General features: G+C 33.1%; 11 protein-coding genes, 1 long non-coding RNA gene and 5 pseudogenes across 38 annotated transcripts; 11 read left to right on the top strand and 6 right to left on the bottom strand.

Moving 5' to 3' along the window:
* Positions 1-5,558: 5,558 nt before the first annotated feature.
* On the bottom strand, positions 5,559-7,998 carry LOC140669528 (uncharacterized; annotated as a pseudogene).
* Positions 7,999-17,231: 9,233 nt separating this feature from the next.
* Positions 17,232-38,729, top strand: LOC140669665 (neuropeptides capa receptor-like; annotated as a pseudogene).
* Positions 38,730-50,547: 11,818 nt separating this feature from the next.
* On the bottom strand, positions 50,548-62,485 carry LOC140669433 (pre-mRNA-splicing factor syf1 homolog; annotated as a pseudogene).
* A 421-nt stretch (positions 62,486-62,906) lies between these two features.
* On the top strand, positions 62,907-65,129 carry LOC140669323 (fidgetin-like protein 1; annotated as a pseudogene).
* Positions 65,130-66,450: 1,321 nt separating this feature from the next.
* LOC140669666 (speckle-type POZ protein-like) lies at positions 66,451-68,900 on the bottom strand (annotated as a pseudogene).
* A 4,564-nt stretch (positions 68,901-73,464) lies between these two features.
* Positions 73,465-75,706, top strand: LOC140669224 (protein Rae1-like). The gene is made up of 7 exons (XM_072898863.1): positions 73,465-73,620; positions 73,714-74,024; positions 74,161-74,334; positions 74,420-74,491; positions 74,567-74,848; positions 74,967-75,161; positions 75,239-75,706. Exons 2-7 carry the CDS (start codon positions 73,767-73,769, stop codon positions 75,323-75,325), a joined length of 1,068 nt encoding a protein of 355 aa, XP_072754964.1. The 5' UTR covers positions 73,465-73,620; positions 73,714-73,766; the 3' UTR covers positions 75,326-75,706.
* Positions 74,923-77,240, bottom strand: LOC140669226 (uncharacterized). The gene is made up of 3 exons (XR_012047317.1): positions 77,102-77,240; positions 76,916-77,014; positions 74,923-76,814 (listed from the first exon to the last, which is right to left on the bottom strand). It is a non-coding gene; the product is annotated as an uncharacterized lncRNA (long non-coding RNA).
* Oseg6 (intraflagellar transport protein Oseg6) lies at positions 76,254-83,301 on the top strand. The gene is made up of 20 exons (XM_072898860.1): positions 76,254-76,391; positions 76,623-77,002; positions 77,094-77,304; positions 77,390-77,502; positions 77,574-77,991; positions 78,065-78,295; positions 78,362-78,484; positions 78,573-78,870; positions 78,945-79,143; positions 79,225-79,322; positions 79,395-79,677; positions 79,882-80,110; positions 80,199-80,451; positions 80,569-80,879; positions 80,971-81,120; positions 81,272-81,368; positions 81,492-81,698; positions 81,786-82,072; positions 82,170-82,246; positions 82,309-83,301. The coding sequence occupies exons 1-20, from the start codon at positions 76,377-76,379 to the stop codon at positions 82,424-82,426; spliced, it is 4,098 nt and encodes a 1,365-aa protein (XP_072754961.1). The 5' UTR covers positions 76,254-76,376; the 3' UTR covers positions 82,427-83,301.
* Positions 83,302-84,146: 845 nt separating this feature from the next.
* Msbp (membrane steroid binding protein) lies at positions 84,147-87,800 on the top strand. Its single transcript, XM_072898864.1, has 3 exons — positions 84,147-84,991; positions 85,677-85,826; positions 86,261-87,800. Exons 1-3 carry the CDS (start codon positions 84,655-84,657, stop codon positions 86,428-86,430), a joined length of 657 nt encoding a protein of 218 aa, XP_072754965.1. The 5' UTR covers positions 84,147-84,654; the 3' UTR covers positions 86,431-87,800.
* A 6,762-nt stretch (positions 87,801-94,562) lies between these two features.
* On the top strand, positions 94,563-120,015 carry LOC140669806 (histone lysine acetyltransferase CREBBP). 18 transcript variants are annotated; one of them, XM_072899943.1, is made up of 25 exons: positions 94,563-95,977; positions 97,483-97,641; positions 99,614-99,828; positions 99,915-100,289; positions 100,380-100,671; positions 100,830-101,087; positions 101,171-101,518; positions 101,612-101,824; positions 105,437-105,803; positions 105,893-106,065; positions 106,351-108,215; positions 108,324-108,481; positions 109,725-109,838; positions 109,924-110,058; positions 110,234-110,710; positions 110,869-111,034; positions 111,272-111,448; positions 111,576-111,806; positions 111,896-112,126; positions 113,409-113,528; positions 113,613-113,914; positions 114,547-114,966; positions 115,094-115,388; positions 115,500-115,926; positions 116,017-120,015. In XM_072899943.1, exons 1-25 carry the CDS (start codon positions 95,899-95,901, stop codon positions 116,496-116,498), a joined length of 8,079 nt encoding a protein of 2,692 aa, XP_072756044.1. In that variant the 5' UTR covers positions 94,563-95,898; the 3' UTR covers positions 116,499-120,015. The 18 variants fall into 18 exon arrangements, with proteins under 18 accessions (XP_072756044.1, XP_072756037.1, XP_072756045.1 ...); XM_072899949.1 differs by having other exon boundaries at positions 94,564-95,977; positions 99,614-99,822; positions 109,728-109,838; XM_072899948.1 differs by having other exon boundaries at positions 94,564-95,977; positions 99,614-99,822; positions 106,408-108,215.
* A 5,641-nt stretch (positions 120,016-125,656) lies between these two features.
* Positions 125,657-130,240, top strand: LOC140669394 (uncharacterized). 2 transcript variants are annotated; one of them, XM_072899190.1, is made up of 7 exons: positions 125,657-126,229; positions 126,709-126,837; positions 126,910-127,090; positions 127,179-127,460; positions 127,529-128,269; positions 128,354-128,496; positions 128,601-130,240. In XM_072899190.1, the coding sequence occupies exons 1-7, from the start codon at positions 126,149-126,151 to the stop codon at positions 128,844-128,846; spliced, it is 1,803 nt and encodes a 600-aa protein (XP_072755291.1). In that variant the 5' UTR covers positions 125,657-126,148; the 3' UTR covers positions 128,847-130,240. The 2 variants fall into 2 exon arrangements, with proteins under 2 accessions (XP_072755291.1, XP_072755290.1); XM_072899189.1 differs by having other exon boundaries at positions 125,668-126,229; positions 127,523-128,269.
* A 2,907-nt stretch (positions 130,241-133,147) lies between these two features.
* LOC140669770 (uncharacterized) lies at positions 133,148-207,061 on the top strand. Of its 7 annotated transcripts, XM_072899864.1 has the most exons (13): positions 133,149-133,522; positions 162,529-162,576; positions 166,548-166,764; positions 170,873-171,101; positions 172,262-172,324; positions 173,583-173,733; positions 177,019-177,105; positions 177,531-177,614; positions 178,182-178,217; positions 178,991-179,056; positions 202,480-202,537; positions 203,350-204,761; positions 205,050-207,061. In XM_072899864.1, the coding sequence occupies exons 3-13, from the start codon at positions 166,560-166,562 to the stop codon at positions 205,485-205,487; spliced, it is 2,829 nt and encodes a 942-aa protein (XP_072755965.1). In that variant the 5' UTR covers positions 133,149-133,522; positions 162,529-162,576; positions 166,548-166,559; the 3' UTR covers positions 205,488-207,061. The 7 variants fall into 7 exon arrangements, with proteins under 7 accessions (XP_072755966.1, XP_072755965.1, XP_072755963.1 ...); XM_072899865.1 differs by lacking the exon at positions 178,182-178,217 and having other exon boundaries at positions 133,148-133,522; XM_072899862.1 differs by lacking the exons at positions 133,149-133,522; positions 162,529-162,576 and having other exon boundaries at positions 165,981-166,764.
* Positions 207,062-207,622: 561 nt separating this feature from the next.
* Gcs2beta (glucosidase 2 subunit beta) lies at positions 207,623-210,833 on the bottom strand. Its single transcript, XM_072899869.1, has 2 exons — positions 209,741-210,833; positions 207,623-209,670 (listed from the first exon to the last, which is right to left on the bottom strand). The coding sequence occupies exons 1-2, from the start codon at positions 210,663-210,665 to the stop codon at positions 208,988-208,990; spliced, it is 1,608 nt and encodes a 535-aa protein (XP_072755970.1). The 5' UTR covers positions 210,666-210,833; the 3' UTR covers positions 207,623-208,987.
* Positions 210,834-211,928: 1,095 nt separating this feature from the next.
* Positions 211,929-213,608, top strand: Rnf11 (Ring finger protein 11). Its single transcript, XM_072898964.1, has 2 exons — positions 211,929-212,449; positions 212,943-213,608. The coding sequence occupies exons 1-2, from the start codon at positions 212,321-212,323 to the stop codon at positions 213,324-213,326; spliced, it is 513 nt and encodes a 170-aa protein (XP_072755065.1). The 5' UTR covers positions 211,929-212,320; the 3' UTR covers positions 213,327-213,608.
* A 1,184-nt stretch (positions 213,609-214,792) lies between these two features.
* On the bottom strand, positions 214,793-219,734 carry Lin (protein lines homolog). Its single transcript, XM_072898963.1, has 2 exons — positions 218,818-219,734; positions 214,793-218,473 (listed from the first exon to the last, which is right to left on the bottom strand). Exon 2 carries the CDS (start codon positions 218,297-218,299, stop codon positions 216,530-216,532), a length of 1,770 nt encoding a protein of 589 aa, XP_072755064.1. The 5' UTR covers positions 218,300-218,473; positions 218,818-219,734; the 3' UTR covers positions 214,793-216,529.
* Positions 219,735-220,731: 997 nt separating this feature from the next.
* Su(w[a]) (suppressor of white-apricot) lies at positions 220,732-226,453 on the top strand. Of its 3 annotated transcripts, none has more exons than XM_072899013.1 (8): positions 220,732-220,989; positions 221,990-222,159; positions 222,255-222,457; positions 222,537-222,759; positions 223,023-223,102; positions 224,335-224,502; positions 224,603-225,897; positions 225,991-226,453. In XM_072899013.1, the coding sequence occupies exons 1-8, from the start codon at positions 220,793-220,795 to the stop codon at positions 226,145-226,147; spliced, it is 2,493 nt and encodes an 830-aa protein (XP_072755114.1). In that variant the 5' UTR covers positions 220,732-220,792; the 3' UTR covers positions 226,148-226,453. The 3 variants fall into 3 exon arrangements, with proteins under 3 accessions (XP_072755114.1, XP_072755113.1, XP_072755115.1); XM_072899012.1 differs by having other exon boundaries at positions 220,733-220,989; positions 225,988-226,453; XM_072899014.1 differs by lacking the exon at positions 220,732-220,989 and adding an exon at positions 220,996-221,384 and having other exon boundaries at positions 225,988-226,453.
* Positions 226,454-227,941: 1,488 nt separating this feature from the next.
* On the top strand, positions 227,942-232,753 carry Miox (Myo-inositol oxygenase). The gene is made up of 6 exons (XM_072899015.1): positions 227,942-228,100; positions 229,877-230,063; positions 230,267-230,475; positions 231,237-231,373; positions 231,836-232,066; positions 232,253-232,753. Exons 1-6 carry the CDS (start codon positions 228,083-228,085, stop codon positions 232,359-232,361), a joined length of 891 nt encoding a protein of 296 aa, XP_072755116.1. The 5' UTR covers positions 227,942-228,082; the 3' UTR covers positions 232,362-232,753.
* Positions 232,754-243,153: the final 10,400 nt, after the last annotated feature.

A 243,153-nucleotide genomic window follows, 5' to 3' on the forward strand; every position in this document is an offset into this window, starting at 1 on the left:
TCAAAATTTCGCAATTTTTTAGGAGAAGGTTGCTATGTGGTTTTTTTTTAATTTTCATCCCACCCACGCATCTACCCACGCACCCGTCCACGCGCGTGAGTATTTATCTACCGATTTTCAAGAAATTGGTATCAAAATTTCGGAAATTTTTCGGAAAAAGCTGCTATGTGGTTTTTTAGGTTTTGCCCACCTACGCATGCACCCACGCATCCGTCCACGCCTGCGAGGAATTCTATATATAAGTGCGGTTCGTCTGTCTGTCTGCTGTATGACCGCGAACTACTTCCGCATTTGTGGATCGATCTCCACGAAACAGGTGTCAAAATGTTCCTAATTCTTCTGGGATTATGACGATGTGGTTTTTTTTTTATTTTCATCCCACCCACGCATCCACTCGCGCATCCACCTACGCGAATGCGCATTTACGGGCCGATTTTCGCGAAATTGGTAACAAAATTTCGCAAATTTTTCGGAGAAGGTTGCTGTGTGTTTTTTTTTAATTTTCATTCCACCCACGCGTCCACCCACGCATCCACCTACGCTCGCGCACATTTATGGACCGATTTTCACGAAATTGGTACCAAAATTTCGCAAATTTTTCGGAAAAGGCTGCTATGTGGTTTTTTTTAAGTTTCGCCCACCCACATTTTATCGTAGATAAGGCTATGTTTTCTTGAAAAAAATTTTTTTATTTGTATTCCAATGTGTTCGGAATGTTTTGACAGTTTCCTATTCGAGTGTCATTTGCTATGACAATAAATAAATCCCAAGGACAAAGTTTAGAAAAAGTTGGAATTTATTTGCCACATCCTGTATTTGCTCATGGTTAACTTTATGTGGCATTTTCTAGAGCAACCAAAAAGGAAAGTGTAAAAATTAAGATTGGTGAATTTAGTAATCAAGGACATCTAATTGAAGGAAGTGAAAAATGTTTTACAAAAAATATAATATACAGAGAAATTTTGTAAATTGAGGGAAATTAAAAAAATTGTACTAATTGAAGGAAATGAAAAATGTTTTTAAAAATATATAAGATACAGAGAAATTTTGTAAATTAAAAAGTTAAAAAAATTGAATGACAGCTAATAATAGCGGGTTAGCGGTGGCTAAATTAAACGTAAGGAAAAATATTTGAGTAAATAAAATTTAAAGAAAGGTGTAATAATTAAATAATAAAAAAATAATTAATATTTATATATTAATGTATATATATATATATAAATCAAATTTATGTTATAAAAAATATATATATATAAAGCAAATTAATATTTAAGAGCTACAATATATGAAATTGTATGGAAATTAAAATATATCTATATATAAATAAGCAAAAAAATATAAATATAAATATTTAAGTTTATGAAAAAGGCAGCGCGAAATAAAATATCAGAAAATGAAAAAAGAAATAACATAGTAGTGTTATCCTCAAAAAATTTTTAATATTTTGATATAAATTTAGTGAAAATCAGTTCATAAATATGTAAGTAGCTCATGAGGACCACGAAAAGCGCGGTCCGAAAAGCTAGTATTCTAATAATCTTTTAACGTTTGACGTCTTTCAAATTTCTAAGTAAAATGTTACATGTTTTATTTAAATTAGTAAAGATGACCATATCTCAATAAAAAAACAAAATAAAAAATCAAATTATTGCGATACAAAATTAGATTATTGCGCTGTATTATATATTTCTTTTAATATTACGCGATTATACAACAAATATTTTATGAGTAAATTAAGATATAATCAAATTAAATGACAGACTTAAAAACCAGTCATATTATCTTATCAAGGCAAATTTTTAGCAATTTTTATAGATTCATATAACAAGCGTGTTTGTCAAATAAGCTACGATTCGTATTCAGCATCAAAATCGCCTACACTGATTTTTCTATCGTGTAGATTTAACAATTCATGGACCGTCAAAATAACAAAAAAATAATCAAATAGCAGTTTTTTGAAGTTTTAACTATTCATTACTTGAAAACCTGACATAATAGAGTAATGTAAAGGGTAGACTCATTTTTAGCATCCAAAAATCTATAATAAATTGGTTCATTTGTCCATGTAACTTTCAGATTAAATTTTGTAGGTCTATGTAATTTAGTATATACAGGGTGGACCATTTTAATCCATCCAGTCGAATATCTCGAAAACCAAGCCCGGGAGAGAAAAATGTTTCAGACAAAAGTTGTATGGTTTCGAGGGGGCCATAAGATAGTACCATTGGTTTGACCTTGAAAAGTCATTTGAAGGTCACGTGAAGGTCACTTCAAGTTTTTTAAATGGAACACCCTATATATTTTTACATATTCTTGTAGCTCATCTCGAGAGCTTTCCAAAACACTCATGACAAAGAATTTTTCATTAAGTATTTTTTGAGTTATAAGGCTTCAAAGTTGCAGTATTTTGACATAAAATACAAAATATCTCATAAAATATTCTTTTTTTGATTATCTTACTCTAATACTTTTATACACAGAATAACGAGACGAATCAATTGGCATAATTAAAACACATAAATATGTTAAAGTAAAAATGTGTAACTGTTAGTTGCAAATTCAGATTTTTACTTTAACATAATTATGTGTTTTAATTATGCCAATTGATTCGTCTCGTTATTCTGTGTATAAAAGTATTAGAGTAAGATAATCAAAAAATGAATATTTTATGAGATATTTTGTATTTTATGTCAAAATACTGCAACTTTGAAGCCTTATAACTCAAAAAATACTTAATGAAAAATTCTTTGTCAGCACTTTGAGTGTTTTGGAAAGCTCTCGAGATGAGCTACAAGAATATGTAAAAATATATAGGATGTTCCATTTAAAAAACTTGAAGTGACCTTTACGTGACCTTGAAATAACTTTTTAAGGTCAAACCAATAGTACCACATTATGGCCCCCTCGAAACCATACAACTTTTGTCTGAAACATTTTTCTTTCCCGGGCTTGGTTTTCGAGATATTCGACTGGATGGATTAAAATGGTCCACCCTGTATATATATATATATATATATATATATATATATATATATATATATACAGGGTGGACCTTCATTTTATTGCACATTCTTATGATTGATATTTTATATTATTTATTAAAAATGTTAAGTGTATAAAAGCATTATATATATATATATATATAATGCTTTTATACACTTAACGTTTTTAATAAATAATATAAAATATCAATCATAAGAATGTGCAATAAAATGAAGGTTTCTATTTAAAAAATTCTAATTCTTTACATGAATTTTTTACAAAGTAAACCAAAATCAAAATAATACATTTATTAAATTGAACACATTATGTCTTATGAGTTTTTTTATCTAAAACATTTTTTTTAATTCTAGTTTTTCGGAATATCGAAGAGTTTTTTTCCATCCGACATAATTTCTAAAAAAAATATTTTTTATTAACTGTAAGTACAAGATTATAGAAAAGTTTTTTCTTTTATTCTTATTTAAATTATCCAAATTATCGAACTAAATAAACGAGAATAGATATGCGCGATGCGCGATTAGTAAAAAATAGTATACAAATAAAATAAAACTCATCCCAAGGTTGCTCTTCTAATAAATCTTTTCCTGCTCTCAATTTGTCAGGCAAGTTGCACTTGTATATTGCATTTACTCGCGAAAATATATATAATAAATTGTATATTCTGCAATTGAAAAGAATAAAGAATAAAATACATATGTCACTTTGCTTGAAAATTATATTTTAAATCAATATTATATGGCACATAGAAAAGAAAAGAGTACCTATTTTCGATGTTAACAATATAGATAATCTAAAAAATAGGGGCCAATATCTCTCTCGCCCGCACATAAAAATCGAGTTAACTTGTCAAATCATCATCCTAATATATATATATATATATATATATATATGAGATACCAGAGAGTACAGAACAAAAATCACCACTATATAGGTGGTATATGGTTACTAGAGAAGATAAAAGAGGAGATTCTTTAGCAATGATTCTTTAAGAGAATATCGGTCGAACTCTAATCGATTTAACTTTTTTAACCTTTCCCGCAAAGTAAAATGTATTTCACGTTGGTGTTTAAAGGTCATCTTCTTTTTTACTACCTATCTTTAATTTAAAAATACCGGGTAATGGAGAATTATGTATTTTGTTTCGCGAAAAATTACATGAAACCAATGTAACGGTACATTTATAGATCTCGTTTTTTCTCACCGAAAATACAGCAAAGTAGATTTCGCAAAAAATTGTAAATCCACAGTGGAACCATATAATTTTATAGATCTTATTTTACATCAAAAGTACCAGGTAATTCATTTTGCGCGAAAAGTTGCCTTTCTTCTCATTTTGGATTAATGAAGACAAATTATAAATTTTTATAGAATTATTAGAGTTTCTTAAACTATAACATGTTTTTAATATTATATGAAGATATATATTTGTCTAAATGTGTCTAGTATTGATAATGTTAATATAGATAATATAAATATATAATAATAATAACTAAAATAAATAAAATATATAATAATTTATAACATTAATATGTAATATTAATACATAAATAACACTCACTATTATTTAGAATGTTAAACACAAATATTTATTTATATATAAAAGAAAGTAAAAGTTAACACAACTTTCTTTATATAATTATAGGACTTTAATCGATTAAAACACGGAAAGGATCTTACAAGGGAACTATCGGAAGTGTCCCTCACCGATTTTAATGAGCTTTAGATATGTTATAGAACATAAAAAAATATTAGACCCATATTTTTTTTAGCGGCGTATCTCAACGTTTAGAGGTTCAAACAATCCCTCGAAGAATCACGAATTTTTCGTTTTTAGCGAATATCTTTGAAATTATAGGACATATAAAAAAATGTTTTATACGAAAGTTTTATGGTATTTTGTACTCTTTACAATAGTATAATTGTATTTTTCAAAAATGTCAAATTTTTTAATTTACCCCACCCCCACCCCTTATTTTGCAAAATTTAAAAAATTTTTTAAGAACAAAAATTAAAGAGTATCGAAAGTCAAATTCATCCATGTATAATAATATGTGGGTTCCACGAATTAATTTTGAGAAAACAAGATGATAACTTCGTGCTATAGGCGCTGCGCTATAAGTTGTGTTTATTTCTTTATTTCGTTATTTCTTTAGTTACGACACATTCAATAAAAGCCTCTTGTGTATATATTTATGTTGTGCATATATTGGAACATAAAAATAGATTAATCTTAATGACATAATACGCAACATATTAGAAAAAAAAATTAAAGAATAAAAGAAATAGTAATATTATATTTCACATTTGCATATATAATTGTAAATATATATAATTATTAAATATAATTTAATATATAATTTAATTTAATGAGTTTATTGATTAAAAAATACTATGAAATAAAAATAAAAGAAGGAAAAGAAAAAAAGTTAAAATATCAAAAAAAAGAAGAAAGAAAGGAAGACGAAAAAGAGGTTGAAATTGTTACAAACGTAATTTCATATGAATAAGAATTTTTTATTAGGCAGAACTAAAAGAATACCAACATTTGTTGCATGGATAAGGAAAACTGCCAAAAACCTTAACAGTATTCATCAATAATTTAAAAACACATCTTTTTTAAAGAAATTAGTACAGAATTTGTTCATAAATATATGTCTTACATTTATAGCACATATTCATTACAAAGATGATGTTCATAGAAAAAATGTGTTATGCAAAGCGATTTTTTACACCAAGAACAAGTTATTATTGCTGTTTCGCCACACATATCGTATTTTACTTTAGAATTTTTTTTAAAACAAAATTCTACTGGTGTTTCAAACTCTGTTCTATTCTGTATGTATCCACTTTGAAACCACGCATATTTAAATAAATTTTGAAATCTGGGCGACGAGAACTGATAGTGTGTTAATGATTGTAATTTTAAGATATTATTTCTTGCATGAAGATCCAAAACAAGATCTAACAGCACATAACAGTATCAGAAAAGTGTTTAATAAAATTCTTCCACAACCAAAATCCGTATACATCTAATGGCTGTATTTTTCCCGTTGTACCGGCGGATATAGTTAAGAAAACAATATCTGTTGCAGAATCTAGTTTGGTTTCTGAAATTATGTTAGGACAATGTCCACTCCATGAATCTAATAATAATACCGATTGTGGCCCGACATTCGGAAAAAATACTTCCTTTAACCAAGTTTTTACATGATTCGATGTTAATTTGCCTGATATTGAAGTCAGAACAAAGATATTAGGCGCCTTGAATAATGTTTCCTGTACTCTTGGACCAAACGTTCCTGTAATTTCTTTTAAAACTATAAAAAGAGATGATAATAATCTGCCATCAGCCGAAATAGTCGGTTGAATTGTATAGCTATGCGTGGTTAATGATACAGACTGTACTACAGATTCTACCTTTTTTATACCTTTTTCAGCTAAAGTACGACCAGATCGAAATTCTAACTGAAATCCACTTTGATCCGAATTATAAATATTTTCCACTCCATATCGATTAATATAATATTTTACATTTGTAATAAATGTATCGCATTTATCTTCCAAGTCTGTTTTTGATAGCACAGATTTTTTTGTTACAAATTTTGTTATTTTCCGAGACACAATATTATGTACCTTTTTGAATCTGTTTACCTATGTTTCGGAGGCTTTGAATCCTGACGCATTTTCTTTTTCTTGTGCTTGAAAAGCCCATCGAGCGATGTCAATACCATGAATGATGATTTTTCTTTCAAATGCTTTATTAAAATGATTTAATGTGTATTCAGAAATTTTTTTTAATTTTTCCAACCTACTACCACCTTGAATGATTTGGTTTTCCTATCGTCGTAGTTGTCATATCAATGTAACTTTTTAAAATTTTTGTTTAACTCCTTCGAGTGATCTTGGTCTTGTTTTACCACTCTTCCAGTATTCCACAGCTTGCCTTTTATAGTCATTTGATATTGTTTCAACAGAATTACAAATAACTTCTTCTGGGAGATAGATTTTCTCTTCATTTTTTTGTCTCTAAAAAATCAATTTTTTCCGCTTCTGAAATCTCATATTCATCGTAAAAATCTAATGTTTCTTCCACTTCTAGTTGAAGTTGTTCTTCATCTTTTATTTCTAACAGCATACGTTCAATTTTTCTTTCACTTCTCTTTCCTGTAGAGTTATCGGAGTTTGTTGATAAATCAAGTCAGTAAAAGTTGCAGAAAGTAAAAGTATTACGTTGTATGGATTAAACTGCAGCATTCTGAAATATTAAAATTTTAATATATATCTCGAACTTTTATTATATATAAAAAAGAATAAATTTCACAATTAATAAAATTGTCTTTTTATGATAATAATGTCATCTCTTACTTTCTCTTGACAAAAATATAATAAGGCAAAATAAATTAAGCCATTAAAACAAAATAATAATTTTGTATTTTGTGTATGTTGTGATGATAGAAAAAAACTACAGTATAAGATATTGAAATAGAAATTCTAAAATTTAAAGTAACCAGAAAATAATTTTACAAACAAAAAATAATTTTATTGTTGGTATAGATGCTTACAAAAAATTCATTGAACCATCAATCATTACATTTCATTGACAAAAAAATGATTTTTTTATAAATACGGAACAAGATAATAATATGAAAAATGACAAAAAATGAATAACGATAAGAGAATTAAATATTTGTTTTTTATTATTAATGTAATAAATTTTTTAAGACTAAAGTATTGATTTATTTGTTAATATGTGTGTGTGTGTGTGTGTATGCGCGTGCGTGCGTGTGTGTAATTAGCAAGTTAATTCTTGTTCCATTTCATTTCGGTTTTCGGTACATTACGATATTGCATTATAGGTATGTGCATAATAATGATTTAACGAATTTTTATAATTTCAATAATCTCAAAGCAATGAATGACAAGAATAAGACAAAAAAGTAATATAACTCAACAATAAATACTTACATGTTCACGAAAGCACAATATTCAATACACTTCTTTACATTGCTAACTACGAACTGAAAAAACAGCTTTCCGTTATTAGATATTTATATCTAAATTTAAATGATTATATAAATATATATATGTATATATATTTGCATATTTTGCACAACGACACGAACGAATAAATTTATCATGTAAAAATTATATATTCATATAATCAATCTATTTTTCTTTGCACTATCTATTTAACACTGATTGAGTTAACTTCCACAAATGTCATCTCGGATGATATGACTTTGTAGTTTTATTGCTTAAAAACAGTATATACACGTTTATGCCTGCAGAGGTAAAATAATCTCTATTTTTATTTTATGCATCACAGCACTATTTGAATTCTTGCAATATATAAATATACTTACATATGTTATTTTTGTTATATATATATTAATGGAATAAAGACTAAAGACTCTCCAATTAAAAATTAAAAATAAAATGAAAGGGCTTTAGGAGCCGAGCGGTATAGGTGCGCAAAAAGAAGAAAACAAAAATTTCAAATTAAGAAATTTTTATTATACAAACGTTTCGGTCTTTATTTAGACCTTAGAAAAATAGATTATTCGTTTGTGCCGTGTGCAAAATATGCAAATATGTATATATATATATATATATATATGTATATATATACATATATACACATCTATGCTTTATTTCGTGTAATACGTTGCGTATTATGTCATTAAGATTAATCTATTTTTATGTTCCAATATATGCACAACATAAATATATACACAAGAGGCTTTTATTGAATGTGTCGCAACTAAAGAAATAACGAAATAAAGAAATAAACACAACTTATAGCGCAGCGCCTATAGCACGAAGTTATCTTGTTTTCTCAAAATTGATTCGTGGAATCCACATATTATTATACATGAATGAATTTGACTTTCAATACTCTTTAATTTTTGTTCTTAAAAATTTTTTTTTAATTTTGCAAAACAAGGGGTGGGGGTGGGGTAAATTAAAAAATTTGACATTTTTGAAAAATACAATTATACTATTGTAAAGAGAACAAAATACCATAAAACTTTCGTATAAAACATTTTTTCATGTCCTATAATTTCAAAGATATTCGCTAAAAACGAAAAATTCGTTATTCTTTGAAGGATTGTTTGAACCTCTAAACGTTGAGATACGCCGTTAAAAAAAATATAGGTCTAATATTTTTTTATGTTCTACAACATATCCAAAGCTCATTAAAATCGGTGAGAGACACTTCCGACAGTTCCCTTGTTAGATACAATTGATCACTCGCGCAGATATCGATAAAAAACGAATCTGCAGCGTCAACTGACGTGACGAACCCTCTTGTTATTTTGTTGTTAAACAACGTACTTAGAATATATAAATATTATTTAATTTTACCGTGTATACAGACGCATATTAGAGTAGCCAATAAGAGAATAGTAAGTAAATGCGAACATAGATATGCGACATCATAGATGATATCTTACAATTACGACTTTCAATATGTTAAGGTCATAATATAAATATATTTGAAAAAAATTAATATGAATTAAAATGGTTACATTAGATCGATACATGACGGCTTTCTCAATCAATCAATTGTTAATTGTAATGCGAGATAAAATATTTTTCTTGTTGAAATACAAGAAAAATATATATAATCCTTAAAAAAATAAATATCATTTGTAAATATGTCTTAACAAAACGGTAATTTATAATTCTTATTTTAAATACTTTATGGCAAATATTTAATGTTTATGAAATATTTTAATATTTTATGAAATAATTTATAATTACTCGCGCGGCAAATATTTTGTTCTTTGCATTTCTAGCTCACATCCTAACAAGTCTTGTCTATGTAAATGCGCTTTGAAAAATAAAATTGTTTTACGTATTATGTTTTATACGTGTGTGAACGTAAAACTGCAAATAAAATTTAAACTAAAGAAAATTATTATTTTTCATAAAGTAAATCTCAAAAGTTTGAAAATACTTGCGTCAATTTTACTAGAACTAATCGCAATCAAAAGTTAACATCAAAATTATACAAAAATAGTGTTGTTAAATTTTTTATTACAGATTCATTTCTAGAGATATTTTAATTGGAATCACATTTAACATAAGAATTCTAAATATATTATTTTGTAGCGTCTCGACGATATACCGTAAATATAATCACAGCTAGTTGTTTTTTATGTACTTGTCGTGACCGCATCATTTGATGCCGAACAGATTGAAAAATCTCTGCTAAAAATTATATTAATCTTTAATTATTAAATATGTTCAATAATGTCATAAGTCAATATTAATAATATCTTTGCTCAATTATAATTATAAATTAATTATTTTTTTAGACTAATATATAAAATATTACATTTCTCTCTTTAAAATTTTTTCACTTTATAAACGTCAACAATAGAGACTACTATAAAGTAGTTAAAATTTGTTTTTATATTACTCGCGTCATGCTCAGCAGGCTAACTTAACGTAGCGAAACCTTTTTAATGACTCTGGAGATTGCAGTTAGAATGGATATCTTGAGATAAGTTTGCTATCGCGGAGATTAAGAATCGGACGTATCAGTGCGTTTTGAAAACTGCGAATACCACAGCGGGCAAAAATGACGTCGTAGAAAATCACAACTACTTATCTAAATGCAAAAAGCTTGTCTCATATAAATATGTACACATATCGAATGTTTACAATCTTGATGAATGCTTTTCCAATGTTATGCTCGATAAAGTGTTCCTAATATACAAGATGTCTTAGACTATTTGCTCTTGTTTCGAAGAAAGAATATTTTCCTAAAATTATATAAAGAGCTCCGATTAATAAATAAATAAATAATAAAGAGGCAATAAGAGCGAGGAGATGTGAATATAAAATTGTAAGTTTGTTATATATAGATGATATGTCGCAATTGTATTGACATTAAGTACATTAGTAACATTCTATAGAATGACGGAAATTACAATAAAAATTTGAACGTTTCGATTCATGTTTTGAATCCTCTTCAGCATAATATATGAATTAAATAAATGAATTATAAATAAAAACGAAATTAATGATAAAACATCGTATAATAAAGGCGTAAGACATGTGTGAACATAAAATCCGTGATCGTATTCGCATGATTAAAAGGGTCACTGCCTCAGAACCGCTGTACATATTTATCGCATGTTAGTTGTATAAAATTACATATATATAAAACGATCCAACTTATTCGGCTCTTTTTTTGTACGGCTTGCATAATAATCCCGCGAGGCAATTCTCCGAGGTTTCCAGACCGAGGGAGGTATGCAGTTAGATTGAGGGGTTAAGTCTGTGTTAATAAAATGAGTATAATAAATACCTGTTTGTAATAAAGTAATTTTACCGTTAGTTTGTGTATAAATGGTGGTGACTCAGAAAATGCTTACAGGATATGCACTCCATTTGTGTGTTGTTGAATCTATGGTATATATATCGCGACAACTGATGTTTAACGTGTGGTTATGCCGATGGTACAGATGGTAATGAGCTCAAGGGCGAAAAATACATTTAAGATAGAAAGAGTTAGATAGGTGACATTAGATCTTAGGCAGTTTGTTTATTATATTATCGTAAATAGCTGGCAAACATTCTATATCTGTTTGTAGATTTATGCTATTTTTTTTGTCGTTTAATGTATAACATTTCAGATATCAGTCTTTTTGTGTAATAGGGCTCGTTGTCTAGTATTTGTGTATTGTCCCAATCAAAGTCATGATTGTATGTTAGGCGGTGGTCAGTGATCACTGATTTGTTGTTATTGGGCTTCATTATGTTGGTCTTATGTTCTTTTATCCTAGTATTCAGCTTTCTTCCCGTTTGACCAACATAAGAAGCGTCGCAATTTAGACAATTAATTTTATATACCACGTTAGTTTTCATGGGACTAGGGATAGGATCTTTGTGTGTCTTAATAAATTTGTTGTTTTTGTTTATGCTATAGTAGGCTAATCTGATGTCGACATCTTTTAGAGCACTCTTTATTTGATCAGTTACTGTATGCAAATATGGAATTGTGAAATATGAGTTGTTATTGTGTGTTTGTAATTTTCTGTCGGATGGTCTATTGTTAATTAAAAACTTTATGCGGTTGTTAATTGTTCTGAATATAAAATCGGTTGGATAGGAGTTGTCCAGTAAAATCTTTATTATAAATTGGATATTCTTTTCATGGAACGTGGGATGTGATAATAAGAATACTCTATCAACTAAGCCTATTACAGTGCCTCTTTTTTGGTTGTTAGGATGTTGGGAATAGAAATTGATATATTTACCCGAGAATGTGTTCTTATGGTACCAGTCAAATATTAGATGGTTATTAATTAAAATGAGTGTTAGGTCTAAAAAGTTAATCTTGTTGTGGTCATTTTTTTCTACAGTGAACTGTATTCTGTTATGGAAAGAATTAAAAATTGTCAATGTCTCGTCAATAAATTTTGGAGGTACCGATATTAATATGTTGTCCACGTATCTGAAGTAAATGGGAGGGATAAAATTCAATAACGTCAATGCTTTCTCCTCTATGTCTTGTAGGACTATGTCGGCGATGATCGGAGAGAGTGGGGAGCCCATTGGTGTGCCAAAAGTTTGTTGATAAAATTTGTTATTGAAGATAAAGTATGTAGAGTTTAAGACCAGGTTTATTGCTGTTAAAAATTCTGATTCTGGGATGTTGCAATTATTTGTGATATATTGCCATCTCTTTGATATGCTTTCTACTGCTAAATCGGGATGTTAGTGAATGAGATTACATCTAGCGAAAACAACTCATAATCATTGTCAATATGTAAATTAGATAATTTGTTGACTAGATCGAAACTATTTGCAATGTGACTATTCGGTTTCGGGAAGCTGTCGTACATGATTTTATATAACCAACTGGCTAAGTTGTATAATGGGCTATTGATAGATGATACAATCAACCTGTAAGGGATGTTAATCTTATGAATTTTTGGTAACCCATATGCTCGCGGTAAATTACTACTCACTGAAGGACATTTTACGGTATTCAATGGTCGAGATATATTCTTGTTTTTTCCACCGTTTCAGTATGTCATTGAGGCCTGAGATTAGTTTGTTAATAGGATTTTTGTTTAATAAAATATAAGTCTCTTTATCTGACAATAAATTTTCCATTATATAGATGTATTTGTCTTTATCCAAAGCAATGGTAACGTTACCTTTATCCGCTCTGGTAAGGATAAGATTCGAGTTTTCTTTTAAGAAGTTGTTAGTGGTTGATTGTAAGTTGATTAGTTTCTTAGTGGTTTCATTTTGTGGAAAGGATGTTGTGGAAAGTGATTTAATGATGGTTTGTGTTCGACTTCTCAACAATGTTCTTTTTTCGGCAGGAACTTTTTTTAGACTGTTTTCAAAATTTTTGATAAAATCGGTAGCTATCTTAGATGTAGAGGTGGAAGGTACGCTGAAATTATCGCCTAATTGTAGAAAGCCTTGTATCTCTCTAGGAAAGTGTGTAGAGGATAGATTTATAAACCAATTGTCTTTGAGGTCAAATATGTTGTTCTGATGTAGATTGTCAAATTTTGGTACGATTTCAATTTTTGTGTCGATTTTATCGTCAAAAAATGGAAGTTTTTTTAAAGAGTAAGAAGCATTGACGGGTTGGTCATGGGTTGATTTGTGTTGGTGTGCTGACATATTATGTAGATGAAAATATCGAATGGGTTGGGTAGTTAATTTTTGTTCTTTTTGTTGTTTGTTTATTAGATGGTCGAATTTTTTGTTAAGTCTGGATCGTTCTCTAATGAAATATGAGTATAGAGGTCGACTTTGAGATGTAAAGAATAGGTTATAGACTGATATCGGTGTGTGTAATTGGATTAAATGTGTAATCTCAAACATTTTCCTGTGTGCCAGCCTAACAGAATCGTATAACTCTTTGATTTCTAAGCGTATCACCTTCATGAGGAAATTAATTCTAAAATGTGTAAAGATGTTATGGGATTTGCGGTTAAGAAAAGTTATGTTGTTGTTTTTTATTAAATTATGGCAATGCGGCGGAAGTATGTTATAATTCATGCATTTGTGTAGAAAATTGATTTTTAGTTTGTTAAGAATAATCTGCTTACGGAGTTTTATCCACGACTTTAAATGATCTACCGCTATGGGTCCATATAAAAAGTTGACTCTGTCAAAATATGAAGAGTAAGAGGTACGCATTTTTTCGCCGGTTAAATTAATAAAATTATATAAAGAGCTCCGATTGCTCCAATGACATACTGAAACGGTGGAAAAAACAAGAATACATCTCGACCATTGAATACCGTAAAATGTCCTTCAGTGAGTAGTAATTTACCGCGAGCATATGGGTTACCAAAAATTCATAAGATTAACATCCCTTACAGGTTGATTGTATCATCTATCAATAGCCCATTATACAACTTAGCCAGTTGGTTATATAAAATCATGTACGACAGCTTCCCGAAACCGAATAGTCACATTGCAAATAGTTTCGATCTAGTCAACAAATTATCTAATTTACATATTGACAATGATTATGAGTTGTTTTCGCTAGATGTAATCTCATTGTTCACTAACATCCCGATTTAGCAGTAGAAAGCATATCAAAGAGATGGCAATATATCACAAATAATTGCAACATCCCAGAATCAGAATTTTTAACAGCAATAAACCTGGTCTTAAACTCTACATACTTTGTCTTCAATAACAAATTTTATCAACAAACTTTTGGCACACCAATGGGCTCCCCACTCTCTCCGATCATCGCCGACATAGTCCTACAAGACATAGAGGAGAAAGCATTGACGTTATTGAATTTTATCCCTCCCATTTACTTCAGATACGTGGACAACATATTAATATCGGTACCTCCAAAATTTATTGACGAGACATTGACAATTTTTAATTCTTTCCATAACAGAATACAGTTCACTGTAGAAAAAAATGACCACAACAAGATTAACTTTTTAGACCTAACACTCATTTTAATTAATAACCATCTAATATTTGACTGGTACCATAAGAACACATTCTCGGGTAAATATATCAATTTCTATTCCCAACATCCTAACAACCAAAAAAGAGGCACTGTAATAGGCTTAGTTGATAGAGTATTCTTATTATCACATCCCACGTTCCATGAAAAGAATATCCAATTTATAATAAAGATTTTACTGGACAACTCCTATCCAACCGATTTTATATTCAGAACAATTAACAACCGCATAAAGTTTTTAATTAACAATAGACCATCCGACAGAAAATTACAAACACACAATAACAACTCATATTTCACAATTCCATATTTGCATACAGTAACTGATCAAATAAAGAGTGCTCTAAAAGATGTCGACATCAGATTAGCCTACTATAGCATAAACAAAAACAACAAATTTATTAAGACACACAAAGATCCTATCCCTAGTCCCATGAAAACTAACGTGGTATATAAAATTAATTGTCTAAATTGCGACGCTTCTTATGTTGGTCAAACGGGAAGAAAGCTGAATACTAGGATAAAAGAACATAAGACCAACATAATGAAGCCCAATAACAACAAATCAGTGATCACTGACCACCGCCTAACATACAATCATGACTTTGATTGGGACAATACACAAATACTAGACAACGAGCCCTATTACACAAAAAGACTGATATCTAAAATGTTATACATTAAACGACAAAAAAAATAGCATAAATCTACAAACAGATATAGAATGTTTGCCAGCTATTTACGATAATATAATAAACAAACTGCCTAAGATCTAATGTCACCTATCTAACTCTTTCCATCTTAAATGTATTTTTCGCCCTTGAGCTCATTACCATCTGTACCATCGGCATAACCACACGTTAAACATCAGTTGTCGCGATATATATACCATAGATTCAACAACACACAAACGGAGTGCATATCCTGTAAGCATTTTCTGAGTCACCACCATTTATACACAAACTAACGGTAAAATTACTTTATTACAAACAGGTATTTATTATACTCATTTTATTAACACAGACTTAACCCCTCAATCTAACTGCATACCTCCCTCGGTCTGGAAACCTCGGAGAATTGCCTCGCGGGATTATTATGCAAGCCGTACAAAAAAAGAGCCGAATAAGTTGGATCGTTTTATATATATGTAATTTTATACAACTAACATGCGATAAATATGTACAGCGGTTCTGAGGCAGTGACCCTTTTAATCATGCGAATACGATCACGGATTTTATGTTCACACATGTCTTACGCCTTTATTATACGATGTTTTATCATTAATTTCGTTTTTATTTATAATTCATTTATTTAATTCATATATTATGCTGAAGAGGATTCAAAACATGAATCGAAACGTTCAAATTTTTATTGTAATTTCCGTCATTCTATAGAATGTTACTAATGTACTTAATGTCAATACAATTGCGACATATCATCTATATATAACAAACTTACAATTTTATATTCACATCTCCTCGCTCCTATTGCCTCTTTATTATTTACTTAATATTTTCCTATACATTTATTTTTAAAGTTTAATTCTTTAAAATTGTACATCTTATGTCTAAAAAATAGTTTTTCAGTTATGAGTTATTTAGAATAAAAACCGAATTTTTTAAAAACAAAATTCTGTAATCTTATATTAATGGAAAAAAAAAGTTTTCGTCAATCTGTCACACGCCCTATATATTACGTTTCATCATCTACCATATATCAGATTGCCAAGAAAATATGAGGATAAAAACATCAAACGTTCAGCACATATCTAACAAGCTACTTCCTCGAAAGAAAAAACTTCGATTTTGTGACGAAATTGCGATTTTGCACAAAGAATTTCTCCGATCGCGATAATATTTCATGTAATGAGAAAATATTTAAGATTAAAGAAATTAATTAAAAACGGGAAAGAAAGGAAGAAGAAGTTATTTGTTTTGTTAGTGAAATTCACAAGCATCGCATAATTAACGAATCCATAGTTTTCTCTTCTCTTTCACAATATTTCTCAAAAACAATATGAGCAGTGCGAAATAAAATGTCAAAAAGCTGCCAAATAAGTTTGTATTGTCAAATTCGGAGATTACATTTATGTTTATATTATGACAAATTCTTGAACGATCAATTTTAAATTTCAAACTTCTCAAGTACAAATCTTACTCAATACAGATTAAGGCTCCTGAGTACTCGCCACGAAACTTCGATGTCGACGGTGGCGACATATAGTTCTGTCTCTTTCCTTCTTTTGGGAAATATGTCAGAAGCAAGAAATGACAACCCAATTTATGTTGCAACCTACGTCGTAATTATTTGCTTTTTACTAGTGATGTGCAACGTATTTATGAAACTTGTGAAAATGTACGGCTGCCAAGCTGTGTAAGGAATAAACTGTGTAAAGTAACATATTCCTCTTCTTTCGACAGCTCTCAAATCGCGTGTTTTTCCGCATTTCAAGGGTTTATTTCGGACTCAATTTACAGTTATTTATCAATTGTCAGGAGAAAGGATTACCAGCCGTACATTATTACAGGTGTGCTGAAGAGATTGGTAGTATTATTTCGTTAAAATATGTTTTTATTTACATGTCAATTGCAATATAAATCAGGGTGTCATTTCTCGCTATTTCTCGCTTGTGACGTCACGATTTCAATATGGCCGCGGTGACTACTCAGGAGCCTTAACGATAGTGGTGTTTTCGTTGGAACGATACCTAGCAATATGCCATCCTTTGCATTTGTATGCGATGAGCGAGCTTAAACGACCTGTACGATTCATTGTAAGCTCCTGGTTATTGACTCTTATCTTCGCTCTGCCCTTCGCCGTTTATACCACCATCAATTAGATCGAATGTCCACCAAGTGAGTCGTCTTTTGTGTTAATAGCCAATCTATTTGTTCAATCGAGTGCTCGTAAAAATATAAATTGTAGATTTTATACGCAGAATGATACAAATACCGTCATCATTGTCGGTAACGCAGAGTATGACACAAGTGTCTACAAGAATTGTAGTGATTTTTACATAGCGTGATAATAATAACTGAGTCAATAATCCTCTTAAGAAGATTAATTTTCTAAAATGTTTATTTTTATAACAAAAATACACAAAAAATTCGATTATATAACGTGTATTTCTCACGAAAAATTTAATCTAGTTCTTATATCAATTATTATATAAATGTATAAGATTACTTCTCAAGTATTTCAGGCTAGTCTTTTCAAAATTTTGATAGCAGTCGAGCTTTTTCATTTAAAAAATAACTAGAAATATAAGAAGGAAAGAAAGTGAATTAAACTGGTACACATTTTTAGTGAAAGATATAAATTTGCCATTTTTATTACTTTTTTGAAGGTGTATAACTCGATGGCGATGTACATTGTTACGTCCAGACTCGGAAAAAGGATGAGATAACGGAAGGACGGAACTTATTAACCCTTGTCGAAACGCGTTAAAATATTAAACGCTTTCAACTCGAACGAACTGTGCAAGGCCGGACCTGGTCAAGGACCTCGAGGATCTCTTTTACTGGGTCAGTAGGCCGTTCATTTGGTGGTCCCTTTCGGGGAATTTAATCCCTGTTACTCGGGACGGGACCTTGTGCAATCTGGGAGTCAGGGAAATACATGTATATTTGAAAGGGTTAATAAATTTGATTAATTGATTAAAATTTTAATTTTATACATTTATTAATGGAAAGTAAAATATATATATTTATAAGATTTAAAAAATTATTATCATTACAATTAGGTTAATCTAACTTATTAATGGGCTGACAGTGTGTGTGTGTGTGTGTTGTGAGTATGTGGAAGTTCACGGGTGTTACATAAATTCAGAAGGACGTCAGTCAGATAATTTGGAGGTGGACTAAGAGGGACTTATTACCTGACTGGTATTTTACAATAATTCTTAAATTTTTAAAGGAAAGGGCAGGGAAGGAATTATAATTCCTGAAAACTAATCGTGGAAGGGGGAAATTTCCTCCAGAGAGCCTCTATTGGAACGGCGAGGGGATATCTATAACCAGGGATGAGGAACCACGGGATAACGGATCTCGCAGGGTTGGATGTAAGGACGGAGTACAGAGTTTCTAAGTCGACGGGGCCAGGCCCGATTGTATATGAGCCGTCTGGAAGGGGATGGCGGATCTCTGGAAGGGGATGGTGGATCTCTGGAAGGTTGTTGAGTAGATATTGGAGAGGAGCAGGACGAGGAGCTTCTCGATGTTCGAAATTATCGGATGGTTCTCTTTCGGTGGAACTTGTGTTCTCCTTCTCGACTACTTCGGCGACCTCACAAAGGGTCTCCCAAATTTTATCTGACTCTTCTTGAGAATCAGGTAAATTTTGAGGGGAAGATGGGGGTGAAGCGTCCAAGATGATAGTAGAGGCTGAGGAGGGTGGACGTGGAGGGGGTTCAGAGGTAGAGGGAGCTTCCCTGGAAGGGCCCGGTAAATCGAGAGGAGATAGGGAGGGGTATACGTGAGAGGATGATACTACGGGATGTGAAGGGGGAAGGGGATCGACAGAAATGCGAAGAGAAGGGTCAGGTGAGAGGGGTGGTTCCGGCTCTCGTGAAGGAGGAGAGGAAGGATGGGACTCTGCGTGTGTGTGTGATGATTGTTCGCAGAAAAATTGATTTCTTAATTCTATATTAAGATTAGAGATATCGCTTTTAAAAGTATAACCTGCTGTCGCCTGAGCCAACACTCTTCGGGTACGTCGGTTCTTAAGACTGCGGCGACGTTTCGGGTGAACGGACTCCACTATGAAACCACACAAGTGTTAAGAAAACTTAAAGTTTATTTTTGGCGAGACAGTTCTAATTAATAAAATTTATAATATTCCTAATATAGTTTTAAGTCATGAAATTATATTATTTGAAACACATAATGTAGGAAGAAGAGAGGAGAGAGAAGAAAAAAAAAAGAAGGGAATAAAACAAAAGGAAGGAAGTAATGAATAAATTATAATGAATGTTTAAAGGACCAGAGGAAAAATGGAGTTCCGGAGAACTTTGCTTCTGCAGAGAAAATAGAAAGAATTTGCAGGTTCTGCCTAGTTATATTTTGTACCAGTATACGAGATACCGGTTCCGCAAAATACACAGGACCCACAGAGGAAATAGAAAGAATTTGCAGGTTCTGCCTAGTTATATTTTGTACCAGTATACGAGATACCGGTTCCGCAAAATACACAGGTACCCACAGAGAAAATAGAAAGACTACGTGAAAATGAAGGGAATGGGAAATACACATAAACAACAAGAAAAGGAGAACTAATTATAATGACAAGGGTAAAATGGGGAGTAAACCGATCAAACAGTGATAATAAATAAAAATCAAGAACTGTCTCACTCTAATTATAATAACAAAATTTTAACTGGGGAAAGTGAAACAAACAGATAAAATTATTCGCTCGGTACTCACTACTTATTGCGTACGCTGATGGTTTTGGTTTTGAAGAGGATCTCGGCAGCGGATCTCGTGGCGTCGATAGGAAGTTGACAGGAATCCTGGTTAGCGAGCTACTCGTTCGTATTGGATGGCACAACCACTTACATTGTCTAACACTCGTTATTGTCTTTAATTTTTAGTTTGTCCGCAACCACTTCACAAAGAATCTTGGTTAGTTATGAACCGAAACACGTCACGGGTTCGGAAGTATTAATCGAAAGTGTTAATACCCGAAGAATTAATAATTGAGATGGAGTATCAGTCCCGCGTCTCGAAGCCGAGGTCGAAAAATAACTGTTACTGTGGACGAGAGATCGAACCGTAGTAGTGATCTCGCGGCGCATTACTCTTCGCATTAAATACCAGAATTCGTACCTCCTCTCCATTGGACAATTGGACGAATTAGAATTTTAATTAATGCTCCCATATGCTTAGAGGGGTGTTTCTTTCGACTTCAAGTCTCAAAAAATTCTTCTCTATTGGTTCAAGAGATTTTTCCGTTTGGCCAATGAGGAGTTTGGTACTGTCAGAGTCGCTTATCGCTATTTAGAATTTTATTATAAACAGCTGTCACTTTAGGTGGTCCGTCAGGTGAACTCTCTTATCGAATGCTTCTTAAGTTTTCGTCGCCGTTTCAAATTTACGATTGCAGTTCTAAACCACTACTTCGAGTTACGGTGACTCTGTTTTATTTAAAATTCTTTTAGAGTTTAGAGAGCCGTAGAGTGTTTATGCTCTATTCAATTTCTAAGATTTCTTTAGTTATTTTATTTAGGGCCAATTTCACCATCGCCGATTAACTCTAACTACAGGTTAAACTATATCTTTGTCTTTTTCAGAAGTTTAAGAAAAAGAGACGAAGATATATTGTAGTTTAACCTAAGGTTAGAGGTAACCGACAATGGTGAAATTGGCCCTTAGAGTTGGTCTCGCCTTACGGAGGTTTGTTAAAATTTTATTGTCCACGTAACGTAAGATTCGTGGAGTGTAGCTAAAGTGACAGCTCTCACGGTTTAATATTTCGCCGTAGAGCGTTCTCAGAATCACTACCTTTAAATGTTTATGCATTCCCTTCGAAAAGAAAGAATCGTGAAGTCTACAGGACGTAACAACATTAAACATGCTATTATTTGAGAAATAGGACTAAGTAAATGCATGACATTTGCTAATGTAACTATGGTTGGTCTATTTGCTCATCATGAGTACACTTGCTATAGGCGAATAAATTCATTTGAAGAACACTCTTGTTTAATTAAACGATGCATTTTTCATTGAGTCTCTGATTATAGTAATTATAAATTCAACGAAGAAAATAATTAATCGATGACTTTTTCATGGACAATGAGCGCTTCTACTATAAAAAGCATTAAACAACAAAAAAGTTATTCTTGTAAAAAAATTATAAGAAATATCCCTAAAAAATATGTCAATCCAAGAATTATAAAATAAATGAATAACAATAAAACTTGATAAGTGCAGGATAGAAAGAAATAAAGCTTCTTCGATTTTGAAATCCAAAAAATCATATTTTATGTATATATTATGTATTTCAAATTGTTAGTTTCTTTTTATTTTTTGTATCTTTATTCTATATTTTGTCCATTCAAATAATAGCGAAAATATTAAAGTAACATTTATCAAGTCATCTTTTATTTTAATAATTACAATTTTTAGGGAATTTTATTAGCTTTCACACACACACACACACACACACATACACACACACATATATATATACATATATATATATGTATATATAACATATAATTATTAAAGTTATTTCACAAAACTTTGTAATTAAAAAACAAAATATAAAACTCGACTCTGCCTGAGATTAAGATAAAAGATTAGATAAAATTCATTTTCTGTGAAAGTAAAAGGCTAAATGTTTAAAAGTCTATTATCGATGAACTTGTAAAAAATAATCTGTAAAAACAAAGATGAAAACATTAAAGAATAAAAAGAGAAGTTCGTTTTAGAACCAAGAAACATTAGACGCGTTTAGCATTTCTGCGGTGCGATTGTGTTTTACCGCAAGTATTTCAATCATTTCATTCATGAGTATATATTGAACTATATTGTGGAAACGATCATCCACGAAACAAACTGCAACATGTACTATAGAATACCTATATGGTTAAGTGAATATGTCAAATGGACTATTTCACCGCAGATTTTCGGTCGTGAATCAATACAATCGGTATCGCCGATTTTGTTCATGATAACATGTATATTTTCCAATTTTCATAATAGCGTGCATCAACTATAAAAAATTTTAGAAAATTCGACACTGATTTTAAAAAACTCGACGGAAAATTATTTTACAAAGATATAAATTCTTTAATCTCAAAATCAAAAATTGCTTCTAAATTTTATTTTTAAAAATAACTTACAAAATCCTTCTATTATTTTCTATTCTATATCATTTAATTATAATTAATGTTTAATTTAATTTCCTTTTCTTATATATCTATTTATGGTAATTTTTACTAAAGTTAATTGAGAGTTAACGAAACTTAATTTCTTGTATAGAAGTTAGATTAAAAGTTATGTTACAGCAGTAATTAGACTAAAAGTAACGCTATAGCAAGTTTATTTCTATTGTATTTCTATTTAACATTTCGATTACATTTGTCCCCCTGAGAGAGAATAGATGTTAAAAGAATATGATAGAAATGTATCTTTTGTAAAACAAGAGCTCTCAGACATGTCAACAACATGATAATATCAAGTGCTGTTTGGAAATTCAATGAGAAACAGACACCGTACATGACGACAATACTAAGTGTAAGTGTAGCTGTAATTACATAGCATCAAGAGAAGCCTTTCGCGGCGTTTGTCAACATGGATGATAACGGATCATTTACGAAAATCGCGATTTATTCATCATTTGCGTCAATTTGCACGAGAAATTTACATACTCCCGACCGCGGGGAATACATAAATCTGACGGCATTGAGAAATTTATCCTACAAAAAGATTCCACGGAAACAATAAATCTCGCAAACGTGTATTTTTCATATTAATGCGATTTGCCGCGTTTAATTCGTTTCAACAAACATGTATGCACTACTCATATTCTAATGTTTGTGATAATTCTGCAAACGCGTTAATACTGCGTATTGTTAAAGAAAATAATTTAAAAAATCAATGTCTCTCTTTCTTCGTATATTCTACTCTTGCAATATTTTTATTTAAAAAATACAAGAAAAACGAAATACCGCAGTGATCCGCATTCGTCAAATGCGCAACAGATATTCACGTCTGCTCACATGATTTAATATTCATCGCCAATTTCACTAAGCTGCTAAAATACATCATCTTAAATTACAGCTATTCATAATTTCAATGCGTCTGAATTCTGAATCTCATTAATTTCGATGCACCTGAAGTGCGTTGTCACTTGCATCCATTTATGTCCCGTATTAATGTCCCATTTTACATTTTATGTAATCAGATACGCCATTCAGTATCATATGAGAAATGAAATATAGTTAATTTTTTTGTGTAATATATATTGAATAATTATAATTGTCAACAAATTTTTGTTTCAAGAAAATATACATACATAATGTTTCGCATTAATATATTTTTTTATAAATTTTGTTAATAAGAGAATTTTTCCAAAAATATTTAAATTAAATTAAAATTAATATTTAAATTGAATATATTTATGTTGTATAAATATTAATGTTTATGAATATTTGATCGCAAAAACAATTTTTGTTTATTTCCACGTGTTATCCACGTGTGATGTGACAAGTGTGAATTATTGCTCCAAATTATACCTTTAGTGAACCCCATTTAAAATGTATTTAAATACGTTTTATTTAACTGCACGGATAAAACGTATATGTTCAATTGTGAATTGATTAGTCAGAATGTTCCAACATTTTTGTATTGATAGGATTTAAGGAGAAACTAAATGAATCAGCTACGACAAAAGTTAATAAATTTAATACATTTTGAGATTCATAAATTTGATATTATGCAGAACACTTTTATAATCTTTCAAAATATAAACTTAATAATTAATTTACGAGTTAAAAATTTGCTCTGCAGAATTAAAATATTTATTTTCACAAATTGTTGTGTTCAGCCACTATAAAATTTTTGTGGTACAGTCACCATAAAAAAGTTAGCTCAATATAAAATAATATTTACACTTTGCAGATTAAATTATATTCTAGAACGCAAATTTTCATTTTTACTCACAAATTAATTAATAATTTTATATTTTAAAAGATTAAAAGTGCTTTACGCAATCATATTCATGAATCTCGAAATGTAGTTGATTTATTAATTCTTGACGCTGATCCGTTCAGTTCGTTAAACTTTTTAGTTCAATAACTGTAATATATAGTTAAAAGATTATATAACAAAATTCTCTCTCTCCAATTGTCTGTTCTGTGAGCGACAGAATTTATATATCAAGATATTAAATTAATAAAATTAACACGTTCTCTAAAATTTGATAAATAAGCTTCTTAATCAATTAATCTTAATGTGTGACTATTATAATTATAATTACTTAGTTTTAATCATTCATGTAATTGAAATTTTATGAAAGAAATATCCTCATCAAAGAGAATATTAATAAATATTTTTTTCAAATTTAATATCAATAAGTGTTTTCATGGATAATATAACAAATTTTTGCCATCTCCCACTGAATAAAAAAATTTTTAATTTTAAATTTTAAATTGTAAAATATCGATTAATAAAATTCTAAAAATTCATATATGTATAATTGATTCATAAATATTCACAAATTATATTAATTAAAAATTATTATAATTTACTTTTGTGAAGCTTATAGAAAAAAGAAAATAAAATAATCTAATACAGTAAGTTAAGAAACACGTGTTTCCGACATTTATAGGATCCGGTCCCTATTCTGAGGAGTCAGCAATGTGCGCTATGTTGCTGCCCAACATGCCCAAGCTCCCCCTTTATAGCGATGCTTTATGTGAGAATGGGTCTCCGAATACAAAGCAACGGCTTTGGGCACAGCATCGAGGGCTCCGTTCACGGAGAAACAAGGCAGGCTCAATCACGAAAAGCCATCATCCGAATGCTCAGTAAATTTCTATCTTTTTCGGATTACACACGCACACATATACATAGAAACATGCATACATATGTACATGCTACGCGTAGGGAAATGTAGTACACATAACACTTACTTAAGCTACAACATACCTCATAGAATTTATTGCATCGCGTTACATTTTATTTCGATCGTATTTCGTTTTATATCTTTGAGCCCCCGCAATACTTTATTTCGAATCCTCGTGTTTTGTAAATTTCACAAAATAAAATTTTGCATCACTGATTGATTCGTTTACTACTAATATAATATCATTTATTACGCAGAATAGAGAATAAATTAAACTCGATGCGAGACGATCGTGGATTATTTTTAAAACAACATTGCTTTTTAAAATATTGCATGAAATGCATATTCAAATTTTTCTTTCTATATATAAATATGTCTTCTTAAAATTAAAACTTGTATTCGTTCATATACGTACAGAAAATATAAAGAGAAAAAATATATTTAAATAAATGTTACACTTCTGACAAAAAATATTTCTACAGAGATTGCTGTTGTAATTTTTCTTCCGTTTTGGAAAAAATTTATAACTAAATTTTAAACTTCAATATATTAATCTATTCTGACACTATTTTAAGCATATACATTACAAGGAGTTATATTGCAAATACATGACTTTCGTTAGGTGAAACTAGCTATTATGGGGATGTCAAATTCCGGGAGGTAACCGCATGATATTCATTTTCGCGTAGGCGGTCCGTGACAGAAGATGTTAAAGTTTCAGTCATCTATGCAATAACATAACTTTAGATGATATTCAGTCCAATAAGCTGTATTGTTACATTGCATTAAATGGTAACATTAGTTTCATTTCACATCGGTCTCACATGACAAGCGTCTACTAACAGTTCAATTGTATTTCGCGCCTCTTCCTCGAGATCAATTGTAGTACCCCTACTCTATACCGATGTCGTCACAGCCTTCAAAGTACAAAACTTTTGTACGTCTTCCATCTTGAATGGCGTGTTCCTCATTCTTCTTCTTTGTGCCGAGCACGTCACACGTAAAAATAATATCAGCGAAAGTTGTAAAAATGTCAAGTAAGAAAAGAAAACATTCAGACAAGGATGATGATAAAGAAAACGTGTTGAGAAAAGAAATTAAACGATTAAGAAAAAAAATCAATCGCCATATGAAAGATCGATAAAGTTATTATGGTAAGTAAAAAAAAAAAAAAAAAAAAAAGGCACATCTGGTCCAATCAAATGCTGCTGTTATATAAATATTACGTCGAGTGAAAGTTGTCAATTATGTGTTAAGTTGCGGTCAAGCCGGTCCAACCGACATTGACCATGCTAGCATTACACATAACCTTACCATCTCCGTCCAACCGATATTGGTATATACTAATCCTATGTAAAATACGGTCCAACCGTATTTTGACAACAATCGACGTTCTCAATCAAGTCGGTCCAACTGACATTAATAGAGATATTTTATTCACGGTCCAACCGTGAAAAAATCTTATTTACAGATATGTAATCCTTCATACGAAAGGCAGTTGTTGTTACAACTGCCTTTCATTTCTGATATAACAGGTGATTACCAGAATAGATGCTATCGTGATAAACGTCTTCACAGACGAAGTGGTCGTTATGATAGCTACGACCAACGTGGTCGTTATTCAAGTCGCAGCATCAGTTGTGAACGCTATTCAAGAAATCGAACTCGAAGTAGAAGTCGTAGCAGTTCACTTCTAAACTGTAGATCACGAAACAGTTCAGTTTCAAAGGATAGATTCCCTGAATCTCCAAGATTCAGAGAAGAGTCTCAGAGTCCAAGAGATAGTATTCTTGTAGATACGACACCAACGGACGACACTGGCAATCAAGGTCAATCAAACAAAGCTGCGCAGTCAGATCAGACGGAGGTGATTCAGCCTAATCAGCTTTCTCAAGATGCCACGGCTGTTCAAGAACAAAGTCAAACCTTGAAGTCAATAGAATCAGATCTTGATCCCGAGATTCTTCAGGCATTAGGAGAAAGAATTCATCCGGACAGGAAATTAGCACCGCCTATACATACAAAATTTGTATCTGGAATAGAGGAGGTAATCAAAAAAGGCCTCCCTACAGACAAAAGAAAAGTTCTACTCGAAAAGTTTCCATCTCCTGAAAATTGTTTGATGATGGACCCCCCTAAATTAAATCCCGAATTGAAAGCTTGCCTCCAGGAATCCATAGCAAAAAGAGACGGTCGAATTGTCGAAAAACAGGTGAGAATAACGACTAGCATTGCCGGACTGCTAAATGTACTCACCAAAATTACGAGTCTCAAAAGCAACGAGAAGTTGCCAACCAAGGAGTTAATAGAATCCTTATGGGGAATTCTGCAACTCATAGCAGACCTTCAGCATGTGGAGTCCAGCATTCGTCGGAGCCTCATATTAAAGAACATCAATACATCAATGAAAGAAACACTTAACGCAACTGCTACCGATGAGTGGCTTTTTGGAGAAAAGTTAGATGAAAAAGTTAAAGCAGCCAGAACTCTGGGAAATTCAAGCAAGAATTTAAAGCCTAACACTCATCAAAACCAAACAAATCAATCAAAAAACTCGAAACGTCCGCTTCGCCGTCAATCATTCACTCACAACTCGACGTCGAGCGGGCGAAAATCTTATCAGTCATATTAAAAGCAGAAACAACCCAGTCGTCGGTTAACACAACAGAAGGACAATTAACAAGACCAGTCAACCTCGAAGAAGCAAAATTAACGGCGGTAGGTGGATTAGCAGGTAGACTCGGACTTTTCCGGTCATACTGGTCGAACATTACTTCTGATAGATTAATCCTGAGCTGGATTGGTGGATACAGAATTCCGTTTGCATCAAGGGCATCACAAACTGTTGCACCCGCAGAACCCAAGTGGTCGATGCAGGAAAGTATCGCAATTCGAGAACAACTAAATGAACTTCTTAAAAAAGGCGTTATTTGTCAGGTAACTCCAAGCAAAAGTCAATTTATTTCAAAAATTTTCTTAATTTAAAAACCAGATAGATCGTATTGGTTAATTTTAAATTTGAAAAACCTCAACAAATTCATAGATACAGAGCATTTTAAGATAGAGGATGAAAAAATTGTTAAACGGTTGTTAACTCCCAATTGTTATATGGCATCAATTGACCTTCAAGACGCCTATTATCTCATTCCAATTAGAAATTCAGATCAAAAATTCTTGAGATTTAGGTTCCAAGGGAGCTTGTTTGAATTCACTTGTTTTACCCCTTGGATTAAATACGGCACCGTATACATTTACAAAAATTATGAAACCAGTTATTTCATATTTAAGAAATCTGGGTTATACATCAATCATATACCTGGATGACGTTTTACTTGTCGAGAGTTCCGAGAGCAAATGTCAAGAAAGTGTGCGGGTTACAGTGGAGTTATTTAGGAAGCTGGGGTTCCTAATTAATGAACAGAAAAGTCACGAGGTTCCTTCGACTAGATGCAAATTCCTTGGAAACATCTACGACTCGGGAAAAATGGTCGTAGAACTTCCAATAGAAAAACAAGAGAAGGTAAAATCAAAAATTGATAATGTTAAAGTTATGAAACAATGCAAAATAAGAGAGTTCACATCTTTCATTGGAACCTTGGGTGCTTGTTGTTTAACTTTAAAGTACAGGAGAGTTTACATGAGGTCCTTCGAGCGGGAACGATATTTAGCCCTTGAAAATAATAACAATAATTTCGAAGCAAAAATGATATTATCATCTGATTTAAAGGAGGATTTTGATTGGTGGAGTAAGCATACAACTAATGCTAAAAATCAAATAAGTAATTTTAATCCATTAATCGAAATTTTTTCGGATGCATCCTCTTCAGGTTGGGGGGCATTTTGTAACGAATCTAGAGTTAATGGTCACTGGAATGCAGAAGAACGAAATCAGCATATTAATTACCTAGAGTTATTAGTTGCATGGTTCGGGTTAAAATGCTTTGCTAAGGAATTGAAAGACTGCGATGTCCTATTAAGGATAGACAACACCACTGCCATCGCGTATATTAACAAAAAAGGAGGCGTTAGATTTCCAAAATTAGCAAAAATTGCAAAACAAATCTGGCAATGGTGCGAGAGTAGAAATTTATGGATAATGGCTAGCTATATAGCCTCTAAAGATAACGTTGAGGCGGATGTTGAGTCTCGAAGGCTGGAACCTGAGACAGAATATGCTCTAGCAAAATCAGCTTATTGCCAAATAATCTCAAAGTTCAGAGATCCAGAAATCGATCTTTTTGCCAGTAGAACAAACACAAAATGTAAAAAATATATTTCGTGGAAAAAAGACCCTGGGTCTGTTGGAATTGATGCTTTTACCATTAGCTAGAAAAGATATTATTTTTATGCCTTTCCTTCTTTTTCAATTATTTTGTGTACTCTTGAAAAGATTAGATTCGAAAAAAGCAGAGGAATACTAGTAATTCCGCTGTGGCCAGCTCAGGCTTGGTTTCCAGTATATATGTCAATGCTTGAATCATCGCTAATTTATTTAAAATCTGATGTTAAATTGTTACAATCTTGGGACAGGAAAGCTCATCCCCTTTGGTCGAAGATTACCCTAGTTGCAGGAATTATATCAGGAAAGCACTCCAGATAAACAATACACCAGAATCTGCAGATATTATCATATCATCGCTTAGTGAATCTTCATTAAAACAATACAATATTGGTTTAAAGAAGTGGTGGATATTCTGCAGTAACAATCAGTCGGATCCGTACCAGATCACAATTCCCATGGTCTTAAGCTTTCTCACTGTGCAATTTAAAAATGGTGCTTCGTATGGAACGTTAAATTGTTTTCGTTCAGCTATCGGGAAGATTCAGGGAAGAAACACAGTTCTAGTCTTGCTGACGACTCCAGAGTTAAAGGGTTCTTCAAAGGTATTGCTAGATTGAGACCTCCCAAGGCCAAATATATCATACTTGAGATCCAAAGATAATCTTAGAGTATCTAGGTAGATTGAATTCGAACGATGACCTTTCCCTTGATAGTTATCAAAAAAATTGGTCACCTTACTGGCTCTTGTCACAGGCCACCGCATGCAAACATTAGCTTCAATAGACATAAGGAATATTATAAGAAATAATGATAAATACGAAATCAAAATAAAAATTATAAAATTATAAAAACTTCGAGACCAAAAAGAATCCAACCAAACCTAGTAATACCTTTTTTCAATAGCAACATGATTGTTTGTCCAGCAGTGGCATTGACTATGTATTTAAGAAAAACAAAATCTCTTCGAAAAGGGGAAAATAAACTTTTTATTGCAGTTAAAAAACCTCACAGGGCCGTAAGAAGTCAAACTTTAAGTCGATGGATTAAATCTGTTTTAAGTAATAGCGGACTTGATACTGCTAAGTTCAGTGCTTACAGCACAAGACATGCATCGACATCTGCGGCTGAGCGCAGTGGCGTTAATATAGACTTAATTCTAAAAGCCGCGGGATGGACTAAAAAATCCCAAACTTTGGCTAGATTTTACAAACGTCCTATTGAAACAGATAACACATCATATGCGTTAGCAATTTTAAACCAGTGTAAAAAATAAATAAAAAGGCGGAAACCATTGCCGTAAAAAAAAAAAAAAAAAAAAAACTTTAAACAACTACAATTGATCTCGAGGAAGAGGCGCGAAATACAATTATATGATTAAACGAACTTACCTGTAAGTGAAGTTTTGTCATAATTGTATGAGCGCCTCTTCCGAAGAGATCAATCTCTCCCAGTATAAATAATCCCTAATTCTCAATAAATATAATTAAGAATTCCCAAAGAATTTACGGCAAAGGCACTTTGAATACGAATGAGAAACACGTCATTCAAGATGGAAGACGTATAAAAGTTTTGTACTTTGAAGGCTGTGGCGACATTGGTATAGAGTAGGGGTACTACAATTGATCTCTTCGGAAGAGGCGCTCATACAATTATGACAGAACTTCACTTATAAGTAAGTTCGTTTAATCATATAATTTTATGTTAACTTTAAGTGAAGAATTATCATATTTTTTTTCTTTGTATGAAAATTACTCTTGTGGTTAATCTCTTTGCATATAATTCATACAATTTAAAATTAATATTTGTAGATAATTATCAATGAAACACTTGTCCAAGATTATTATAAAGTACAGATCACGAAAACCTGACAATTTTTTAATGAAATAAATAAATGAAATATAATTTAAATATTTATTTCTTGTTAGATAGTAATAGAATATAAAATGTCATTTGAATATATTATTTAATTTTATTTAAAAATTTTTTTTTTAAGTTAAATATTTAAGTTATATTTTATTTTGAAAAGCATTAGGTTTTTTCATCATTATTCATTCATTTTGAAAATCATTCCGTGACTCACCCTATATTTAGTTGTTTGCATAGTATAAATAGTTTTTGTTTTATTCCGCAAAAGATATCTTAAATATACGCAATGCAACGTTCAATATACATATTCCTTGTATAGCATTCAGAGAAAAATCATCTATCCTTTTATAAAGAACTTTATAAAAGGATAAAACATTGCTGATCGCAAACAAAAAGAAATTCCAAGAATCTACAATTTTTCATTGAATGCGTTTAAAAAAAGATATGACTTACATCAGAATAATAAATATAAATATTAAAATATAAGATTTTTTTCTGATTTTTATTCACATGTGTTTTGACTAATGAAGTATGAAAAAAACAAGTAATTTTTATTGATAATTTTTACTTTCATTTGACACAAATCAGTAATTAATTAAGTTATATTGTTTTGTTTTGCTTAATACGAAATTTATATTTTAAGCATTAAAGCCAGCCGCACATAGTACGATTTTTCATACTAAATCGTATACGAGACATTTAACAAACTATCATACTGGCTATGCAACTTGAAATTATGTGTGTTACGTGCTACTATACGTCCTAGTATGCTAGTTTGGTAATAGGTTTGGTGCTTTTTTCACTACGTGATGTCTTGCTAGCTGTAAACGATAATAAACCATAATAACTGTCAAAAACATCAAAAATTAATATATACCTACACTCTATATAGAGACAAAAGTTATATATCATTGTTCGACGAGTAGATTATTTCATTATTGTACAACAGAGTTTATCTCACATTACAATTAACATTTACAATTACAATTAATCTAGAAGATTTTTTAAATAATGTATGTCAGATAACCATTTCATTTATAACAGAATTTCAAGTTGCATAGCCAGTATGATAGTTAGTTAAATGTCTCGTATACGATTTAGTATGAAAAATCGTACCGTGTGCGACTGGCTTAATTTTAAAATTAATTAATTAAAATGGAATCATTAAATTTATTTCTTAATTTAATTATTCTCAAGAAGAAAAGTTTTCAAATTTTGCATATTTATTACTTGTTTCTCCGAGAATCGCAATTATTTAGAGAGTATTTCATCAGTAATTGTGGTATAAAAAAAATAAAGGTGATTTCTCTTGCAAATGCAAATCGAAAATGTAGAATCAAATTACACACAATTATTTCTGCATTTTTCGTATTTGTAAACAATGTTACGACTTGATATGGATCAAAGCAACAGGTTTTAATAATGCATTTGTTACATTAAATTACAAATTACTGAAAATGTCGCTCTTTTTGTCGCATACAATTTGTTATTTGATGAATTAAAGAAACATGAATTGATAATATGTTCCAAATCTTCATTGCTTCAAATTCCTCCAATATTATTTTGTAATTAAAGACAATTTCGATTATTTAGCAAACTATTTCAATATTCAACGGATCTTTAATATCAATTTTCTCGAAAATAAAACCTTATATAAAAAAATGTCATTTTACATTTTTGATTTGCATTTGTATGAGGCATCACCTCCGCATCACGTGTACTACGATTTTCGATATACTCTCTCTATCAGTATCATCTTTCTATGTCGCGTTTGTAAACTGTGATGTCGTGCTAAATATTCCCACGAAGATAAGAGGATCATTTGAGGTATCGTTGTGTTAGGGCAACGAGTAATACCGCCGCGATAAAGACTTAGCCTCCGAAGGGGGAGCACTGGCGGCAGTAAGTCTCTCCCTCCCTCCCGTTTTGCGGATCCTCGAGTGGCGGGGGTTTTCCTTTCTCGGGTAGGTTTTATTGTAACCATCGCACGTCACGCGTCGGATGCTTTACCTGCTGAGTTTTTGGAGAATTCACGTTTGTGTTCTGTTCGGAATTGCATTTTTATTGCATCTAACTGACCTATGTCCAACTGGGAACAGCCAAAGAGGTGACGTCTCGCAACGAGACCTTTACAAAGGAATTAGCCAAAGAGGTGACGTCTCGCAACGAGATCTTTACAAAGGAATTAGCCAAAGAAGTGACGTCTCGCAACGAGATCTTTACAAAGGAATTAGCCGCAGAGGTGACGTCTCGCAACGAGACCTTTACAAAGGAATTAGCCGAAAGGTGACGAGGAGGCCGCAATCTTGAGTAGCTCTCTCAGGCTCGACATCCCTCTTTACCGCGAGGTGACAGAATCCACATTTGATTCTTTTCTCACATCTCTGCCGACGATCCCCGCAACGGGGCGAGGTGCGATAAAGCAGCAATTTATCCTACATTATTATTCCATCAGGTAAAAGATCAAAGAATCTCAGATTTTGACTCGCCTCTATTTTGTCTCAAAGCCACGTAAGTTCCTCCCACCCCATACTGAGGGGAGAGGGGACCGAGACAGTGCTTCTCGTTTTATTGAGCCACGGTCTAATTGAACTCTATTTAAGGTTTTCTTACTTTTCAGTTAGTTTTATGAATATACTGTCCGATCGTCGATTAGATATAATTGCTTGAAAAATAGTATATCCTTAAGACTCACTAGTCAGTTCGCCACAAATAGCATTATATTTAGTTATAAGGAAAACATATTCGCTTACCACATGTTTTCTTTTGTGTTTCCTTTGTACAGCATTCTTAATTATAACAAGTCTCATTTATAGCCATTGGTTAAGTTACATTTGATTATATAATTTTTTGTTAACATCAGCTCTTACTTATTACTTTGTTATGTACATTAAGTATGTTGTGTATTTTCAATTTAATGCTGATATGCAACCGATTGTTTTATTGACATATAGAAGAATAATTATATGTAATTTCTTTTTTTTCGTAAGCACGTTTAGCAATTTATCCTCATAGTTTCCTAAAATCCTTCCTCAATTAAAAAGGCGATATTACTGACGCACGACAGCAGAATAAAATAAAGGAATATTTGACTACATTACAACACGTTGCATCGTATCGATTAATCATCAAGCTGCTTCAATTCTATATTTCCTTGACCGTAAAGACAACACGGCTCAATTAAGAAAAAAAAACTATGAGATTTTATGTATTGACGTAAATTCGCCGATTCGTGACATATCATCTATGAGATATTTAAGGCTTCTGAGTAGTCACCGCGGTCATATTGAAATCGTGACGTCACAAGCGAGAAATAGCGAGAAATGACATGTAAATAAAAACATATATTTTAACGAAATAATACTACCAATCTCTTCAGCACATCTGTAAAAATGTACGGCTGGTAATCCTTTCTCCTGACAATTGATAAATAACTGTAAATTGAGTCCGAAATGAACCCTTGAAATGCGGAAAAACACGCGATTTGAGAGCTGTCGAAAGGAGAGGAAAATGTTACTTTACACAGTTTATTCCTTACACAGCTTGGCAGCCGTACATTTTCACAAGTTTCATAAATACGTTGCACATCACAACACTAGTAAAAAGCAAATAATTATGACGTAGGTTGCAACATGAATTGGGTTGTCATTTCTCACTTCTGACATATTTCCCAAAAGAAGGAAAGAGACAGAACTATATGTCGCCACCGTCGACATCGAAGTTTCGTGGCGAGTACTCAGGAGCCTTAAGCTTGACAATATGTAATAAATTATGGAAATGCATGAGAAAACTTGTCCTATGATTATTCAGCTTAACTCATTTTAGACTGTCGGTACAGTTAATCATTCATCATTTTTTAGGAAATAATGAAAAAAAATTATAATAATAAAATAATTTTGAATGCTCGCATGTGCGCGACACCTCGTCAGAAGTTGTTTTTACGTCTTTTTACTGATTTCTCAAAAGTTATTGACAAATATGTCACATATCGAAAAAATACCCGAATATTGTCAATGACAATTTGTCGAGATACTTGGTGCATCCAAAGTGTAAAATAAAGCGTTATGACACGAGTACAGCAATCGACCATATGCATATTGTTCTTACACATACACATGCACACACAAGTGTAATAGTATATCTAATTAAATTTACTTAAGTAAGCCTAATGAAGGAGTTTGTTATTTATCATGGAAGAGAATAAAATCTAACTTTATATAATACTTGATATATATTCGAGAAAAATTAATTTAACATTTTTTAATAATAACTTTTTAATTATAAATAAGTGCAATTAAAGAATCGGACAAATTTTTGGAAACTTTTTAAACATTGTTTAACAGAAATGCTATATCGAAAAAAATGAATCCAATAATTGGAGGCATTTTGTAAGTATAAATAACGATACATCAGTGTATGTTTCCGAATCAGTATATATTATTAGATTTGTATCAATATATTTTTAAAATAAACGAAGGAATTTTTAGTACGTATATGAAAATTTTGATCTTTTACTCTGAAACTTTTTAAATACAATTTAAAATATGATTCATGCGCGGTTAAAAATTCATATTAAATAATTAGCCAAATTCTTTCTACGATATTTATCACAAATACATATGACACATATCACACATACATATACATATAATACACATAGGTATGTCGTATTTTTCACCGCTTCGTCTGTCAATTTCTTTCTTAATGCAGTTATAATTTTTTTACATAAAAATTTACTTATTATATATATTCTAAATCTCGAGCCTAAACCATTCAACCTACAATTATATTTTAGATATCCTATAAATCTTATCTGACCCTACTTACTTTTTATTTAGGACAATTTGGAATACTGAAAAGATATCGATCAAACATTAAATTCTTTCATTTCCAACGTTTTCTTGAATATCTCGCTACATTTAAACTACGGAAACAGTATAAATGGAACAAATATCAGGAAAATATCAGGAAAATAAAAATTTATGTGTTTGTATTGCGGGTGCTAATTTTTACCGTCACAATAGATTATTTGCAGATTCATGGAAAATTCTTCTGGTAAATAATAATTTTAGCGAAGTAAATTTTTTGGAAGAAAAGAGCTCTTATTTTCTCTATAATTTTGTTCAATTAAGAGAAATCTCACTTTAATAAACATTTATTACTTTATATTTCTAATAGAATGAAACATTTGAAAATTAAGTTTAAGAAATCAATCAGTCAAAGTCGTAGCTTTTATATTTTTATATTATTTTATTTTTGATAATTCTTTATGTAATATGTTTGTACTTTCTCCCATCCTTGCAAAATAGTGAAAGATATCGATGGCACTTTATTTCACAGGTGCTGTCGTGATAACATTTTTTATCTGCTGGGCACCCTTCCACGCTCAGCGCTTATTATACGTGTATCAGGTGTCGGCCTTCAACGACATTAATGAGTGGTTATATCCACTGGGCGGTTGCTTGTACTACTTCAACCGTGAATCCGATCTTATATAACGTGATGAGCGCCCAGTACAGGATGGCGTTCAAGAAAACACTTTGTTGCACTCCGACGAGTCCTACTATCACGAGGGACGATCTTAGCAGCATGAGAGGTAGCACGGCATGCGGTTGCAGATCCCAGGTCGTCTGTGTAAGAAGCGTACATTATCAACGTAGCATTAAGTAAGCACACGTGCGATAATTTACCGCGTTAATCTTATCATTATCGAGCTTACCGTTTGCTTATCGAGCAAAAATTTTCCAATTTTTCTACAAATTTTCTTGAAATCTTTTAGAAAGATTGTTCAATGTTTAGACATAAAAATTAAAATGTGTGTTTGTTGCATTTATAATTTTAAAGCTCAATTCTACCGATACTTTTTGAGACTCCTCAGCAAATAACCTCGCGTAATCTCATAATAAATCCATCGAAATTAAAATAACCGTGATATTTGCTTACTTTCAGATGCAACATGTTGCTTCGTTCGCCGACGAGATTACGTTACGACGACGAGGATTACGAGAGAAGTCACTGCAACGCGGAGAGATCCTGCGATGTCCTTAGTCCTGACACGCGGCTACAAGACAGGAGTAGATCCTCGTTCCTCGTTCATTCGAGTAATGGTAGGATCAAGTATTTGTCGAGAGAAAAAAAAACGGAAGATGGCATCGCACAAATGACCGCGGCAAATGAGACATGTATCTGATTCTTGGCGTATTTTAACGGAAAGAGAAAGAAACATTACGGTACAAGAATCGTAAAAAACACTCCTTGGACTGGATAAAAAAAATTACCGTATCGCTCCTGCGTATAAAACGAGGACTGACTGATGTGCAGATTAACGGAGAACGTGCATTATCCTACGCGAGAAGGACGATTATCGGAAGAGGACATATCGTGATATTCTCTTCGAAAAAATATATCTGGGAAAGAGGATTTTGGGGAAATGCTTTGCTAAAGCAAAGTTATCAAGTGTCGGTGGAAAATATTATGAGTGTCGTGGAAATTGACAACAATTATATATATTTGTTATAAAACGAAGATTTATATACATATATATTGTGCAATCGAGTAAAGATAATAAAAAAACTTTGCGGCGCGGAATTACAATAATTTAATAATTTATAATAATTTAATATGCGCGCTTCAGACGGAAACTTATAAAGAAAATGTGCGAATGAAGAAATCGAGTTGTATAAGATGGGATCCAAAACATTTAACTGAGATAATACATAATAGAATAGATGATAGAATATGTAAATAAATGTTTATTCTAAGTGCAAAAGACTGAAAGAAATAAAAGAAAATCAAGGACGTATTAACAAATATTTACGATCTTAAGCAATAATAATTGATGCGCTTCAAGTTGACTGTAAAAATAATTTATAAATGAATATGTAACCGTTAATCTTCTGGATATAATTTAGCAGCATCAATATATAAAAAGTATTGTAAAATTGCATATTTGGGCAATTTCAATTTCAATTATTTTTCAATATTACTTTTATTTGCAATATCTCTGAAGGCAATTATAACTTTAAACTATAAACACCCCCACACATGATATTCTATATTTATTTAACGTTTTATATATTTCTATTGTAAATGATAAACAATTTTATAAATAAAAATACTATACAAATTTTTTTTATCAATAAAATATTATAATTCTATTTCGCTGTTTGTATAGCTTTTTCGTAAAACAACTAAAAGTTATTTATTCACACGTACGTTTGCTACCGTTTTCATAATGTTCGAACGCAAAAAGGTAAAAAAAATTATAAAATTGCACGGAAAACGGATCTTTCACCAAACAATCGCAAAGTGATATTTTAATGCGTCGACGGAGAACAATCCTCTTTAGAATTCAAAAAAATAGCACGAACACCTGAGGAATAAACGCGCGATAATGAAATGAGGAAAGCAAAGAGAGCAAGAGGAACGCGTGAACTTCTTTGAGAAATCCTAAATTTTCAATTGTGAAGAGAAATATACATGTACCTTTGGGAGAGAAGATTTCCAAAGAGAAGAGAAATACATAAATATATATGATGTGTCGCACCTTGACGGTAATATCCTGCCAACGAAATAAATAGTACCTTCGGGAACTCGATCAACAGCGCGTTTTATAGATATATATGTAACGTTCCAAGCAAACTACCTCTTGAATGAAAAGAAGTTTTTGCAGACTGAAACTTTAAGTCTCGCGATTACAGTGCAACTTCCAAAAGGAGCTTGCGAGCTTGTCTTGTTTTTCGAATAAATAGAGAAAAAGAGAGAGAGAGAGAGAGGGGAGGGAGGGGGGAGGGAGGGAAAAAGGGGGAAGGGAGGGAGGGAGGGAGGAAGAGAGAGGGAGGGAAGGAGGGAGAGAGAGGGGGAGAGAGGGAAAGAGAAAGAGAGGGAAGGAGAGAGAGGGAGAAAGAGGGAGGGAGGAAGAGAAAGAGGGAGGGAGGGAGAGGGGAAAGGGGAGAAAGAGGGAGGGGGAGGGAAAGAGAGGGAGGGAGGGAGTGTGAGAGAGGGGAGAGGAAGGGAGGAAGGGAGAAAGAGGGAGAGAAAGGGAGGGAGGGAGAGGAAGGGAGGGAGGGAGAGGGAGGGAGGGAGGGGGAAAGGGGGAGAGAGGGGATAGAAAAGATATAAGATCAAATTATGCGATTCACGTATCCCCTGTCCGTCCTTTCGTATGATTATCGGTGGTTTTATCGTATAATCAGACATTTTTATTTCCTTCATTCAATGCCTTTTCTTTTCTCCTCCTCATCTATCTAAAAAACTGTCGCCAAGATGTATCGATTATCGAGATGTATCAACGTTGATACACTCCTGTATATATACGTACAGCAGCAGCAGAGTAGATTCTTGTGTTATTTGATTGTCTACTCATCTGCTGATTGATAAATAATGATTGATTGAAATCTCTCTTATGCGATAGAAAACTACTTCGCGATTTCCACGCGTATACTATATGTCACTGAATCGACTTCGTTCAAACACGAGAATACATTTCTGATTTAATAATTTGTGTGAATATAACGAGAAATCTTAATAAATAAGACACTTTGCTTTCTACAGTAATTGTTTCTATTTATTTGTTGAATTGTAAATAATACCTATATTATAAAGTCATTTAGTTTAAGGAATTAACATTTCAATAAATGACGTCATGAAACAATAATGTGACGTAATATAATAATACAGTTGATATATATCTGGTTGTTCTTTATATTGCAAATTCTCTGCATTGCAGAGATCTCTCATCTAATAATAATTTTAAAGTAAAATATGATGACAGAATTTGTTGAATTTGATGAAACATTTGATAATGTCATTCAATGTCATTGAAAGCAATTACAAGCAATTTCAGCAAACATGCTTGAATACTAAATAAAAATTGTGGATTGTCTACCGTCAATTTCCATATAAATTAATGTTTTCAAACTTAATTTTCAATCATGTGTTGTATTAAATTATGCATTTGTATTAAAAATTCTGTCCTTTTTTTCCCAAATATTAAAACTACTCTAAATTTCTAATAAATAATAAATTTGAACACATAATTAAAAAAGAAAAAAAAACAAAGCAATAAAAACTATGCTAAATTTAAATAAATGTACTTTTAATGTAAATATATTGCAGAAAAACATAAAAAAATTGCAAAAAAACATAAAAAATCTTGCATTTATGTGGACTTGTGAGTTCTTTTTTAGTGACTTTGAGTTTTCATGTCATTAAAAATAGAACATTTACCCAAGATACTTTTTTTGTACTTTGAGCTTGTTAGACGAGCATTCTGATAACATTTCCATTTTTATTTTTTAGTCCAACACATAATATTTGTCATTTTAGAGTGCTTAATTCAATTAATATGGAATTAAAATAATGCCATTCTGATCAGCTTATAATAATTTAATAATTTTAATCCTACTTTGTCAGCTTAATAATTTTAATCCTACTTTAAATGGAATGAAATCGAATATGTTGAAGTAAAACTATGTTTAAATTTTAAACCTCTTTTAATAAAATTGATATTTCCGTATTATAAAAAATCAAATTCAAATGTATGACATAATGTTAATTTTAAATGTTAATTTTTTGTTAACTTACTGCTCAATTTTTGAATTTTTTGCTTCTACCAATTAATATATTAATAATGGAATTATTAAATTAACATTATGCTAAGCATCTCCACATTAAAAATACATTTATACAGAATTGTAGACAAAACACAAATATATTATAATTGATTGTACAATAGAAAGATATTGCAAATGGATTTCAAAAATATTAAATTTTTATAGATGCATTAAATAACGGCGTGAATATCTTAATCATATAAATAAAACAATAAAAAAAAAGAAATTAAATAATATAAACTTGATGTATATTAAATTGTTTCTTGAACTAATTGCTATCGAAATATTTTGATATCAAATTTTATTGTCTCGTGAAATAAGTTAAATAAAAAATTATCCAACACTTATTTAACAGAAGTAAATTTATAGGTATTTGTTTGAATTTAAATATATTATATATATATATATATATATATATATATATATATATATATATATATGTGTGTGTATATATTTGTATATATATGTGTATATATATATATATATATATATATCAAATAAGTACATATAATTAATACACCTTTCCCGACGTCTCGAACAAGCTCGTCGGTACCAGGATTCGGGAGAAGGGGAAGACTCCAATTGACGAGAACGGTGACAATTACTAGTGACAAATGTTTATTAAACGGCAATATTTACATGTGGTCGGGGTCATGTGCTATTTACATGTGTGAGTGTGTATGTGTAGTGTGTGTGTGGTGTGAGTGCGTGGGGGTGAGCGTGTAGGTATGCGTGAGCGCAAGCGGACGTGTTCGGCAAACGGTATGGGTGCGAACGGTTAGCGGTGCGTATTACAAGCGGGTTGCGGGTTGTTACAATCTAAGGCGGCGCGGGACGCAGCGGTTCGCAAGACAAGTGATCATCTACAAGCTAGGCGGCGCAGATTACGAGCGGGTCGCGGTACATGTGGGTATCTACAGGCTAGGCGGGTTACGAACGGTTCGCAGCGCAGTTATTTACAGGTGGTGCCGTGCAAGTCGCGATCGGTTTCGCGTTACAAGCTGGCCGCTGGGCGGCGATCGGACGCGCTTGTCGTCGGCCACCGGGAGCACCCGGCAGGAGAAGAGAGCATCCTTCTCCCGGATCGACGGTTGGTCGGGATCGCGGCCGCCGGGAACACCCGACAGAAGGAGAGCACACCCTCCTTCCGGATCGCGTGGTCGGGAGCGGAGTCGGTCACCGGGAACACCCGGCAGGAGAAGAGAACACCCTTCTCCCGGATCGACGGTCAGGAACTTGGAGAAAGGCTTGAATCTAGCTGCTGACTTCGCTTCGGAGCTTAATTCTGAGGCTCTTGCCCGGCCGGATTCAGGATCAGGACAGGTGTCTGGTCGCCGGTCATTCGGGCTTATATACCCGGGAGCCTTCCCTCTGTCTCGCTTCATTCGAGAGAGAGAGGGGGGATCCCAATGGCGTGCGCGATGGTGGTTTTGCGCGGTGGGGCGCTCATAGGCGCCGAGTCTCAAGAATTGGGGGGCGGGTGTTCGGCCCCCGAGACCGTTAGTGACGGCGTGCTGTTACAGTATTAATCTACATAATATTATGTACAATCTACATTATATATATATACATATATATATTTTTTTTAATTCAAATAATGCATACATTTATATCATATCTATGTTATAATTATTATTATGACATATATAATTATAACATAAAGTTCTTTTAAACTTGTATAATTATAATGTAATGCGTGTAATGCATCAGCAAGAAGATGTTCCTTTCAGACACAGCCTTTGCAAAAGAATTTTCTTAAAAACTGGTAAAGTAACGTTATATCGATGAGATATTAAATTTTATACTTGAGTAAAATATATCTAAAAGATTTAAATTAAAAATATTCTCGAGAGAATATTCTGCGCTTGCTATTTTTCATAATGTTTTTGTCTAAATTTAATGAAAGGATACTTTCTTTTCTCGAGCTTTTTCTCGATGAATAAAACGGTTGAAAATAAATTTAGTAAACTCCTAAGATATAATAATTGTTATCTTACTTTTATTATTCTGATAATTATTCCTAACAAGAAACATATATTAAATTAAAAATATTTTAAAATTTTTAAATAAAAGTAAATAAAAATAGTAAAAATATTCTGCTTGCAATTCTAATTAAGTGCAACATAAATTTTCAATCTTTCAATAATATTAATAATATGTTATTATAGGAATAAATTAAGAACATAAATTTATCTTCTAATTCATGAATAATACAATGTTATTTGCTGCAGTTGCAATTTCGTGTTTGTAATCGCGTGCCGTATTCTTCCCAGCTCGTGTAATCCTGTAATTCAATCAATAATCTAACAACGGGGTAGAATGAAGTGCAAATCAGAGACATCGTAGCTTGTTTCACCATTAAATAAAATTAGATCAGTCACATCTGTCTCAAAAGATTTAATCGCGCGATTATTACTTGCCGCGAAAATCGATGACTATGATATCGAAATGCCGCGCTAGCTAACTTTGTTGCTCATTAATATCAAAGTTCTAAACAACTTTTATGTCATCGCCGCCTGATTATCGCCGACTGTCCAAAAGGTCGACATGCCGATCAATCTATATTTTTTGTAATTATGAGGGTTTATTAATACTTTTAATAAAACATATAATACTGTTCTTACAATTAATATAATAATTTTCTTTTCTTGTAGAAGTTTGGGCTCAATTAGCTTTCGCGTAATCAATTAGTGATTCAACTATAACAATCTTGCTTTTATCGATCTTTTGAATGAGTGATATATACAGTAATCAAATCAATTAACTCTTTCTCATACAATTTTTTAAAACCTGTTTGATTTAGAAATCGCAAGTTTATCTTTCAATGTTTTTTTCCTCTTTTATAGAAGATAAATATAAAAATTTTTTTTATAATAAATTAAAATTTTTTATGATCAATTGGAATAAATATCATATATTTTTATTTACAAAAATATTATATTTTTTATTTTAAAAAATATTTCTCATTTTCTTTCAATTTTTATATAAAAATAGTATTTCTATTTTAAAAAGTTTAAAAATATAATGAATTTAAAATTTTATATAAAATTGTACCTCAGGATATACAAATATGTACAAAAAAAATTTTTTTTTCTATGATTTTTAAAATTGACTCAAAGTTTACCACATGGCACCCGCCGAGGGTTAAAACAACAGATTTATTAATATATCCATCTATAAACCTCTATAAATCCGTTCTTTTAAAATAAAAATTTTTTGTCTCACTCACCGATACTGATGCGCAACAGCAGAGTTTTCGATATAGAAGCTACGTTGCCTGTAACATACAAATATAATATTAAATAATAATAATAATAATAAATCCAAATAACAGAGCTTAAAATAATTAATATTCAAGAAATTATTATTTTACTGACTGAATTTTATTTTAAATGCGTACAATAATAAGCAGATATATGTATAAATGTGAAATAATTTTATAAATTCTAATAAAACTATCTTTTAAATAAGAACTTTTATAAGATTTATTTCAAAGTCTTTCTCTCTGAGTGTGTTAATTTATACAAATAATAAATCGAATTAATTGGTATTCGCGATTTATAATAATTAATATATATAAAAATATATAAAATATTTATAAATAAGCAAGTAAGAAAGAGGCAATAGGAGCGAGGAGATGTGAATATAAAATTATAAGTTTTTTATATATATATGATGTGTCGCAATTGTATTGACATTAAGTACATTAGTAACATTCTATAGAATGACGGAAATTATAATAAAGATTTGAACGTTTCGATTCATGTTTTGAATCCTCTTCAGCATAATATATAAATTAAATAAATGAATTATAAATAAAAACGAAATTAATGAGAAAACATCGCATAATAAAGGCGTAAGACATGTGTGAACATAAAATCCGTGATCGTATTCGCATGATTAAAAGGATCACTGTCTCAGAACCGCTGTACATATTTATCGCATGTTAGCTGTATAAATTACATATATATAAAATAAAACGATCGAACTTGTTCGGCTCTTTTATTGTACGGCTTGCATAATAATCCCGCGAGGCAATTCTCCGAGGTTTCCAGACCGAGAGAGGTATGCAGTTAGATTGAGGGGTTAAGTCTGTATTAGTAAAATGAGTATAATAAATACCTGTTTGTAATAAAGTAATTTACCGTTAGTTTGTGTATAATGGTGGTGACTCAGAAAAAGCTTACAGGATATGCATTCCGTGTGTTGTTGAATCTATGGTATATATATCGCGACAACTGATGTTTAACGTGTGGTTATGCCGATGGTACAGATGGTAATGAGCTCAAGGGCGAAAAATACATTTAAGATGGAAAGAGTTAGATAGGTGACATTAGATCTTAGGCAGTTTGTTTATTATATCATCGTAAATAGCTGGCAAACATTCTATATCTGTTTGTAGATTTATGCTATTTATTTGTCGTTTAATGTATAACATTTCAGATATCAGTCTTTTTGTGTAATAGGGCTCGTTGTCTAGTATTTGTGCATTGTCCCAATCAAAGTCATGATTGTATGTTAGGCGGTGGTCAGTGATCACTGATTTGTTGTTATTGGGCTTCATTATGTTGGTCTTATGTTCTTTTATCCTAGTATTCAGCTTTCTGCCCGTTTAACCAACATAAGAAGCGTCGCAATTTAGACAATTAATTTTGTATTCCACGTTTTCATGGGACTAGGGATAGGATCTTTGTGTGTCTTAATAAATTTGTTGTTTTTGTTTATACTATAGCAGGCTAATCTGATGTAAAAAAAAATGTTTTAAACATTGAAATCAATGTTCAAAGAAATGACCGAAAAGGCCCGAAAGCGAGATCCCCTAAATAAATAATGGATAAAAACAGCCGCATAATCCCAGGAGATAACCAAATGAAGAATCTCCAAATTTCCTAAGAGGCCGTACAGAGCCCACCAATCAGCAACAATCAAAAATAAGGATGAGAAGGATCTCACCCAACGACAGCTTTTTACACGTCAAAATCTCAAAAATACTACCGCCCAAATTGTTAAAACGCCCTCAAGATTTAATATAAAAAGGGAAAACTCGCGCATTACGAACATTCCAAAAATTAAAATCAGTCAATAGTACAGCATCAGATTCATTCGGCATAGATTTTTCGGTCGTTCGTTGACTCAAGCAATTCGTTTTACACTGCGGGAGTTCCGATTACGTCTTAAAACCTATTAGAGTCAGTGCTCAACAAAGACCACCCGCCGAGTAAGACCACAACTGGAGCCACAACTACACCAGCAGCTAAAACGCAACCAATCTGCCTAAGTAGTAAGTTTAATTTCCTTCTCTTTTGTTTTTTTTCTCTCATCGTCTCCTTTCTCCTTTATTCAACTCTATTCTTTTACTAAGTATGCTTAAAATCGCGCCGACCTGCCGATTCTCGCGAGCCAACCGAGACCATAGATCGGACGACACGACCGTGTGCGAAATCGCGCCGTAACACATATTACATTTTCGTAAATCTTTATTATTTTTTTTTTCTTATTATAAACTATTGTACAAATACCAACCAGAATAAAATCTTTAGACTCGCACTCGTTCCCCTTCTTTTCTGGTTGATGACCTCCGTACTTTTGTAACATCCGCGATCCACACACACAAACACACACACTCATACAAATAATTTTAAGGCGGATTTGATAATATCAATAAAGTTATATGTATAATAGTAGGGATCAATTGAATAAATGTTAATTTAAAAATTAAATGATCAGTAAACTTATTTAACTCCCTCACTCCCTCCACGCGAAAGATCAGACAAAGTCCCGTCCCGCGTAAAAGAGATTCGATTCTCTTACCAAAAAGGGATCACCGAGAGAGAGCGTTCGCATAACAGAGTAATAACGACACCCGTTGTTTACCTGTTTGCTAACCTGCAGCTCGCTCGACCGAGTCACTCGTCGATAAGACTTTTGACATCGGAACAGTTCCTGTTACGCCCTTCCTCTGACCCATCTTTTCTACGGGCCTGGACGTAACAATATAAATAAAAAATTTTAATTGTAGTAGCGTCAAAAATGATTAATATTTTAAAAAATTATGGGCACTGAATTTTATATTTGATGCATATAATAATAAGCAGATTAATAAAATAATTGTATAAAATTAAAAAAAAACTTTACTAATAACTTTCTAATAACTCTATAAAAACCATAATCCGTATAAAAGCTGTAATCTTTTAAAAATAATAATTTTTATAAGATTATAGCTTTTATATTAAAATGTTTTTCTCTATAATTCTCTCTTGTTCGAATCATGTAAATAAAAAATAAAATTGTATGCAATTAATAAATAATTAATATACAAATAAAAATTACCACAAGATTGCTCCACCGTTGCCCGATGCCTCTCTTAGGCCTCCTCCTCCTCTCAGATTGTCAGAATCATCAGGGTCCATTATTTTACACGCGCAATACTTTAAACGGCACTCCCATCCGCACTTTTACGCATGCGATATTTTGGACGATACTCTCAAATTTTGATACGAACGAAAACGATCCCTTTTCATCATACTTCGAATCAACAAGTGACGCATTCAACGATCAAACTTCGAGCAAGAATTAGTCCGAAGCGGAAGAAGACAAAATCGATCGAGGAAATTGAATCGCGAATGGGGGTCGTTCGACTTTTGTCTGTGCATCTCAGACCGACTCAAACTCGTTAGGCACGATTTTGGATAAGCATCTATTATATAGACAGTCCACATACGTCATAAGACTGGTAGACAGTGCAAGAAAAGGAACTTATGAACGACGATTCAATGTCTTTATTTCTTACTGAGTGAGCAACGCTAGAAGACATACTATTTAGTTGGCATAAGAAATACGATTCTCAAAAATAATCATGAAATCAGAACGAGTCCAACGCGAAAATGTAACCGCGAAAACACGACCGCGAAGACGCGAAAATACAACTACGATAATGAGACGAATGTAAATAATAACGCGCTATGTCATCAAGGCCGAATACTATAATATTATTTTACATATTTCGGAATCATTTGCTACGTATTTTAACGCATTAAGATTTATCTAGTATAATAAATTATCTAGTATAATATTATCGTAACGAGAAAGAGAGAATGTGTCATTACATTCGACTTTGAGGTGACCGAGCGCGAGTCTGTGACGCACGAGTCGGAGTGGGAGCACGTGCGTACGCGCTATCACTACGCTTGCCGAAATCGGAATGAACGAATAATGAATGAACGACTGCTCACTGCTCACGCGCTAATGTCCCTTCCACCTCTTACTCACGCAACGGAGCGATAACAAGGAGAAGGAAGATGTCCTCTCTCACCTCGCGTCAAAACAGTAACAAAAGCGTGATACTACGTGATAAAACTTGACGTATTAAAATATATATGTACATAAAGTGATTCTAAAATACGTAAAATTTTTTAACTAATATGATTCAATACATTCGACATATTTAACGCGAATATGAAATATAATGCGTAAGCAAAGTACTTTAATCAAAGTAACCTTATGATTTGCTGTGTATGAATTGTACAATGATTTTATTTCCTCTTCTTTATATTCATTATAATGAACTTACATTGTAACAAAAATTATGTCAATGGTGTTAATAATTATTTGTGAAAAATAGAATTCTTCTATTTAATTTGTTCGGTTAAAAGTTAAAATATAACATTGCCACTCTTTTGGCATCGGAATCTTGATCTAATCATTGAATCAGTAAACCTCCATATTGAATGAGACGATAACGCGATTATTTTAAGGATTATAAAGTTTATTTTATCCTGTTTTGAAATCTCCTCTTTGTTGCAAAATCTTACTCGATGCATGAAAGAAGCGTAAACTATATAATAATAATATGTTTCGGAGTTTTATTTTTTTGTATATACAGGGAGATCTATTGAGCCATCATCTCTAGTTAATCAAGTGTACACGTACTCAATCTCACATGCGGATCTTCAGAATCGATTTTTCTTAAAAACTTATTGTTAGTTTTATGAAAAAATTTTGTTCTATTTTGTTTCCACTTATATTTGCACAAGTAATTATTTCCATTTTGCTTTTCTTTTCTTAAACATTGTTATACGTGTGGTGAGATCCATTGTATATATAATAACTTTTAAATATCTCTTCTAAGAAATATGTATATGTAACATTGCATTTATAAAATATATTTAATAATATATGTATGTGTATGTGATACATTTAAAAATATTTTAAAAAATAAATTTCATTATCTGCATAAATTTTATACTCTCAAACAAATACATTTAACAATTATCATTTATTTTTCTTTCTCCTTTTGTCTACTTTTTACGAAAATAATATTCTTTATGTGCGCGTATATATAATAATATTCTTTATGCATAATATAATTCTAATAATTTTGTAAAATATATATATATATATATATATATATATATATATATATATACACAATTTTAATAATTTCTATAATAGTACCTATATTATTATCCAAAATATGTATAAAAATGAAAAAAAAGTTACGCGTAGCTAAAATAATGTAATGAAATATTTTTATATGTATATAATATGAAAATAAATCTATATTTTTCTATACTTTTCGGATATACAATTATGATTATGGATCTAGCACAAACCAATCGGTTGTTTTATCATGACATAAAAAGTAGATTTAGTTATGTAGTTCCACCGGCTCTAAAAGGGATCCATTTATCGCTACTATACTGCAAAACCATCGTATGAAAAACGGCAGCATATCTCCTCTGACTTCTCTCTCGTATTAAGAAATTTAGAAGAACAAATAAAATCAGAATAAAAATGTAAATGTTAAAAATATTATCGTAAAAAATTGACAGTATTATCTACATTTACATTATATCATACTAATGTTCTTTTTGTGATGATTGTAATTTCCTTAAAACAATTAGATTTTAATGAGAATTTTTATTCTTTTATAGCCAACAAAATTAATTTATATAAATCAAATTTATAAAAAAATTTGGCTTTAAAAATATTTATAAAAAAAAATCATGAGATATAGCAAGACAAAAAATTTATTATAAAAATCTAGAATTACAAATGTTTTAATATTATATAAATCACACATTCTATATTACAAATATATAATTTATTATATATTTATAGTAAATTTTACTATATACACATATTATTATTTCTTATTAATATATATATGTTTATATTTTATTATGTTTAAATTCTGAAGACATTCATTTGACAAATAAAGCAAGTTGCATATATAAAACTCTTTACATTAAATTTGATAAAAAAATAATACATTTTATATAAAAAAATTATGTAATTATTATCTAATTTATATATTTTATAGTTTTCCAATTATCATGTTTATTAAAATTTTAATCATCTTCATCTTCAACTGTTTTTAAACTACCAAATACTTGTGATGATATAGTTCGTTTTTCAATTGGTATGTCTGAAAATAAATAAATATTATTAAAAAATGATATAGCGTGTGTATCTGTACACGTGCGCGTATGTGTATAATATATAAAATCATTTATTTTCATCATATGAAATTTCGATGACAGATTCACGTTTAAAAGTTTAGAATTGATTTCTTTCTTAACAAAAATTGTCGACGTAACAGCTTTTCAAAGTCATTAAAGTAAGTGTAATTAAACTTTAAAAGATAACAATCTCATTCTCTTCAATTATTTAAATTTAAACTTTTAATTATAATAAAAAAATAATTTTAATTATAAAAGCATTTAAGACAAATATTTAAAAAAATATTTGCAAATGATAAATTTTCCTGATACATTTATGAAAAATATAAAAATTTAATACGATGAAAACTCAGCCTTGTATATATCTGACTAATGTTGACAAAAAAAAAAAAAAAAAAAACAGAAAGGAAAAAGCCTGTATACAGGGTGTCCCATAATTCGCGAACCACCCGTTACGTGCAAGTAGAGTAAGTTAAACTGAGTAAAAAAATTATCTACCATTTTGCAATTTTCGCAATAGTTAATGAGATATTAATTATAAGAGATCAGCCAATCGGCGCCCGGCAGGAGCGCGCGGCACAAAGAAGCCTCCCATTGTTACTTGATACTAAGCGCGCCGACGAAGCGGTGGGAGGAACGCTCTGCATTGACAACCTGAAGTCACACACATATCGGCGCGCCTGATTCGAGTTTCGGCCATCGAACGGTGTAGACGCTTTGTGAGAATTGCTCCGCGTGAGACTGTACTTCCTGCTGAACACAACTCGATTATCTACCTGAAGTGCAACCAAACTAAGATCTGAGCAGCATCGCCTTCCTGGTTGCCGCGTTGTTCTCGCCTCCTGAGTGGGCTGAAATCTATAATTCGTGAAGAACACGTGCCGAACATTTATTCACGTGGCATTTTCTCTTGGTCGGCCATCTTTCCTTCTCCAAGGATCCTTCGTGCTGTTTGAAATTTTCTTGCCTCTTGTAAGTTATGTCTATCTATGACCCGGGAGGAACTATTTCCTCTCTCGATGACCTCCATCCTTCAAAACAAAAAAATATTGACTGCCCGAAAGGGATACCCGACGAAACTCTTTTAGATCATATTGCATCATCCATCCTTCCCCTTTCCCCTGCTCCTAATGACAACGACAATAACATGGATTGTGTTATAGTTTCGCCAACGGAGCGTGATCCTCCTGCATTGCTGGACGCTTCCCTAAATACGGGTAACAAGGACATAGATTCTTCTCGAAGTATAACACCCGGAACTCCCGGTTGTGAATCGGACTCCGCCGAAGAATCCCAAAAAAAGCGAAAGAGGGTGAGGGGCCCTGCCGATTCCCCCCCCCCCCGTCCCAACCTGTAAGTGACTTTGCAAAGACTCCCACTAACCATGGACTTAACATTTTTCAATCGGGTGAGTCACATTCACATTCCTCATCTAGTAATAAATATACAAATAACCTCTCTTATGACCTTAATTCTCAAGGTCCCTATGATATTTCTATTCAATCGGCGGATTCTAAAACAATTGATCCTCTGACTATTGGCCGTATTCTCTCTCCTTTGTACAAAAATAATATCGTCGAAATTTTAAAATCTAGTTTTTCTACTATTCAAATAAGATTTAGTAACGCTAGGACAGCTAACAACTGCTTAATGAATCCTATTCTAAAAGTCAAAAACTACAAAGTCTTTATTCCATTCTTTAGGGTCGTAAGGAGGGGCATAATCAAGGGTGTTCCCCTTGACGTGCCGGAGGAGGAACTCGTGAGGAGTTTAGATTCCCCTTTTCGAGTACTGGAGGCCAAAAGACTTGGCAGACGAACAAGGCGAGTGGAGTCCTCGCAGCCCCCCGAGGTGGAATCTTCTTCTTCCTCTTCCGATAGATCTCCTTCCAAAACCATACTGTTCACCTTTAAGGGTCAACAGGTTCCAGAATTTATTCTTTTATATAAAGTAAGGTATGTGGTACAACCTTTTATAAATAGGACCTCCCTTTGCTTTTCTTGTTTTCGCTATGGTCATTTAAAAGCCCACTGTAAGGGGTATCCTCGCTGTCCCCTCTGTGGAGAAAGTGTACATAAGGACGGTCTCTCTTTTTGCCCGAAATATTCAGACCCTCCATCTTGTATTAATTGCAAGGGTTCCCATAAAGTCTCCAGTGTAGAGTGTAAAATATATATTCAACAAAAAAAAATTAGGGAAATTGCTGCTATCAATAACATTTCTCTCCTGGAGGCAAGGAATGTTTATCTTAATAACATCCTCCCAGCAACTCTCTTTACAATCTTAAGGACTCTCCCTCCCTAAACCTTTCAGTTCCCCCTGCTCCCTTTCCCATAATGTCTAACTCTCGTTGCTCCCCTCCTTCTCCTACCCCTCGCTCATCCAAATCCTACTCTCAAGTTTTATCCTCAACCTCTTCCCTTCCCTCTTCTTCTTCTATTCCTTCTTTCTCTTTTCCCTCTTCTTCCGTCCCTGCTCCCTCTACTTCCTCTCTCCCAATACAAAACAAAGTGATTTCTATAAAAGATCATAATAACAATAACAACTTCGACATAGACAAGCAAAATACAGCACATAAATACGACTTTCAAAATAATTCTAAAGACAAACACCAAACCAAAAACAAATACAACTTTTCCTTTCCTCGCTTCTCTTCACAAATTCCTCCCCTCTCCCAACCTTCTCGTCCTCTCCCCTCCCTTTTTGTCTTCCCTAACGGAAGATCCCCCAACCTCCTGGATAACCAAACCGGGCTCATCTCTGAATCTCAACCTCCTTCCCCCTTTTCTTCTCCGGGTTTCGATTCCCGGAATCCTAATTCTTTTGCTAATCAAATATTCGAAATACTGGACATACTGATGAACAAACTGGCTCCATTTTTGAAACTGTTAGGCATTTATGATGAGTCGGCGCAGCTGCTGAGTTCTTTTGTCCAATCCTTCTCAGCCGCTGCCGCGGCCTCTCCCCAAGCCCGATAAGTCATGTCTGCTTTGGACTCCACGACTGTGTCTGATTTTTCTCCACCTCTGTCCTGCGATCTCCCTTCCTCACTCAGAGTTATGCAATGCAACTGCCATTCATTACTGGGCAAGGTGGAATCCCTCAGACTATTGGCCCGAGAATGCGACGTGCTTGCTCTTTCTGAAACCTGGCTCTGTTCTGATTCTCACCTGACTCTCCCGGGCTTTTGCATTTTTAGAAGCGATTCACTCACTCGTCGTTCGGAGGGTCTCCTCCTTGCATTCCGTAACTCACTTAGATATACCCTCTCTGATAGTAATATCATTTTTAAAGACAAACTCACTAGTCTATCCGTCACCATTCATCTTTCTTCATTTGACCTTCTTATCACCTCCCTTTATCGTCACTCTTCTGGTGCTCTCTCTTCGCAAGAGTACCAGTCCCTCTTTTTTTTCTGTTCCTCTTCCTCTCACTCTATCGTTTTGGGCGATTTTAACGCACATCATCAGGACTGGGGTAGCGGTCGGACCTGTCGGGAGGGCCCAAAACTCCTCTCCTCCGCCTCTAATTCCCTCTACACCTGTATTAATAATGCGGAAGCTACCTTAATCGCCCAGACCACTCTAAATCCGTAATTGATCTTGTATTCGTTTCTCTGCCTCTCCTCACTATTTCGCATTCCTCAGTTCTACCGGATACTTATCTCAACGACCATTTCCCTATCCTCACCTCAATTAACTGTCTAACTAAGAAAAGAACTTTTTTTTCCCATAAGCTAAAACTCTCTCCTAAGATATTAAAACAATTTACCACCAATCTAGATTCCACTATCGTATCTTTCCAAAAATCCATCTCAGAAATCCCTTCCTCAGATCCTATCAAAAAATACAACCTTTTCACTTCTCACCTTAAATCCTTTATTCCTTCCAAACCCCACAGAATCCAAAAACCTTCCTCTGCCAACGTTGCCCTTAATCCTTCTCATTCTCCCTTCCCTCCTCTCTCTCCCCTTACTCTCTTTCCCCTCCCCCTCCACCCCAACACCATATAACATTTAAAGAAATTCCTTCCTTTTAACCCGGCTCCCTGGTGGAACGACGCTTGTCAGGAAACGGTTGATCTCCGCCGCTACCTTCTTGCCTCCTACAAGAAAATTCCCTCCTATGTCAATTTCCTTAATTTTAAAAAACAAGAGGCACTAACAAGGCGTATTTTGAAGTTTGAGAAAAGAAAGGGTTGGAGAGATTTCTGTCAAAAAATCTCCCCCCGCACACCTGTTTCCCGCATTTGGAATATTATCAAACGTTTCAAAAATAGACATTTGGGGGTGTCTTTTCTTCCTTCTCCTTCCAATTTCTCCCCTTCACCTGGTGTCGTTTCTGCCATTAATTCTTTATGTCCCCCCTCAGTTTATCGTAACTACTATACCTCATTATCTGATTTTCCCCTCTCATCTAAATGCAACCTTTTCTCATCACCATTCTCTCTGGACGAGCTCAAGGTGGTTAGGTTATCGCTACAAGTAAACTCCGTTCCTCTCCTGGATTAGACCAAATAGATTACAGAATCATAGCTTCCTTATCTGATGAATACCTCATTATCCTCCTTGAAATCTATAATCTTATTTTTAAATCCGGTATTTTTCCTGACTCTTGGTCCCTTTCTCTCGTCTTCCTCATTCCTAAGGGCCCCCCAGACAGGTTCCGCCCTATTTCTCTTACCTCTTGCCTCCTCAAAACATTCGAAAAACTTATCCTTTCTCGTCTGGAGTGGTGGATGGAATCCTCTAATCTTCTGCCTAACTCCCAATTTGATTTCAGGAAGGGAAGATCGTGTCAGGACAATTTGGGGATTCTCTCTGGGGAGATCTATGCCGGCTTTGTTTCGGCTCAGGACACAGCGTGCCTTTTTCTGGATGTCCAGGGTGCATTCGACAATGTAGTTCCTGACATCCTAGTTTTAGATCTTGTCCGCCTTGGACTTCCGCCGGAGGTCTGTTGGTTCGTCTATTGCTTGACCAGCCGCAGGATTTTGAGATTCGTGATCAACGGGGACATCTCTCAGCCTTTTGTCTAGCTCAGGGGCGTCCCTCAGGGATCTATTCTTAATCCTCTTTTATTTAACATTTAAGTTTCGGAGTGCAACCGTAGTTTGGCGGATCCCTGTCGAATCCTACAATTTGCGGATATCAAATCCTACGATATTGTCCTTTATGCCCGCACTTCGAGACTGCGGGGTTCCATCTGGACTCTCGAGAGGTCAGCTGACGGATTCTCACATTACCTTCTCTCAAAAGGCCTGGAGGTTTCTCCCTCCAAATCGGCCTTCATGTTATTCTCACAGAAGAGACTGGATTTCCCCTCCCTCACTATCACTATGTGGGAAACCACCCTTAAGCCGGTGTCTCTACACAAATTTCTGGGGGTCCAACTGGATCGGAAAATGAATGGTCACGCGCATGTGGCCCTTCTGATACGTAAGTGCAATAAATTTACTAATTTACTTTGGTCCCTTTGCGGTGTTTGGTGTGGGGCGGATCCCGAGTCTCTCCTCATGCTGTATAAGTCTCTTGTGCGGGGTTCCATCGAGTATGGGTGTTTTTTTCTTCCGTTTCACAATAGGGGGTTGATGGGTAGTCTGGAGGTGGCTCAGCATAGAGCTCTTAGATGTTGTATCGGGGTGAGACGCAGCACCCCCATCAACGTTCTATACGCTGAAACGGGTATTTGCCCTCTGAAATTTAGATTGATCTACTTATCCTCTAGACTGATCCTCAGATCTCTGACTTTTGTTTCCAATCCGTTGATCGAAGGGCTTCGGGACTTGAGGGCCGAATCTTTGGCTAATAATAATCGTTTTTGCCTCTATGAGAGATTCCTTCTATATAGAGCTTTCATTTCTGTCAACCATTACGCGGACTCAATCGCCAGATTCACTAATAATCCTATTTTTTTATTTACTCACGACACATTGTCTTTATTTCCACAGACACAAGTTATTCCCGCATGAGAGGTGGAGAAGATTGCCGGCTCCTGCTCGCCGTCGGTGGAGTTCTGCAATATTTTTTCCCGATTTGACTCTGATGTTACATTTTATACTGACGCCTCGAAGGGGGAGAACTCTAATTTTGTGGGTCTGGCCTTCTATTCTCCATCTTTGAATGTGAGCCAGATGTTTAAGGCTAGTGGGAGGCTCTCCATCTTCTCAGCCGAATACATGGCAATAACGGAAGCGGTGGACTTTGTCCTCTTGAATGACATCAAAAGGGCGGTAATATTTTCGGACTCATTGAGTGTCATCAACAAGGTCTCCTCTAGAAAGACTTACCATGACATCAGTTTTCTTGTTCTGATCCTGAAGAACAAACTGAGATCTGCCTTGCTTCAAGACATTGAAATCAATCCAGTCTGGATTCCTGCTCATGTTGGAATCCCGGGGAACGAGACGGCAGATCGCTTGGCCAAGAGAGCGATAACTGAGGGTCGCTTATTAGACATTAAACCTCCTTATTCGGATCTATATCTGTCTCTCAAAGAAAACCTCTACAAACAACTTCTTGATTGAACGGTCTCGTTCCACGGGATTCGATTATTTCCGGAATTTCCCGCCCACGCCACTTAAACCGTGGTTCATGGGCAGGGGCTTGAGGAGATCTGCGGTGGTCTTGACCAGCCGCTTACGTTCTGACCATTACAATCTTAATTCTAGTCTCCATCGCTGCGGGATGACTCCATCTCCGTCGTGCGGATGCGGATATCCAAATCAGGATATTGATCACGTACTATGGTACTGCCCACTATATCGGATGCAACGGGCTTCTCTGATGTCTTCCCTGTGCGATTCTATCTCCCTGTCTCCCCCTTATAGTATTGTCTCTATCCTAAAAAAAAACCCCTCCTCTAAAACCCTGAATCCTATTTTAGCCTTCCTCAAAACTTGTGATATTGTATTGTGATTTTTGACTGTCCCTCGCAGTCTTATATTGACTTGCTCACCATTGGCCGACCACTTTAAGAAAACAGAAGCTCTCTGGCAGAATGATTCAATCTGAATCATTGCCAATCAAATAAGAAGATCGGCGCGCCTAGTATCAAGTAACAGTGGGAGGCTTCTTCGTGCCGTCGCGCTCCTGCCGGGCGCCGATTGGCTGATCTCTTATAATTAATATCTCATTAACTATTGCGAAAATTGCAAAATGGTACATAACTTTTTTACTCAGTTTAACCTACTCTACCTGCACCTGACGGGTGGTTCGCGAATTATGGGACACCCTATATATATATATATGTATATATACATATATATATATATATATATATATATATATATATATCAAAATATCAATTTACAGTTTCTCTAAAGCATTTGCATTTATAAGACGTGCTGTCTAACTGACACGAAAAATAGTGTTTACCATGTTATATCTAATCTAATCAATCACTTGATAAGAACCTAAATGAAGGTCGAAACGTTGTGAAGTGTAATTTTGATGTAATATATGTCAGTTTAATCGAAAGTAAAGTGTTGAGTTTATTATATCAATTTACCTTCTTCTATTTCTCCATCATCTTCATTTTCATTATTGATATCGATATCAATTTCATCTGGATTATTCACATGAGATTACCATCTTTTTCTGTTCCACCACGTACAAATTTAATACCTCCTTTGATATCAGCAGCATTGTCTGTAAATTTAAAATTTGTTAAGATATATCTTGTTAAAAAATAAAGAAAATGAGTATTAACCCCTAATTACCTGTACTTGATGTAATTTTACTATCTAATAAACACATAGCATCTATTGGAACATCTAATATTTGATTAGATGCATTATTCAACATTTGTGCAGACATCATGTTTACTTGAATATTATACGTAGCTTGCACACTACGCTTAGTTCGTAACATTTCACACATTGTATCCTTATTTCCATGCCTAACTTCAAATTCTCTCCAAATTTGCCAGAACTTTGAAGTGACCTATATAGTATTTCAAAATGTTTCAGAAATTTACTCTATCAAAGTTGTCATGTTGCAAAAAGAAAGTTCCAGCTTAAGTTTCTAAATAATTAGTAATTTCAGAGATAATCGCTTGTTAAATTAAAATAAATACACTATATATATAATGCTGGTTTTTTGTGACGATATACTATAAATAATTTTCATATCATACCCTTGGATCGCATATTTGACTACAATGTCCGTGTATCGCTCTCGCTCTGTCTACTTCTCCTAATTTGGTTTCCATTTCTGCAAATCGTAAACACATTTCTCTAGTATTCTCATCATTTAAGACTTCTATAGCCTTTTCATATATCTGTCAAGTTTTCGGCACTTCATATATATCTGCAGCTTTCTTTATATATATGTTGAACATCTGCAAATTGAGAAATTAATTTCTAAGTGTTTAATTTCTAATTTTCTAAGTTTAAAATCAATATACATATACAAAAGATTAATAAAAAAATGCCAAATATTTAAGTATACAGCAGTACACTTCCTTTTACAAAAAAAAAGTTTTAAGATTATGCATAACTTGTTAGCATATATATAATGATATTACATCAAATCTCTCTTCCGGAAGAACAGCATTTGTCGTTCGTTCATATACAGACATAGCATGTCTTGCTAAACCATGTTCTTCTAATTTTGCATATAATAAATATAAGGCTGTAACAAAAATTAATTATTCTCTTTTTATATAATATATTGATGTAAGATAAAAGACAAATTATATATTTTTGGCGTATTTTGGTGGACAATGTTCTAAACATTGCTCAAACAAATCCCTGGTACGTTCTAATTTCGTACCACCATAACGAGTCAAAAATTTTGTGAGATATGTATTCCAAATGTCATAGACATTAGGCCATTTAAACAATGCAATACCTTTTTCATATGCCTAAAAATAAAAATAATTTTTTAAAATGTTATTAGATTTTACTAGATGCATACTGTCCGACAATTAATAATAATTCGTTCCGTTCTCTTATCAAGATAAATATGGGATATGTAATATATTCTAAGTAAAACTCACTATAGAAACGGAACGAATTATTGTTGAGCAGTGTACGTGTGTAATTAATAAAAATTATTTAACATACTCTAAATGCTTCTTCAAAGTAGTTGTTTTCTTCTAGAAATAGTCCATAATTAATGATAATTTGAGGCGTCGCAATTTTCAAGTCGATTATTTTATCATATACCGCTTTAAAAGTCTGTATAATGAACATATGTAAAATTAAAAATATATTAGCAATGTAATAAAAAACCATAGTTTTATGCAGTATATATGTCATAACATACTGCATATGTGTAATAATATATACATATCTTAAATGTTCCAAAACTTTCTTCTAAATCTGCATACATAGACCATACTTTCAAAGAGTATAGTCTCATTTGCACTGTGTCTGTTTCATCATGATACGCCACTTTTCTAGCTGGCATTGTAGTAGCACGATGCACGAGTTTTAAAGCTTCTTTACAATTTCTGTATAACAATGCATAGAAAATGTTTATTTGAATTCAATTATTCTTTACCTAATTTAATAGCAATTTTTCACTATTTGTATTCACTATTGAATTCACTATTGGTTACAAAATAAATATTTAAACAGATAAACCAAACTTACCCATGTTTAATTTCTATTTCTGTCCATTCATACCACACTGAAGCAAGATCATCTACTTTCGTATATGGAACATGAGTCGCCTTTTCACATACCACTCTAGCATCTTCTATTTGTCCATTTTCCTCATAAAATTTGCCAAATGCAACCCACAATGTATGTAATTTACCAACTGCTAATTGTGGTTACACTGTCTGCACTGCTGCTGTGTATGTATTAATTATCTACAAAAGTATAAACCAGTTATAATAATATTAATAAATAAAAAAAGATTCATCTATAAATTTTACGTAATATTTTTTTACCTCATGTAGTTGCCCTTCATAAAGCTTAATTCTTTTGTGCCATTCTGCTACATTATATGGATTTTGTCATAGTAATACAGAATTAAGTAACAATAATCTTCTTTTCATAAGATGTTCTAATCGAGCCAGCCTCAATTCTAATTTTATATCATCTAATGCAAGAAAAATGTAGTTAATAATCAAATTTTTAATAAATATATAAATATATATATTGTAAGTTATATTAACAAACTGAATTATAATATACCCATTATTTACTTTCTTCAGTGGGATTTTTTGCTGCTTCTTCTATAAGTTTTCTAAGACTAAGTTCCTCAAATTATGCATAAGCATCAAAAACTTGAGTAAAATCTCTAACGGTAGTAACAGTCTGTATAGCTTCTTCATAAATATCTCTTGTCTAAATAATATATATTTATTTTAATAGATAATGTATAGAATATAATATTTTATAATAAATAATATACTTGTAATAAATATATATATTAAGTATATATATTTAAAATTGATAATATACCCTTTCAAAGAGACCACTTCAAACATAGTAATCTGCTAGTGAATCCCATAAAGGTCCCAATTGATCTGTATAACGTTTTAAACCACCTCTAATAATAGCATCAACATTCAGAGACTTTATTTTGGCAGGATTTTTTGATATTAAATCACATAATTCATTCCATAATTGATGATTAGATTTTCCATGTTTTGATACAAAATCATCTTGATTTACAATCTGTGCAAGTTTTACAACAGCCTCATCAAGTCTACTAACTGATATTAGATATTCTATATATTCTTCTGATGCCAACTACCATACATATACAAATATAAATATATATGTATATACATTTATATAAAATAAATAAAACAAATAGTTTTGCAAAAAATAAATAGTTCTATCAAATTTTAAAGTCTAATCTTATACTGGTCAAAAATTTGAAGAATGTATAACAGTATTAAGTAATAGTACTATAAATTGTTACAAATATTAATATTATTAAATATTAGTGTTATTACCTTTAAATTCTTCTGAAGACCCTGACAGCAGTCTCACAAACATTATGTTTCTTTAAGAAATTAATATATAATGGCCTAATATACGATGATACTGCGTGATGGGAAATGCTCTGAGAGAACGATCAAATACCTGACATGTTCGTGTTATATAACATTGTTCAGTCATTAGTGTACAATAGTCCATCCATATGTGTGGCATTTTATGCATAAATACCAAAGCATGTTCAAATGCATTATTAACATCTTCGTACAATCAATCTGTTATACATTGATCTTTTAACTGGCTCACATATTGTCGAAGATAATTGTACCACAGCTTATAACTGTAATAAATGATAAATATAATAAATAATATTTAAAATAGTAGATAAAGTAAATGCACAAGCAGTTATATACAACAAAAGATGTAAAAAGTGCTTTTATCTGCCTGGAAGTTCTTTCAATACTCATTAATACACCACGTTCAAATTTTTACTCTTTGAATTTTTTAGGTGATCGATGTAGCGTTGCCAATGTGTGACTGAATACGGATTTCGTAAAATTTCTTCCTCATATGGTAAATCCTCCTCATTCTGTTTAACAAAATTTTTAAGGTTATACACACTTATATGCATGCGTAATATTTTATGTAATTATAAAACATTTTTATAAATTATAAATGTACTTACAAAGGCATATAGATTTTCTTCATTATGTATATCTTCTGAAACAAATTCCATTCTTTCTTCATTAAATTTCCACTCTGATAGCATAAACGTTTTCACAAATATCATAAATTCTGAGAGCTTTCCGGCATGAAACACACATAAGCATAATATCATATGATTGGCTCAAATAAAAAAATTTTTGGGACGTTAGGTTAGGTTAAAAATTCTCTAGACTCAGCAACCAATTGCGTGACAATATTTGTGTTGCACGCATGCGCATGAAATTTCTCTCCAATTCGCACAATACTGCTTGTGAGTGTGCTCTCTAAATATGCATTATTATATGCAATAACAAGTAATAATTATTACCGGTTACCGGTTACCGATTGTCAAATGTATACAAAGAGAAATTCAATTATGTATATGTATAATATTAATATAGTGTTAAATGAATTCGTTAAGTATAGATATGAAATTTGAGTAACAATATTGTCTAAATTATCTTAAGATACATTATGTTAAATATATTTTTAATTAAAAATTTATTGAATTTTTATTTATTGTAGAGCCAGATATGTCCTCTAATAATGCGAGCATACATGTTCCACAAAACTCGAAGAAGAAAAAGAATAATATTCTAGCCGTCTATCATATACATTTTCAACTCAAGATAAAGATATTGATGCCATAGATATTGAATGCACATCTCTTGCTATGAAAAATATAATAGCAGAGTTATTGTAAGTTGAATTATAGTTTTCTGTCACATGTCTAAGATTTATTGAATCAAACATTTTATTTATTTTTAAAATATTACACATTACAGTGATTCGGAGGATACAGCAGCAGTACTTTTACGAAGAGATCTTGAAGATTATCATACTTTAATGACAGATACAAATAGAATAAACAATTATTACAAACAGATGAAATCTTAATTGCAAGATGTAAAAAATGATCCATTGAAATGGAAATCAGAATTAAAGGATGAAGCTGCTACTTTGAATCTTATAAAACCTTTAGTTTGTCAAAAAATTAATACTTTAGTTTGTAAAGGAAGATCTTATAATGATAGGGACATAGAAAAAATAGTAAATAATTCAAAGAGAAACAAAGATGTGCAAGAAAGAAAAATCTCTTCACAAATACAAGCATCTTCTAATCAAAACTTAAATAAAGAATTTTTGTTGAAGCCTGATAATAATGAACAAAATATATCTACATATTTTACAAATATCCATGGAAATGACAATTCTAGTAAACAGATAAGTTATATCAAACAAAATGCATTAAAATTACAATCAAATAGGCATTCTTCTTACCAGAATTTGGATAAATTTGTACAAAAAAGACCTACAATAAGCAATAATAATACAAATAATACAATTGACGGGTTGTATGGACGGACAAATCCACGTGCACCAAAAATTAAAACGAGCTGCTTCTCCATAGTCTAGAAATGAAGACACAAAAACAGAAAAAAGCGCACTCAACTCTTTTAGAAGCGCTAAAGACGAATTATATATTCAAGAAATGAAGAGAAACAAATCGGCACCGAAAAAAACTCTAGGCGGTCGTTCAACGACTAATTCTCAGTTCGTCTGTCCATTTAAACGAGATAAGGAAAAGTCAATACAGAGTAATAACCCATTACAACAAACAAAACGAATATAGAAGAAGTGGAGGATGAGAGACTAAGAAATATCGATCCAGAAATGATCGAGTTGATTAGAAACGAAATCATGGAGTCGGGTAAGACGTTAACGTGGGACGATATCGCAGGTCTCGAGTATATCAAGAAGACTGTTAAAGAGATGGTAGTATTTCCTATGTTGAGACCGGATATCTTTACCGGTCTTCATCGTCCGCCCAAAGGGATTTTATTCTTTGGTCCACCTGGAACGGGAAAGACTCTCATCGGTAAATGCATTGCTTCACAGAGCAAGTCCACGTTCTTCTCGATTTCAGGGAGTTCCTTGACCTCTAAATGGATTGGCAATGGTGAAAAAATGGTTCGCGCGCTATTTGCGGTGGCCAGGATTCATCAGCCGTCTGTTGTCTTCATCGATGAGATCGACTCGCTATTAACGCAACGTTCGGAAACAGCACGAATCTTCTAGGAGACTGAAGACAGAGTTTCTCGTACAGTTGGACGGCGCGACGACTTCGGAGGACGATCGTATTCTGATTGTCGGTGCAACTAATCGGCCTCAAGAATTAGACGAGGCAGCGAGATGGCGTCTTGTCAAGAGGCTGTACGTTCCTCTGCCAGAGCTCGAAGCACGCAAACAAATAATTAATAATTTATTGAGATCAATACGCCAATAATCTCGATGAAACTGATATTATGAAAATTACAGAAAAATCGGCAGGATATTCCGGCGCCGACATGACGAATTTATGCAAGGAAGCGAGTATGGAGCCGATTCGAAGTATCCCTTTCCATCAGTTGGGAGATATTAAAATGGAAGAAGTGAGGCATATAACGAGTTACGATTTCGAACAAGCACTGATTAACGTGCGCCCCAGCGTGTCTCAGTCTGATTTGAACATTTATATTGAGTGGAATCGTACTTATGGCTTTGGTAATGTGCAAAACTCTAATAAAAAATGATACAATTGCAATAAATAAGTATTTATAATGTACTGATTGTTGAAAAAAATTCTCTTATATTTAAATTTTTTGTTAAATATTTTACATAACATCAAATTTTTGTAATATATGTAGCTTAAAAATTTTTTACACGAGTTTTGTCATTAATTCATTATCAAGATTCATTAAAAACTTGATTCTCTGTTTATAGCAAAATATGACATGTATTTATTGCAGTAATATTACATACCAATACATATACATATAAATTTGCATATTCTTTTCTTTAAAACCAAAAAATTTTACCAGAACAAATCACTTATAATTTGGAACATATAATAGTCTAGTTAATTATATATTAAGAATGTATATTTAATATATTTTTTAAATATACGTTACATGAACTGAACAAATAAAATGTCTATTTTGTAGATAATAATAATTTTTAGAACAAAAAAAATTAACTTTTATTTAAGAGATATATATCTTTTACTGTAAAATAATAACAAATAAGATTGCTGTTATACATATAAAATAAACATTTTTCTTATATTATTGCTATATTTTTCTAAAGCTGGTATTAATAATTTTATTTAAACAAAAGTTATTAACATTTATAAAAGATCAATGCACTATCATGAAATGATAGTAAAAGATTATAATATAAAATAAATTATATATACAGGGTGTCTCATAACTAATGAGCCAACGCTCGTAAGCGGGTAGAGCGGGTTAAATGGAATAGAAAAGTCCTGTATTATTGTGCGATTTTCAGAATAATTATTAAAATATTAATTAAAAACGCTTAGCAAACAATATTATACATATCTATAAGATGTCCGGTAATAATCACCCCAACTCTCTAGGGCAGATAGAGCAGGTCAAATTGAACATAAAAGTCCTGTATCATTTTGCGGTTAGCGCAATAATTATTGAACTATTAATTAAAAACGTTCAGGATATGCTGAGCGCTATATGCGGCGCGCGCTCCTATGCTGAGCGTTTTTAATTAATATTTTAATAATTATCGCGAAAATCGGAAAATGATACAGGACTTTTATGTTTAGTTTGATCTGCTCTATCAGCCCTAGAGAGGTGGGGCGATTATTACCGGACATCTTGTACATACGTATAATATTGTTCGCTAAACGTTTTTAATTAATATTTTAATAATTATTGCAAAAATCGCAAAATGATCTAATACTTTTTTGTTTAGTTCACTGTACTCTATCCGTTCACGAGCGTTGGCTCGTTAGTTATGAGACACTCTGTATATATATATATATATATATATATATATATATATATATATAATGCGTATAAATTAAATATTTTTTACGGTATTTCTCTTTATTATTTTTGCTTATTTTTCTAAAACGTACAAAACTAAAAACGGTTTTCAATTAATATCAGATATGTATTATATCGCACTTTAAATTAAAAAATTTATTCTGTGAACAATATAAATGTGAACTTTCCATAAATTATTAGTATTTGAAATTGTATAATCTAATTCGACTCCATGTATATGATAATACGTTTTAATTATATTTGTATAATTTTAACAATTATTCCATATAATCGGCATCTTTTTAATCTGATCTGATATACTTTCATTAAAGCTATAAATTCTGGAGTATTCTCAATATCTTTTAAATATAAATTGATAAAACTTTTGGCATACTTCTCTCATTTCTCCATTATGTAAACATGCCATCTTTAAATGTTCTACAACGTTGCTTACTGTTGTATTTATAATTAAGTCGTCTTCACATTTTAATTTAAGATTTTGTATATCATATTTATCAGCTGCTATAAAAAACTCATACAATGCATTTTTCTTTGTGCCTTGTGTAAATAATACATTACCAGTTCGTACAAAATCTAATAATGTCTTTAGAATATTATAATTTATATCAGTTATAATTACTTCATTGTTTACACTTTCTATTAGACCATTGTTAAACATAGCCTCGAAGACTTTACTTTTTGAACATAGTAAACTCTTATTTGCTTCAAGACGTTTATTGTCTACTATAAATGTAACAAACAAGTCAGATTTCTCCTTAGAAACCATCTGTATCTCTTTATACATATTGTCATTAAAAATATCTGTATTTTTTGTTGTAGCATGTCCTGAAACGGTTATATTACTGTTATATATTTGTATAACTACATTGAATTCAAAGTGTATTTTAAGTGTATCGTTATGTGATAAATACTTATAAAGGAAAGAACGTAAAGAAATTAGTTCATACAATAGATGAGAATTCGAATTATTTTTTAAATCTAAATGTGTTAGTCGTAATACAGAAGCAATTTCTTCTTTCTTAGTTTTAAAAAAAACAGAATAAGAAATATTTCTCAAACAATTGTCCTTTGTGCTTGTGTTTTGCATATTTTCCACCAAATAAAAATTACACTGATGAGCTTTCTTATCAGGAATCATTTTAAGATGAAAATTTTTTTATGTTGCTAGAACATAAATCAACATTCAATTTATAAATTTCCCAAAAATCAGCAATATTCCACATATAATAAAATTTGTCTTGTTTTAATTGTGTTCTACAATAATAAGTGACCTCTTCATTTATAGAAGACATCTTTGTCATCAACCCTGCAAATATAATTGATATTCAGTGATATATTCTTATAAACATCAAATATTATATCTTAAAAAGCATTTTATAATTTTGTAACTTTTTTTTATATAAGTATAATGAATAATATGCAAATAATATTAAATAGCCTTTTCAAACTATTGACATTTATTCATTAATTTTTTCTAGTAATTTTATAATTTTATATCAATTAATTATTTGTACAAAAGATAATAATTTCTCTAAAACTGTACAATCATTATTTAATCCACAAAGTATATGATTTTTTTTATTCACGATAATAAAAAATTGTTTAGATCTAAACAATTATTGTGCTTAAAAAGTAGTTTAAAATAGTTTAAAAAATTTGACTTTAATTCTAAAAACTTTGAAAAATGTGATTAAATTACATAAAAATTTTTTTCAATATTAGTTTTATTCACAGATTTCATATAATATATATCTTAAAATAAAAAAAACAACTTATCATTATGTATAATTACTTATTTCATTATTCCATATATAATTCTATATAAAAACAATAAATTAAACAATAATTATCACTCAAAAATGTAAATAAAAAAAGATATTAAATTTGGTATTTTCAAAATTTAAGAAATTTATTAAAGACTTTTTAGACAATCTATAATTTACAACAAAATTCAAACAGAATCTAATGCTATTTATAAATTTTATGTGTCGCATAATGTAGAAAATATTTAAATATATAAAATAAATATAAGTCAAAATATCTATCAGAAGGGAAAAATGTATACTTATATATTAAAATATATAATGCATAAAATTATAAATAAAATTCTATTTTGTCACAAAATATATATTGCCTAATGAAGCTTTTGCTCTATATACTCTCTTTCGATCAAACAATGGACCAATAAAACAGATAATTAGACCATATTAAATTGATACAAATAAAATTCATAGTATTAGAAATTGCATCTGAGGCTTATTTCTATATTAGCACATAAAATGAATATAAATACTGCAATAATATCGAGTAAAATATAATATAAAATTTAATTTTATTCAATAATGTGTATATTTTTAGAGAAAAAAACATCTGCAATAAAAGAACAGTTTACTTACAAATCAGTGATTTAAAATCAAATTTTATTCAGTTCAAAAAACTGAAATTTCAAGATGCTTCGTTATTTTCCTTTCTAATAATAATTCTTCTAATTTAATAAAAAATCTGAATTTAATAGCGAAATGTGTGTTATGTATAAATATAAATATTGTAAGAAATTCTATACGCAATTCTCAATCACAAACTTTCACACTCGTATCGCAGCAAAGTTGTTAGCTGTTACTATAGCGATTGTAAATTATAACTTCTTTTGTTTATAGAATTGCTTTTGTGGGCGCGTTCAAGGAGACACTATATAGCGCTACCAGTGTTGTTCTATCTTTGTTATTCATTAAAAGTTGAACAAAGATAGAACCACGTTGGTAGCGCTATATAGTGTCTCCCCGAACGCGCCCTGTATCGTATGTATATATGTACATACATGGCCTGAGCCTTGAATATAAAAACAAAACACGCACAGGAAAGAGAGATTTCCCAGACCGATAATCGTCTACGTCAATATAAATTATAAATATAAAACATAAAGCTCGTATCTCTCATTGTCAGTCAGACAAAAGCTGAATTCAATTAACGCGTATTTGTTAAAAGCGTTTGATTAATCAGAATAAAAAATTTTTGTTTTTTTTTTGTCTATTCATCTCTATTTTCGCTCAAAATTAATCTTATAACAATTTTGATCGAGATTTACATTTATTCACAAAAGGAGAGTTTTTGTTTAATATTTTATTAATGTATAATGTATTATCAAATACAAATTGTTCGAAAAAATATTTTGATATATTTTGCAAGAATGAAATTGTTGCTCAACGGCAAAAAAAACATACATTATTTAATCAGTTCTCAGCAAAACATGTTTATTTTTTTCTGCTTTGTGTACATTAATATTTAAATAAATTGTGATTTTTTTAAATTGTTTAAAATTATATGTATAATTAACGAAAACCATCGAAAGTCATTACTCTTCACAATTTCGCAAATTTTAATTTGATATCTTATTGTTAATTAAATTTTAAGTGTATGTATATATATTTTCTATATTCAGTTTATAGATTTTGTTATATTTGAAATTAAAATTGTATAGCTATAAAATCAACTCTGTATTAAAGTGTTACGATTTTATGAATAAAATCTATCATCAGTGTGGAGGATCTCGCCACGACAATAACAAAAGTTTCATCGAGTACGCGAGGCTGCTTATCCCATTTAAATTTGAAGATTCCTTTGTAATGTATTTGTGCATAAAAATATTCTTAGATTTATTTAGTCATCATGATAATGACCAAGAAATAAAAAATGAGCAATTACTTTTCTTTCTTAACAATTATGCTAATTTGTGTCTCATTCATAAATTATAATCGTACTTTTGATCATAAATTACAAATCAGTCAACAATATTCAAATGTGCGTCCCAAAAGGTGATACTTTCAATAACTCTATCTTAATTAAAAACATTTACAAATGTTTCTTCTTCCACATATTTTTACAAATATTTTTATTTTATTGTATTTTGTATTTTTATATAATACAAAAGAAGAACTAACACGTAAAATATATAAATAACTATCTTCTGTCCGTTTTGCTGATTCCCCTTTTACCGGTAAATAAGTGTTTCGGCATTTTATTGCCAATGGCTGCGTTCAGCAGAGAAAGTAAATCGGTAAGCGCTTAGTGATTCTTTATTGTGTTCTTGTATTTAGATCTTTGTTAGATCTAAGTGCAGAAACCAATCACAATAAAGAATCACTAAGCGCTCACTGATTTGCTTTCTCTGCTGAACGCAGCCAATGAAACGATCAGCTTCGTCCTTAAGACCCTTCTTGGCTATTTTTTTCTTCACGCTTTATGTGCTATATTCTTCAGTTTTGTCTGCATCTGCAACGCGAATAAGTATAATGTATAAATTATATTTTTATTCGATGTATATATAATGTATATGGATGGTAATATATAATCAACAATAATCTTTCATATAAATCAGAAAATAATTAAAATGAAAGACTGGGCTCAAAAATAATTTCATTTTTTAAGAAAATTTGACTACCAATCAATCCATATATGCCTTTTTAATAACTTTTTCATTTTAAAATTAATTTTTTGAAATTTTTAAAAATAGTAATAAGATTAATATATTGTATATGTGATTACAGAATCTTTAAATATCTCTTTTTTAACATACCACTACGTCTTTAAGGCCCATTTCATCTCGCGGAGGTTTTGACATACAGTCGGATCTCTTATCCTACGACCCTCTTATGCCACGAAACCTCTTATCCCACGACAAAAAATCCTCTCATGCTATGACCGCGAAAGGGGAATTATACTCCCCATCTCAAATTTTTGTCATAGGATCAGAGGTTTAAGGAGAAGATTCCGGACCGAAAATGTCGTAAGATAAAAGGACTGTATCATCTTTGTCTAGTTTTTAGGGTGATTCCACAATAGCGTAAGTCGGATGTTGGAAGAGTTGACCAATCACAGTTGACTTTAGAGAAGAATAATCGAATATGATTGGTCAACTCTTCCGACATCTGACTTACAACAGCTACAGTCGGACCTCTTATCCTACGACATTTTCGGTCCGGAATCTTTCCCTTAAACTTCTGATCCTACGACAAAAATTTGAGAGTGGAGGTATAATTCCCCTTTAGCGGTCGTAGCATGAGAGGATTTTTTGTCATAGGATAATGGGTCAAGCATTTTCGAAAATGTTTGACTGTCATTGGTCAATTTGCTTGCGACCTTACGTTCTACGGCCATTGTAGACGAGGCTTAAGAGGTTTCGTAGCATAAGAAGGTCGTAAGATAAGAGGTCCGACTGTATTGGGCGCGTTCGGGAAGACATTGGGCGTTTTCCAGCAACGACACAGACGACACAGTGCCCATTAATGTGAGGGAGAACATTCGTTGTGTCTCACTTACACTAATGGACACTGTATTACACTGTGTCGTCTGTGTCTTTGCTGGAAAACGCCCACTATTAGCGCTAACAGTGTCATTCTATCTTTGTTCAACTTTTAATGAAGAACAAAGATAGAATGATGCTGTTAGCGCTAATAGTGTCTCCCCGAACGTGCCCATTGTAGAACCAGCTTTAGTGAACAACAAGAATGACTATACAGTACTGGCAGTGAATTTTGGAACACAGCCTAAATGCATAGAGATATTATATATAGAGGAAGCAAGGCAGCCAGTGTTATCAGATTGGGGGTTTTTTTCCCCAAAGTGAGGGGCTCCATAAAGTTAGCCGAATCACTTTGATTTTTTTAGAATTAAAATTAAGGATCGACAGGACCGACGAGAAAATTCCAGCGTCACTGTCACCAACATTGAGAAATGAATTCTTATTCAATGTATTGGTGTATGTCTGTATACGTACAAACATCATTGCATTTTAAGAGAGACAAAGATGATGTTATTGTCTTTCATTATCTCTCCTTAGCAAACGGTGCTATCAACATCGATTCGTTAGCTGTATTTTAGGTACAGATAGCCATATTCTAATTTTTCATTTTCAGCTTCGAAAAAGTTATGTTTCTTTATGAATTTTGTTTTAAAATGTTCTTTATAAAAATTAGAAGGTTCGTAAAGAGCCGGATTTTGCAATTTGATTCTTAAAAATTTATAATAAATTTAATTCGAATTCAAGGAGCAGCTACACTTGATCCGCGGTAACTCGCGGTCAGCAGCACATTTTTGGAAATTTTATTTCGACCTTTTTTCCAAAAAATCGCTCTTTACGACCCTGCGGACAATGTTGCTGATTAAAAATATCATAATTTTATTGCGATTTTCTCTAAATTTAGCTGTAATACGACAAAAACGAATCCGTAGTTCGCAGCCGGCCGATAGGAGTCTTTACAGTGCCTCCGGTAGACCCTTAATAAATATATTGATGCGGTTAATTTTATAGTCATCGTCGTCATTTTACCGCACATAATTTTTTTCATTTTTCGGATAAACTATGGACCACCAAACGTTGTAAAGAATTTATTCGTGACTACCTAACGATTCTGCATCGAATAAGCTCTTGTTTAACTCGATTGGACGAAAAATAAAAATATTCGACTAACTTTACTTCGAAATTTTAATTATTTAATTAAAAAAAAACGATTAACTACCAAACGTTTTAATTAGACTACCAATCACCACCAAACTACCACCAAACGATTAGTTAATTTTAATTCTAAAAAAATCAAAGTAATTCGGCTAACTTTATGGAGCTAAAGTGAGGAATTTTCATGCCAGTGGGGGAAATTTTGGGGAATAAAAATTTGTGGGGAAAAATGTGGGTAACTTTTCGGACATGGGGTTTTTTTTGGAGGAATTCATAATATGTTTTTTTTAGTGTTTTCGAATGCAGGTTTGATCGATCCGAGATCGACCAATGATGTGATTGACCAACCACTGCCATTTATTATTTAGAGAAATAGCTGTGATTGGTCAATGACGTCATTAATCGTTTTCGGATTGATCAAACCTATTTTTATTTAAAAAATAAGATCTAATCGCGCGATTAAACAAGGATAGGAGGGGGCCCCACTTGCAGCGTTCTCTTTCTATTTCTCGTTCTATTTCTCTATCGCATTCACTTACGGGCAAGCATAGGACTTGCCCCCTCTATACATATATAATATCTCTATGCCTAAATGTGTCAGTGAGATGCGCACAAATCTGGACTTTGTTTTACTTATAGGCTTAGTTTACACCGACATTTTGATACGCGTATTAAATATTACTGGCCAATCACAGCCATTCCATTCTTTAGAAGACTGGCTATGATTGGCTAGTATAGTACTTAGTACGCGTATCAAATGCTCGGTGTAACTAAGCTATTTTGGGTTACATACGTATATGCGCACACATTTGTTCGCATTTGTAATTTGCTGGCGCTAACTGAAACATTTGAGTGTTTATTCTATATTTTTAATCCCTTTAGTAATGACATAAAACTGTGAGTTTTTCTGCGCGTAATGTGAAAAACTACAAGGTAAACAATTATACATACACGTTTCAAAACATAACCTTCGGGAGAAGAATTAACCTCTTTTCGCGTAAATACAGTTCGGCATTTTTTTTGCAGAGAGATTGTTGCGAGTACACCTCGGGAAATAAGCGCGATTGCGTTAATTAAAAATGTTCAATCAAAATAACACATTAAGGACGGGAACGTCAAATACGTCGAATCCAATGCAGGATTTCGAAGTCGTTTCGCCGCCGGACGATTCTGTCTCGAGTCTGGAGTTCAGCCCGGCGTCTATTCAACAGAATTTTCTCGTAGCCGGTTCCTGGGACTGCAATGTCCGTTGCTGGGAAGTCGAGCAGTCCGGCAAAACGGTACCTAAATCAATGCAGAGCATGGCAGCGCCGGTCTTGGACGTATGCTGGAGTGATGTAAATTTATATTTTATCTTATATTCTAATGAAATTGTGTAGTAAATTCTAATATAACCCTAATAAAAAGTCATGATATTTGTATAAGAATTTGTCCTTTTTATATTAATTTTTGTAAAATATTAAATATTGTCAGGATGGAACCAAGGTATTTATGGCAGGATGTGACAAGACAGCAAAGTGCTGGGATCTGGCTACAAATCAAAGCATGCAGGTGGCAGCGCACGATGCACCTATTAGAACATGTCATTGGATAAAGGCAACTACATATTCGTGTCTAATGACTGGTTCCTGGGATAAAACGCTAAGAGTTAATATTTATTCCTTCATTTAACAGTTTATCAATTTATAATAATTTTGTAATATTTGCTTTCATATAAAAATTAAATTTTTAGTTTTGGGATTTGCGCAGTCCTAAGCCTGCAATGACCATCAATCTTCCTGAAAGATGTTATTGTGCGGATGTGGTAAGTGCACATAATACATATAATAAAATTTATTTTAATATGTAAAATTATACAATAAAATTAACAATATTACAGGATTATCCAATGGCAGTCGTAGGAACAGCTGCACGTGGTTTAATAGTCTATCAACTGGAAGGAAGTCCACGTGAATACAAACCAGTTGAGCTGAGTTTGAAGTATCAATATCGTTGCGTAGCAATTTTCAGAGATAAGAAGAAAGTTCCGACCGGTTTCGCGATTGGGAGCACAGAGGGACGTGTAGCGATTCATCATCTGAATCTTAGTACAAAAGAAAATTTCACATTTAAATGTCATAGAACTAACGGTACACCAAATGGATATCAGGATATTTATGCGGTCAGTAGATACTTTGTTAAAATTATTTTTAAATTTTTTAGCTTGCATTTATCCTTTAATAAAAAAAAAATGTGTTTTCTAATTACAATAACTTTATTATTTTTCAATTTGTACACAGGTTAATGACATAGCATTCCATCCAGTACATGGCACTGTAGCAACTGTAGGTGGTGATGGCACTTTTGGTTTCTGGGATAAAGATGCACGTACGAAGTTAAAATCATCCGAAACAATGGAGCAACCCATCACACGTTGCTGTTTTAATCACAATGGACAGATATTTGCATATGCTGTGTCTTACGATTGGTCTAAGGTAAGTATTAAAATATAATGATAGAAAAATCACATTATACTTAATATTATTACTTACGAGATTTATTAATATTTTAGGGACACGAATACTATAACCCAGCAAAGAAAAATCAAATCTTTTTGAGACCATGTTACGATGAATTGAAACCAAAAGCTTCGCCTTAAACTTATTGATTCCAAGATGAAATTTTCGCCAGATAATATGTGAATTCAAATGTAGTCGTGAGAATTCACATATTTTTCAGTAGATTATATAATGTTAATTTTTCTTAATTTTTTTAACTTAATTGTTACAATAATATAAAATTAATTAACATATGGTGTATCACTCATGCAATTTTTTGTATGTACAGGTTATACAGAATTGATAGTTTGATACATAAACAATGTTTAATATAATTATATAATGTAACAGTATTTAATTTCATTATGATACGATTAATTTCGAGAATGCTGACAAGCACAATTCTTTTTGTAAAATAAGCTAACATATTGAGATACAAATTTATTACATATATTTTAATAAAAAATTGTATTTGTGTGCAATTCTTTACATTTAACATTCCTGGTGTTTTTACTCTTCTATAATTAGATAATAATTTTATATAATATATAGTATACTAGATTTATTAAAAATATATATTTTATATAATATATATATTTTTAATAAATCTATATAATATTTATATATATTTTATATAATTAATTATATATCAATTATTTTATATATTTTAATACTTTTAATGCTCTATAAATCTACCCCTTTTACATATTTTATTAAAAAGCTTATTAGAAAAAACATGTTTACAAAACAGTATACAAAATTGTTAAGTTTTTTATTATCATAAACATTATGTTTTTCGAATTATTTATCCTGTAATAGAAGTAACAACTTTGTTTGTCAAATGTGCAAATTCGAACTGATCGCAGGTGTTTGATCTTATTTTTAGCTGAACTTGCATATGTGTTTTTTTTCTCTTTTTTTTCAACCTCTAAATATATATATCTATTGCATGTTATTCCATTCTAGTTCAGTTAAAAAGAACAAACCTGCAAAAGTAAACAATATGGCCGGTATACGCGGTACGTCGGTATGAGGAGATGGCACTGTCTAATAAATCAATATTTCAGCTATGCACGTCGTAATATATAGATATGTTATTTAAATACAAATACTGATTAATTTCCCCATCAAAACCAAACTCTCCACGGTATAATGTCGTCGGAGAAGGTAGGTTATGTGACATTGACAATTGTATCCTATATGGAATTGTTATAAAATAAAATTATTGTATAATACATATATTAACTTTAACGTGACAAAATGAAAAAAATCCGCTTCGATCAATGACTCTACATCTCTAATCGTTTCTTTTAATCTAGTCATTATGTACAACTTTACTCTGTATTCTTGCTCTCCTGTCATTGAAAATGATATTTAATTTTACATATCCAATGACAGGTCCTTTATCGACTGGACCAACCTCATGGCATTGGCAATGTCTATATTTCTTGGCGTCCTGGAAATAGTACACATCTAGCTACTACAGGTTGCGATTGTACAGTTGCCATTTTTGATAGACAAGGTGATATTCAGGAACGAATACAAATATCTGGATTATGCACCGGCCTCGGTTGGGACTCGGACGGAGATCTGTTGGCAATAATATCGCAGAATTCATCATCTATAATTCTGTGGGATGCCACAACTGGCAAAAAATCTCAGATAGATGCTGGTGTAAGAGATGGACTGACCTGTATGATGTGGGCGAAGAAGAGCTGTTTGCTAGCTGTAGGAACACAGAAGGGAAATCTAGTGCTTTATGATCACATAAATGCCAAGTATGATTAGACCTGTCAACAAAATATTTATGTAATATATTGTAAAAAATGCTTAATTTTATTTAATTATATTCTCTATTGCATAATATAGACGGATACCTATCTTGGGAAAACATAAAAGGCGTATCTTATGTGGCGCATGGTCGATAGATGGTCTTCTTGCCTTGGCAAGTGAAGACAAAGTTTTAACCATCAGCACAAGTGAAGGAGATACCCGCCGAGAGATAGCTCTTCAAGGTGATCCATCTCATATACAATTTAGTGAGATGAAGATGGATCATAGAATAGGCGGAGAAAATACGGTATATGATTTTAGGAACACTTATTATTAAAAATATTTGAAAAACATTTGTATAAATCTGTTTATATATGTATACAAATATTTAGGTATCCCTTATTGTCAGCAAAACGACCTTGTTTTTGTACAATATTTTGGATCCAGAAAATCCTATTGAATTAGCTTTTCAGAAACGTTATGGATCAATTGTAACTTACAAATGGTAACTATTTATAAAATTATACAACATTCTAATATGCCATATTGATAATAATGTATGTATTTTTATTTTAGGTATGGTGATGGTTATATATTGGTAGGATTCGAAGCTGGTTTCTTTATAGCGATATCAACGCACATAAAGGAAGTTGGTCAAGAATTGTTTCAAATTAAGAATCACAGGGATTCTTTAACGGATATTGCATTGAGTCAAATAGGTGGAAAAGTAGCTACTTGCGGTGATAATACATTGAAAATACACAGTTTGCAAAATCTCGAGGAAACGGACACATTGATCTCGGTAGCCGGCGAAAATGGAATTAGCAATATCGAATGGTCGACAGATGGAACAATGCTGGCGGTTGTGACTTATGTCGGCAATATATTGATATACTTGATAGAAATACCGAAGTTAATTAGCGTCTGTGGTAACAGGATAGCATTATTAACGAGTCTAATGGAAGTAGCTGTACATCTTTATGTATTAGACAAGGTATTAAAATTTTTAATAAGATGACATAAAGTGACAAGGTAAAATTTTCTTTACCAGAAACTTATCTTTTCAGGACAAACCAAGTCCGCAAATAATTAATACTATAATAGAACCGGCGATATTGGCAGTGGGTCCAATACATTTAGCAGTAGGATTAAATAATAGAGCTCTCTTTTGGGATTTGTCTATAAGCCATTATGACAAAATACATTTTGAGAGAGATTATTTGGCGACAATAGACAGTATGCGCTTAAACGAGACTTATGTATCCACGTTATTTGATGGAAAACTGCAATTACATTCGGTAATGGGTTTTAAATTAATAATAAAAGTAAAAAAATGATTTCTTACTCATTTATTTTATATGCAGATTAAATCTGATGAAGCATTAATAAATAGTGGGAAAGATACAAAAATGTTCCCAGATTCAAACTCTCACAGTAGAATAACATGTCACGCTCTCTGTTCAGATTTTTTAGTTTATGGTGATGATGTAAGTCAACTTGAGATTAAACTTTGAGTCAATATTGAATAATTAATTATAAATTAAAAGAATTAATGCATCATTTTTAAATTTTTAGATGGGTCATATTGTTTACTTTTATTTAGAAACGTTTAATCAATGTACCGAATTTATACATAACAATGGAATAAAGGAGTTATATTTGGATGCAAATGGAACACAATTGTGTTTTGTCGACAATAAGAGGGATGCTTATGTATTTGACCCGATAAATGAAGTGGCCATTGCAGTGCCTGATTGTCCTGATAACATTGATAGTATTCTCTGGGATCAGAACATGTTCGAACGTGCTATATTTGCAATATGCAACAAAAGCATTATTGTAACATACATTTTTGTAAAATACTTTGTTGAGGGTAAGTAAATTAATTAATTATTATTATTATGATAAATATGTATATCTAATCATCTAATTATGTATATATAATAGGTACTAAAGTAATAAAAATAAATACAACAAAGTTGCCATCAGATTCAGTGCCTTTATTGATGTATTCTGGAGAAGTTACATTAAGTACAATAGGTAGCAAGTTAATACAAATAACATTAACCTCCCACGAAGAAGTAGGAAATATTGTGGAATCAAAAAAGATTAATGAAATTTTAAATAATCAAATTCTATGCAGACGGTAAGGATGATACGACTTATAATTAAAAGTAAAGCAACTTGTATGAGATTTTTCAAAAAATTCTTACCTATATTTTTTTAGATTTCAACAAGCATGGAACAGTTGTGAGAAGTTAAACGAAAAAGATGCATGGCTAAAATTGGGACAAAACGCTATTGCAAATTTAAATGTCGAATTTGGTATGATGAAATAATTAATTTTATATTTTTATTATGCAGACATTATAAAATATTCAACTTGTGTGTACACAGCCATTCGCGTGTATCGACAAATAGAAGATGCTTCGATGGTTTGGACATTACAAAATATGGAAAATATAAACGAATTAGCACTGTTATGTGGCCATGCTTGTATACTATTAGGAAATTATAACGAAGCCGAAAAGTATTTTCTACAATCTTCCGAATCTGTACAAGCCTTGTATCTAAGAAGAGATTTAATGCAATGGGAACAAGCGTTAAGTCTGGCGCAGAAGTTAAAACCCGACGAAATTCCTTTTATCGCTAAAGAATACGCCCAACAGTTGGAGTTCACGTAAGATTAACAAATATTATTAAATATGTATACTGTATTACTTTAAGAAGTGATTAAAAATAAATAAAATTTTTCATAGCAATAATGCATAATAATCAGCTATTTATCTTCAATAAAGTTTTTTTTAGAAATATGTATGTTAAAATAATGTTTTTATCATATATTGCAAAGAATTGTGTTTAATAAAAGCATTTTTTTGTATAGAGGAAACTATCCAAAAGCTTTGACAAATTACGAACGTGGTCTGGTCGACTACAATACCTCGTCTGTTTTGGCTGCACAAAATCCTCTTCATCGAAGTCAATGTTTAGCAGGAATAGCAAGAATGTCTATAAGATGTGGCGATAGTAGAAAAGGCGTTGGAATAGCCATGGATAATGAAAGCTCAAGATTATTAAGGAAAGAATGTGCAGAGATTTTAGAATCAATGAAGGTATTCATTTTATATATATGTTCACCTTAGTTAGGTCTTAAAAAATTAATTATATCCTGCTGTTCCATAAATGTGTACATATTTTTAGCAATTTAGCGAGGCTGCACAATTATACGAAAAGTCTGAATATTTCGACAAAGCTGCTTCTGCATATATAAAATTAAAAAATTGGCACAAAGTAGGACAGCTTCTGCCGCAAATATCCTCGGCAAAAATTAACATACAATATGCTAAAGCCAAAGAGTCAGAAGGTAAATATGAAGAAGCTGCCAAAGCATATGAAACAGCTAAGGATTACGATAACATAATCAGAATTAACCTGGAACATTTAAATAATCCTGGTAAATATATCTTATTTCTCTATATATGTATAAGATTTATTATAATAAAAAACATTAATATTTAAATAACATTTAAAATTAATATTTAAATAATACTTTATTATTCTGTTTATACAGCTCGTAGTGTTGAAGTTGTTCAAGAAACTAAAAGTATAGAAGGTGCAAAAATGGTTGCAAGATATTTTCAAAGAATGAATGATTATAATTCTGCTATTAAATTTTTAATTTTATCGAATTGTCACGACGAAGCCTTTCAATTAGCTAATCAACATGGTAAAATGGAATTGTATGGAGAGATTTTGGTGAATACAATTGATGACACTAATGTTCGCAAAGAAGATTTTAGAAGTCTTGCTATGCATTTTGAGTCACAAAAAAACAATCTTTTAGCTGGAAAATATTATTTTCATGCTAAAGAATATCAAAAAGTAAGTTTGCAATATTTCATTTTTATGATTATATAAATATATAATTATATAAATGTATAATTAATGATATTTTAATGAGTAATATTTTTAGGCTTTGCGACATTTATTAAAAGCTGCACATTTAGTTCCGGACGATGACAGAGCAATCACTTATGCCATAGACACCATCGCATCCGCTAAGGATGAAAAATTAGCTAATCAATTAATAGATTTCTTACTAGGTAGCGATGGATTACCAAAGGTTACTATTGTATTATATTCAAATAACTAAATATAGATATCAAAGATATAAATTTTTTTTAAAAAGCACTATTTTTTAATTTTTTAATAATGATTAAGATATATAAATGATTACGTTAAATGAAATTTATATATATTTTATATTTTATTAGGATCCAAAATATTTGTTTCGATTATACATGGCCAGAAAACAATATAAAGAAGCAGCTAAAACAGCGATTATAATTGCAAACGAGGAGCAAATTAATGGTATATATTAATTGTATATATTAATTAAAAATGTGTATAATGCTACATAATAATAATTTTTTTAATATCAGTTTTTAATTAATGTTTTCAATTTTAAAAAATTTTCTTTTTTTTCCATTTTAGGCAACTATAGAAATGCTCACGATGTTTTATTTGGAATGTACCAAGAATTAAAGAGGAATAAAATTACGATACCTTTAGAGATGCAAACCAATTTAAGACTCTTGCATTCTTATATTCTGGTGAGATTACACGTGAAAAGAAGCGATCATTTACGAGGTGCCAGGATGTTGATCAGAGTAGCAAACAATATATCGAAATTTCCCTCACGTTAGTATGAAAAAAATAATAGCAATTAACACGAATAAATTGATACTCGACTTATATATAACATATATGATAATTTATATTTTTTAGATATCGTACCGATATTAACTTCGACTGTAATAGAATGCCATAGAGCGGGTTTGAAAAACGCTGCTTTCAATTTCGCCGCTATGCTGATGCGTCCCGAGTATCGAGGACAGATAGACGCAAAGTACAGTAAAAAGATTGAGGCGATCGTGAGGAAAGCACCGAGAACGAAAGATATCGAGAATGAGGATGAACCTCTAACACCATGCCCATATTGCAAAAGTAGAGTTCCCGAGACTGAAGTAACCTGTGATAAATGTAAAAACACCATACCTTTTTGTATCGCAACGGTAAAACTTTATTATTGCTATTTAAAAAAAATTTTTATATCTATAAATATATATATATATTTTTTTTCATTTTTATCATTACTTTGTTCATTTACAGGGACGGCATATCGTGGAAGATGATTTCACAGTATGTCCCCAGTGTGATTTCCCAGCCATCAGAAGTGAATTTCTAAGGTAAATATTGTAGTAAGAAAAACAATGAAAGTGCTTCTAATAATTCGTTGTACATGCAATAGGATTATCGAGTCTGAAGAAACTTGTCCAATGTGCTCCGAGAGAGTTAATCCTGAAATTGTATCGTCCATCACTAATATCCATCCATATCTCGACTATCAGGAGGAAAAAAAGGCGTAATTTTTACACATGAACATACGTTTAAACATAAAATACATTTTTTATTAATGTATGAGTGAAAATTTATAGTTTACAAAAATTAGAGAAATAGTATTTTATAGACATTTGCATCTACTTATTGCACAATCAAATCAAAGGTGCCTTTGATATTATTGTATGCCTTAGACAAATATGATATCACGAGTGCAATTAAAATTTGCAAATATAATTCGGGATAATGGATAGTAAATATTCCGATTGAGTTGGAAAAAACAAAGCCAGTATTCTCGATATAACAGTGCCGTCCATTACAAGTACAATTTATCCGAGTACAAGTAGATTACATTAGTAATATAAATAACGTATTATATAAGAGAACTAGTGTGTTATTTGCTACGCAAGTTGCATTTTAATATAGACTAATTGCCATAAAAATATGAAATAAAATGATTGACTCGGACATTGCATTCAACAATTATGTGTAGCAGAATATGAAACAAATATCGATAGTAGTATCGTTAATTAATAATGTTATTTATAGTTGTATTAATGTCATTTGCATTTTATATCAATATTGTATAATAATTTTTCTGCGGGAAATTTCAGAAATTAGATTAACAGAGATAAGAAGCTATGTTTTACAAGTTTTACGTTACGTAAAACAAAAAAAAGAAAGTGAGGACAATCTATCGTAATCATATATTATAACATCGTATTCGGTCTCGTGACTGCGATAATTAACCTAACCTAACGGTGCGAAATTCTCCCATTGCGAAGTATAATATCGTGAACACGTGACACGTGACTTTGCGTAGCATGACTTTGAAGAATCGACACGTACGATGACTTGTTTTTCTTGTAAATTCTGTCGAATAAACATTTTGCAATATGCATAACGATATCTTACAAGATCTACGATAGATCACATGATAGTGAAACAAGGGAAAATGCAATTTTTATCATTTTATTTTAAAATTCTAAGCCTGTCCAAATCATAGGAAATACAGAGAACTCTGGTCGACTCGTAATCAGCCATATTTTTTTTTTTCTTTCACGAAATAACTTTCTCATTCTAGAGAAAAAAAAGCAGGAAACGGTACATTGCATTGAAGTTGTCGAAGGAAAGCCAATCTTTCAGCTATATAAATATCCGTATAAACTGCTAACGATTTTAGAACGAATTTCTTTAAATTAATGAGCCATGATCGATTAAACTTATGCATATGTATGTGCATGTATAAGTTTAATCGATCATGCCTCATTAATAACAAGCGACAAAAATAAAATACAGTCGCAGAAAAATGCACGGATTTATTTCATAAACTATACATTCATTACGAATGTGTATAATCAAAAGCAATTAAATTCTATATAAAATGCGACACCATATATATATTAATATTTGGAAACACGGGTTAGGTTTTATTAGAAAAGAAATTTTTATTCAGAAATTCTTTTTATCGTGTGAAAATATTACACAGTTGGCAATATATTTCGATTACAGTCGGACCTCTTATCCTACAACATTTTCGGTCCGGAATCTTCCCCTTAAACCTCTGATCCTACGACAAAAATTTGAGAGGGGATATAATTCCCCTTTCGCAGTCGAGCATGAGGATTTTTTGTTTTAGGATAAGAGGTCCGACTGTATATTTTTTGGCGAAGAGAGAGAGAGAGAGAGAGAGATATCTCTAACTTGATCGCGTGGCGCGCGAAAACTTTCTTCGTGGGGTCGCCGACATCTCTCGGCTCTCGGTGTGTGGTATGTACAGCCCTGCAACGTTACCACCACGGTGCGGCCACGTAGAACGGTCTAGCGAGACGTGAATTGCGAATTCTGTGGTTATTCTGCGCGCATATAGGACGCGACTTTACGTGCGATTATCGTGTCGCGCGTGCGAGTCATACGTCATTGAGATTCGAGATCCTCGGCAAGTCGAGCGGCGCCTACTCGGCAACATTAGTTTCGCGTTACTCCTTGTTGATCGGGAATCGCTCTACCGTCGCTCTTCTTTTCGCACGTATTACATATTACATCGAGACGCGTAGTCGGCAACGCATTCGATAGCACGCGTACGCCTTCACGTATATATATATATATATATATATACACATATATATATACATATATAGTCGGTGTGAAGTCGAGGACATCGTCATTCGATCGGCGCGCGACCTCTCGTTCGCGTAACCTCTCGTCTTCCTTAGCGGCCTCTTCTCGCCCGCTTGGACAGGTCGGTTTCATCAAGATGGCCGAGAAGAGCGGCTCGCCGGCCGCTGCGACCGCTCAGGAAGAGCAGCCGCAGCTGCAGCACTTTCTGTCGAGTTTTATCACCGAGATCGTCAAAAGCCCGGTGAACCTCCTTCTGGTGGGCGTGATCGCCATTCTTGTCTACAAGATCATCAAGAGCCGCACGAAAATCGAGGAGCCCGTGCAGGAGGTGAAGAAGCTGCCGAAATTGCGACGCGACTTCGCGATCGAGGAACTGACCAAGTACGACGGCAAAGGCCCGGACGGCCGGATACTGGTCGCCGTCAACGGCAGCGTGTACGACGTCACCAGAGGCGCCAAGTTTTACGGCCCTGGTGAGTTCGAGGCTACACGTCGATTAATTTTTTTTTTTTTTTTTCTTTTTCATCGCTGTCGATCTCACGCTGAAGGAGATCGAACGCGAGTTTTTCAAGCGTATACGAATCAATTTAAGAGAGATTCGCTCCCACCCCCTTTTTTTAACGCGTTTTATTAGCCAGTCATTTTTATTAGCTTGCGGTGCGGAGGAGCGCCCGCGATGATATCATCATCGCATCATGCGTGCGCAAAAATAAAATCGCGAAAACGCACGATTGTCATGACCAATTGTGCCTCTGCGTCTCACGATTCCAAGCGGCGACGGTGATAACGCTTTATATTCTTCCTAATGACGAGAAAAAAAGTCTTGTCGGAATATATACATATACTTATATATACTAGGTGAATATGTCGTCGAAAAATTGCAAAATTGCATTTTCGCTGAATCTTGATAAGTCGATAAAGTGAAATGATAAGCTATTAACAGATAAAAGATAATCAAGTAATCGTATATAGAAATAATTTTTATATATATGTTTGATATATAGGAGATTATATATATGTACAGTTTTAAATTTTCTTTGCACTTTTTACATCGTTAATAGTCTCTGATTAGAATAAAGAGCAGCCGATTGTATGTTCCTTTATTTATGTAAATTAACAAGAATTTTTTGAAGAAATGCCATTGCTTCTTTCTCATAGGTGGACCATATGAAGCATTTGGTGGGCGAGATGCTAGCAGAGCATTAGCAAGGTTTGCGGTAGATGCAGCGACAGATAAATATGATGACTTAAGTGATTTGAATACTACAGAAATGAATTCTATCAAGGAATGGGAAGAACAATTTAAAGGTAAGTGACTTGACGTAAACTAGCAGAATTGTTTTGCAATGTCATTTGCAGAAATAAAAAAATTGACAAAACAATAAACATAACTTGATATGTGCATTAATGCAGTATTTTTTTTATGTAAATATGTTATAAATAAGGTATGAAAGCTTAAAATTTATGTATAAACATAATATTCTTTATACTTCATCTTTATTTGAAGTAATAAATTCTATTTAAGTCAATGCACATTCTGAATCTCATGAATAATGAATGAGAGTATGGTTCAAGGATTTTTTATTACGTTCATTTTAGCTTATAAAGGTAATGTAGGAGTTTTAAATATTAAGTCGACCAAAATAGTATGTACATATACTTAGTATGTATTTATTTTATTATACATAAAGTATTTATTTATGATTTTTTACTGTTTTTTCCATTTTTTTGTTTTATTACAGAGAGGTATGATTACGTCGGAAAATTATTAAAGCCTGGCGAAGCACCTACAAATTATTCGGACGAAGAAGATGAGGGTAGTCAACAGGAGACTGAAACAAAGTCGGATAGTTATGAAACGGAAACAAAAACAGATCAAAGTGAGACTGCGGGAAAACCAAAGAACGATTGACCACATGATTGTACATTGGAAACAGAACTTTTTCGGAAGCACATTACGCACACACTGTTGTTACAAAAATTTTTGAAATTATCGCTCATGAATATATTTCTGGACGTTCAACCGAATATTTTATTACTTCATAACAATAATCGGATAAAGAGGCGCAGTACTGGCTTTTAATCGAGTTGGAAGTACATAAACATTTTGAAAAGAGATGGTGGTTATATGCGAAGACTTTATTTGAACGTCGAATATCTGATCAGAATAGACGTACTCTCGTGTCTCTTTTAATGTTTTTATATATGTACAAAAGTTTTCTACAGATTGCTAAATCAATGGCAAGTAACAAAATAGTATATATTCCATTGTAAATGTTTTTCATTGAATTAGTTGTATCTTGCTGTGTAACGTGCAGTGACGATACACATTGTATATCTTTATGAGAATAGCAGTACGATAAAGCTTCTGACATGCATTTGGAGTTTTTAGTTTTAAGTTTATCTGTGGAATATCTTTATGCCGCGTTCAGGCATATAAATTCGTGATTAACAAAAAAAAATTACAATACTGAATCATCAAAGAATGGGATTATACAGAAACATATATTTTGAAACAACTCGAAAAAAATTTCCGATTAGCACTTATTAATCAAATAAAGCCGTTAATAGTTACATATTTATGTTATATTTTTAATACAATCGAGCCAGATATGTAATTATTATTGCATAATAAAAAATATGGCATCACACACATAATGTGGAAAATTTTTTCTCGTTCATGTCAAATGAGAAGAGCCATTTCAAATTGTATATTTTTTGTGCAAAATTTTTAATTGTTAGAAATGCATTTAAAATCTAACAATTTGTTTTACTTACATGAAAGTAATCAATATATAAAATTTCTGTTGTAGATCTTTAACAATATAATTTTGTTATAACTACAAAAGTATGGTGAACAGTATTTGCGTACTTTCGTGTAATATTGCCTTGATCGATAGAAAGGCACAAATGCTACAGAGCATCAATTTATTAACGTTATTTGATGACTTTGTTCACTACAATAAAAGCATGGTTTTGGTAAATAGCTATACCTAAGTAAGTTTATGTGAATAAAAATAAATTAGCGCTACGCTACACATATATATTTCCATACACATATTAAAAGTTTTTGCATGCATTCCCTGCATAATTTAAAACTCCGTCAATATAAAATGTATAAACATCGAATTGTATTTTGTCTTGTTGGCATTTAAAAAGTAAGAAAATTATTTATTGTATACCACACATTCTGTTAATTACATGAAAATGGTGTATATAACTTATCATGGTTAGCTATAGTATCAATTATGGCAAATAAAGTTTTATTATTGTTTATATCAATTGAATAGCAAGAGTGCTTAGTTACATACAGTGAATTTGATTACAATGTACATAAATATACAAAACACACTTTTATTCTTTAATTCATTATTCTAGACAGAATCTCTTCTATTGTACAAAAAAACAAATTTTATATGTTATAAAGAGGAATGTATACAAAATAATGTCAAAAACAAAAAAAATTGATTATAATTTTAATAAAACAACTTGTGTTAGGAACGTAGAAAAGTTGAACACTACAAATAAAAAAGAGAATATCGCGATAAGAGTTTATACATATTTCAATTACTTGAACTAAATATAAATCTCAAAATATATCAATAATTAGATAAAATTCGATATGAAACTTTAACATTTTGAATATGACTCGTTTTTATCAAACGATAATACTATGTTTATTTACTTGTTATATGATCTCTATTTTATCGATATAAGACTTTAAAAATGAGAGATATAAGAATGGAAATTCGTTCGATAAAATAACATACAAAGAAATGTTTCATATTTTATCCTATGTATATATAACTATATTTTATTAGCATTTAAATTATTCCTAATAGCCAGGTCGTTTATCATTCTTCTGCCCTTATTTTAGTCTTATATACAGTTAGCATTACGTATGATTACATAATTAGTTCATAAAATACTGAAGGTATAATGAGTTATCTATAAAAGACATTTTTGGAACATAATTTCTGGACATATAATTATCTGAATATAAATCACAACAAGTAAAAATACAACTGTTTAATAGGCCAAAAATTTTGGCCAGTACTGGAAAAATTTGTAAAAGCATTATACGAGAGAGAGAGAGAGAGAAAGAAAGAAAGAGAAAGAAAACGAACGGGGGCATGTTTGATTTACGGATACGAGCTGGTTAGACGTTTATCTCTCGCCTCGCGGTAATGGTCTTTTTGGAATGCGCGACGCGCGTCTATCCGAGCTCGAGATTCAAGCGAGAATCGACCTTGCTTCTTCAACCCGATGCAGCGTAATAACGAGTGCACCGCGACAAGATTACGCGCCCTGCTCCCCTCCCCCACGTCATCGTTTCATCTTATTAAATAAATAAACAACTCTTCTCGAATCCCCCTTGTACGCGCGACGACGCGAAGGATCGATGCTCGATCGGCAGACGAAGGCGAAACGTTTTATTAATTAAAGCAATGGCTATAACAGGAAAATATATTACAAGCACAAGAATATTATAGCGAAAAGTTATATCTTTAGAATCGTTTCATCTTACAGAACTTTTCAAGTACACAATTCTATTGATTCTTGATATTCTTGAATGTCTGAATATTTTCTAAAAAATAAAATAAAGGCATAGAATTCATTTCTCTCAAAATAAGATTTTTATTTTCTTCTCTTTCAGCATCTTTAAATTTTTTTTTTCTACATAAAATATATCGAGAAAGAGAGAGAAATATAAGCATGAATGTTTGTCTAACAACGCGGAATATATCATCTGATTATTTTTATTTACGAACGTAAATATTTTCAATCTTTAATCATTAATTTAAATATGTATTTATTATTACGCGCGCGCATGCACGAGATTTTTTTTCATTTAAATAATGTAATTTCTTGATAGATGCACTGGGACAAATTTAAACATTCGAGATGTTTTTTAAATTATTCTCAATTATATAGATTGGAGAATTCTTTGATTCGCGCGAGCATTTTACAGCTGACATAATAATGATTAAACCTTTTAATATATTTTCGAGATTACACGCTTTATAAGAATTATTTTTTGTTTTAATTTGGAGCTAGATAACAAGACATGAAAAATATTTATCCTAACAAATAAATAAGTAAGATAATAAATAAGACTCCGTTGTGTGAAAACAAAGAATATAAACAGGAAACAAATAAGAGCCACGCGCAACGCGTTATCCATTATGGTATCCATTAAATTGTTGATTAATTTTTAAATGTACTGAAGAGGGTCGAAACGTATACAAAATTAAACTATTGAATTTCAATTACATGTATATAATTTCCTTTGCGCCTAATTTCCGTTGCGCGTACCTCTTATTTACCCGTTTGTATTCTATCATTTATCCCAAATTAATTGACACTTAAAATATTTATATCCAAAATTATCTCAGCTCTTTCAAAAAACAATATGTACATATAAGATATATTAAGTTTAATATCCTACACCTAGAAAATTTCACAATTACAATACAATATATTCCTTTTTTCGTTATTTTAAGTCAGTGTAAAAAGATGGAAATAATGATATAGTACTTATTATTAAAAATTATAAATTTGACGATTAATTGAAAATAGAAAATACATACTATTCTATAATAAAAATAATTATCACACATATATATATATATATATATATATATTTCTTTTTAATAATTTATATATAATAAATTCTGAGTACATCGCGCGTGCCGATAGTATTGGAAGATTTTGAGATAATTAAAACGAATTACTTTAGGAATAAGATCGATGTGTCGAATATAAAATCTGGCAAAAAGAGTTCGCATAGATATAGTCGAATATAAATAATGTATTATTATATATTTAAGAAAAATAATTCGCTGAAAAAAGTATCTCCATCATTTTTGACGATTAAATATTTACGACGTTTAATTAGAAATAACGAATAATTGTAACTTATTCGAGAAAATTGAAAACTCGTCAACTTTGTCTCATTTGCATTACTCTGTTTATTTCGTGAGTCAATGACGAATTGAAAAGGAACGTATCGGTAAACGTGATTACGAAAGCTTTACTCTACTTATCGCGTTACTAGCGATATCAACGCGACACGAAGTTTCATGAAAATAATGGCCGTTCTTCCTCGTATGATCATCAGACGCAAACATGAATGCAATTCACTTGCATATCATCATGTACGTACACATACCATTTTACCAACCTTTTTACATTCGGTTATTTCCTTCTTCCCATAATTAAAATTTAAAGACATATATATAATCATTGTGCATTATTTAGCAGCGGTTGGAAAAATAAAACGAAACATTCTACATTTTTTTTTTTTTTATTTAAATAGAAAAATATTTTTATATATAAAAACCAGGGGAAGAATAAGCAACGTGACTACCATTAAATTCAATTTTTTGTTTCTTTTAAATGTGTAATTATAAATTAATCTATATAATTAGTAGAATATTAAATGAGATTTCCTTTTCAAGACTAACCGGCTTTAAAAATTAAAAGAACTTTTGACATTTTCATCTGGTTTTCGACCGGAATTTTTCTTCTTCAAAAAAACAGAGGGTGATAATTTTGGTGCTACCGGTTGTGATTTATCGATGACCGCCGGTCACGTCTAATCTATCAATGAACGTCGGTCACTTCGATTTTAAAAACATGAATAATCGATCATTTCCTTGTTGTTTGTCGCAAACTTCGAAATCTGTAGCCAAGAGCATAATAATAATAATTTTTAAGGTTACGTTCCAAAAAGGAAATGATGGTCGACTCGATATGGGCCAACTGAAACCGTGGAAAAAAAATTTCGGGGAACGGCGCCATCGAGTAAAATTTTTCTCAAGGACATTTTAGAATGTAACTCTAAAATATGCAGACATAAATGTATGCAATATTAACACCCTGTATAATATCTAAATAAGTTTTTTTTTTCATTATACTATCAAGCAGGGTGGAAAAGGAAAGAAGGACAGCTTAAACGTCATACATAACGCGAGCGTGTACGCGTATATCGCGGCAAACCTAATAAAGAGAGATGGGTCGATGCACCTCGCGCGGTCGTGCACGCGACACTAGACATAAATCGTAGACTGCGAAGCGACCGAGCGTGTTTAGCGAGCGACCGTATACGCGCGGGGTAACGATCGATTACACTTTTCCTGAATTCGTGCGGCGTGAAGAGACAAGCGAGAGAGAGAGAGAGAGAGAGAGTTAGAGTGTGTGTGTGTGTGTGTGTGCGTGCGTGTGTGTGTGTGTGCGTGTGTGTGTGTGTGTGTGTGTGTGTGTGTGTGTGTGTGTGTGTGTGTGTGTGAGAGAGAGAGAGAGAGAGAGAGAGAGAGAGAGAGAGAGAGAGAGAGAGAGAGAAAGAGGGAACGTATCAGTGGCTCGCCCGAAGTGTTTCGAGCGAAGACAACGAAGGAGTTACGTAACTGCCGTCGAATAATAACAATAATAATAATGACTCGCATAGATTATATTTTCCCCTTCGCTGCGCAAGTCTCATTCTTTACAGAATCTTACACATCATCGATCTACCTTATCGAAATTATTCTCGATCGTTAGCGAAAATCACGTGACAGGGACAAGTCATCGATCCTTCTCGTCTCTCTCGCGTATCGTGTCTAAGATCTTTTTTTTTTCTCAATGAAACAAGCGAGCAAGTCGGCGGAACCGCGAATGTCTCTACGCGGCCTATCCTCTATAAAGTATCATAGGTATACAAAGAGCCCCGCTGTCACACAGTGGAGAAGCGGGTGGCTGCTGCCACGCCGTCATCCGATTCCCGTCCAATTTCCAGAGGCCCCTCCGCGCTACCCGTGAGCGTTCATCCGTTTCTTTTCCGCTCTCTTCGTTCGGCGGCCACCGCGAGCCGACAAGGATAGCCAACGTCGTGCGAGACGGAGACGCCGACAAGTTGACGCGCGATGCGTGCGTCGGGTCGCGTGCCGTTCGCACCTCCGTCCCGCGCGCGCGGACACGAGCGTTCCGCGCAACGTGCCCTCTCCCCCTGTGAGCGCGACCGCGGCCGTTCCTCTCGACTCGACTCGTCGATCGAGAGAGAGAGAGAGAGAGAGAGAGAGAGAGAGATATCGCGCTTCGCGACCATCTTGCGATCATCTATTGAATACTTGTTCCCTCCTTTGGCGCTTACTCGAAAATTCGAGAAATTACCACTCTATCCCACCGCTCGCGTTAGTCTTTTCGTAGCTCGTGTTAATTTGGAGAGAACACCCGTGAATAGTGTCCCGTAGGGACGATATGATGTATGGCGGCGGCGAAATTCGAGATTAAAAAAAAAAAAAAAAAAAAAAAAAAGAAAAAACATGGCGCGTGTCATACATACACACCGCACAATCTACTTTTTGCGATGATACTCTGTACACAAATATGACATAATGCAAAAAAATTTTGGAAATTATTTTCATATATAAACGAATATATACATATATCTGTATATGTATTAATACATAGTATTCATTAAAAAAATTAAAAATTGCTTCATCTATTTTCTAATATTCTATTTTAAAATGTATTTAATATTTCAATTTAATAGTTACTTTAATGTGTGTGATATTTTACATATATATATATTGTATTTTGTTATATATATATATAATGAAACTATTCAATATACTTTAATTTTTTTTTTTTTTTTTTTTTTTTTTGCTATATGCATATGTATTGAGATAGCAAATGAAAAAAGGCAATGTATGTACTATGTTAATGTAATTGTAAAAAGATTTTTCATCAAAGAATAACCTAAAAATATTTACTAATTAATAATTTTTATCAGTCATGTTCTTACAGATTTTTGGTAGATGCGATAAGTGACATGATTTATTTCAGTATAGAACCGAGACATATTTCTATGACAATTTTATTGTGGATTATAATTAGCTTGATTTATTATATGTACATATTGTACTAATTGTAATATTAATTATGTATATAATTTTATATATTCTGCTAAGCATATAATAAAGATTGATGCGATAACTTTTGTAATATTGATAAAGTTTGTAATTTTGTAATATTAATAATAATTAATATTAATAAAGAATACATAGTAAAAAATAAACACATATTTGCTTAAAATGTTTACAATGACAGTTTTAGAAATTATATGTTATATATCATATTTGTGTTATACATTGATTATAAATATTGTATTAAGAGTTAATTTGATAAAGTTATATCATTTTTAGAATGTAATGTAAATCTCTTATAAATTATAATTTATATATATGTACATATATATATAAAATTTGAAGCTCCTATTCTTTTCTAAAATAACAGAAGAATATTCTTCAATAGCGATCAAAAACAAATAATATAGATATGGTAAAATTGTAAAATTTAAATTACAGGATATATAATTTAATATATAAATCAGATCAAGATGATCAAGACGATTTGGCACTTATTAGAAATACATGCAATGTGTAGACTGGAAAAGGATAAATACTTTAGCATGACATATATATGCAATGTAATGTAATTAACAATGTAATTATGAATCTCCTAAATTTCTTTCTAGAAGATTACTTTTTGAAAAGAGTGTAAAGTATAGAAAAATCTATTCACACGTCGTCTTAAATGAATTTGATAGCAGTCTATGATTTTGTATAATTTCGCGTCACTCTGCTTTTCTGAAATACGTATGTCTCGTCTACGGGACACAGTACGCACGATCCCTAAGAGCGTAAATCGAGATCCATAGGAGACACCAGATCCGGAAATCACACGAGATCACGTTAGATCACTTGTCGAGAAAGACTTATCGTAGATCCGAGCCGTTTCTCGTGTCGATTAGACGCGAATCGTCGACGTCTAATCGACGCCATGATAAAAACGGCGCCACGGAAATAAGCGGCTCGCGGTCCACCTTGGAGGCGCTTTGGTGCAAGCGGTTCCTCCGTGAGAGCAACCGCGGCGTTCCTACCGCCCCCGCTCGTCCAATCGCGCGTGTCTCACCGACAGTCACGTGACCGCAGTCGGCCAATGAGGGGCGCGACCAGCGACGTCTAGACTCACGGCCGTTGTCGCCGAGTCGGTCATATTCTGACAAGCGTAGAAAAAGTCGTCAACAGCGTCCGCCATTTTACGTTAGCCAACGTTAGCCGAGACTCGTGCGGTACGGTGGATCGCGTTTCCCGAGCGAATTTCTGTGGCGAGCGCGCGTTGATCGTCCCAGTGCCGATACGCGCGTACGCGTCCGCGTCCTTGGATCGCGTGCAAATGTACGGGGACATAAACGTTGATTCCCGCTGATCGTTCGCGCGCCCCGTGTGTGTCGCAGTGTGCCGAGGCGAGATAGAAGAGGAGGAAGAGGAGGAGAAGAAGATGGTGCCAGAGGGCCTCGGGAGCGACATCGTCGCCGTGAGCTAGCGCCGTGCGCGCAGCCAGTCGTTTGACGAGTCGTCTACGAAGAGCACGTATATACCGCGATTGTGTATTTTCACGATAGTAGATACAGTGTGACGGATATATCAGCGGCAGCAGTCCGATCCCGCGCGAGATCGGATCGTTCGTTCTCGCGACTCGCGACTCCACTCGTATCGAAGCGAGACGAGACACGAGACGGGAGACAGTCGCGACGTTGCGCGCTCATTCATCCTCTGGCGATCGGAGCGACTCGTCGTCCAGACTCGGTGTCGTGTCGTGTCGTCACCGTTCGTCGTGGTGGTTGTCGCCGTCGTCGCGGTCGCGGTCGCGGTCATCTGCCGTCCCGCCAGCGACGCGGTACGGCAGCCGTCTCATCGTCTCGTATAGAGAGAAAGAGAGAGTGAGGGAGAGACAGAAAGAGAGAGAGAGAGAGAAAGAGAGGTAGAAAGAGATAGAGAGAAAGAGCGAATAGTAGTAGTAGCAGCAGCAGCAGCAGCAGACATTTATTCGCTCGGGTCGCCGTCTTCTCGTAGTGTGTGTTCCCGCTTACGTGCGTGCGTGCGTGCGTGCGTGCGGACTCCGAGCGCCGGGGTTCGACGTACCCCAAATCCCTACGATGCCCAATGGTTGACCGTGCACCGCGGTATGTTACACGGGGACGCTTCACGCGCCGCGGTTCCCATTGTTATTGTTATGCTCGCGAATACGATTGCGGCTCGGTGAACTTGTTATGCGGCTTCATCGGCGGTAGGGAAGAGACGGCAGCGCTATTATTGACGACGATTACGAGTGTAGAGTTGATAACGACAGCAACAGCGACAGCAGCGTCGACGGGGCCGACGAGGACGGCGGTCTTCTAGTAAGAGAACCAACGAGGTGGCTCGCTGCCGAGCGCCGAGTTTTGCTTTTATGCGCCGCTGCTGATTGACAGAGATCGGAAAGCGGAGTGCTTGAGGTGGAAGAGGAAGAGGTTAGGTTTATTACGGAAGAAAGATAACAGGCCCGCGGAGGAGCCATGGCCGACCACCTGGTGGACGGCCCTCCGCCGAAGCGGCCGAAGCTCGATCCGTTCCAGGGGCCCTCGGATACGACGGGTGAGTGATCTTCAACCAAAAGTAATAGATGTAGGCATCTCGATATTTCGTCTTAGCGACTTTTGCTCATCCCCCTCCCTCTCCCATCCCTCTTTTCCTCGCGATTTCCTTCTCTCTATAATCCGAGTTCTTACCGTTCCTTCCACCGAGAACAACTCCCGTGACTAACCTTACTCCCTCGAAGGACAAGCTTTTTCTTTCGCGTGCACCCACGGCGGAGAAAAAAAAGGACCCCCCCTTCTCCTCCTCCTCCTCCTCCTTCCTAACCGTCTGATCGGTGCACTTTACGATTTTCGCGGCTGGTCTTCTCTCGTGTTGCAGTAGCGGAATCGCGCCATCGGTTCAATCCGCTTTATCTATCTTTGACGCGCCAGTCGTCGCAACCCTCTAAGCAAAATTACTATACGGCACGCGAGATGTAGGTACGGCGAGGTGACGCCGAGTGCCGAGTGTCTTCGCGCGCTCGCCGCTCGCGAGTCGCGAGTCTCCCTGCGATCTTGCATCCGTCAAGACGCCCGGCGCGCGCGGATCGGGAAGACGCAAAAGTTGAAATTGATTTTTTCATCCGAGAATACATTTTTTTCTCAACGATTTTATTTATTTATTTATTTATTTATTTATTTTTTTTAAGGAATTATAATTCAGAGATAATGGTTCTGTATAATATATTTTTGTAACGTGAAGCAAGAATAATTTTTAACCCTTATACGCGAACGGGGATATAAAAGATTCAGAGATATCAAGATTTGACTTTTTTTTTTTAATATTTTGTGTAACAATTTACACGCAGCGTGTCGAATTTTGTTCAGAGATTATTTCAATGTGTACAATGTGCAAATATTAGATGTTCATGTTTTAAGAATAAGTGTCTGTTATTTCCTCCGTCTTACTGCACTTATGCCATCTTTTTCTTCTGTTTTTAAATCGAGTGTATTATATACCAATATATACCATATATAAACAATTCTGTACATTTTTTCTAGTATTTAGATTTAAACATAGTTGTGATCTGGTAGAAAGAGAGTGCATGAGGATGCATGACATTTTAATGTTAAAGATTACATTTCGCTCGCATGAATAATGCGCTGTAATAGATCTTTTTACTATTTATTTTTTTTTTCTCTCTGAACACATTTTAATCATCTCTTAACAGTTTCCAAACTTTGAAAATAATGCACATAATGCTACATTATATTGACTATAATTACATTTTATACTCACAACAGATATAATATGTAGAGTATCAAAATTGCTTATTGCGAGGGTACTAAGTCGCAGAAACAGTTTGCTCCAAGTTTTCACAATCGTCAAAAGTCGAATAAAGTTTATGGCCGTGTATTCAAAAAAAAGAAAAAGAAAAAAGGAAAAAAAATTGATCGAATTGACGATTATCGAAAACTGCTTCTCAAACTGTTTCTATCACTTAGATACCGTAATCCAAAAAAAGAAGCCTAAACAATTTTCTCCTTCATTCTAAATTAAACAAAAAACTGTGATATACGTAGTGGGTATGGCGTCTTTAATGATGCACCATGCTTATACGAACTACGGGGGAGGTGGCAGTGGTAACATGCAACAAATACAGGGCCCATCGCAACAACTACATCTGCAACAGCATCAGCTGCAACAACACTGGAACAACCATACTACCATCCAGAAAAGAAGTAAATATCATTATCAGATCAAAAGCGAAAGATTCAAAAACATTAAATTTAGCACTGTGTAAAATCCGTTTATCCGTCCAATCATCTCACATAGTGATACCATACTTTTTTTTCGTAAAGTTTACTCGTCTCAGTCTCTAGTTTTCAGTGAAATTGATACATCTTCCAGTTGCGGTACTTTCTCAGAGATGCGTGGTAGTTTTGGCATATTGTCACTATGGTTCATTAACTTTAGTCTTTATTGTCTACATTTAGAGAAGAAAATTGAAAGAAATGGATGTCACGGTATAATTTATCTTTGAAAATATGGCAGAGCATTAAAGCAGCAATATGTGGATATGTAAACTTGTCTTACTTTGAACACGGACTGATTCACTTTACATAGCAATGGAGAAAAATTGGATTGGTGTTGTTAAAGGTACATAAGATTCAAATATAAGCCAGTTCCCCTCTTTTTCTAATGAACATCGTGAGACATTTATGTATAATGTGAATCAAACATAACATAACATAGACATGCGACACACACGCGCGGAGCTTCGTGGACTCTTGCAGAAAAATTGCAAAGGTGAAATTAAGTATTAAAATTGCATATATATGCATATATATATATGTACACACTATACTTTTAACGTAAAAAGTTTATAATACAAGTAATAAAATAAAATAGTTGAGTTAAGGGCATGAGGGGGAGGGGGGAGTTTGAGATGTCTATATATCAAAATGAAATTTCTTACAGATAATTAAAAACGTAATAGAATGAAAAAAACTGCTTGCACAAACACAATTTTTTTCTTTTTATGCAAGTCTCGAAATATTTTCTTTTATTAATTTTAGGATGAGAAGAAAAATAGGCGCTCTGTTATAATACATAGCGTCAAGAATATGATTCGCTTGAACAGATATTTTCTAGAGTGACTGATTTCTTCGCATGACTCTCTTCTATAAAGTTTGCCATCAGGTAGCTTCGCTGGTTGCTTGTTTAGTTTAGCACTAATTTATTGTGCCGAAAATTTTCATTCTGCTGTAGAATAAGGCTCCTTTACGTTATGCTCATGCAGTGTATGTCTCATGTCTTATTTTTCATGTTTGTTTATATCCATGTATACAATTTTCTGTATTTTTTTGTTTTCTTTTTAATATAGGATTTTTCTGCATTTGTATTTTCCTACATAATATATATATATATATAAATACACATATATATATATAATATATAATATATATATGTACACCCTTTTTTTCTCCGTCAATGTATGGTCAGTCGTGAATAGATAAGTAAGTTTTAAGAATTTTATTTGCTAATAAATGTTATGTAAAACATTTTTAAAAGATGTTAATAGTATATTAGAAGAGTGTTTCTTGTATAATATATCGTAGAAACGAAATTAAACACTTTTTTTTTACTGTACATCTCTATATACATGCAGTAATATATGCATATATATATATATAGAGATTCAGTACATACATTATGCACATAATGATATATATATACGTAATATATATACTTATATAATATCAAAAATATATATTGATCTCTGCTAAAATTTTGATGCTAAAAGCTATGGTGACGGCGCTAAAATCTTACCTTTGTAAAATTACTAATGATTTCTTGGTATCTGCGGTACTTATATCATACTCATTATAATCATTTTAATCTATAAACTGGTCATTTCAGAAAAAAAGTACACTTACATTATGTATTCTTGTCAAGTTTCGCTAAAATAGTTATAAAAAATTACTATAACTTTTTTTTTTAATATGCAACAATTAAAACTAAAAGTAAAAAAAAGTATTAAAATAATACTAAAGTAAAATTAAAATACAAGAAAATGGGAAGATGATATACTTAATTTGGATAAGTATAATCAAAGATGTACTTTTCTGAATAGCCAGTACCATTATCACAATGAAAATACAATAGATCCAAATTGTAATTTTTAATTTATTTTTTCTCATTTATTCTCAGATTACATTTCAAACACAGAAATGTTTGATCTTGAAAACGATCTTCCTGATGATTTGCTGTCATCTGGATCTTGGGGTTCCACGACCGAGAGCACCAAGCCACCGGCAACCGGTCCTGGTCCAGGGCAGCAAAATGGTGCTCTCGATTCAGAACTCAGACAACATGTACAGCAACAGCAACAACTTTCTCATCATCTCATTCAACAACAGGTATATGTTAGTTATTACATTTACATTATATTTAGAAACTTTAGTTTCGTCCATCGATGATGCATTATACTTTATAAACAATCGTTGAACAGGGCAACAAGAATCTGGTGGCAAATTCTTTGGTGATGGCTGCTGGCACGCTAGGCAATAAAAGTCCAAATATGCAATCGCCACCGAACGTGTCTGTCTCCAAGGGAGTAGTCGATCCGCAAATGGTCGTGAGTCTCGGTAATCTGCCGAGCAGCATAGCCAGTTCATTGGCAAATAATCAAATGTCCATCGCAAATTCGATGGGCGGTCTGCAATCGTCCATGAGTATGGCCGGAAGTAACCCCGCAATGTCGATGCCGGGTGGCATGAATTCCGGATTAGTGATGACTAGTACTGCTACCGGGAACAACAATATGGGAGGAATGGCCGGAGGAAGCTTGATAGTAACCAACAGTTTGAACAAACCTTTAAATACAGTACGTGGACTTGTATATATTATTAAATGTTGTGATAAAACTTAAAATCCGATAAAAGATATTTGACTAACGAAGAATAATTTCTTGCAGGTAACCATGATGGGTCCTAATACTCAAGCGATACATCATCCTAGCGGGCCTCACGGAGTCACGCCAATGCAAAACGGTCCCGGCATGATGAACACAAGAGCCGTGGCGGCGATGCAGCAGCAACAACAAGCGCATATGGTCGGTCCGGCGAGAGGACAGAGTCCCCACCAGCAAGTTCATCAAGTTGGCATCGTCGCTCCCAATCAAAGCGGTCCCAGAATGCAGGCTCCTCCTAACATGACGAGTTTACCGAACATGGGACAAATAAGTGCATCAAGCCCATACAGTTATGGTATATATAATATATCTTCTCTCGCTTTACGCGTACGAAGAAATGAAATTGGTAAATAGAAATAGAAGTAGATATAGAGAAATAGAATTTATAACGTACAGGTTATGTAAATATTGATAGATTAGAATCGAAAGTAACTGTATGCGTAAATCTCGTAGCTGTCAAGCCGCAACAGAAAGCCGTAGGTACAAACATGACGGCTATGCAAGCAGCAGCAGCAGCCGCCAGCAGATTCACTGCAACGGCTGGTCCTATTGGTACTACGAACGTTGTAGGTCAAGAAGGTGGCACGGCAGCACAACAGGCACAACCACCCGCGCCGAGCCCCGCTCAACCTCAGTCAGGAGCATCAACTGCAGGACAACCAGGTCCACAGCAAGGTGCTCAAGGACAAATGTCTGTACCGACTCAAGCGGGTAAGTTTATATTTTTCTTTATTATATTATGGTTATTCTTAGTAAACATTCGCTAAATGTGAACTTGGTATATCTTTACCAAGATCTCTTTTTCTATCTGATATCCCCAGGAACAGCGAAATCGACACCTGATCCTGAAAAATGTAGACTTATTCAGCAGCAATTGGTACTACTTTTACATGCGCATAAATGTCAACGTCGCGAAAATCAAGCGAATGGCGAGATGCGACAATGTACCTTACCAGATTGTAAAACAATGAAGAATGTCCTGAATCACATGACGAGTTGTCAAGCTGGCAAAAATTGCACTGTACCTCACTGTAGTATGTCCAGACAGATTATCAGTCATTGGAAACACTGCAATCGAAGTGACTGTCCAGTCTGTTTACCGATAAAACAAGCGAATAAAAACAGGACTAATACTGTTCAAGGTAATTTAGAAAAATTTTCTTTTATAAAGATAACACATATATTTCTTGCGTAGCAATTTTTTTACTGATCATATTATATATCTCTTTTATTAGCTCCTGCAATTCAACCAAATAATCAGCCAAATCCAAGTCCATCCGAGATGAGAAGGGCTTATGATGCTTTAGGGATTCAATGTCCGACAACAACACCAGGACTCTTACCTGGCCAAGGCGTTGGTAGAGGCGTTAGAATGCCAGCGCCTGGCATGGCGGGTCCCCCAGGTACATTGGGCAATGTTAGATTAGCAACGCAACCTCAAACACAAAGTGAGTCGTATGATATTCTATTAAGAGAGTTTGTCAGTTTGGATATTTCTTTCTAACATGAAATATTTTAAAAATAAATATAATAGCTTTAATAATAAATATAAATTACCTCGCTTCATTAAAACTATACAAATATTCTAAAGGTTTTTTTACAAGCAATAATTTAATGAAATATTTGGTTCAAAATGATATAGATTTTGTGAAAGTGACATATATTTTTTCAATCAATATTACATTAGTGGGAAACATTTCAACACTAACTTGTGTTTCCTCAGCCATTTTAAAATCAAAATTTAAAAACTTAACTTATATGATGTTTGACTTATTGTTAAACTAATTAATTGATTCTTAGTGAACGTTTCGCCTTTTTTTCTTATATACATGTCATGCTTTTATTATACCTTTATAATCATGTTAACAGTATCCTCAGGTATTATTCAATTCAATTCCAATATTATCAAATTTAAAATTTAAACATGACATGTAAATAAAATAAAATTAAATGTTAAATTTGATGACAAATTACATGATAAATTTACAAAATTAATGGTCTGGCTTATCAATAATACTAATATGTAAAATAATCGTCATTAGTTTAGATATAAATTGTTTTTTCAAATGTCCGAATCAAACACCAAATGGATGACGTCTTATATGTTTATATTATCATTTATGCTGGCACATTGTAAAAATAGTCTTAATCAGTTTCATATATTATTTAATGATAGATAATACACATGCGTTAAGAGACAGTTTAACTTTAGCAAGTTTTTTTTAACAATCATGTCGAATAATGGGAAACACACAGTATTGTGCAGTACTTAGGTACTTGTACCTAAATACTGTAAAAATTTACGTACCTAGTTACTGTACCGAGGTACTTCTTTTCTTTGGTATCTATACCTATACCTAAATACAATTTCTTATGTATTGATACCTATATGTAGTACATTTTAATTACTTTTTGGATGATACTTTTTTTGCACTAAATGCATGTTCAATAGGCGCAAAGCTCGGTAAAAATTATATTTCATATAAATTTTTTTTATAATTGGATATATGATTTTTTTAAATTTGGATAATCAGGCATTGCGAGCTACTTTAATTTAAATTCTCATCAATAGAATGACAGACAACATCCGTTTAGGATTCATTATGACACTCCATATCATTGGCGTTCCAAATAGCTGCTGTAATACAAAGATTGTTCTTTGAAAACTGTTATCATGTCAGATTTTATCTTGTGCAATAAATGATTTTGAAAGATACGTCTTGATATTGGTTTTATACCAGATATATCTTCAATTAATTCAATTCAAGTTAAATAACTTGCAAAGAATATTTATGTATGTACATACAAAATATATACATATAATAACTCTCTAAAAATGAATCGATGTATATATACTGATTATCAGTGACTTCTGATATACTTATGGCTATTTGTAAATAGTAGTTATACAGTGATAATCAGTTATTATTACACTATTGTGACTTATCAGTGTTATAATTATTATTTCAAATAGCAGTTTAATCAGTATGAAATTATTTTCAAGTAGCCATATATGTACCAGTAGTCACTGACAATCAATGTATGTACACTGATTCATTTTTAGAGAGTGCTACATACTAAATATTATATGTGTGGATACGTGAAATCATAATTGCCTATTCTAAAATTTTGTTGAAAAATAAAAGTACCTGTAACTAGGTATATTTAAGGTACATTTGAAGTACCTGTACCTTGCACAACACTGGAAATACATTTGATTCAAAGAATTTATATTTTCCATAATGTTTAGCTATATTTAGTATAAGTCGTTTTTTTGCTGTTTTATATAAAAATAATTTTAGGAACAAAGAGACAGTTGAGAACAAAATTAATGATTATTTTACAACATAAATTAGGACAAAATCGTATAGATTGGGAAAATATTGAAATATTGGATTATACACTTCATTATTATAAAAAATTAATTTCTGAAACCATTTTTATAAAATAGCAAGAAAAAGGTTTCAACATTATGGAGGACATAAATACTTTGAACTAAATGTACTTCCCATTACTCAACATATTAGCTAAAAAAACTTAAGTCTAAACTGTTTTTTAATATATGCATATTATCACTAGTAAGTATACATATAAACCTGATTATTTAAGACTGTTTTAACAATGTGCCAGTGTAAATGATAATATAAATATATAAGATGTCATCCATGTGTTATTCAGTTTAAATGTTTGAAAAACAATTTATTATATATCTGAAAATTATTATTTTAAGATTCTTTTATATATTAATATTATTGGTAAGCTAGACCATTTACTTTGTAAATATAATTTATCATCAAATTTAACATTTAATTTTATTTTATTGACAGACATTATTTTAAAATTTTAAATTTGACAATATTAGAATTGAATCAAATAATACTAGAGGATATTGTTAATAATAGGACTGTAAAAGTGCAATAAGAATGTGACGTGTATATAAGATGAAAAAGAAACGAAAACAATTATTAACAGACAATCAACAAGTCATTATATATAAATTTTTCAAAACATTTTATATGTAAATTTGTATGTTTTGATTTTAATGTGGCTGAAGAGACACAAGTTAATGAAACATTCTATACTAAAGTACTATTGATTGATAAAATATATGTCACTTTGATAACTTAAATATTTCCTCATTAAATTATTGTTTGCAAATATCTTCCATAGAATATTTGTATAGTGAAATATTTTATTAAATTTATATGTATATGTTATATGAATGTATATATATAGGGTGTCCGATAGCTCGCGCAAAACTTTTTAAGAGAAGGTAAAGAAATTTTTTTTCTTAACAGAAAAGTCCTGTTTCATTTTGCGATTTGCGCAATAATTATTAAACTATTAATTAAAAACGCTCAGCGAACGAATATTACATATATATATATATATATATATATATATACATACACACAGTGTCCGGTAATAATCGCCCTACCTCTCTAGGACTAATAGAGCAGGTCAAACTGAACATAAAAGTCCTCTACCATTTTGCGATTTGTGCGATAATTATTAAAATATTAATTAAAAACGCTCAGCGTATACTGAGTGCTATATACGGCGCGCGCTCATACGCTGGGCGTTTTTAATTAATATTTTAATAATTATTGCACAAATCGCAAAATGGTAGAGAACTTTTATGTTCAGTTTCACCTGCTCTATTAGTCCTAGAGAGGTAGGGCGATTATTACCGGACACTTTGTGTATATATATATATATATATATATAATATCGTTCGCTGAGCGTTTTTAATTAATAGTTTAATAATTATTGCGCAAATCGCAAAATGATACAGGACTTTTTTGTTCAGAATAACACTCTCTACCTTCCCTTAAAAAGTTTTGCGCGAGCTATCGGACACCCTGTGTATATATATATATTCGAATATATAATATGCGTGCGTGCGTGCGTGCGTGCGTGCGTGCGTGCGTGCGTGCGTGCGTGCGTGCGTGCGTGCGTGCGTGCGTGCGTGCGTGTGTGTTAGATTCTCTTCAAAAATAAAATATATGATTAATTTTCGTGTGAAAAGAAATATGCGATGGGCATCCATGTTGTTTCAGCTGCACCGGGACAGTCTGTAGTTGGTGCTGGACAACAACAAGTGGTCGCTCCGAACGTATCTCTTCCTTTAAATTCCGATCCTAGTACAGTTGGAGTAGCCGGTAATCAGACAGTACCGACAACCGGACCAACGTCCGCTGCGGCGGCAGCCGCCGCCAACATACAGCAATCCGTCAACATGCAAACATTATTTGGACTAAACGAGTCTGGACAACCCGGCGTAATAGGTGGAGAGAATAGATTAGCTAATCTGCAGCTTCCAGGAGGTCTTCAGTCGGGTCAAGTTACAGCGACGCCAGTGCAAGGAACAAAGGAATGGCATATGTCTGTCACTCCAGATCTCAGGAATCATCTTGTTCATAAACTGTTAGGAAAAGTTTCATTACATAATGCATATTTTCATTTTCCTCGTGATGATTTTTCTCCTATCATAACATCATTATTTCTTTTTTCAGGGTTCAAGCAATATTTCCAACTCCTGATCCTCAAGCTATGCTCGACAAACGAATGCACAATTTGGTCGCCTACGCGAGAAAAGTAGAAGGTGATATGTATGAAATGGCTAACTCGCGATCAGAGTATTATCACTTGCTAGCCGAAAAGATTTACAAGATTCAGAAAGAACTTGGTAAGTTAGAAATTTTACAATTTTATTAAATTTTTTTTTCTTAAAAATACTTAAAAACAATTTTCGAATTTTTTTCATTATTCTTAAAATCGCATAGGTACTTGCGCTTTTTAATTTGATATATGTTTTGTCAATTTTTTAATAAATAAATTTTTTAAATTTATTTTTTTTTATTTAATATAATTTACATTTTATTAATTAATAATTTTACTTTTTTTATTTAATTAATTTCTTTTTTGTTTTATTTATTTTTTTTTGTTTATTTTTTTTATTTATTTTTTTAAGACCTAGACATGTTATTTATGAGAAATATATTTTATTTCTCGAATATGCGAAAAATAGACGAAAAACGACAGAAACGGAAAGAGCAACAATTGCAAGCGCAACAACAGCAACAACAACCACAACCAGCGGGTACATCCGGTCCTGGATTAAGGCCGTGCGCACCTTCAAATGTAGGGACTGTTATACCAGGGACATCGAAACCTGTCGGAACGGTACCACCTACTTTACGAAGTCACTCACCCAGTATGAGTCAGTTGGGAACGATACCTGCAATGGCCATTCAGCAGCATAACAGAATGCAATTTCCTCAACAACAACAGCAGGCTCAGCAGCAACAACAGCAGGTTCAACAACAACAACAACAACAGCAAGTACAAGCTCAGCAGCAGATACAACAACAGCAACAAGGAATCCTAGTCGGTCCTCCTGGTCCCAGTCCAAATGGACAGTCCACATCCAACGCTAATATGGTGCCGAATCCCGGACTTAGTCCATTTGGACCTCAAATGTCTCAAGCTAACCTCACAACTACCACTGCATCTAATAATGCAACGACTAGTCAATTTCCGACGTCTAACGGTACAGCTTCCGGTTTACCTAATAGCTCTCCTATTCAAAATCAGCATCAGTTTCCCGACTTGATGAAAGTCAGAGCCCTAGCGCAAGCTCAGGCTCAGGCGGCGCAACAACAACAACAACAGCAGCAGCAGAATCAACAGCAGCAGCAACAGCCACAACCAACGAGCACCCCGAATCAAGTTGGTACTCCGGCAACATCGATCCCGCAAGCACCATCACCATTCAGCGGTATGCAACAACCAAGCACGCAACAACAGCAACCAAATCAGCAGTTCCCCACTCGACCATTGTCGGCTTCCACACCCAGTGATAACGGTATCGCTACATCAACGCCGCAAACAATACCACCACCTGCATCCAGCGGACCGAGCCCAACAAGCGGCGTGTCCGCAACGACAACGGGTACGACGAACGGACCTCAATCGACCACCTCCACACCAAATACGCCGCTTGTACCGTCGCTAATGACACCGAATCAGACAGTCTCGTCCGCGTCAAACCAGACACCGCCCCATTCAGGCCCGACGCCGTCCCCCGCCGGTCTCGCGGGTCTTGGCAAAGGTATGACCTCGCAGGAACGGGCTGCGTTGAACACCCCGCGCAGCACGTCCATGTCCTCACAGATGGCTGCTATTACAGCAGCGTTGGATCGTAACAATTCTCCCAGTCCACCGATGAATAACAACAAAGGCAAGCTGGATTCCATCAAGGACGAGACTATAAAGATGGAAATCAAGCAGGAGCCGGAGGAGCCGCAGAATCACAGGATGGATGGTGGCAAAAGTGTGAACAATGAGATTACCATCAAGACTGAGATTAAGACAGAGCCGATGGAGGAAGGCTCGAATGAAGCAACCGTGAAGGAAGAATCTACTGGTATCAAGGAAGAGAGCATGACTCCCATCTCCAGTCAGGACGCAACCACTTCTGACATTAAACCCATGGTACCGGAACCGATTCAACCGAGTGGCACGTCCACCGACAAGAAGAAGTGTTTGTTCAAGCCCGACGAGTTACGTCAGGCTCTGATGCCGACATTGGAGAAACTGTATCGACAAGATCCCGAATCCATACCATTCCGACAACCCGTGGATCCTCAAGCATTAGGTATACCGGATTATCCAACCATCGTGAAGAAACCGATGGATTTGTCGACGATCAAAAAGAAACTTGATACGGAGAAATACAGCGATCCGTGGGAGTACGTCGATGATGTGTGGATGATGTTCGACAATGCCTGGCTCTATAATCGCAAAACTTCTCGAGTCTATAGATACTGTACTAAGGTAACGTGTATCCAATGATAGTATACTATAAAAAATATACTTTTTATATTTTATATATTTATGTATAATTCACACTGGATCTTGTCTTTTTTTTTTCATTAAATACAGCTCTCGGAAGTATTTGAACAAGAGATAGATCCTGTGATGCAGGCTTTGGGATACTGTTGCGGCAGGAAATATACATTCAACCCACAGGTGCTCTGCTGCTATGGCAAACAACTTTGTACAATACCCAGAGATGCAAAGTATTATTCGTATCAAAACAGGTCAGTATACTCTGTAATACATGTTTGAATTAATCAATCTGTAGAATTCACTTAATATATAAGATAGGGATGTTATTTGAAAATGTTAATGTTAAATGTATTAAACATATCAATATTTAAAATATTTTAAATTTAAATTAAAATTCTATTAATTGTATTAATAAATTAAATTAAAATTAGTAATATTATTAAAAATTTAGTAACAATTTATATAATGCTAAAATTATATAAATAAAATTTAGTAACATTACTTGATTAAATCAGATACATTAATTATGTGAGAAATAATATTTTAAATATTGCTTTTTTAATTCTAAATTTGAATTGTGTGCACATGATGAGGACACGTTCATAATATTCAAGATGCTCAGTAAATTAGTAATTCTAATTTTATTAAATAGTGATTTTATTTATATTTAAAGAGTAGTATAATTTTTTTTTGCATATTTCGCGTATTTGTGTTGTATAGGCATTTTTTATTCAAGTGCCTTGTCATTAAATACGCTAGATTAAATTGGTGGATTAATTAACCTGCTTTTGAAAACACATGCAAAAGCAGGTCAGTCCCCTGACCTACATTTTTATTTATTTTTTTTTTTATTATAATTTATATACAGTTTACTTATATCAATTTTTTTATATTTGACTTACACTTAAAGTTTGTACATGAATTACGCATATATTTAAGGGATATGTATTCTATTGAGAGTCATCATAATTGTAGGTTTAAAGTAAATTAGAAAAATTATATCATGAAATTTTATTGATTTTTGGATATGTTTAGTTTTACATATCCCTTTTGGTATATGCGATAAAAATTTTAAAAAATGACATACAGTTTGAGATACGCGTCTAACATTGGCACTATTCTCTTCTTTGTATGTTACCTTCGCCCATGGGCTGCGCACGCGCACATAAATCCTTGTTTGCCGCTTACTTCTTGTGTTGCCTGCGCCCTTGCTTCTTTCCGACTCTACTGCTGCGAAAAACTTGATACTTGGAAAATGCTAATTGAAAAAAAAAAAAAAAAAAAAAAAAAAAACGAACGATCTTCCTACGATTTTTTGAAACGAAACTGAAATCGGAAATGAAACAATTGGCAATACCATTTGCATGCATGTGTTATTGCGAAAAATCGAATATATATATATAAACACTTGCCGAAATTGGATACACCGAGTAAATTGGTCGTCGTTCATCGTTGTTCATGTGATAAAACACACGCACGATGCGGATGTAATAGCAGTCTAAAGGGAATTGGTCTTCTTTCCGACAGATACACCTTCTGTCAGAAATGTTTCAACGACATTCCTGGTGACACAGTGACGTTAGGAGACGATCCAACGCAACCTCAAACGTAAGTATATGAAAAGTTCATAGATGTAGTTTGTTAATGTGTTATTCCAGTTTACATATGACATTTCTATCTTTCTCTTCCATAGTGCCATCAAGAAGGAACAGTTCCAGGAGATGAAGAACGACCATTTAGAATTGGAACCTTTTGTAACCTGCACAGACTGTGGTAGGAGGGTACATCAAATTTGTGTACTCCACATGGAAACAATCTGGCCGTTAGGGTAAATAACAATAATAAAAAGTTTCAATTTCCTTTTGAAAAAATTGAAAGAATTAAAAAATTTAAATTTTGCAATTAAATAAAATTAATATTTCATTTACTATTCGTATTTTAATTCTAAAAAAAAAACACTATCTCGTACATTACTTTAAAAAGTTACTCTTCTTTTCACACAGATTTACCTGTGATAATTGCTTAAAGAAGAAGGGACAGAAACGCAAAGAGAATAAGTTTAACGCTAAACGATTGCCCGTAACGAAGCTCGGCACGTATATAGAGACGCGCGTGAATAATTTCCTGAAGAAGAAGGAAGCGGGTGCCGGTGAAGTCGCAATCAGAGTAGTTGCGTCCAGTGACAAGGTAGTCGAGGTCAAACCTGGTATGCGAAGTAGATTCGTCGAAAATGGTGACATGCCTGGCGAATTCCCTTATCGCGCGAAAGCGTTATTTGCATTTGAAGAGGTCGATGGTACAGACGTCTGTTTTTTCGGTATGCACGTGCAAGAATACGGGAGCGAATGCACGCCACCGAATACGAGACGGGTTTATATCGCGTATTTAGATTCTGTCCACTTCTTCCGGCCTAGACAATTTCGTACGGCTGTGTATCATGAGATTCTTCTTGGATATCTCGACTATGCAAAGCAGCTTGGGTAAGTTTAAAGAAAAAATTTATTTATGTTGACTGGATAAAATATACATTGATACAATATTTTGTATTGGTATTGATTATCTGATCATCTGTAGATGTTATCTTTAATATCTAGAATATGATTTTATATTTAAAAAATACAATGGAATATTTTTGTAGATATACTATGGCTCACATTTGGGCATGTCCACCTTCCGAAGGGGACGATTACATCTTTCACTGCCATCCTGTAGAACAGAAAATACCAAAGCCTAAAAGATTACAAGAGTGGTATAAGAAAATGTTGGACAAGGGAATGGTCGAGAGAATCGTACTTGATTATAAGGTCGGTTAAAAACATGTTTTACTTTTCAAGATATAGTCTCCTGTGTTTCCAATAAGTGTTGCAGTATCATATTGGAGTCAAATGAGACTTAAATAAATGTCTGCTGGATAAGCTAGTGTTCTTGTTATTAAGAATAATGAACACAGGATTTGTAGACGACATTTTTTCTGCTAAATATTTTTTATTATTTACCCACATTGAGAAAAAAATATACAAATGAGAAACTTTTGTGTGCAGGACATTTTGAAACAAGCCATGGAAGATAGACTTTCATCCGCGGCGGATTTGCCATACTTTGAAGGTGACTTTTGGCCCAATGTGCTGGAAGAAAGTATTAAAGAATTAGATCAGGAAGAGGAAGAAAAGCGCAAGCAGGCCGAAGCAGCCGAAGCTGCTGCTGCGGCAGCAAACGCGGTAAGTTGTGAAAGATTTCCTCTACTTATTTTCTCCATTTATATTCTCCAGTAACATATAGTTATTTATATCAGTAACGTATATTTTTCCTTGTCTTATATATTTTATGTTGCTTTTCCCTTTTTAGATATTTTCACTGTCTGAAGACTCAGAAACTCCGGACGGTAAAAAGAAGGGTCAGAAAAAGGCAAAGAAATCCAACAAGTCCAAAGCAAATCAAAGAAAAAATAGCAAAAAATCGAATACTCCTCAGACTGGTAATGATCTTTCCGCAAAAATCTTTGCAACCATGGAAAAGCATAAGGAAGTATTCTTTGTAATAAGGTTGCATAGTGCTCAAAGTGCGGCTAGTTTGGCAGTAAGTTAATTTTTTATTATATATTTTGAGACCAAAAGTTTTTTCTCTTACATGTGATAATTATTAATCTTTTACTTAAATATTTTTAGCCGATCCAAGATCCCGATCCTGTTATCAATTGCGATTTGATGGATGGTCGTGATGCATTTTTAACGATGGCCAGAGAGAGGCATTACGAATTTTCATCGCTGAGAAGAGCGAAATTCAGTTCCATGTCCATGTTGTATGAATTGCATAATCAAGGCCAAGACAAGTTTGTTTACACTTGTAATAACTGCAAAAGTCATGTGGAGACTAGATACCATTGTACAGTTTGTGACGTACGTAGTAGATTATATTTATTTTGGATTCAAAAATAAGGCTCAAAAAATAATTAACTAAATGAAGGGATTCTAGGAGCAATGCAAACAAATGAAGAGATTAATATTTAAAAATTAAATTAAAGATTAATAATATATTTAATAATTAAAAATTAAATATATTAAATTGTTATCAGAAAGATTTAACTCGGTTATTAAGAAATCTGATTTGTGTCTCCTACACGAGACTACACAACTTAAAATCGTTCTTAAAAGTACATAAAGTCTTGCTCCCATATTTGTGTTTAAATAACATTTATAGAATTAATTGCATGGACGTCTTAATTTAGAATTAAATCTGTAGAGCAACAAAATCACTCTTAAGAAAGTTTTAAATATTTTGGTTTTTCATTCCATATATTTTTTTTCTTTTCATCATATGTCTGCGCGTCACCGAGATATCACTCGGTTGATCGATTTGCTTTCGAATTTTATATGATCCTCCGATAGTGAGTCCGCGTTTTAATATTAACGTAGAACTTTTGGTTCTACCAATTTTAAACTTAATTTTTAGACAACACTTTAATTCTTGCCGCAAGTTTTCTTGGAAAAACTCTATGGTGGATAATCGAACTTAATTGTCACTTGCTTTCGGAGTATCTTTGTTTTTACGGAAATAACTATATTATTACGTATGCATATGCGCTGCTACCTTTGTATATTTTATTTTTTTCGTTTGTAGTCTATTAATTTTTATATATCCGGATCTTATTACATGCGATTATTTGTTTTATCTCTCACTGTTTATTATAATTATATTAGCTTTTGACATTGATGAGAATTTAGACAAGGATAGAAACGTTTATTATTTGCGCTTTTTTATATTTTTCGTAAAATCTTTTGTTTTCTTAGGTCTTAGATAATGATTAAAGTTCTCGCATATTTAATTTTTAAATCTTAATCTTCATTTGTTTGCATTGCTCTTTGAACCTTTTTTTTATTTAGTTATTTATTTTAAATAATTGTTAACCTTACTTTTATTTAACACTAGAAGTACCGAGCGGGTTTTTCTATTTTTTAGATTAATAACTTATTTTTGGTGTAAAAGAGAGGAATCTGAAATTTTATAATTTTTCATCAATTATTTTCTTTATTAAATGATTGATAAAATCATAAAATTTTATCTTTTACACAAGAAATAGTGTATCTCTTAATTAATCTAAAAAATGGAAACAGTCAAAAAGGACCGCTCGATACTACTAGTGTTAAACTTTCATGTGCTTACTCTAACTCTATTTTACAGGATTTTGATTTATGTGTAAGTTGTAAAGATAAAGACGGTCATCCGCATCCCATGGAGAAACTTGGCTTTGATTTGGATGATGGATCATCGCCGGCCGATGCCAAACAAACGAATCCACAAGTAATTTACGAGCTTATTCTACAAATATGTTGCTATTACAATAAATCTATTACGTTCATATATTTTCTCTTTTTCGTAATTCAGGAAGCCAGGAAACTATCGATACAGAGGTGCATTCAATCATTGGTGCACGCCTGCCAGTGCAGAGATGCTAACTGCCGTTTGCCCAGTTGTTGTAAAATGAAACGAGTAGTGATGCACACGAAGAATTGCAAGAGAAAGACTAACGGCGGTTGCCCGATTTGTAAGCAACTGATCGCGCTGTGTTGTTATCACGCGAAACACTGCCAAGAGGCCAAGTGTCTCGTTCCATTCTGCTCCAACATTAAACACAAGATAAAGCAGCAGCAGCTGCAACAACGATTACAACAAGCGCAATTACTGAGGTACAATATGACTCTAATGCAATATTAGATATTTTTGGTAAATCGTAGAATTTGGATATCATACTGGAAAATATTGACAATAATAAGCCGAGTGAACAATAATAAATAAAATGGAAATAATAATTCGGTGCGATGCAAAAGTTTGAGCCAAACAATTTTTAGTATATATTTATTATACAATTGTTAAAAACACTCATAAAAACAAAATGTATTTATTTGTACTTCAATCATAATCAAGCTTTACAAACTTTTAATAATTTTAAATATTTTATTTTTTCATAATGTTTTATTATAAACAGTGCAAAAGTATCACGCTAAAATATTTTTTAAAAATAACAAAATATGTAGAGGAAAAATTTTTTTAAACTTAATATTTTGTTGTCATGCCTTTAGAAGTAATCATTGTAGCACACATCTATTCAATTAAATTAGAAGTACATTCTTGTAAATTCTGTCATTGACTTTGCAAATCTTGCTAGAATTTTTATTTTGTAACGTATTAAATTTCGCGTCTATTTAGTTTTTAAATTTAACTTTATATTTACTTATTTATATTTAAGTTTACTTGCTCCTTAAGTCTTTGTATACTTTGTTTATTATATTTAGAGTCTTATGTTTACTTTTATTTATAGGAGACGAATGGCTGTGATGAATACGAGACCAAGCGCAGCTGCAGGAATGCAGGCCGGTCAGCAGACTTCAAATGTCGTCATGCCAACCGGAGTCGCGATGAAGCCTGGTGTCAGCACTTCAAATTTACCGTCACCGCATCAACCAGGCATCGGCTTGAAGCCGGGTACGCAAACGCCTCCCGCTCATGTATTGCAAGTAGTGAAGCAGGTGCAAGAGGAGGCTGCGAGACAACAAGCACCACACGTCGGTAATTACAGTGGCAAAGTGACACCGGGTAGCGGCGTTGGTGTCGGCGTTGGCGTTGGTGTTGGTGGTCAAACGGGCGGCGTAATGCCACCACCGCAAATGCAACGGCCGTTACCGGTCCAGATGTCGAATCCCGGCACTCATCTCATTCCGATGGATCAGTGGACAGCAAGGTATATATTATATAAGTTTATTTATGATATTTTTGCTTGCAAAATTTGCAGCATTATTGAGTTTGACTAATAGATTCTGTCAAACGAGGAATGCATCTTTCAACTTTTGCACACATTCTTTTCTTAGCAGGTACCAATCGAACACGGTAATGCAACAAAATCCTAACTTGGCGCGACAACAGACTCCACAGCAGCTGATGCAACAGCAACAGCAACATCAAGCTCAACCAGGGATGGCAATGAGTGCACAAATGCCGCGGCAACCGAGTGTGATTGGTTCGCAGGCGGGTAATATGCATAAGCAGGCTCTGCATCAGTTGATGCAGACCCTTAGAAGTCCGCACACGCCCGAGCAACAGAACCAAATACTTCATATACTCAAAAGCAACCCGCCGTTGATGGCTGCCTTTATTAAACAACGGGTAACTCTATCTTTTAAAAAAAGAAAAATAAATATTTATATATTATTATGTGCATTTAATCTACCATAACATTTACCATATAATCTACCATATAATCTTCTTAATAAAAAGGCGCTTGTTCATCAGCAACAACCTGGTCAACATGGCGGAGGAGTCGGCGGTCCATTGGCTCCTAATCAACCTCAACAACAACCTGGTTTGCAGCATATGATGTCTCAACAGCAACAATCGCAGCAGCAACAACAACAACAACCACAGCCACAACAACAGCAGCAGCAGCAAGGCAGGCTGCAGATACAAACAATGCTAACGCAGGCGCAACAGCAACAGCCGGTGCAACAGGCGCAGTGGTACAAGCAGCAGATGCTAGCGATGCAACAGAGACAACAACAGGCGGCCCAGCAGCAGCAGCAGCAGCAGCAACAACAACAACAACAGCAGCAGCAGCAGCAGCAACAGCAGCAGCAACAACAGCCGTTTACTCAACCACCAGCGCCGCCGTATGGTCAACAACGACCCATACGGCCGTCGCTTCTTGGTAATCACACGATCCCTCGTAATTACTTAGAGAACGGGGAGGCTCCAATACGCATCACTTTTCGACACCAACACTTGCCCAACTTCCCAGGTTATGGCGGTTTCAACGAACAAGGCTACGGTCAGCCGGGTCTGAAACCCACTCCACCGCCTGTGCCCTCGCCGCAAGGCGTCATGGGGCCGCCGGGGATCTCCGTGCAGCAACAGCTGATGCAATCAGTCCGTTCGCCACCGCCTATCCGTTCTCCACAGCCCAATCCTTCGCCACGACCTGTTCCCTCTCCTCGTAATCAGCCGGTACCATCGCCGCGATCGGGTCCCGTGCCGTCGCCGCATCACCATCCACCTCACAGCACGCCTACGCATTCGCCGGCACATGAGCTCGGTGGCGGTCCTAGCGAGATGATGCTCTCGCAGTTGAGCGGTGGCCCTGGTGCGCCTACTGGCCATCCCGCTGCTATGCCTCATCATCCTTCACCGGCGCCAGCGCCTACGAACGGTGGCGCGGACGCTAATGAAGTGACGCCGATGACGCCGCAGGACCAACTCTCCAAGTTCGTCGAGGGGTTGTAGTGACTGTTACGGACGATCACATCGGTCGATTATGTAAGTGATTCCCTTAACTCTTCGCCGGCAGATGCCGGGTCATTCCTGACTCATATTTTAATACTGTTTTATAAAGTTTACGTGATAATTGAAGCAAATAATTTATGTGTATAAAATAGTATAACATAATTGTTATTAATTTTCTCATTTTATTTTTATTTAATTGAAAAAATAATATAGAAGATCGAAAAAGAAAATACTTGCGCGCGACCCGAGCATCTAGTATATAGTGTCAAGGATCGTAAAATTGGAAACTCGTTCTGTTCCGTTCCTGATTCCAAGTTTAAACACGTGACTCAATCGCTCAATGAAAACTCGACGCAGCACATGTCAGACTGTCTCTTTCAGTTTCTATCTGTATGCGCACGAAACAGCATTAGAATTAATTATCTAGCGACCTGATCATATCCCAAATGTTTTGTTATTATTTATAAATCGCGCGATGTAGACGATTACATTCAAACGCCGCTATTATCATCTTTTAATCTTCTACCACACGACGGATCTTGGATCAACTTTGACTTATAGCAAAATTTTTTGTACATATTTCAGAATAAAATTTTATATTAGATTTTAATTTATTTTTTAATTGTTTTTCTTTAAAAAAATGCTATTTACATGAGATAATTAAAGGACAAAAAGGAAAATTTTTAATTTAATAATTAAAAATAAATGACGATTATGTTGTGTTATTCTATACACATAAAATATATTTGCTTCAATTATCACGTAAACTTTATAAAACAGTTATGAGATATCGAGAGAAAAGAGAGACAACGCGACGTTGGTGCTTTTCCATGTTACTCGGCATGGCTCAAATAGACTCAAAATTATTTCTGTTTTTATCCTTTCGAGGGAGAAAACTCGTCGTTTTACCGATTTTTCTAAACTCTCTCTCTCTCTCTTTCTTTTGACCAAGGATGAAAACGATTTTAAGTCTATCTGAGCCAGTAACGAAAGACTAAAGCGAAATTATCGAGAGACTATTATTACATATTTCCCCCTCGTACCATCCGGAGCCCCTTCGATACTACCACTCTTCCTCGCTACTGCTCATGCAGGATGAGTGAAATCGTACAAATATATATACATATATATATATATATATATATATATATATATATATATATATATGTTGTGTATATTTAACGTTAATTAATAATTAATAGTTCAAATACTATTAGATTATAATTAGTACGGTATAATTGTATGCAATTATTCTATACTAGATCGTATGTAAGTAATATATTCGTTTTAAGGAGAGAAAATTTGTTATTAAGATGATATCTCCACTTAAGCGCCGCCGAAAAGGTTGTATTTTAGCGCCGTGAAATTTTATGAAAATTAGCGCGAGAGAGTCTACATTTTCTCGAGTGCTGACTAAATCGTTAGTCGTACTGAATGACGATGATTCTCTGGACAGGAATCTGCTCATTAGTCGTTGCTCCTGTTGAGAGAATCAGCAAAGGCGAATTAATGTTGATGCAACCAAAAAATAGAAATTCACAACAGGCTGCTAGTGTGCGCGGGAGGATTTATATAAAAACGCGTTAATTTTGATGAAAGAAAGAAGAATGAAGTCTTTTTCCAGTTGAGGGTCCATAAGCATGTGTACAGTTCAATCAAAATGTAACTATGAGAATGCGTATTCGATACCGGGCCCTCAAACGTGAAAACTTTGTAAATATTAGGTTATTATTACAATAACGACATTATTAATTTACCTGCCGAATATCTATTAATTATTATTATTATTATTATTATTATTATTATTATTATATAATTATAATATATTATTATTATTATTATTAATGTTAGTCTCTTACTATGATCAATTCATACATAGATATATTGTAATATTTGCATAGAATGAGAGAGGAATTCACACACGCGTTATTACTACACACGGGTTGGCAAATAACCCGCGTACAAAACATACACCGAATCACATTACATAACTATGCCAGTGTTGTATCATAGCGAAGCTCTAAGTGTAAGCTCCTCCTCTCTCCAGATCCCTGCGTCCCTTCCTCCTTTCCATCTTTTTCTTTGCCAATCCTATTTAAAATGACCTAATAATAACGTGGAATGTGCGTGAATATGTTGTTCAAAAGATCCGTGGCGTCGGATATTTTTGAAGTACATACTTTGTATAATGTAGCTATCGTGTAAAATTAAGCCAACTGATAATTTAAAAAAAAAAACGTAAACGGAAGCAAAGAAAGATTAAATACACATACACACATACACATGCAAAACGCATACATAGACATGAAGCTGACGTAAGAATGAAATTTTATAACGATCGTGAGGACGATTGTGTTTTCGATTTTCAAGATACAATCTCGCCATACAATTATGAATAAAAGAAATGTCATCGATACTATAAACTAGCTCCATCGAAAAATGCACACATACGCGATACACACATACACACACGCGCGCGTGCGCGCGCACACGTCTTTACATGTACATTCGAAATTGTACATAGATGCGCTACGAATTCTCGTTTGAACTCTCAGCAGCTCTTTGATCGTGTTCCTTTTTTAATTTAACTCTCGTGGATTAATGAAATAAGAATAGAAAAAAAAAGAGAACACGATCAAAACTCAATTAAGGTCAGCGGTCGACCTTGATTGAGCGTAATTACATTTTTTTGACGTATCGATATAGGCAATCGGATCCTTTAAAATTCATTAAGTGCTCGATATATCGCTTATCCGTCTTGTCGCATTCGATGAATATTGATATCTCGTAGATTGCAACGCACACTGCGACACGATTTGAACTTGCTTTTTGTTTTTGAGCACTCCAAGTCTCGATGAAGCGATAAAAACTCGATATCAGGACACATTCTTTCTCGTAGATTACGTTTCACAGGAGGAGAAAAGCGCGTTTCGAATAATTCACGCTTTACACATTTGTAAAAAAAAAAATTAAAATTTTCCTGCTTTTTTTTCTTTCATGGATTGGACTTGCTTGTCGTTATTTAGGAGCTGCTAAGATCTCGAAGAATTAAACGGTGAATCGTGAGCGCATTGTGTATGCAGTTTTCTCTTTTCCTTTCCTTCTTTTTCTTTCTTTCGTTTTTTTTTTTATTAAACAATAGCGAGAAATTAGCGAGGATTGCTAGCAAAAGGAACGGTAATCGAGTGTAGATTTAAATAAATGATTTTACTATATATATATATATATATAGTAAAGAAAAGAATGTGAAGTAATCGTGTAAACGACAAAACCCAAAAAGTATTTGGCTTAGTATGGCTGTGTTTTTAGGGCAATGTTGTAAATCTGAAAATGGTGTGTATACCTTTGTGGTAATTAAATCTTTAAGAGAGAGTATGGACGTTTTGAATGCCGCGCGTACCAACTCGTGCCACGCCTGATTGATTGTTGTGGAAAAATCAATTCTATATAACAATCGTCTCGCAATAATAAAAAAAAAAAAAAAAAAAAAAAGAAGAAGAAAAAAGAAAGAAAGAAAGAGGAAGAATTCGATCGAATAAAACTTTCTTCTTTTCGGGAGGGAGGACGTTCGTAGCCGATACATTGTTGACCGTTCTTACTCTTTCGTGAAGCGAGCAAGGGCGGACAAGAAGTAAGATTGCGAAAGTCATCCTTTTGCGGTCGATCATCGACAATACCAACCAATGGTGCTTGCAACCAGACGGCATTGTAGAGATTCTCTCTTCCTCTCTCGGATGGTTGCTTGAATATACTGAAATGCAAAAAGAGCGAGAGGGGAAAAAGGGCGCGTTGGTGCGCGAAGCATTCGCAGCGAGATTTATTATTGTAAGCGAGAGAGCGAGCGAGCGAGAGAAAGAGGTGAATGATATATACATATATATATATATATATATATATATATATATATATATATATATATATATATGTATATGCATAAACATGTATTACGAGATTTTTTTCTTTTTTATATTTATCGAGCATATTCGAGAGAAGATTATGGGCCGCGGTCTGTATACATATATGCGCAAAGTGCGCGCATCGATGATAACATTATGAATTAATTAATTAATTAATTATCCGATTTATAGACGATAAAACTACAGACAAAACTATTGGAATATAATAATATTATTATTACAATATTATTATTATTGAAATACCGAATATATATAGAGTACTACTTTTTATTATGACTTTTCGTAAATAGTGAATTAATTATCTAATTAAAGATTAATGAGATGCATAATGTAACGTTTCTCCCCCGCCCCTTCCGCCCATCAAAAGAAATACCTCGAGCGAAAGAGAGGGAGCCTCTCTCTCCCTCTTTCTTCCTCGCGTCGTGTTGCATTCTCGTCCTCTCTTATAGTGCAGTCGTGATAAGAATGGCACAATGACATGGTGATGCGTGCGTTCCTTCCTTTTGCTCGACGAAACTTCGTCCGTTTCCGCGGTCGAACGACTCGAAATCGTGTTATATGATTGATGAGAAACATCTTTACCTCCCGACGAGAAAAAAAAACCGCAGAGTGACTTAGGAAGAACTTTAGTTACACTTATATATAATATATATATATCTCGCCGTCGTTCTTTTTTTTACCTATCGTTTTTAGCGTTAAAAGTAATAACATAACGTCGTCGCACGACGACGTTCACCGCCCGTCAGGTTCCGAAACTTTTGCTACCGTCGTTTTTATAATTTTAGAGAGAAAACGCAAAACGGATATCTTTTTTATGTAATATTTGCAACATAGATAAGTAATGTATGTTAATCGTGAATATAACGAGTATTGTTACATGATTATTAAAAGAAAGAGTTTCGAAAATACATTCCATTTTTTTATTTTTCCGCCGGCTTGTAGATTATAATGAAGCAAAGCGGGGAAGGGGCGGGGGGAGGGAAAAAGAGGTTTTTTTTTACAGCACCGTCGTCGTTTTCTTTTTTTTCGTTCTACATTCGTTAGAACTTTATATCGAAACCTACAATATAATTTTGCAATTTTTTTTCCCTTTGTGTTTATGTTAAAAAAAAAGTTTTAAACTTTTTTCTATATATACTCTGTACACCAATAATAAGCAAACGTGGTCTGATTTATATTGCCACACCATTGTCGAGATTACAATTCCTGCCACATCTATAGCTTCAGTGGAATATTTTATTTCTCTCTTCTGGAAACTGAATTCATATCCAAACCTACGAAAATCATGGTAAATATACGTGATGATGTTTTTAATAGTATTCCGAGAAAGAAGGTCCATATAAATATATATATAATTTAGAATATAATATAGAATTTGTCCTATATCCTGGAGTAGGTTTCTTTCTCTTATCTATTCTCAGTTTATGCAGAAAAGTATAATAAGAAGAATTCTTATTATGTTTTTTTCTACACAAATATTATAGAAGAGAAAAAACATATATAGACATTTTTATATGTAATTATATATGTATAAATTATATATACTCTTTTCTTTCTCACATGTGTTGTTAAGAAATTATTAAAAACATGTAATTAATACAAATATTGCAAAATTTAAAAAATGGGAAAAAATGACTATTGTTAAAAAATTGTGTAATATTCAGATATATATACATATATATTGTGTATATATATATATATATGTTGTATATATATATTTATTTATTTATTATCTTTTCTGATCGACTTTAATTAAAATTAAAGATAGACAATGATGTCTGTAACGAAAAAAATTATACAAATTTCCGCTCGATTTCCGTAGACTTGATAGCTTCCAATACTTGCGCGCACTTTGGTTCCGATCATGCTTCTTCTTTAATTGCGTTTCGATTTAGTCAAGGAATTCGAACTTTCCTGCCTTGCGGACATTTTTCTCGAAATGCTTTTCACTGCCTTGTATATATGAAAGTTCCATTCATTGCGACAACGCAAAAATACGAAAAACGGGACTAAAGTTCGCGACGAGTAGTGTCGTTAATTCGTTTTTTTTTTTAATCGTGCGTAAACCTCGCCTTTCCTCCCTAACTTTTCACATAGTTTATAAGGATTTATAACACGCACTCTAATCGCAGTGTGTAACTTATAATATGACGTAAGAGAGAGGAAGATACCTTGACGTAAGGTTTATACATATATGTGTAGATATTTATACATAAATGCATTACATTAACATAACATGAAAAAAATCTGACGAAATAAAATTTATGTATCATTATTCAAGAACACTGCGTGTGTTGTACCTGTGCGTTTTCAGACACACCTTTTTCACGAGATGAACATTTTTACTATAGAGAGAAAGCTAGAAATTGAGCGAGATTGTGTGTGCGTGCGTGCGTGCGTGCGTGCGTACGTGCGTGCGTGCGTGCGTGCGTGCGTGCGTGCGTGCGTGCGTGCGTGCGTGCGTGCGTGCGTGCGTGCGTGCGTGCGTGTGTGTGTGTGTGAGAGAGAGAGAGAGAGAAGCACACTTTGTAAAATTTTCAAATAACAATCCCCTTCACCACGCATAGAGATATAGATATAATTAATAAATATTGAATAAAGAATTATTGGATTTAATTATATATATATAATATTATATATATAATATATATAATATATTATATATATAATACAATCTCTCCTGCGTATATGTGTGTGATTACAAAAATACATTTTATCAACTCGTCGTCCCTGAAGGGATTTAAAAAGATAAAGGAATGTAAAGAATCGATATTAGAAAGGATACACATATTCTCTTTCGAATGATCAAAGTCCAAAATGCTCGAGTTTTTCCTTCGTTTTACATTATTTTCTTATATATATATATAAAATATGAAATATATACACACACTCACACACACATACACGAGTCCTTGCGCGGTATGATAACGGATGGCGCTAAGAAAGAGAGGAAATTCAGAGTTCCTCGAACATGTGCACGCGTTTACATATGTAAACAGCACATGTATGTAACGATACTGTCACACACATACATTTATCGTGGAGAGCGTCAACGGCGATGTCTCTCTAACGATGCGCTCAATGTATAAATATGTACGATAGATTAAAATTTGTAGTACGGTCTCTCAGTTATAGCGATAATGAAAGAAGAGAAGCTCTTTTTAGAGAAGCGTTTTTGGTATATATAATAATAAAGGAATTGTACACGCATGCGGCGCGGATTTTAATCTCGCCGATTTTGTGTCGCGTTCTCTCGCGTGCGTTATTCCTGCGCGGAAAAATCCGCATGTTTTAATCCTTCCCCCATTTTCCATCCCCGAAAACGGCAAGTAAATTAATAAATCAGAACGATTTGTATTAATCAACTGGCTATAGCTTATGCAATAATAATTTTTACATTTCTCATCTGTGAGAAGATGAAGAGTGGTACTCCTTTCGAGAATCTCACGATGTCAAGAAAGGAGAACAAATGCGAAGAGAGAGAGCAAATATTTAATAAATCAACGGATTATCCTGGCTTTCTCATTATCGACATTCTCGTTATCGTGTCATTCGTTTTTCTCCCACAAAAGAGAGAGAGAGATCGATAGGTCACACACACACACACACACACACACACACACACACACACACACACACACACACACACACACACACACACACAAAACACACACACACATACACATATATTTTATATCCTCATAAATTAAACGATATTAATTAATAATGGCTAAGATACTTAGAACCTCTTACAATTAATTTGCTTTGCATGTACATATACATATATATGTTTATTATTAGGTCTCCATGTTTCTTCCTTTTCTTTATGTTTTTCTTTTTGTTTATTTTATATATATATATATATATATATATATATATTATCTTTTTTTATGTATATAAAATGTATAGAATAGAAAAGGATTATGAAATAAAAAATAAAAGAATTTTTTTGTATCTCATCTTTGTACCTTCTGCGCATATAAATATATACTTTTAAATAACGTATAAAGTCTTTATAGTCATGTAATACATTTTTATTTTTCTAATTTTTTTACAGGTATTTTTCAATGATGCGCGGATGAACGTTCTTATGGCTATAAACATATCATAATTGATCGATCATAAAGTTATTATTCGTGCAAAAGAAACGCTATTTTTCTATACATTGTTTTTGCTTATTATATAAATATGTGCGGTTAGGGGATGGTAGATTTGAACGATTACTTGCGATAAAACGAGGACCTGGATTTGAATATCGATCGGCTTCTTGATTTATAGCGTTGGCTGATTGAATTGCAAATTAAGCGCTATTTTCCGCATTATGCGCACGACTTTGCCCTTCTGCGAACACAACATCGCATACGCGAATATATATCCGCATATAATTGTTATTCTTTGGTATTGGAGAAAAGGATTAATAGAATTTAATGTCGCATAATCTGTGTACCAGAAACAGATTTAGAGAAGCCCGAGATTATTAATAAATTTTTCTTATTTAAATTTCTACGAAATCATGAAATGCTTCGTTAGAGATGAGCTAAAAATATTGTATAAATTTATATCGTTTGAAAAATGTTGCAATGTAAAAATAAATATCATTGAAGAAAGAAAGATTATTAATTTTAATATCACGAGAGCAGAGGCAAGTGTGTTTGACGTTTAACTATGCATGCGTTCAAACACGTGCCGTGCATTTTCCTCCAGACGCGCGCGACGTAATGAAAATGATTGGATTATTCGCGCCATTGGAAATTTCTCGAATATCTCGGAGAAAAGAATACCACGAGCGAGAAAGCGAGCGTGTGCTGTGCGATTCTCGAACAGTCCGCGGCGATGACGCAGCTACGCGTGATCGTGCGTGCGATCGCGATGGCGACGGAGTTGTCCGAACGAATGGAGTAAAGGAATCGACCGGATGCAGATGAGACGGCACGAATGTATATACGCTTATATAATATATATATATATATATATATATATATGTATCGCAATTCGCTATATTTTATTCCGCATATGTCTCGCGGATGTTCCGTTTAACACGAATCCTCGGAGGAAACTCCGTTTCCTCCGACAATCGTTTTCATCGTAATTAAAAGAGAAACATTGAAGGAGAATGAAGAGCGAGGCACGCCTAATTAAGGACCCGGGTCGCCATGGACGTGCGTACGTCACTGCGCTGTCATCGACGAAGGGCCCCGGCCCCGGAGACAGACACGTTGTGTGTCACACGCGCGTGGCCACGACGCAGTGGGGCGATAAACGAGGAGAAGCGTCTTTGTGTGTCGCGTGAATGCACGAGCGAGATCCGCAGTGTCCCGTTGCTGCAACCTGGTCCCGTGTCTCGTGTCGTTCTCTCTCTCTCGCGCTATCGGACTGTTGGTAACCAGAGCGCGTGCGCGAGAAAGAGAGAGGGAAAGAGTGGACTAGAAGAAAAGAGAGGGGCCAAGTGTATGTGTGTGCGTGTGTGTGTGTGTATATTTGTGTACGTGAGACGTGAGGGCCGTTGCAACTTCTCGCGCTCGAGTCTACTCCTGCTGTCGAGGCCAAAAATAGACGAATGGACGACGAGCACAGCGTCATCGTCGTCGTCGTCGTCGTCGTCGGTGGTAGTGATGGTCGTGATGGTTCCTCGCGTGCGTTTCTCGATGATGTCCTCGTACCGTTGAGAGTGGCGTAAATCCGAGCTGCCACCGTCTCTCCGAGAGGAAGGGAGAGAAAGAGAGACAGAAAGAGATGGAGGTTCTCAAGACGTCCCAGGAAATCGTCCACGAAGGATGGCTTATCAAATCACCACCTACGAAGCTCTGGAGAGCGGTCAGTATACAATGCATCATTTTCATCGGTATTTATTTATCTACTCGCGTAGGTCCTGCAAGACCTGCCCATTGTTTACGTTCGTCGTGTATCGTCCAGTCACTTTCTACCCTCGGGAAGAATCTACTCTGAATCCATTCCAAAGCATTTTCGCCCGTTTGACCTATTGTTCTGAAAGTTCTTCAGTTTGACAGCAACCTGGTTTAATCTGTTTTGACGAAAATATCTTATCTAATAAAAGGCCTAACCTAATTTCAAGGGAAACTTGTACGACATTTCTCCCTACGTCTTCTTGATTATTTTGAGACTTGCACTTTCAAGAGATAATGCTCGCAGTAAGCGATATAGTATAGTTGTCCATTTGACTGTTTTTTTATCCGAATTTTATAATCAATAAGAGTATCATTGAGTAATACAGTTTGCATTGATATAAAAAAGGTAGACAAAAGTTTGATTAAAACTTTATATTCTTCTAATAGCGTTGGAGGAAGCGGTGGTTTGCCCTTCGTCATAGCGGTGAGTTGCCTGGTCAATACTTCCTGGAGTATTATACAGACAGACGTTGTCGTAAACTCAAAGGTCGTATTGATTTGGATCAGTGTGAACAGGTATTGATCATATTATATCTTTATATATTTACTTATTATTAATTACAAGTACTTATGAACAATCTGCTACAGGTGGATGCGGGTCTTCGATTTGAAAATCGTAAACAGAAGTACCAGTACATGTTTAATGTTAAGACACCTAAACGGACCTATTATTTAGTAGCTGAGAATGAAGCAGATATGAACAAATGGGTCGATGCGATATGCCAAGTTTGTGGTTTAAAAGCTTATACTCAGGACGAGGAACAACAAAGTAATGATCATTAAACTTACATCTCATATTGTATTTTAGTTTTAATATTTTAGTATTAATGATAACACGTTGTAAATCACTTTTTTAGTGTTTCAATACGAGTCTCAAGAATCTCCACCAACTTCGCCCACTAGCACGATCTCTGGTCCGTACATTCCTATTAGCGAGTGCTTTTCCGGTCGTCGGCTCAACGATACCAGCTCTCTGAATTCGACTCTCGGACAAGGACCCGAACATTATGATGCTCCGAGAAGATTAGCACCTTCGCCACCTCGATCACCTACAACAACGGATGCCGAGAGCGTCTTCACCGATGACGAATGGACAACCCCTGTGCCCGGTGCAAACTGGGACACATTTCCCTCCACTGGTGAATGTCTAACAATTAATGTGCGTGATTTAATTTATTTCTTTATTAACAAAGTAATTCAGTAACAGGTGACTCGCGGCATCATGAGATCGGTTCGTGGAGCGTAAGGAAACGCTTTGGCAAACTTAGAATTGTTGATTCAGCGGTGCCACCGGCCGCAGAGAAGTTACCAGCTCCGCCTAGACCGCCAAAACCGCCTCACATGTTACCTGAGAATCCAGGTCATAATTATCTGAATTTGGATGGTGCCACTGAGAGCTCGAAACCGACTACTCCGGCGACGCCGGCGTCAACAACGTCTGCGGTTACGACAACGACGACGGCAGTGGGTGCTGTGACCGACGAGTCTTATGATTTTCCGAGATCTCATCAACCGCAAACAACAACGGCCGAGACTAGTGCGGCGATCGATCAATCATCGAAACATTTTTACTCGAACGCCGCACCGAGCACCGTCAACGATGAGACGACCACGCACAACGTTTTCCGTTACGATTTTCACGAAGACGAGCCACCAAGTCCGCGCTCTGAAAGCTCCACCACAGCGACGTATTCGAATCTACCGAGTCCTCTCGTGCGAGACGGTTTAAGCGCTGTACCAACCACCATGGCGCCGCCTCCGCCAGTGGTGTACAGAGAGTTAAAGCCGGGCAGAAAGACCAGCGATTCGATGTCTGTTGTCAGCAACGAGCCATCACCGGGCCCGATAGCAGCGGTATGCGATGTGAGCTCTGCCGAACACTCCCCGGCCGAACCACCAAGCATTAACAGAAAACTGAAACCATCTTTGAATAAATCGCCAGTAGAAGGTAGACTTTTTTGTATTTTTTCTTTTTTTTTTTTTTTTTTTTACTTTAATGTAAGAAAATTATGACCTCTAATTTTTCTCTCAGCACCTCACTTGCAATTAGCATCACCGCCTGGCAGAGGAAGAATGCGAGCGGCACCTAGTCCGACACCTCCATCGCATATGCACTCGACACGTCATCAGTCTACGTCGGATGAAGACAATAACGCGTTCGAGGATAAAGAAGAGGTTTGTTGAGCACTCTTTTCAGTTCTGAGAACGGTGTATTATATTAATCATTGTATACAATTTGATAAGTAATTTCATTTTATTATGCGTAATTCAATTTCCAGATATACTATTATCAAGACCACAATACGTTTATTCCGGCGTCCAATCGTCGCTTAGTAGTGTTGCAATATCTGGATCTTGACTTGGAGGCGACAGAGAGCTTCAGTTCTTCAACATTACCGCCTGCGCAATCGCCGCCGAATACGACAGTATATAAAACCGTGGATTTTTTGAAAACCGAAGCTTTCAATCGCACTCGGCAACGAGTAGAGGAGGAAAGGAAGTTGTGTTCGGACGAATTAGCGTAGAGAAAAAAAAATCTGTACATTATGTATGTATACAGGGTGAGTTTTTTTATCTTGAGACATTTAAATATCTGAAGAAATACGTATCGTACGAAAAAATGTTTGAGACAAAAGTTATATGGTTTCGAGGGGGCCATAAGATGGTACCATTAGTTTGACCTTGAATAATCGTTTGAAGGTCATATAAAGGTCGCCTTAAATTTTTTAAATGGGACACCCTATATATTTTTGCATATTCTTGTAGCTTACCTCGAGAGCTTTCCAAAACACTATGATAAAGTATTTTTTCACTAATAACTTTTCGAGTTATAAGACTTAAAAGTTTCAGCATTTTGACATAAAATACAAAATATGTTTTAAAATATTTGTTTTTCGATAATCTTACCCTAATATTTTTATGCATAGAATAATGAGACAAATCAATTAGTGTAAGGAAACTACATCGTTATCTTTAAAAAAAAGTATGTAGTTGCATGTTGCAAATTGCATACTTTTTTTTTAAAGATAACGATGTAGTTTCCTTACACTAATTGATTTGTCTCATTATTCTATGCATAAAAATATTAGGGTAAGATTATCGAAAAACAAATATTTTAAAACATATTTTGTATTTTATGTCAAAATGCTGAAACTTTTAAGTCTTATAACTCGAAAAGTTATTAGTGAAAAAATACTTTATCATAGTGTTTTGGAAAGCTCTCGAGGTAAGCTACAAGAATATGCAAAAATATATAGGGTGTCCCATTTAAAAAATTCAAGGCGACCTTTATATGACCTTCAAACGATTATTCAAGGTCAAACTAATGGTACCATCTTATGGCCCCCTCGAAACCATATAACTTTTGTCTCAAACATTTTTTCGTACGATACGTATTTCTTCAGATATTTAAATGTCTCAAGATAAAAAACTCACCCTGTATATAAATAGTATATATATATATATATATATACACACAAATGTTAACTATATTAAGGAGTTACATAATGAACTTTTTACTGTATTAGATAGATGAAAGGAGGTCACGCGAGACCTATCCTATTTTAAGCATTAAAATTAGCACATTAGAATACAGTGCTATGGGAAAGGATGTGGTACTACTCTCAATCGAAAGACTGCGATATCAACGCAGTACTTACCAAAAGACGTCTACTGTTTTTGCAAAGTGTATCGTTTTATCGTTTATCTAGTGGTGATATGCTTTAAAAATTGCTATGCAGTCAAAAGAGGCAATCGAATGTTGAAACATTATATAGCAATAGCAAATGGACCAAAAATGTAATGTAGATAAGGAAAGTAATAACAGCAGAATGATGAGCAGAAGTGACACTTTTGAATCGATCGTTGCATCGAAGAAAAAAATCTTATCGAAAAAGAATTTTTTAATTAGATAAATAAAGTTTTCAAATGTTAAAAATTCTTATACTTTGGTACAATTATGATTTTACGGCTAGTATTCATAGTCCGATATTATATTTAAAATCATATTTAGATTGTCTTAAGACTATGTTCAGTCAATCAGATGGCCAAATGGAATATTAAGATTTTATTTAAGATAATCATAAATATATAATAAGAATAGACTATGAATACTAACCTACATGTTAGTTTGTTACACGTAGAGTAAACGTGCAAAGTCTTTTTATTAGTATGTGTTCGGAATTTTTAAGTAATTAAACATACAGTCTGAAAGTTTAAAAAAATTTTAATTTTTTTTTTAATTCAGTTCAAGCCTCAAGAATTTAAAAAATTTCAGTTTTTAGAATTTTCATCAATCATACAATAATGATGAAAATCTCTAGTATTGCTTGTTTTAGCTATTATTACCAAGATATTATTAGCTTTAGATAAACTGTTATATATAATATTTTTTTATCATATCTTGCAATGCAATCTGTTTTATGAAAGTGATTAGAAGTGTTTACAAAATGTATTACAAGAAGTCACTTACTGCATTAACAGGGTTACAAAACAATATTGGATTATATAATACACATTACATAGATTCTCTATCTTTTATCAAAAACTAGTCTAATATAATGACTATAGAAATTGCATGCCTTGATTATACGATCTTATAAAAATTGTTGAAATAAGAGTGATCTTGAATATATATTGCCATTTTATAAGTTATATTTTAATTATTACTATTATGAAACATTTGTAGGTGAATTTTGATTATTATTTGACATTTTGCAATGATTTGTTGCACTTGTATTATCTAATAGTAGGAATATAATTGCCGTCGAAAAAGCGGGATATGAGAAAATATACGTTTTACGGTTAATCTCTAATAATTTTTAATTGTAAACTGTGTATGCTATAAATGTATATGTATGTATATACATATATAAGTGCATGTGTATGTGCACACAGTATAACTTTATTTTTATAATTGATGATGTTGTATAATCTTAGAAAATTTGTTATATTGAATCAGGTTGAAATGGTAGAGTATTATACAATTGTGTTTTTTGAAAAATATGTCTGGAAATCTGACTATATTATAGCTACGTTAATATTTCAGATCAAATTTGTGTGTAGCAACGTACATTATGCAGAATATAAAATGCATACAATATTTGAGAATCAGAGCAATCACAGTAATGTAATAGTTGCTACAGGTTCTCATTCTTATATACTTTATATTAAATACATGCTCTCATCAAATTTAGAGGGAAGAATTAATGTTTTTAAAAATCTTTCAAAGATATTTGGTCTGTATGATTTATATCGTATATTTTTCAAATCTGTCGATCAAGCGTTATTATAATTATATTTTATATAATGTCGGCGTTGTAATATGTATATTTTTTATTACAAAAAAAGGATATGTTGTGCGCAATGTTATATGCGATATTTCAAAGGACATATCCTATAACATTTCATATCGACCAAATACTTGTGTGTGTTACCCTGTGGTTACGAATTGTATCCCACCAATATTTTGTACAATAGATTTAAATAATTGCTTTATTCTTTCCTTTTGTGTATACGCATCACGCGTATGCATACGTCGCATATCATTAAAGAGAGGTACAAATGAAATGTAAAACACATTTTAGTATGTTATTCCGTAATAAAAAAAAAAGAAATTTATTTTCTTATCGTATAGATATTTCCTCAGGCTTCTTTAAACGATTTATAATTGGCAACAAAATTCAAGAATTGTATTCGTTTATTTTAAAAGTTGCGTAAATCTACTTTTTATTTTGAAATATTAAAAGGTTTGTATTTCAGTTTATTCAAAAATGTTGATAAGCTCCCATACAATTTTTGATTTTCTCAAAAGTGGACTTACATTATTTTTTAAGTAAACGGTTTATTTATTTATAATCTTATGCGTTATATAATTTTAATTTACGTATATTTTGATTTGTATATTTTTGTGTTTTCTACATTATAGGCAAAAATTTATAAATATTAATATTTTATCTTGAATTTTTTCACGAATATCTAAAAGTATCTAAAGATGCCTAAATATTAGGCTTTATAAATAAATTTAAAATTATTTTTAAATTAATAACCATTTTTTTAAATAACGTGTAATTCATAATTTAATAAATTAATAATTTTAAAAATAATTAAATTTTATTAATAACTATTTTTATAATTTATATATATATATATATATATATATATATATATATATATATATATATATATAGATAGATATAAATATAAAATAATTCAATACTAATAAATGAAGAATTTTAAACGTTTCAAAAATTTGTTCTATTTGATAGCTAATCGTGACATTGTGTTATGTATGTTTCTCGCATAGATATCGGAAGATTCGATATCTATGATTTCTCGTTGAAAAATTCTTTCATCATATTTTTTAGTAAAATGTCGGTAACGCGTTTATCGGCAGAGAACGTAGGAATGAGATAGATAACAAAGTGTGGGGAAAAAAGCAAAAGACAGGGTTGAGCATTTACATAAACATAACTACACAATTTTTTGTTAAATTAAGTAAAGTCACATAGATACGTTAACTATTTTATATTATAATTACTTTTTTGCATTCTGACATTTAATTTATAATAGTTTACATAGCTTACACTGTCATGAAAAATGTCTATGTAAACATTATGTAGACAATACGTAAACAATTCATGTCGACGTAATTTTCAAATCTCGGCACAACCCTGGCAAAAGATGATATGCGCGGTCGAAAAACATCCTTCCTTATCGGCCGAAGTGGTGGAAGGGACTCGGCCAAAGTCGGCTTCGTCCGCCGCCATTCGTTCAGCGAGCGTCGAGCCGCCGAGCCGCCGAGCGCGCGCGTGGAGTGTCGCCTCTATCTCACTCCCGTTCGTCGTGTTGCTGTTGTTTCGTCATCATTCGCTCTCGGCGTTGCTCCGTGTTGCGCCGTCGCGGGACGCGTCTCGTCCTTTTCGTTCTTCACGCACACCGAACCGAACGTCCGCAACAGTCGCGCGTCGCGGCGCGACAAGTTCGCGCGTGTTCATTGTCGTGTCTTTGGTGTACGTATTATACATAAATATATACATCGTGTGAAACACGTTTTTTGTGCTTCGAATTCTGTCAAAGGAAGTTCTTTGATTTGGAGTGAATCTATTCGCGAGAGAAAAGGAAGGAAAGAGACGCTCTCCACAGGTCGAAGAGCATTCATCGCGCTCTCTGAGATTCTCCTGAAAGTTCTCTCATTTTCGAGGTACGTATTTATTGTATATTCTGCTTACACATGCCTCTGCGCGCGCGTATGCGTGTATACATATGTGTGTATGTGTGTGTCCGCGTCGTACTTTTCGAGTCCCTTTTGGCCGCGTTTTCTCGCTCTCGGAACGGAGCCGCCACCACCTGTTGGCCATGGAAAAGTGCAACGACTCGTGACGGCCGATGCCTCAAATCGTACCGGCTTGTATTTAACCACGGTTTAATATTTTAATGCTGTTTAGACTGCGAATCCAATCTCATTTTCGCTTTAATGTGTACGGTTAAAGTCAATTTGCATGACTTCGGATCACGGTAAGAATGAACTCGTTGGATTGTTATGAAGTTATATCGAAATGAGTGTTGAAGATTATAAATCTCTCTGACAATGAGTTCGGAGTCCATGTTGATAAATTCAAGGGACAATAATATATATCCACTATAATCTTTCGATATTTTGACACATATTGACACAGATTTAAATGATTAGTCTAGACAATAGATAATAGAAAAATTGAAGACTCAGTTGAAAATTTTTATGATTTATTTAAAATTACAAAAAAAGATTTGTTATTTACTTAAAGTTTAATTCGACTTTTGAAAATTTCTTACGCGTTAAAAAAGCTTTATTTTCAATATATTTAAGCGATTATTAATAGAGTTGATTCGGTAGAAGAGACGCATATTGTAAAAGACAAATACATGCTAACGTTTTTTTTTTTTTTTATTTTTTAAGTTTATAAATCAAATTTTTTTTGAATGAACCAAATGCGCGCATTTTGAGCAAATTAAGAGCTTACAAAATATAAATTTAATTACACTCTTGATCAAAATGGATATTGTTAAAAAACGATGAGGTATACAAGAAACATTTTGCAGCGAACGTTATTAGACTCGATATCTATTTAATTTTCCAACTAAATAAAATCTATCGAGGATTATGGGCTAAGAAGATAAGATACGATCAACAGAGAAATTCCTGGTTCCCCCCCCCCCGTCATTGGTTCGCATTCCATTTATATTCTATTCTGGCATTATCGTCGAAAGCACTTGTGTAATTATGAATTGCACAGCGGCAATATATTCTTTATTAACATATTTATGGAATCATAAATTTGACATTTTTGAGTATTCCTTCAGTGGAGTAAAGCTTGAGAAAAAAAAAACATAAAACGTAAACATGTTGCTCGGATTTTTTATTATCTCCTTGCTTATTCGCGGAATTTTTTTTTAATCGAGCCTTTCTCGACGGATTCCTCGTCTGTGTTTCTCATCTGCGATGTATAAAATCTTCCGAGATGCAAAGTTACACGCAGCTTTGCAAGTTAAATTTTGTTTCACCAGGCAGATCTCGGTTTAACTTTGCAAAGTATATTCGACTAATTTGAATTAAATATGACCAGCGTCTTTTGCGCTTTTTTTTTCTCTCACGATTATCTCTCGATGCCAGAATTATTTTTCTCGATTTATTAACGTATATACGTACATACATACACTTGATGTCAAGAATACCTTAACACATGAATTTGTGACTGTCAAGGCACACACACACATTTATAATATATTATTTATTTATTTATATAATATACATTATTAATATATATATTAATATATATTTGTATATAAAATATAGTAATTTATATGATCCGAGCATACCTACTGAACATATTGAGTGTACATACATGTCGATTATAATTCTTCGGATTGAATGATTTTCGAGATCGCGTATCCAGGCCGTTCGACGTGTTTACAAAACACGCGTTGTAGAAATACGCTTCGTCGATTGCGTTGGCAAAATGTTTTACACGATTGACTGACAGGATTGCACTGGTTCAAAGTAATGGGGTCATTAAAATCGCGCCAACGATAAGGTTAATTCGTCGCAGACGGTGTGCGTTTTGCGAAAATATTTGCATTAAGCACATGAACATGACGAATTATATCTGGACGCCGACATAATTTCGCCTCGACATTTCGTTTGACTATAAAGCTAAGTATTATAAATGCGCGAATATGTTTTTACATCGCTGTCGATTAAAAGAATAAGCATACCGTTTGTGACGCAACGATTATAAAGAACGCACGAATGCGAACGTAATTTCGCGTCGATATCGATCGTGAGAATAAAAATCGTAAAATGAGAAGGAATAAATATTACAATTGATTCGGTAGAAGCATTTATAAATATAAACGCGCGCATCATTTTTTACGAGTACGATATGTCGATTACGAGAATAAACGTCATAAACGCAATAGATCGCACAGGTGTACATTTCATTACAAACGATAATTGCCGCACGTTAATCACGTATATACTATGGTAGGCATGGTTACAAGGTTATATGATCACTCCTACGACCGATAATAATGAATCGTTACGAAATCAACGATTTGCTGGTATTGTTACTAATACGCACAAGCATTTACTGACCATGCGGCTTTGATGCGCTGATTTTTTAAACATTTACAATTCGTAAAGTGAGAATGAAAAAAAAAACAGTACATGTTAAAGATGTTTAGCACCTACAATCGGAGCAAAAAGTAGTCGAAATTGACGAATATATACTTTTCTCATATATCTTAGTATATGATTATTATAAAGATTGCATAAAATCTTATTATTTATTCATAGCTAGAGTGTAGAAATGTATTTTCGAACTTCTGTTGCTTTTTTTCGGAGAATTTTCGTGTTTCTTAAATTATAATGAGAAACATTTATCATTGACGGTAACGCGATTTCAACATTACAGCACAAAATTTGAATTATAAAAATAAAAAAATTTACTCGTACAGAATAATTTAAAATATCAGAATAAAAATTATAATAGTGAATAATGACAAAATATAGAAGATTTTTAACTATTTCTTTGGTAATTTTAATAATTTGTCATTTCTCCGAGAAGAAAGAAATGTGGCAACATGGTAATTGTTCATAAGTTGGTCAAATTGCAAATTGACATATGAGGCCTAGTCGCTTCTCGCTTACGTTTGTATATAGAGGCTTTTTCAGATGAAAAGATAGGTTATTTAAAATGTCAAAAGAAGGCTCAGCTGAATGCTATGTTGCCACATTTTCACAATAAATAATATGTCATCTTAGATAATAGGACGAAATTGAGAAAATTATATTCAATATCTTTTGAACTAGTCAGTACTTGACCAAAATTATGTGATCAAATATTTCCTCTATATTTAAACTATATTTTTGCAAATTTTGAATAAATTCCTATTATTATTTCTATCTATTTTAACTCTTAAATCATCACAATCACAGGTTTTTTATAAGATAGAAAATCTGTAATCGTATCAATTTAAAGGCTAAAAAGGACAGAAATAATTATATTTATACTTATTTATATAAATAATTATATTTATAATTATATTAATACTTATTTATATAAATAATTATATTTATAATTATATTAATACTTTTACTTATAATTAGCTCCACAAAATAATTATATTTATAATAATATCGACGGGTAAATTCATTGCAAATTAAAATCCTTATAACTTTTGATTGCTTCAGTGAATCAACTCCAGGTTTTTTTATACAATCTGTGCAAATTTTATTAAATTCCTATATTTTTAAAAATAGGTACTAAACATCCTTAAAGTTTATATAACTTTATTTATCAAATGTATATATTTCATGTCACGCGCCTTTGCAGCCAATTTATCAAGAAAAAATAAGACAATAAAAATTAAATGATAAAACAATCTGACGCAACTATTATGATTTTTTCTATTCGAGACAATAAGTACCTCAGGCGTAAGAAATGATTTAACATAATTTTTTTTTATCTCTTTTGCGTGCGGGGGAGGGTAGGGGGCAAACGCGCGTTTGAGGCGAGTAAAGTCCGGACGTTGATGAAACGTGAAAGCGGTAGCCAACCGGCTCTTTTAAGTCTTCGGCGTGGATGGCGCGGGTGTTCACGTCGTGTGCATCCGAACAATGAATTACGCAACGCGCAGCGTGTTGGAATACACGGTTGCCTTCCTCTCTCTCCCTCTCTCTCTCTCTCTCTCTCTCTCTCTCTCTCTCTCTCTCTCTTTCTCTCTCGTTCCCTCTGTCTCGCTCCTCTTCTTTCTTTTTACAAACAAGTACACAGGCAAGCGCGTTCAAACCAATATTACATAGTATTACGCGCCCGCGTTGCATTAGCAGGCAGCAAACGCGAAGAAGAATCGTTCTATATATCGCGTCGACCTGGTTCAGGCGCGCCCTGCCGAGAGAGAAAAGCAGAATGCGCTTCTCTGCTGAAATGTCAGATATCGATGTCGGTGAACGGATACACATCTCTCGAGCGTCACAACGATATTCCATGTATCTATGTAACCACGTCGTGAACATGGCAGAACTTTTTCCGTTTGCCGGAGTCTTCGGTACTTTGGATCGTATAATGATAAAATAAGACGCTCTGCACAACCTTGGTATATCTGGCAATGCTGTTATGGTTTCGATAGTATATCTTGTTAAGATCTTGAATATCAAAGGTACTCGCGAATGCTATAAATCTTTTTTTACGATGCTCCGGTACTGTAGATTTTTATTAATATCTTTTTCTTAGATCTCACAGATATTTCTCTCTCTCTCTCTCTCTCTCTCTAACACGAATTCGAGTGTCTTTATCGACCTTCGATTTCATACATTTTTATGTATATATTTTTATGTGTGTGATGTGTACATGTGTTTGAATCTCGTAGATCTTTGATGCCATAAATTGGTATTGTGTCTATCAATCTTTGCTTCATAAAGTGGTGCTTATTTTTATAAATGTATTTATAATCTCACAGAGATCTTTGCTCTACATTATTATAAATTTATATTTGTACTATACTTTAATCATCAGTTTCTATTTCTATATTTGAATCTCTCTTGGAGAAAATTTTTTGGTATCGCGAATTTTTGCGATCTTGCTTCAAATGCTTATTTTCATAAATATCTTTAATCTTACATATCTTTGCTACGTGAATTTCATGTGTCTACTATTTTTAATATTTATATAAATTATTTTATTATTTCGAATTAATATAAATCATTGATATCGCAAATTTTTACATTTACTGATCTTTATATTAATAGTAGTATGTGTCTATATAAATATCTTTAATTTTATAAATCTTTGATATATTACGAACTTATATCCTTCGATCTGGTAAATCAAAATTATCGCACATTGTTTCGCGAATTATTATTTTCAAAATCTAGAAATTCAGAATGTAAGACCTCCGATAAATCAGAGAAATTTGCTCTATGTAAGTTTTATTATTTATACTGATCGCACATATGTATACGTTCCCGTAGAGTTCTGGCGCTGCTTACGTAGATTTCTGCGTATTTTAGATCCACGATAACATAAAGCTTTACGTAAATACAGGCGTGTAAGCACGCGTGGGTATGTCTAAACTTTACTTAGTAATCAGTATTCGTTTGGATTCCGGAGCAGGCCACGGCAGGCGATAAACAGGAGAATGTCATTAACAATGATCGCCGTCCTATGCGTTCTGTGTGTGTGTTATCGTGACCATAAAAAAAAAAGAAAAATAATGTTAGTTTTTTATTTACCGTCATTTCTACGAATGCAGAAAGGAGGAGCGACATCAGGTGTACGCTTTTCGCCAATTATCATTAGCGAATAATCACATTTTTGTCGCAAAACTATAAATTTTTTTCAAAATATTTCCATTTACTCTCGCGGCAATAATTTTCTAAACATCAAGTAAACTTCAATATCGCGCAATCGTGCGTTGCTTCTTTGATAACGATCACAATTAAAGAGATTAACGTCTTCAACGCGCCGTTTTTTCATCGAGATTCAATAACAATGAGGAAACCGTTATTACATTGCAGTTGTAATACAACCTGTAATTTAAAAAGAGCATCGCGCAATTGAAAGTACTCAACTGTCAGTGAATAAAATTTGCAAAAAGTTTATATTTATAAAATCACAGTTGTACGATGAATAGAGTTTTTACGGCATCAATATAACATGAATTTTGTTCATCAAAAATTATTAAAATAATATTTTAGACATTTTGTTTTATAGAAATAATTGTTCTTTAATTATTTTTATTAATAAACTACCAATTATATTTTTTTCTGGATGAAATAGTGTTTATCTATATTTAATTCAGAAGCACCATCTTTTGATTCGTAAAATTTTTTTCCCAAGTATGTTTATAACACTTTTTGCGATGTTGACGGCAGCTTCCTCGCAATTACGATTTCAATCAGTCATAAAATTGATTCGCCTAAACGGCATTTATTTAACGAACGTGCGCACTCTCGATAGGGGAAGCGTCGGAGATATCCAGATGGATTCATTGGAACGACGTCATTAGCACGAATAAAATAGAGCACCTAGTCTAAAGGAATAATCGCAAATCGTGATCGAATCGATTCAAGGATTTATCATGTTATACAAACACCCATACACGTACCCTCATCTAGGTATAGTACATGCTTTTCTTCGCTGTCGATCGAAACTGGTTCGCGGGTAAGGTCTTTAACCTTATGCGTCGCTGGGTTTGCTGCTAGAGGTAATTCTAGGAGAAAGAAAGCAATAAAGTACAGCCGATGGCAATAGTGATGGTGGTGATGACGGAGATGATAATCGCGTCCTATTCGTGCGTACACGCACGTGTCACGTTTATTTTCTGGTTAATCTTCATTTGCATTTCGAGACCCGTAAAGACAAGGATCTATAGAATAAATAGGTCACAGAACAAGGACTTTCATAATATCACAGATACCTGATATAGAATTGTATTATTAAATACTAAATATTTCGTATCTGTTGCATAAGAATAAAAGATTTATGTACCGTAAACAAATTGCGAAAGTAAACATTTTTAATCGTGACGTTCGAATGGTGCTCGAGTCATTTTGACATAATGTCAAAATTTGAGATTTAAGCAACGCGAATTGTCGAATGAAGAACTGTAGAAACAAAATCTAAACTATCTGAATATTTAATTAATTATAATTTTTATAAAATTTTATAATATATTTTTATAAAACATTAAATATTAAATATCAAAAATTGTAAAACGTTATATATCAGAAGAGATCAAATTTATATAAGTCTATTTAGAAAAATATATTTTATTTATACAATATATAGTATACATATTTTTTATTTTTTCAAATTTTTCTCTAATTTTCTTTTTTATTTATTTTATCGCAAATTTATAAAAATAGTTTATAAAATATTATTATTAAGTTTCTTCACAACGCTAGATATGCATTTCTTTCTTTCTCTCTCAGATTACTAGCTTCACAATCGTTTCTTAGTGCATTAATTAATGCGGGTCAAAAAAACTTTCTCGTCGTAGCTTCTCTTGTCGGAAGGGCATGATAATATCAGGGAAACGACTTGCGTAAACTTAGAAGAGGTTTTCCTCTTTATTCATCTCACGGACTTAATTGTTTTATTATTCTATTCGTCGCAATTTTTAATTGCACGCACTATGCGTTCTCGTGTAATTATCTCGATTATACAACATAAAACAAAGTAATTCTATAGAGACGTTCGCACGATTATTCTCATATAAAAGATATTTTCCGCTATGTCTTGATCTATTTATTATCAGTTGTTAATATAACGTATAACGTCAACAATTGTTATTAATTAAATATTAATATCTAATTTTTATTTAAAGGTAAATGTAGAATCTTAAATTTTGTATAATGTAAACAATAATTTTTTAGAATATTTTATATTATATGCTCTTTGTTTTTATACATACATTATCAGTTTTTACAAAAATTTGTATATATGTGAAATAAAAAAGCTACTAATTGAAAAGAAAATAAATTAACTAAACTTAATAATTAAATTTTCAAAATGTAACAGAATAATATTTACGATATCCGTTTGTACTTAATTGTAATTAAAAATTATTTGACGAATTTTTTTATTGCAACATTCCGTCTTGGATAGTGCCAGAAATAGGTCGAACGTTCTAGGATTAATATCACGAGGGTTTTACATCGATGCAAAGTCGTGTTAATATAACATATAACGTCAACAATTGTTATTAATTAAATATTAATGCCTAATTTTTAAGTAAAGGTAATTGTAGAATCTTAAATTTTGTATAATGTAAACAATAATTTTTTAGAATATTTTATATATGCTCTTTGTTTTTATACAGACGTTATTAGTTTTTACAAAAATTTATACATATGTATGTGAAATAAAAAAGCTACTAATTGAAGGGAAAATAAATTAACTAAACTTAATAATTAAATTTTCAAAATGTAACAGAATAATATTTACGATATCCGTTTGTACTTAATTGTAATTAAAAATTATTTGACGAATTTTTTTATTGCAACATTCCGTCTTGGATAGTGCCAGAAATAGGTCGAACGTTCTGGGATTAACATCACGAGGGTTTTACTTCGAAGCAAAGTCGAAATTAAAATAATGCACGCGATCGGCGCCGCATGCTTCGCTATCTACATACGCACGCGAACGAGTCGAACGCGATAGGAGAAAGTTCTCCGACAACGTCCAAACGCCGGAAACGACGATGGCTTAGGCGTGAGCCGGAGATTTCGAGAGATCGTTCTTGGTTTTCACTGACGGAAGACCTCGCAAACGCGCGCTTTACATCCTTTCCTTCGGTGTCATAAGGATTCGTAGCTTACGTACTAAATTGCGGTGAAATCGTATTCGCGTGCAGGCGTCTCGACATTACGCGTATTAATCCCTCAAAATACGTCTTGTAGAATATAAAATCGGAGATTTAAACCAAATCAATTGAATTTTTATTCAAAAAGGAGAGAATTAAGAATATACGAATGATGGTAATTTTGTAGGATTTTATATATGATTTCTTTCTTTTTTTTTTTTTTTTTACTTTAGTTTATAAGCGTCAATCTTTAGGTTTAAAATTTTGAATAAAATAATTTTATTTTGTGAATTATTCCAGAACACATAAAAACATTGATAAAATAGTTTTCAAGCGCCTCACATGTAAGCGGAAAAGATTAAATAATTAAATTTCCAAAATTATTGATACTAAATATTTGTTTATTTATATATTATTATACATAATTTATATATAAATGATAGCACGAATTAACTTAGACAAGAGTAAAGTAATAATAAATTAGATATTTTAAAGTTACAAAATACTTGTTTATTAATATAGTTAAAATACTTAATCGCCATTAGAATAAAATTAGTTTTTTTTATACTGTTTGAAATTTTCCAATTTCGGATTCCAATACACTTAATTAACATCTAAAATAGATTTGATTTTATTTAGCGTGGTAGGGTGGTGGAAGGCTAACTTAAGCTTACTTCTAGATTTATTTTTATTGTCTTTAGTTTATTTTTTTTTTTTGTTTCATACACTGATTTGTTTTTATTTTATATTTTATATTGAAAATAGGAGTATAGAAACAACAAGAGCAATTTGTAAAATTGTTAAATATAAACTATTCTGCCTATATTTATCAAGGATATTTCTCAAATAAATTATTATGCATCGTGACAAGTGGATTGATCACTTCCAGATAATACAAACGATGTCTCTCTTTTTCTACAATGCTATTCGCAACACAGTAATATATCATTGTAGCGCAACAAGGAAATAGGCAAATGCACACGGATTAAGATCGTTGGTACGCACTAGATGTGATTTATTGCGTTATACTCACTCCGATATATCAACCATGACGTTGTAATAAGTTTTAATGGAATTGGGATAAAAATTGGATAACACTTATTTTACGCGCTACATCTATAGATAGCAATATCTATCAATAAAATGCTCAATGTTGTAACTGTATCTTATAGTATCGCAGTCTTACTCTATTTCAGAAAATAAAATCAAATTCAATTTATATTTTGGATCGCTATCATTTAATCAACATTTCACGTAGCGAATAACTTTCTCGTTTTATTCAATCAAATTATATTCATATCAATGTGTGCTTTTTAATATTACTTTTTAATTAAAATTTTTACTTGCAAATTAATACGTTGCATCGACTTGTAATTGATTTGAATGGAAAAATGAGTGCACACGTATACACACACACACACGCACACACATATGATCAAGATCGCATTTGAAATCGATCGAACATGCATGGCAAAGTTGAATACAGGGAGATTGATATGTTCAGCGCTATATGTGATGTGCTGTCGGTCGTGTCTACATTTTTAGCACGATTCTGGGGCAACGCGGTAGAGATTCGAATCGGCGCATCGGGATCGAGCATATTTCATTAGCGGATTTCATTAAGCTAATTAAGATCTTTCGTTACGCGTGTCCGTTTTGCAATTACGGTCGCGGAAACGCTCCGTGGAATCCGTGGAAGCTGGAAAAATTGCGCATTCTGTGGCTTGGATGTTCCACTTTTCGGGCCTCGATATGCCTTGATGGAAAAAAAATCGTTTCGCGGTGAGCACATTTTTTTCTAATGCGTTGCGGTAAAAAATCCTTCCAAGATTATTGCTTGTTTTATTATTGTCGTCTCTACTATTTACATCCATAGTTAGATATTTTAATTCTTACATGTGTATTTCTAATCTTTCTCTTTCTATTTATAATTCTTTTAACTTAATTTAAGGATGTTTAGCACCTACAATCGGAGAAAAAGTAGTCGAAATTGACGAATATATACTTTTCTCATATATCTTAATATATGATTATTATAAAGATTGCATAAAATCTTATTATTTATCCATAGCTAGAGTGTAGAAATGTATTTTTGAACCTCTGTTGCTTTTTTTCAGAGAATTTTCGTGTATCTTAAATTATAATGAGAAACTTTTATCATTGACGATACCTCGATTTCAACATTACAGCATAAAATTTGAATTATAAAAATAAAAGAATTTACTCGTACAGAGTAATTTAAAATGTCAGAATAAAAATTATAATAGTGAATAATAACAAAATATAGAAGATTTTTAACTATTTCTTTGATAAATTTAATAATTTGTCATTTCTCCGAGAAGAAAGAAATGTGGCAACATAGTAATTTTTCATAAGTTGCAAATTGACATATGAAGCCTAGTCTCCCTTACAGCTTCTCCCTTACACGTTTGTATATAGAGGCATCTTCAGATGAAAAGATAGGTTATTTAAAATGTCAAAAGAAGACTCAGCTGAATGCTATGTTGCTACGTTTTCACAATAAATAATATCATCTCGGAATATATAAATAATGTCATCTCGGATAATAGGACGAAATTGAGAAAATTATATTCAATATCTTTTGAACTAGTCAGTACTTGACCAAAATTATGTGATCAAATATTTCCTCTATATTTAAACTATATTTTTGCAAATTTTGAATAAATTCCTATTATTATTTCTATCTATTTTAGCTCTTAAATCAACACGATCACAGGTTTTTTATAAGATAGAAAATCTGTAATCGTATCAATTTAAGGGCTAAAAAGAAACAGAAATAATTATATTTATACTTATTTATATAAATAATTATATTTATAATTATAATAATACTTTTACTTATAATTAGATCCACAAAATAATTATATTTATAATAATATCGACGGGTAAATTTATTGCAAATTAAAATCCTTATAATTTTTTATTGCTTCAGTGAATCAACTCCAGGTTTTTTTATAAGTTTCTGAACATGTATCAGAACAATCTGTGCAAATTTTATTAAATTCTTATATTTTTAAATAGGTACTAAACATTCTTAATTTATGTAATCACTTTATTCATATTATAATTACTTTGGTTCCTTTAATTTATAGATTATTGGGTTGTGGGAATTTGTGAAATAGACTTTAGAAAATTAGTCGTGGCGCGAATTATCGACGCGACGACAACTGTCTGGCAACTCGTTTATTGTTGCTCGTTATTATTTCGTTGTCATCGTCAATTTACGTCGGTATATTCGCGACGCAGGTGCCGAGGCGCGACACATACCGGCAGGTGCGAGACAGACAAGCGGTGTCTAACCCAAATTCTTCGTTGACAATTATGGCCCGGTTTTCACCGTGACTCGCGGTTTCCCTCTCGCGGACATAAATAGACTGAAAAGATAATAGATAAAGAGGAATGTGACTGAAAAGTATCCACTCGCACGAATGTGTAGACGTGTATATATATGTATATATATATATATATATATATGTGTGTGTGTATGTAATAACGCAATTAACCGCGCAATTAACGCGGCCATATCTCATCTCAACGCGAACAGAATCAGCTTTTCGCGCAAGCAATATGAGTTGTCTCCATAGATCTCAATCAACGGATCTTACATTTGCGTTGCAATTTGAGATATGACTTTAAATCGGGATCATTTGTCTGTGTTTAGAAAGCGATTCCACCTACCTGCATCCCTGCCCATTTTCTCCGTATAATATGGTGCTCTTTCGAGTGCTCTTCATGTCTCTGTATCGTTCTGTAACGTTCTCTAATTGCATAAACTCCCTTAGTTTTCTGAAAAAATTATAATATAGATTTTATTTTTGTTTATATCTTATATAATTTATATATATTGAGGAGACAAGCGAAACCGTAACTCTACAGGAAGAGAAAAATGTTTTAAAATTCGAGGTTTATACATAGGAATGTTTTCATACATTTTGAATAAAAAGGCATTACTAATATCTTATTTTTTTTAATATAAAATTTATATATATCTTATTCTTAACCTCTCATTTTAATTAATATCTCATTTTTCATAAGATTGGAGCTCTTTGTTATAAAATTCAATAAATGTACATTTTAGATTTATTAAATACATCAAGTACACGTGCGTTATTTGTCTGAAATCTAAATTCTCTTATCAATGTTCATCTTTGACTTGAGCATTTATGAAAGGTATGATTCCTTTACAACAACTGCGTGCGATAATAACGCTATCATTTTCGCAATAATCGCCGCAATAACACACGCTATAAATAACCGCAGGCAAACCGGTATTGAGGTCAGGTGGTGGATCCACCATCGCATATCCCGAAAAAGCGATGATTTCAGTCGAAATTATACGCCCGTCCGGTCGCGGACGGTATTTGTTGCGACTGCATTTCGTTCACGATGTGCAAGATGCGTACGTTAGAGAGAAAAAAAAAAAAGAGAGAGAGAGAGAGAGAGAGAGAGAAAAAGAGACGGATCATGGCGAGAGATCGCGGATGCGATCGTGAATACGATGTGCACTGGCCCGCTCCGACATGCTCTGCTTGTCTTCGCAAACGCGACTCATTATGAGGTCTCTCCTCTCTTTCATCTTTCTCTCGATCGTCTTCCTCTGTAAATGTTGCTTTGTCGATTTTCTTCCCGGTATACACGGAACGCAATTTTCAGTGTTATCGCAACATTTACGGTATTTTCACCGATTTTTCTTTTTATTTTCGCGATTATTATATCTATATAATATTATTGCGAGGAAGATGGATGTACGTGTTAATTTTTTAAATTAAAAGCGTAAGAGAATAAGAATATAAAGTTAAGCCTTGTAATTAAAGAATCTAATTCGAGCACAATGAAATAATTTTTAGAAAATTGAAAAATCAGACGGCGAATTTCTCCAATTTTGTTTTTATTGAAAATAAAATTGTGTCATTTGCGAGTTTTGTTACGCTGTTTTCTTTGCGCTCTTTTTCTTTTTCTTTTTTTACTTATAAAGAGTTAATTTTGCAGTCAATGCGTCGGACTACCTATTTGCAAGAGTAACCAACAATATTGTTTTTTTCTCAATTCTACTTTCTCAGCATCTTCATTGATGAGAATAATCGATGTCAGATGAATTTTCAATACTTTCTAACATGTTTATAACAGATAAGAAATTTATATATATATATATATATATATATATATATTTTTTTTTTTTTTTTTTTTTTTTTTTTTTCAAATAATTAACTTCTTTTCGACCTATTATTTCGACAATATTTTGATCTCAATTGCAATGAAATATTTCTGGGAATGTTTTTTTTTCCTCTTTAGATCGCGTTAAATCTCGTGGGAAGTTTCTTATCGGCACATAAATTTGCCACGAGAATCGATATCCTCCTGAAAAAGAGAGAAGAAACAAAAAAATTGTTGAGAAAAAAAAAAGTTTTAACGACGAACAGTACGCGCCTGCTTTTCCAGAAGATCCTTTTCTTTTTCCTCCCGCCCGAGCCGCATAAATTCTGACATGTACGTCCACGATCATTAAACTGTAAGAAGGAACGGGTTTTGTCGGCGTCGTAGGAGGAAGCCCCGACGAACCGGGCTTCCATTACCGTTGTGAGAGTATGGCTCAGGGCCGTATTACGCAAGAGAGCCGGTCCGACGAACCTGATCGTTCGACACTGATCCCTACGTGAATCTCTCCCTATTGAACATTGCCCGACCGGACCTCTCTCTTTCGAGGCTCATTTGAAGGGTCGGAGCTCATTCGAGGGTTTGCCTTGAATGCGTCGAAAAATATCTAAATAAAGGACATACTTACCTGTCGCACGTGCGATTAATGTGATCAAATTTATACAAAATAAAGAAGTTACACATCTAATTTAATAAGACATAGAAATATTTTAATATTCAGATTAAAAAAAAAAACTTTAATGAAATTAATATAATTTCTCTTTTTATATTGTTCTTAATAAAGATGATTAAAAAATAATAAAAAAAATAATAGATATTAAAAAGTTTTAAATATTCTAATATTTTTATAGAAAAATTAAGTTCTCGCTTTACGCGTTTTTTTTCCTTCTGATTCAAATATTTTTTCCATAAAAAAAAATTGACGTGTTTGTGATGACGTTTGCGGGTCCCTGAAATATTGGCCACAAAGCCGATGTATGCGAAAGTGGGGCGAATTATCGCGCCAAAGGGAAATGAGATAGTAGAGAAAAAAAGAAAAATCTACATATCAGCCGGCTGGCTCGTTTCCCGGACATCGTCGGTGTACATAGCACTATACGCCCACATTCCACTGAACCACGAGGAGCGAATCTTTTCATCTTCCTTACGCGTCTTTTGTATAGCGTGCACCGATGTTTACCGACGTAGTCCTGCGGTCGTGTTCTTTCACAGGACACGTCCGCCTCGAGTTCCCTTTTGTGAAAGATCGAGGTGAGCAACATGTGAAACGAATTAAAAATTCAGGCGATTAATTTGCGGGTGTGTGAAGTTCATCGAGCGTGGCACTTTAATTCCAAATTGACATTTGAACTGATAGTTAATTTAGCATTGTGTTATTGGAAACGTAACGAACGATTTTAAAAAATAATATAATAGACAAAACTTAATTAATTTTTTAATTTTATTTTTATTTAATTTTTTAAACTACAAAAATTTAATTTTTTAATTTATTCTGTGTTTTTCTACATATCCGTAAATTTTATTTTAATTAATTATATCTCTCTTTTGTAGTTTAATTTTATTTCTAGTATATATATGATCTTTTTATATTAATTTTGATTTCAAAGATTAAATCATAATGAAATTTTTTTACGATATGACTAAGCACAAAAAAAGATATATTTATTTTATAAACATATAGAAAAAATAATAATGAAGTATTAATTGGTTGGCGTCGAAAGACCGTGATTCCGATCACGATTCGTTTCGATCTCGAAGTAATCTCGAAGCCTGATTTACCCAGTGTAATATCGAGACGTCAGGCGTCTTGAAAGGCGGGCGTGCCGCATCTTGGAAAGGAGGTCGACGTATTATCGATCGATCGAGTGACGATCATTATCAAAGTTTGATTTTGCCGTATCTACAAATGCATAGTATATCCCCTCGCGGACTTTGCGGCGAGTACCGGGCTAACGTAATCGCTAAGCGGTTTATGTTGCTTGCAATGGACAAGCGTTGTAAATTAATTGGCAGAGGCGTATTTTACCACCACCGTGAAGAGCCGGTCGTGCACTATCGATTGGCGTGCAACACTGCAAAGGACGACGACCTCAAAATTCTACCGACTAGAGTAGAAACGATCGATAGTCGTGCCTTTCGAGCGTTGGCGTTCTCGCTACTTCCGACGTCGTAATTGTCGTCTATTGCTCCGCGGATTCACGGGGATCTTCTTCCCGTTCCATATGGAATAAAAAAAAAAAAGAAAAAAAAACGTTAATTACTAAATTCGCATTTACGTAGGTGAAATACGTTTCCTAAACATTCTCAGATTTTAATCAAATTCATGCTTTTAATTAAAATCTAAAATGTACGAAAATTGAAGTTTATTAATTAGTTTGATTTAGCAGAAATGATGAAACAATAATAAATTTATCCGTAATGAATTTCTGTGATTTAATTAGTAATAAATTAACGGTAAATTAATAACAACTTTTGCAATAAATATCAAAGCTTATGTATACGTAGGAATAAAATTAAAATAAAATTTTTTTACGGACATAGAAAAATACATATACACAATAAAATTAAAGTAAAAGATTAAGTAAAAAAAAATAGTAAGATCAATTTTGTCTGTTTTTTTTTTTTTTTTTTTTTTTTTTTTTTTTTTTTTTTAATTAGTCTCGTAAAGCTCCGCAATAATACATTGAACTAAACGTGTGTGTGTGTGTGTGTGTGTGAGAGATATTTATTTCGCCTCTCATGATGCGGCATTATTAATATCTTACACGTCAGTACGAGGCATAGTTATGGATTAATAATACGATCTTATCTCATTTCTACTGCGTTCCGAAACGAGACGAGCGCGGAATGTCATCCTTCGGGATACGTCTTGGTACGGATGCGAGATGCAAGCCGTAGCGCAGAGTTGTGTGCACTTGATGCAGTTGAATGCAGCTTAGCTGGTTCTTTTGCGCGGGCCGAAGATAGCCACCGCGAGTTTCAGGAGATTAATGACTTCCTTATGGCATTTACGTTCGTGCATATTCACGCGTATCCCGACTTAAACGGGGACCGTCCGATGCATCCGATAAATCCAAATGTTCCAGAGTACTCGTAATAGAATGCATCTAGAATTCATTCTGATAACAGTAGGGATTCTAATAGCAATAAGATATAATTCTCATATAGCAATGAAATTTCTTTAAGATGCACATTACAATGAATTATTTTCATCCTTTTAATCCAGCTTGATCATTTATATGATTTTTATTTTTATATTATTGAATATATTTGATACATAAAACTTCTAAGTTAAGATATTATTACTCGAGGTTGATAGCATATTTTGATGTATTAGTAAATATATATGATGTGGATATTATCAAAAAGGAGAATAGATTTATCTAATTAATAATTATATTGAATTTTTCCAAGTTTCTCTCTTTGTCTCTCTCTCTCTACTTTTTTTTCTTATTAAGTTTTCAATTCTTTTATCAAATAAAATTTTAACGAACCGCTCGCGTCATCATTCTTAAACGAATTTTATTCATCCTTCACGAGCATAAGTGATAAATCGCGATCATGTGGTCCAGACATGATTTACTATATCTCGTACAATGATATTATTCAATAATCATCTCCCTTCACGTTTCTACGACCCAGAGGTTTCATCCGAATGTACCAATTATTCCTTATTTAGTATACAACGGTGAAAACGCCTTTCCACCAGAGTCATAGGTTACCGTTTTACATAGCGATACGTAATGATGGCGCGGCGAGGCCTTCTACCTTCTTCTCTCGAAGGTACAAGTTGAAAAGATGGAGGAGGACGCGATGGCGAAATTCGCGCGCATTATCCAATCGTCGGGAGTGCTCTTGCGGACGGCGTTTACGGCGTTTGGCGGTGACTCCAAGTCGTGACCGATCCCTCGGTGGGAATCCGCCCTGAGATCAACTCTCATACGCTTCGAGAGAAGCTGTGTTTCCGTATCTCTCTTTCTCGCTTGCTAGGCTTTTTCTATTCCCTTCTTTGCTTTTCTCCATCCTTACCGTTGCTTCAATCTTTTCTCTTTCCTTCTGCATTCCACCACGTCTCTCTTTCTCCTCTCTCTTTTCCTTTCTCTTTCTTTCTCTCTCTTTCTCTCTCTTTCTCTTTCTTACAATCTCTGTAGCTTATGGTATACTAATAGGTCACATCAACTCTCAGCGCATACAGTCAAGCACGAAAGAAATGATCGTGTGCAATTGGATCGCACATTGTATGTAACATCATTCTCGCGTGCGCCACGAAATTGTCTCGATGCTGTTCATTCGATCCTACTGCTTAAATTTTGATGATGAAAAATATAATTTGTAACGAAAGAAATACGAGAAAGAAAGAGAACTTTCTTCATGAGCGGTAATACGACAATCAAATCTATTTGTCTGTTACACATATAACACTTTTAGATAGAGGAACGTGGGGTAGAACGTAAGCATTGAGCAAGTTTTCAACATATTAAAAAAAAATTAATCGATCTTTTTTTACCAAAAATATTCTTTGGAATATCCACTATAAGAAAAACACAAGTTTATTATAAAATAATAGTTTAAATAAACGAAATTATTGATTTAGTAAAAGTCTAAATTTTCGTGATATGCTTTTCATGAGGGGTATAATGGACTACCTCCAAAACTTGTTTATTTCATTAGCATTGATATCTAAAACTTCTTAAAAGTTGTATATTATAATATGATATATAGAACATAAGAATATAGATTTATATTTTTAAATGATAACTATAAATTAATAAATAAAAACAATTCTCTTGTAATAATAAATATTTTTCTCTTTAAAACATGGAAAAATATCCTTTAATGTAATAATTTTTGGTATTAATTTTGAAAGACAGCATCTATGTATACTCTCTTTCTTTCTCTAGTATAAAAATAAAAAGTACAACATTTCGTGGACTAATATTTTATTAAGCCTCAAAATGTATTTATTTACTTTTGATCATATAAAAAATTATAATTAATCAATATTTACATAGACACAGTATGAAATTAATAAGAAAAGATCATTTTAAAACATAAATGTATTTACGGTAATAAAAAATAAAGTTTTATCATTGTTTACCTTATGTAAATATATCGAAGAATTACAACTCAGAGCACAGCAAGTGCATTAAATAATTTATATCAACTTTCAACTAAAAATATTGCGACTACTGATAACAGCACGCAGAAAGAGACACCTAATAGCAATAATTGCAACATATTTCATGACATGGTAGCATCTCTGTAAAAAGATATTGACTCTGCACCATTGTATCCCGCGGTGCCGTTCTACCCCACGTTCCCCTACTAGTTATTGGTGACACAAATCGTAAAATTTAGACAATTTTGCAAAGTTTTGATTGTTGTGAGATGGTATTAAAACAAATGAGACATTCTTATACACACATTTATTGATTTATAATCATTGAAATACTGGAGAACGAGGGGAAAGTATACTTTGTATATGCTCGTCAACATTATCATTACGAAAATTTGCACCAATGTTTGAGGATTAATTTAATAACTTTTCTATTTTGAGATTTTTCAAGTTTATAGATATTATACTTTTATTATTCAAATATTCTTTTATTCTACTTTTAATAATTAAAATCTATTTGTCCAAGGATTAATGAGACTTGCTTAATGAAGTGTTTTAAAACGCCGTTTTTATTATTTTATTTTTAATAATTAAAATACATTTGTCCATTGGGTAAATATTAGGAATAAATATTAGGAATGTTATGTCATTGCAATCATCCGGCTTTTATTAAAAGGTTGCGTAAGTAAAATAAATGAGATTTTTTTCAATAAATTCAGTGGATTTTCAATGAATTTAGTGAGCAGCCATTCGCTTGGCATGAATATCTTCCGAATTTCAAAAGAGAGAGTAACGAATTCCTTTCTCTTTTTTCGATCGCTTTATACTATTCCTTTCTGAATGTTTATAGATGAGATGTCTTTTCTACATTCGAGATCTTAAAAAGAATCTGAGATCGGTGAAAGGTATAAAGTGAATATATTATTGAAGTATAGTGTATATACATATATTGAAAGATTGAAGAATTACTTAACGGCAAATTAATATAATTAGGATAATGGAAGTTATAGATGTGTAAAATTTTGAAAGAATATAAATTATATTGTACAAATATACTAACAATAATTTTAATAATTATTGCGAAAAGGTTACACCTCACCAATCATTTCGATTTTCACATATATTGTATATTCTTGAATTACGTACATTTTAATTGTGATTAAAGTGCATGTGATTCCAAGATTCTATCTATCCACTATAACATATGTGAAATTAAAGTAATTGTAAAGTGTAACCTTGCACAATAATTACTCGAATTTGTTTCATGATTCATTCGGAAAATATGTAAGATGTTTTTATTTATTTAATTATTTTAATGAAATTTTAATTTAATTTGCTTTTTCAAATAAATAACATCATTAAACACATTTTTTGTATTATTATTGTTCAATGGAGTCATTTTCAGATATTATCTTTTACAATTAACTTAATAATTTACTTATAAGTAAATTATTAAAAAAAAAGATTATATATGAAAATGAAAACTCCCACGTCCAGAGTTACTTATAAAATTGTAGAATAATTATTGAATATGTTCTCGCTTGCGACAAAAAACTCACACGATCTTTCGTGCTATCGGAACATTTCCACGGGCAATCACATTAAATACCAATTGTACAATGTATCATTCTGACGTACGCTAGATGATTCCGTGTCTATGACACAATAATATGTACATCGTACAGAATTAGTGATTAATGAGTTTTTTAATGTTGAAAGTGACAATATTTTTCGTCTACTTAAATTATTAATTATTGTAGTCTTATTAATTATTCTAGAGAGATGTCAAAGATAAAATAAATTACAGAGAAAAACTTTATGCACACACAGTTCTCAAAACTTTAACATTAAATGTTCTTTTGGATTTTTTGACTAATTTCGAAAAGATTTTGTCGAAAATGTGATAAAAAATCATCATTTTTTACAAGATTCCAATTTTTATCATAATATATCTTTGTAACTTTAGTAAGCTTTAAATTTATAATAAAAATAAACTTTACTTGAAATTAATTATGTAGTTTTATTCATCTTAAGTTTATAAAATTTTATTCGCCAAAAGTCTTTTTTTTTATCAATCGCTTATAACCCAGAAATACCATAAAAAATCTACATGCATTATATTTTAAAAACTTTATATATAATTATATGATTCTATATTTAAATTAATTTTCTAGAGAATAAAATAATAAAAAAAATAAATATAAAAGAGAGAATGCTCGTATTTATTACACATAGTTTTTTATGTTTTTTTAATATAAAAAATGAAAAATTTAAAAGCAAATGTGTTTACACACGTGACTTATATTTGTTTAAATTTTGTCGCTTTCTCTTCGAAATTGTAGATAAACAAGTTCGGAAGTCTCATTAATTGCCCCTGTATTGGAGGGGAGGCTTTCAACACTACGGGCAATCCTGAGCGTTCTGGTGGCGGAATTGACGGCTCGTCGAAACCAATTAACGTGTCAATTAGCCAAGTAGTACGTGGCCGTTTGTGACGATTAATCCGAATTTGAGCATTCTATCGTCGATGACGGAAGTTACGTTGATGGTCGCGTTTCGTCAATTTTCTTACATTTCCTCTTTGATGATTTTGAGAAGAAATACAGTCCACATGGAGAAATGAATTTTACAATCTGAAGTATCTTTACGTTAAAGTTAATTTACAATATTAAACTAACATTTGAAAATTATTTTTTCAAAAGTATAACATTTATTTGCTGCAATATTATATTAATTTTTACTACATTGAAATATTAGTCGTGAATAAATAATAATTATTACATATAAAATAGTTTATATATATATATAATCTTTTATTTTTATATCACTGTTCAACTGATTACTCGAGAACGTTTATAATAAATTAAAGTGTACATCTAGTTTCTACTTTATTATATCCATGATTGTATCCTCGAGTACCTATATTAAGAGCCTAATGAACGCGATATCGATTCAATACATCCATCGTTGCGGCAGGTTCTCCGTGATAATGAAAGAGGAAGCACGGCTGATGAGGCTGTTAGATATTAATTTCTGTATTACTTCCGTGCACAAAGGGGGAGGGGAAATCCGATTTAAAAAAAGAGAAAAAGCGAGACGTGGATAATGCGTGCTCCGATTTTCCAATGTTTCCTTTGCATTTATTATGCGAGTTTTATTTCGAAATGTCAATTTCAAACGAGACGATCCCTTATAAGATGCGCCGCTGCCACTGTTGTGCTCATCGATTAAACGTCCTACCGGTTTTCCAAAGTACATACATTCATACTCACGTAACGTAACGGTTCAACTGGCGACCACCGAGGGTTCGGTGACAGCCGGAGGACCGGTTCCTCGATTCTCAGTAAATCGATGTGAGGCTTTAATAGAACAGGACATTTACATATACCATTGTACATATGGTCGAGTTTAATTTAACCCTTTCGAATCTGCATCTTTTCTGTTTTGGTTTGATATTTTATCACTAAATTATGGTATATATATTACACACACACACACACACACGCACAATTAAAAATTTGTATAATATACAATAATCAATAATATTAAATTTATTTAATTTATTATTTATTTTATTTTATTATATATAGTATATTATTTCAAATATTAATACACACATAATAAGACTATATAAATTTTTTTAACAAAAATAAAGTTTTATATAAACACACACACACACACACACATACATATATATATATATATATATATATATATATATATATATATAAAATTATTATATATAAATTTAATATATAATTTATAATATTGTATGTGTGTGTGTGTATAATTATGTAATTAAATATATAATGTAAAAGTTTTTTTACATTATATTAAATATATAATTTTAAATTTATATTATACAATTATATATTACACATTTATATTATACAATTTAATTATTTAAATATAACATTTAATTACGAATGTTTATAATATTGATTTTATATATGTTATAAATACAAATAAATTATCAAAGCTAAAATTATAAGCGAAATATTTTTAGAGATATCGGTTATATTCAAAGACAGTGATTAATTTTGTTACAATCTAATGTTTCTGCTTACGATTGCATTCCAAGGCTGCGATTTTCTTTTTTCATTACCCGCTGTTTTGTATACCAAGAATGATGACCCTGAAATGAATGAGCGAGCCCGTTGCGTCGGGGCCGTGACGCAAATTTAATTTTTATTGATTGACGCAAAGCGAGTCAATCGGCCGTGATAAATCGCGATGGGTTTGTCCGATAAACGCGGAAATCCGTGTGTATCTATTAACCAATCTGACAAATCAGTTTTTATTTGTCAAAAAACGCATCAGTTGTCTGACAATCTTGTAGAACCTACGGTTTCTCTGATTAGGAATTATACCGATAACCGACAAGTCATTTTTATCGGCTTCGGCGAAGGTGGCATTCATCTCCGAGCGTCGAAGGACGCTTGAATAACGAATGGTTGTTCCATTTACAAGGTATCAACGTAAAAGACAGCGTTCTTTCTCTAGATGACAACTGATGCTATACTGATTATACTGTATGCATATGTACGTTATAAACAAATGCTTCATACCTACCACTATACGTACGTAATACGAGATCGTTGAATGAATCACTGATGAGTGACAAATCCTGGCAACGATGGTCGCTCGGATAGAAATTCTACGGATGCGTCGCTGCATTTCGGTGAAGCGCATAATTGGATCGTGCATAGTTCACGTAGTGTACGTGTCGGATTCTTGCTCCGTTCGAACGAGAAACCCCGACACACGTGTGTGCGAGAGTCGCTAATTTGAACGCAGAAAGATATGAAAGCTACGAAGGAACGGACGACAACGTGAGTCACGCAGCTCGTGTTTATCCTTGTCGCATTGTCATCGTATATAAACCATTCTTTGTTTCTGCTCGCTAAAACCGATATATACAATAATACTCGTCTTCAAGTTAATTTTCAATTCTCTAATTAGATTATTGATTTGATATGTCAATGATATATATGTAGATATCAATATAAAAAGTCGCACGATAAAAGAAAATTTAATTAAAATGATCTGAATATCTGCAAAATATAAGTTGTATAAAAACATTAACGGACTTACACCGGACTTCCCTCAGGATTGCCGGGGTATTTTTCAGGTACACCAACCCCTTCCATCCTTCTCTACACCTCCTTCCAAAAACCCTTTCCGTTAGCATATGACCGCAAACCGTCTTATCTGCAGTTATAGGGACCTAGTGTTTAATGCCGGTTCCGAACGGCTTAGATAGAGGGAGTTCTTTTTGCGGCAAGATACAGTCGGACCTCTTATCCTACGACCCTCTTATGCTACGAAACCTCTTATTCTACGACAGAAAATCCTCTCATGTTACGACCGCAAAAGGGGAATTATACTCCCACTCTCAAAGTGTCTACTTTTTTGACGCTTATTACCATCGTCTGCTGCTGTTGTCAGAGAGACACGCATGCGCGTATTATTTTGCACAATTATTAATTCTAAAAAAAAATAGTGAAATAAAATTATGGTGCATTGTCAGACCTGTGGCATAACAACAGCGCGAAATTATGGAATAACATTTCATCAGTTAATAATTGTTATCAATACAATAACAAGAATTTAATGTTTTATTTAGATATACTATTTAAAGGACAGTAAACAATGTGTTAAAATTTCAATATTATTAATATATATTATTTTATTTGTTGCATATTAAAATTATATATTTCAATTTAATCTTATTGAGTTGATTTTATTAAAAATATTAATAAAATTATATAAAGAGCTCCGATTAATAAATAAGTAAATAATAAAGAGGCAATAGGAGCGAGGAGATGTGAATATAAAATTGTAAGTTTATTATATATAGATGATATGTCGCAATTGTATTGACATTAAGTACATTAGTAACTTTCTTTACGCAGTTTCTTTACGCATCAACATCCGCGCATGGGCTCACATCGCCGAGTATAACTTATCATGTTTGTAAATATTGGAGCCGAATATAATTTCAAATCATTTGAAATCACGCGGGGCTGAAAAATCGCGGTCGTCGATTTATCTATCAGGAGGTTTATATAAACAAATAGACGAGTGAAGTATCGGTGTGGGAATAGCTCAGTGGTAAGAGCAGTCGCCCGGCAAGCGAAAGACTCGGGTTCAATTCCCGATTCAGCGACTTGGGCTCACATCGCCGAGTATAACTTATCATGCAACATAACATCGTGTAATAAAGGCGTAAGACATGTGTGAACATAAAATCCGTGATCGTATTCGCTGATTAAAAGGGTCACTGCCTCAGAACCGCTGTACATATGTATCGCATGTTAGTTGTATAAAATTATATATATATAAAACGATCCAACTTATTTCGGCTCTTTTTTTTTTTTTTTTTTTTTTTTCATACATATTTTTTTTCGACATATCATCTATATATAACAAACTTACAATTTTATATTCACATCTCCTCGCTCCTATTGCCTCTTTATTATTTACTTAAAAATATTAACTATATTCCATATTTATATTTAAAACTTTGTTCGTCCAGCATCTCCGAAAAGCCATTCAATTTTGGCGCCCATAAGCAGCCATTTTGAGTGTCCACTTTTAATGCTGATATATATAAGCATTTCCGTCCGTTTAGCTCGAGCTATATGCTCCCTCCTGTTTCTTTTTACTCTTTGAGTTTAAGGGGAAGATTCCGGACCGAAAATGTCGTAGGATAAGAGGTCCCCGACTGTACTCTCGGTGGTTTTGCCATTGCCTTCCGAAAGGTGGCGATCAAATAACATCGAATAAAAATTCGATGGTTCTGTTCGGATTTAAACTCGAGATCTTAGGCATAGTGAGCAGACGCTCAACTCACTGCGCCAGAACCGCACACTATAAAAATATTTTATACATAAAATTATATAGAATTATAAATAGAATTTAAATAGATAAATTTAATTACATTCAATATATGATTTTTTAAGGTTACATTTTATATAAATATATACATATCATATATTATTTAAATTATATATTTGTATAATCTTTTTGGTGACAATATTTAATTACAAATTACAATTAATAATTTAATTTTTCATTTTCTATTATATTTTTTGTGATATAAATTTTATGTAAGTTAAATATGAATGATGAACGTACGATTAGAAATTATTATTAGAATTTTCAAAATTTTAATCGTTGCTAAAATCCCGCTGAACTACCGATAAATTATTATACATTTATTGATAAATCATATATCAACGTCACCTGAAAAGAATGTTCAATAAAACGCTCCGATTCGCCTCATTTATTTTCACTCTTCGGTCTTAGGTCATTACACTGGCTTATCTCACCACCACATGTGCGATATCATGCATATAGATGTGATGTACAAATAATGAAAGAAACGAGTATACAAAAAAAAATTAATGTAAACATCCTAAGGATGTCATTCGAAATAAAAGAAAGCAACGAACTCGTGATATACATATTTTTTCTTTCTCTGATTGTAATTTTCATCGAGGAAAGATCTTCCTGCGGGGGACATAAATGAGAGTACGAAACCCTTCATTATTCGTGAAAATTACAGTCGCGATCTTTATTACGATACGGAGAGAAGTGGAACTAGATGACACAATGCAAAGAAATCCTAGAAAATCGGTCGCTTGGTTTTGCTTTGATCAAAAGATTCTTTGAGGCGCATGAAAAAAGGGAGAAAGAAGCATAGTCGGGTTACTATTTTTCGCCACTCTTTCATCCCCTGTAGGACGAGAATATACACGGCGACACCCAGTTTCAGAGCAGACGGCGCTGAAAATAAGACGTGGGAGGAAGTCTTTTTTAAAAAAAAAAAAAAAAAAAAAAAAAAGAAGACAAGAGAGTGACTAAGCGTGAGAGAGAAAGAGGGAGAGGAGACGCGCATAGAAAAGAAAAGAGCGTCACCGAAACGAGAGACACACTAGTCTCGTGCACTACTTCCGGGCTTCCTCTTTGTAACGAGCGCACCTCTTTACTCTGTTCTGTTTTTGAAAGGAAATTTTCACAAGAGACGACCGTTAATAAAGCATCGAGAAAATAATTCCGTGTTCCGTAAAGTTAATTAGCTTGTCCGCATTTTTCTTTTTTTGCTATCACATAGAACACAAAAAAAGAAGAAAAAATAATATTAGCGATGTTGGCAAAAATTTATCGATAAAAATTTACATGAAATAAGGAAAAGAAAGAAAATTCGTGAACTAATAAACTTATATTAAAATTATTAAAATTGTAATGTTATTATATTACAAGAGATAATGCTGTTTACAAATAATTAAAGTTATCAATTTTTTTTCATTATTTATATTTAATATTCTTTTTTTTTTGTAAGAATAGGGATTTGTAGAGGTGAAATAGGAGGCAAGAATTTTAAAACATTATGTATTTATGTTTTAAAAGTTAATTCTCAATTTATTAAAGAGATGTCTTTTAAGTATTACGAAACACAATGGCTTCAACTATGAAAAAATCTTGAGGATTTATATGTATGTATCACTTTTACCACATTATTTTTTTGTTAATATTTTGAAAGTATATTACATTTAATTATTCCGTGATGATTAATTTCGAAATAAAGCAGCCGGAATCCGTACTGCGTTAATATGATATGGAATAACTCGGAAGCGTGTGTATCGCGAGTGCGTGCGCGCTCACGTGCAAGTGTGCGTACATTCTGACCCGATGCGTCGTGTTAGGGCTGCCATCGCGTTCGTTCACTCTTTATAAATAGAAGCTTTAAATTCTGTCGCGAGACTCGGGCGTGGCAGGCCGCAAGAGGAGAGATCTACGATGATCCTAGTCACGAAATGCATACATACATCATTCATCGCGATCCGCTTGTTCTTTCCTCTCGTCTCGTCCCGCCCCGTCTCGTGCCGGTAATTTTCTTTCATCTTGTTATTTCACATAACATTCACCGCCGAAATACCTCATTAACCCCGTAAGTGGTATGCGGTGTAAATAATGTAATAGTATTTTACATCATCAATTTGCGTTTAGCAGAAAGAAATATTCTCTACTTCTTTTTTTTTTCTTTTTACCTATCGTCTCAAAATCCAGATTTTCAAAAATACATTTTATATATAATTATTTTCCTGAAAGAAGAAAAAGTACTTAGGCTCGTATTCCGAACTCACATTCGCTACATGTGTCTATAGATGTATACAAACACATGTATAAAAAGACATTTAGAAGCACATTTAGCGATAAATGTCAGCTCAGAATACAGGCCTTATTCTCTATATTTTTTATTTTATTCTTTAAAGACACACATATTCTCATACAATCTCATTACATTAAAACCATATCGTAAAATGTTACCAGGGTCTTTCTCTAAATTCTCGTCCATAAATCTTGCTCGATAAACCGTCGATTGATTATGTCAGACAATAATAATTATTACGGCAATTTAACGTATGATTTCTGATAAAGATAATACACGTATTATCACTGTATGTCAATCATAAGCGGATCAAGTTCTAAAGTTTATGAATTGTAAGATAAAATATCGAAAAAATTACATATTCAAATTATTTTAAAAAAATTTTATTTATTAATAGTAAATAATGATCAAATAAAATAATAATATACAATATGTTCATAAAAATTAATTTTAACAAAAATTGAAATAAAATAAAAGTCAAAAATATTTCTTTTACAATCATTTAATTTTAAAATTTCGTGTTTGTTCCCTCTGTATCTCGAACAGAGAATGGCACGTGTACAGAAGGCCGTATAGTCGCTTTGAATCGAGTTCTGTGGTCGATTTAGTGTCTTAGAATCGACTGGCTTTGAAATGGCACGTTTGAAATTTAAGCTGGATATAAATTCCAAGAAAAGTTCTATGTCGCGCGTATATCGATGTTGCATAAGTCAGCCGGGATTCGCAGAATGTGTAGGTAGTAAAGTTCGCGCGAAGCAAGATCGGTACGCAAGTAGGATATTATTCGTTGACCTGTCGTGACCTCGACACTCGCATCGTTTCTACGTACTTATCTCTTTGTTATTTCTCGCCCATAATACTTTCGATTTTAACAGACGTCGTTTCTTTGTTACAGACATTCGTCACACGTGTATACAGACTGACATGCCGTACTTTCTGTAAGGTAAGATATGAATTATTTTTCTTTATCAATTGACGTATTTCTTTTAATCCTAGCAGAACAAGAAGGCAATGAAAAATTTGAAAAATATCTAGCCTTTTTACTTTCTACTTTTTATTGTTTAATTTTGAATTTATTAGCTATTTTTTAGAATAAAAATTGATTTTGTTAAAATTAATTTTTATGAACATATTTTATATTATTTTATTTGATCATTATTTACTATTAATAAATAAAATTTTTTTAAAATAATTTATATGAATATGTAATTTTTGCGATATTTATCTTACAATTCATAAACTTTAGAACTTGATCCTGCTATGATTGACATACAGTAATAATACGTGTATTATCTTTATCAGAAATAGTATGTTAAATTGCCGTAATAATTATTATTGTCTGACATAATCAATTGACGGTTTATCGAGCGACCATCGAGCAAGATTTATGGACGAGGATTTAGAGAAAGACCCTGGCAACATTTTACGAAAACAAAAGTGCGCAACAACAGGTAAAAAGCTGTCTCTCGTAAAAAAGTTTGCATTATTTTGCTCCGAAATGCATTGTGTACAAGACCGATATTATTTCGCATTCCATCGCGATGAGAGAAAGAGAGGAAGAGAGTCGATGGATTGTCGTCGCGGATGGTCGCTCGACTGTAATTGTTCCGGGAAACCGGAAGTGCGTAATTACTCCACGTATTGAGTGGAAAATTGTGCGCCGCTGTTTGGTGGCTTCTGCATACATTCCTGGTTACGTGCCATCCGAACTTTTGCAGCGATTTCAGCCGAATTTACATTCCACAAATATGGAAATGCGTTTTTATATTTGCTACAATAGATGTGGTTATTGTCTCGGTTATGAAGATTTTTTAATGTAAAATAAAAATAACTACACACTTTAAAACACTTAAACAATCACTATATATTATTTTTTTAGCTATCGTAACTCTAAATAAAATATATTTTCTTCCAATTTTTCTCTTCTAAAATCATTATCTTGCAGATATAAAACACTGATATAATTGTTTTTATAATTATGAGTAATTACAATTATTAACAATTTTAACTTAATAATTTTGATAACACGTTTACATATAAAATATTTGTTAAAATATTTAGTCTGTCATGATAGACACTCTCAAGTTTGAATGTATAATACTTATTAACAAATATGTTTCTGGATCAAACAAGTTAATTAAAATATTTAGGAAAAAAGTTAAATGAGTCAGTATTATATATTAATGTAAAAAATATATTATATTAAAAATTATTAAATATAATATTTTAATGTAAAAAATGGACACGATATAGTTAAGTCTGTTATCTTATTCCGAAGCTGATTTACGATCATTGAATTGAGCGCGCATATCCGTTCTAATTCGTCGTATATTTTATATAATATATAAATTTTTATACCGAAGTATCTCTCAGAGTTGGCAAAAAATTACGCCGACCGCATTCTCAGGTGACATTTGCACGCATGACTCCTTAAATGCACGAGCTTCGATTTTAATTCCGGATAAGCACGTGTTATCCTGTAAGAGTAGCCGTGTCAAGGTCGCATCTGCTCTTATTGATAAAACTACGATGCGATTAAATTTCTGAGAACTGTCACCCACCACCCACGCGAAGATGATCGTTTTTCAAAATTGCAATATTTTATAACTTTCACATATAACGTCAAACATTGAAATAAAATTTAATTTTCATTTTTGTATTGAATATCGAATATGTTTATATCACATAAAAAATCTAAAATATTATTATATATTATATATTTTTATATCACATAAAAAAATAAAACTCAGAATTGGAATTTCTGTTAATCTTTGCATTATTATCTATTACAATCGAGCGAAATATAATTAAATCAATAATTACTACGTATCAAATTAGCAATTTCTGTCTGTGGTTATTGAGTAATCAATAATCATGATTAATAATAAAGGAAATAAGTGGGGCGGAAATAATTAAATTGGTCATAATTTAAATAATTTCAGTCGTTAATTAGAAAATAATAATCCTCTTGATTATGATTGATGTAATAAATTAAAGGAATGTAAAAAACGATGTCAATGTCCTTTTAGTTTTTTATGCGCCTCTTCAATTGATTATATAAGTATAAGATTATTAATAATTTAGTATAAACAATAATTATTATTTATTGTAAAGTAAAAAATAATCGAGAAAATAATTACTACTTAATAAACTTATCGTGATTTTCGCGCTACCAAACCTTTCTTTACGACGAGGTGCGCACAGTATTTGTAAAATTCTACGTCAGACCTTTTATTTCATAAATTTCTCAAAAATTTAAGATAAAACAAGTAAAAAATCCCGGAATGAATTCTATAATTGTTTGACGCGTAAATTTTCAACGATGACATCGCACTTTATTTGACGCACTTTAACGCCGCGTTATTCGACGACGACACCTTAATATGAACCGGCAGCATTAATTCTCGTCGGGCTTCCCTACGTTCTCCCGGCCCATCGTCGTCGTCAGCTGTGCGAAGGTCAGGGTCGTGCGTGCGCGCGCGCGCGCGCGCTTGAGAGGGTGCAATCGATGCAACCGTAGCCCCTCGCCGGATGCAGTTACCATGGTAACCGTTTCTCCTGACCCCTATTGCCTAGAGGAACGAGGCAGCCCGTCGACATACGAAGAGAGACTGGGGATTGATATTCAATCCCTCCTGTTGGACGCGCGCGCGCGAGAGAGAGAGAGAGAGAGAGAGAGAGAGAGAGAGAGAGAGAGAGAGAGAGAGAGAGAGAGAGAGAGAGAGAGAGAGAGACAGACAGACAGACAGACAGACAGACAGACAGAAAGAGCTGACAGAAGACCGCGGTGCGTTTGATGCATTCCGCATCTTCTCCTTCTTCTTCCCGTCTACGATTCGTTAAAGGCGACATTCCGCACGAGGAATTCCTTCCGCGTACTTGTTTCGCGTCCCAACACGCGATCCGTTTTAGAGAAAAAAAAAAAAAAACAAAACAAAACTCGAGTGTGCAAACTTAATTTCTGCGAAAAGTGCACGCGTATCAGCGAGGTGACGTTTTCTGCGTTTTCTTTGATCTCGTTTTTATTGTATTGTGTGATAATAGATGTATATTAATCGGTGAACACAAATAGTGGAGAAAATAAAAGTATGAAATAAAAATATGCGTAGAATTGAAAAACATATGAATAAAGATCTAATTATAATTAATATTTTAAATTAACTGATAACTGATAAACTAAAAGCCGCTAATAAACGGTATAATAAATAAAATTGACAACAAAATATAAACTTAAAATTATCTGATTTAATCAAGGATATTAATTACACTGTTAACAGCGTCAAATAATAATAATAAATAATTGTGATTTCTTATGAATAAAATAACATGCAAAAATATAATAACTATAACTATTTTGCGTATTTAAAAGTCTTTCAAAATAATTTTTGAGAAGTTTTTTTGTGTGTGTCTCCTCACATTAAAAAATTAATTGAATCGATCTCGTACTTTTTTTTTGACATATACACTTACACACCCAACATTCAATCATTAGAACTATCATAAATTATAGTACGCTAACCGTGGGGTATCATTCACATCAAATTAAGTTGCGCAAGGTCGCCGTGAGAGACGAAAGTAAGGTCAGCTGATACAAAATCAATATCACTCCGAATTGTGTCGACCTGGCGTCTGCAACAAGACCACGCCTCCGTTCTCATTTCCATTCGCACGCAAGAAAAAGTGGCAAAAGAACTGAAAAAGTTAAATATTTTTTTTTTCCGTCGCGCCTTAAATAGCCACATCTATTACGTGAATTTGAGAGAAAGAGAGAGAGGGAGAGAGAGAGACGAGAGCTCTCAAGGAAAGATGGATGGCTGGAAGAGCTGCAAAAGGTCGGAGAGCTGGTTTTTTTCGGCATGGTACCAGCGTGTGAGAGAGTCCTACGTTGCAGCCTGGCTCTTCGGGGTGTTTCAGAGCAGTAGGACGATGTCGACGAGCACCGCCCCCGGCGGCGGAGGTGTTGGCGGTGCCCTTAGCCTGATGGGTTGCGTCAGGGAGGCCTCGCCGCCTCCGCAGAACCATCACCCGCACCATCATTATCATCATCATCATCACCATCAGCAGCAGCATCGCGCTTTCGGTCTCGGCGAGTTCCCGACAGTTCAGCACAGCATCGACCCTGCGCCCAAAGGTCAGTACTTGAGAACTTTTACAATAGCATACTTCAACGTCACGTATTTATGCTGGAAAGTATTTATTCTGGAGAAAGTTTGAAAAATCGATTTATTTATACAATGTAATAAACATATCATACATAATACATAATTAAATATTTAAAAAATTACATATTACATTACGTAATAAATATTACGTAATTTTCATATATAATTATGATAACATGATATTATAAAATCGCGAGGTGCCTTTAATATTATTTCTTTATGATTTCTAATTTTGTAAATGATTGATATTAACATTATTTATTAATGAAATTGCGATAACGCATAGTGGCAATAATGCAAGATAAACAATTTATTTTTAATAGAATACAATAATAATTAAATAACTAGTTATAAATAGTGCAGTAAATAGTTAAAAAGTTTTAATGATTACCGAGCATATCTTCCGACTATCCGTCCTTTTCAAGTTGAAAGAATTTCCCAGGAAACTATTTTATGTTGAATTCCAAGAGATAGTAGAAATACGACGCTTGTGGTGACGCTGGAAAAACTGCTTTTCTTCCTCGAGAATCGGATTCTCGTCGCGCTTGTTTGAGATCGTATAATATTTTTGATGCGTTTTATTATAATACATCGCGAATGAACAAAGCATATGATGAAATGTACGGATTTCTCGAATTTGTGTATCTACGTTTTCCATATTTAGATGATTTCTTATAAAAATCCGCGGCAGTGTTGAAATTGAGATTGTTTCTTTAACGTTGAATGGTATTCTCTCTTATACACATAAATAATTACAGTTTTACTATTTGTTTTTACCTTATTTAATATGTATTTATTACGTAATTTTTTAAATATTTTATTTACATATCATGTTTACATAAAAATGAAAGATAATCGACTTATCTTTGGAAAAAATCAGTTTTTTATTCAGTAGTTGGCGTTACGGTATCGTCTGTAACCCGTAATATATATACTGTACGAATACGAGAACGTTCTCGGTATCTTGAGCAAGGATGGTAAATCGAGGACATCGTTAACGGTAGTAAGAAGCGTACATTTAATTAAGAGCGGGCAAAGATTAAAATAACGACAGTAGTTATGATTGTGACACGCGGCGAATTATATGATTTCTTTTTTTTTCTACGATGCAGGTGCTCAGTAGCGTTGGCACCATTGTTCGGAAGAACGCGGTTATGTGTCATTACGGATGAATTTCCGGGTCAGGCCTCTGTTATTTGATTAATTCTTGGTAAATTGCAAAGCTCCGAAGAACCGGAGAAATTAACTTGGGAATTAATTTCTTAATCAAGAATACGAAGAGCTGAGAGAAATCTCATGAATTTTCAATCAATTGATGTTTGATGACTTGAAATCCTTTCCTTGATTGATGCATTAATTTTTGAGAGAATTTAAACTTGAATTTAAACTTTTCTCGTAAAAAATTTAATTTGCCATTTTTGCATATTAAATATTAATTTAAACTTTAGAGAAAAATCCAGAATGCATTAATAAGAAAAACAAAGTTTTCATTTTAGGAAATGAAACATATTTTACCATAGTGCTGTTTTTAATCACAACTTTAATTAAATTTTAAGGATTAATTGCAAAATCTAATTTAATAAAATTTCTTAATATGACAATTTAAAAAATTTTTTTAACGCTTTGTGTAACTCGACTACTATATATGACAACATGTAAAGAGAATTCTAATTTTTGTAATAAAGTTTATCTCTCGAATACATTTTTTTGTCATGAGAATCCATTGTTTTTTACGTGTAGTAATTTTCTATGACTGATGACAGAAATACCTTCGAGGCATGTTGCATTAATCCTCGATATCACACAAACAGATGTTCTCGTTACGTGCGACAGGCAGCCGTGAGCGAGCGGCTCGGGCGTAGCATTATTTTTCGCGCTTCACCGATGCCAAAGCTGTCATTGAAGCGTGTAAAGTGCACTCGCATTGAAAGTGTCAAGTACAGAGTAAAGATCACTTCCGATCAAGCATTTATTCTTTCCCCCTCGTCTCTCGTTAAAGCTGATATTTGATCAAGAGATTTATATAGATTGACTTTATAAATAGCAGTGTTATACAGTATCAAAATAAGATTGTGATAGATCGACTTTAAGTGCAACGTCATTACGCTACGTCGAAATTGGATGCGCAATAGTAGCTCGGAATAGATTGATTTTAAATATTGAATAATATTGATCGTTTTTAATATATTAGATAAAATTAATTAATGTTTAGGATTTATTTAATTCTTTGAAAGTCAACAAACATTTATATCATAAGAAGAGATAGTATCATAAATACATACTAAAAATGTGAATTGTGTAATATCATAATTTTCATAAAGGCATTGTAACATAGTCGATATCGAGGTGTTATATTATTCTATTTCATTTCATTTCATTTCATTTTATTTTATTTCATTTTATTTCATTTTATTTTATTTTATTTCAGATTATCTATTGAGTTTTAGTTTTAGTTTTAGTATTAATTATAGTTGTAATTTTAATTTTGATTTTGATTTTGATTTTGATTTTGAGTTTAATTTTAATTTTAAGTTTGATTTTGATTTGGATTTGGATTTTAATTTTGATTCTAATTTTGATTTTAATTTTAATTTTAATTTTGATTTTGATTCTGATTTTGATTTAATTTCAAAATTTGCAATGTAATGTAATGTGATTTAATTTAATTTAAGTTAATCTAATTTAATGTAATTTAAATTCATCCAATTTATGTAACCGGAAGTCATCCTAAACCGTAAGACGAGGATTAAATAAATAATAATAATAAAATTTTCATAAAGTCGTTTACATTCTTATCATAAAATTTATTGAAACATCACGAGCCACGCACTATTATTTTGATAATTTCAAGAAAAATAATACTTTTTTTATTTTATTTATTCTATTCATTCGCTACTTTTCTCTCGTTATATTAGTTCCTCGATTTCATTATTTCTCTATATAAATATTTATCACGCATTTAATTATTTTTTACTATGTTAGTTTATCAGTTGATGTAATACAGCTATTTTTAAACGACGATCGCATTTAGTTTTCTGGCCTATCACATTTCTCGTCTATTCATGTACCTACTTAAGAGTCCCAAATTTCTGTGCGCATTAGCGTCAAAGACGTCGAGTAGTTCTCTCGAGAAATATCGGCGGATGCGTCACGTCAAGTGATAAAGTCAGTCTGCTCGTAAGAAAGAAGGATAGAGACGGGTCAGATGGTGGGAGGGAGAGAACCATTAAAGAGAGAGATTGAATACTGGTGCGACGCTAGGCCCATACCTTATAAGGAGAGGCTCTTCCAGCTCGTGATATGTCGACCGATAGAGTTATCGGGGACTGAATGTCTAATCTTATCACGTCATAACACCGTTCCCATGTATATCGTGTGTTATTGAATTCGTAAGGTCAGTCAAGCGCGTAATAGTGTAAACGGAATATGTGAATTCCAATAATAGGCTATGATAGGATGTCTTCTCTCGAGTCGCTCGAAGACTTTCTCGGTAAATATTGCCCGGTCGTTGCCTATCTCATAAGGATTAAAATTGTCAATATTGATAATAATAATGCAGATATGGATTACATATTGTCGCTCTTATGTCAAACTTCGAATGTGTAATTTTGTTCTGAATTATTGCAATTTGAAAATTTAATTTGCTCCAACAAATATATATTCATTACTTTTATAAATTGATAGCTCAAGTTTGACGTGATTTGCTATTACTATTGCATTCCTGTCTCTGAATAGAATCCTTGTCCAAAATTGGGTAACAAAATGACATTAGTGAAGAATCGCAAAATTTGCACATTCGTAATTTTGACATATGGCCGATGGTATAATACGCGCGCACGTGTTGCGCTAAATATTCCTTTTAATATCTTTTAGCATGGATATTTAAAAATTTTAATTTATAAGTTATTTACTGTTACATTATTTTACTTACACAAAAAATTGAAATTTCAAATATTTACTTTAAATAATACTCTTATGATTATTGTAATAATGATTGTAATTGTATACTTTTATAATTATTGCATTAAATTTATATTATAATTTGGTATGTATTAAGTTGCGTAATTTCGCTTGCAGAACCAAAGAAACGCCGTTTTCATCCCCTACGTGGTCTCCGGAAGATTTTCCGACGGAAAAGCCGCGGTGCCGCCGACGCGCGTCTCGTTTCCAATTCAGGTGATCGGGATGCTGAATTGGCGCGCCTCCCGCGGGAGGAGATCACGATGAGGCATCCTGCGGGACGCCCCGAAGAAGCTCGCAGCAGAAGTGCCAGCGAGCTTCTCACCGATGCCTGCGACCGGGAAAGGTAGGAAACGTCTCCTTTCAATCTCAACAGTAATTGTTTAGAACCTATTTAACCCTAGATTGTCAATACGTGTACATTAATATTACGTGTATATAAATAACATTTCAATAGTGTCACGCACCTCTGACAACTTCATTTCCCATCACCCACTATTCGATATTGAACCAATCATGTTTAGTACTCAATCAGATGACATTTATGTATATATCCTTTTCTGTATATATATATTAATTATTCTTAATAATTTAAATGGTAATTTAAAATATTATATTTTACATAATAATTTTCGAGATTATATTATTATAGGAGGATTATTTTTTCTTATAAAATAATGCTGAATGGTTTTTGACAATAAAAATGAAAAATATAGATACCATTTAGCATTATTTTATAAGAAAAAATAATCCTTCTATTATAATATAATCTCGAAAATTATTATGTAAAATATAATATTTTAAATTACCATTTAAATTATTAAGAATAATTTATATATATATATATATATATATATATATATATATATATATATACAGAAAAGGATATATATAAAGCTTGGACCGATACAGGATGAAAAATCTAAAAAGCACGACAGCAGAATATTCTCAAAAATATGGATAATATGAAGAAATGTTTTCTTAAATAAAATTATATTATATAGAAAACATATACACCTCTTGAATTTTTGTTTAAATTATCAAAAAAATTTTATCCTTAATAATATAATCGCTTTTTCTCTGTTTTTAATTTTAATTAGCATTGAATAATCAATATATCAATATTCATTTAAAAATAAATCGTAATTATACTATATGTATATGATTCTAATTTAAACAAAAATTCTGTTAAGTTCAATATTTCTTGGTGCACAGAACAGTAAATGTATTCGAAAAGTGTTCTTTAAAAAATTTCAACATTGCCTAATAACATCTTTATGTCATCACTATTTTTGAAAATATTTATTGATGACACGGTTTTTATCTTTTCTATATATACGTATATATTTTATTTTTTTGAAACTACTTTCAAGATAAAAATTATTTCAAGTGGACGTGAGGCGTTTCTTTTTATGAATCTTTATTTATTATAGATTAAAATCGGAATAATATAGTCATTGAAATGTCAATGTTTGCGACAATGCGAAATCTGTGTTATCTTTTCAGTGGACGATATATCCGATCGCCAAAAAGACGCAGTTTTATCAAAACACGCCGATTGTTTAAGCAGTAAATATTACAATATGTATTTTGGCATCAGTAGAGCATTGAATTATATGGCAGTCGCTTAAATTTCAAAGAAAATCGTAATAATTATCTTAAAAAATGATTTTAACAAACAGATAATAATCATGCCAATATGCTACTGATAGTAATTAGTTAATCAGCTTCTAATGCTTTAGTTGTAAAACGATTTAAGATGAAAAAGTTGTGGAGAGATCAATATTGTCTTTGTTTAAGTTTGAAAATTAAACTAACAATAGTTTAAGCTATTGTTTAAGTTTGAAAATTAAACTAACAATAGTTTAAGCTATATAATTTGATATACATACATTTAATAATATCAGAACTTGCATTAATGAAAGTTAATAAAATATAATATTCTGCTGATAAGAATTTATTATTATTTTTGATATACACAATTTCTCTTTTAATCCATTTTTAATACTTTTTATACTAGTACTAGTTTATTTCTCTCAATTTTATAATATATATTTTTTTAAGATGATATATAATAACAATAATAATATCTTTAAGAAAAGACATAATACATAACAATAAACATAATTTCATATTTTTCTCAGAATACAAATTGAATCGTAGTATCCAATTCATTATTAATTTACAATTTGTGACCTCGTTTTCTCGTCTTTCAATTTTTATTCTTATTGTTAGCATTGTAGTATATCTCGTAGCTTACGTAGTAGTAAGAAAGGGCATCTTATACGTGATTGTATGATTTACGTTGTGCGATATATAATGTATTCGAATACAATGACGACGCGATTTGCTTTTGCTCAAGCGATCTTGGTGTATAGAACTTTATATAAAGACGATACAATTATCTGTCATCGTTGACGTGTATTGCTCCTCGTGTTACGTTGTTACTCCTGATAAATCATTGCCTTGATTACAAGTATCAATAGCAAATAAATTTTGTGCTAAACGTTATGCCTGCTTTTTCTTTCAATTTTTCTGCGATAAATGTAGAGTTTTTTGTTGTGCAAATGCATATAGAGAGAATATATGGAATATATTATAACTTTGATTATATTATATGTGTCTTTGTATTTTTCATTGACATTTTACATTATAATTATTTATATGAAATTTGGAATATTTGTACACATTTATATATTTTACCATAGACGTTGGGTGCAAATTTCAATAATTTAATTTATAACAATAATTTATATTCTTATGCATAAATAATGTTTTAAAAAATCAAAAATAAAACTTTTTGTATTTTTTGTTGAATCTTCTCTAGCGTATTCCTTCGGAGAGGAGGAATGGAAGATAATTTCGTCAAGTTACGAGGAGGCGCCGGCAAGTTGTCAGTGTCTCATGATAGCGTTTTCCCGGGAGAAGTTCCTCATACACGGCCTCTTTCCTCACTGGCCAGCTTGACGACGCTCGAGGTTAGTACTTTATTCTCGTATTCAGATGTCACAGATGTTCACAAATGTTCGAGCTGCTTTTAGAGCGTATTTCTCAAGGGATATATCATAGAGACCGGATAGATCATTTATTTAAATCGAAACTTGAAACACACAAAAATATCTTTTAGAAAGATATTGAAAATGAAATTGATTAAATTCTCGCGAAATTAAGGGAAAAAAAGATGTTATTCTTTTTTCAAATTTTTAAATAAATTTCTAAGTTTACGTTATATTTATATACAATAGCTCAATTATATATTTCGCCGTCATTATAAGAAATTAAAACGATTATTCAAGTGATTAATAGATCGATTGGATGTGCATTTAAAATGGAAATACAAAATGTAAAATGCCTATTTTGTATTTTATATTTAAAATATATTGTTTTAAAACCTATTTTACATTTCCATTTAAATAGGTTTTATTATCCATTTTCTATTTCAAATGCATTTTTTATAAACAATACTACTAAATTACTAAAAATTTAATCAACGTGGCGTTTTCTTAGCGTTCATTGGCTACTGCGTCGCGTTTTGCCGCGTGCATTTCCTATGGGCAAGAGGCCTAAAAAACTGATATTGCAGGATAAATTTTTCTAGCGTGTCGATTGGCTGTAGGGAAGAAAATTCTTGAGTCTCTAGAAATTCTCTATTCTACAACCAATCGATGTTTTTAAGTTTATTAAAAGTTTATTAAAAAAATTAATATAAAAAAGTTTATTAAAAAAATTAATATAAAAATGTTTATTAAAAGTTTATTAAAAAAATTAATATAAAATATATATATATATGTATAAATAAATAAAAAAAATATAGAGATTTTATATATATATATAAAAGACCATTTTTATTTTAGAAAACCATTTTATAAATGCCTATTTTCCATTTCCTATTTCAAATGGGTGTCTGAAAATCATTTTACATTTTATATTTTCAAATGGAAAGATTCCAACTATTTTGTATTTTGTATTTCAAATGAGTTTAGATACCCATTTTGAACATCTCTGATAATATCATTCATAAGAAATGCAACGCGAGAGACTTGTAAAGTTTTCCTTTCTATCAGCCAGTGAAACTCGCGGCAACATTCGAATAATCTTTAAGAGCTCGTTAATTGTGATGCAAGTGCACGAGTATGTATTTTCTAGTATCATTTACATGTTCGCGAATTATATACACGAGTATATATACGGAGATTCGCGAGTCGTGCTCGCTCCTGCGTGAAGCGTGAACGGCCGCAAAAACGGCGATGCTCCTCTCTCTCTCTCTCTCTCTCTCTCTCTCTCTCTCTCTCTCTCTCTCTTCTCTCTCTCTCTCTCTCTCTCTCTCTCTCCTCTCTCTCGTCTCATCTCGCTGACATCTCAGGAGAGGGTCGCACAGCATTCTAGCACAGCATTCTAAGCACGCGCGAATCGAGTTACGCGATTACACATGTCCACGATTGACTCGTGACTTGTCTTGTGATTTTTCAAGCGCGCACACGTACGCACATACGTATATGTATATGTGTATGACTAGAACAATCACCGGAGTTAACACGGAGTTGCATAAAAATGACGATAATGCTCTTCGCAGAGAGACGTAATTGAACGAGGCTAATTAACTCACACTCAACAGCTTTTTGCATTTCCTCGAACAAGCGTGCGAATTACTTTCTTTTTCTTTCTCTCATCGAATACCGTTACTTTCCTTCATTGATATTCCTTTCGCGCAAATAGGAATTATCATCTTTTTTATTTATTGTTTATATACTCGATGTAGCACATGTCTCGTTTAACAGTTATTTTAAAATATTATTACTATCTAGAATAGTGTAGTTATTAATACAAGATGTCTATTCTCTAGAAAACACGGAATCAGAGAATTCTTATAAAATTTTATTGAGATTTAGAAAAAATTTTTTAAATGCAATTCTCTTTTCGATAATTTTTCTTATAAGCAATCGCCAATTCACCGATTGACCAAGTTGTCAATTATATGTATCTAAGATATATTATAAATATAATATATTTATCTTTGTTTATACCTATATTCAATATCTTAACAGATAGAATATGTAGATATTTTTTATTGTAATTTTTAGCGATAAAAAATAAAAATGTTAAAAGTTAAAGATATTATTTTATAAATTATACTATTTTTTTGCGTCTTAATCTAGCACTTGAAACTCGAGTTCTTTTATCTTTCCTTTGTATGAATGAAACGCATTAGAAAACGCACACGACAAAAGACTTATTTTAGAAATTTACTTCCAAAATATCTCTGAAAATATTCTCCTTATCTGGAATTTTGAACAAAAAAAACTTGGAAGATCAGAGAATTTTTTATAGGCAATATCTGATTTATAGACTTATTCATATATGACAAATGTTGGTTCTATTCTGCAAAACAATTTATTAGCTAGAGAGGAGAAAGAAGGAGGAGGGAGGGAGAAGAGGGTCTATTTTGTATTCATCAAATTTTTATACTGGTAAATTATATTTCATACTTCGACGATGATACCAAATTTATCTAATATATATCTTTGTACAATCTTGATATAAGTATTAATTTGATTCTAGAAAGTGTAATTTATATGATAAATTCTATTTCGCATATTATATTAGAAATTTATAATTGGGCAAATTATAAAGGTGATTTAAATAAATGACCGATGTAAATATTTGCAAAAGTTGAGAATATATAAAAAAATATATTCGATACAGAGAGGAAGACGTCGTATGATGTAAACGATTTTTTTTTGTAGGTAGAGGCATTAAGGAGATCTCAAGATTAACCTAATTTTTTTTAATGGAATCGTTCTGATTTTTTATATAAATCGATTTCGAGCAATATTTCTCTACAGAAAAAAATTCTTTTTTATTATGCAACAACATCCCCTTTCGTATCAAATATATTTTGTATAAAGAATTTTTTTATAAGCCTCAACTTTTGCAAATATTGTATTTACATCGGTCATTTTATTTAATCGCCGTGTATATTTTATATTTTGATTACTATCGGCGATAATTATATCTGAAATGCACCTCAACGACTGCAATTATTGCAATAATTATCGGATGACTCGTATCGGAATGCCACGAAATGTAGGACGATCCTTTCTATTTTCGAGAGAAAAAAAATGAGAAGATCACGTTCCGTCCTGATACTTGTGAGGAAAGTCTTCTCGAATAGTTTTCACGTTTGTGGAAAATCTTGGCACGCAAAACTTACGAGAGAGGACTCGATTTCATTTTACGAACATTTTTCTTTTGTCTTTTTCCAGCGGAGGCAGGCTAGGAAGAGTAACGAGATCATCGAACATAAGGAGTACAATTATCACGCTGCACAAAGGCACCGGATATCCCTGCGGGTAAATTCGCGGAAGCTTTTAACATACTTTTAAAGCTCGTAAATCGACGCTCGTAAAATTTACGGCTGTTGTCGATGCTTTTAACGATAAATATTTCACGCGAGACGCGTAACAATCTTTATTGTCGTATTTTTTTTTCTTTTTTTTTTTTGTCAAAAACATATTTTCTGCCTTTGATAGAGTACTAAAATATATTGTGTTTTATGCGTATGCTAAACATATATACTACAAAGAAAATTTCTGTTTTTTTAAATACGCCGGAATTTTTTCGTACAAATGTCATCAAGAAGATAAGAAAGAAATGGAAAGTGCCGCACCTTTCTCGAACGACATTTTCATGTGAAATAATAATTTTGTCAAATGGCACAGTCGCGTATAATAACACGTGTGTAACTATTGACCACTTACACATGATATGTTTGTAGGTATTCGAACAAATCAAGACGGTTATAGAGAACCGGAACCAACTGGCCTCCGCGACCTCGTCAGAGACGGCCAATTTAGCCCATGTAAGTATCTAAATTAATTCGTGAGATTAAAAGTGCAAGTCACAATCTTTGCCGACCTGTTGCTCTCTTGAACGACAGATACATGCAGCTTGACTGTGTCTTCTTTATCAGGCAAACCTTTTGCTTAAAATATTTCTCTTCTCTCCAATTATATATATTTTTTTAAAGAACCATTTTATTATCATTCTACAATGTTTTCAACGTTTAATTATCATTTACTGAACTACAAAATCTCTCTTATTATTATCATTATACGTTTAATGCTATTTGTGCGGGTATAAGTAGGTTTTTAATTTATACACATTTCTCGTTATTATTTGTTAAATTATAAAGTAAAAAGAAACTTGGTTTTTTTTTTTCGTCTGGCGGCGAATCGCGCGAGATTTCGAAAATGCGCGCGAAGATCCAGGTGCGAAAGAAAGCCGGCGCTCTTTAATAAAGACAGAAAGCACGGCGCGCAGTGATAGCCCCCGATGCGCATAATTACCGCGCGTTTCACCCATTTTTTTTCTAATATATTACACGCTCGGTGTATAAGTGACGTCACGTTTCGCTTTTGCGTTTCAGAGTGCCGGCGAGCGGTATCAGCAGGAAACCACCGAGGTGAGATAAAGTGTGCGACGCGAGAGCGTGCTTTTTCCTCGCGGTATTGGCATTGGTGTGTTAGTTTCGATCCACAGCTGTCTAGTATCGCCTCGTGCGATACGATTGTGCTATAGTCAGAGTGCAATTCTGGCCGTCCATGTCGTCGGCAGCCGCGCTATTTATCATCCTCCATTTTTTTTTTTTTTTTTTTTTTTTTTTAATGTAACGTTAGCGAGGGAACACGCGAGTGTTGTATATAAATAGTTTATAAAATTTTTTCCCCCGAAATGAACCGGGATAAACGGGATACAGGTCGCCCGAAATCGGTGCGGAAGATGCTTAATCGGGTGTTGCTCGTATCCTCGATCGTGTCAACCTTGCGGACTAGAATCGGGGTAAGAGAGGGAAGAGTGATCTTCTCGCCAGCTACTCTGTGAACTTTCTCTGTTCGCCAAAAAATCGCAATCTCGCCGCCGTAGTGACAGTCTGTCATCGACTTTCATTCCTTACGTCACGCTTAGCGCACGCTCTCGCGCGCGGTAAAAGTACACGCGTGCATACATACATACATACATACATACATACATACATATTCCAGCTGGTAAAATAATCCGCGAATAATTCGCTGGTATCTCGCTCGGAAAGTCGAGACGCGTTTATGATTCGCTCGCGGCATCAAGATTACTCGCTGACATTACTCATCGGGATCGAATGAAGCGTTTCGCTTTAACATACGATATTTTCATTGTGATATCATAGTGAAATAATTAGAGTTTGTTTTTCGTTTTTAGAATCGCTTCGCCGTGTTTGACAAACATGGAGAGAGGAGCAGCGCGGAGGAGTGTCAACAGACAAAGGTAAGTGCATAAAAGACATATCTCTTTATTTATTATATATTTTTTTTATCGTTTTCGCCATTTGTCTCACTGCACGTAATAAAAAAAAAAGAAAGGAAAAGGCATCCTTCGAATATTGACTAATGTGACCGTCGTAAATCAGTCGGCAATCAATAAATCAACCGAATTTCTGCAACAGGTGGCGAATCCGATAAAAATCCATTAATCTCTTCTACTATATGAGATGGTAATCTTTTGCGCATGCACTGCCAACGAATCGAGACGTGAGAACAATTGCTTATGTTGATTGCGTGATATGATTCGCGTGCAGTCGAGTTGCATTTTATCACTTCGGATGCGAGTGCACTTAGCTTATAACGGGAATTTTTTAAGGTCGTCGCTCGACCGAAAAAGCTGTAACATCCGCGCGTGCGCGGAATTGTGTCTACTTTTATTTAACACGTGGATGTCTTCGTTATAGTCTGGCGTAAAAAAATGTAGAGAGAAATAGAACACGTATAGTTATTAAAATTCTCACTATAAGGTAGAAGTGCGCGCTTTTTCATGGTCATAATAACGTTACAAGCAATAAAGATGTGAATTCGCCAATGAGAGAAACTGTTAATAGGAAGCTCTTTGCGGTTTGTGCGTGGCTACATTGATATTTCGTTCATTATCCAATGTTTTGATAAAGCCGAACTGAACTTATTATTGTATTGCGCATTTAAAGTTTTCTCTATAATATCTTTTAAATATTATATATTTTGTCATTCTTATTTTTTTACTTGACATGAATACGACATGCTATATAATTTATGACTATCCTCCATATCGTTTTCCAAACGATCGGAGTATAATAATTTTATTATTAATATATATGTGAAAACTACATTTTTAAAGTTTTATATAATTTTCTCGATAATAAAAACTGATTATTATATTTTGCAACATTGTTACATCAAAATTACTCTAAAGTAAGTAATATTTGCGGTAATTAATTTAGACCGTAAATTATTAATATTATTAATAATAATTAATAACTAACGTAATAATAGATATGATTATGATTTCATAGTAACCAATTGATCATATGATTATTATACTGACATATAAAATTACTATTATGACTGATCCATTTAATAATTAATAATCACATTTATCACTGTACTATTTTTACACTATATTATTATTATTTTATATAATATTATTGATGTATAACTCTCTTTAAAAAAATTTATTTTTATTCATCTTTTAAATTTTATTTTTATTCATCTTTTAAATTTAAAGAACGAAAAATGAGCAAACATACAATGAATAAGAGGGAATAATGATTATATTCTGGGAAATCCGAGTTTATCATCGCGTCTAACGGGAGATATTTTTGGATCGTGACACGTTTACAAATCTGTCGCATACAAGAGCGGGGCGTCCTGCAAAATATAAGACAATGAAAATGGGAGGGGAGAAGAGGATATTGTGAGAGGATGAAAAGGAGTAGGAAAGGGAACAAAGTCGAACACGGGAATGTGTCCCTTTTACGGTGTTCTCTCCGTTTGTTTCAATTTCTCTCTCTCTCTCTCTCTCTCTCTCTCTCTCTCTCTCTCTGTCTCGTGCGTTGCCCGCACCACCATTATTTCCGTCTGCTCTCTCGACGATGAATCTCCGTCGGTGGCTATTATTGTGGGCTTCATGACGGACGACAACTGTTTAAAACAATATACTCGGTTTGTATCGTTTCGAGTCGCACTTCGCAAAATCACGTTCTTTGTTGTAGTCACTCTGACTCAATTTTCGAACTATTTAAAACACGTCTATTATAGTTTCGTCGTTAACGTTGGATTGTTGTTAAAGAGTCAATAAGTTTATTTTGAGAAGAAATTTATTATTAGTGAGTAATTAAATTCCTATCGCAAGAAATGTTTCATTTTAATTATATGCGATTTTAGAATTTATCGTACATTAAATTTTTCACGTCAAATTTTTCGAAAGTAATATTTATCATTAATAAATATTTAATAATCATCATTTGACATGAAACTCATGAATCGAAATATTTCCTCTTTCTCTACCACGTGACTTAAAGAATAAAAATATCAATTGAAGCATATTAAAGCGACAAAACTCGTAGAAACATAAAGATTCGAATTAAAAATTCGAAGTAAAATCTGATTGATTTAACACTTGAAAATATTAACTCGCAGTAATATTATATTATAAATTAACCCTTTGAGTCACGAATTTTTCTAGTTGTCAGTATTTTATAAAATTTGGTATATAAGGGTTTTTGGGATCGCTGATTACGAATCCGTTGTCAGATTTTCAAAATTCAAGATGGCGAATCCAATATGGCAGACGAAATTTTACTTCCGCCATATTGGATCCCTATATTAAATTTTGGAAATTAAATTTTTTTACCTTTAGATTCAGATTCTGCGATATAAAAAAATCTTCAGAGAAAAAATTTATAAAAGACTACAACTGTTACTTTCAATTTAGAATAGAAAATATTGTTTTTTATATATTTTTTATCAAAAAAAGAGGATTTAACAAAAAAAAACACGGTAGGAAATTCTAAAAAAATTCTGAAAAATACTTTAGAGAGTGTACTAAGATTATAAAAAAGTTGCCGTATTTATTGTCATAATAGATTAGTAGAAAATGCATTTTTTCGTAAAAAAGTACTAATTTTGACTTTGTTTATATATGGTATTTTTGCAATTAACAATTAATAACTGTTCATATTTTTTTTACACTTATTGATGTTCTAGAGACTTTGTAGAAACAAAAAATCCGGTATTTGTTGATAAAAAAGTAGTTAAAACAATAAAAAACTATGAAAAAAAAGTCTCTGGGTGACCCGCTGTGACTCAAGAGGTTAATAGTCCAACGGCGGTCTAAAATATGAAAACGTTGATGACGATAGGATATGCTCAAAGGATGCGGGGGAGGGACGCGAACAATGTTTCGATAGCGAGCATAGAAACAAGTATGTAGGAGCGAGAGAAGGGGCGCGTGCGATACAAAGTTTACTGTTACTTGGCCCGTGGCCTGTGCACAGATCAACACACCGTACTTGCTGCTCTTTGGCTGTTGGCTCGTTGACGGATCCGACAGACACAGACAGATTGACAGGACATGATGTAAATTTATTGTGATGTATTGTGTTCCCGGAAAAGAAATTTGCTATTCGATAAAAACGTATTAATAACATAGATCGAAGGTGTTTCAGATGTATTGTCATTATTTATTAACTTGAAGTCGATTTTTCCTTAATAAATCAATATATGAAGAATGTTTTATTTATATATTATATATTATATGTTGTTTAATTTCTAGGAATTTATTTATTTATTTAGGAATTATTGTTTGTTATTTGCAAATTTAAATAGACGTAAGAAGAGTTGATATTTTTTATTTTTATATATTTTTAACTCTTTTTAATTTAATTGTGAGAGAGATCTATATTAATCAAGATTTATAAAGTATGTGCATAATCTTTAAAAAGTTTTTCGTTTGTTTATATTGCGCAATGTGACGTGTAATAAATTACACTATTTATTAGACATATATACATAGACCAAGCATTCAATTTTTAAAATGAAGCTAAAATTAGTTAATAGAGAAAAACTAGAGAGACAAAAAACTTAGAATCATTTTCGAGTATTCTCCTCTCTTTTTCCTACGGTAATTATCAATTTAATTATCAATTTAAAAGTAACCAGCATTAACTAAAATGAAAAGAGGATATTCGAAGATGCCTCTTGTCATACAGTTTGTCAACTTCACAATTTTTATAGGAAAATTATATGAATGCTTGATCTAATTGTAAGTATATATATGTTATTATCTAACATGATCGATAATTGGCATTGTTAGTAAAGAAACGTGGATCTTGTCAAGAATATGAAATATATGTCGGTAAAGCGGATTGTGACCATCCGGTGATCATTGTCGCTGGCAACCGCAGATGGCAGAACACGTACGTTCACCAAGTCGTTACAAGTATAAAGTGCAATACTATTTACGAAAGAGGACGTTAGCTCATCTTTATTATTGCGATTTATAAAACGCGCGATGTTTCGCGTAGATAATCTCGAAATGGTCTAGATAAGGATAAAAACATGTAACATTATTATTAGTTTAGAACATAAAAGCAATATGTAGTATATTTCATACTATCATTTATAAGTTATTTTTTAAAATCAAAAATTTTTCCTAACATGCCGATAATATATTTTGATAATTTAGATGAAGAAAAATATTAAGCATTTATTTTATATATTTTATATAGATATTCTTATTCAAATTATAGAAAACATTGATAACACGTCATTATTTTGACGCGTTAAAACATATTTCAAACAAAGCTGTGTAAATTAAAAAAATTTTAAATTTTTTTGTAGATTTTACGATGTGCCTTGATTAAATTAAAAAATTGCACACTTTATTAAAACATATAAAAAATAATATAGAAGCTAAAATAATAAAATATAAATGATATAATAAAATCATATGTTAATATGCAAAATAATAATTAAATATTAAATAATAAAATACAGAAAAAAATGTTTAATATATCTTTCGCACTCAATGATCGTCACTGTCTATGGAACATGTTTTATGCAAGACGATTTTAAAAATAATTTTGATTACGACTTTAAAAATAATTCTGATTACGATTTTAAAAATAATTCTGATTAAAAGTAACTTATTTTTTGTTGAATTATATTACATATTAGCCTTACGATTATCGGAGTAATTTTTATCATTATATGTGATTTTGCAATAACGATAATACCGTAACAGTAACTGATCTCATTAATTGTATAATTTATTTATGATACATATGCACATATTTTTTTAACAAATATATATATATATAAAAACAGACTTTCTAGGTATTACGTAAAGTATCATAATGTTCACAATGATGTCTCGGGTGCATTCGAGCGAGTAAATGCTTGTGTAAGTAAAAAACGAATAGAGCAGTCTTGTTTTGCTGTCGATGAATGGATTAATGATTGCAAGACACGTTTAATAATATATATCGAATTCTCATCTTTTTCTTTTTTTTAATTTTTTTCCTTCTTTTTTTATAATCATTATCGTTTTATATCTTCATCAATTGATCATCATAAAGTGAGCATCGATTCAGAAAATATTAATAATTCTCTTATGTATTATATTTATATATGTACATAATTATGTACATTATATATATATATATATATATATATATATATATTTATGTACATTTATATACATAACTTGTATTATTGTATAATATGTTATAGTTCACGATATTAATATTCAAGGATTTTCGTGATATTCACGATATTAATAATGTTTGAACGTTTAAAATTTAAAAAATATCGCGATTTTATAATATTACGATTTTCAATTCTAATTAACCTAAAAATATGTTGTTAAAATATGACATTATATGAGGCAGTTTGTATATGATTATATTTATCTATATCTGTAGCCATTTTAAACTCGGGCATAACTATAGGATATTTTGCGAACATTACACGTATCGTACATTAGCGGCACAACAAGTTATTCAACTTTTAACTTATTTTATTGTCAGTTAAGTATAATTTATGAATACGTTTTTTTTTCTCGTACATGCCGCGAATTTTAGGAGACTTGAATGCGAGTGTTTAAGTGCCGAAGTTCGTTGACTTCATTTTTATAAGCTATCAATCATTTTCTTTAAAGAAGATTAAAACTGACAAGTAAATAGGTAACGGACAGATGCCTTTAGAAATTTAAATTCTGTTCTAAATATATAAAAATATAAAATTTTACATATTTTTATTAGGTATTAAAAATCTCTTTTTCAAAACAACAATAGTTTACAAAAATATTACAGTAATATATTATTATTATGTAATAAAATTATTTTATGTATTTTTAATATTTTTATTTTTGATAAGATATTGAGACAATAATTTAATGGATCTATAACAAATAGAAGAAAACAAAATTATATCTTTTTTTACTTTATCAGAATAAACTTACAATTAGATTAATGATAATTGATTAATCTATATTGAGTTAATTAAAATTTAACAGACATTTCATTTTGAAACTTAAGTTTTTATTTACTATAAGTTTTTATTTACTATGATAATTTTATATTTTAAGATTAGCTTTATTAGCTTTATTCCATTCTTATTTGGATTTTATGCAAAAAAAACTTGTTAAATTATAGAAAATTATAAAAATAATTTTTTTAACAAAAATAAACTCTCTTATATATTTTTATTAATTTTATTTTTGATATTAACTATTTCTTATTTCTTTGTTTATTTTTCTTATAATTACTTCAACGAAATAAAGAGATTAAAATTTTATTTTTTAAAGAAGATAAATTAATACATTTTCTAGAATTGTTTTATTACATTGAAGAATATTACATGGTTTATTAAATTATTGAATATTTATTTTTAGGATAACAACATTTTCATAAAAATTTATATAAAAATATAATTATAATTTTAAAATTAACTTTTGATAAATTTTTTAATTTTATATAAGAAAGTTATGCACAGACACACACATTTAAGCTTTTCCAATAAAAAACTATATATAGTATATATAAAAATATAATAATTTTTTTGCATTAATTTTATTATATAAATATACATATTTAGATACTTTTTAGATTTATGATTTCTACATTATATGTACTATAGATATACATATAATAATTCTAAATCTACGTATACTATACTCTATATACATATATGTATATAGAGAAATTTTTTATTTAAATTTGAAAAATGAGTTATTTATAATGAACTAAAAATGAATTAAATTTTTAAGAAAATATTTAAATATTTCAAGTATTTATTATTAAGTATTTTTAAAAGTAAATAAAAACAATATTTAATTAACGGTGGCGTGCGATTTTATGTCGTTCAAGCAACAATCGATAAATGAATGAAAGCTCGTTAATGCAATGTAATGAAACATTTCATCCGAAAGATTTACAATGACGCACGCGTCGTTTACCTTGATTAGTTCCATTTGTGCACGTGCACATGTGTGCTATGTATGTACGTGCCCCGTTTTTACGTCTCTCCTTTTGTTCGTACAAAGGCAGTTTCGGGTAATCGGCAAGAGATTTATAGAGGTTACACGGCCTCTAATCGCGGCTTGACATTTGCAACGCGAACCCACTAGACTGTCAATCTAAGCCAGTTTGATATTTGCTTGGCATTTGTTATATCGCCTGATTTACCTCGTGTCTGTAAAGCCGAGGAATCCTTACAAATCCTTACGGAAGATTAAGGTATAAGGTACCGCCTACGTGTCAAGTCTTATTTTAATGGCTTGCTATAATTATCTATAAAGATTAAGCAATCAAATATTATATCAAAATTACTCGTCGAAATAATCTATTATTTAAGAAATTAGATAATCTACACTATAATTTGTTGGAATTATATTAAAAATGGCGGCATTTTGAAAAAATGATAATTGAATGAGGAAAGATTCTTTGCATTACTAATTTTTTTGATACATAAATTACCACTAATAATATGTATTTGGACTTGATTCGTTGCGTGTTGAGGTAATTTTTTTTATATTTAGCGCCTGCCTATTTTATTATCATATTTTAACTTGAGCATTATAAAATTCAATATCAAATTTATTATTATTATTATAAATATATATATAATTTTATTAATATTTCTACGATAAAGAATACGCATACTTTCTGAATCTTTCCAAGATTTCTGGTATTGATGATAGATCCATCGGATTTGCTCCAATAAATAAGCTAGATTTTTTTCGTGTCGTTGACGTCTTTTCCGGTCACGATCATTTTTCCGTTTTGTGACGAAGAAGGAAAAAAAGCACGAAAGCTGCATTTTCGTGCGGCACGGCGATTCAATGACGGTATTCTCGCGATTGCGAATTATTGCGCCGCGACAATTGCACTATGAAAGGAAGGCTCTTATTAGACGTGGAGAAAGGAGCAGGAACGGTTGCGAGTGAATGGCAGCGATGGAGAGAAAATAGACTGTTTCTCGGAATAAATATCCATTTGCAAGCATTAATTGCAACAGGAGTCGCGCGCGCACCGTGTAAAGCGATCAGTGCCCCGTATCGGCTTCTAATATTAACTTTACATTTCGCTCGAGCGTAAAAACGAACAGTGACACAGTTCTTTTTTCTAAACAATCGGGTGACACGAAACACGATCGGTTCCGATCTGCTTAGAAAATCGATTTTCAACAATTTGCAAATATTCATGAAAACTACTGGAGATTAACAAGCGATATAAATTTCAATATTACATTCTCACCGCGTTAAATTACACTCGCGATAAGATATGTACAATATATAAGCATATAATAAGTTTATAAGTATATAAATACGTTTCATAAAATGATTCGAGACTTCAGAAGTTTCACGATATTGGTGTTAATTTTTTATAACGAGATCGCCTTTTACTATCTTTTTCCATTTATATATTTTTTCCTTCTTTGCTGTGTCAAACGATGTTAGGTGAGAGATGACGAATGGAAAAGGTGATCGGACAGAAAAGCTTTCCTACTCTTGCTTCAATAGCGAACAGCTGGCAAGCAGGGAGATGGATAGCACCGTTAGTACGCGGCTCGTCCAACTCCTCATAGATCAGCCTTCTCGATCCTTGCCTCTCTTTATTTCTTGTCAGAGACCATTAAATGTTCAGGGACGTACGGGACTTGACACCGTCCATCGGGAAATCACTTTGAAACATAAGCCTAATCAATATTGAGCTTTGTGTCACTAATACATTTTTAAATAAATAATTGAAATTGATTTTAAGAAAATTTGTGTAACATAAGTCACAAATGTTCTGCATTTTTTATATAAAATAATATCGAAATAATAGGAATAATTTTATACTAATTGAAATATTACGATTCATACGGATTTAATCGAATAATAAAATAATTCCATTTCATTATTGGTTAAAAAATTAATTTTGTAAAAATTATTTATATTATAAATTGTATATCATTATGTTAAACTACAAAATATAATTAAGTATTATATTCGTGGACTATAAAAATATTGAATCTGAGATTGGATTTAAGATATAAAAATACAATATGTTGATACTTTCATTTATAAATTCTTATTTTCCAAAAAGAAAAGTTTTTTAAATGGGTCGTCTGATGGACTATTTCTATCTTGTTGTATGTATTTTCGCTATCTTTAGAATTCAATTATAAATTCTTCAATGCAAAAAGGTGCTGATAATGTAAAAGAGATATTTAAAAATTTAAATTTCTATATAAATATAATATATATTTAAAATTATGTAAAAATACATTCATACCGCTAGAAATAGTTATTTTATTTTCTATTACTACCGATTAAATTCTTTAAACATTATCTTAACTTTTATTTAAAGAAAATAATTCTTTTAGTTAACAATACGATAAAAATAACAATAATATATTTTAATAATTTAGCTAAAGATAAAGGGATAATTTTATTCAGCGATAAATTTATTTATAAAGACGAAGCAATAATTTTATCTAGATAATTTTATTCTAGATAATAGAAAATATTAAGAACTATGAAACAATAAACTTATATATATATTCATTTTCCAATGAATTTGCGAGATGTGAATTTCTAAGAAACAAGCATAAATTATTGCACCCTATAAGTCGTGGCGCATTATATCTCCGTATACGTTCCTGAGAAACCCACCATTGGTCTGATGGGCATTTGCCACTTCTACTGCTATCCAAGTCTGGCGGGACGAGAAGCCAGGAGCCAGGATCCGCTCGGCTCGACTCGATTCAGTCGGCATCGCGCCGCGACGCGTTTTCCGTACGCGTGACACGAGTGGTGATACGTGTGCGCGAGACTAGAAAATTACCGTATTCGCCCCTGTCTCTATCAGGTGAAGGGCTTCTTGTTACATAAATCTTGATCGATCGCACCGACCTTCGGCTCAGCAGTGCCAGTCGTTCAGTCGGAATTACTGATCACCCCGTAGGCTCCGTTCTCTCGATGTATCGGTTTCAAATTAATAATCCTAATTAATTACAAAGTGATAAAAGAACTAGGAAAGTTAGAGTTAGTGCCAGAAGGGTTGTGCGTGTTTTCGCCGAGTCGTTGATTCTCCGAAAAAGGAGAAGTGTCGTTGGAAAGGACTTTTATCGAAGTCTTATTTTATGCTCTTGATATTTTATACGTGTAAAATAATTAACTCGAGATTATATATATATATATATATATATATATATATATACATACAATGTATGTATGTGCATATATGTGTTTCACACACTTAAACAATATTTATCTCGATTTATCATCCTATCGTCGAACGTTGCACAACCACCAAATGTGTCTCGAATAAATTCTACATCTGCTTTTTCATAAATCGATAATATAAACTCGTCAATTTTTCAATACTTAATTGATACTCAAGTGTCCTCAAATTTGACATTCACTTTTCACATGAGCATCGATGACACTTACGATCACGTTAATTTCTCTAACACAAATTCATCGACAGTACACAAGCATTATTTTATTTTATTATAAGTTACGTGATTATAATTTCTTATTGTTAATGTTATGTAATTATAATTTCCGCGATAATAATTTATTGATCATACTTGTGAGATTCATTCATACGCGAGCTGCAAATAAAGTAGAGATTGAGAACTGCATTTAAGATCGTGCTGATAACGATCGCTGAACGACAACTCTCGTTGTCGTTACGAGCGAACGATGGAAATTAGCATGTACTATGCATTCTCCTACTTCCTCTTTTCTCGCATCGCTAAGCATACGCATTCATTGGAACAGATTCACGCTCTTCTTTTCTTCACGCGCGTATTAATACGACGAGATTGATATTCCGATGGCGAGCAGCCAGTTCTCATGCTTCTCGTACTGTTATTTAACCGATCGGTAGAACGCACTCGGAAGGATATCTATAATAAAATCTTATCGCCGCATCTCTCACACGATTAATCATGCACCCTCCCTATGTTCGACTTATGTCAAATTCAGCGATCGTAAATTGCTTGACGTCGCATTCAGCTGTACCAGAGAAAACTGTATCTTTTTAATAATATGTCATACAGACAAATGATGGCACAATTAGATATTTCGAAAATCTTTATTAAACTAAACATATTTTCTACAAACGATGTTAAGCAAAAAAACGATTTATACGTGGATTATACGCCAAAAAAAATGGAAAATTCCTTTGTAATTACTTATGCTAACATTTTTTATATTTACTATACAATATAATGTAGATAATATAATATAGCGCTCTAAATTATAATTAAAAATAATAAAAATAAAATAGTATTATAATATATTAAAATAATAAGTAAATTTAAAATAATATAATAATTGCTTCACATATTGTACATAATATTAATGGTCGATGGGATGACCAGAAAAATCTGCAAAGTATCTTTATATTTATATTTATATTTTTTCAACTTTTTACATTTCTTATTAACTTATATTCTTATTAGTTTATTGGGTTGTATTAACGGGATCGCTTTATATGTGCGTTTCGTGTCCTTTTTTTTATCGCTTTTTCATTTCGTGTTTAAAGCGATCGTCATTAACTCTGTTTCGGTCAAGTGATTCTGTAATTTCTTATTTCTCTGTCGACAATCGCTATCATAATAAGTCTTCTCTGTACTCAATAATACTCGTCTCTTTCTCTTTTTTTTCTTTTTCTATATTACAGACAAATTGCAATACATATACATACATGTATGTACTATGGGTAAATGCAAAGTATAATGTGATTTCCTTATAATCTTTCTCTCACCATTTTTCATTCTGCGCAATCTCGCATTTATGAGTGCTACATTTGAATAGTTCCGCACCCATTTCTTCGCACTGTATCTCTCTTTCATAAAAATAATTTCAATCAGGGAACAGATTTACGTAAAACCTTTCAGCCATCTGTTATATTATATAAAATTTTTTCACTGGGATATTTAATATTGAATGCAACTACAAATTAGATAATGATACTGTTAATAATATTGAGGCTATTTTAGTATAAATATATTTTAATATAAAAATGAATATTAAAATTATTCAATATCGAGTGAATATTAAAAAAAAAAAGATCTAGTAATATTTGCACATGAATTTTAAATTTTTATTTGAAATTTAAATTGTTACTTTTATGTATTTATATAATCAATTTGATTTTAATAAAATTATATAACTTTTAATTATATAATTACATATCTTTATATAATCTTAAATTAAAAGAGGCAAACTTTTTAATACGTCTTTCTTTTTTCATTAAATATCCAGTGCTATTTGATAAATTTCTTGATTGTTCTACTATTTGCCATAACTGTTAATCACAGTCATTTCACAATTGTGTTCTTTTTTTTTCTCATTTTCGCAATTGTTTAAGTATGCGATTAGATTAGATGGAATCCGCAAAAGTCGACTCGGAATCGAATCGTGCCTTATTAAGAAAGCACATTACCGATAACTCTTATCACGTCACTCACACGAAATCATTCGCAGTATTAATTCAAGCGAATATGCGATGCGCAAAAGGATGAAGCTCGATTTAATCAAAATCTCTTCACATTAAACAACGTTCGTACCATACAATAATCTACCTCTGCCACTTAAATGCAGCTCTGTTGTTTTAATTGTTGCATTGTTCATTCGTTTGTATTAACCACGCAGCAGCCCGAATTAAATATCTCGTCCGCAATGTATATAACGAGCGGCGATCGGCGTTATCACACTCCACGATCTATGCCACATTTACTTTCTTTATACATATATACATATGTGTCTCAAGGGCAGGTGCAAATGCAGCATACAACGCTTCCCTCGAAAATCTCTCTCTGTTCCGCGGCGTGTCTATTAAATCACGTGAATCTCTCACTTTCATCAGCTGATTCTCTTTAAATGCATCGTCTGCAGCGTCTGTATATATTGCAAAAAAAAAAAAAAAAAAAAAATCCGATACTTTTAGAAAAAAGCTGTTTATATAAAATGACTGAATCAATTGTACATAATTTCCAATATACATATTCAGGAGACATGTATTTTAATTATTGTGTGATTCGGTCGTGAATAAAAGAGAGATCTCACGTAAATCGCCGATGGAAAAATATCGATACGCAACGATGGCGCATAAATCGAAAGAACCCGACGACACGACACGATTTTCTTTTTCATAAGCGGCCGTAATAATAGAATATCTCGGATAACTTTCTTTATGGTGCACCATCACGTCCTCTTCCCTCACGGTCCTCTCCGTGATCTCTCTTTTTCTCTCTCGGTTTTTTCACCGCCGCGTTTAATTTCTCCAAATCACGGACGCGCGTTTCGCGAACGCCTTCGATTTCTCGCCGATGATGAAAAGTATCGGAAAGCTGAATCTCTCTCGTATATTCACTTTCCACGTTCTCTCTCTTTCTCTGTCTCGAGCGATTATCATCATCGACAAAGCGGCGAGAGAACAAACGATTCCTTTTTTTTCTCTATCTCCGATGAATATATGCAGCGAATGGATTTTCATTTCGCAAAAGTGCGGGAGATTCCGGCGAAATGTAAATCATCAACCGCGATGATGTTTCGCATCGTTATCACGATCGCGCGTTCTGCAAGAGAGTCAGTCACTTTCTTCCTGCGGATACGTCTCGCGTGAAATACGCTCGTTGTTTATGCGCCGGAAAGGCTAACAAACCGGCCGGGCCGCGTGTGAATTAAAAATCTGCCGGTCGATTACGTTAAGCGGCTGCTTAAACGCGAGATTTTACGATTCATCTTCGTTTAATAATCACGTGCGTGATTCGATCTGCGAGAACTCTTGTAAAATCTGATGTAATTCAAACTCTCGACTTTTTTGCTGTCTGTTTTTAATGAATTTGGTGTATCTCTTTAATTTCTGTGAATAAAGAATAATATATATTTTATTTATATATATTCTATTCTTCATAGTAAAATATTAAATAATATTATTTCTATGAAAATTTAATTGTGCAATAGGTTCTTGCAAAATTAATGAAATTTTTTAAAATTGTCTTAAGAGATAAGATTTATTTATTTCTTGTCCAATGCTGTTAATCTCTTTTGATGACTCACTCTAAATTGATATTCCAAGTTAATTTAAACTTTTAAGATTAAATTGTTTAAAGGTTAAAAATCATACGACATAAAATGTCCTCCCATTAAATAACATAACTAAATATTTCTGGAAACACGCGAAACATGCATATATTTCTCCAAGATCTGAATGTATAATTATGCAGATGATGTTGTTCGACATGAATATATGCGATTCGGCAAATGTATTTTATTGCGTGTTTGTATATACAGTACATCAAAGATATGCTGTGATATAATGATTAAAGAGATTGATTTTTTTTAAATAGAAATAATTCTGTTTTGCTATGTTATTTAATGCGTTATTTTTAATTGCGATTTTATCATCAATTGAATATTTAAATATTGCAGATTAATTTTAACTGTTTGAAACAAAATATTAATTTTTTTTACTAAATATTGTATAATGTAAAGTTTTAAAATTTATGAAATTTAAGAAAGAATTAAAAGCATTGTGTCGAGTCAATATATGCCTACGAAACTTTCGATAATAATTGTATTACAATATAATATTAATTAATTCTCAAATTTTTTATTATTATATAGTGTTATTAATTTTAATTACACACTTGAGGTACATAATTCTATCGAATTAATTAAAACAAAAGAATTAGGTATACCATATAAAAAAAACACAGATAATAAAATATGTCTTTCAGCGTGATTCGCTAAAAAAGCGTTTACTGCAACAATTAATCGACAAGTCGAAATAAAAGGGAAAACATACGTTTCATAGAAAACAAGTACAAAGACTGTCAGGTTTATTAATGTTGCACTAATTTATTCACTTAGGGAGCACGATTAAATCGTTGATGGCGAAATGCGTTGTGAGAACTAGGACCTTAAATTGTATTTCGCATGTCACTAAGAGCAAGTTCTCTTTCCTTTGAAACGGGTTTTCTCAGAACGTGTTAGAAACGTGACCGTGTCTGCAGCGTGAAAAGAGGAAAAGAACATACCCGTGGCGCAAGGATGTAATCATCGTTTTGTTTCTGCATGACTTATTATTATTATTATTATTATTATTATTATTATTATTATTATTATTATTATTATTATTATATTTCCGGATGTACAGTTTCATTAGTGAAACTCACGACAGCCCACAATTTCCGATCAGCCGATTGAATCTTGATAATTTACATAATTTTTAAATTAGACAGATTTTATATTTAACATTATAACGTATAATTTCTAAGCAGAGAAAAAAATTAATACATCCGCAAAATTTCTTGAATTTGAATTACGTTTAATTTGCGAATATATCAATTTATCAGCGTTTATAATGATAATAACTATGACAATCATGCAATTGTAATAGTTACACAAGAAGAGTTGAAATAATAAATAATAGAAAAATAATTAGTATACTAATAATAATAATGATAATGATAATAATCATAATTCTTGTCCGTGCATTTTTAAACGCAAACATATATTCGTGATATAAATTCTGTGAATTAAAAATCCGAGTTTTTCATCTTTCAACGTGAGTTTGTTTCACGACCTCTCGGCGCAATTGACCCGAAAAGCTGCATTTCCCGCTTCTATTTTACTGTTCTCCCCTCTCCCTTTCTCCCTCTCTTTCTCTGTCCCTCTCTGATTTCGTATCAGCTACCTTTTACAATGCCGCGGAAACACGAGCGTGGCTTTCGCGCGTGTCGTGCTAGATTTCCAACATCCTTTTCCCCGTGACGCAAAATTGCGCGCACAATAGGGAGTTTGCATTAAAAAAAATACATTTTTTTATATATGTAATTTAAATATATATTATTATAAATTTATTTATAAGAAAATTTTAAATTTTAATCAATAGAAAGATATTAAGAAATTAAATTAAAATTTAATAAAATTTAAATTGTGAGAAAACGATTTTGATTGGTTGGAATGCGTGACGTCACAGTGCAATAGTTTCAAACGTTTGTTTTCTGTATTCTGTATTGCGATATTCAGTCATTCTTGATCTCGAGGTACAAAGAAAAACAATTTATTGTGTTTTAATTGTTGTACTTTTACATAGAGGTACACAACAGGTTTTGCAACCTTTGCCCATTTTCACAATAACTGGATATTTTAATAAATAAAAATAGTGTTGTCACTGTATATATTGGGTTAGGTTTGAGGAGACGCTATTTCACGCTATTTAACGCTATTAGCGTCTCCCCGAATGCAGATATTGCACTGTGACGTCACATCGCGTTCGGGAGGACCGGTCGTTTCCGGATCGTATTCGACAATTTCAAATAATGTAATTTTTATTATTTTCTCGCTTAATTTGCATTAAAAAATTACGAAAAGATAATTACATTTAAAACTATATATAAATTATAAAATGCAATTGTTTTTCAAAATCATGCAAACTCCCTATTCGTCGTACATTCAATTCAAAACTATATGATGTATCAATGAAATAGGGAGAAAAAAAAGAAAGAAAAAGTAATGAGAATTCGAAGAAATCATTTGAGTCTTATTCTCGTGCGATTGCATTATGATTTTTTGTTCGCCGACCAGCTCGCGGGAAAATAATGATAACAGCACAGACAAAGTTGTTGTGCCGCTCCTCTTAATGTTTTTATTCCTGTATCTAAATAAATAATACCCGAATGATCTCGCTCTTCGTGCGACTTTCACGCAGTTGTTGTTTAAAAAATTCAGCTTCACAATCGCGCGATGAGATCTCTCGCGATCGTCGACTCGCGTGGCTCGCAATTATTTCTAACGATGCACACATTCAGCGAGAGAGTATATATCTATCTGAGCATTATTATTATCTCGCACACGTTTCTGCAAATAATACATTTGTGCAATTAATAATGCATCTTGTCCGAGGCGCGGCTCGCATCCGTCAAGTGCATTCGCAGCTGTTGTGCGAGTCGCTGCTGCAGCCGCAAATTGCAACCACGATTGCACATTGCACGGTGAAACCGAGTTCGAATTAGGTTTGACATAGAAATAGAGGTCTCGATCAACTCGGAACGAGGGAAAAAGTTACAAACTCGTTGAAGCGTAAAACACGTTCCTTCGTCTTTTATCTCTTTGGACACACAAGTTAAGTTTTAAAAATTAATTTAGCTTTAAATTATTTATACGTTCGCGCTTGCAAATAATTAGGAAAATTTTTAAATGATTTTGATTTTCGGAAAATTTGTTTTTGAAATCGAAATGACTTTCTATTTTAGAAACACATTAGCTAGCATTTGCGGTGAAAAAATTAATAATTTAAAAAATTGAAAAATATATACTTTTCCTCTCTTTCTCTTTTTCTTTATCTATCTTTCTTTTTCTAATTCAATAATGGAATAATGAATCATTTCAGTGATATGTAAATTCGATATAAAAACTAGTGTTACCAAGTAAAAGCACTGATGCTTAACAGACATTGAATTACGCAATTGCCGTAATTATTGATTGCAACACGTAAAAGGTTCTGCCTTGTTTAGTCCGTTTCCTTGGAGTTATCGACTCTACTTTCTCTCGACTGCGTAAAAAATTATTGTATTCCGCAATATCCGTTAGTTATGACATGCACAGGCGCGTTACTTATTATCTCTGCTTAGAACGCAAATCGGTGACTAAATGTGCTCATTGATAGATAGATGTGACAAAATTTACAAAATACGATAATAGATAGTTCTGTTTAGACATAATAGATAGTATTTGTTTAGACATATAGCTAGACATATAAAACTTATCTATGCACATATATATATATATATATATATATATATATATATATATATATATATATATTTGTACGTACATATTGCAAATGAAATATTCGACTATTTTATTTAAGTGTCATCATCAATCTTGTAGATTTTTTAAAGATTGTTTTGTAGATCGCGCGAAACTTTATATTTTTTATAAGCAATATATTATACATATTTTAAGAGCTTTATATTTTAAAATTTTATTTTTACTTATGAATGTAATAAGGAAGAAATAATGATTATATCTTTATATAAAATAATTATTAGTTTTTAAGGAATAATTACATTTTTAATTCGTAAGAGATAAAGACACACAATCGCAAAAATAAATTTTAATTAAAGTGAGTTTGTTGTTTTAAAAGCAAAACTATTCGGAGTGTAACTGACGAGGTCGAAGCAGTATTTTGATTTCTCTTTGTATCACGTAGCGCGATGTTATAACAAACGTGAACGTACAGCATGATGTTAAACGATTGCGCGAGAAGAATCACGGTGGTGATTGAGCAAATATCGTGGGCGACTTACGTGGGCCGATCCTTTGATCTGAAACGACACGCCGTCTATCTTCTAGTGCGAAATATGGCGAGGAAATATGAAGAAATTGAAATTTGACTTTTTTTTTCTCACGCTCATTCTCTTGTTGCTAAATCGAAGACGCTGCCACGCACGAAATTCGCTTAATCGGCATTTAATCACAATAATGAAAGAAAAAAAAAACGCGTGACTTATTTAAGCAATCGACGAACTCTCTAATTGATTATGCGCATTGGAAAACGCGTTTTAATGTTAATTAGCGATGCTTTAAATTTCACAGTGTCGATAACTTATACGAAAGAGGAGAAGGACGAAGAGAGGGGGAGAGGAAAGACAGTTATTTATAGAATTTTTGAGGTCAGCAGGAAGTGCGATCTCGTCGAGATCGACATACAATTTGACTTATGATCGTCAAGATAACAGACGAAGAGGACGCGGCGCGAAAAAGAGAGAGAGAGAGAGACGATTGCGTGGGAAGCGATCGGGATCCTTGTAGGTCGAGTAAACGAGGTCGACGTGCTGCTGGATTAGCCCGTGTGAAATTCTGTGAAAGGGTGCGCGTTTTTAATTGCGAAAAGCAGGTAGCCCGATCAGCGTTGATATTTATTCGTTCGCCGTCGTTTGATGGTTTATCCGGTTTTTCAATCCCGCGTAGCATTTATGGAAAATCTCATTGACACGGAAACGGAAAACCAAATCGGATGGAATAATGAATTTACGATACATAAATTCAGGCTAATCTGAGAGCAGACAATAGGGAGTTTGCATTAAAAAAAAATACATTTTTTTATATATGTAATTTAAATATATATTATTATAAATTTATTTATAAGAAAATTTTAAATTTTAATCAATAGAGAGGTATTAAAAAATTAAATTATAATTAATAAATTAAAATTTAATAAAATTTAAATTGTGAGAAAACGATTTTGATTGGTTGGAGTGCGTGACGTCACAGTGCAATAGTTTCAAACGTTATTTTCTGTATTCTGTATTGCGATATTCGGTCATTCTTGGTCTCGAGGTACAAAGAAAAACAATTTATTGGGTGTTTTAATTGTTGTACTTTTACATAGAGGTACAAAACAGGTTTTGTACGTGTTACCTTTGCCCATTTTCACAATAACTGGATATTTTAATAAATAAAAATAGTGTGTTGTCTGTATATATTGGGTTAGGTTTGAGGAGACGCTATTTCACGCTATTTAACGCTATTAGCGTCTCCCCGAATGCAGATATTGCACTGTGACGTCACATCGCGTTCGGGAGGACTCGGTCGTTACCGGATCATATTCGACAATTTTAAATAATGTAATTTTTATTATTGATTTTCTCGCTTAATTTGCATTAAAAAATTACGAAAAAATAATTACACTTAAAACTATATATAAATTATAAAATACAATTGTTTTTCCAAATCATGCAAACTCCCTATTGATGTTTCTACATTCGTTGGAAGACACACGTGGAAAATAGAATTCTACGCGCATTCTCGAGTGGAGAGCTAATCGAAATTACGAATTGTAATCTAAAGAGATTCGGCATAAATTTATGGGAATTAGAAAATTTTGCTTGACGTCATATTCTATTCGAAGCACGCGTAGAAAGTATTATTGATACTTAAACGTATACCATTACTGGCCATTAAAATTACAAGACTATATACATATACATACATATATATATTATATATTGCAATGTTGCAATGTATATTATAGAATTAATCAAATTAGATATGAATTAATCGTGTGGAAAGCTTTATCGACGTTGAAACACGGGATTTTAATTGAAAAAGATGTGAACTCATACGCACTTAAAGTGCGTCTACATCTTTACGATAATTGGGAAACTGATTGGACACGTCATTCTACTTAGATATGTAGAAAATTTAATGATTACACGCGATTGGAAAATTAATCGAGATTATAAATTATTATTTAAAAACGTGAAAATTTTTAATTTGACTTAAAATATTACAGTAATTAAGAAATTTCGTAAAGTTTTATAAAAAATATAATTGATTAAAAAACTAATTTAATTATTACACAATTTAATTCCACAGAAAATTTAAAAGACATATTTGATTGAAAATTAATTATTGCAAATAAAAAAGTGAGAGATTCCGGCTCGAAATGAATTTTGGCGATTAGGGTACTGTTGTAACGTCACTCCATTTTGACGATACACATGTTTCCAGCCGAAAGCTTCGTATGAAGCGCGGATAAATCTACCACATGCACGTGTAATTAAGTGAAGAGAACCTATTGCGATATCTGATTAAACATTTCGTCATCATGGTGGTGTCGCATCGCGAGTCCAGCATATCGTCAAATATACGGGCGATAATCGAACAGCTAAACTTGAACCCAGTGGAAAGGAGGCGGCTGATCGACAGGACCAGGCAGGAAAACAATACGCGATGCAAGAGCTTCCCGGACGGTATAATGACGGTGGAGCCCCAAGCACCGAAGATCAGCATCGGTGTTTACGGCTGTAAAGATCGGAGCACCGAATTCAGAGTACCTGATCATCCGATTACGATACGCAAGATCGAAATCGAGCGACCGAGATCAAAGGTAGACACGCGACAGAGGCTTCCGGCGCAGAAAAAAGAAGCGGCTCCCGTATGCCAGGTGAAAATAGAGGCGCCTTCCACACAAGTGGAGAGAGAAGTGAGGATGGAACGTGTATTCACAAACGAGGTAAATCGATAATAATGTTCATCGCGAACGCGCAATCGAAGCTCGTCGTAGAGTACTCTTGTAGAGAGATAATTGCATTTAATGCTAATCGTAATTTATTTAACTTTCACATATAAAATGTAATTTATTCGTTTACGATTTTTATAATTGGCTAAGTTGATAAAAATTTTGAACTGCAGATACGATAGTATAATAAAATATATATATATATATTTACTATAGATACTTGGTATCATATAAAAATATTTATTAATCAAAAACTATATTATATATATACACGTAAAGTGTGGCATTAATCACATTATGTATGCATAATTAAATTTGTATTAACATATTATCATACGAATTATCAATTCAGCAAGTCGAGTTGTGGCGTAAAATAGAAACGTTTATTTTTCAATATTTTAGGATTTTATTAAATGCATTCCTTTAATTAAATTGAACGCGAACGAAAATACATGATTGATCGATCGTATACGCATATGAAAACGTGGATAATGTTTAATTCGAGTTGTATAAAAACTCAAGGGCAAGTTGGAGTGTCGGTCGATAGTCACTATCGGATCCTTTAAAAAGGATACAACCCTTATCAAGGATGATAGCCGAACGAGATCGACGACGATGCCAATATCGACAAAGATCCTTCCGACAGGTCAACGGATCATCAAGAGAGAGCATACTACTGGCATCGACTCCTACACGATCGAGGTAATCGATCGAATGATAAATAGCGAGAGTCGCGATAAGCACGTGTTTTTCATGCGACATAATTATTATGCACGACTAATATAACAATTATATAATCGATCTGTGTGTACGATCTATCTGCCTAAGGACAAGATCGAGGATGCATCAGCAGGGTCGATCAGACCATTGTACAAAATTGAAGATTGTCTCAGATCGATGAAGCCAGATACAACGACCAACACCAGAATTTCTCGAGCTACGAAGGAACAATCTCACACCGAGGATACGGTCGAGGTAATCGATCGATCGATATCAGCGCCCTTAAATGTTAACGTGGTGAATCAATTTTATTATAATTTTCTGAATGTCAAATATTATTATGTTACAATTATGAGAAAAATTAATTGGCAATTATATATATTTGTCAGATTAATTTTCATTTTATATTTTTATGAGATAGTAGGAAATTTTTCGAAATATTTTTTTATAAATAATTAAAGTTTTATTAATTTAATAATTAGCGCTAAGAGAGCGAGTGTATTGGATGTTTATATTACATAACGTTAAAAATACTGAAAATTATATATAAAATAATATATGTAAATGTGTACAAACAATGTAATACAAAATATAAATCTTATTTTATATATAATTTTAATTATTTTTAATGTTATATAAACTTTATATTTTTAAAAAGTTTTATTTTCTCTCTATTCTCTATATTGTGTAATATTCTGAGATATTACAAAAGACTTGTTCAGCGTATAAATGACTTTAACGGGTCGAGAATTAGCGTCCACTCGCGTTCGTGTCTCATTATCCATTTCGTGCTACGCCCGCGTGACGATCGAATTGCGTGAATCGCGCGATCGCTCATGCAATTATACGTACCGGTTAGGAGAGGACGGACGATCCGAGAGCTATATCTCCCTCACCTATATCTCCCTTCCTCCCCCGTTATCATACCTTTTTCCCCCGTCGCGCGATAGTTCTCGCATTCGGGGCCGAGAGCAAGCGACGACGCACCTGCGACCGGTTTCCGAAGCCGATCGCGGTTAAGTGGCTGCGGCTCGACTCTCGCACGGTGGTCAATACCGTTAGAGAACGACCGGGCGACGTGCCTCGTTCTTTCTCTCTGCCTGACCGTCGAGAATAACGCCGGTAACGGCGTCTGGAATTACGTTACACCGTATCGCACGCCAAGTCTCTATCTCATCGCGTATGGAGGTAGATCGGTCAATAAATCGAGAATGATGAGGCTGAAAAGTTTCTAGAGGTGAGCGAGAGAGAGTCGGATTGGGACATGTCTCGACACTTTCGAAAAATCGTCAAAGGATATGTAATTCGACAACTAGTAAACTAGTTTAAGTAGATTTCGCGATTAGTAGAATATGATTTGACAAAATAAGTGGCGCACGTCTGTGAATTAAAATCAGAACTTTTAAGATAATAGAGATGATTGTACACATATTAGCATAGGCACATTAGATACTCTCAAATAAAAGTCCTTGTTGGATTTTAGCTCGAGTAAAATAGTAAATTTTATTTTTTCTATTTATTAATTATGTTATATTAAAAATCGTGGATTAAGATTCGTTGGCATTGTATGATACATAATAAGCGATCAAATTGATTAGATAATAAAAGCCATTTTTTTACACAGATTACGAGATCAAAAGATACGGTAGATCGAACTGTTCTGGTTGCCAAGGAAGATTTACGTAAGTTTCATAGTTATTCGCACAGTGTCATTGCTTCATAACACTTTAAATTACACAATACGCGATTTACAATCTTGCGTATTTAGTTATTTAATCATAATTAAAGTTTGCAAAAAAAATAAGAAGCATTTCTAAATTTATTTCTCTCACAAGAATGATATCACTAGAGGATTATGAATTTTAATTTGTAATATCAATCGTTCTAAATATTTTAAAATAATCTGTCCTTTACTTTGCATATATTATTTTTAATTCAATATTGATGAATTATTACAATATCGAGTGCGCAAATTATATACATTACTTTTTAGTAGTAAATATTGTTTATGTATTTAAACAAAAAGTTTTTAGTCTTCAATTAAAAATTAATATCAGGAGACACGTGTTTTTTTTGTATAAAATGACAAGTAATATACGTATAATGACAAATGGGCTGTAACTAAATTCATGTTTATTGTTTCAAATCAAATTCCATTGTTTCTCTTTTTATCGGAAAATTTTTTGCCAATCATACTTTCGATTAATATCTACAAATTTCCAAATTGTACAAATGAGAAAAGTCCGCCGCAAAGGCGGTTTCGAAATGTTTTAATTGCTTTAATTAATTATTTAATTAGTCATCTCGCGCTCTTTACTCTGACTTATTAAAAAAAAGTAAACAGGCCTATCACTAATGACTCCTGGTCTGTTATTATTATATAAGCAATATTTACTATATCTACATTTATATCTATGTTGTATTTCTGTATGTTATATTGTATTTTTGCAATAACAATCTCAGTGAATACAATTTTCTTCCTTGTTTATAATAGCACAATTGGAAAGCGCGAGCTTGAACCACACGGCGGCGCATCACAGGATTTCTGTGCGTCCAAAGAACCGACGTCCGCCACGTCGTACAGTGTCGACGACGACGCCGTCCGATGTGGGCGTTTCCAACTCGCCATCGATACCACCGACCATTGTCGAGGATACCCTAGACAGTTTGCAGCAACAAAAACAGGAACAGCAACTGCCTCAATCGACAACCAACAATAGTAATTTGTCACCGACAGAACCAACACCCAAGGCTATTGGCGTGATCAGAAAGTCATCGAGTCGATTGTCCCGCAACTCTGACATTTTCGAGGAGTTAGAATCAAAGCTGCCGAGGAAACCGAGCGCGACCTCGTTATCGCCAGACAGCCTGGATGTCACGACGATATCGCAGAGCAGCGCGGAAGTGATCACCGCCGCCACCGAGGAACAGCAGCAGCCGGAGATCAAATGGATCAGTAGGAAACCATCAAATCGAATATCCAAGGGGTCCGATGTGTTCGAGGAACTGGAGGCAAAACTGCCGCGTAGGAGATCTTCGTCGAATCGTTTGTCTAAATCGCCGGATAGCCTGGACTCGGCTCCCTGGTTCTCCAAATCCACCGAAGAGGCCTTCGACAAACTCGTGGAGCACGAGGAAATTGCAAAACCGATAACCTCGGTCAGGCGACCGTTGCTGAATCCGATCTCGAAATCTACCGATCGCGTCTCCAAGTCATCGGACAGCTTAGAAGCGATCGAACCGTTGGTGAGCGACGATTCGATCGAGCGACGACGAAATAGCTTCGATTTCCGAGCACGTAAAAGCTCGAAGCTAATATCTAAATCATCGGACAACTTCGACATGCTCGAACAAAGCGGCTGTACTGAAGAAGAGATCGGCCAGGAGCTGCAAAAGAGAAGTAGTGTGTCCGATATTAATCTGTCGCGTAGCCGAAGACTATCGAAGAGCATTTCCAAGTCGTCTGAAAGCTTTGAAAGGATTGACATGAAAGATGACGTCGACATAGAAGTGCTGCTGGAAGATGACACGCCAAAAACAGGTGGCAGACGGTCGACCAAGAGGATGTCTTCAGAGAGCTCAGACAATCTAGACGTTGAAGATAGGCTAGAGAATAGGAGGGTCAGAAGAACGCCCAAGAGAATGCCTAGCACCAGCATAGTGGATATGATAAGTTCTGGGGATGATCACGAAAGAGAGAGGCGACCAACTCCTACTAGAAAACCATCGAGACTTCAAAAATCTTCCGAAAGTTCGGAGCTGGGTAGTACAGATACTCTGGATTCAGAGAGAAGAAACAAATCATCGGAGAGCACCGAGACGCTAGACAGCCTGGAGAAGGATTTGGAACAAGATAGAAAGGACGACGAGATTACGGATAGCGTGGTGGACAAGCGTGAAAAAAATGTAAGATATGTGATTAGGAAATATAAATATAAAGATATTTTTTATTTTATCCGAGAAAAAATTACATCATTTTTTATCAGACTTGATATACTAAAAAAGAAATTTTGCAAATCGAGAGATATTAATTTATCTTATAGGAAAAGTTATATAAATATATCAAGTTATTAGACTAGCTTTGTAAATTCACTAATATAGTTTTGTATATTTTTCTAATGTGTTTTCCTGATAGTATTTCCTTAATAACAAAAATATATATTCTAATTTCTAATAAATAATAATTTCTTTCAGGATTCTTGGTCTAGCAAAAATGCGACAGTGACCGATTCCGATCAAGCATCGATGGGAGATGACACTGAAGACTCCAAATCGCTTATTTCTGCTGATAACAAATACTACTGGCGTCAGTCCTCTGAGCCGGTATCCAAGGAGAACTTGGGTATTCAGCAGTTATTAGCTATTACGATAATGACCAGGATGGCCGATAATGGTAACAATCAACGCGGTTCCGTCATCTATCCGAAGAAAAAGCAGCAAATGAGTACATCGCAACCGACATCACCAGTAGCCAAGCAAGAAGACACGAAGATGTTGTTCGATAATCTGCTAGTGAACAGCAAAAACGATGAGGATCTCCAGAACATGCTCAACGGAAACATATCGGAAGTGTCAACCGACACCAAAAGCTTTAAGGAAAAGCTAATCATGTTTGAAAAACTCGGGAAATGAATGCCCGATGATAGAACGGTGTGAAATCGTTCTCGTAATTCCTTTTTCAATTAGCGGACCACTTTTGTAGCGGTCAAAGCTTAATGCAAAGACACAGGAACCTGAGAAGAGATAAACGATCTCGTTTAGTGCTTGGTAAATATACACATATTGTTGTAGAGTACATTTTAGGAATACATCTTAGTGAAACTATTTGAATCACAAAGGAATGGATACAAAAAGAAATCAAAAATTCGATTGCAAATAATTATTTTTCGCAGAGAACCCTGTTTGATTAGCTACAGAGCTATGGAATTGAAATAAAAAAATAATGAAAGATAAATTCGCGCAATGAGCGTAATAGCATGTATATATATATATAAATAATAAATTAAAATATTCTAAATACTGATTTAGAGAAGATAAATTTTTGAATTATCAATGAATACTTGATATTTAAATTATGTCTAAATAATTTGCATGTTTTATACGTTAATTCGTGTAGCTATAAACATAATGTAACATCGCGAAATCTGTAACTTTTCAAAAAATCAAAATAGTGTTCAGTTCAAGTCGATAATACTCGGCTCTGCTTCATCGTCGATGCATTTTATTGGGGAACAAAAATATCAGCCCAGCAGTAATTTTTTGAATTCTCGCGCTCGTTTTTCTACACGATTAAAAATTAACACTTTGTTGAAATTATTATCTAATCATCGTGCATCAATGCTCATCACAGAGAAACATATTTGTGAATGCACGTACATTCTCGTAAAAAGCTTTAGCGTTTACTCGCAGATAATTGTACAATAGTTTGGCAGTGATAAGATTCTCATTTGGCATATGACACATTTATAAATATCGTGTATTGTCTCATATCATGTAAATATAAAAAAAATATGTGTGCGTTATCACTTTAATTATCTTGAAGATACAAAAATATATAAAAATGTATTACTATATGTATATATAATGTACAGGGTGTATCATAATTCACGCTCGTAAATTAGATAACGTTATTCCTGAATGAAAAATCAAATTAAAAAAATCTGAATAATTTTTTTTCTGAAATACTTAATGAAAAAGGAATTATTAAATAAAAGTCATTCAAAGTGCCATTTTTTTAAGCGAGCATGAGTCGCACATTAGTGTATGTATATACATGATATACATAATCCGACATATGGTTTACAGAAGTATGCTCGTTTAAAAAACAGCACCGATTAGATAACCTTGTTTAATAATTCCTCTTTCGTTTTTTTCTTTCTAAGCATTTTTCATTAAGAAATAATGTTTCATGAACGCGAATTATGATACACTCTATATATTAACGTTGATAATTGTAATAGAGTCGCGGGGTATAACGATAGTCTAAGAAATGTTACGTGTGTGCAATTGTATTTTTTCGATGCTCGAAAACTGTTTATTCTATATAAAAGTATATTACTCTCTTATACAAATTGCCTACGGGTTGTCTCAAACATATAACGTATAATTACGTTAAAATAGGCCTACAATTCTCTTGGTCGATAAAATGTCACTAGGTGATATTAAGAATAGTGGTCTCAATTTAATTTTAAATGCCTCTAGAAGATCGTTGAAAAAAGAAACAATGAATGAAGGAAAGAAATTGCGATATATTTTGTCGATATTTGAAGCACATGATTACCCCGAACCTCTCGTTTTTTCTTCTTCAATGATCCAGAAACGCTGTATAGCGTATATCATCTTATAATCGCCGAATTTCGCGAAGGAGAAATGATTTTTGTAGCCTTTCAAGTGCCTTACCAAACCAATCGAGGGAACTGAATCGAAGTATCGTCGATTATAAAGAACGCAGGAACGTTATACCGTAATCTTCCTTTTGCCCTTTTTTAATTAATTTAAATAATAAATATGCATTTTTTTCGAATCCCAAAAGAGATGCAAAGATATCTAAAGAGTAACTAAAAAAAAGCTGGATTTAACTATCAAGTCTCATTGTAATATTATGTAATAATATATATAAGAAATAACAAGAGGAATTCTACACACAGGTATACATATGCATATATATATGTGTGTGTGTGTGCGTGTATATACATATATATGTATATACACGCATTTACACAGAACAAATCTCTTTTCATTGATGTAAATAAAGCTGCCATCACAAATTATAGTTACAACAGAACCTCTTTCTCTCTTTATTACATGTATACCCCATAGCATCGCGCATAGTATAGCGCATACGATTAAAAAATTACAAAATATTCGACTTAAATGCTGAACATAGTCTGTACGCATATGTGACTAATCGAAGCTCAGAAACGGTGTGTAATTTTTTCCTGTTTCTTATCGTTTCGAAATATACGTACAAGTATGATATAAAGTATGTTTCGTCAAACGTAGCACTTAGTCATGATCTTGATTTTACTTTTAGATCACATAGAAACTTCTTCGTGTACAAAAAGAGGAATGTAACAGTCAGTTTTAATACAATGGTTTTGCACGTAGTAATGATCTCTTTATCGGTGCCACGGAACGAGATAGGGTTTCAGAATCAATTACCTTGCAGTATTATCACTAACCAACTCTAATACTGAGTCAGCAAACTTTTCGGATGCAAGGATGAATAATTGATCGCAATCATAACGTTGTAATTTGTATACACAGCGGTGCATTCAAACAGAGAGAGAAATACTTCTCCAATTAATACAATATTTTTTTTCTTAAAAAAAAAAAAATTATTCAAGTATATTTAAATGATCCGTCATATATTGTATCAAATTGACCAAAAAATTCTTTTCATCTCTTCTTTTTTTATTAACATATTTTCGATTAATGCATGTATAAATTAATGTAATCCAAAGATATACATCTAAAATATATAGAATACACATATATATTGGCATACATACATATATGCATATATATATATATATATATATATATATATATATGTCATTTACTTTTATAGGGCATATACTTTAAATCAGATTTCTACTTTATAAGTTATAAATTAATATATAATATATGAGAGAAATATAAAAGAAAGCGATCGATTTTTTGATCCAATACATGACTAGATTCTATAAGTTGACAAAATATTTTGTGCTTAATGTTATAATTTTATCTTGAGTTTATACAAAGTATTGATACTAAAATACTATACACGACAGCACCTTTTGTGAATTTTCTTTCATCACTCATAGATGCTTAATAATTCACTATGTTATAGAAAAAAAAATGTAGTGTATATATATTTTCTACTATATATATATTTTATACTATATATATTTTCCAATTGAAGAGAGGCGGATCAAAAATATCTATTAAAATAAAGAAGAAAATAGACGTTACTAATTACATTACCAATTGGATTGTGAAAATATTTGTGAAACGATTTTTCCAATGTTGCTTTCTCGATCCTTACAACACGTCTCGCAACCCGCGAAGAGCGTAAGTGTTTGACAATTCACATTGTACGTGTGACAGACCACGTGCGCGCTTTTATTAGTTTTACTAACGCAGTAATAATTTCACAGTTCATCGTGCTTGTCCGTAGTATCTACCGTACTGGGATTGCAGAGTGCTGGCGTGGAAAATTCCATCGCATACTCGCAACGACTCGGTTCCGTCACCGAGATGAGTTTGTTCTCTATTCCGCACGACAGGGTGACAATGGTGGAACGTGTCGGTCCGTTCCAGCAAGCGAGACCTCGATCAAACTTCATTTTGGTATACTTGTTATCGGCCGTTCCTACCCAGTCGTACCAATGACCCAAATTGACATCACTACCGCCGGATTTGGATCTCTGGGACGTTTTACCGAATAAACACAACTTATAGATATATTCTAGATCAGCGTATTCGAAACACTCGCCATCGAGTGACGCAAACTCTTCTTGTGGCCCGTAATCGCGGTCCAGTTTTTCCTCTAGCTGTCTAATCTCTGACTGCAACTCGTTGACGGCTTTCACGGTTTCCTGAAAACGTTCGCGAGCGCTATTGGCTTCGTCAACGAGTGCTTGTGTTTCTTCATCGTATTGGACTTCTGGTTCCTGTGGTTCAGTCTCCTGTTCCTCTTCAGCGACAGTTCCCTCTTCTTCTGTGTCAGTAATCTCTCCTTCTCCTTCTTCATCTTCTTCCCTTTCATGATCCGAATCATCCAAAGACTGTTGTTCGTCAGTTTCTTTTTTATCCTCTGCTGCTTTAAACATGCCTGCAATTACATAATGAGATTGCATAACAAAGTTTATGGAAGAAAACAAATAGACTTTAATGTAACCTACCTTGCTCCAACATTAAGAAAGGTTTTATGTTTGCCCATGCAGTATCTTCAAATTCTTGCAGAGTGATCTCTCGCTTATCATTGAGGAAATATAAGGCTTCTTCTTCCGATACAGCCCCATCCCTATTTTTATCAAACGTAGCCCTGGTTTGCAATTCTGCCACTGTTATTGTACCACTAGAATCTGAATCTAATAACTTAAAATAATCTTCCACTTCGGAAACATTTAGTTCCTCTTCTTCCTCGCCAGCTTTCTCCTCTGTTGCCGGTTGTTCCGGCTCAACAGGTTTGTACTTTTCCAACGCCAAGCTCTCCCGTTCTTCTGCCTGTGTCTTCAATATTTCCTTCTCCTTCTTCATTAATTCTGCCTCCTCGTAGTCTGCTCTTAGTTTCGCCAAACGCGATTGATGCTCCGTCTTGATTGTTTTGCCTCTTGTCACCAACTCCAAGCGTATCTTGTTACCATCTCGCGCCAACTGCTCCGTCTTCTGTTGCTCCAGCCGGGCCTCTCGGCCCAATTCGCTGCAATTATTTACACAGCTCGTCCTGGAAGCATATTCATCACTCGTATCGCAGCAATCGCACACGCCATCGTTTACCCTCGACGACGGTATATAGGTCGGCTTGTGTCCAGCGTTCTCGCAGTAGAACCAGCCGTTGGCACACGCCGCCGTCCCGGGTTCATCGCTGCTGTCCCCGCAGTCGCAGTAATCGTCATTGACCCACGTGAACGGTATTAACCGGCTACCATCCAGGCACTCAAAATCGTGGTCCGGACGATACAACGAGTTCTTCGCCACAGGTATACCGCGAATCTGTAACACCCCTGAGCCGGCTACGTGGCCCGGCGTGGCCAGGAGAAGGAGGAGGAGACTCGCCGACATCGCGAGCACCAGCAACCGCGATGCCTGATGATGACACTCCATCCTCTAGTCTGCGAGGAAAAGTCTCTCTAAATCACGTCACTTACTTACACGTAACTCCCAGAAACGAGGATCCTTTTTTTTTTTTTTTTTTGAGGTTCGAATATGAACGTGACACGACACACCGCACGTTTGTCCTCCTCTTCCGATTGCGCGTGAGACGTGAGATAACACAATTAGTGTTGCCAACTGTCTAGAAGTAGTGACGTTTAATAAAGGGATTCTTCCATAGACATATAAAATATGTAGGAGCGTTAGCTGTCAATATTTACACTGTAGAGTAACGTTCGATTGACCAATCGGGGCAAAGAATTTTTGTCTCTTTTGTTCTGATTGGTCAATCGAAGTTACTTCATGTATATGTACATACATATTTTATGAATTGAAAGAAAAATATATAATTCATTCATTTTCAATGTTACTGTTTAAATTATGATTAATAAAACTAAAACATTTCCTGAAAGCTGCGCGCTGCTGTATCGCTTTACTGTTAAATATCTGATGAGAAATGTTTTTCTTTAGCTTATTGTTAGATAGTTTAATATATAAAAAAATAGAGAATTACTGCAGAGTATACATGTTTCTAATTCCAGCTCCGATTTTTTATGAAATAGTAAATACAGTCGGACTTCTTATCTTACGACATTTTCAGTCCGGAATCTTCCCCTTAAGGTACGTGTTCATGGTGTCGCTCGTCGCTCATATTCAGTGACAAAAGACATCACATGACCAAAAATAAAAATACCAATTCGTCAATTTTGATCACGTGATCTGTTTTGACGCCAAAAATGAGCGACGAGCGACACCATGAACACGTACCTTTAAACCTCTGATCCTACGACAAAAATTTGAGAGTGGGGGTATAATTCCCCTTTCGCGGTCGTAGCATGGTTTTTTGCCATAGGATAAGAGGTTTCGTAGCATAAAAGGATCGTAGGATAAGAGGTCTGACTGTACATATAGAATACATTTTATAAAATGTATTCTATATGTATTTCAAAAGGGACTCAAAATTGGTGACATAAAAATGAATTCTTTTCGAATAGCTTGTGTTATCTGGGTATTAATTAAAAACGCTTAGCGAACGATATATATATATATATATATAAAATTATATATATATAATTATTGCGCAAACCGCAAAATGGTAGAGGACTTTTATATTCAGTTTGACCTGCTCTATCTGCCCTAGAGAGGTGAAGCGGTAATTAGCGGACACCCTGTATATATTTCCATTTCGACCAATTTCCGTGCCGCCATTATGCGCGAACCTTCACCTGTCGTGCTTGCGCATGATGGCGACGCTCAGCTGGTAGTGACTCGGCTGATGATAGCAGTCATAGTAAAGGATATGTGACGGATGGCCGCGTCTGGTGCATGACGGCCGATATTTCGATCGTGTTAGCCGAGGTTGATATCAGTGTTGCTTTTGTGACGAATGTCATCGCGCGATAATGAACAATGTGCTACAACTAGCGACGGTTTAGCCATTAAAATGGCAACGGGCAAACGGGTGTCAAACGTCGTCGTCGTCGTCGTCATTACGCTTCAGTTGCACCTCGGGCTTCTGTAAATCCGCGCGGTGGGGAGATCGAGATCGAAGGAAGGATCTCGCACGAATGCGACACGAAAGCGACGAACAAAGCTGATAGTGAAACATGGGCAATTGCCTGAAACGCGCCGGCAATCAACAGGACAATACCACTCTGCTGAGCAGCAATCCCGAGCCCAACGCGTCCGCCAGCGGATCTTCGCAGGAGGGCCTCGGACCGCCGATTCCCTACAACGTAATAACGTCGTCATTCGCGTAGTCATTCTTATCAGCTAGGAAATCGCGTCATTTCGTTTTCTGACGGCCGATTTTTCAGCTCTGCCTTGTTGGCGATTTTTTTTTTCCCCTTTCTTTGTTCGCTTTATTTTTTCTTTCTAGTTTGTAAATATAAATTTATCTGAGTCTAAACAGAGAATAATACAATGCGCAACTCGAAGAATTAAGTCTCTTGCACTTTGGCATTTGTTAAATTAATTGCATTAATTCAGTTTCTATATTTTCTTGATTTTATTGCTGTATTTAATTAATGATATCAATTTTAACGGAGATAAAAAATAAAGGGATAGACATTGTCAAAGAATCATACGCTAATTATTATTAAAGATTTGATGTCGAATAACAAGTAAATTTTTGGAACAAATGTACATTTCTCTTCAAGTTCCAAGTATCCATATAAGTAATGTTAGAGATAAAATTATAAGATTAAGTGACTTTCCAATTTTTTATAGCAAGCGGCTTATTATCCATCAATCGCTACGAGGGAACGTCATTTGCAATCCACCAACTTGAACATTGGTCGTGGGATCGGAGTCAATCTAGTGCAGACCAGTGGCTCATCTAATTTGAGCGAAGAGGAACAACAAGTCAGGATTGCTAAGCGCATAGGACTGATACAGCATTTGCCGATGCGAGAATACGATGGTACGAAGAAGGGCGAGTGCGTGATATGCATGATGGAGCTGCTGGTGGGCGAAAAGGTGCGCTATTTACCTTGTATGCACACCTACCACGCGATCTGTATCGACGATTGGTTGTTACGCTCCTTGACTTGCCCGTCATGCATGGAGCCAGTGGATGCGGCGCTAATTAGCTCATATCATCCGACTACTTAATACCAGAGTGACTGGAGTTTTACTTGGTTTGGCCGATCGGCGAATCGGAGTTAAATTATCAGGCTAAAACGTGAAGCAACCGAAGAGAAAGCGAAGGGGAAAGAGAAAGAAAAAAAAAGAACTCGCTACTTTTACTAGAGTATATTAAAGGCTTCAAGGTTAGTAGAGAGATCGTGTGTTAATGGCCTGACTATATTTCGCCGTTACACTCGATTTATACGTGCGTGCTGTTTAATAATAATCTTTATCTCAACTTACACCTATTACATCTGCAAAAGCGAATTTTTTAGATCGTTTCCTACGATATAAAGGAAAGCGAAAAGATTTTATTTCAATTCTATGAAACACATCACATCCGCAAAAATCCTTTTCCTTGTAATGAGTTTTGCTTGTACATTGATTTCTTATATTAGTCGAAACAGAAAGAGGGAGAAAAAAAAGATAGAAAAGGCGGCTTGATGTAAGAGTGCAATAAAGGAGTTCAGTAATGTATGTATGTATGTGCGTAATAACAAGATAAGAAGTGCGATCACATATATGTATGTGGAAATTACATAGTACTCTTTGTATTCCTCCGTACGACTTGTACGATGCTACATTTTCGTGTACATTTTGGCGCAAATGCTTGACATACTCGTGTAAATTCTTTTCTTTTCTCGAATTCTTTTAATCGCATCATTAAATCTCCGTGTAATCTAATCTCAGGTAAAGCGAAATTCAGTCGTGATAATTTTAAGCTCTATCGACATAAAACTTTGCTTTCGAATACCTTGTAGACTACGTGTGCCTGCAGGCACTGCAAACGTACACTTCTTATTTAACAAACCGCGAAATTGCCGAACGAACGACAGTCTGATATATTTTTATGACAAAAAAAAAAAAAGAGTGTCTTTCTAACAATGTCTTTCGAATGATATTTTAATTTCTTTATGTCTCGCATAATGAAAATCGCTTGAACCGCTTCTCTGCCGCTGTTGCACGATCAACATTGAACATTTTTCATTTAGATAACATGTACAGAGAAAAAATGCTTCATTGTATGCTACGAATGATTAGCGGTTTGTATTAATTATCTGTTAACATGTATAGCAACGAATAAATTGGCGGAAAGAAAGAAGAGAAAAAAAGTCATACTTTTGAACTCGCCGCTAATAATGGGCTATGTAACTTAGATTCTGTTGTTGATTTAGTAAAGCTTGTTAAACTAACTTCTGCTACAGTTAAAATAAGGCAGTTGGACATTTCCTGTTTCGCTGAATATAACTGTTTACAGATATGTACAGTCTCGCGAGTAGTTTCGTACATCAGTCAGTGTATAAAAAAAAATGCGATAATTTTAACAAACTTGAAGCAACACATTTTGCGAAGAGAAAACGCAAACAAGTGTTTAATTTATATAAAAAGAAGGAAAGCTTAACAATATGGTACCGCTAAGTTTTCGTTTTAAATGTGAGAAAAATATAAAATGCTGTGAAATAGTGATTTATTGACGAAGTACAGAAATATATAAATAATGATTTAATATGCAAATATAAATATTTAGTAAAAAAATTTTGTGTTTTTAAAAATTATCCATATCTCGACACACAAAATTTCTCGATCGTACTTCGATCGAGCGTATTTAAATAATTAGAACTATATTTGCAAATTCTAAATAGTGAGTAGTAATTTTATAAAGGAGATACGTCGAAAAACGCTAACGTTACAAACTTAAATTCTACATATGACCTTTCTAAAAATCCGGACGGTTTGTCCCGATAAGACAAGCGCGTTACATCGCTCTAATCAATGTATCAAACACTATTTGCATGATTAATCGCGGAGCATCAGTGACAATCTGCCGGGATACATTATAATCGCAATTCTCGGTAGTGACAATTGTATTCAATTTGCATTGACAGAGATAATAAATTTTAGTTGGAAAAAAAAAATCTTTTAGATCTATTATACAGTCGAATGATCTTTCCGCAAAGGTATGGAATTATTAAGCCGCTGCTGTATCGAAAAACGATGGCGCACATACACGATGTCCTCCGAGAATAAGTCATACATTCGACATATAATCGGGAGGAGATTTAATTAAACGACATCATAATTATAAAAGTAAAAATATGAGAATTTTAGTGTATTACATACAATACTTATAGAAAGAAATGTTATCTGAATACGCCGCGTTAATCGTTGTTAATATATTTATTATTTACATACAAGTATTGATTTATCAGAAATCTCTTGAAACAATTTCTGATAATTGCTCCGTTCTTTACTTTAGAAGTTCTAATAACGTAAAAGAAAAATTAGTTTCTCGTCTGCAATAAAATAATTGCTAAAGAAATGTATTCTTAATATCAAATGTTTGCCAATTATATTTTACGAATTGTATAACGCTCTTACGATTCTTTGATCAAAAGTTTGTAAATTTATTTTTTATATAGCTACACAAGTGATTTGGCAGTCTCTAATATATTTTGTGTATTATGTTTATCTTATTTGTCACGTTGTGCAGTTAATTGTTATTAATTATAAAGAAAAAGATTATTTCTTTTTTAAATTTCTTCGAAATTAAAGAGATTTGTATTAGAAAGTTGGCAAAGACGTAATTACGAGATATGTACATATTTCTCACATCAGGTATTATTACCGAAATACGAATAAAAATTACATTTACAAATGTGACTGGCAAACTGTACAAATAGTTTGAAGTGTACATATAAATATTATTCTAGTGGTATACAACATGGGTCTTCGCAATGGTGCTTTGGCAGAGGTATACTTTATTTAGCACCACACAAATGCAGTTTCGTTTTGAGATGATCGATACAAATCTCGTTATTCCCCTTTTTTGTACTAGTCTGATTGAATTGATGATTAGGTGGATTCTTCTCAAAACTTCACTGATTCATGAACAGACGAAAGTACCTTCCTCTTGCAATTTCAACTATGTTGGAAAATTTCGCTAAGGATTAATAAATAGAAACACGTTCGTTTTTCTGATCTCCCCAAAGATTTCGAAGACTATTGAAATCGAATCAATTCAGTCGCTTTTTTACTATGTGAAATGCGGCAATCTGTATAGCTACACGTGATAATTTACAGATGAACAAAATCTAGCTAACGTTCGGAAAGAGATTCGTACAATTTGTACATGTTTGATTGACCTGGCAGCTAATCGAATCTCTCTTTTTATATTTTATATGTTTATCTTATATAACAGATGCGTTACCGTTCTCTACATTACCCTCGTAAAAGGACTCGCATTTCTCGAGCAGACGAAGAACCGGACTAATATTATACGGGAATAGCGCTTTTGATACCAATCGATCGATAGCCAACCGTAATCTTATCAATATCGTCATAGTATCGTCCAGCTCGCGGCCGCAACACTCGACGAATTCGCCCCAATTGCGCCTGATGTACTTAAGGAATCGCAACAGGTACAGTAGAAAACAGGTTTCATTGCTAACCAGCAGGTCTAATAACACATTTGGGTCATGCGACACTACGTGGATAAATTGCACAAAAGTCAGCGTAGGTCTGAGAGGACTGAGTACCGATCTTGAGACCGGGCCGTTTGGTGATCCGCGATAGAAGAGGCCCACAGCGACGTCCAGGCAACAGACCATACCTTCGATTAGAAAGTCGTCTTGATCGTGGAACATCTGCACAACCCACTGAGATAGCGGCATCTCCGGATGGAAAGGCATCAGCGCCTTTACGCATTGGTCCAGCTGACGCAGTACTTCGCGGATGCTCCTGTCGATTACCGCCATGTCCTCGTCGAGATCTTCGGCCTCAGAGCCCAGGGACGAATCGCTTGAGTCACTGCGGGTCTCCCGCACTGTTACGGCGGCGCTCTTCAGCACTAGCAGAACCATCTTCTGCAATAGCGGGCGATCACCGTCACTGGTGCCGCCACCGAAGCTGCCTGAACCGTGACGATACGGTAACGCGTCGAGCAATCGATGATCCTTGACAACGCGCACGATTAGGGTCGCCAAGGAACATGGTTCGTCCGGCAGCACGTCTTGCAGCGCTAGCGTGCTACCATAACACAACACCTCGTTGAACAGACCAAGCAGATGTCGCCAGATCACACCCGGCAGGTTGCTGTTGAGCAAGAGTACGAAATCGTTCAGCTTAGAATAAAAGGGCTTGGTATCAATGACAGACAGATTAGCTTTAACCGAGATGATGGTCTCCCACAGGTGCAGGAACGTGATGACAACGGACGTATGTTGTGGCGTATAAGTCCTGAGAATGAGTTTGAACTTGGACACGAGGCTGGTCCACTTGGATTCCAGCGCCTTCACGCACATTGCCTTGATCGCCGTACTGTCAAAGCTCTCGGTATCGGAGACGATGTGCGTGTTGCAACCGGGCGAGACGGGCGTGTCTGCGTCCTCCAGCGGATGTATACTGCAGTCCTTGTGCTCGACTACCCTCTTGACCACATCCAGCGTGAAGAGCATCTGGCTAGGCGAGTGTGTGTTCACCAGAGATTGCATGAGCCTCTCCAACCAGGCAATCTCTACGTTATCCCTCATGAGGATGAAAAATGACGCGAGCACGCGACTTCCGGCGAACGATATAAATTTGTTAGACGTATAGGACAGATCGATGATTTGATCGATAATGCCGTGCTCGTTTCGCGCCAGAGCATCGCAAACGTCAACCACTCTCTTGCACATGACACCTCGTACATTCTGCTTGATCGCCAAGTCGAACAACAACTGTAAAGCGCTCAGAAACTCCAGGATTTGATCTGTATGCCACTCGGACAGTACGGCGGGACGGATACTGCCGTTGGCTCCCTCCACCGTGGTATTGATAAATGGTTTGCGTAGACTGCTCTCTGACATGTGGCACAAACATCGCGTAAGCAGGCTACTTTCAAATTCTTCAATTTCAGCAAGCCAATTCTTAGCGTCCTCGCTATTTGCAATGCGCTGCTTTTTCTTAACTGGTTCCTCCATTGTATCAACAGAAAAATAAAGATGATAACGTGCAGAAGCACCATCAACTTTTATCAAGTCAACTCTCTCATGTGGATGACACCGCAGAGAGACGTATGTCTGAGGAATGATAAACAAATCGCATTCTGTATCAGCCCATTGCAGTTACCGGGTGTATAAGGCCATCGGAAATACCTGTTGCAAAAAAATATATTATATTATATATGCGAATAAAATATGAATTCTTTTGTGTATAAAATTGTATCGTAAACAAGAAGAAAAATGAGAATTTATTCATAATCTGCAACAATAGTTTTTTCCAAATAAATTTTTGTCTATGTTTTTTCATATTCAATTACACCATAGTGCTATATACTATATACTATAGTACAAATATTACTTGAAAAATTGTACAAACGAGCTTAAAGAATTGTGCAAATGTTCTTGTACAAGTATATAACTGATTTAATACAGCCACGTATAGTAGATGACGACTCTGCGCGTAATACCAGAAGCTGGTGACCAGTGGATAAACTTACAGCATTAAATTTCCACCAGGGCTATCCACGCCGGGGATGCAAAACGAGACGTTTCCTAGTTCCAATACAACGTGCAAGCAAGTGATTTCCGCATTCGCGCGTTTCACGTATGCATCCTTCGGCGAAGGCTATGATGCTGCAGCCTGGAAAGCACGCTTCTGCCGATCAAGTCGGACTCGGAGAGAAACTCGGGGCGGGCCAAGTTTAACTAAAACAAGTGGGCGGGTATGAAAATCGCGGGATGATATACGGATGCCAACGCCGATGGAGCGCGAGCGTTGTCGTTGCTGGACGTGCTCCGAGATGGGATCCGACCTCCTCTCGAGCGGGGGCCTCGTCGCGCTCGGCGGGGATCTTTCAGCGCGGACGATGCGGCACGTGTAACGTTACTCGATCGTCGGCCGAGTCAGCCACCCGGGGCCGACGGAATTCCTTTCTTGGCTGGGAGAAATGACAGAGCAGCACGCACACACTACGTTTCGCACGGGCAACGGGCACACATAGCACATAGCACACAGCAGCCAAACACGCTGTTGCCACGTATACGACGTGCTACCGACGGCCACTCGAAATACAGAAGCTCTCGCGGTCGGCGAACGGTGTGGGCGACCAACGGTCGACGTGCGCACCGTGACCGATGTCGGGCGGCGAGACGTCAAGTCCACGGCCGCGTCGCACGAGATTCCGGTCTGTTAGCGTGCATTCTCGGCCGGGCATCGTGCGGAGCCGCGTAACACGGTAGCTACCCGTCGCGCATTCCATAACGTACTGAGGGGGCGGTACGCGGGTCCCCGCGCGGGCGATCGCCCGCGGACGCGACCGCCGGTCGGCAAGATAATCCGTCGGCGTCTATAATACGCCGTTATCGCGGATATAAGTCGCCCGGATGAAATGTCGTGCGATAAATAAGCGCGCGATCATCGGCAACTCAGCATCCGATCGTGGCGACCCGCCGCGGCCGGCTTGCCAACCCCGAGGCGGGTAATTCAATTCGTTATTTGCAACTTCTTTCGGTTATTCATTTTCAATATTATTATATAGGTTTTTTATCGCCACATTCTTACCATAATTTGTTTTAAATTACGATTTAATGCTTATAAATATTCTCATATGTATTTCTAAACGCATCGAATTATACGCTATATTAATTTAATGTTATCCAAAATTTATTTTATTTTATTTTATTTATTTTGTTCCCGCTCTCTACAGCACTTATTGTTTCAATATTTATTAATTATAAGAGAGCTATTCTTAACTGTTTTATCGTTATATATATATATATATATATATATATATATATATATAATTGTACATATTAATTATTTGTGTATATAATATAAGTGGAGAATAATATTGCTGGTATGTGAAATTTATTTGCTCAAAGAACATTTATTTCATAAACACATAACGTGCGAATATATATATCTCTATACTTTATTTATTATTAAAATTAATATAAAAAACACATGCGCGTGGTAAAAGTAATATTGTAAAATTAAATTTCGCATACATGCAAAAATATATGTATAATAATTGCAACATGAATTTTATTCGATTCTAATAAAGCACGTTAAATTCAATACATAATTTTATGTATTATATGTTCCCTGACACAGATATATTATACAAAACAAATATTATACAAGAGAAAAAATATATATAGATGACATATATTTATAAATTTGAATTACATATAGATTTTATTTCTTTTAATGCTTCCCTTTTTTGTATTATGGCACGTGAAATTATAAATAGAATTCTCTCGGTGCCGAGTTTTTAAACGTATAAAGTAGTCTTTAGGTATCGCAAATTTTAAAATATACAATTTTTAGGGACAGGCGTTGTCGGGCAATTCCGGGTTCCGGGACAGAAGCGACGCTAGCGCTGGCTTCCTGCAATGCGCGGCGATTATCGGAAATAATTTCGCAGTCGCAGTACAGTCACTCGCGGGTCGCGGGTCAATTGCAATCGGAAAATGGCGTCGTCGAAAAACCAACGGTGGATGGTAGACTCGGGCATTCTGCGTAAAAAGAATACCGACGAGGAACCGCAGGAGCTGTTGGTGTTTGGCTATAGCTGCAAATTATTTCGCGATGATGACAAGGCGAAAATGATTGATCAGGGAAAACATTTGATACCATGGATGGGCGATAGCACATTGAAGATAGACAGGTCCGTTTCTCTAACCTAGACAAATTTCTCATCTAGGATATTTGTTTATGCCTTCTGCATATAAAATTATGCATCGTACATAATGTCACGTTTCTCCAATGAAAATGATTGACCTAAACAAAAATACAAAAAAAAAAAAAAAAAAAAAAAAAAAAAATTTGACCAAAAATCAACAAGCGCCAAGTGCTGCATTTAAATGCAAAAAAAATCCCTCTTGTTCTCTTTCATCATTAATTTCTGGATAAGTGGACTGGAAACTGTTTAAGGCTTCCGCAGGTGTTATCTCGGCTGTGAAACGCTCAGTGTGGCAGCGCGATTTATGCGCTCTGCACGAGCGCAGAATCAGGTGCTCTCGTGACGCGGCGCTTATGGCTGGCCGTCTATGCAACAGCAAGGTGAGACACAGCGTAGAGAGACAAATGGCAGCTGACGATTGTAGGTATTATACAATCGTTCAGCATGGTATGTATTAGCACATTAGACTCCGCTTTGTCTCAGGAAGCGCATAGGTCATTCTTATATATACTCACAAGTATACAGTATAAATTTGTCGACGTTACGTACACACATATGTATATGCAAATTTATTTGTATCGATACTGGAGTAATACTGATAATGGAGTAATACGGATAATATTCCTGTTTTGATACATTTATCTTTAGCGTACAATGTAAATGTTAAAAAAAAAAAATCTCATGTGTTTAAAAAGTTTAGAATATTAAAGATAAATATAAATAATATATATTAGAAACGATAGAAACTACTTTTATATATTATTATATTATATATCATGAGTATATTCATGTCGATATTTAGTTTAAAAAACAAAACGCGACAACGGAGATAAAAATATTGCGCAAGGTGCCCTCTACAACTCTGTTTTATTTCAGAGAAATTACTTTGGTGGGATTTAAATTTGCAGATGCCGTGGCCAACTGTGTACATCAATCTAAAACAATATCATCTTCCTTCTCTAATGGTTTTATTGTATGTGCATAGATATGATGGACGAGGGGCACTGGCTGACTTACGGATTCATGAGCCACCACCAGGTGGTTTTGATCAACGGACAATACTTACCGAAGAGGAATTAAAAGTAGAGCAACTCTGTGACGAGGAGCGCTATCGATCCCTCTACAATAATGACGCGGAAGAATCCATGTATCATGGTAATATATCTTTCTGTCTAAAAACGTTTCATTACATTTTAATTATTATAATAATTTAATATATGTATTATACAACATAAAAATACCTATTGCAGAAGAAGAAATAAAAAGATTACATCAAGCATTGGATTCTGAATCTTCGTACAATCAAGTTGGATATAATTATAACGAAGATGAAAACAATCAAAAGGCTTCTGGAGAGGATTCTCAGAGTCCGAAACAATCGGAGGACTCGCAAGAGGAAGATCAGGCGTTTGTGCCACCTCCCGAGCTAGAAATTCCCGAGGGAATGATTCTGGTAAGATATTATTTTACTTATCGATCATATTTTTATCAACATATATTTACATAAAGATGTATTAATTTTATGTGTTTAGCCGGAAACACAGAAATTGAGTGCCATTATAACGAAAACGGCGCTGTTTATAAGTCAACATGGAAGCCAGTTGGAAATCTTGATAAAGACGAAACAGGCAAATAATCCGCAGTTTGCGTTCCTATCGATAGACGAGCCGCTCCATCAGTATTACAAATTTCTCCTCGATGCTATCAAGAATGGAAAATATAATCCCGAAAAGCAACCTGAGAAGGAAGAAACTGGTACGTATTTTATTTTTTATAACAAACAGTGTCTTATAGTAATTACATTGAAGTTGACGTTATTGAGTTGAAGTAATTGAAGCGACATAAAGCAGGATTTGATTACCCACACCTACTTTGATTCTACTTAGTTTTTCTTGCCGTAAGTATTGCCAATAAATTTTTGTTAATACTTTAATTGGTAATCACTATACGTATTCTATTTTAATGATTTCTAAGAGATATACACGATTCTTATTGTTATTTTTCTTTTTCACTGATAGAATCTGAGGAAGAGTCAGACCAAGATGACGAATCGTACCTGCATCCAAGTCTTGCGCCGTCATTTACTAAAATTGAAGCGGTAAGTTTATATACATGTGCAGAGATTATTTGCACGCTGTACATTAATCTGTTCTTGAAAATGCATAATCGATCCCTTTCATGCGGAAGAATTTTGCGTTCGGAATAATTCGAAATGTGGAAGACCTTTGCTGGACCACACTGAATTGCTTTTAGAATGACGCTCTCGAAATTCACGGATCAGAATAGGATGAAATATTAATAATACTCTACAACACACTAATTTATGTGTCAAATATTTCTGCTTCCAGGGCTGATTCTGGTATGCATTGGACATATGTATTCTCATACATTTTTATTTATTCATTTATAACACCATTTCTTAAAATATTAATCTTTTCATTTCATGCGCGTATAATGTATCAATGAAGATACATAAACATCATAGTAAATGTATATATGATTAGTATTTTTTAATTCTGTTGCTTTAACAGAGAAATAATAAAGTGAATATAACTTGACCAAATAGAATTAAGATTTTTTATGGATTATATATATAATGCAGTATATAATATTAATTATAAATACGTCACACATACAGAGTTGATAAAAAATGTTTTTTATTTTACTAAGATTTTTATGACAAATTGTATATAAATACGAGTGTAAACTTATATAATTGAGTTTACTTATATAATTGAGTATTAAAATAAAAGCTAATAATTACTTTTCAATATGGACTCTGAAAAAAATTGATATTTGTCCCATCTTGGTACAAATTTGAAGGTTTCTTCTGAAAATTTCGACTCTTGATATTTAATCCATTCTTGAACAGCATTTTGTACCACTATTATCTAAAACCATCTTCCAAGGTGTTTCTTCAAGGTGGTACAAGTGCATCAATCTTTTTAAAAATTACATTTAAAAAAATAGTAATTAGCTTACATTTTAACACAAGTGTAATTTGTGTGTATGTTATAAATAAAAGTCTTAGTAAAACAGGGAATCTTACTTTTTGTTCAACTTTTAGTTATACATAGCTGGAAAATATTCATTAAATTATTAATTACTATTTGTAATTTTATATAGTTAGAAATAAGTGTTCTATTGAAATAGGTTTCATTATCTTCTTCTATGATCTATTTCTAAAGCTAAAAATCTGTATTTATAGATATATAAATTATATAGATATATATCGAAAATGTGAATTATGTATATTTCCAGTTTTTATTTTGATAAGTAGGAAAATATAAATGTGCAGAATTAATATAAAAAAACTTTTCATTTTTATAGGCACCCAGCATACCGAGCATACAATACAAACCATCAGCGGATTGCGCGTATTCCATGCTTGTGAATAAGATTACGGGAAAACCACCACCATCCAAAGTACCACAGGTATTAGATCCAACGATACAGCCGATACCGTCCGCTGGGTATTATCCTCCAATGCCACCACAGGTACATAAAGTTTTGGAATCGTTTTAATAACAGAATATATTGATAAAATTTATAAATATTTTTTTGTTATTTTTTTATTATATAATTTTTTTCTTTTTAGAGTTACCCTCCTTATCCTACGCCAATGCAATACTCGCACGGTCCAGTTATATATGGGCCAAACGGACAGATGCAATCGTCTTCGCAACTCGTCAACATGCCAATCATGTCAAATGATACGGCTATGACGCAAACTGCATTGCCCAAGGAAACACCAACGCCACTGGTGCCATACGGAATACCTACGCAAAAACCACTTAGTAGACCCTCTTTTATTGTACCACCGGCGGACGTACAAATCATCATCGATAAGATGGCGAGTTACGTGGCGAAAAACGGTCGTGATTTTGAGACGATCGTTAAAAACAAGGGAGATTCTAGATTCAACTTTTTGGAACTGTCGCATCAGTATCATGGTTACTATGCGCACAAGCTGACGATGTATGAGGGCGCGATAAATCCGAAGGTGTTGACGGAGGAGAAGCTACTGCAAAAGCAAGAACCACAGGAGGAGAAACAAAAAAAGCTAGAGGAATTGCAGAAGAAGCAGCAGCGAATGGAGGAAGTGCAGAAGCGGGTAAAGATGATACAGGCGAAGAAGAAGAATAGTGGTGACACGAAAACGAAGCAAAGTACGGGATCTGTAAAACAAATCACCACTGTTTCGTTCTCCATCAAAAAGCCGAAAGACGGAGAGAGCACAGTGATCGAGAAGAGAAATGCGTTACCGTTGGAGGAGAGCGACGAAGAGATGGACGACGACAAAAAGGATACTAATTCTAAACCTGGTTCACCTCAGAATAGCATTGCCGACGCGAATTCTTCTATTCCCCCTATCGAAGACAAAGATCCACCAAGATCGGACAAGAAACCGAAGAGCGACGACAAAGAATTGGTGGATCTGACGGATGATATTCTCGAGGATTGTCAGAAGGAGATCAGGCACAAACAGGCACAGGAAGACAGACTCAAGGACAAGTTGTTGGCGGCCGCGCGAGATAAATTGTCCAAGGAACGACAATTGCAACTTGAAAGGAAAAAGAAAGCCGCCATCTTTCTAAGTCATATCCAAGTACCGATATCCAAGACCAGTTCTACCGTCACAGTGAACCAAAACTCCAGAAAGGATGACTCGGATGAGGTGCAATCTGTGCCGTCGCCGCTTCTCTCTGAAGAAAATAAAGATAAATCTTCGCAAGATACGAAAACATGCGGGAATTCTTTGATGGATCGATTGAAGAGCGCAGACTTGAGTGGCAAGAGGTCGCGACAGCGTTCCAGGAGTCGAAGCGGAAGTCGCACAGACAGGCACAAACTGCATAAAAAACACAAGAAAAAGAAAAATTCTCATCGAAGGTATTCGAAGTTATTTGATTTTTCAATTCTTTGAAACATTTTTAAAAGTGTTTTATTTTTATCGAAATGTTTGCGCGTGTATGATTTCAGCAGTTACGATAGCTCCAGTTCTTCACGTTCGCATCGATCCAAGAAAAACAAAAAATCATCCTCGCATAGATCGCGCTCGCGTAGTCCTTCGCATAGACACCGGCATAATATACGACGACGAGGGAGCAACACGAGCTATTCGGACTCGAGCTCGCCTTGATGGCATCTCTTCGCTTGATTCAAATAAGTTTGTATCAAGCAATATTGTATATATACGTACATAAAATGAATATACGTAACATATATTATAAATTATAATTGCGTGTATATTATATGACAACAAGTTTGATACAGTTTTTGTCTCAAAGTGACAAGAAAATTTATTTGCTACTTGATTGCCATTTAACGTATTTGTTACAAATTATACCTCTTATGCCATTTATATACTTATTGTGTATATCTTTCCATCATTGATCATATCATTTGTGGTGTATATTTCCAATGATAATATCATTTTTTAATGTTATTTATTCTTAAATCAGTTTTTTATCATACTTTCCATCTCCAAATTTCTCCTAAATTCCAATTTGTTTAATGTGTACAGAGATTGCTTATTTTACTTTTCAACGATTTTACATAGTTGATAAATTGATGGGTATATTTTTTGAATAGGAAGAGATACGTTATGAAAAAAGAAGAATAAAATCAAAATTATGTATAAAATCAAAATTGCTATTCTAAATTTGATAACATATGAAAAAGTTAAGATGGATCTCACAAAATTCTTGTACTCATAAAACTCTTGTATACAAATATAAAAGTTTCTTGATTATAACATGCGAGTATGAAGCGATTTTGCAATATCAAAGGAGTTATCAAATTGGATATTTCCACCACGCATCACGTAAGTGGTTACATTTATCAACAAATAAATGCAAATATCATTGTTTACGCTTGCGTCTGCATTTACTGTAATATTTATGTGCGCAATGACATCAAATCACCAAAAACAAAATCTTTAAAGATTGAAACGCGTGTATACGTGTAATCCATAATGTATGGCAATTGAATCTATTTGTAGCGAACGACGTCAATTATATTATTTTATTTTTCGCATGTTTCTGTTATGCGTTCGCATTAGAAGTGTCAACCGATTATCATAGCAAATCGATTGGACTTAACACGGTTAAGTGAACAATCACTATATTATCTATATATATATAAAATATATTGCAGATTTATGAGTGGACGATTTAGAAATCTATTTTTGAACATGCTATTATTCTCGGTATCTTTATTTGTTTCGATTGTATCTTGTTTCGATCATTCAATAGCAAATAACTGCAATTGTTTCCTTAAAAGTTTTTATTAACATTTTTCAGAATATTTACTTATTTTAGGATGGATTGTTTTAGAATTGTGAGATTTGCGATTTTTCGTATAAATGAGAATACACAAGACCCTCATTCAAATTAGATCACTGATATAAAAAAAATTTCAGTCGTAAATTTTTTTCAAAGCTCATAGAGAGAGAGAGAGAGAGAGATACAATTTCTTTCGTTATAAAGAGTGTCATTCATAACGATAAATGATAGCCTTCTATGTCAGTTTCTGCAGTATCACGATAATTATCATTATTTTGTTTTTAATGTGAAGATATTCTTATCTAAGAAACTAACTTTGATTTCTACTTTGATCAATTTTATGCTTTATTGGTCACATAAAAAGAAATTTTGTAAAGATTTCAAAAGATGTGTTTTTATTCATACGCATAATATATATTGCATATTATAAGTACAAGTTACATTTATGTACAAGATTAATTTGTATAACACATTAATTAATTTATTTAATTTGCATAACACGTAAATTGCAATAATTTTATCTCAGATGAGATATAATTTCATAATAAATCAGTCATCCTATTTGCGTTCGCGATAATGTATTTACAATAGTATTTACGGATTTGTGAAAGAGTGGGAGAGAGAAAGATATATATACAATATAGTAGCTATGATTTGACATTTGTGCGTGTGACCACCAATCAGGCGATAAGGGGATCAAGGGTGAACTGTCTTCGACTTTATAAGTCACTTGTACAGGATAGAACAACCGGCAGTTGCACTTTCATTAGTAACCGATCAACATCTACAGGATGTCTGCTACCACAGCTGTAAGTACCTTAGTTGCATTTTCGATGAAATTCTATTGAAAAAATTCAAGAGTTTAATCAATAATGTAATATCACGAAAGCAAAAAATCTACTTTCTCTTCTAAATATAATGATTATTCTATAAATTAATTTTTTAGAGAGATATAAATTAATTTTTATGAGTACAACGAATATTTGCTATTATATACATTTATCATAATTATTATTTCTCATTTCTAAAAATTTTATCTCGTTGAAAAATTGAAAATTTAAATCGATTTTATAAATGAATTAAATTATAATTTAATAAAAATTGATTGGAATTATTGCTAAAAATATATAAAAATCTTCTAACGACACTATTATCTGACGCTCTCTTAAAATTAATAAAAAAATTTCTTCTATTTTTTTGAATGTAATTTGTATCTGGAAATATTTTGTATGAAATTAAAAGTTATTAATAATAAGTACGTATGTGCTTTATGTATGTCTTATACATATTGCGAAAGTTTGGCTGAAGAAGCTGATAAAATATTATTATCCGATACTCGATGTCAAAATTGATTCAACCGTGATTTAATCACGTCACTTCTATGTTCAATTATGTAAAATTTTCATAAATACATAATAATAATCTATGTTTCCGTTTCTTACATAAAATGTATACAGTAGATAATTAAGTGTTAACGCATTATAAACAGTTTTTTTTAACCTTCTGTGTCGTGTAGGACATTTTCACAAAAGGAGATTAGGATTAAGATAAATATACATATTTAGAAATCCTTTGAATAAATTAGATTTCAGAAGCATATTTTATACATATTTTGAGATTGAAAAAAATGATTAAAAACATTCGAAAAAAGTCTCTTTTTTTGAATCGTCTATTTTTATATAAAGGTAAAAAGCACACATAATTTGTAGCATAAATAAAGCGAAAAATAATTTCGCGCTTTATTGGACGTATTTATGTACAAATATTTATATAGATTGAAACACTTGACTTTGCAACAGAATTTTTATAATTCTTATTGTTTCAAACGAAAACTATTAATGATCATTATAAAGTTTTGAAAAGAAGGTTTAGATATACTAAGAATATTTTTTTATTAACATTTAATATACAACAATATATTTTATATAGTTTGTAGTTATCAGCTAAAATAAACTTTAGTAGTCGAATTTGGTTTAATCTAATAAATATTTATAAATATTACCTCATTTATGAGAATAGAAAAAATATTAAATGTGAACAGGATTTCGTTTGTAGTAGCTAATAGTTAAATTACAGTCTATCAATTATTTATATATATTTATTGGTACTATTGGTATTTATTGATATTGTTCAATGCTAATAAGGATTAATTTTTAAATCTATTTTTTTATGTAAAAAAATAAATTGTACATGAATCCAAAACTATTTTTTAAAAAATACTTTTTCTATAACAATTTTCTATAACTATTTATTATATTTTTAATAATAAAAAAGAAAAAATATTGTTATAATAAAGAATCTTAGATTTTAACACAAACTTTGTCTCATGATCAAACTATACACATGTGTATGTGTATACGTATATAAATATTGCAGAATATAATTGCACATTAATTTATAAAATAAATTCCGTAATTGCATACATGTTTCGGAGATTTCATCATATTACGAGTTTAATAAATAGGAACATATAAATTTATTATAATGTCAAATTCTTGAATAATTTCTTAATGGGTAATTATATGGTAAATAATTAAAGATGCAAATTGTTTGATGGATTTTTAAGAGCGATTGATTTGTCGCAGCAACAAAACCGTGAGCATCCCATGTTATTGGACCCGTCGGAACAATTTCGGCCCGAGCCGATATACTCCGGAAAATTACAGAGCGAGTTCCGCAATTTTGAGGAAGATAGCGAAGATCCTATCAAGGAACGCGTTCGCAAAACTTACGAGCAGATGCACTCCAATCAAACCGTCGAATTTGTAAAATGTTAGTAAAAAAGAGATTATATCATTTTTATATTTGATTATAAATTGCAAGGCTTTATTTGCCTTGAATGTTAATTAATGAATGGTTCGTCTGTAAATAATTTGAATGCGTGATTGATGTTTTGTAATTATTTATTATTTCAAATATAGTCAGAAAAATGAAAACGACATAGAAAAATGGTAAAATCGCTGATCTCTTTTTAGCTCGTATGAAAGATTGGCTGCAATTTAATAAATTCAAAATGACCATAAAAGACGCGCTGCTCAAACTGAACGACCTCGTCGATGAAAGCGATCCGGACACTAATCTGCCTAATATCGTTCATGCGTTTCAAACTGCGGAGTCTATCAGGAAGGAACATCCAGATCTAGATTGGTTTCATCTTACTGGCTTAATTCACGATCTTGGAAAGGTAATGTAAAATAAAGAAATAGAGAATGCGCGTTCTATGACAAATGTATAATTTGTTATAATAATAAAATAGATATCTTAAAGACACACCCGGTAAAAAATTTCTCATATATAATTATATATAACAATATAAAAGTATATAGAAATATATAAAATTCTGTATAAGTTATGTATAGTTATGTATAGTATGCATAATTTTGTATTATCGTTGACTGACATCTAGCCAACATTAATATAAAATTATATATAATTATACAATAAGTCATATATTATTATATATAATTATACATAACTTATATAAAATTTTATATATTTCTATATAATTTTATATGGTCATATATCATATATGATTAAACAAATTTTCTATCGAGCAAAGAGTGCGTTTTAACGACGTCTTTAAATATGAAGTCGATTTTTCCTTTAGCTGAAACTTTTCAATTATAAGTAATTGAAGGAGATAGATATTGTTATGAAAATTAAATTCTTGCCTTTGAGATGCAAATAAATAATAAAATCATATTCTTCAGCTAATAATTTCAGGCGTGTAGTTTATTTTAATTGAATTTTTTTATCTGAAAAATAATTGCGTTATGAAAAATTATAATAAATAATAATCAATTTAGATCGGTCGAAGAATCTATCTTTCAAAATGAATGCGCAAGGAAGCATACTCTCTTTGTATAATTTTTATAAATCCAAAATAATATACGTTTGCATTCTATCAATATACAATCGTATAGCAAGGTTGATTGTGCGTTACAGGTGATGGCGTTTTACGGAGAACCTCAATGGGCTGTAGTGGGTGACACGTTCCCTGTTGGTTGTGCTTGGGGTGATTCAATCGCATATAGAGCAACAAGTTTCGACAATAACCCCGATGGCAAAGATCCTCGTTACAAGTATGTTTCAATAATATACATGCAGTGTTTCATATAGATAATATTGAAGTCTCATCTAGATAAAAATAAGACGTATTATTTTATCTCAGATAAGATGATTTATTTCCAGCTTATTTTATTGTATTAAAATAATAAATAAAATTATAAAATTGTCTTATCTAGATGATTTTAAGAAAATATTGTCAACTAAAAAAAGATATAATTCGTTCGAAAGACGTATGAAAAATTGTACTTTTATAAAAAAAAATATTTTTAGATTACTTTAGAGAAACAATTTTGGTATCAAAATAACTCTAGAGTCCATGAAATTTTAATTAAAAATTTATCGAAAGAAAATGCAGAAAATGTGAAAAATTTGATTTATGAAAACTTAATAATTGTAATATATATATATATATATATATATATATATATATATATATATATATATATATCGCGCTACATTGAGATTATTTTTTGCAGTACAAAATATGGTATGTACAAACCCAAGTGCGGAATATCGAATTTAATGATGTCGTGGGGCCACGACGAGTATTTGTATCGCTTACTTGTACATAATAAGAGTAAATTACCGAAAGAGGCTTTGACTATGATCCGTTATCATTCCTTTTATCCTTGGCACGCTGGTGGTGATTATATGTATTTTTGTACTCCGGAAGATATTCAGATGTTAAAATGGATCGTGGAATTCAAGTAAGTATCAAATATCACGACTATTTTAACGTAAATATAATAAACAAAAGAAAAATTATTAATTTTATGAAAAATTACTATCTATACATATATTTATTTAATTTAAATTACGGATAATTATTAGAAATTTGAAGAGATAATATTGGCTAATAGTAATGACTAATTTAATTATCAAAAATTTTGTAGCAAATTCGATCTTTATACTAAGAGCGGCGCCGTACCCGATATTGAAAAACTGTGGCCCTACTATGAGAAGTTGATTGACAAATATATACCTGGTGTGATCGAGTGGTAAACAGTTATATATTTTTGCTGTTTCCATTATACATATATGTATATATTCAAAATTTAAATAATATTTTAAATAAGGATATTATACGAATTTATTTTAACACATAACTATGTATATGCCGTAGGCAAATGGTTATTTTAGGAAAATAGCTTTTGACTAGGCAAATGGTTATCAGGCTGTACTGTCAGCCTTGGTAGTTTCTACACTCTCAAGTTTTGTTACATTTTTTTATGAGGACGGGGCAATTAAATGGAAATCTAATTATTCTTTTCCAAAATGTATTTTTAGTACTTACACGCCAGATAGCATTTGCCTAGTCAAAAGCTATTTTCCTAAAATAACCATTTGTCTACGATATATATACATGTATACAATAAAAAGAGAACTCTTCATAATTTGTACATTATATTTTAATGAAACTATATATGTATATATATAATTATCCCGGTATGTGTTGTTTCTAATGATTATTATCATAATTATGTATATTATATACGTGTATATACATACATACATATGTATATATATATATATTTTTTTTTTTAATGAAGAAAACAATTAAAATGTAATGTAAAATAAACAATGTAAAGGATATAAATAAAAAAATCTCTAAATATTAATAGGTATAAATGAATATATAAACCTAAAGTCAAATTTAATGGCATAACTATAAGAGTTTGCTGAATCTCTCGATACGTATAATTCGCGAGACTACGAAGAAATATGATACATATTTCGATCGCGGGAGTATGTTATTGTACAATAATAGTTTATGGCGTCCTTTCTGCGGAATTCTCTATGCGTGATACGAGTTCTAAGATTCCGGTACACAGTTCGCGGAGCGCTCAAACTCACGCGCACGTATTCCGAAAATATACGCGCTCGAGTTTTTAGGCGTATAAAATTGATTAGGCTTACGCTGGCTGGCGCGATGATAAAGATCACGGTTGTCTCGATTAGATGAGTAATCCGTCCGTTAAACGATACGCGCGAAGGGGAGCTTGACTCACGCGGGCAACTACTTCGAACGAAGAATTCGTTCTCTCCAGGAACTGATTTGTTCATTTTTATCAGTATACTTTTTATCAATATATCGCTCAGAAGATAAATTATATGTAAGGTCATATATTTTTAGGATATAATTGGTTCATTATCATAATTAAATTATATAGAATTTATTTGAAGATACATAATTAATTAATTTGATCTGGAACAATATAAATTATTTCGTTGTATGTTAATACACAATGATTATGTAATATAGGCACATTTTTTTTCTTTTAATATAGTGATAAATGCATTTTGTAATGCATGGTGAATACATCTTTCTGAAAAATCTGAAATAATATTATTTTCTTAATCAACTAGATTTTATAAGATATTTCATAGGTTTTTGAGACTTAAAATTAAGCTCTTTTAATTAATGCTTTGTTTTTCGAAAACTAATTATTACTTTCAATATAATATTATAAATAATATTATATCCATATATATATATATATATATATATATATATATATATATATATATACATATACACGATTTTACAATTTGTTCTTATTATAATTACAATCACGAGAGTGTAATCTAGAGCATTATAGTTAGTAAAGTCCCGCTCAAGGGTGGTACACAGTTAGTGTGACACGAGCTTTCCCGCGCGTTGTCAGACTTATCACATATTATGAATGCGATAGAAGCTAAAGTTTTGGCATACGCGGTCGTCCATCGATGTGTGAAAGTGCCTAGGAAGTTTTCAATAAACCGGACACAATCTACTGTGTTAGACGGCACACTGATATACTAAACAGTGTCGCGCTACTAGAATAGGGCGCAGCCTCTTTATCATATGTTTCCGCATAGTCATACAATAACATCTCATCTTGCAGTTATATTTTCGCAATATTTGCATGTTCAGGAATTTTCAAATTGCGCGATATGTATGTACATACATGCATAATAATAAATACAAGGAAGCAACAACACAAAAGTAAAAATAAATTTTTTTAGATAATGTTTCAGAAATTGCGGATAATTATATAACGTATAAATTAAAAGAACTATAGCAAGCTCTTACATTATCAAAAACCTTACATCTCGCTACGTCTTGAAAAAACAATTACAATTATTTAATTTTAGTTAAATAATGTAATTTGTTAATTTAGTTTTAGTAATTCTGTAATTTTTATTTTTAGTTTAATATTTTAAACGATTTAACTCTATTCTTTCCCGTTTATTTTTATTATCAACTCTTCCTATTCGTCTTTTAATTTTAATTTATTATTATTATTATTTTTATTATACTAGTTTAGTTTATTTTTTAATAGTTTTGAAATTGCTAAAATGTGTAGATCCTTGGGATTTATGATTTAATCACAAGGAGAAACAATAGAAGCCTTATTAAAAGTACCACTATAATTGCAAGACACAATTCTTGTAAATGTCTTGAAATCATTTAAAAGTATTCTATCCATTTAAATCTATACGAGATTAACCTTTATGGACGATTATCTATGTAGAAAAATGTGTTTAATGCACGATAACCTTCCGATAAAAGTTATAAGACGAGTTAATCCAGGGGTTCTCTCGTAGAGTACCTGTGTGCGAATCTTGTTAGCGAGCGAATTGATCGATCGTAAACCGTTGTTTTGCATGGGATAATTGTCGGTTACGTTTAACAAGCGAGTTGTGCACACATAAGATACATACACGCGAAACGTGTATTCTAATTTTATTATTTCGCAATTATATGCCGTTGCCGATCTCGCGAGTCGTTTAACACACGCACGTGTAAAAGTTTCGTCTATCTTAAGTCTCATCGTCCTATTAGGATCTCGAATTAATCTGCAATTAATAACATGTCAAAAATTGATGGTGAAAAATCTATCTGTATGGTGTGTGGGCGTAATAAACATTCATTGACTGACCGAGTGACATATATGTGATTCATGACACATGACCTTGCTTAAAAAATTGCTGCTAATAAATTAAAAAAGCTTATCTTTCTTAATTACCTATTATAACTGCAGTAAAAAAATGATTTCATTGTGTAAAAGCACTTTTCATATTTATTGCGTATAATATTATAGAATTATGAATTTTGATACTGCGATATTCTTATAGTCTCATCGATCTCTGGTCGTCACGGAAAGAGAGCCGAAGGGCAGTTATATTGTCTAATTAACGACTGTGCGCCTCGTTAACGATGTGGAATTATTCCGGTATATCGCGGTGCTTATTAATGAATCGATCCGCCTCGAGAGTAATTGTCGGTTTTCTGTTCTGCATCGCGATGTGCACTTTTGTAGAGGTCGCGAAGGGAGAAGGGATTGAATCCCTTCACCAATCTGGGACGTGTACAATGTAATAAAAGGTATAGGTCACGTATAGCCATGTAGTTATTCAACCTGAAATGAGGTTACATCGATCTTTCAATGCGTGGAAGCGTGTAATCCTGAAGTCATGCTGACACATTTGATCATGTATATATGAGGAAAGTACATTTACGTGTACGTAAAGAAAATGTCATTTCGTAATACGATACATAATTTAATTTTCTTAAATTATCTTTATATTATTTTATATATATATATATATATATATATTTCTATATTACTCTGTCACTATTATGTATTTAAATTTTTTTTCTTAATTTTAATTTTATTAATTTTTTATCACGTAGAGATTTAACAAATTGCAATGATTCTATGAGAAATTATTAATGTGTTTGCAAAGAGATCATCTTTTTGTTTTATGGAAATTAATGTAACAAGCAATCGCTATTTATTACTTGTATCTATTGTTTATTGGGAAAGAGAGAGAAAAGATTGATGCAATTATGAAGAATTTATTAAAAAATTAAACTTACAAAAATAAAATCAATTCTAAGACGAAATTAATCAAAGAATAGAATATTACAAATTAATAAACGAAAAGAAATTTAATTTTAACCGTATAATTTTTTCAATATTTTGACACAGTTTAACAATCTTTGCGTGAAAATAATTTTTCCAATCATAAAAGAATGTGTCGAGCTCGTTGTGTAACAAATTGTATTCCTTCGTCTTCTCACGGCGGTCCCTTACTTGAAATATTCGACCGGTCGAGTTGGTTACCGTTTTCCGCCGAGAAAGGGCTTCTTTATTTTTAGTGATCCATCAGCATTCGTTGCCGAAGTGCTCCTCGTCATCTCTACCTCACGAAACTCCCCATATTCGTCTTTATGTAACTCCTTATGATTTCCGCCTTGTGGCTTCGCCACGGCATTACTTCCTTTCATCAGGACCGCCGAGCAATTAGTCCTCCTCTTCGAGATTTCTCGACGACCTTGATCTCGTTTGAGTTTCAACAACTCTTCCATCATTTCATTTTTAAAACGTGACTAAAATAATATTCTTATAATAAAGTAGCAATATTTAAAATATTTATAATATCTAGTAATATATTATATATACTATATATATATATATATATATATATATATATATATATAAAACACACAATATTCAGTTAAAATTATATATAATTAAAGAATATTTTTTATACTTTTAATCTTTAAAATCTAATCTGCTGTATTCTCTTTCACTGCTTCTTTTTCGCCAGAATTTCCTTCGCCTTCGGGATTGATCAAGCGACCAGGGAGATAGGAATCGTGACGAGGCGATCAATCGTTTCTGCGGCGCTCCTATGAACGCAGGTGACTTACCTGGAACTCCAATTAGCGGTGATTCCGCGACGAAGAACGAACGAGCGCGGCTGCGAGTGCGCATAAACGCGAGGAGCGCGATTATGATCGCGAAAGGAACACCCCCGCTAAGCAACATTGTAGCTGCGTGTCGACAAAATTGGCTTAGTCAGCGGTCACATTACAGGGCATTACGGAACATTAACGGGACATTATTGTCAGGCAGCATCAGCCGCATCGCCATCCACGTACGTATCGAGCTGTTCACGTGTGCGTATGTGTGTGTGCCCTATGACAGAGAAAGAAAGAGCGGGGAAGCACTGTAGGTCACGTAGCTCATGAATCATGCAACCTTACCTTTACCTCGTAAGCGATTGCGACTTCTGGGAAATACCGAGTCTACATGCGCAAACATGGACGCCCACGCGACCTCACGTAACCGAGACCTATACACGGGGAGCTCGATTCTCAATATACCTTCTCCCATGTCTTTTTTCCCCTCTCTTTCTTGCTCGCAGTGTCCAGCAACCTCCAGATAGTTAACTTACGCCGAAGGTCGCGAAGGCCTCAAGTACAACTAGGTGTAGCGTAACGGATGCTGGGGTACTTGTTATCATAAGGTTTTAAAGTTCGTGGAAACTGGTAACAAAGTTCCTGAAACAGAGATTCCTAGGATCTTAATTCGTTGCGGAGAAATTCAGAGCTTGTAGGGCAAAAAATTTATAAAATTAAGATTCATATAGGGTTTACATCTGAGTTCCAGCTGAGTTAAGTAATGAGAAATAAAATTGAGTTTTTATTATAATTAATATTCATTGTATGTATGTGTGATTTCCTAACATGAAATATGACTTTTCATATTTTAAAATCGTGAGAAAAGTGAAAGAGGGAGAATAAGTAAAAGTTACTTTAAATAAATTAACTTAGTAAATTAATTTAAATAATTTATAAATTTTTTTTTATAATTTTTATAAAAGACTTGCAATATACATGTAATATTTTATACATTTTCTATGTAATAAATATGTTTATATATAAACAAACACACATATATATATATATACATATATGTAGCTACAAAAATTTTGGGGAGTGCAAATTTTTGCACATGTGTCGTAAACTCATACATAATATTTGCAATGATCCTAATCTACAGATAATTTGGGGCAATGTGTTTCCTTTACTTAACGGTACCGCGACTTAATAATTTGAGAATATTTCACAAATGACTCTCTTTTTGACTTCGTCTTTGTTCCAGGAAATTCGAGATAATCATCCCTGATCCTTCTTTGGCGCGCCATTAACGTGAAATATAATGTGATGATCAGAAGATAACGTGACAGGTGAAATTCATGTCCCTCATTGTCAAACAAGTGGAGATCGAAATGATATAAGAAATTTAAATATTTGTGATCGGATGTACGACTTTTGACAATTTTTTAACTTGGGTAGTATTTACTATTAATATTTAATATAAAAATTAATACTTTTATTTTGCAAAAAGATAAAATATTAAAAGATAAAGTAAATATATTTATAGGAGAATTTATACGTACGTATGTATATGCAATATATTGTGACATAATGCAATGTAATATAACACGATATGTTGAGATATATTTATAAGGATAAATTAATTTATAATTATTTTTTACAGGAAATAACCCATTTTTTTTCATTATATTATAGTATTATATAGTTCTCTCTCTTTCATGTGGGTGTTTCTCTCGTCAGGGAATAATGTGTTTTAATTTAAGAGAGAGGTGAAACAGATATACGGAATCAGAATATGTAAATACGGGGGTAGTGAAATATGACAGTTACAGTTCCGCAACACATTAGGGGCTGTTGTTCTTTGTGTCCACCTGAGAACACGATTACTTTTTACGTTCATTATTCGTCCGTTCCGCGAAATCGTAGGTTTCTCCGTAAAATGCGTCATAGGATCAGTGAATTACTGTCGCGGTAGAAAATGTAACAAGCCACATTTTTTCCTCATTTGCTTTTATTAATTTGACGGTAAAGCAACTCACACCAGGATATTTTCCCATGAACTGGTTTTATCATCATTGCAAACACACGGCGATAAGTCTCGTAGTTTCTTGTTAGTTTTTGTTCCCTTCTATAAGATAAAATATTACATTATCGAATATGTAATAAGCACCATTTTTACATAATGTTGAAAGACGAAAATTTTTAGCGCAAAAGTTATGTTAAAAAAATGTGTGTGATATTATCTATATATTTGATAATATACATATGATTTAATAAGAAATATATATATATATATATATATATATTTCTTATTAAATCATATGTATATTATCAAATATAAAGATAATATCACACACATTTTTTTAACATAACTTTTGCGCTAAAAATTTTTGTCTTTATATATATATATTATAATTATATGGGTAATTTTTTCTCACTTTTTCAAATTTTACTAAAAAACCATATAGAAATTATTTTTCTACTATTTTTCGTGTGTACAGATGAAACTTTTTAGTGCAAAAGTTATGTTAAAAAATGTGTTTAATATTATCTTTATGTTTGATAATATACATATTATTTAATAAGAAATATATATATATATATTATAATTATATGGGTAATTTTTTCTCACTTTTTCAAATTTTACTTTTACTAAAAAACGATACAGAAATTATTTTTCTAACTATTTTTTGTGTGTACATAAAGTATACAAAAAAAAAAAAAAAAAAATAAAAAAATATATTTTATTATATACATAATTATATGTATATATATATATTTATATTTGACATGTAGACTTTTCTTGGGTTTATACATTTTTTAAATTTATATCTTTTTAAATAATCTCTTTCATATATATTAGATGCATTACATTTATATATCTCTCTCGATGCTTTGTAATTTAGATAATAGTGTCATTTTACACATATAATTATAAGCAAACGAATTCAAGTTCCATCAACTAATGATTCCTCGGAAGCGCCTTTCGGATATCTCGCCTCGGAACTCTGTTTCATTATTCTAACATTCGCGTTACCGCGTGCAATTCGCGATAACACGCCACATGGCATATCAATCTCCCGCTATGTCTGCTTCCGAGAAACGCTGTATCCCTGCGCTCCGACAACTGCATACCGGTGCAACGGGTGCGTAAGTACGCCCCAGAGAGAAACCAGTGAATTATGACATATTTGCGGTCGAGGATCCTTCTTACCCACCCTACGTCCCGCAGATGAAAGGCCTTTCGGCCCAACTCTTACGAAGTAAAGAAGACCCTACCACACACTTTGTGCGTCACAGACGCCGTGTAGTCGTGAGCACGCATTCCTGATGTCTTCCTTACGAGCGGTGCACCGACCGGATCGCCTTGCCGGTATTAAGACCGCTCCCACAACGGTCGGCGCGCCGCTAACCCGCAAACTATAAACGTTGGCTATACAAGATATATGAGGTGTCCAGGTGTTGCTCGTTGCCGCAAATTCTATCTTATACATCATCATACTTTCAAAGTTATATATTGCAAAGATTTATTCGAGAAAACTGGAAATTCCTTTTGCATTGAAATCGAGGAAAATGTAAAAGTTATAGCAATTAAACGCGCGTTACAATTAAATTTTAATAAAGCTGTTGAACGCTATTATTTTTAATTTAAAAATTTATGCAAATCCAAAGATTCTTACAATTGAGAATTTTCATTTATTGTGTCGCGATATTTATGAGTCGTAATTAATTCTTTAACAATGCTTGTTAAAACTCGAATATATTTCACGCTTAATTTTTTTTCCGCTAATTTGTAATTTGTTATTATTATTTCTGAATTAAGAGAATGAAATAACACAGGAATTGTGGGATTAAATAATGAGATATATAAGTAACAAACAATAATTTAGATATTATAAAGCGTAAAATAATGCGTGAAAATCACCGGATTTAATAATTTAGATAATAGAATTAGTATTTATATATAAGCCAATTTTGTAGATTTTTGCACTTATTATTATTGCTGACGATTATTATTGTTGCACTTTCAATGTCGATAGAATTGGATATTTCATTAAAAAGTTTACTGAGTAATGACGGCACGCTTTGTTAAATGTCTCGGCCCGAATCGATTAGGGTTCGATCAATATTGGCCTAGAATTAATGTATGCTAATGTCTCTTTTCTTTTGAACGAAACGAGATATTTATTGGTTTTTTTTTCAACTCGCGGAATTTGCAAGATTCAAGAGTACCGTACAAAATTTTGCTCCGAGCATTATTAATCGTATTTCCGTGAGTAAGTGCAATAAGTAAGTGCATGAGTGAACTCTGGCAAGCTGAAAGAAAGAGAAGACTTAAGAGCCTTCAGGCGACGGTGAATGAACTTTGGGGTGAATAATCAATTTTTTACTTGTATATTATTTTTTATTAATCGCATACGCGCCTCATCCCGTATTTATTTGATTCGTTTTTTAGAAAAATTTTTTTATTAATTAGGTTATTATTTTGAAAGTTTTTTTCACAAACAACTGCATGTAAATCGCGTTTAAAGACACGTGTATCCAAAAAAGTCAGAATATTAGGAAGAAGATTTTATAGTAATCTCTGTGAAACGGAAATAAATATTTTAGTCTTTTCTTTGGTTACTGATTTATTAATTTATTAGGCACGATATTTCAAATATCAGTATAACATGGATAATAATTGTTAAAAGTTTTAGATACTTATGTTTCTTTTCTTGGATTATTCTGTACCTACATATGTGTGTGAGACACATCTCACACATATAACATACAATCGACATCGATATCCATTCGAATATGGACAGAGATTCTCTCTCAGAAAAGTGTTATAAATTTTATATTTCCTCTCTTCCTTCTTGCAAGCGTAAAATCAATGTATATAAAATGAATGAATTCGGCGAAATTATCGAATGCAATAATTAAATTTTCAAGTTTTATTGTCAATTCCCATCCGGGAATTTCCGGAAGTCTTGTCTCTTCGCTTTTCACGACACTCAGTTATTATCCGGAATCTCGCTAATGCGTTTTCGAGATTAACGGATTATCACGCGAAAAGCGTCGTTTCCGCGAAAAAAGGCGAGGGACTCGCACGTGTCACATTCGCGCGACCGTAGCAACAGCTTTCCCTCCCGGAAATCGATCGGCGATTTCCGAGAGGTGACTTCATTCGGGGATTCCGTCGCGGTCACGCTTTTACTTTGTTCTATCTATGTGTATATATATATGTGTGGAACGAGAGGTTAAAAACATTACCTGTCGGGTAACAGCACCCACCTACTGTTCGTCCGTCACGTGCACACGTGAGAACTTCGATCTCCATTACGAGGACGCGCGTAAAACCCAAATCGTCACGTATTCGCGCATCGATCAATAGGCTAGCCGCTTCGTCCACATTTTTTTACAATTGATTTTCCCGCTGACTTTCTTGATGATTAACTACCAAGATTCTTAACGATTCATCTATATTACAAGCGAAAGTTCGAGCGTGAGAATCGGTTTAGAATTAATCTGTGTTTTTCACGTGTATTCTTACAAAAACTTGGACAGTAAAACTTTTCTTATTAATTAATTTCTTCACTCGTTTAAAAAATATGAAAATTAAAATAAGATATATTTTCGTGAAAACTCTTTTAATTTTTTTATTTTTTTGTTACATACACTATGCTTTTGTATTCGAATAGAAATGCGGTCATTTCAGAATCCGAGAAGTTATTAAATATTATATATGAATTTATTATATATGAATTCCTAAGAGCGAAAGTTCACATTAACTCTTGCCGACGTGAACTTCATTCTAAGTCACACTATCTCTTGCATTTCACAGTGAAGTCGCTATAATTCCAGGAAAATATTTCTTATCTCATTATGTAATGATTGTAAGTAAGAAGCTTTCAAATTTCAAACTCTTGCATCCCCTTCTAAACGCAATAGTAAGAAATTGAAATGGAATTATATATACATATAAGAAAATTTGTTATATGTATAAAGTATAAATTATTAATTTTTCTTGGTTTTCTTTGTTTCAACAATTTTTTAGTTTTTAAAATAGCTATTTAGAACAATTTTACATATGTGCGATTTTTAAATCTCATTCAAAATATACGGCAGAAGATGTTA

Source organism: Anoplolepis gracilipes, chromosome 9, assembly GCF_047496725.1.
Source record: "Anoplolepis gracilipes chromosome 9, ASM4749672v1, whole genome shotgun sequence".
Lineage (NCBI taxonomy): Eukaryota > Metazoa > Arthropoda > Insecta > Hymenoptera > Formicidae > Anoplolepis > Anoplolepis gracilipes.

What these genes read in the sequence shown, in the direction of transcription:
- LOC140669224 (XM_072898863.1), top strand. Translation starts at nt 73,767, where the DNA reads ATGTTCAATCAAAATAACACATTAAGGACGGGAACGTCAAATACGTCG. An exon ending in TGGACGTATGCTGGAGTGAT is followed by an intron (nt 74,025 to 74,160) that starts GTAAATTTATAT and finishes AAATATTGTCAG; the next exon opens with GATGGAACCAAGGTATTTAT. An exon ending in TGTCTTACGATTGGTCTAAG is followed by an intron (nt 75,162 to 75,238) that starts GTAAGTATTAAA and finishes TTAATATTTTAG; the next exon opens with GGACACGAATACTATAACCC.
- Oseg6 (XM_072898860.1), top strand. An exon ending in GCCCAACAGTTGGAGTTCAC is followed by an intron (nt 79,678 to 79,881) that starts GTAAGATTAACA and finishes TTTTTTGTATAG; the next exon opens with AGGAAACTATCCAAAAGCTT. An exon ending in ATGCTAAAGAATATCAAAAA is followed by an intron (nt 80,880 to 80,970) that starts GTAAGTTTGCAA and finishes TAATATTTTTAG; the next exon opens with GCTTTGCGACATTTATTAAA.
- Msbp (XM_072898864.1), top strand. Translation starts at nt 84,655, where the DNA reads ATGGCCGAGAAGAGCGGCTCGCCGGCCGCTGCGACCGCTCAGGAAGAG. An exon ending in CGCCAAGTTTTACGGCCCTG is followed by an intron (nt 84,992 to 85,676) that starts GTGAGTTCGAGG and finishes TCTTTCTCATAG; the next exon opens with GTGGACCATATGAAGCATTT. An exon ending in ATGGGAAGAACAATTTAAAG is followed by an intron (nt 85,827 to 86,260) that starts GTAAGTGACTTG and finishes GTTTTATTACAG; the next exon opens with AGAGGTATGATTACGTCGGA.
- LOC140669806 (XM_072899933.1), top strand. Translation starts at nt 95,899, where the DNA reads ATGGCCGACCACCTGGTGGACGGCCCTCCGCCGAAGCGGCCGAAGCTC. An exon ending in TACTACCATCCAGAAAAGAA is followed by an intron (nt 97,642 to 99,613) that starts GTAAATATCATT and finishes ATTTATTCTCAG; the next exon opens with ATTACATTTCAAACACAGAA. An exon ending in GTCTGTACCGACTCAAGCGG is followed by an intron (nt 101,088 to 101,170) that starts GTAAGTTTATAT and finishes ATCTTTACCAAG; the next exon opens with ATCTCTTTTTCTATCTGATA.
- LOC140669394 (XM_072899189.1), top strand. Translation starts at nt 126,149, where the DNA reads ATGGAGGTTCTCAAGACGTCCCAGGAAATCGTCCACGAAGGATGGCTT. An exon ending in GAATAAATCGCCAGTAGAAG is followed by an intron (nt 128,270 to 128,353) that starts GTAGACTTTTTT and finishes TTTTTCTCTCAG; the next exon opens with CACCTCACTTGCAATTAGCA. An exon ending in CGTTCGAGGATAAAGAAGAG is followed by an intron (nt 128,497 to 128,600) that starts GTTTGTTGAGCA and finishes TTCAATTTCCAG; the next exon opens with ATATACTATTATCAAGACCA.
- LOC140669770 (XM_072899862.1), top strand. Translation starts at nt 166,440, where the DNA reads ATGGATGGCTGGAAGAGCTGCAAAAGGTCGGAGAGCTGGTTTTTTTCG. An exon ending in ACACGCCGATTGTTTAAGCA is followed by an intron (nt 172,325 to 173,582) that starts GTAAATATTACA and finishes AATCTTCTCTAG; the next exon opens with CGTATTCCTTCGGAGAGGAG. An exon ending in CCAGCTTGACGACGCTCGAG is followed by an intron (nt 173,734 to 177,018) that starts GTTAGTACTTTA and finishes GTCTTTTTCCAG; the next exon opens with CGGAGGCAGGCTAGGAAGAG.
- Gcs2beta (XM_072899869.1), bottom strand. Translation starts at nt 210,665, where the DNA reads ATGGAGTGTCATCATCAGGCATCGCGGTTGCTGGTGCTCGCGATGTCG. An exon ending in TTTCTTAATGTTGGAGCAAG is followed by an intron (nt 209,671 to 209,740) that starts GTAGGTTACATT and finishes ATGTAATTGCAG; the next exon opens with GCATGTTTAAAGCAGCAGAG.
- Rnf11 (XM_072898964.1), top strand. Translation starts at nt 212,321, where the DNA reads ATGGGCAATTGCCTGAAACGCGCCGGCAATCAACAGGACAATACCACT. An exon ending in GACCGCCGATTCCCTACAAC is followed by an intron (nt 212,450 to 212,942) that starts GTAATAACGTCG and finishes AATTTTTTATAG; the next exon opens with CAAGCGGCTTATTATCCATC.
- Lin (XM_072898963.1), bottom strand. Translation starts at nt 218,299, where the DNA reads ATGGAGGAACCAGTTAAGAAAAAGCAGCGCATTGCAAATAGCGAGGAC.
- Miox (XM_072899015.1), top strand. An exon ending in AACCGTCGAATTTGTAAAAT is followed by an intron (nt 230,064 to 230,266) that starts GTTAGTAAAAAA and finishes ATCTCTTTTTAG; the next exon opens with CTCGTATGAAAGATTGGCTG. An exon ending in TAATTCACGATCTTGGAAAG is followed by an intron (nt 230,476 to 231,236) that starts GTAATGTAAAAT and finishes TGTGCGTTACAG; the next exon opens with GTGATGGCGTTTTACGGAGA.